Here is a 287,874-nt window from a genome sequence, read left to right as displayed (position 1 = left end):
TCATGCTGACAGTATCACAGTGCGTACTCACCTGAAATGTTAAGTGTATGTTTTGTTGATCTCCCTAGTCTGGACACCCCAGAGAAGTCAGGCTCTACTGGTCTGAATTGCCAGAGCCTTCATGAGGTCAACGAGCTTCCCCACTTACACCACCAGAAGATTTGGCTCACCACAGCTTCCTCTGCTTGAGAGTCTCTTGATAAACAAGGCTGTAAAGAAATATTGCATGTATTCTTGGGTTGCAGATATAAATGATGGAGGTTTCTGAAGAGAACTTGATCAAAAAAAAGTGTCAAAGGAAAAGAACTACATGCTCAGTGTTGCATTTAAAGAAGTTAAACAGTATCTTGGATAGCCTTGTATGATGTTAGACAGTACAATTTCATTCTGTTTAAAAGTTTGCTATCCAGCTTTATCAGGCTACATGAAATTTCAGTATGGTATTTTAAAATCTATCTAAACCAGCAAAAGCACAGATATGTACAGCACCATGAATATAAATAAAAGCCATTTAAAGTATATCTAAGTGAGCCATCCAGGAACAGTCTGATCATGGGGGAGAAAAACAGATAGTCTGAATTTGTCTATATCCGTGTCCCTCTGTGCAAATATCTGTCTGTGCATACTCATAAATATTTCATCTGTATCTAGTTTGTATTTGGATTCAGCTCCTAACCTAGATAGGCAGGGTTCACAAATTGCCTGCTCAGTGATCTTGCTTTGTTTTGTAAGTATGTAAGGATGCGACTCTCAAAACCAATACAGGAGCAAAAAAAAATCAAAGAAAAACAAAAACAAAAACAAAAACAAAAACTGAATGACAATAATTTCAGTTGTGAATAGTCAAACACCCAAGCTTCTTGCTGCAAGGTACATTACGAAAGGTAGTCAATTCACTGCTCAATTTTATATTAGAAGGACTGAAATGAGGGCCTGGTTTCTAAATAACTATTTCTATTGACCTTTGCAGAAGACCATTCAGGGCACTCGGTTATAAAGCTGCCAAGCACCTCCCATAGCATATTTGTTCTGTGCTTGGGAAGACTTTTCCTAAATCAGGAGTAGTGTTCATAAGGTATTTTTACCCCCAGATAGGTGTGCTACTTTAAATACCTACAAATTAAGAACACCACAGATGTTTTTATATTTTCTTCTCTAAAACAAGTTTTCATCAGTGTGAAATAAGAGAGAAAGAACTCTGATCACATATCCTTAGCTCATCTTTTCTGTAAGTTTTCTTTTTTAAGATATTACCTGGTGCAACATGCATGTTCAAGGACCAGGATCCAGGAAATGTAATGCTTTTGCATATCAAAATATTTCTATGGTGAAAACTGCTGTTTTTCTGTGTCTTGTCGATTGACTGTCTTAGGCTAAGAAGAGAGAGAGATTTGAAATTCTTTCTAGAAAGTAGCTTCTCAGATAGGTATTAGACTCTGAAGGTAAGAATTTGGCGATGGCTGTCTCCTCCAACTTAATTACAGCACACTGATGCAATGTGAAAGCAAAACCTTGCGCCCCTGCAGAGCTGGCCCGCCTCTGACCAAGGCAGAGCCTGTGAGCTGCCATGCTGCTGCCCGGGCTGGTTGCCTCCACAAGAGAAAAAGGGACCAAGTGGGGATGAGAACATGGTTTTCCAGCCCAACAGTGACTTATGCCATTGCTTCAGAAGAAATTGGAGCTTCAAGGCTCAACACAGGATGATAATGTTGCAATGATAACAGGCAATTGCTTCTCCTTCTCCCTCTATCCTTATCTGTGAAGTTAGAATGAGACTGTCTGAACATCAGCGTAACACAAACAATAATCATGCTTACGTGCTTTCCTATTTCCCCAATAATATGATCCACTTGAGAAGTTGGAGCCACTCAGGCTGTGGATTTTGCTTAGTTTCTTAGGAAAGGGAATGTGATGCACAAAGGCTACCTGGAAGAAGGAATATAGATTCCTTCTTGTTGACTTAAAGGGAAATCCTGGTAATTTTGATCCTCATTAAAAAGCTTTTCCTGAAGACTTCAGCAGATGTTTTATTTATGTATCACCTGGAAGCATAACGGTAAGGAAAAATATCAATATCTGAAAAAACACTTAATTTTGTCCTCTTAGAGCTTCACTCAGAAAAGCATTTCAAAAAAAATTAAGCAGCTGTCTATTTTATAGACCAATTTTTTTAATGAACTCTTTTTTTTTTCCTCTTACACTTCAGAAGTCGAAAAACAGACTGTGTGAAATGTACCTCCTGTTACACAGCATTACCAAACCTTGAGTAGATGGAAAGGCAGCATGCATGGGTAGCCTCAGCACAGAGAAAGCCAGGCAAATGCACCTACAACACAAATTTCACATTTGGGTCCCGAATCGGCAAAGTCCCTAAAACATGAGCATAATATTAAGGATACGAATGGTCCCACTGAAGCCAGTGGAATTATGTTCTCTCCAGTTATGCGCCTTATTCCGAGGCACATGTGCACAAACAAAGCTATATAAACCCCCATCGATCTTCCAAATAGCTCCAGCTGACAGACGCTGAATGTGGCCAAGCACGCCCAATGCCGTTCTGGCTTCTGCCGGCATTATTGCCCCCGTCACCCCCGCACGAGGCCAGGGGAGCACTGGCAGCTGCTCTGAGGGGCCAAAGGAGACAATAATGAACAGGATGCAAGCGGGCAGAGGGGCCATGCGGAGCTGTAAGGAGCAAGGGAGGGAGACGTGTTGGCTGCAATAAATCCCCTCACTGGAGCCGTAAAACTTGGATTTTCCCTTTAATAGGGCTCTCAGTTCCTCTGTAATGTGATCTGGAAAAAAAAAATATAGCATTAGAGATGAAGGAAAAACAGCTTCTTGAAGATCTAAGCTGATTAAAACTAATTTGACTAGACTGTTTCTTCATCAAGACAAAGCTCTCTTAAACCCATGAGAGAATGTTGACTCCAGTATTCTGCTACTTTTCAACATCTATGCTCTCTGCCTGAGCTCACACGTGTACACCAGGAGAGGAGGACTGGAACAAAGATCTATCATGTTAATCTGTGAGGAGATCCTTGCTGTGGGGTTGTAATTCACCGCAGCGTGGAGCATTTATGCAGGTACCTCTAGCATCCCTGTCCCCTTAGGGACGAGTTAGATAGGGCTGCCAGGGCCTCTGCACTCTGACTAAATTTACTCTTAAGATAGTATATATATCTCTTGAACGTATGGAGTAAAGAAACTCTAGCTTTGCCATGTTAGCCTTGTTTTCAAGGAAATTAGGTCTATGTTGTTATGCTCTGTCTTTATGTGTGCATCCACGTCCTCTCCCCACCCTGCAGCATCATCTTAAATTTGTAAACCTTTGGCCAATTTCAACCAAATTTGACAGAGGGGTTATAGGCCCAAAGGTACAAGTTCTTACAAGTTCTGTGAAAACAGGCAGCTGCCCAGAGAGGAGAAACCCAGTTAGTATCCACCTGAAATAAAGGCAGGCATGTGTGTTCACCCCTTCCTCGCCACGGGAGAATCCACGTAGCAGAGGGAGGTTCAGGGTGCCCAGCTGCAGCCGAGGCTCACCTGGAGCAAGCCCCTTAGCAGATGGTGGAGAGTCCAGCCAGGAGACACCAACCCGTCCGTGGGAAGCCAGGATGCCTTGTGACACCCATCACGGAGCGTCGTGCTTCCAAAAAGGAGAGCAAAGCACCAGTCAGGAGGTAATGATACCTGTTAATTGTTTATTTTTATGCTCAGACAGTAGAGTTTTAGCACTCGTTACAGCTGTAATTTTTCTAATGTAGGTCCTGGGATCCAGTGCTGGTTGCAAAGAGCCTGACGGTGTTATTCCGCCTGCCCACCACACATCCGGGGGGAAGATAAAAGCAAGCACATTCTGCAAATCAGGCTGGTTCAGTTCCAGTGCTGAATGTGGACCTGCCTGAGCGCAAGTGGAGCTGTCAGCTTGTACAGGCTTCACTGTCAAGGGCTGTGTCATCTGTCAGTGTCGGTTCCAGCTCAGTGTACCACATAGAGGCGATGCACTGGTGCCTCCCAATTGATAACACGCTGCCAGAAGCATGTTACTTTCTCATCTGTCTTCTTGTAGCTGTCAAAACTGGAATCCATTAATTAGTTTGTTCTTGTGAATTTTAGTTGTTCTGAAGACATGTAAATTTCCAAGACAAAAAAAAAACAACAACAACAACAACAGAAAAAAAACACCATGAAAGTGCCAGTAGGGGTTCACAAATCCTAAGTGGCAGTTATTATGAGCAGTAAGTGCTGGCTACAAGAGCTCAGTCTAAGTGAGTATAATGATGTGGCTAGTTTCACCACATTGCTTTTAATGAGACTGAGCTGCTTACAGGAGGCGAGATGCAGTGACAGCTAAGGAAATGGGAGAAAACACAGCACCAACTAGAGGAGTCAGCTGGGTCAAGAGGGCTGTGCTTCTTGTTGTTTGTCTGTGGTTTTTTGTTGTTTGTTTGTTTGTTTGTTTCTATTTTACACATTACTTACCAAGAGTGGAAGAAAAGTTCAGCTGAGCTTTATTTCCCTGTATTTTGCATCACATGAAAGAAATATTATGATTTTAAAAGGAGTTTTTGCCAGCTTTGTGGGTTTAAGGTGAGATTCCTCTCACTCTAGCGCTTGAATGGACTGTGCTATCTTTAAGCAGAACAGTGGTTCCATTGAAATTTCAAATATTAAATAGGTATATTTATTTATATCATATCACATCCACTCCCTCACTTTCTGAGGGTGCCAGCTAGAAGACTTAGGGTAAAAATTTCAGAAGCATCCCAAGTGATCCTTCAAAAGTGAGTAAGAGATTCAAGAGGCTGCACTGAATTGAGAATCAGTGGGACCTTGGTACAAATAAGCTAGTGTAGAAATCCCTGAAATGGCAGATCCTGAGCACTGTCTTGAAAACAATATCAGGAATCAGGTATCAGATGTGATTTTTAACTCCTCTACAGCCCTGCAGCCAGAATGAGGAACAGGCAGCCTGATGTGGATCATGGAATCATAGATTCGTAGAATAATAGAATCATGGAATGGTTCGGGTTGGAAGGGACGTTACAAAACATCCAGTTCCCCCCCCTGCCATGGGCAGGGACACCTCTCACCAGACCAGGTTGCCCAAAGCCCCATCCAGCCTTGCCTTGAACACCTCCAGGGATGGGGCATCCACGGCTTCTGTGGGCAACTTCTCTGTGCCAGTGCCTCACCACCCTCTGAGTGAAGAATTTATTCCGAGTATCTAACCTAAATCTCCCCTCTTTTAGTTTAAAATTGTTACCCCTTGACCTATCACCACACCCCCTGACAAAGAGTCCCTCCCAGCTTTCCTGTAGCCCCCTTTAGGTACTGGAAGGCTGGTATAAGGTCTCCCCAGAGCCTTCTCTTCTCTAGGCTGAACAATCCCAACTCCCTCAGCCTATGCCCACCGCACAGGTGCTCCAGTCCTCTGATCACACTTGTGGTTTTCCTCTGGACTCAATCCAACAGGTCCATGTCCTTATATCAGGAGCCCCAGAGCTGAACGCAGTGTTCTAGGAGGGGGCAGCCGCATCAGGACTGGTTCAGCTGTCAGGATCCTCAGCACCATCACCAGCCTGTGCTCTTGTGCACTCTCTAAGCTCAGCCTTGGCCCAAGTTCCGCAATCACTTTCAAAAATGGGAATTAAGCTCATGCATCACTCATTATTTCTGAAGTTCCCATACTAAGGAATCCAATACACAATTTTAACTAACTTTAACATGGCTGCCTCACTTCCTACAAAACCTTATACAACGGTATATATTCCCCTGTAGGAAGCCGTGTACTAAAAGCTTCGGTACAGTAATATTCCATCTACTGGAAGGGCAATTTCCTAATGCCCTGGCTAGACATGATTTGTTTCCACATTTTCTTTAAAGAAATGTTAGAATATTTCCCTAGAATTCATTCTCGTAATAGCTGCTTCTGTCTGGAAAATCAAGATATCTCCTCCTTTTTGTCCCGAGTTATGCCAACCAAGGACATATAAATATATTAATCCAATGTAAAAGGTGGAACTATATATTAACAGATAAGACAAACCTGCTTCCAGGAAATCAGATCCTTTCTTTGCTTTTGCACTGGTTACAGAAAAGGAAATGAAGCCAAAATTTGCAATTCAACAAGGTGACTTCAGTGTCAATAATGTACCTTTCATCAACGCTTTATGGCCATTGTGCTTGGATATCTTCATTTGCATGCATTTACCTCATGTGGCAATGCACAGTTTTGTAGGTATGCTTACTTTTTTCCTTTTTTTTTTTCCTTTTTTTTTTTTAATGTCCATTGAAAATTTGGCCCAGAATCAGCTGTTTAATCGTTTAAGTTCATTCACTCACACGGGTAATCCATGGAAGAACAAGCATTTTAAATGTTCCTCAGAGAAATAAATAGCTGCTTTATGTGTGTTTTGGGTATTTTAGGCACTCACATAAAGGAAAATAAATACATTTTATGATCACCGGTTATATGCTTGTAATAACCCATTCCTGAAGTCCTGAAATCTCAAAGCCCAGCATCAGTATTTCCATGCTATGTGCTTTACACAGTTTGAGCCCTCTCAGCTCAAACCATCTGCTTTCTGGTGTTTCAAAGCCACCCAAATCCTGCCAGAACAACAGTTTACACACACAGTCAGACCCGGGGCTCAAAGAAGGGTGCTAAAGTACAAATATTCACACAAAAGAGCACATGGAGGGAAAGATCAGCCAGCTGTAGCCTCTCCTTGGTCCAGACCTTGGGTTGTGCAGTCAGGCTGTCACTGCTGGTCTTCTCATCACCAGTAGCCCAGGAAGACAAGGGAAGTGCCCACCTGCCTGTTCCCAGCATCTCAGCCCTTTCAGGCTATTTGTAGGCTTGGCATGAGACCCTTAGAGGCAGCAAACACCAGGCAGCAGCCTCCTGGATGCTTCATCTAAATTTTTCTGCACTGCAGCGAAGATGTGAAGCCTCCACATTGTATATGCTTGTAAAAATATGCAACACGATATTCCTGATATCCTTGATACCCCATGATATCCTTGTCTTTAAATTGGAAAGACATGGATTTGATGGATGGACCACTCATTGAGTAAGGAATTGGCTCTCAAAGAGTTGTGGTCAATGGCTCAAAGTCCAAATGGAGATGAAAGTCCAATGGAGTAACGAGTGGTGTTCCTCAGGGGTTGGTATTGGGACTGGTGCTGTTCAACATCTTTGTAGGTGACATGGACAGTGGGATCAAGTGCATTCTTAGCAAGTTTGCTGATGACACCAAGCTGCGCGGTGCAGTTGACACACTGGAGGGAAGGGATGCCATCCGGAGGGACCTGGACAGGCTTGAGAAGTAGGCTTGTGTGAACCTCGTGAGGTTCAACAAGGCCAAGTGCAAGGTCCTGCACCTGGGCCGGGGCAATCCCAAGCACAAATGCAGGCTGGTGGAAAATGGATTGCGAGCAGCCCTGAGGAGAAGAACCTGGGGGTGTTGTTTAGTGAGAAGCTCAACATGAGCTGACAATGTGCGCTTGCAGCCAAGAAAGCCAACTGTATCCTGGGTTACACCAAAAGCAGCGTGGCCAGCAGGATGAGGAAGGTGATTTCCCCCTCTGCTCTGCTCTCGTGAGATCCCACCTGGAGCACTGCATTCAGCTCTGGGGCCCCCAGCACAAAAAAGACATGGATGTATTAGAGCAAGTCCAGAGGAGGGACATGAGGATGATCAGAAGACTGGAGCACCTCTCCTATGAAGACAGGCTGCACAAGGATGATCAGAGGACTGGAGCACCTCTCCTATGAAGACAGACTGAGGGAGCTGTGGTTGTTCAACCTGGAGAACCTGGGGAGACCTCATTGTGGCCTTTCAGTGCCTAAAGGGGGCCTACAGGAAAGATGGGGAGGGACTCTGTGTCAGGGGTTGTAGTGACAGGACAAGAGGTAACAGTTTTAAACTAAAAGAGGGAAGATTTAGATTAGAGGTTAGGAAGAAATTCTTCCCTCAGAGGGTGGTGACACACTGGCACAGTGTCCTGGTTCCAGTTAGGACAGAGTTAATTTTCCCTCATAGTAGCTGGTAGGGTGCTATGTTTTGGATTAGGATGAGAAGAGCGCTGATAACATGCTGATGTTTTAAGTGTTGCAGAGCAGTGTTTACACCAGGCCAAGGACTTTTCGGCTTCTCGCTCTGTCCTGCCAGCGAGCAGGCTGGGGGTGCAGCAGGAGCTGGGAGGGGACAGACCCAGGACAGCTGACCCAAACTGGCCAAAGGGGTATTCCATACCATCTGACGTCATGCTAAACAATATATAGGGGTGGCTGGCTGGGGTGGGGGGGCCGGCTGCTCGGGGATAGGCTGGGCATCGGTCAGTGGGTGGTGAGCAATTGCATTGTGCATCACTTGTTTTCTTACACATTATTATTATTAATACTATTATCATTATCACTATTATTATTATTATTGTTATTATTATATTCCTGTCTTAATAAACTGTCTTTATCTCAACTCACCGGCTTCACTTTCCCGTTTCTCTCCCCCATCCCAGAGAGGGAGGGGGGAGGGTGAGCGAACGGCTGTGTGGTGTTTAGCTGCCAGCCAGGTTAAACCACAACACACAGGTTGCCCAGAGAAGCTGTGGATGCCCCATCCCTGGAGGTGTTCCAAGGCCAGGCTGGATGGGGCCTTGGGCAACCTGGGCTGGTGGGAGGTGTCCCTGCCCATGGCGGGGGGGTTGGAATTAGATGGTCTTTAAGGTCCTTTACAACCCAACCCACTCTATGATTCTATGATCATCTACTGTGTATACTTGACTTATTTTGGCAATCTTATCTCTCAATTAGTATCAAACAGAGCCATTTGAATACATTTGTTGGTGATGATGCACTTGAAATCAGAAGTGATTCATGGACAGGCTTTTCCTGATGTTAGTAGCACAACAGGACTTTCTGGAGAGGGAAGAGGCACAGGTGCTCATGAGGAGTGGTTGGCTGACCCCTGGTGAGCAGCAGCATCTAGCTGGGCACTCTAATGGGAGCCCCTGGTGCCAGCAGGGACCGAGCCAAGAGGTCGTCTTCACATCCCTCAAGCACAAGGTGGGCATGAGAGCAAGCTGTCCTACCATGCCCCTGCAAGGAGAATCACATTTGGAGTGACTTTGGCTCTCATCTAGACATCAATCTAAATAAGGTCTCTTGAATTTTGTGGGCTGGACAGTCATTATTTACAACATAAGCATCCTTTCATCCCATTAGTGGCCACTCACATCTCCACCTCTGTGAGGAGGGAGGAGGACCAAGTAGCACACCCCCAGCACGGAGAGCAAACCGGGTTTGGTTTTCTGTCCCAAGGTGCCTGGTTTTAGCTCAGGATACTTAGGCAATGCAACCTGACTGACCATGCTGACCTAGTGCTAGGCTACAGGCTGCCACAGCCAAAACAGGGACATGAAAGCTGTGTCCCCATGGACATCCTAGAGCTCCCAATAGGTCTTGTGAACATCCTGGAGTCTTCTTTGTTCAGAGCGAGTGTCAAACTTTACCTCCTTGTGCAATGGCAGATTGTAGAGAAAAACATGCTGGAAAAGTCCTCCTCAGTTGGATTTGTCCCCAGGCCGGTCCACACTGTGGAAATGGTAGCACATACAGCAAGATTAGAGATGATCCCTTCATGGTCAAGTAGTGGTGCATAGGCCAATAACATAACAATGTGTTTTATTGTAGAAGGAGGAAACTAAATAGCTCTAAAACAGCCCACCTTGCTCCCCCCAAGTATACAGGTGAATATGCTCCCAGTTCTAAGTTTATAATAAAGTCCTTCAGAAGATTTGCCTATGAATACATAAAGAAAGCTTCTGCTTTCTTCAGTGGATGGAATTCATACTTTTATTCACACTTTTTTCTTACTGACCTTCTGCCATAGGAGCAATTTGCTTAGTCCACTCCAGGTGATTTTGCATGATTTGCAAATCTAATTTTTATCTCCATGTCTCACATTTGAAAATCTTTTGCCACCATATTAATTTAACATTTTTATCTTTTACCCACCAAGACAGCTCATTGTGACCTTTAAATTCACTTACAAAGGATAACCCATTGGTTAATCTGGACCAATTGGCCTCGGCTACACACTTGGTGACAAACCATTATTTCTACCCCAGTTCTTTAATTGGCCAGAATGCTTTTTTATCAGATATATTAGCTGTCAGAAGTGCCTGCTAGCCTTTGCATACTTCCTGGATACTGTCCAGGTCATTAAAGCAACTTCTTCTGTTCAAGTCTGGAATATTTATCCTGCGCCAAAATCCTAACTTTCTCCCTGCTTTTAATTAATTAAAGCCTGAAGAATGCTGGGTGGGTCACTCTACAGGTGAGTCTTTTCAAATGGAAAAACTGATATGAAATCTTTCATGCTTCTTTTTCCTTTTACTCATTCAGCAGTTTTGCTTCACAAATCACAATTTTATACTCTTTAACTAGACTATTTGCTGTTTCATGGGCATGGAGGAAGAACAGTAGCTGAAGGGGCTGTAACTCCAGCATACGATGGAGAGAGCAGCCAGACCTCTCTCTCCATAGTCATTTCCCCCCTCTCTCCAGGAATGCAGCCTCACCAGGACTGCACCCTCTGAGGATCAGGACCAGCTTTAGAGAAAAATAACCTCCCACAACTGTGGCTAGAGCTCCCATGAACTTCTGCAGATCTGTCGGCAGAGAACGTCCAGGCAGTTAAATCCCACCTCACTTGCTGTGGCGTAACAACTGGTACACATCTTCAGGGTGCTTACACACCACCTGTACTACTGCATGCATGACCCACATCCCTTTCTGTATTTAATATCTGACAGAAATGCTGGTAACATCAACAGTCCTTAATCCCTTGCACTTGCAGAGTAGTAACATCAAGATTTTGACTGCCTTGGTGCATAAATATTCTATTTACCAGCCAAGGCCTGGCTAAATATGTTTTTACAATGAAAAATGTATTTATTATTTTACATCACTGTGTTTATTGCCATTCATACCCTGTATTCTCCATCAGTGACGCAGAACATAATCAAAAGGGATTTCTTGAAAGGGTACGTGGTAAGAGTGTTAATTTATTTATATCTATGTAGTAAAGTATTGTTCATTAAAGGCATGTTCGTGTAATATCGCTTGATATCTCCTTTATGCCACTCTTCAGCATAAAATTCCAAAGTCATCCTACAGTAAAAATAGATTGACAGCCTCTGAAATGTATCTTCAACTTACTACAGCTTTGTCGGTATTATGTGAATTTGAAAACAGGCTTATCTCAATGAAAATATACAACGTTGCAAATATTTTTTGCAGCTTTATGTTTTCCAGCTTTAATATTGAGTCTATGAAGTGTAAGACTAATGTGTAAAGGTATGCTGAATTATGTTATTTGAATGGCAAACAATGCAAAATTAAATTAACACTTCTGTACTTGCTAATTTTTGGGGGGCACCCCGTGCCCCCCACCTTCTGCTTATGAAGCAGAACCAACGTATTTTTAAAGTAACTCTTTGTTGGATTCCTGTTCCCTGCATGTTCCTTTTCATATATGATCTATTTGCTATCTAGGAGATTTGAAGGATCTTTGAATAGTTTAAGAACATTTCTGGGAAAGCAATGGTCCTGCTTTATTGAGATCAGGGATCAAACTTCATTATTGTCTGGATTTTACCCACACAAAAAAAAATAATCTGTTTTTCATACATCCAAACACTACCCTGTATCTCTTCACAATCTGAGCTAATTGAAATGCAAACCAAAAACTCTTAGGAGAAGTCATAGGAGCGGCATGACCTGAATGAGGCAGCAGGGCTCTGCTGAACGTGCTCCCTGTCGAAGCCTCTAGTATCACCTCTCAGCAAGCCCTTAAATCTTCAGTATACGGTATGTTTAAAAGCTGTGTAAATACGGCTTTCACACCTCCATTTATCTTTGTCGTCATGCTGCCAAACGGCGCTGGGAGCCGCGGCAGGGCTGAGCAGGCAGCACGCACATGAGCACATCTGCCAGCAGTCTGATTGAAACGTTCACAAGGTGAGCATCAGCCTCCCCGATGCAAAGCCACTCCTTCAGCTCAAAAATTCAGTTTCAACCCAATTGCTGCTCAAACCAGCAGCTCATAGGCTGCTCAAACTTTTAAGCCTGCTGTATTTTCACAGACTGAGATCTCATGTTTTGCAGGAGGTCAGAAGTCGCATAGATCCCATTTGGGTCGGGGCCCTTTACTTGCATTTGTTCCCAAAGAACAATTTTGCAGCAGTTCCAAAGAAACCATAGCCTAGCCATGTGTTGTTTTTTTTTTTCTTTCCCATATGTTATGGCAATTATAAGTCTCTCAAAATTGCCTTTCATTTTGGCAGCTCCTTGTCTAAAGCTGGTGCAGACATTTTTTCCTGAAGATGTGGATTATGATGTCTGTTATATTTTCTTCTTTTGTTGGTGGATAGACAAACTGCTTGTTACACAGTCATGGAATAAGAATGTTGCAAAGGTGGGGAAATCAGACCTTAAAAAATAGGTTGTGCAACAGCTGAGTTGGTATGAAAAACCTCAATTTGAACTCCTTGTAATTATCTGCATTAGGCATTACTTACATAGCTGTTATTTTTTGCCACAAGAATGAGGCCTACAACCAGCAAGAAGATTTTGCAATAAGCCAAGTGTCCAACAACCTGTGGACAACAACCTCCAGTCTCTGGAGGCCTCTTCTGCCATAGGGGTAGGAGGTAATGATGAGTCAGTGGATCTCCAGAAGAAAGGAGATGGTTTCCAGGCTGTGGTAGTCTTTTCAGTCCTCTCTGGTGCCACTAATGTTTCAAAAAGTAAGACTGTATTTGGAGCATTGAGATATTCCCATGGGGAGCACCTTGCAAGCCATGAGAAAATCAGAAAATCTGCTTTTGGACCAGAATTTGGACAACATACAGAAAACACAAAAATGTAGAAAATAAAGCATACCAAACAAGGAAAATAAATCTGCACATAGTTGATGAAATAGTTGTTCTTCTCACAATTTGGTAGGTACACCAAGTGGGCAAGGGAAAATCAAGTTTGTCTGGGTATTATCTAAGATTTAAATTTGTAACTTAATGTTCCCTCATATATTCTCTTTGGAAGTAAAATATGTACAACATGAACACACTAGCTCAATGGCACCTAAGATCCAAATAGGGAATGAATAAAAAAGATAATGAAGAAGTCACGAAAAGAAATTCCCAATGTACCGTCAACATACTTAATCATTCAGTTTAAGAAAACTAACTCTTATATCAGAGGTCACGTATTAATTGCAGCTTTAACAGACTGATACATAAGAATATCCAGAATAGCTGAAAAAAAATAAAAATAAAAATAAAAATCTCATAGGGAAGTCATGCATCCTGCCAAGTATGAAGGCACTACTCCAAAGCATCTCTATGAGAGAGCTCCTCAAACAGATGAATTTTTTAACATAGGAAAACATCCATTCTATTAACCTCCTCTCAGAATTAGCTGAGCCGTTTTTAACTGGATTCCTTCAACTCACCCATCCTGAAATAAGCTGCCAAATGAAAAATTTCAGCTCGCATCCTCTGTCAGCTGAACCCCCAGAGGATCAGCCTTCCCCAGGAGCAGCCGGCAGTGCTCCTGCAGCCAGGGGTGCTCCGCTCGGGGGCTGGCCTCGGCAGCAGCAGCCCACACACCCCAGGTCAGTGCCAGGGGGAACACTCAAAATGACAATTTTAGCCCCAAATATGGAATTCAGGTTTTGGCTCAGAACTCATTATTCATTATTTCCACTGCAAAAGCTGATCAGAAATTGAATTGAGAAGACTCTCATAGGCAATTATAAACTATCTTCTAAATTATCTGCTTGCAAAGGAGGGGAATAAATCTCCTTCAGTGAAAGAGAGATAAAACCAGGGTTAATTTTTTGCCAGCTGGGTCCACAATCGTTTACTCTTCCTCTTGTCAGCTGAGCTGCCGTGCTATTTGTAATTCCCCTACCTCAGGACATGGATGTGAGGTATGGGCGCTCCAGCACCGTGGTGGATACAGAACTGGCTCTGGTGAAACCAGCACCAGGGGCAGGAGTGACAGCGGTGTCCATCAGTCCACAGTCTCCTCTTGGTTTGTTTGGCTGCTTTTTGAACCCGTTCAGCCTACAAATTCTTTTGGACATCGGACTGCAGCCGATCATCTGCCACTTGGATCTGGGAACAGTCAGTGGGATTTTACTGAGACCTGACATAAGTATCACATAAATCAGGTGCAAAACATTGGCTTTGCCAAGAAAACAGCTTTAAAAGCTAGCATGAGGTTTGGGGGGATGCAACTTGGGGACAATCTTTGTCCATTCCTCTGTTTGTCATTTCTGATATTTATTAATATTCATTCCAACCCAGCCCAGGGGGAAATTACTATGCGTTTGCTCTAAATCGGTCAAAACTCCTGAACCAGCCATATGGTGCGAATCCCTGTTTGTCTGGTAGCACGGAGTACATCTTTCGCAGCCCTGATGCACACACAAAACTGTCTGCTTTCACTGATTCATAGCAGTGTTGTAAATATAACTGAACTTGTGAACGAAACAAGGTGTTAATTGATGGTGTACATATTCGCCCTCATAAACGTCTGCTCCTAAACTACATTCCCCGGTTTCTAAGGAAACCCTTATTCCTCAAAACTGCAGGGATCCTTACTCACAATGCAGTTTAAATTCTTAATCATCTAAAGCACTTTTCGCTGCGAGGGGAAAGGTGTAGATACAGCCCATCTGCATGTTCAACAGTTGCCTTGAACTCAGAGGACGGAAAGATTTCTGTCAGCGCTGACTGTAGGAAACCATCAATTCACACATTACGTGCAATGTGATACTGCAGTTTCAACTCCAGCTCCCGACTTCCTTAATTAAGGCTGTGCTAGACGTGCCAGGAGAATGGGTCTGTGTGTCTGATCACGTGCAGGGAGTCAGAAACATTTCCTGTGGCTGCCTCAGTCGACATGCCGGTTTGTTTTATAATGCTACCCATGAAGGAGAGGCCATCGCCAACAACCCTTGTGCCTTGTCTTCAGCTTTGCTCCCCCGCCACATCCCATGAGCCAGGCTACAGCAGAGCTACAAACCATGGCCAAGGAGCCAAGGCTGGTGCATCAATGGAAGGTAGGTCTTCATAGGATCGCTGAATGCTTGGGGTTGGAAGGTACCTCATCGAAAAGGCCCAACCTGGACAAATTTTGTAGGATACCTCGGCTGATGAGCATGCGAGCCGTGTGCCTGCTGCCTTGTGCTCCTGCAGCATGGTTACCTGCCCCTCCCTGCTCTCTTCGCATCCTTCCAGCTGCTTGCACATGTGCTGATCCCTTCCCGTAGCAGGGGTTTTCTTTCATTACTGAAAAGGCAGACTTGTAGGGCCAAATTCTGGCCTTGTCAATGCCCTTAAGTCCCCACAATGTGAGCAGAGCCCGCCGGCCCTCACAGCACTCTGCGGCTCCATGGCCTGATCCCCTGGGCCCCGTGTTTCCGAGCCTCAGACTCCAGCTGGCATTGCTTCATCATTCACATCCATTGCTACTCCTGCCCAGTGCACTTTTAGATTAAAAAGGCAATAGGTGGCACGCTATTTTTTCTGGGATTATGTTTTTTCCCCCTGAGGGAAAAGAGAATTGCCCAGACTGTATCATAAAATCTGAGTCACTGCCGAGAGGGCTGCAATGCCGTGTGGATAAAGCTGCCCGATTGCAGGTGGCCAACTTGTTGTTGCTGCTATCGAATAACTCTCCATCAGCCCTGTCTTTCAGCCTCCCCACTCAACAACTGCCTTGGTAGAAATTACTGAACACATTTTCGCTGCCATAAAAATTGGCCAGAGCTATATTTCCAGATTCCAAGAAAGCTTTTGACAGCCAACCATGATACTTTATGTAATAAGTTGTCAGCATACTGTGTATCACCTAACGCTGTCACTTGGCTTAGGTCAAAGCTGTCAAATTGCCAACAAAATATTGTTACTAGGAGCACTAAATCTTCTTTTCAGACTAGTTCTGTTGGGGTCCATCAGATGTAGTCCTTGGTCTGTTATTGTTTATGCTGTGTATAAATGACCTACCACGTGAATATGCATGAAAAACAGAACTTACATATATGTTCACAACATTGCCAAAAGATGCTGCAGTCGGATTTAAGAAAGATCTGTAAACTGGTAGCAGAGGACTGCTCATGGTCTGCTCATGCTTTTAAAAGCACGCATAAAAAATGTTTCAGATCAAAGTCCCAACTTTGAGCCCCTCCGTTATACTGTCAGGTTACATTTACATTGTACATTAAATTCACATCTGCATTATAGGTTTGAGCCTGATGTTCAGGCTGTAGAAGCCCCAGGTGCACCATCAGACACTGGTGTGGCCCCAGGGTGGGGGCCACGAGATGAGAGGTGAGAGAGACGCCTGAGTGCAGGATGTGGGAGCTGCCCCTACCCGGGGTCAAGAAACCAACAGAGCCTGTCTCTGGGGACTTCTCCTCCTTCCCTTCCTTCTTTCTCGGCTGTGGTGTACCTCTTGCTGAGATCACCCTAGATCTGGGAATGGAGGGGAGGAGAAGGGAGACCCCATCAAGAGGAAGAGATCTCAGTGGAGGGGGTGAGACCACAAACCCTGAGCTGTGGTGCCATGCTCACAGTGCAAATCTGTCTTCGGCATACAGAAACAACATTGTCCCCGTTGTATAAAAAGACTTAAAGGAAAAAAGCAATGCATCGTATTCTCTTTTTGCAAATATCCCTAACCAGCCTTTTGAAAACAGAGCCTTCCTGCAGCACTCCACACAAACAAGTAGGCTCAGAAGCACTGAGGTGTTTTAAGGATGCACACACGTCCATCATAGCCAGTACACCCCACAAGGAGTGCAAAACAGCACGACACTGCCGTGTCATCAGCCTGACAGTTGGTGCAGGGAGGTTACTACTGGCACCCGTGTGATTTCTGCTTGACCCCTGAAACTCTGACTGTGTGCTTCTCATCTCATGTACACTGGCACTGAAGCTTTACATTGATCAAACTTATTTACTCCTAATTCAAGTAATTCTCCTCTAAACTGGAGCGAGCTGAGTCAGGCTGTTGGATAAAGTCCAGCAGTGAGAAATTCTTACATACGATAATGACATGTCCTACAGGAACAGGAGACAGCAAGCCAGACAGTAATTCAGGCTGGGAGTTTCCAAAGTGACCAATGAGTTGAAGTTCCTTAGGTTCTGGATGCCTGACGTAAGGCTCCAAAAATGCTCTCAGTTTTCATAAAGCTGAGCATTAGCACTGTCTGAAAATAGTATTCAAGACACCAAAGATCAGACTGATCTGAAAAAAAAAAAAAAAAGAAAAAGAAAAAAAAGAAAAAGAAAAAGAAAAAGAAAAAGAAAAAAAAAAGAAAAAGAAAAAGAAAAAGAAAAAGAAAAAGAAAAAGAAAAAGAAAAAGAAAAAAAAAAGAAAAAGAAAAAGAAAAAGAAAAAGAAAAAGAAAAAGAAAAAGAAAAAGAAAAAGAAAAAGAAAAAGAAAAAGAAAAAGAAAAAGAAAAACAAGAAAAAGAAAAAGAAAAAGAAAAAGAAAAAGAAAAAGAAAAAGAAAAAGAAAAAGAAAAAGAAAAAGAAAAAGAAAAAGAAAAAGAAAAAGAAAAAGAAAAAGAAAAAGAAAAAGAAAAAGAAAAAGAAAAAGAAAAAGAAAAAGAAAAAGAAAAAGAAAAAGAAAAAGAAAAAGAAAAAGAAAAAGAAAAAGAAAACGAAAAAGAAAACGAAAAAGAAAAAGAAAAAGAAAAAGAAAAAGAAAAAGAAAAAGAAAAAGAAAAAGAAAAAAAAAAACTCATGTCCCTTTTTGCCCTTTAAAATAAAGCAACTATTAGGACCATTTACAGGGCTGTATGTTTAGGCTTTTATTGCTTTGTTTGATGACTTGATTGAGCTAGCAGCAAAGGCTCTACCAACTCTGCACTATTGATTATGTGGTCAATAACTGGATACAATTATTATGCCAAAATACACTTTTGTATTAACACTGATGTAAATGTGTTTCAAAATATGAAAAAGCAATGGATGCACTATGACTCAGAGCAGAGAATCAAAGTCACAGCATGGGACGGCAATAAAGAAAAGAACACAGTAATGAGGAGAAAAGCCTAAGAGAGAAAAAGAGGCAGCACTTGACAGACTCCTTGCAAGTTGGAAAACAAGCAGTTCTGAGAGCCGCATCATTAGCGAAGCCTAGTTTACTATGAAACTGTGCCCTATATTCCCATTCCCCTCCTCCTCCTCTGCCTGCTTGCGACAACCCCAGATCCTCGCCATGTTCCCTACAGCCTCAGCACCCTCCCATGGCATCACCTGGCCCCTTCGTCCCCTCACTGCCCACCCTGGTGCTGTCACCTCCCCGCCATGTCCCCAGCGTGGCCAGTGAGCAGCCCCAGCTGGGCCAGCTGATGACCAAACACCACAAGCAATGGCAGCTGCTGGGCAATCTTCATTGGATTAAAAAATAAATATTAGGAATGGGATGGGTGAAAGCTCAGGTGGTCCAGGGTTAAGTCTTTTTTTTTCTGGGGAAACTAGAGATTTGAATAAGAACTCCTGTCCTGTACCTCCTTTTCCAAAAAAAAAAAAAAAAAAAAAAGAGCTGCAACAAACAGCTCTGACGAAAGGTCTGAGCTACAGCATCTTTCAAATGCTTGTTTTCCCTTTAAAGAAATTTTCAGGTTAGCCCATTCTGGCACAAATAGGTTGTTTTTGCCTGTGCATAAATCAACTTCAACAACTAAAACCCAGCCTCAGTTTCCTTCAGGCACTGATAATGCAGTGGAAGAAGTAATGCTGCCCTCTGTGAAAACTTCAGTGCTGTGCATCGCTCTGCCCAAGCCCTGGGTAGCAGCAGGACTCCTTACTTCAGCTGTGACTTACGGAGCCCTGCAGGGTCTGGGGACAGCGGTGGCAGACACCTCGCAATAACCCACCAGCACAGTTCGGAGCAACCCGGGATTTGGGCTGAACTGCTTCATGCCGGAATGAAAAGCCTAGTTTAGGGACCAGAATTAAATTTCAGCTGCCTTCCTTACCCTTTTGCTCAACCTTTGAACCTTTGATTTTGCAACATTAATAATCTAAGAGAATTCCCATGGAATTTTTTTTATTCCTTTAAAACGGCAGAAATATACCCTTTCTGCCACGTGACCACCAGGACATCTCAGGGTGTTCAGGAGGTACAATCCTCAGTCAAAATTTCTGCTTAGTTTTGTGTAAAATTTCCTGAGTTATGCGGTTCAGACTTTGACACAGGCGGTGACATGCTTCTTTCTGGCAGCGTAGTGGAAAGCTTTCCACACAATTCCAGTGACCACTGAGAAAGGCATACTACGATTTACATGCTTCTACACCAGACATTCCCGCAGGACCACTAGGCTGTGATCACATCCCGTTACTATTAAACACAGTGAGCATGCAAAAAAGGACATTTTTTTTAAAAGCCTTATCCTTTTTTTTTCAAATCACAGCTCATTTCCACCAGCTCACAGGTAGCACATTTTGCTCTCCTGCACATTCCCTTTCTCAAAAATGTCCAGTTACTAGGATTTACAAGTTTAGTCTCATTTTAAAAAGTGGAGTTTTTCTTTTCTTATTCTTAAAAAATGCCTAAGCCAACTCATTTTCCAAATAAATAGATAAAATAATTGCTTATCAGCTTGTGAAAACACTGAAAAAAAGGAGGAGGTAAAGGGTAATGAAATTAGAAGCAGCTGAAAAGGTGGACATGGCCATTCAGCTTTAACTATTGACATCACACGGAGTTTTACTTATGAACATCTCCAAGACATACATGTATCGCACATTTGGGGTAATGGCAGCCATACGGTGGAAGGTGGAAATGTGATGAAAGTTCTGGAACAATGACATGACTGAACCATGGATGTGTAGCTGACCACCTCACTGACTTCCTGACCATCCATCCACCTCTGCTGGAGCTCTTGAGGTGTTCCAAATCCCTAAACAGATTAAGGAGCACACGCTATTTTCTTCCAAACCAACCTACTAGAGCATTTCTTTTCTCCTTCTCTCTTTTGTACTTCCTGCTCAAGGATCAGGACAGATGCTTTATATCACTGGGAACTCTGGAAACCTCTCCATCGCAAAGATGCAGAGGTTTCCAGAGTTGCAGGGGAGGCTAGAAGCCTAGAAGGAATGTAAGAGAATGGACTGTCAGTGCAGCAGAATTTCATGTGCTGAAAATCTGTTGTAGGCCATTTTAAGCGGCTTTTATGGTTTCTTCTGAATTGTGCAGCCATACTATTTCCTTCTTGGCTAAAATATGGTTTAAGCTTATGGATCCAAGTTGCAGTTTAACAGTTCCTTCAACATCAGAAATATTTATCTGACTTCTATCTCCCAATGTCATAAAAGTTCAAATATAGCTGCAGCAATATTTTAAGGCAGAAAACTGAGTTAAAATTTTGAGGCCAACAGGTCAAATATTCTATCATTAAGAGATAGAGAGAGAGAAAGTTGAGCATCTATTCCTCAAAAGATATTCAGAAGACCACCAGATCTCATGAAGGAGCTTGCTCTTCAGAAGATGTGTGTTCTAAAAATGCAAAAGAAGAATATTAATCAAAGTAAAGTCAATTCATTTCCTTCCTCCCCTCCCCACATTTAAAGAAAATAAAATATGGAAATAGGAATTGAAGAGTGTGTCTGTGAGACACTGGAAGATGCTACCCAAGGGTGTTCGCTGTAGAGAGGAGGATAGCTGTATTAAAATGAATAATTTTGTGGGGAAAGGATAGAGAGTTGTTGCTGTAAGAAAAAAATCTTTTTGATTGACGTGAGAAATTGCTGCCACATGAAACAGTTCATCTTCTTTGAAGGGCCCTTTTGTCAGCGAGGTCAGGTCAAAGAGGTTTGAAAGGTCCTCATCAAAGGAAGTTGCCTTCCTAGGCCCGGTGCATTCCCTCGCTGGAGTAGTCCTCGCTTCAGGAACCGCGCGGAGGTGTGGGGAGCAGGGGGACGGCGGCTGCATAGCTAAGCAACCGCGGCCGGCTGAGCCGTGAATCAACACTGGCACCTGCTGTGGGCAGGAAAAAGGAAAAAAAAAAAAGAAAAGAAAAGAAAAGAAAAAGAAAAAAAGAAAATCCTTTCCACCCTTTTCCTGTCCCAGTGCTGTTCCTTGTGCCTCGGGCACCTTGGCTCACCTGGGAGTGGGAAGTCTGGGTTTCCCCTTGGCAAAGGAGCACTGTCCCCAGGAAAGCATGGCACCTCCTTGCGATGGGAAGGAGCCCAAAACACATTGTGACCCCCTCACCCTGCTGTCACAGGCAGACTTCATAGGTGTCCCCACCACCCCACGTGGTGATGGAGATACTGGGACGGCCACACCAAGCACCTGGGCATGGCTTTGTGCCCTGCTAGCAGGCGTGCTTCCAGCTGGCCGTGCACAGCTTTGTGCTGGGCTCGGATAAGCCCAGCGAGCGCCGGGGCCAGGGCAGGAGCTCACAGTTTGGAGCACAACTGGCCTTCGTGGCAGTCGCAGCCTCCTCCCTTCTCCCATCACGGGGATACCCTACATGCCGCAGGAGCATCCTGCTCCCTGCCTGCTCCATTTCCAGAGCTGCCCGCTCTGGTGGGACCTGGCATTTCCCCTGAGAAACAGGGGACTGGAATTAACATCTTATTGAGATGAAAGAAGCAGCTCACACCTCTCTCTCGGCTATGTGCGAAGCCCCGCACCGGTAAAGGTCAGTTCATCTTTTGCAGGGTAATTTTCTAGGAAGGCTAGAAAATTTGGGGGCTTCTGTTTGTTCTGCGAAAGAGAGCTGACCTTCTGATATAATCGTGTGACTCGAGGCTCCGCTTCCTCAGGCATAAATTTCTGACACTTAGTGTCTTAAAGCCTCCCTCGGCTGATTGCAGACGGGTTTAACCATCCCTCACTCAGCCACTTCTCGAGCTATGTGAAAAATCACCGCTGCTGATTAGGGCAGGGATTTCCTTCCTGATTGCATTGCCCTGTTTACTGTCATTGAATTTTTGAATCAGGAGGACGTTTTGTTTGTTTCTCAGATTTTAATTATTGTATGACTTTCCCCTTCTTTATTAAACTGCTTTTCCAGAGGTAATTGCGGAATTTATATATTCATGGAAACCCAGCACACATGTACGATAATAGCACAATTTGGTATTTATGAAGCGCCACTTTTCTATAAAGGTAGGATTTCAGTTAATTATCACCAGGCTGTTTATTAACACTTGGAAATGGAAAGATAATGAATGGGCACATCGCTTATTCATTAAAATTCTGCTGATGAGTTGCCCCATTCATAAATTAGCCTTGCATTTAGCTTCGGCAGAGTACTGTGAATGCTGGCGGGGTGTGAAGGTCAGCTACACTTTAACCCATGGCTTTCTGCAAACAGCAAGCGCGTCACCTCACGCTGCTGCGATCACACTAACTCTTGTCAGCTGAACAGAGCAAGGGATGCAGCTGCAGAGTGCTGATATTCCGCAGGTAACTCTTCCCCTCTGAAGCAGTGCATCTGTCTCTATCAGAAGGTGAGGATCGATGCACCAGGGCTGCGACGCTGCTCCTGTGGCTGTCCCCGTGTGCCTGCTGAAATCAATGCCCTTCCCTCCCGCGGCCAAAGCACAAGACCCTCTCAGGAAAGGTGCTGCCTTGCTGCTGTACCTCCTCCTGTGAGAGGAGAGGGGCAGAAGGGTCCTGGGCTGGGTGGGACGGGATGGTCAGAGGGCACCTTTTCACAGGCATTTGCTATTTGGTGCAGTCTTGAGAAGATGCTAAATGGGAATGAGATCTAACAGAGACTTTTTCCCGAATTGCTACAGTCATTAAAATTATCAAGAACTTTCTCACACAATAATGCTAGCCACAAGATCCACTCAAAAATGCCTATTTCCTCCTGCCCATCACCAGCTTCCTGCAGCAGCTCAGGCTGGGCGAGGGGCAGCACGGAAGGAAAGATGGGGTGGTCTGAACATGAAGCCAAGGGCAAGACAGATTTTCTGAAAAATGGATCTACAGTGACCTTGGAGGGGACCAATATCCCCCAAGTGTCTGTGCTGCATGAATAAAAGTCGTTCAGAGATCGCTCTAGACTACTGATCTCAGTTTGCTAAGACTACACATTGGCATGTTTTTTCCAGTGGCATGTCTGAAAACAGGAATGCAAGAATCAAATTTAATTTTTTTTAGCTGTCTTTAAAATTGCATAAAGTTTTGCTTCAAGTGTCACTGTTGGAGCTGTACTATTATGCTAACAATCCAGGCTACCTGCTGAATGCAACGGGCTAAAGGCTCCATTTGGGGATTTTGCCTACTGTGAGCAGTTTTTAGCTTCTTTTAAAATAAAATACTGTTCTCAAGTGCCCACCTTGCAAAGTCCCTTTCATATATTTTAAATAAAATATGTTTAGAGAAATTATCTCTGCGTCCATGTATGTTGCTTATAAAGTTAAAGAAAAGTATTTCTGCATTTTTTTCCCTTTAATTTAAAACTAAAATGCAAACCCCACCACACTTTTACCCAGTTTAAAATGTGCTACATTCTTCTAAGTATCTTCATGAGATAACTAACTATGTTTTAAGATATGTGGCAGATAAAATGGCTGGCAAGGACAAATTAAGGTTAGCATTCAACTCTTTCTTTTGAAGTACAACTTCTTTTCTTGCAAAAGTACAGCATCAATTCCTGCAAAGCACTTCTTTTGTTATTGATTTGAGAGATATAATATATAAAGCTGCTGCTTGTACCACTCTACAATAATTAAAAGTACTTCATCATGCAGCTATGAGATTTATTTTAAATGCACAAAATATGTTCCTTATTGTGATTCACAGGAATTTACTGGTCTAATTTCTTTAGAGACCAGCAGGAATATATATTGACTCTGGTTTATTTATAAACCCGCTATTTAAATTACCAAGTTATTTACACCGTTATTGTCTCCATCATTTAGTCACTATTTGCAAAGATTTCACATTGCTCTTAATTTGGCACTCCTGAGTGCTAATAGTACTTATGGAGGAGGGTTATTTAGAACAGATCCACGCATGCCATGCTCATATGAGCGCTCCCTGCGCTGGCACAGATAGCCTTGTTCTCCCAGACACCTTCCCTTGCAAGGGGAGATCTTGCAGGACTGGGCCCTGCTGTTAATTACCATCACCATACAGGCAAGTAATAAGGCATTATGGTGAGGATTTGGATTAAAGAATCTCTAGGGTGTATATTTATAACGTTGCATGGTTGTGAGTCGGTCTGTTGAGGAGAGGGAGAAGAGGGAGCACCAGCAGAGGGACGTGGTGGCCCAGAAGACCTCTGAGAGCCCGACTCTTCCAGGGTTGTGTGGGAGAGGGAACGGGCACTCAGCTGGCCCTGTTTTGCCCTAGTCCACCAGCAATGAGTGGAAAATCACAAGACTCTGAAACTGCTGCAAGAGTAGCAGAGGAAAACAGTTATTAAAGGAATATTTCATTCCCGAGGCTAAGGACATTACCTATTCCTTATTTTCCTTTCTAACAGCACTTTTTTTTCCGAGCCTCGAGCACGCAGTACACTACTGACTGTCACAGCGCTGCCTCTGCCTTTCCTCTTTTCTTTTCTGCCTCGAAACCCGTGTGTGGAGAGCTGAGAACAACAGCAGCTCCTTGCCACGTGGCCTCCCCACCGCAGCCAGGCCTCCCTCGGAGGGCCTCCCAGAGTGCCTCCAGCCAAGCACGGCATGATGGAGAGACGTGGGGACAGGGGATGGGGACGTGCCCCCAGCAGCCGGCCAGCCCAGCGCAGCAGCAGACCCGGCTGACACGGCGCTGAGAGCCTGACAAAAGGGGCTGCAGCTCGAGTGTTTGCATGGGCCTCCGCTTTCAGCTGGGTGCTGGGCGATTGATTGTGCGCTGGGGTCATGCTTCAGCTCAGGCTGACCTCTGCACCGAGCGAGTCGGAGATGCATACAGCTACACAGCTCGCTCTTCTTCTCCAACAAGAGAAAATGAATAGATTCAAAGCACCCAAGGGAAAAAAAATAATCAGAGGGGTTTGCTGACCCTGAGATTTGCTTTCTTCTAGATGCTTCCAGGTGAGGCCGGCTGTCTGGCTGCAGGACAAGCACGGAGGATGCTCTGCCAGCCACATGCCAGCAGCCCATGGGCTGAGGGCACAAGCAAGGTTATCCACATGTCGCTTCAAAAACAGGGCTCGTGTGATGGCCAACCAAGAGTGCATGGCCAGTATGGGGCCTGCCACCACGTCTTCTGCCGCAATGGAGGTGAAAAATGCAATAACAAAACCCAAGATTGCGGTCCTCACTCCAAGGAGATGATTGCTTCCTTCCGGAGAAGCGGATCACCAAAATGGATGCTGCCTTACATTTCTGTGTGGCCCACCCAACATAAGGAATAAATCCCTTCTGTTAAACAGTGCGGGCAGATTCGGATGACATTTTGGAATAAGTGGAATGGTTTTTCAGTGGGCTTTGGATCATAGCACTGGAGTTTTATATCTATAATAGTTGTAAGGGAACTGAAAAAGTTTCGGAGGTATGGGTATATTCTCAAGCCAAAATATGCTGATCCAGAAATTTTACATCACTCTACTTTCTCTCAAGACATCAAAAATGCCATGAATTATGTATCCAACCTTGAAATGTTGTTAAAAATATAATAGAAATTCACATATTGTGCATATTTAAGCTTTTTCAATGCTCATACTTCACTAGTTTTGAGCCAGATTTCTTCTCCTCCATGACATTTGTCCCCACTGAGAACCAAGTCCAAAATGTGCTTAAAGGCAATTGAAAGTTGTTTGGAAATCTCTGATTTACATCACTGACTTACTGTGTAAGCTGCCAAAAAATCTGAACAGTTTAAAAACACCGGGCACCTCATTTACAGTTTTTCTCAGGAGTCATTCCTTTTATTTCTTGGGAGCCTTAATGTTCTTACAGGTTTTATTTAATTTTCACATAATGTATTTCAAGATCATTTTCATGGAGTGCCCTTAATAGATACTGTTTTAATTCCCAGCATACAGATCTACATAGTTATTTATTGTTAATGTTTCCTCTTGGACTGAAACCAAGAAACTGAAGAACTTGGCTCCAGAACATGGCAGACACATAGAGGGAATGCTCTGACAAGTGAATTTGGGATTTAATTGGCTTGTACCACTAGATACTGGGTTTTAAATGTATTGACAGCAAAGGACTGAAAGAGAAGGCTTCAGCGGTACAAGCATTAATATGCTGATAAAACTGAGTGAAATGGGTAAGAACCTTTTCTTCTTCCCATTGTTATCAAGCATCTGGCCACCCGAAAAACAACAGAGAATCAGTTCTTCAGAAAATCTTCATATGATGTAAAGGAACTACATCAAGTATTTTCAAGTCAAGACAGGTGTTCCATTTTAAATCTTCTCTGCATGCTCACCACCACCTTTGCAGAGGAAAAACAGCTAGTACAGTAAGCATTAGGACTGCATCTGGCAGCGAAACAGAATCTGCAATCCATAACAACTTATCTTTGCTTTAACCCACATGGCCAGTAGATACAGGCATTCATTCACAGGTGGGACAGAGGACAATCTCTCTCCGTTTCCTGAACCCCAGCATTCTTGGAAATATTAAAACAAAACAAAACAAACTAACAAGCTCTGACATTTAAAAAAAAAATCTGTGTTTGAAATACCTGCAGTAGTCAAAGATCCCTGCATTCTTCCACCTTCCTTTTAAAGGAAGAAGGAGAAATGAACATATATATATATATATTCTGATTTTTAAAACTATAAAAAAAAGAGACCTTGTGCCATGTGTCATACTGCAAAAGAGTTCATTGACACAGGTGTTGAAATCCTAACCTTTCCTGCTCCAAACCATATTACTCAAATGGGAGGATGGAGGAAGCAGGAGAAGGGCTGGAGACTGGGGGAACAGGCTGCCTTATGTAATCAATTTATGCACAGTAGATGAAATTAAAATATACACTTTTCTGACATTAAGTGCTAATTCTTCAGGTCTTAATTGAGGCAGGGGTGGATTTGCTTGATTAAAGACAGTAAAGCCCAAATCAGTGGAGACTTCTGCTTAAAAGGAGCATACATGTTATGGTCTGGAAGGGAACCTGAGGACTGGGAAATTAAATGGACTGCTTATTTCTTGGAGGAGATAAGCTTATTCCTACTTGGATGTATTTAATTATAATCAAACACATTTTCTCGGAAACTCTAAGTTTCAGTAACCTTTCACAGTGAACCAATATCTACCTGCCTGTTCAAAGGCATTGAATTTGTGTTATTGTGCAGCAGAAGGAAACGCCACAAAGCTCTCCCACATTCAGCAGATGAGTTAGTTGCTCTCCCCATTCTAAATAAAATTGATGTGCAACATTTCTGAGAAGAATGTTTCATGTCACTGGGATTAGTATGGGTATACACAGCAGATTTTCTTTATCAGAGATGAGGCAGCTCAGAAAGCAGCTTTTATTTCTGCTACAGGGAATGCTTACCAGCCTGCTATAAAAGAACACATGAATTCACTTACATATGTTGCTAGCAGCATCCTGACTACCTCACAGAGCTGTTCATTATTGTTTTATTGTTTTCTTAGCCCTTCTTCTGGATGGCCATACCAATGATGAAGCCTGTAGCTATTGTGAAACATCGCAGCTGCACAAGGAGTTCAGCTGTGACTACACACAAGGTTAGAGCTTGCTAGAGCTGGAGACCTCTGGTTTGGTGGTGAGCCAGGTGAGTGAGGAGGGCACCAGCATGTGGTGCTTTTTTGTCATGCTGGCATTGCCCAGTACAGCAGACGGATCAGTCCTTGAGCAGAGACGCTTTCAATAAATCCTGGTGCTGGCCTGGGAGTCAGTGAGGTGCACAGAACTCCTGTTATGCTGAAACTTTAGGATTATATGAGAGGGGATCATAGTACATTTTTTCATCTGTCTGAAATTTCATATCCATCACCCTACATGTCAATGCAATTAATGAAAATCTGTTTCTGAAAAGACTTACCATTGGCTTTCATGAATATGTAATATTTGCAGAAATCTGGGTCCATAAAATCACTTTCTGGGTCACTACTTACCTGCCCAATGCATCACACTTAAGATCCTGATGCTGCCTGGGGACAAACTTCTTTGTGCACAGTAAATGCGCAAGCACACGGGGAGGTGCAAGGCTCCCAGCCCCTCTCACACCAACAACCCCACATCCCCAGTGGTCAGGGGAAGTGTGCTCCATTGGTGCCTCGCTGAGGCAGTGGGAACTGCTGAGGCAGTGAGCAGCAGCGCTGGTCCAGGCTTCAGGCTTTGTAACGAAGACACCTTCCCATGAAACAGAAGTGAATTTATTTCAAGCAGAGTCCTAAATAGCCTTTAGATAATAAAGTCATGTTATGCCAGGGACAGATTTGAACTGTTAACCTACCTAGAAGAAGGCTTTATATCATGTATTTTTTCCCTTAGCAAGTAAGTCACCTACAGCCCAAATGCTGGTCCTTGGATTTAAAAACATTTCACTGCATATTCATAATCTGCTTTTTGTATATTTATGCTTCTAATATTTGTAAATTCTTATTATGCATCCCTCTCCCACTCTTAATCATCACCTACCAAAGATAACTAGTTATCTTTCGCCTTGTAAATGAATTCACTCCATGCCCCTAATTATTTTTGTAGGTCTCGTTTCTCCTGTAAGACAGAATCTTATGATTAAGGAAGTGCCTTAAATGAATTCATTTTTTTTCCTGAATTATATCTGTATCAAAATCCTTCTGAGAGGGTCCAAGACTTTCTTTTTGTTTAATAAGGTGCTGCTCTTTCAAATTCTTGAAAAGGATTTTTTTCTTTTCAAATTCTGTAGAATTTTTTTCTCAATTTCATAGGTAATTAGCCTTTTGCCATTGCTGATAGTTCTGTTTAGTTACTTCTTGTTTTGTTTTGTTTTGTTTTGTTTTTCTGCTCTCAAAATATTTGTATTTTCCATTACCAAAAATTCTTTTTCCAAGTTAAATATGTTATAATATTTCCCCGATTAGGGAAATACTTACTTGTGCAGTTTGCAGATTTTTGTTGGGATTCTTTAGGCATCTGTGTCAGATGGAGAAAACCCTCCATCTGGAAGGTGGAATTTGTTCACCTCCTCTTTTGCATCTTGATGAGTTAAAATTTGCACAGGTGACAAAAAGCCCCTTGTACCTGGCTCACCTTCAGGCCCCTCTGATGGCTGGTTTGGGGAAGGGTTGGATGACATAAACAATCCCCAGGTCTCTGGTAACAGAGCACACTCCCTGGAAACATGACGTTTGACTCACTGTATGTACGACAAATACAACTCACAAGAAATATGACATTCTTCTGTCAGAACAGACTTTGTAACTTAGGACTTTTCAGAAAGCTGGTTGTTGCTTTCTACCCTTTCTGGTAGTCTTTAGGTGAATACATATACTAGAATATAAGAAACAACTGGCTGTAGAGACCTATTAATAACCAGAACTCAAAAGTACTTAATCTATCTCCAACAAGGCATTTCTGGTCTTGCTGCATATCACTAAAGAGTACTCTGATTATTTAAAGCACTTAGGTAAAAAAAAAAAAATCCTTTGTTTTTTTACAGAAGTGAGAAAGCAGTGTGCTGCAGTTAGTTCTGCTAACCTACAAAGCCAATGCACAAAGGCATGGGATGTAATACCTGCGGGGAACTGACACAACTTTTTGGACATGTTTAACGTCCTCTGAAGGTTTTCACTGTGACAATCCTTGGGCTAGGACAGTTGCAGACCTTCATGTGCATGTGTTCTCCTGCGCAGCCCATGCACTTGGGTGCTGAACAAGCAATCTGCGACACTTTTGAAGGAAAGCTGGGCTGCCCCTCATCATACAACCAGGCTGGGTTTTTGCTGTCCCACATGGGCAAAATATTGCCTTTCCAAAACCAGGGGTCTCACTTCACTACTCATAGCTGTACATCCCAGTCTTCTTTGAAGAAGCAACACGACATGTTTTGCAATTACTTTATAGATCCACTAGCTACAGTCCCATTTCCATGCATTGCACCCCATTTGTCACTTAAATGGAAGGCCCTAAGGAGACCACAGGCCTGAGGAACAACTGGCATTCAAAAGCAAATGTGCGATCAGATAAAGACCAAAGGAAAAGGGATGCAGGAAATACAAAAATAGACTGCAGTAGGGAAAAGATAGAAAGGTAAAAGCTCAGGACAAGTGAGAAACATAGGCAAGGTACTTGATTTCACGTTTGAAATTATAGTGAGTTTTAAAGCTATTCGTTTGTGGTTTATATGGATAATTACTGGCAACTGCATGAGAAATATTTACAGGAATTTGGATGCTCTACTGTTACAGTAATATGAAAAAGCATTGATCCAAACCTGTTATCCTGCTTCAATACTTTTGATCCAAACCTTCTACATCAAATCAGCCAGGAAATTTGAATTGTGATAGGGTCAATTATATCCGTCAGCTCTTGCTTTGGCTTCTGCAGGGGACTTCATTCAAGAATCGTTGCCTACATGAAAGGCAAGACCAGTCCTGTGGTACCTTTTTGATTATTTATTTGTTGAAAATCATCCTTATTCCACTGGGTCTATTGCACCCCTACATTCAAGTCTGTAATACTTTTTTCTTGTAAGCATGTAAGGAAAGATTATGACTCAGTCAAAATATTTACCTTTCCAAACCTTTTTATGGTTGATTTCCTCCTCAGTAGAGCAGTTTCTGGAAAAGGCAAACAGAACCCCATCAACATTTTTAAATAAGTAAAAGCCAAAACATATTAAGCTTTTGGATAAATCATGGTAACACTGTCTATTCTTCGGTGCCAAGGTAACAGCAGAAAATACTGACATCTGAAATGCAAATGTCATGTTCCCTAATGCTTACTAAGGAGCATGTTCTTTTATACGCTTAAAATGCTATTCAAGGAATTTAAGCCACCTGAATATATGCCATGTAGGTTCTTCCAAGAGCAAATTGTTACCCTTGTGTACGTATGTCTGAAGCTAGTCAACAAGTTAACTAAAAGCCAGACTTTTTATTTAAAGTTGTTCATTGCTATTGTCCAGAAAGGAAAGTAACTGGTAAACCACTAAAGCCCATGCAATCACCTCCAAATCAAAGAAGAAAATAGTTAGAAGAAAATAAACCTTTATGCAATGAGCTAAAAGAGAGGCATGTATTAAAAGGTGTTCATCAAGAAATAAAAAACAAACAAACCAAAAAAATGACTCCTTTGTATTTGGATGGTTCCCACTTGGCTGCATGCACGTTTTGCAGCACAGGCTAGTAAGCAGGTCTTATGGAGCCTGCAATCAGAGGTGATGGCAAAATAGTGTAGGCAAGGCAAGGAGGAATTACCAAGGAGTCCATAGCAAGGGATGTTATAGACAAAAGAGGATTTAATTAGCCAGAGTTTTAACTGGATGGAGAAGAGAAGAAGAAATGGGTAATGAAGGAGGTATTAAGCCATATTAGTGACAAAACCTTGATCCTCAGGGTGAGAAAATATAAGAAGGGAGAGATTAGGTGGAGTGTTCAACAGAAAGAAATGAGGAAGAAAACAAGGCAATGATGATTACTGAATTTACTCAAAATACTTGCAAACATGCAATTTCAACCAATCCTGCATTTGCTATGGTTAGATGAGCTGACATACAAATTTCATCCCTGATAGCTATCTGTGACACACCAGAACTAAAGCAAGCATTTTCCGGAGAGCCTGATATTCCCCACACTCAATTTATGTGGATTAGATGAAATTTCCTGTTTCTTTTCAGCAATTTTGGCAGACCGCTGTACATTACCAAGGGTTGCCATTATCTTCCTCTGAACACTGCCAAAATGGTTTGTAATTTCATCCCAGTATTACCAAAGAAACCTGTAATCTCTAGCTACATTATTTTAAATAATACAGCTCAGCAATCACATCAACAATCAGAATCCTCACAAATGAGGAAGATTTTACCTGGAAGAAAACAAGAATATTTATTTGTGATCACTTGCTTTTGGCATAAAATAGCCCATACACCTTAAGAGTGTAAACAACGAGTGTAATCACAACTCTCTTCTTGTCTACAGAGGAAATGCATCAGATAAATATATATATATATGTTTAAATGGTAATTCTTTTTGGTAGTACTGGTGTGACTGGAAGTGCATTCAGCATAGGCATTATGCTGCAAACTATCATTACACACTCTGCACTGGACTAATGTCAAAATTCCTCCTGATAGATGTGCAGTTAGGTAGATATTTACTAGATTTAATCTAGTTTACTAGCAAAGGTTGGGAATGCAACCAATTTTATCAGCATTTCAAAATAACATTATTGACTGACACTAGTTTTAGCAGAAAACCACACAACCCAGTTATTTTTACGTTTCCGTAAATGTATACTTTTAAACAAAGATTTGTGGTTTTCATTGCAAAATAGTATAGTTATTTGCATTGGGGGGGGGGGGGGGGAGGGGAGTGGGGAGTTGGGGTGTTCTAAATAGGCAAAGAATAAAATGACAAACAATGTAGGAATTAGATAATGGTCTGTCAGTATTAGATACTCAAGTTGAGGAATTCTATAGTGGCCTTATCAGATGAGAACATTTTAACATCAACGGAAAAACAATACTGTGAAACAATAAATAAGGCTGAACTCTTATTTCATAACATGACATAACGAGCTCTGTGAACTAATGAATCCTAAATCAATTTGGGGCCAGTCATATTTTCACTGACACAGAGAATTCCTGCCTTTGGATGTGTGTGTGTGTGTGTGCCTACCTCATTATAAAGCGTGCTCATTATTTCTGCTGGCCACTGTAATGATGGAACCACTTCAGCATTTCAATACAGTCACCAAGAACACTCATTCAGGAAGCTGGAGGGAGGTTTTTTATAGACTCTCGTATTCCTCTTACTAGAATCTTACCCATACAAATACGTATTTCACTTGCCTTTCACCTACCTAACGCTAGAGTGATGGTTCAGTTTCCACAGGTGACTGCAGGGATGAGGAATATTTTTTCCTTTCCTTAGTGTTCAGTTCAGTTTCTGGCAGGCTTTTTCCACTTCACTGAGAATTGTGCTGGGCTGGTCATAGCTGGAGATGAAACATTGCTCCATATTGCACCCATGGTCCTAATGCTTTGTTGCACCATGACAGACTGGCAGGGACTCTAGAAGAGTGAGCCCACTTGCCCATGGCATATAAGAACAATCCACATCTTAGAGCTGATGAAGAACTTGCACATAGCTTCCTCACTGCTGCAGGGACTCCAGGTACTGGCTGTGCCTTTCGCTGTGGCTGCTCTCTTCTTGTGGCACTGTGCAGCTTTCTTGACTCTGGTGTTAAATTGTCTGAAAGGGCTTAGTGACTGGCAGCTCTTGGGGAATGTGAATTGGGTGCTTGATTCACCCTTGTTCTCAGACGTAAATCCATTGTGTGGCTGCTTCGTGGTGGGCACGAGCTTGTTAACCTGTATGGCCTTCTCCAGTCCATGTCTGCAGACATGGGAACACAAGAGAGTTGTTTGCAAACTCAAGACAGTATTGTTGAAAGAATCCCAAGTCTGGGAGTTTGGAAAATCTCAGGCGTTTTCTTCATAAGGTGCTTTGGGATCTGCAGGGATGGAAAACCTTACACAACAATGAGGTATTGTTTAGCAAACTTTCCTCACCAGTCTTCTCTGGGTATGAGAAAAGGTAATGCAGGTCAGTTAATGAGTTGCAAGGAATGCAGTGGTACTTATAACGAGATATACACACTCAGGCTGGATTCCTGTGATTGCTCCCCTCTACCCAAGGCATTTTATAAAATATGGTAATTAACGCAGTGCCTTTAGACAGTCTAAATTTATAGCGATTTATATGTTCGGGGGTGCTGGTAAAAGGCCAATGCTGGCATTTCTTTAACTAATAATTATTGTGTTTTATTGTTGTGGTTCTCTAACACATTAACGAGCAAGGACCTGGCTTTATTAGAATTCAATTGCCCCCCCCGTTCCATGCATATTTATTATGTGAGAGAATAGGATTCTCTTCCTCTAGCCTTCACTAATTTAAAAGAAGATATCCTCAATGAAATGTATTCAAATATTTTGACATTTTGCTTCACCTCACTTACAGAGCAGAAATTGTTTCTGACAGTTATTATACAGTGCGGGAATCCTGCTGTTTCACTCTGCTGAAGCGCAGGTTGAAAAGACACAGCGATTGCATTTTGTTCAAAGAGCGATTCTCTGGCCCAGAAATAGCAACTCTGTCAGCTGTGATTCACTGGAAGTTTAGATAATATCCGTTCTGTACCTCTCCACCAAGAACATGGATTTTTTTCTTCTTCTTCTTAAAACAGAAGAAAATGAATCAAAGTGTGGGAAATTTAGTGCCTCCAACTACGGGATATGAAGTGGAGGAGAGTTTTGATCTCAAAATATAAGTGGAGACTGAGAGAAATGGGAGTGAGGGAAGTTAACTGCAAATTTTTTCCTTCTTTCAGACACTTTCAGTCCTATCTTTTACTGTATTCTAAACAGACCAATTTGTAAGACAAAGTTACAGAGGTAAAAAAAAAATATAAATACCTCAACATTTCCAAAGATTTAAAATGACTGAAAAATTTGTAGGCAACACCTGCCGGACCTTTCTTTAATGTCATGCTTTCAGGCACGCTACCTGTATGGCGACATCTGTTTTGATATAATAATACCTATATATGGAGCACAACCACAGATTTCTCAGCAACTGCCCCCAAAGTTTCTTCCAACATGAAAACTTCAGAGATTTTTTTCCTGCTTTTTGATTCTTTTTCAGTGCTGTCTCAATTATATATAGGTTCAAAATTAAACCTTGTCTTTAAACCTATATAACCAACTCTAAGTGAAGTTATGGAAGGCTGTGGAAGCATATTTAACTCTTTAGCCCAAATGCCCTTGCTTTTAGATCAAATTTTAAGTTTTGCAATGGTTGTTTATTCAATGGCAAATGGAGGAGCACATGGAAAATCTAATGCAAGAGGAGGAGGGAAGAATACAAGGAAAAAGCTGCAAAAGGATGGTGTGCTACTTCATTCGCTGTTCATATTATGCAGATCCTATATCAGAGTCAAGGTTTCTCTTTTCAGAATAAGAAAGAAGAAGCAGAATGTGCAGTGAAAAGAAATCACAACAGCAGTATTTAATACAGTTCCTTAAGACTTCAGAAACCGAATTTCTGTCAAAACCAAAGAATATCACAGAAGGGGGTAGCAGGCAATCATAAAGGGTCTATTCTCGTAAAAGGGGACTGTTCAGCTGTAATCTCTATTAACTCTCCTGTCATATCATGGGAGAATCTACCTATTAAATTGATGAGAAAATAATGAATACAGTATCTGGGAAAAACACGTTGTTCAAAGTGATTCCCAACTTTTCCATGAAAAATAAATAAATAAACCTGACACAGACAGATGTTATTAACTGCAGTGAAATAATGAGAATGGCTTGTGTGGAAGGACAGAGGGAAGTGTGGCTGTAACACACCAAACCCAGCCCTGGGTCCATTTCTTCTAGCTGATTCTCATTCAAGCTGTACCTCACTTCCATGTGAGCTATTCGAATTCAAGCGCAGAAGGATGGCAGCATGCGGCCCTTCTCATTCTGGAGATGCAAGTCTGGATTGTCAAAGGCAATAACCAGCACAGCGCACCAGCTCTGATTGGATCCTGGTCTATTAAGGCAAGTGAGTGAAAGCTTTAAATCAGGTTTTGTTTTGTGCCACTTCACTGGGAAGTGGAGTAAATAGGACGTGTGTGAAGAGCTCCCCAGAAGGCTCTGAGAAGAGCGCCCCAGTACAACTGTTTTCTGTTTGCCACTCAGGCAAGAGGCACTCTGTTACAAGATTTCATGGTGATGGGGTGACTATAGCAGGAGCCCTGCCAAAGCAATTGTCTGCTAATGAATGATGCCGTGGTTTCAAGTGCCGGCGTGGCTGGATGTCAGAAGCATCTGTCCTCCAGCTGCCGGGGCTGCATCCAGCCTCTCTCCTGGCACAGAAGGCATGGTGCCCCCATCAGCTACCTCCACAGCCCATGTTAGAGCCCATCAGCTACCTCTCCAGCCCAAAAAAGGGGGCTTGCCCATAGTCCTGCTGAACCCCAGCTCCTGGCCCCCTCCAGCCATCACAGAGCAATCTCCTTGAGCGCTTCCTCCCTCAGAAACATTCCTCTCACGCGCAGCAAATAACAGTGTGCCAGAGCTTGAAATAAACTGGTTGATCTTAATTGAACACACTGCTCCTGGGACCTTTGCTTCCAAGTCATTTTCCTAGAGAACCGTACCTTGTGCGTGGCAAAGTCTCTGAGGAAATGGCTGCTGGCAGAACAGGATGTCTTCTGGAAATATGGTTTGCCTAATTTCAGACTCCAAGAAAACTTGTCTTGCCTTTGATCACCCTATTTATGTGAAATGTCAGGTGGTATTTGTGTAACTATATGTTCCAGCTTGTGCACTGGATGATACAATTTAAATGGGTGACTAAATCCTCACACCTGTTCTGCTTTTAAATAAAATAGATTCATGGGAAGTTCCTGTTTATTAATGGGATGAATTGTGGACCCTAACCAAGGGAAGAGAGATTTTAGAAGTAAACATTAAATGCACTCATGTTCTTCTCTCAGACTGCATTTTCAGCAACGAAAGAGCAGAAATCACTACGCCTGCTTCCCACATGTGCTAACATCATCATGACTTTTCAAGTTCTCATGTGACATGCAACCAGATGTGCCAGGACTGTCATTATAAAAAAGGCTGATTATCCTCCCTGACATCATTTTCCCACCTATATTCATCCCAATATGTTTATTTTCCACCAAACACAAACTAATATAGTTTTGTTTTTTTTTTTTAATATAAATGACAGGCTGTTTTGTCGAAGGCTGTCCATGAACTCTGTTGAGACTTGGGACTTGGCATTGCAGGAGGCACAGGTGCAGTAGGTGCTTGGAAAAGACGCTTTGAACATTGATATCCAGAGTAAAATCCTGAGCCACAAAGTCAGTGAAGAAGTATTTCACTCCTTGATTTGCTCAGACAAGATTTCAAGACTCTAGATTGCCATTTGATATTAAGGTTAACTAAAAGGTATTTCAAAGAGTATAATTATTGAAGAGTATAATTATCAGATCAGTTTTGAGGACTAATACATATACGAGTCTATTAGCTGGCAGTCCTGCTTCTTGAATTTAGGGTTTGCTTGATCTTTACCAACAAAAGTTTGTTGCAATATGAAGAGAACCGCATGTGGTTGGAAATTCAGGTCACAGCCCTATACGAGTGCTGGGGCTTGGCTTGCAGTCCTCCCCACGCTCTCTGCAGGCGTCTGCAACACACAGAAATGCTGTCCTGTTCCCACCTCACATCCTCTTCACTTTATTAGGGGGTGTTCTGTGGGAAATTCTTATAGAAAGTAGATGTTTTAGCTAAATTTCAAACACTACCTTAATTTTTGTTACCAAGTAGCAAATGAAGAAAACAATGATGAGAAGAAACTACTATTTAAGCTTTTTTTTTTTTCAATCCAGTATTTTTGATACAAAAATTGAACACAGGTAAAAATTGAAATATACAGAAAATCTCTCCATAAGACTCTGGTTGGGTTTGTTGAATGATCACTGACAGTAAATACACTCTGTACATTTAAAATGTAGGGCACAGATATTCTTGTAAATACTGTGCTTAATTTTAAAAACATAAATGTGTTAAAAAATGGTATTTAAGCAGCATTCAAAGGACACTTTTTATGGCAATTTGGACAACACTCATTTGACAGAAATCTACTAAATATGAAAAAAAAAAAAAAAAAGAAGAAATGAATGGACCTTGAAAGAGGGGAGAAAAATTGTGACACTGTTTCATTTCCCAAAGCCACCTTAGCTGCTTTGGAAACCCAAAAACCTCTCAGACCTCCCCGCATGATCCTATTACCCCAGGGACAGGTCTGATGCAGAAGAAATAAGGAGGACTCTGAGACCTGGCCTGCCACTGCTGGGTTGATGCTGCGTGGAAGGTGAGGATGCACTTGGGGTGCTTCCAGCTCTCCCTCAGGCACTGCCTCTTGCTCCCTGGGTTTCGGCTGGTCCCTTTGGGCTCCCCGTATTGCCCGTGGAGAGCATGAAGCTCCAGGGAGCACGCACATTACCAGTGTGCCCATCTCAGGAGAGATCAATCCCACCATGAAAGGCTTGGCATAACATAAGGGTCATTGGCTGTGAGAGCTTCAAGAAAAGCACAGTACCTATGAACAGTGTCAATCATCAAGCAAACAAGTAATTAACCAACCCTGTGTGCTCCCTGGACTCAGCCCCATTATTGGTTATGGCACCATCTTGTTTTTCGCAGTTCCTTCTCCTTTGTGCACTCCAGACACTTTCTTCCTGTCGTCCCACTGAGCTTGGGACTGACACAAGCAGTAAGCTCAATGGCTTGCAGGTAGGGTTGAATGAGGGGTGGCCACACATCTAGATCTCTTTAGGTCAAGAAAATAGGCAGCTAAGATTTGTTTGATACCAGCACAATGGTGGTATTATAACAAAGACTGACTATTCAGAACAAAAGATCAGTTCTTATAAATTCAAGCTTTTAGGCTCCAGAACAAAAGTGGATGGAAGCAGAAGAATAAAAAACAGGGGCATGTTAAGAAATAGACTTTTCCAAGCCCAAATAAGCAGAACCAGCAGACAGCTTCTCCAGCTGATGCTCTCTGTGGTCCCTAGCATTAACTGCAGCAGAGGCAGTGTGCGTTGTGGCACTAGCACGTAATGGCCACCAGGACCTCTCTGCTCACCTGAGACATTGCTGCCAAGAGGAAATGTGTGCAGTGACTGAGCTGAGGTCCCTGTGTCTGGTCACTTGACTCAGCATGGCAATATCATATATAAAAGCTTAGGAGAGTGGAAACAGAGTAACATAGGTGGCAATCATAAGTCATAATATTTGTACATTCTCTTCTGCTGATTTTAAAAAGATCTTCATTTCTAACACCCATTCAGGCTGCAGGAAGGTTTCTAGACAGTTTCTCCCAACCATCTGTTTCCACAGCTGACCTTCAATGGCAGGAGCACCAGTGGGTTATGCAATTCCTCCTTAAACCTCAAGTTTTGCTGTAGATATTACAGATCTGATTTCTCCATAAATTACATTACTGACGGTCTCACAGTTCCAGGCTTGTGATTGTTCGGGTACAACCTTTTCCATTCATATTAATTGGCACTGGGTTTATTTAAACCTGTTATGATAGGTCTCAGAGATGACTTCTATTTTGTAAACCATTGGGTAGTAAAAGCAACTCAATGTATCAGAGAATTCCACTACCTAATTACAAAATCTGCATATTTTCTCCTATAAGCAGAGCAAAATTCAATCCAGTTCAGTTCTACTCTCTCTTACTTTTTGTAAGTTAGAACTATGGCTTTTTCTCATTTTAATTGCTCAGAGGGGAATTAAATCCCTCCCAATATCTTCACCAGCTGTTTCCCTAAGAGATCTATCTGGGTATTTATATGGTCCCAATCATCACAGCCTTTCTGCTAATCCCAAAGACTATATTCATAGATTTCTGCTCGCAAAATCCCTACGGGACAGGGTAACACCGTTATCTCCACTGTACAAACAACGCACAGACACACAGAGAGATGAAGGGTTCCCAGCTGGCAAAGAAGGGCCAGAACCCCCTGGGATTTAGGCACTGAAAGCGTGGCACCCCGGTGGCCTTCCCAACCACAAAACTCTGCAATGTGGGTGCTCAGCTCATGTGAAAAGCAGACTGGAGAAACCCTGTAGCAAAACTGCAGGGACCTCACTGGAGGCACCTGGGGGCTAAGGAAACTGTCCTTGGCCCACTGGGACAGGCCTCCTCAATTGCTGAGCAAAGACGAGCAGCATTGCAAAGGGTGGGTCATTTTTCCTTGCCTGGAAGAACAGGTGGGATGGATCTTTCTGTGAGACACACAGCAAGCAGAGATGCCTCATGGAGACCAGAAGTCATTGGGTAGATGGACTGCATCAGGGAGGTGAACTTCATCTGGGGTTAATACACCCCTTCACAGATTGGGCCCTGTGATTATCTGGGGTCACACATGAACTCTGGAAATCTGGCAAGGCACCAAACTCAGATCTCCTAATCGATGCCCAGTTTCCTAATGGTTGAACAGTCTGTGTTTCCAATTTCAGGCTCCGGATTAATATAATGTCGGAGCATCAGTTGCAGCTCTTCTTAATGGAATAGCACTTAGGGCAAAATTGATGTCTCTTTAAGAGCAAGTCAGTCCAGAAAGAACATGTTTCTGCCAGATCTTGGGCATGTTCTTGGAAAGCAGTGCATGCACTGGGCATCATAACCGGAGAACAGCCAAAGTCATTGTCACAAATGCTGGCTCAATTAATATTTCTTCTCAGAAGTACTCCAAACCAGAGTTTTGCCTGTGTAAGGGGACAAGGACTTGGACCAAAAATAACAAAAAAAGAAAACCAACTTCCCTTTATATCTCACTTTCAAAAGACATTTTCCCCAGAGTAATAAAACAGGCCTCACCATTTTGCCAAATACACTGTTCTCCCTTTAGATGATGGGGAAGTACCAGCACACGAGGTGAGCTTTCCACCTGAGGTGTGGAGGGGAATTTGTAGAGGTTGGGGAGGGACTCCAGACATCTACAGAATGGTAACTACCTGAATAAAAGCACGCTGATAGAAAGATAAGTCAGCAGTAAGATTGTAAATGAAAATCTAATGCACACAAAGCAGCTCTTGGATTTCTTCAGTGAAGGGTTCAAATATTTTTTGGTTGTGCCTACATTAGCCAGCAGTGCAGGCCAGGGTGAAAACCTGCAGGCAGTAGAGAGCAATTCTAGTCTGGAGAATCTGATGTTGATCCCATAGATATTTCTTTAGCTTAGACTGTTCCAAGTGTGGCCCCATGGGATGAATGCCCACGTGGCATGTGGCCATGAGTGCCATGTGGTTGGGACACACTCCTGGAGCACATCTTCCAGTTTAGCTTAATTTAAAAGTTCATGGGAGCAGAGGCTTCTCCACAATGCAGCAAAAGCATAGCATGGAGGGAAGGTTTGTTTCAAAGGCATACACCTGATCCAAACTGCAATGCTAAAGCACATACACTATTAATGACCATTTAATGCCTGGCTGTACTCTGTTGTTGCTATTTGTTCTCAACTTGCCTAAAGGCAGAAGCTGTTTGCAGACTAGAGGAGTCTCGTGGTTCATAACTCTGCAATAGTTGCCTTGTCTTAAGAGTTTGGGACAATGCTCTCCTACCGATTAGTGAGCTCAGAAGTCCTTCAGTGCTACATTCCTCAGGTATTTAAAACATCGTCTTTTCAGTCTTGTAGAGCATTAATTCTGTATGGCACATGTCCCTGCACCTGTTTTACCTTTGATCTTGAGGAACCATTCAAAGCAGAGATTGGTATTTAAATGCAATGCCCTTATTAGTTCACTCTTGATCATCTTCCAAATGGAACATGTCACAGTCTTTCAGACCAAATGTTGGGATGCCAGTGGTGTGGATATGGACTGATGCATACTATGATCTGAAGATGTGAGAAAATACCATGACCTTGATTTGAACACAGGCACCTTAGGTGACAGACCAATGCTAAAGGGCAGCCAGATCTCACATTGTCATTTCAAAGTGTGCATTCCGTGTAACTTTTTAGAAAACAAGATGAAATATAATTCTTTAGCTTCAAAGGGTTCTTTCTGAAAGTTGTAATATTTCAACAAAAGATGACAACGTGCCACCACAGAATAACTTGTGAATGCAAATACTGCTCACCTCATTGTTCCTGGTTTTCTTCAGAAGCCATACATCTTACTTTTCTAAAAAATGTAGGCTGGCGAACTAATAGAATTTAAAAGAACTTCCTTTCAATGTGAAGAGTTGTAAGAGTGTTAGTTCTCCAAGTCTTTAAGGAAATCCAATTATAAATCTCTTTATATTCATGCACCTTACCAAAAGAGGAACTTTTTTCTCCGTTGGTGTCATTTTCTCAGCGGGGAACTCCACTGTGACATTGTCTCAGTGCCTTTTTCATCAGAAGACAACCGCCATCAAATCCCAGGAGACCAGGGTGGGGCCCAGCCGCGCTGCCCCTGCCAGCATCACTTTATAAGAGGGGTTTAATGTTCAGAAGCATTCTCCAAGGCCAGTGGCTTGACATTTTTAAACGTGTATTATACTGATAAATATTAAGTCTAAAGGTAATTGTTCATATACTGGACTGTGAACCTCTGAGTAAAAATCTTTAACTTCCCCTCTATTTACAGCAGTATATAATCACAGTCAATTATTATTATTCTGTCCTAAACAGTCTAAAACAGGGCATCTTTGGCAGGCTTTTAATCAAATAATATAGTCACACCGATAATTCGTGATATAATACTTACAGTTTTACAAGGAATCTTGGGATATCTTAAGTTGCAAAAGATCACAACGCTAATAGAAGGAGTATTATTCCTGCTGTATGTTAATTAGTTTTATAAGAAGGACTCTTAAGATTGACAAGTAATCAGAACACTTTCTATTTAATAATGTCCTATCTGCTTTGCCAATTGCATTTGCTGCAATATTTCTGATAAGAGCAATCCCCTACTGAGAGGTGCAAGTGATGTGATCTTAAATACCACTTTTCTTTATTAATAAGGGTTTAGTCATTTAAGTCTCCAGAAAAGATGGTAGAAGCACACGAAGTCCTAGATACCCTTCATGCCACTGAAACGGCGTCCTGGGGCTCCAGCAATGCCAGCTGGCTCCCACTGGGGCAGCACCAGTACAAAGGCTCCCCCTAACATTAGGGGAAACTGAGCCAGGGGGAACACACAGACAGATGTCATAGATGGCAGGGGACCTGAATCATTGATTTGGCATGAGAAGGATGAACCTATACTAGCATTTTTAATTCAGATTCAGAGCGCAGTTTCCTCCCCTCTGCCCTCACCCACAGAGCTCTGGCCCACAACACCACTGCACATGGCTAGTGAGGGTCTGCTTAGCAGGAGGTGCTCTGGATGAATACAGTTCGTCTTAGAGTCAAGGAAAAGAGTCATCGAAAGGTTTGGGTTGGAAGGGACCTTACAGATCATCCAGTTCCACCCCCCTGCCATGGGCAGGGACACCTCCCACCACACCAGGTTGCCCAAAGCCCCATCCAGCCTGGCCTTGAACATCTCTAGGATGGGGCATCCACAGCTTCTCTGGGCAACCTGTGCCAGTGCCTCACCACCCTCTAAGTAAATAATTTCTTCCTTATATCCAATCTAAACCTACCCTTTTTTAGTTTAAAACCATTCCCTCTTTCCTATCACTGCAGTCCCTGACACAGAGTCCCTCCCCAGCTTTCCTGTAGGCCCCCCTTAGGCACTGGAAGGCCTCAATGAGTTCTCCCTGGAGCCTTCACTTCTCCAGGCTGAACAATCCCAACTCCCTCAGCCTGTCTGCATAGGAGAGGTGCTCCAGACCCTTGATCATCTTCGTGGCCCTCCTGCTCTAACAGGTCCATGTCCATGTCTTTCTTGTGCTGGGATTCTCCAGTGTATTAGACTTTCATCCACAGTATCAGACCAAAAAAAAAAAATAAATAAGCTCCAAATGTGTGTAGGGTGAGTGAAAGGTTTTGGAATCAACTGTGTCACTTCTCGTATTTTGCTCCCATATATCTGCGTTGGCTGCTGATACAAACACAGCCAAAGAGGATGAACTGGGATGAAGTCTGTGACCACTGATACAGTCATCAGCTCCACAAGCATCATGTTCTCTATAAACCTCAGAAATGTGCAAAATGTTTCCTCTATGGCTGTTTCATAAAAAGCATCTTGACAACCTAGGGCAGTTCCATCAGATGACTTTTGTGCTTTTCATAGGTTCACTGAGTCAATATTCTGCTTCCACGCATTTAGAAAATAAATGTCCATCATGCCACCACTGTACACTTTAGCCACAGATAGTGTGCTGTTACTATTAGAGATTTCCTTTTAAAAAAATAAAGACAATTTCTAAGGGTTCTCTAAAGTCTACAGTCAATAATACTAAAGTTTAAGGCTTTTTATGTCAATATACCAGTGAGACACTGCATGTGGCTGAGGAAGAAGAGGGGAGAACACTGCACTCAAGTGATGGGAAGAAAGTGGAAGTGTCTAAAGTTCTCTTCTGGAGGAGCTGGAGGCATAGGTGGCTTCCATCCCCTCCAGCTGCCAGCAGCATCAGGGTGGCCGGGAGCAGTGGGAAGCCTTGTGGGCAGCCTCCGGAGCTGGGCTCCCCAGGTCCAACTAGCAAACGCACGCTCCATAATGATGTTTTGCATGTTACATTTCCAGAGCGCCAGGCAAACAATAGCTAATTATAATCCATACGAAAGGATTATACTTTTGGCAGCTTGTGGTAAAGCCTGTTAGGTAATTGCTTGGGGGGGTTAGAAATCTAATACTTTGTTGCTAAATCATCTTATAAAAATCTTTGTGCTTGGACAGTGGAGGTTTGTAGGAAGGACCGAGCCCCGTTTGCCACTTTGCTGCGGATACAGTCTCAGCACAATTGCCTGCAGAGTCAGTTAGCTGTCACTGGCCCGTGGCTGGAAAGAGCCCTCATGGCCTCCATAGCTGGTGGGAAATAGGAACCCTCCTCTGTGCAGCTCTGCAGACATGCACAGCTCTTCTCTACAAACACCCTAGGAAGTGCGTAGGGCTGGGAACTGACCAAGAGCACTGATGGCAGCTTCGGATCTAGCCCATAGTTTGTAGGCCTGCATAGTAAAGCACTATTCTTGAAAACAAAGTAAATGCTGCAAAGTTGAGGAAAAGAGGCACAGAGGCCTCCGCTAAAGACCAGGTACTGCTTTTTAAATCTCTTAATTATATACACAGTAATTAGGATGGGAAGAGTGAGTACAGAGGAACCATCTTCGAACTCACACAACAAACTACTCTCAAGGAGTGAGCGGAGGGAAGCACTCAGCAGTGATACCATGACATTTCTGATAGCCCCCATGAAAAGCACAGCAGCCCTAATGCGTGATGGCAGTGACTGCCTTCTCCAAGGGCAATTCCTTTGGGCCCTGCATTAAGAAGCATCTGCAGCTGCCTGCAGCTCCACAGCCCTGCCACACATGGATGCAGGGGGACCATGGCTGCGGCATGGGTCCTGAGCAGGAGGGTGGGTAGGATAGGAAAGGGGGGAACAAGGAGCTGCAGGAGCAGCAAACCTGATACCATAGGAAACAGCAGTCCCTGCGTGGCACTGGGTCAACGGGTACTGCAAAAACAGGCAAATCGGGCTAGAGAAATCAATATAAATGCCCACTTTGCTGCAGGAGCCAACTGAAGTGTAGCCAATAAGTTTAATGGATGTTTTCACTTCTGAAGATGAAATGCTTTATTGAAAGCAGTTTTGTGGCAGATACATTTTTGCAATCAATATCTAGCACTGGCAGAAACTGCTTGTACAGAAAATACTGAAAAGCTTTCCGTGCCACCTACTTTACGAAATAAGACATATCCCCTGCTTTCAAAGTATTTTGTCTGCCCAGTCCTAACCGTTCTGGGCTTCTGTTTCAGCGGGACCCGCTGGCCTGGCACCACGGGCGTGCAAAAGGAGCCCCTGGGGAAGGCGAGCGATGCTCGCAGCGCCGGGCAGAGGCTGCTGTGCTCGGGGGGAAGGGCAGGTGGCTCCCAGACAGAGCAGGGACCCCACCTGCCGAGGAAAGGCAGCAAGAGCCTCGCCAGGCTAGCGGGCACCAGCCGAGCACGGACACCTCCGTGCTTTCACGGACCTCGCAGATTTCTCTTCCAAGTGCCATCACAGCCGAGGCAAATCTTTGCTTGTACAGAACGCAGGAGCTCATCTTCTGCCCCAGACCGAAGGACCCTTGGGCTCTCTGTATCATCCCTCAGCACTGACCCGGACTAAAGCCTAGCAAAAGATTAACAAAAGAACTGGCATGATGCCCTGCCCCGACAATTTTCTATTCCACTCACCTCATTTTCCACGTGTCCTACACCTGCCTATTCCAGCTATTACCATGTCCATGTGGAGGAAGGGGTTGTACGGGAAACTGTTTCAGGAGAACAGCTAAGCAAGCTCCTGCAATATAACCTCTCTGCATTGGTCATCCTAGTGGCCAGCACTGTCTCTGAGGAGTCATCATCACTGTATTGCACTAAATTCAGAACATGTTAAAAAAAAAAAGGATTGGCATGGAGAAAATCTTGTTCAGCCAGCCAGCCAGCCTTCCTGCCCATACCCTTGCACATTTTGAATAATGTCCAAATGTTAGAGATTGATTTCGATTTTTAAAATTACTGTGTGTGGCTTTGGCTTACCATGAAGATGTCTTGTGGAGGAGAGGTCCCATGAATGTGACCTGAGCTTAGAATGACTTCACTGGTTTGGTTCCCCTTATCTTGCATCTGCACAATGAGTACAAAACCTTAAAAGCTGAATACTTCATCTTGCAAATGAACAGTGCACATGCTTCTGCTTTGTTTAAAGTTTGGTACAGTTTTAAATGGTATGCTTTTCCCTGCGAATGCTGTGGCCAAATCTGGCTCGCTGGTGCAAGTCTGGAGTAACCCCACAACCTAGGAGCAGAGTCCTGCCTGCAGCATTTTCAGTGAGTAGCAGTTTTGCTGTGCTATTTTATGTGGTGTATTTGCAGAGTAATCTTAACAGGTCAATGCTAGGGTTAACTAGTTAAAGGGAAATACATCAACACCTCGTCATGCACTTGCTTTCTCGGGAATATGGTTATCTATCAATTAAATGGCAGAGGAAACACCAAACCCAAAAGGTCTTGGTGCTTCTATTTAAAACTACTCAGGTTCTACATCTCTTTCCAAGTGTGTCTCACTCATGCAGTAGCACTAATAATGAGAAAATTGTGACTGCTACCAAGTACCACTCAAATCTCATTTAACAGGAAAAAAAAATCCAGCGGAATAGCAGGTTGGCTATGGTTTGTGAGCACCCACAGGATGCAGGGAGAAGTCCAAGTATATTTTCGCATAACCCATTGATTGGCTGCCCTTGCTCACTCATTGCTTCCCGGCAAAGGGTAGTCAATCAGCTCTTAAATGCTGGAAACACTCAGAACAGCCTGTGCATTTTTGTCCTTTCCTTTGCAAGCCAGGAGCAAAGGGGTGAGTGCCCAGACTGCCCTCCGAGCGCTGTGCCAGCCTGGGGGCGATGCCTCTGCCAGCTCCAATGCTGCTCCTGAAATATCCCCAGGTCCTGCTGCCCCCAGCCAGAGACACCATTCACCTGTTCCTTTTCACCCCCTGTGTCACCACTGAACCTACCTCGTCCCACCCATGGCTCGCTGCTAGCCATCACCCAGGTCAGGCTATGGGAATGTCCCTGGTCCCAAAATGAGGTCAGTGTCATTAGCCTCTGCTCACCGTGCTAGCTAAGGTAGACACCTAACCAAGGCTGGAAGCCCTTGGAGCTACAAACATGCATATGACTGCAACTGTGCAGAGATTGGTCCCAGTTACAAGTCACATTGCATTCTCCTGTCAGCACTGCTAGCACGAGGTGGCCAGCCCAGCTGCCCACGGGATGGTTTCTCTCCACACTCTTATTGGCAAAGCCCTCACTGACTCCATGTGAGAGCTGCTCAGACTCAAGGTCTCCGGTGCATATGTTTTATGCTCTCTTACAAGGAGGCAGGGCTGTTTTTTATGGTCCCATGCCATTTTCCATATGTTTAAAGACAATTTCCATTTGGCAGCCAAGGTAACCTTAATTGTGGTTGTTGGCATTCACTGCATGAGTTCATCAGCTATGAGGACGTCAGGTTAACAGAAGCACTGCAGTGGATTAAAGTTTTCCCTGATACATTAACTTGTAAAATTGCATAACAAAACACGGTGTTTAGCAATGTCAGGACATGATTCTGCCTCATCTACCATTTGTGAGCACACTCTTTTGTTTGTTTGTTTGTTTGTTTGTTTGTTTGTTTATATTTTCATTAAAAAGTGGTTTAATTGCCCAACCGCCAAGTATTCCTATTATTTTCCTATAAAATTTTATTTGCGTTTTATTATTTTAGAAGATGGAGGCTTCTCTATAGCTGATCCCTTAAACAGCAATACCTGGATCTTTTTCCATGAATTGATGCCCTTTTCCCTTTGATGCTCAGCTTTTCTCTAAGAAAAGCACACCTCTGAAGTACACGTGCCACTGGAACGTCCACTGCTAGTAAGCTCAGCAGTCAGGCGTGAGCATTGGCTATGGGAGGCTCCATGCATAGTTCTGGTCTTCAGCAAGCCATCTTTAAGTGCCCAGTCCTATGCATGAGGTATCTCACTGCAGCAGTATAGTGGCAGGAGCTGAGCCCCTTTCCCTTTTCCAACATTAACATCTGAGCCCCGTAACTTGGTGTCTACATCCAAGGGTAAGAGCACATCGGGAAGTAAGAGCATGGTGTGAACCACAGTGCTACACTGCTACTGGTATCACCCCCCTGCTGCTTGCTCAGAGCACATTATGGGTGCCCTTTTGGGCCAGGCCAGCTTATGACTGCTTTATCTAAACATTAAACAGTCATTATTGCAGGGAGATTGTTTCTCATAGAAAAGGACAACTGTAGCAGTCTGATTATCCTGGCAGAACTGGGAAATTCTCCCATGTAGATAAAAACCCAACAAGAAAATGAAAATATAAACTACCCCTAAGCAGAAAATAAAGGTGACCATCTATTTTCATTGCCAAAGTTATGATAAATGTTATGAGACACTGGCTTTTGGAAGTTAATATCAGGCAACTGTAAGAGTCATCTTTCCTCTTTGTTTTTCAAAAAGTTATTGTCCTAAAATGGCATTTCTTGCTTTTGGCTTTCTTCCGAATTTCTTCCTCTCATGTGGTCTTGTTCATGTTATTAGTTACTTCTCTTTGCCTATTCATTTTGCATTAGTACTATCAGCAGCAGTTCTGCACAGTGAATGATAAAGATCTCAGTGCAATGCACAGTGCTTTCACCCATCTGTAACATCAACAGTAAAAAAAAAAAAAAAAAAGCAGTTTGGACAAGGATGGAGAAGGATGCTGGTTATGGAAAAATACACTGCACCTCTGGAAACTCCTTTATATTTATAGAGCACTTATAGAAAAGCTGTGGTTGAGTCAGTGAGTGAGGAAAAGAAAAAAAATGATGTAAAGGATTTAAGAAGAAATTGTCTGGATGCTTTTTCTTGTTACAATTAAAACAAAACAAAAAAAAAAAAGTATGAGGATAAATCACCACTTTAGAAACAGAAAACAGTAAAAATACATGTGACAAAATGTCCTGCTTCAAATTTTCAGGATAACTTTTCCCTATGACCAGGACAGCAGTTCCAAGTGTGTTATCAATCCTATTTCAACAAAAATAGAGGACACCCCCCCCCCCCCCCCCAAAAAAAAAAAACCGCCCCTTAAAAGCCCTCATATGGAAATAGTACATCAAAAGAGCTTTCCGGAATGCTTTTTGCCAAGAGCCATCACATTAATTCTTAAATCACATCTCGTCATTGAGACTCTTCCCTCAGAAAAAAAAAGAAATCTGTGACCAAAAAGCTCCACAAAAGACAAACCTCTAGTGAATGGCTGCACTTTTAATAACTGAGAAGAACAAGGAACAGAGACTGAATTAAATCACGAGCAAAATTTTGAAGTCTACAGCATGAACCCAAGAATGGATTTAAAAGACACCAGTCATGAGGCCTGCACAGAAAACCACAAAAGATTTTAAAACATGAAGTTGAAACAAGTCTAAATTTATCAGACAGGCTCAATATCTACTATAAACTGGTAATAAAGTGGGAAGATTATGCACACTATTCTTCCTAGCACAAAAACATGAATTCATATAAGAAAGGAGAGGAGGTGCAAAAAATAATTTGAAAAAAAAAATGACCTGAAAATAATAATTTTGACCTGCAAAATGTAATTTCAGTTCAAACAGAATTACATGGCATTCCTACTGCTGTGACCAGTCTGGGACTTTCTATAGGGTACTGACACAAGAAGGCCCTCTCATTCTTCTTGGCCTGGATCCTAGTTTTTAATGTGCAAGATGTAGGACTTTTAGCAGAAACTGGAAAAGCTAAGGTCGATATTGCTTTTTCTTTTTAACACTTGCATTTCTTTAGAGGGGACTCAGAGATTCATAGAATCATAGAATCGCAGAATGGGTTGGGTTGGAAGGGACCTTAATGATATCTAATTCCAACCCCCTGCCATGGGCAGGGACACCTCCCACCAGACCAGGTTGCCCAAAGCCCCATCCAGCCTGGCCTTGAGCACCTCCAGGGATGGGGCATCCACAGCTTCTCTGGGCAACCTGTGCCAGTGCCTCACCACCCTCTGAATAAAAAATTTCTTCTGAATATCTAGTCTAAATTTACCCTTTTTTAGTTTAATCTACCTTCTTTTAGTTTAAGATTTAGGATGCAGGAGGTCTTCTCCATTTCCCTTGAGTGGTCCTGCTGCCAGACAGCCCAGCTCTTAGCACAGAGCACTGGGCACTCCACAGCATTTGGTGGCACCAGCACCTGCAAGTCCTCTGGGCAAGGGAGGGCCAGACACGCCCGGGAGCTGGGTTCACACAGCTCCACCAAGGCTTTTTACACTTTATTGCAAGTACTGTCGGGAAAAGTCAGATTGAAGCCCAGATTACAAAGTGAATTTACAGATAACTGGTGCAAAATTCCACTTCATTCAATGAGCTGTGCTGAGCTAAATGCCTACAGAAAGCACATTCCAGCCTCACCCAACAAAACACCCTAATCCTAGCCAGAAACAGGCTTCAAATATTTGCTTTTGGCAAGTGTTTGGAGCAGTGGCCTTGCTGCATGAGAAGTCCCGTCAGCAGGCAGAAGCAGCACCACGTGAATATTGTGCCTAACTGCAAGCAAACAAGCACCAATGAAGCCAGAGAATAAAAGAAAAGAAAATATAGTGAAAATTAAAATATGGTGAAACACATCATCTAGCCTTGATCGATGGAACTGGAAGATGTCTCAGCAACAGACTAGAGAGGCTCAGACAGATATAGCAAGTGGTGCTTGTCTACTGATATTTTAAATGTTAGGGATTACAGGGCAGAAATTAAAACAGATGTAGGTCATTTGTAGCCTGAAAAACAACAACAACAAAGCATGCTTCATATGAAATGATGTGTTGAATGGTGCAGGTGGAGTCAGAGTTACCACCATGAGGAAGGGCATTGCAGGCCCCCTGGGGGGCTCCCTCTGGGAAATAGCAGAAGGGTCCTCAGGTGACAGAAATCAGGGGAGGGGGGGCACCAAGAACATCCTCGCTGCCTCCATCACCTCCTTCTGCAGAACTGACCCTTCACACCGGACAACATCCTGCTGGAAACATACTTAGGGTCAAATCCTGCTCCCAGACTCCCAAGGCAACAACACAATACTTCAAGCCTGTTGGAAAATGTTTTCTGTTTGTTTCTCTACAATATCTTCCAGCATCCAGGTGGAGCATGTTGGGGCCACAAGTTTGAGGGAGAACCTGTGTTTGAGGGAGAACCAAGCAGAAAGTACGAAAATGGTCAGGCATCCCAGAAGAAAAAGGCTGAAGCCTGGAAAAGTCCTTCTTTACACTTGTTTTTAATGAGGGAGAGCCACAACCCACCATTCCCTGTCTTTCAGCTAGCTTCCAGGAACTGGAGGTGGGAAAGCAGAGGTGAGGGGAGAAATAAGGGTGCACAGGCTGTGGGGTGGGAGCAGTCTGGTCCCTGCTGGGGTTGTGAGGAAATGTTTCTCCACGAGCAGAGGGTGCCGTGCCTTGGGCACTCCCCACACTTAGCTGAGGAATGTTTTCGTTTCATGTGCGTTGCCCTAGCTCAGTCATTTTATCTTGTGAGGCTTCACAAGTATTTATTTTATTTCTTTTTTAAGTGGCTTGAAATCTGGCAACAAAGGTAAAAGGAAAACAGAACAAATTGTCGCTGCCACCCACGCGTGAGAGGCGCTGGGACTGCTTCCCCTCGGCAGGGCCCAGCTTCATTCATGGTGAGCGAACTGCACAGGCAACGGGTTAAAAACAAGCCATCGGATCTTCAGGTGTTTACCGAGCTCTCTCAAATCTCAAGGATCTTCCTGATGGCTGAGGCATGCAAGGAAAAAAATCCTTGCTTGACAGGCAGCTTCAAGAGGGAGGCAGGCTCAGGGACACCTCCCCTGCCACCGCACCCTCCCCAGTATGCGAGGAAGGAGCTAGCTGGTATTTCCCTGATCTCTGCCTTGTCTGCAGCGGGAAGCGCCATCCTCTTGCCAAGCAAGGTGCAAAATGAAGACCCAAGATCCTGGCCCGTGATATACAGGGGGGCACAGAGAAAACAAACAGAGAATACCTAGGCAGGGACTCATTTTCTTCCTCACACTGTTAAAGTGACACAATTTGCATCCAGTTGTCCTAGCTGCTGCTGATGGAGATGCCTCAACTCCTCCAAGGATGTTATCCCATAGCATCAGTCTGTCCTCTCCAAAACAAGCTGCATCCATGAGCAATGCTCTGCAGATGCAGCAGGAAAGCCACGCTGGGCCAGGCAGGGCGGTGGCTCTCTCACACTGTGACGGTGGCAAAACCTGGTGCTGAATTATTGGCATCGAACACCAAAGCCATAGCTGTACCCATCAAAGCCAGGCAGAAATTGTCACTGCAGCGTCGCCACCTCTTGGCTTCATCTGTATCACCGAGGCCTGAATCCTGGAAACAGTGTTTACCCCAAGACCCAGGTGGGCCTGCCTTTGGTATGGGCCCTGGAGGTGATGTTAGGAGGTGATGTTTCCACATGCTCTGTTTCCTGGTAACTTCTAACCCCCTTGGCCAGAGAAGCAAGATTTCACGAGGCTAAAGTATTCCTACAGGTTTTGTAAAAATTAATGGTGGGGCAAGGACAAGTGATGCAAATGTCTGGTGTGCACAGCATGGGCTCCATGGTCAGACTTCGCCTGGTCTTGGATGCCCACGGGTGCGCATGTACCCACTGTCAGTCCCAGCCCCAGCGCTATCAATAGCCAGGCATTGAGGTCTCTTAAGCCAACTTAATTATTTTGGGCACACCATTTGTAACTTCTGAACACTTGACATCAAGCCAGACAGTTGCAGGACTGTCAGTGTATGTGCCACCTTTTGGCTACCTCCTTCAGATGTTTTTCAACCCACTAGCCATGCTGCAGAAGTGGTTTGTTGGTCTAGCCAGGTGCTTTGCTGCAAGGGCTTCCCAATGAGATGCTGTCCTTGAAAGTTAAGGGGAGCAGATGACAACTTGCAGGACTGTCACTTCTGGGCTCAAAAATGTTTTCTGGCCCCTTTGGTCAAAAACTTTGCTGCAGCTATGCATGGTGCTAATCTCAAAGACTTTAAATAAGAGGAACCCAGACCTGTCCCAATGTATTGGGCTTACATGACAAGGTTTTGTTAGCAGGGGGGCTGCAGGGGTGGCCTCTGTGAGCAGAGCCCAGCAGCTGCCCCAGGTCAGATCAGAGCCAGCTCCAGCCGGCTCCAAAGGGACCTGCTGCTGGCCACAGCCGAGCCAAGGAGAGATGCTGGTTGGGCCTCTGGCAGAGCAGATTGAAGAAAGAGGAAAAGAAACTGCAGCACAACAGCAGCTGGGAGAGAGGAGTGAGCACCAGCCCCACAGCCCCCAAGGTCAGTGCAGCAGGAGGGCAGGAGGTGCTCCAGGCACGCAGCAGCAGTTCCCCTGCGGCCTGTGGAGAGGCCCCTGGTGGAGCAGGCTGTCCCCCTGCAGCCCATGGGTCCCACACGGAGCAGATCTCCACGCTGCAGCCCGTGGAGGAGCCCCCGGTGGAGCAGGTGGATGTGGCCTGGAGGAGGCTGCGGCCCATGGAGAGCCCCCACAGGAGCAGGCCCCGGGCCGGAGCTGCAGCCCGTGGAGAGGAGCCCACGCAGGAGCAGGGGTCTGGGGGGAGCTGCCGCCCGTGGGGGACGTGTTCTGGAGCAGTTTGCTCCTGACGGATGGATGAACCCTGTGGTACGGAGCCATGTGGGAGCAGTTCTTGGAGAGCTGCTGCCTGTGGGCAGCCCCTGCAGGCTCAGTTCGGGCAGGACGGCATCCCGTGGGAGGGACCCCATGTGGAGCAGGGGCAGGGAGTGACCGTGAAGGAGCAGCGGAGATGAAGCGTTAGGGACTGACCGCAGGACCCATTCCCCATTCCCCTGCAGTGCTTGAGGGGAGGAGGTGGAAGAGTGTGGATGGGGGGGAAGGTGTTTTTAGTTTGCTTATGGTTTCTTACTCTTGTAGTCTGCTAGTGATGGGCAATAAATTTCATTAATCTCCCTGTGCTGAGTCTGTTTTACCCATGGCAATAATTGTCGAGTGATCTCTCTGTCCTTATCTCAACCCTTGAGCCCTTTCCATCATATTTTCTCCCCCTTTCCCTTTGAGAAGGGGGAGTGAGAGGGCAGTTGTGGTGGAGTTCAGCTGTGTATCAGGGTGAAACCCTTTCAAAATAAGTAAACTAAGAATATACGATTAGTTTGTCACATGGCAAACCTCTCCCTTCCAGCTGCACAGTGAGACAAACCTGCACAAAGGATGGCTGGCCAGAAAGATGCTCTCCTGGTGTTGTCTCTTTCCTTTTGCCCATGAGTAGAAGCAAGCATACTCTAGGCTATTGGGAGACAAGATCCCTTGTGGTGAAACCTGGGGAGGCCCACAGCCATGTGTAGCTCCATCACTGGATGCCAAGACAGCCTCCACCACTTTCTGAGCCTCAGTAAAAGCAGAACACAAAGCTAGAGCTCTCGCCTCTCCCTATTGACCTATTGACATCACTTGTTTGCTTTCCCTTCCCCCAAGCTCTTAAATGTGAGGCAAGTGGCAACGATAAAAAGCAGAAATGCTCATATAACATTTTCCCATTTGTTTCTACCTGAGAACAGTTTACAGTAAAAATAGTGACAGTTAAGGGGAAAAAAATAAATAAATATAAACAAATATGCACACATACGTATATATTCAGCAAAATAGCAATACAGCAGGTGTACTGGGATTAAAAAAAGAATACACAGCTCTGTCTTTCTAACCTGAGTGCATCCCCACACCCTGGGTGCTCACAAAGGGCATGTACTCCCAGCCTCTGCCTGGGTGCATGACTGCTGCCTCGGCACGCTGCAGAGTGTGCACCCAAGGGGATGTGCCACCATGGGACCCCGGCTCACGCCAGGACCTCCGCCTTGCTCCTTCCATAGCTGCCAAGCCAGGGAAGCGTTGCCTCAGATCAAAATGGAATACATTTCATAGCACATGTACATCTATCCGCCATTCCCACCAGGCACAATTTTCATAGCACTGCCATAAGCTATTGAGGGTCGTTTTACCTTCCTGTAATCACTTCTGACGCTTTTTTTCAACAACATAAAGATCATGAAGATAGCTGGGAGTGGGTGGTATTCCTGTTTTTAAGCTGAACAGAGGAAAAAGATGGTTATTTATTCTAGATTTCTTGTCTCAGGTGGCACTGGTTGTTTTACTGTATTGTTTTCTCTGACAAGTTATTTTGAATAAACAGAGCTGTTCTTTCTGCTGTTTAGGGTGGCACTTGCTACATCCTCGACTTACAGCCTCCTTAGGCTCCTTTGATGTCCCTGGTGGTTGTTTCTCAGCTCCCTCTTCTTTTCGAGATACCTCTGGGTCCTTGTTTCATTATGTTGAGTCACGCATAAGACAGACTGATGTGCTGGTGGTGTGATGATGAGACTGGTACCGAGTCTGCTCTGTCTGTAGTAGTTTATTATTGCTGCCAGTGAAAAAGAAATCTAAACCTGGCAGCTCAGCCTGCTGTGAATCAATATTTTACAGGTAGTGTACTTTGAAGAGATGACACGAAGACAGACTTGAAGGAGGGAGGTGGGGGGGAGGGGAAGAAAGAGAGAAAGAGGAGAATTTACCTTGACATCCGCTGACACACTTTTCCACCAAAAGTGAGGGAAAACAAGCACCGCTGGTGCTGAGGCTCTGTCACACAACAGGACTCTTTGCAGCAACCTTTGCAGCAGCTGCTTGTCCTTGCTGGCCTTCCCTGCTATCGCTCTGCCACAAAGGGGATAAAGCTCAGCAGTGATAAAGTGATAGCACGCAAAGTGAACCGCACTTTTTTGTCAATACCGAGTCGGAGAGCAGAGTAGTGCCACCTCAGGGGGACACCTCAGAGCCCCTGCATCAAGGACCAGGAGGGAGGGGACCATCCCTGATGTGCCAGCCCATGTCTTTTTCTCCTACTTTCTTCAGGCTCTTGGCAAAATTTGATTTTATTTTCTCCTCTTTGGGCTCATCTGATGAAGCAATTTTTAGTTCTTTGTCACTGTACAATAGACAAGCTTTCTAAGGTGCCATATGGTAATAAAGCCTTTCATTACACTATGCTGGCCACCCATTTACTTTCTGGTGAAAATCAAGATATCGGTTACAATCTGCTGAGGCCCGAATGGCCCGACTCCAGATTATCTGTGAAATGATCTCTCCCTGCCCGCCTCGTCTTTACATCTGCTTTTAAATAGGACACTTCACCTGCTTAGCTCAAAGGCAGAGCTGGCAGCAGCCCACCACAGCATGCCCTACAGCTCTGCAGCTCCCTGCCCCTCAGAAGAAGTTTGGATCGTTTCTAAAAATATAAGACAAGGGCTTCTCTTTCCATCCCTTCGCTATTATAACACGCACAGCATATATCCTGGTGGCAGGCATCTGGTGCACAACCAGCCGCGTGCCCCAGTCTGCAGGGTTTGCTGTCGGAGGGCTGCAAAACCCCATGAGGACCCCAGGACCTGTGTGCTGGTGAGGTGCAATTATCGAAAGGACATGTGCCTGGTGAGGTGCAATATCTTAGTGATGGATGCATCTTGTAAATGCATATGGGGATGTCAGCCTTGCATTGAAATTAATACAGTGGCTAACATTACAAAACGGCTTGTATTTTGTAGGATTTAGATCGACCTCTGAATGGAAGGGGAAGTGAAGAGGCTTCACCTCGATATTCATCAGCACAGGGCCAATAAATTCCAAAATTTTGACTAGTACACCAACACTTACTATGTTTTATGTTGAAATCTGAATAAAGTAAAGCTTTCAAGAAGAAACTAGGATCATATTTCTCCACCTGTGCAGAGTGATGCCCAAAATGAGAAACATAGCTAAAAGATTTAGTGCAGCAAGAAATCCCTAGTGACAGAAACATAACTTTGTAAAGATTAAGAAGTTTGCCCAGAGTTTTACCAAAAAAAAAAAAAAGACAAAAGGTCAAACCTTAAGTTCACACTTTCCTCCAGGAGTTTAGAAATCCTGCATTCTTACTTTGAGGTAACATCAATTGAAATGAAAAAAATAACAGTTAATTAGTTACCAACTAACCTGATCTTTAAAGTTAGTTGTTATCCTCAGAAAGTCAGTAGGACTAAGTCAGACTGTGTGGAGGAGGTCAGGAGTGGTGGAGACAACAAGACATCTTTCTGGACATGAAGACTGACCTGTAGTTTGCAAGAGATTTCAATAGTGGGTGGCTGTGTGTCCACCTTGCTCACAAGCCAGCTGAAAAGTCTGTGCATTTCAGGGAACCCATCAGACACAGCCATCAGATCTCTAGTTCTAATACCCTCATCATAAAAATGTGTATAGCATAATGCCTAATGGTTCAAAGACACAGTGTGATGATAATTATTAGCAATAGCACATGAACTCTACAAAGTAATTTTGGTCAGGTATAAAAGGATTATTTGATTTGATCATAGAGAGTTACAAACCAAATTACTTCTGATACAAGAGATGTTATTAGTGATCCCCGTGGCCTCCCTGACTCATTTAAAAATTATTTTGCAAATTTGAATAATGGAAAGTGAAACAATATAGATTTCTACCTCCCTTTCCCAAACTGTATAGATGAAAAGACCCTTAATCCACATGTGTGTACCCAGAATAATGACTGATCCAGGCTTACTTTTAAGTCTGCGCTTGCTGATGAGGTTGATAATGAGCTGACATGAATTAAAGTAAATAAAACTCAGGAGACCTATAACCTGGAACCTCTGTGTCTTGGAATTGAGGTCTTGATAATTGCTTAACTTACAGCACCGTATCATTTTAAATGTTGAATTACAAACAATTTGGGAGGATGCTACGCCGTATCCATGACATAATGGATGTGAAGTCCTACATGCACAAACGAACGCATCCCCGCTGCAGGGTGGTCCAACTCGATTCCTTAAATACCAACACGCTGCTTTTTGGAGCTCACACCTCTGGGCCCTCTCTGGCAGCAGCCCCTTCATCCCGCTGCCCAGCCTTGCAAAGAATTGTGCCCTATGCACGGGCAGCACCCGCTCCCTGCTGCCAGCCCGTAAAGCTGCGGGCAGCCCCAGCCCCGCTCGCCCATTGCACAGCCGGGGAGGGGACGCCGAGCAGGGCTTTGGCCCCAGACACCTGATGCTGGAAAACAAACTGAGTTCACCAGCGTGCCAGTGACCCTCAGGAGGAGCAGAGGCAGCTTCCTTTCAGTTCTTCGGGGTCATCATTAATAACAGATGGAATAAATCTAGGGCCGAGGCGGTGCTGCTCACCAGCAGATCCCAGGCAGGCTTAATACCACATGGATGAACACAGTGTATCGTGAACTGCTGCCCTTGTCCATGGGGTGGGCTTAACCAGCACATTTTCCTTTGTGCTTGAGCTTTTCGTTGCTGGGGCTCTGAAATCAAGTTGCCCACCTTGCTTGACACACAAACCATCACCCACCCCGGTTTTTAATCTTTTAATAGAGTGAAAACACCTTGTGCATCTGCAACCTCTGCCTTTTCCTCTGCCCTTTCCTGGGTGTCCCCTTTTACAGGCTTCTGGGTCTCACCTCAGCAAACCTTGTGACCTTCTGACTTCATGTAAGTGACAGCAGCTCTTTTCTGCGCGACAAAACCTTGGGTTTCAGAGCTGAAGCACACCGCTCACAGGTGCTCTTAGCTAACCGTTGATCAGTTGTTTTTCCATTATCATTATTTGTTTACCTAGTGTGAAAACCTAGTATCTCAGTACAATTAGCTGGCGTACATTGGATACTTAATATGTGCTGCTCATAAATCATTGAGGAGAAAGTCTTTCTCTTCAGCCCAGCCTGCTGAAATGACGGCTGCTTTTAGAGGTTACCTTTGGATGTTTGGTACGGTTTTATAATTAAATCTCAATTGTGGGAGTCAAATGTTATATACTGAACTATGAAGAATGGATGAGAATTAATTTACATCTAGTAGGAGGGATCTGTTCTTTAGCCAAAGTTTCTGCTTTTTCTTAATATTTCTCTATTTTTTTCCTGTGTTTCCAGTACTGTAGTCAAATTCCAGTTTCCTGGTATTTTGTGTGCAATATTTTGGGCTGGAAGAGTTGGCCCCCCTGTTTCCTTCCACTCTTTCTAAATATTTCTAGCCAGGAGTTGCAGTCATAACCTCCCTGAAACACCTTGAGTTAAGAATAACAGCCTGGATAAGGCCCTAAGCCTATAATCATAGCCTAATTTTAGTGCTATATACATAGCATTCCCTCACTAAAACCGATGATACCTTTGGTGTAAAGAGAAAAATAGACACACCGTGAGGGATACACCAGGAAGCTCCACCTCACCTCACGTGTCCATGTGAAGCAAGAGGAGGAGATGTTCCTTTTAGCCTCACTCCCCTGGGCTAGTTTGTTGGAGAGGATTTTTTTGCTCTTGCTCTGTACAACCTTTGTGGGTTTTAAGAAAAGGTTTAGTTACATGCAATTTCATCTGTAAAATCAAAGGGTATTTGCTGGGAACAGAAAAGTTACATCTTTATGAGTAAAATTGTTATGTTATGTGATTTAGCTTTCACACTGAGAGAAACAACTATTTAAAAACAAGAGCCAGAATAATTGCATTTCACAAGGGTAATGTTATATTACACTGATGTCTGCAGTTTGCATCACCGCTATACTTAACTCTACCCTTCTCTGTAGCTGTAAACATATCAACATCTCTCTTCAACTGCAAAATGCTAAATAGGAAGAGTGCTTTGGATTTTGAAAGGAACCAACTTTTAATGAGCTAGGACAGTTTTTAACTGGCTGGGGCTCTGCCTGTCTCCAAGATGAGGTACAGAAACCATTCTCATTCACTTGCCTGCATTCACAAAATGTGAACAGACGGTTTCTTTTCGATAGACTGGTGACTGCTCACAAGGTTGGCACCTTTTGTGCAGCATAATAGGAAACGCATCTGCAATGCCCTTCTCAAATACAGCGAAGGCAGCTGTTAGAATTACACTTTTCCTGCTTTAAAGCCATTGACTGGTTGCAAGGCTTACAAATATTGTTATAGAGTAATCTTACCCAATTCCTGCTTCCAAACAAACAAACTCAACAAAAAGCCATGTCCAGGCACTCTGCCAATGCATCTGAACAAGAGCCCCGGCTGCAGTGAAGCGCAGTGATATGACACTAGCACAGCCATTACAGTCCAAGTACCAGCTATTTTTCAACCCCTCTGAAATCAGATTTCTGTTAAACAAAAAGTGACAATCTGATACACACGGAGTTGGAACATGATCCTTCCCTTTCCCCACATGAGCGGCTAGCCCCGAATTTTGCTTCAGGAGCAGGACTGGGTGTGAGGATGGGTGTTGCTCTGCATATTACTTCCCATATATCCATTTATAACATTTATAGTAGCCAGGACAGTAGTCAGGCAATGAATTAACATAACAGCTTGTAAAACTGTTATGAAATCTGATTTTATATACAAAAATCTATCTGAGATCAAAGATGCAGCATCAAGTCCTATGAGGCTGCCAGCTGGAAACCCAGTTGATAAAGGGCAGGAAAAAAAAAACAGACAGCAATACTGCATTTAAAGAGAAACTCAGCATCCAAGTGAGCCAAGCAGGTATAAACTCCCTTGCTGCGAACCGCAGATCTAATCTAATCTGTCTACCCATTTATAGCATACCGCACTTGCAGCATTTAAGCACCTTACAAAGATAATCACAGCCATAAAATAGGCACATGCATGTGGTCTGTTAATCCACACCGTCCCCATCTCCTTTCATTCCAGCGCCAGAATACCTGCGATAATATATGTACGCCATCAGGACACAAGGCTATATGCAGGCATTTTGGAGCAGAGGATGCCTTCCTGCTATGATGAAAGTGAGAAATATCTACATTAATTTTATATTTATGTGTGCTTCTGCTCTGCTGTTTTCTATCTGGTTTCAAAGCATTCGCTGCTATCAGAGTTCACCACACGTTGTAGGAAAGCATGTGGTGGCTTTGGAGAGCTCGGTGGCCGATATTCACCCCAGAACCCCAGCACTGAGGCTTAGAGGGTTGGTCCTGACCAAACTGGGCACTACAACCCCTATCTTGAGGCAGGGCTGCGTCCCTCCAGTTGGGCAGCCTCAGAAAAATGATTAGGCTGGGAGAGACATGGTGCTGGGAAAAGCAATCCCAGCTCCCAAAAATGGACCCATCAGTAATAAATTGGGCCGGCTCACATCTCAAGTGAAACATCCAATGGCAAGTGAGGCACAAGCAACACAAGTTGGGTTTTTACGCTGACTGCTATATGTGGCTGCTACATACAAAATAAATATTTTTTTATTTGGGTCGCTGTATTTGATTCTGGGCGCTCCTTTGCAGGGATATGGTGGACTCAACGAAGCAGCCCATGTGCAACCAGCATTGTGTCAGGGCTCCCCGGCGGAGGATGCAGGCTGTCATGGGCAGGTCGAACAAAGAGCTCACGAGAGGCTGGTGGAGGGTCAGGGCACAGCTCACTCTCTAATGCTGGCTCCTTTCTTATCATCGCCTCGTTTCCTGTATTTCATCGCCTTAGCTTTGTAGAGGGGCAATCCATTATTTTCCCCACCATCTCTTCAGTAAGGATTGCAGCTATTTATCTGCACTAGAAAGATGTAGAGCTGTGTATGTCTGTCATTCAAAGGCAAAGAAAATGCCCTCTGTATCTCCAGCGTACAGTATTCTTAGCTGGAAGTCATATCTCCCCAGAGGAAGACCCACCCATATAAAAGAATACTGTAGGCGAGCGAGCGGACAGTACTCAGATGGGTATCCCACATCACCTGCCGAGAGATGAGACGCAGTCTGTCAGGATTCAAATTATTTTCCTGTTCAAATCGATGGTAAAAGCTGCGGTGAGTCAGAAAGAATCACCACTGTACATACCACTAGGCAAAAAAGACTTCCCGCCATGAACAGGAAAAGAAGAAAAAAGGTAAGAGGGTAAACGAGCACATACTAAACTGCCAACACCGAGGCGTTGAGGGTAGGAGGCACATTTTCTAACAGGGGAATAAATTCCCCGTGGGTCCCGAGGAGAAGCCCCATCCTCCCGTCGCAGGAGCGGTGCTGAGCCCGGCCGGCAGGGCAGTGAGGGGTGCTCAGGGTGCCCAGCTCGCCTGAGGCAGCGGGCCCTGAGGAAGCCAACGCTGCCTGTCCAAAAACCAGGTGGCGGGGTGGAGGAAAGCGCTCACCCTGCTCAGCCCACCTGGCGAGTCACTCTGACACTACCTGCACGGGCAGTGAAGTTTTTGGGTGCAGCCAGGCCCGCTGCGAGCTGCAGGCAGCAGCCGGGGCCCTGACCACACCGACCTGCCTGCAGCAGCCAAAAATTAGGTCCCCCGCAAAAAAATGAGAAGCCAGAAGGTTAGGAAAGGCCTGGCCAAAATGAGCCCCTCAGCATCACCGAGGGGCCCAGACCCCCACATGCTCTGCTCCTCTCTCAGTGCCCAGGCCCCTGGGGTTCGCTTTGCCATCGGCCTGCAGTACGGCCATGGCACATCCTCTTCTCCCCGGGATGCCTGGTATGTCACAGGGGTGGTGGTGGAACCGGCAGCACCCAGTCTGCAGTAAAACGGCTTTAAAAGAACGTTTAAATCACTTGTACCAAAGCAAGTACACGAGATACAGGTAAGATACACGGCTATGGTACCCCAGATATCAGTTTTCCATAGCACTGTTTGTTCCTCATTAGTAAACATTTTCTTTAAATTATCTTGGATACTCATTAAATATTATCAGCTACTTAGAACCAAAGGATAATTATGAGTTTAATGAAGCGTGTACCAGCTTGCTGAAGTCTAACGTTTGTTTCTCTGCTGGGACTCCATTTTACTTTGCACTTATCCTTCAGCAAAGCTACTCTACAAAGTCACTTTGGCAATAAGAAGTATTTAATTAGATTAATGAATTTTTATCACCTCTCCTAGGGATTAGGCTTGTTAAATCCTGGCGACCAAAGAACAACAGATTTTTTATTACTAAATGTTTAGGGATGCATTGGTTGTGTTGCCGTGGCAGTCCTCATAAGTCAGGCTGCTTTGGGCAGTTCTACCTTGTATATCCCTTGGTAGGAGAGGGATATTTGGCAGGGACAACCTGTGCCTTCAGTTAAATCACAGAAATCAAAATGCAAATGAGGGCATGCGTACTCCAGACAGGGTTTACAGCAGCTGACTTTATTTCAAAGTTTCCTAACCAGCTCTGTGGGAGGATTTAATGAAACCGCTAGTCACCAGGTCCTTTGTTGTTGGGGTTTTTGTTGTTGTTGTTATTGGGTTTTGTGGTTTTTTGTTTTTTTTAGAGGAGGTCTAACAGTCTGCATTAGGCTTGGCTCACTAGCTGAAGAGCACAGCTACTGTCTGAACTAAGGAAATTGTTATCGTATTTGCTCTTTGGGTGGCTGTTTGTCACAGTCACAGCCCAGGGCACTTGCTTCAGATGCTGCAGGAGGAGCACAGCCCCTACATCCTAAGGCTTTTCCGGCTAAAGAAGTCACGGTGTCAGGTTTTCACATCACAGGATGACACAACACACATTTCCTGGGGAATACATGACAGCAACGAGCAGGTGAGCTCCTGAGATGCAACAAGGCAAAATGCTTTGGGGCCCACTCACAAAGGATATTGACGCACCTCACATCCCAACCACACGTACAGCAGTTGCACTTCCAAAGCACAGCTGCACTTGTACGAAGATGAAGCGGAGCAACCTCGCCACGTAATAACCCGGCTGCTGGACTGGGACAGCTGGGTCCTCCTCAAGACAGACGGATATTTGACACAGTTGGTTGTGAGTCTCTGAAGCAGGTGTTGCTGTTCACAGATAGATTCTGGGGGTGATTTGTGTGGTTCATGTCACCCCAACCTTGTGCCCATGGCACACAAGCGATGGTTACTGCTGTTGTTCATGGGAGGCATCCATGGAGGTGACTTGCAAAATCTGAAAAAATGTAAATAGTGGCAAGCAGCCTGAGAAACAGAAACTGTAGGGCCAACGTATTTTCTGCTCCTGAATCACCAGGGTGCTTTGGAAAATCTCTACCTTAACGACCTGCCAGACTTAAAGGATACATCGCGTACAAGTACTGGGACCAGAACCACAGAGGTCCTGCCCTAGCTGTAGCAGGGATGCGCCTATAGCTATTTTCACTCTGGACGTGCCACTTAATACTGTGTTTCTTCACCCAGCACAGCCCAAAACCTACCTGCAAAAGGTGAAGTAGCATCAGGTTTTCCCTCCTAAGCCAAACCCTGCAGATGCTGAAGATAGACCCACTGGCAGCTTCAGAGACCCTGCAAGAAGGAGGGATACCAGCAGCAGCCGAAGAGCTGCAATAACATCAATTTTAAATGATGGCTGTAAAGCAATAGGGAAAGGAACACGCAGCATTGATGCAAACAGATGACTTTGTCAAGAGCCATGCCCGTGTGCCACATGGCGCAGCTTTGCACAGGCCCGGTGCAGGGGAGGCTGTGCAGAGTTTTGCACATGTGATATTGCAGGCCTGCAGCCGAGCACACCAGAACTGTGCAGGGTCACCGGCACGCTGCACATACAAGGTAGGCTCTGGCAATTTCCTGGGTGTCTGGATGCGACCGCGCAGCTGTCAGCCCCTCCATCCGCAGCGCGGCTGCATCCCACCTTGCCCACTAATGTATGCATATTTTTGCGCCCATCTGTCTTCAATAATCTGTCCCCCAGGAGGAAGAAGGAATAATTAAGCTGTTTGCTAAGGGAAGAGGATGTTTCTGACCAGTGAAAGTAGCTCAGCCACTTAGCTCACCCCACAGAAAACACACACCCGTTGACCACTGATGTGCACACAGCATTTTGAACTTATTAACGAAGGTAACTCTGTGCTGGTGGTGTTAGAAGAGGAATAGAGGACTAGGCAGCCACACTAGAGTTTATCTGTATTCTGCAGAGTGTGTCTGAGTAATAAAGTCACCTTCCTCAGAAACCTTTGCCCAAGAGTGAACTTGATTCTCCACAGCATGTTTAAGAGTCCTGTAGCACCTGCATGAATAATGCCTTGTAGGACATGCTCACTGAACTTCCCGGGATGCTGGATCCAAAGGTGAAAGAAAAGAGGATGAGAAGTGGAGTGAATGGAGGAAAGATAAAGAGAAAAGCACAATAGGAGGGAAAAAGTGAAGCTGTAAATGAAACATGGATTATAAAGCAAGTGAAAAATAAGGCAAAAGTAGCATAGTGAAAGTATGTGCATTAGCTCGTATATTTAACACTGAAAATCCCAAGAAAATACAATAGGATTCCTTCTCTGAAAAGTCTGTCTTGAAGTCTATTGAACGAAGCACATTAAAATCCAACATGGATGGTGTCACAGCAAGCAGAGGGGAGGAGAAACACGAAGGAGGAGGTGGGTGATTAGGACCCCGTCTACCTCTCAGCTGTGGCAGGATGTGTTTTCGCAACACATCAGCTGCTTAAATCACCTGATCTTCTTATTGTCTGCTAGAGCACATTAAATATTGTCTAACAGAGCACATTTACAGTCTCAGATTGCACCAGGGGAGGTTTAGGTTGCATATTAGGAGGAATTTCTTCACGGAAAGGGTGGTCAAGCATGGGAACAGGCTGACCAGGAAAGTGAAGGAGTCCCCATCCCTGGAGGTACATAAGGGACATGGATGTGGCACTAAGGGACATGGTTTAATGGTGGGACTCAATTGGTCAGGTTAGTGGTTGAACTTGGTGATTTTGAGGGGTTTTTCCTACATAACATAGGTGTATATAATATATATGAGGTTGTTTGAAACACAATTTATCTACCTTCCTTTAAAAATTCATCGCAGCTAATAAATACTTATGCTTACTTATGAAGCACGAGATAGGACCAGAACCCTCATTTTATTCTGTGTCTGTAGAGTGATAAGCATTAAGGGGTCTGCAGGTCTTTGCTGCAGACCCATACTGCAGCTTATATATAGCAGCTTAAATAACAGTAATTAGTGCATGGTCACTTAACATGCCTGCCAGTGAGGGTGTTTCAGGGTAATCAGGTGACATTTATTTACCTTTAATTCCAAGCCAGTTTGACACAGAGTATTCAAACTCTCCAGAAAGTTCTCTGCTCCTGTCAAAGTGAATGTCGCACTTCTCAGGCCAAAGGCAGTTTCCTAACCATCGTTACAGGGGACCTAATAATGGTATCTAATTGCAACTTTAACGACGCTGCCATGATTACACAAGAATATTTTGTCCTTCCTAGCAGGCTGCGGTTTGCATTATAATTACTTCAGAAAAAATAAACGTAGTTTACCAAGCGATCCTCAGGAATACTGCATGGCACTGCTGCGGAGCACATATGCCAGCTCAAACCATGTGTTTGAGGGCACTCAGCGATTTTGTCCTGCTCCACGAGGCAGGCTCCGTGCTGCATGGGGTACTTCACTTCGGGGTGTGGCAGGAGTTAGAAGATGCCACACTGTGCAAACCTTACCGCCTTCTGAAAAGTCTTTGAGAAATATGTGCAGCTTAACTCAATATCGCCAGCCTCCGTTTCAGCAGTGAAATAGTCCCAAGTTAACCACCCTCCTTGTTAGTCTGCAAGTGCAAAGATAGAGGCATGATGGATACGTCTTCACAGAACCACAGGATCACAAAGGGTTTAGGTGGGAAGAGACCTTAAAGACCACCCAGTTCCAATGGCCAGGAGCTAATTGTTCAATCAAGCAGGCCTCCTGGTGTTTTTGCCCGACTTCCTTGCCGTTGGGATGCATCGCTCCTGAGCTTGGAGGAGGTGATCCTTGAATTTTGGGTCAGCTTTTTGGGCCCCTCTTTCCTCCAGGGCTTTGTCCCATGGTACCCTACCAAGCAGATCCCTGAAGAGGCCAAAGTCTGCTCTCCCCATGTCCAGGGCAGCGAGCTTTCTGAGCTCCCTCCTCGCTGCCCTCTGAAACCAAAACTGCGCCAGTTCCCAGTCACTGCAGCCAAGGCTGCCCTTGATTTTCACACCCCCACCAGCCCCTCCTTGTTGGTGAGAACAAGGTCCAGCACAGCACCTCTCCTCGTTGGCTCCTCTATCACATGCAGAAGTAAATTGCCATCAGTGCATTCCAGAAAGCTCCTGGACTGCCTGTGCCCTGCTGTGCTGTCCCTCCAGCAGATATTGGGGTGGCTGAATGAGAACCAGGGCTTGCGAACGTGAGGCTGCTTCTGCGTATAGAGGGCCTCATCTACTTGGTCTTCCTGATCAGATGGCCTGTAGCAGACTCCCTCTGTAATGTCCCCTGCCCTTGCCCTCCCTTGATCCAGACTCATAAGCTCTCTGTCAGCTCCTCACCCATCCCCAGGCAGAGCTCCATGCATTTCAGCTGCTCACTGACATAGAGGGTGATGTTCCCCCTTGGTCTCCCCTGCCTGTCCTTCCTAAAGAGCCTGTATCCTTCCACTGCAACACTTACCTTCCTTTGTGCTGCTCTTCTGGTGCTCTCCCGCTGACCCATGACACTTCTCCAGGCTCTGGGGTCTATCACTGATGCTGGTGTCAAACCAGGAGGAGCCAGATTTTTTAGTTTAAAACTATTCCCCCTTGTCCTTTCACTCCACTCCCTAACACAGAGTCCCTCCCAGCTTTTCTGTAGCCCACCTGAGGTAATGGAAGGCTACTATAAGGTCTCCCCAGAGCCTTCTCTTCTCCAGGCTGAACAACCCCAACTCGCTCAGCTTGTCTTCATGGGAGTGGTACTCCAGTCCAATACCACCCCAGTGCTCTAGTCTTAATACAATTTTTGTTGTTGTGTGTAGGTTTTAATTTAATTTTGCCCTATATAGCATTCACTTTATCTGTTGTGATTAAACTAATCCTGCAAGGGACTCAGTAAAGGTGTCTGAAGGTGCCCCAGGGGGTGCCCTGGGGTGTGGATCCACACGGACAACCCCTGCTACCCAGCCACCGTCAGACCCGCCAGGGAATGTGATAAGAGGGAGAGCAGCACCTCTGCCGCTTGGCGTTGGGAGGGATTTAAAAACTAAGAGAAAATGAAGGTAAAGCTATAATCTAATTTTGAAAAAAATGAGGATTAAAGGTTCCATTACTCATGCTGTTTCCACTGTACATATAGAGGTAACAATATGTGATTTTGCTGGATAAAAATACAGGCGCCATGCAAAGCTGGCATGGTGCATGTAAATCCCCACTGTGTTTGTAATGAGTGAAGGTTAGGCTCATGCAGATATGTGACTGTAAGCCGTTTTCGTATTTGAGCAGGCATAATAGGAAGAGATTGTCCCTGGACTCACTGGCAAGTCCGGATATTCTCCGCCGCGTTACAACAACAACAACAACAAACTCGCTGGGAGGGCGGCGTGGCTCCGCGACGTGTCTCCCCGCTTATCGCCTCCTAATGCACAAATTGGGTGCCAGCGGGTGGGCTCCCCGCCTGGGGTGCTCCAGGCTTTCTCTCCCGTGAGGCTGCTTTAATTTCAGATATTTGGTAAGCGTCTGTTTTTACAGGGCTAGGGAGCGTGGAGAAAAAGATGGTAGATGATAATTTCTCAGTAGTCAGAGAGGACACCCCAGGGCAAGGCTGTCTGCCCTGGTGGGCTTGTGGGTTAAGCCAGAGGATGGCACGGCCAGTGACACTGGTATGTAGGGGGAGGACTTCCCTGCTGAGCCAGCAGGTCACTTCACACATGGACAAGGAGTTCACCAAGCGTCCGTGCAGGCTGGTGCAAAAGGAGTAGGTGGAGGTAGCAGCAGTGAGCTAGCTTGGTGAAGGATGCATGGGAGAAGCAGGAGGAAAAGCTGCTGGAGGTTACTGCTGCACAGGGGCAAATTCTTTGTCACCACTGAGGAGGAAAGGGTGTTTTGGGCACCGTAAGCACAGCCACAGAGAGCTGCAAGGGAAGTGTGGAATGGAGCACAGGCACGGAGAGGCAGAGAAGAAGCAAGCTGGTGAGAAAAGGGAGCGCAGCAGGTGGCCTTGCAGCGGAAACAGAAAGCAAGAGCCATGGGTGGCGGGATGTGGGAAACGAGCCCCGGTGCCGGGAGCCTCCGTGTGCGCTGGGGAGAGGCCTGCAGGAGCTCCCGGGGGGCGAGGAGCCACGCGGCGCCACGGTCTCGTCTGTCGCGTGTTCCTTTCTGTGTCACCCGGGGACTCGCATGCGGAGGTTACGGGAGTTAATTGCATTTTTACATTTCGCTCCCCCTCCCCGCCTCGCCCCCCCCCACCACCCACACCCACAGATGTCTCTCGGTGTTCGTGTAGCGCTGACTTTTCATTACGGTTAGCAGCAGTCTCTTGTCTCAAACCATCACATCTGCTGCACTAAGATTTTCCCGTTTTGTGCATTCCTTAATCCCCTGGGCAGATAAAGAAGTTGTAATTTCCCAGAAGAAAAGGCTGTTTTTTGGGGAGACGTTGTCAGTGTGCCTCTATATTGCACCACCAAGAACCTCCTGAGATTTCTGCGGCTGAGCAGACCTGGCTAAATAAACTCTGGACTTGAAGTCTGGCTTTTCTGCTGTTGGGATTTTCTCACCTCTGCATCCCAGTGCATTCAGGGACTAACCAGGGACACAGTCACTGGTAATGGACAGAAAATGGCTGGTGGGCAGGGACCCAAGAAGTTGAATCAGAAGGACCAGGGATGAACCCGTGTAGGTCCCAGGTGCGGGGATGAAGTGGACCCACAGTAGTGTTTTATTGCCCTGTAACAAACCATTCACCGTGCAAAGAAAAATCATATCGATAATGTATCCCTAACCTGAGGACAAAGCCTATCCAAAACTAGTAGCCATTTATTTCTGTAAATGTACCTATTATTTATTGAATACATTAGCATGTTGAATGCTGTATGGAGAGACACCATACTCGTTCCCCAGAGGTTATCAGCTAAATTATAAATACATTACAGTACCAGAAGGGCTAACAAAACCAGCTCATGCCCTGGTCCCCTGCTGCAGCACTTCGCCCTGCGCTGCTGCCGCTGCCACGCCGGCTTTCCCGCGGCACAGGGACAGCACCGGGGGACATCAGCGTACCCGGGCCACCCCAGGGAGCCTGCAGGGGAGGTGGGATTTCACTCAGGCACCGATGCAGCGTCCCTCACTGTCTCACCCTCTGCAGTGCGAGGGGTCAGGATGTGCTCATCACCCACCCCCAGGGAGACGCATGGCACACCGGGGACTTAAACGGTGGCACCCCCTGTACGGTACCACCCTCCCTGTTCTGTGCGGTTCTCTCATCTGTGTCAGAAACTGAGACCCACTAAAACTATTTGCCAATGTCACGGATGTCAAAAAATGCCAATTCTAGCAGTTTTTTCCCTGTAATAAAAAATTCCAAGGAATGAGGAATATCTTTGTAAACAAGGATCTTTGGATCCCCTTTGTTTAATCTCTCTTGAGTCATTAACACTCCATCTTTTTTGAAAGCTACTATATCTGAAAAACTCTTCTGTTGGTGTTTTTTCTTTTATCTTTCTTTATTGATTAATAAAAGCTGAGACATCCACATTAGTATAGCACAAATGTTTGGGCTCTGAAAATCTACATTTTTTAACACTTGATGGACAATGTGAAGTGTTCGACACCAATTTAAAATTATTAGTAATAATAAATCAAAACTTTGCATTTTAATAAATTAATTTGAGATGTCCAAGCTGACAGCTACCTTCCATTTACCAAACAAGTAAATGCTGCCTTTAAAACCATTGTATTCTTTCTCAGCATCTTTGTAAGCTATTTTCAGCTAGTTCTTGCAAACATTTAAGATTTTAAGTGTTTTTCTCCACTTTCCTGCTGCTAAATGAACTAGCACAGATTATTTTATGCCATTTAAATGGTGCTTAGAGCAGACAGGCAAAGCATAAGTCATCTATAGTGCTTTTGCCCAACTCTGATCATCATATTTTCCCTTTAGTGGACAGAGATTTTGCTTCCACTCTTCTGAGGGAAAGACTGTGGAGCCATCTCAGGGCTTGGTAGCCATCAGAGATGTCACACAAGGGCGCGTTCATGAATGGCTCTGGCAGAGTTAAATGCAATAAATCAGTGTTAAAGGGTAGGCAGCCATGAGAAACCTTTCCATCATTTTTTCCATACCATGGGATTTGAGTTTTCTCTGTTTGACCAATTATTTAATGAGATTCTTTTCTTTTTGTGTAGCCACCTGACGTGATAAGAGATCTTTACCTCTGGGTCACACATTCAAAGGTAGCCCGGGTGTCTTTTCAACAACCGTCGTAAAATCATCCAGCAATTTTAGCACCCTCTTCATCTTCACAGAATATTTAATCTAATGGTTGAAATTCCCACCAGACAGAGCAATGAAAGTCTGGGAAGGTAGTGAAGGAGTCCTGTGACCGAGAACAGAAAGCCATGCATTTCAGTGACCATGGGGGGAAAGATTTCTGCAGCTGCAAGGCACAGCCTGCCCGTGTCATGCTTTCTGCCTGTCCTGCCTCAGGACGGGCTGAGAGAGCTGCCTTTAACCCTGCTCCAGGCATACCGGACCAGGCTGCAGGCTGCGCTGCTGTGGGAAAATGGAGAATTCTTCTGCCAGCACAGCGCCTGTTGTGGGGAGATACAAAAGATAGCCATCTCCGAGCCTGTCAGTCTGGCAAGCAGCATTAACGATAAATTCAGAAAACATCACATTTTAAACAAATGGTTTTGGTGCCTTCCTCCAGTTCCCAAGCGAAACGACCTAATGTTTTCTAAACACCAATTTTTTAATAAGGAATAATCCGTGGTGCCAGGACAAAGCTGCTTCAGACTCATGCATTTTTGCTGCATATACTGTGAAGCCTGTGAAGATTTATGCAGTGATCAACTGCTTCAGCATCCTGAATCATTCCAGAGACAGATTGTCTGTAAATAGGAGACCTTGAGGGAGCAGAAAATGTAAGTAGGAAAGCACAGTCCCTCTAACAAGTAAAAACCCTTAAAACAGGGGATATCTTCAGTACTCAAAAACATTTAAAAGAAAAGCTGACAGCTTTCCTTAAAAAGACACTGATGATGCAAGGCAAGTGAGAGGAAAAGAAGCTGCCGTACAAAGCCAGCTGTGACAAACCTCTGCGGCATGGAGGGGCTCAGACCACCGAGAGGAGCCTTCACCCTCCTGCTCTTCCTCACAGTGTGTGGGGCAGCAGGTGGGCAGTACGGTCCCTGCAAGGGCAGGGCAACGACTTTGCACTGACATTTTGCCACACACGTTTGCCTCCTCCTTCAAACACAACCTCCTTCGGGGAGCTCAGACCTCCTCAGAGGTGCAGGAGCAAGCAGTGGCTGTGGGAGAAGCCCCGCTGCATCCCAACACCTGAGACTTCAGGTGGCAGGCAGGGACATAGCCAAAACGACAACCTGCCTGGCGACTCACCCAACAGATGCTTTGGGGACAGCTCTCCGTTTTTAAGAACAGCGGCAGTGCCCTGTCACACTCGGTCAGGTCACAGGGGAGGACAAGGTCTGGAGGTGGCACCGTGGTTCATGAGCAGCAGAGCAATGCCCTGCTCTCCCCCAGCCTTGCATGGGGCACAAGCACGAGGTGCTGCAGACTTGGTGTTTCAATACCTATTCCTAGGTAGGTTGAGCTTACTTGAAGGAATTGGCTCCAGGCAGGTGGAGAAGAGTCTAAAATATTACTTCATCACCCAGAAAGTTTTTAAAGCAAGAAGCCGTGTCCTTGTAACTATGCCTAACGTGGGCATCAAAAGTATGTAGCGGGGCCTCAGCACAGTCAAGAAGGAGACATTTAACCTCATGTGGAATTTATGCCAGATGTCTTCTCCCTTTGGCCACCTGGACCTACAAGTGTCTCTAAGCCACGCATCCAAGAGGCAGGAAAGTATATTGTACCAGAAATGCAGCTAGCAGAAACTTGCAGGGAAGTATTAGCTAAAGTAGGCTACCTCCTCCTTTAACTTCTGCCTTTCCCAGGCCGTGTAGGTATGTCTACTACCTATTGTGTGCGGTAAACATAAGCAGTGAATCTAGTTTGCACCAGTTCCCTGGCACCAAAAGCTGACCCACTGTCTTTACATTCAAAGACAGAATTTATAAAGCCTGCATTGCAGTTCAGCCTTGAGTTTGGGCTGACATTTGTCTCCTTCCCCAAATGAGTTGCCTGGTTACATTTCAAGCAGACTTCTGAAAGTATACAAATGTACTTCTTCTAAAACTGATAATCATCTTCAAGGGGGGAAGGATTATATCCTGTTTTTGCTGATGTGAAGGGCCCCAGGCACCCTGATTTAAAAAATGATCTGACAAGAAGCGAAGACTCAAATGCTCCTTGACACATATACATCTGACACCTCAGATAATCAGCATAGTTTCGTGGAATTAGCTGAAACTCCATCCTCACCCCCCACCTCACACTTGTCAGCTCACAGCAGAAAACATGCTGAATAACAGTGCATCGCACCACGGCTCTGCTTTTATTATATTTTCAGTCCAGGAGGAAAAAAAATCTTTTTTCTTACTGTTTCCTTTCTGTCAACAGAGCTATTCTTCCCTTGATGCCATATCAAATGTTTAAAAACTTTCCACTGTTAAGTTTTAAAAGCAGTACATGAACCGAGGAAAAGAAAAAAATGGAAAAAGGGAAGAGAAAATGGAGGTTCCTGAGCTCAGCTTTCCTATAAAGAAGCCCAACCAGGACCTCTCTACTCGAGCTAGAAGCCCCAGCCTGCCTTCCCTTCCCAGTGGTTTTAGCTGCATCTGCATAGCGTGGGTGGGAGTAAATGGCAAGGGAGAAATTTTGCCCATCTTTCTCAAACGATCTGTATCTAGCTGTGTAAGACTTTGCTCTTGAAAAGAATCTATAGGATGTGTAAGTAAGTCATGTGAAAGCACATAGATTTGGAAAAGGAACTTTTCATGGCATAGCAGAATGCTCCCCTCCTTACCTGAAGTATTTTTGCAACACCTACATTTACAAGAGTCCTTCTTTTTTCTCTTCCTCTTTTATCTATCCCATTCCTTTGATGCAAGTGATCAATTCCTGTCTCTTTTCTCCCAAGACTTTCAGAGAGCCTGTGCCCTACTCTCATGACTTCAGCCTGTATCCCCCACGTTTGGTGGTTGTCTTCCTCCATCCTCCCGCTACTTCTCCCACTGGCCAAATTTCCCAACATCTTTTTCCATAGCTGTCTCCTTGTTCCTTGACAGCATTATCCTTAGGTATCCTCTCAAGTGACATCCATAGACAAATGACCTATAATCATTTGTCTATGATTGACCTATCTTACTGCCCAGATCTGCTTGGTTTCTGAGCAATGTGCCAGCTATGATTTTGTTATTTGTACTTTTAAATCTCTAAATAGCTTGACTGGAAATTGATGCAGGGGCTGTTTTGGGGGGGCAGACCAGGAGGTGAAAGGGGATCTCTATGGTCTGACCCAGAGGGCTTTGTTTTCATTCTTTCATCTCCTTTTCAAATGCTGCACTGCAAAACCTGAATTTCTTCACCTTTCCTGGCCCTGCTGTTGTTTTTGTTTGTTTGTTTGTTTGTTTGTTTTTTCTGATGACCAGTATTGCTTCCTGTAGCCTTACATCAATCTGTACCTCTGTGCCTCCTGCCCCTTGTTCTACACACTGCGGTTTGGGGCAGGAACTCTGTTCTTCTTTGGTGCTTTTGTAGCCCTGGAGCAGCCATGTTCCAGCCATGCCTGGGCCTCCCAGCCACTCAGACCAGGGCAATCAAGTACTGCAGATGAAGGGTTTGGATTTCAAGATGTATTTTCTAAGACAGTTTTTCATCAAGCAACATTCTGACAGTAACCTCTGAAGGGTGAAATCTTTTCCCAGGTGGTGATTACCTCTCATTTCACTGAAAGTAGCTTTTCTATTGGCCTTCCAAGTTCTCACCTGGAACTGAATCAAACCCCATTTCTTTCTCCAACTTTGCTTTAGCTCACAGAAATTTCAATTTGGGAATAAGTTAGCATCTCCTTAATAAGACTGGAAGACTTTCAGCCCATGTTACACTTTGCTTATCTGAGGTCTCCGAGCAACCATGGTTTCCATCAGCTTCAAATGTGGATTTTCAGCAACTTTGGAGAAAAGTAGGTCACCAAATTCAATAAATTTCATTTGAAAAACTGACATAAAACTGTTCTCTTTAAAAATTCCCAGTAGTTCTTGCTTCTAGCAGGCTAGATATACTTGAAAGAGTGGTCTCTTCCCCCACGTCTTAGAGTTGCAGGTGCCAACAAACACCAAAAAGTTCAAATAACTGGGACAAGGAGGACAATGGGGGCTTGATGCATTTGCAGGTTTGGCAAGGAAAGTGAAAAAAATACAGCACTAAAAGGACACAAAATGCATGGTGAGTAGATAAGATACCTCACCAGCTTTAAGCAGCCATAGATAAAGGGTTTGCAATCTAGCCTCATTATATTCATGTTGGGAGTATCTGGTAAAAGCACTGGTGTCCAGTTATACACATTACCTCAGAAGTGTTGCTATTAATGCTGTTAAGGCCTGGGTTTATTATGCTGAGCAAAAGTAGCAGCTGTGATAGCTAAGACTGCAAACACTGCCCATTTCAACCCTTTGTTTTATCACTTCTCACCATTATTTTTCAGACATTGTTTTCTGTTCTTGGTTCCATGCCCATACTGGACACAAAAACAAAGTGTTTCAGTCAGCCCATTACAGTAATCATCAAGCATAAGAGGGTTAATTTCAATAATGGGATATAAAATATATCTGTAAATGATGCAGCTGTCTTCAATATTTTTAATCTATGTGCTTAAATATATTAATCTACGTGTAATTTTGTGTTTGCACATAATTGTCCATCTATTTTACGGACTGTCTTGGGCTTTTTTCTGTTGCAAAGTATCTCTACTTCATGGCATTTGAAATCACCCAGCGTTTTACAGTAAAGAGAAGGCATGGACACAGAAACTTTTATAAATAACAAATCCAGAAAATAATTGCAGCCGCAGCCCCCTCCAGGGCTTATTAACAGGTTCCCTGTTTGCTCGTGTAGGTAAAAGGCTCCACCCATGGATAAAGCCAGTTTCTTTGTGCAGGGCGATCCTGCACCAACCGGGGGCAGAGCTGCCTGAGCAGCATGCAATGCACCACACAGAAACATCCTCAGTCGTGTAGGATTTATACTGTGATCGATGGCTTTGGCATCCTGAATGACTCTGGAGACAGTTTGTTAAGAAGGGGCCTTAGGGAGCAGAAAACAAGAGCGGGGAGTAGACTCACGGTTAAAAGAAGAATTGGCACAAGGCTGCATATAGGTGAAAATTCAGATTCCCTTTTGAATTTCCTAAAAGCTGGAGGCATCTGAATCCAGGGTTTTGCTCTGGGCCCAGAACTGATGCATAAGTAAATCAGGCTCCTCTGTGAAATCTCTCTAAATCTGCAAGGCACCATCAATCAAAAGGTGCAATCAGCTTTCCCCTGCTCCAGTCCCTGCAGAGCTATTCCTGGCATGCTGCTGGAGGAAAGCGAGGGCAGAGAGATGCGCTTTGTCACTCCAAACGTGGTCACAGTGCTCCCGCACGAGGAGAGCAGCCAAGATCCCCTGCCTGCAAGCCGAGTTTCACAATGTGTCATCACCGCCTCTGCCAGGGTGTCTGGGACTGTCGGGTCAGCGTCTGGTCTGCGCTCACCCACAGATATTTCTACCTCATTTGACTGTCAAAGTTTCCTTGTTGTTTCTGGAAGAGCATTACCAGACATGCCCTAAAGTTTCATGAGGGAGCTACAGACCGGATCCTGCTTCCCCTTTCGCCTCGGTTCAGCTCCTGGGTGCATTAGAGGCCACGTGCATGCAGGGCAGGACGATGCGGATGGGAGCCCTGTCCCCCAGGCACCGCGGGGATGGGACGCGCAGCGCTCCCTCTCACACATGTCTCAGCCAAGCAGGACTTGGGCTTTTTGCACTAAATCCATCCCCTCAGTCCTCCCAGGCATGTCGCAGAATTTTATGTCAAGGTTTCCCACACTAACGCTAACCCTCAACCCACACATCAGTGCCTGTCTCCCTGCTGGCATGGCTCGGAATATATACAGCCGAACGAAGCCTTTCAGCAAAGAGTACTGCAGTGAAAGCAGATTGACCTCAGAAATTTGCTTCCTTTTTTCCTTTTTTCTTTTTTTTTTTTTTATGCAAAACCTTGCATAAGGGTTACTGCATATTTTGCAATGCCAAGACGCGTATCGTTCACATCCACACATATAGAGGTTACACGAGTGTCACCAGGAGAACGTATCCCTTCAAGAATTGTCCTAATTAGTGACTTTAGCGTTCTTTTAATTACACTCCTTAACACACATCTCAGAATTACAGAGGTGGATGTAATTTAATTAGCCAAAAAAAAAAATACACATTTATATTCCCTTAAAATATAGGTTACAGCTAAGACGTGACGGGGTGACACAGGTTGCACCTGGGAAGCAGGTCTGTGTGCCTCCACCTGGGGGCACGCTCAGATCCCACCCGGGCACAGGAGCATGAAGGAGGCTGGAGGCTGACAGCTGCTCGTTAGGGTCTGCTGGGGTCCCAGCCCAGCTCCCGGCCGACAGGTGGCCACATGGCAAACGAAACTGCTCACAATTAGCACTAATTGACACTCCTGTGGCCCGTCTCCAAAGAGGGGTCAGGGAGCGGGTAGGCCTGAAGGATGAGCCTATGCTGGCAGCCAGGGGCTGGGGAAGGTGCCCTGCCACCAGCAGCACCACCGCCACGCCTGAGCACAAAACTCATCACCAACATTTTGACGGTCCTGGCTCTGCCCGGTGCGCCTCAGCCTGGCCTCTTTCATACCCACCTCTGGGAATTTGCCCCCACCCTCCCCACACCAGCTTTCCGGGGAGCAGATGCAAGAGTCTGAGTTTGCTACCATCACCCACCTTTAGCTTTTTTTTTTTTTTTCATTTAGAAACATTTCCACATTAAAAATGTGCAGTAAACTGACCAGCTGCCACCCCTTGATGCTTAATCCTCTCTAATCTGGTCTGGGAGTGCTGAAATGTACAACTTTCGTTTATTATGCAGCTTCCAAAAATAATTGAATGTAGCAAGTAAAAAGGGCAGCAAGTGTGGAGGAAAGGAAATGAAGCCCCCGGCTATTTATTTATTATTTGCTAAGGGCTTGCACAGCACGCTCAGTGCACTGAGGAGACGTTCACCCCCTCAGAGGGCACATACGCTACTCCAGCCATGGGCTGAGAAATGCCCAGATCTGACACGGACCCTCTCCACCCAGCAAAGAGATAGCCCATGCCCCATAGCCCTTGCAATCTAACAGCAAACAGCACGGTCCACAGGGACAGAATTAATTGGGAGTTTGGCTTTTATACCAGTTGGCTTGATTGACTTCATCTGTGGCCTCACAAAAGCAGTAAGTCTTTCAGAGGGGCTCCCTATAAATTTATGGCTCATGAGGCAGGAAAAAAATCTCATGTAAATTATACCCTTTGAAAATGATCATGAGGTATCTAGATGGCCCAGGGGACTGGGAAGGAAGCCTGAAGTTTCATCTCTGGCTCATTTAGCATAGGTAAGTAGCAATAACTCATTGTTATTCTCTTAAAGTCATGTAAAAGCTGAGGAAAAACAAGTTGGTTTATCGGTCTGCTTATGCCATGGCCAACACCACAACGCCCAAATACCTTACTGTCTCCAGCCAGACAACTGCAAGCAATTTTCCACATTAAAAACAGTGGGTCTTAGGTCTTACTGGGTAGCCACAGAGACAGAGCAGCCCTTTCATTTCTTCACAGTTGGTCTCTCCTCCTTCTGTTGAGAATCCACAGTCAAATTTAGATATTTTCTTGAAATTACGATCAGGAAGCCCTGCTGTATGAGGAGTGATTGAAGGCGGGCTCCACATTATTCCACGTTGAGCCTTGATTCATCTGGAGCCACAGAAATGGTCCTGCCTTCAACAACCTCCATGTCTCCATGTTTGGATTTTAATCCAAACATCTAGTGTTACCTTTTCTCATGGTGCCAACAGCCTTTTCCCCAGCATACAGCACTTCTTTGTGGCAGAAATAATGCAGAATAAGCCTTGCCCTTCAGAGAAAGGACTTCTGTCAGGATGTGACTGTCTAATTTGTATAGAGGAGAGTTCCTGGCTAAGGCACCTACGGAAAGTGAAGCATTCAATAAAATTTAGCTCAAAAAATTATTTTCCAGTCAGCTATACCCCCTTATGTCTCAGCCCTGAGAAACATTGAGTCTCTGCTTTTACTTGGCCTGTAATGGGCAAAAGCTTACAAAAAGCAATATAGAAAGCCCTGCTGGTCAGGGTCCTCTCTCAGTCATCTGCAAACCATCTAACAAAGTCATCAGTTCCTAACAAAGCGCAATACTAAAAGCATATTGTTTCACACATGCTACTTATCATTTTCCACTTTGAAACAAGCAGCTACAAGCTCTTCTGGAGAGGCATTTTATTTCTAGCAAAGACAATCAACTTGGAAAAAGTGACTGATTGCTATAGTGCTAGTTTGCATTTCATGTCACCTTGCTTTCAAGATCTCATTAATTACATTATATTAATTAATTAGTCCTGATAGCACACCTGTTGTTAAGAATTATCCGTACTTTATAGTTAGACACCAGAAGAGAGCTATTAAAAAGCCCACTTAGGGTCTCTACTGAAGCTGGTGACTCTAGTCCAGTTTTACGCTGCTCTTACATTAGATCCGGCCAAGTACATGCCCTCCCTTTTCCCTTTCCAGTTGTACCTGGGACTGCCCAGCTTTCAGAAACAAGGATTGGAAGGATGGAATCCTCATGGAGCATAAATGAGCTGGACTCCGATGAGGCTGCATGTCTGCCACAAACTTACCGCAAGAAGAGGGCAGTTTTGCTCCCAGGCACAGAGTGGCACCACAGCCACCCTTCGAGCTGATGAAGGCACACATGGCCATGTCCAGGTCCTTGTCTGGCGAGATGAGCTACAGATATCCTTGTAACTCCCTCCAGGGAGAGGCAAGCTTTCTCCAGTCGTGGTACATTGGATAGCCAGCCATGTCCAGGTGACTCCAAAAGCTCCTTTGGCTATGGCCCACCTTAACCTCATACTCTGTCCCCAAGCAGGGGGCAGGCCACACAAACCCTTTGTGTAGCTTCCTCACAGACAAATTGACCGAGGAAATCCAAGACCCCTTCTTATCAGGCAGGGCACTGGAGGGCGTCCTCACCTCTCATGAACCTCAAACATCCTAGTTTTGCCCCTTTGTTTATTTCCCCCTGCATCTCTCTTCCTTGTGAGGAGGGTTTGGGCCGTTTGGGGTCTTTCTGTTGCCTGGGGGGCTCCCTTGACAGGACAGAAGGCCAGGAGGTGTGGGCTGGGCATGAATTTCCCATGTGGCTCTCTCCCCGTCCTCTCCAGCAGCATTTTAGAGTCGCTCCAGTAATGGAAGCTGGAGTACTTCTGAGAGAGTTAATTTGTGAAAAGAAACTGCATTGATTCGAGGTTGGTGTGGTAATAATTCTGCCATTCAGCTTCAGCTCTGCACAATCATGGTTCATTTTTAGTCTCCCAACAATAAATAAAGATAAAATGAGCATTGGCTTAAACAACGTTTAGCAGGCGCGAGTTCCCAAAGAGCGGCATGAAAGCAGGATCCATTGCTGCATTTCCTTGTGAGAATCAATATGAAATGCCGAATGAGTTAAGAAAAGCACAGCATAAAAATAAAGATTATTGCTAGAACAGGGGGCTCTTTACACCGTATTGCTGTATATCTGCGATCCTTTTGTGTCTCTCTTTATCCTACCCTGGAATGAAATTAGCTTTCAGTCTTCTCTTTTTTTTCCTAAAAAAAGAGAGAGAGAGAGAGAGAAAGAAAAAAAAAATTTGATCTTATTTAAATCAGCCCCTTAGCAGGTTGGCTGAATTCTTGAAAGCCTAACGCAGCCTGCAGATGTCTGCCTGTGCAGCCACATGGCAGAACCAGGCTTCGGGGTCCCCAGAGCCTCGCGCGGGACTGGGAACTTCTTGGTGCCGGTTCCAGAAATCCATATCCCTTTCCAGTTCATTACAAACGCCTATTGTTTGCCATATTTATCTGCCATCACTGCTGTTTGTTAGCAAATGGAAAAAGAAATGCCAGGACTAAATTTCAGCCTGCCCTTAGAATAGTGGAGAGGGGCTACAGGAATTGAATGACAGATGGTCTTTGAATGATATACAGAACCTCTGCCCCTGGGCCTGCTTTGGAGGAGCTGTTTTGGATTGTTGCTCAGAAGAGTGGGAGGTTGTTGTGTGATATGTGATTATTCCATAATAATTTTAATTATTTTGCCTGTTTTCAAACAATAGTCTCAGCCTTTTTTAATTTTTACACTCACTGAGTTGTGACACGAGTATTCTTCCCTCTGTGTTAGCAGGGATTAAAATCAAACCCTGTATCCCTTCCCATTTTTCAAATAATCCATGTTTAAATAAATTACCTCAGTCTGGAAAAGTGAGTTACAGGGCATTCTCCTGACATGCACAGCGCAGAGAAAGACGGAGGGCTGGGGAGCGGGGGCTGGGGGTGGGGAAGGCTTTATTGTGTTTTGCAGGATGAGATTGTCACCGTAACAAGTTTCGCAAAGAGGCTGCTCTTTAACTCTTCTTCCTCGGCGCGGAGAGCACAGCTCTGGGAGCCTCATTTACATGCATATGGGTATCTGATTGGATCTGTTCAAAGGTACAGTAGGAGTCAGTCAGATTGCATATGATGTGCATATAAATGAAGTTCCCAAAGTGGGGTGTGATGCTTCATGAGAGACAGGGAAAATATGCTGTCTCTGCTTCATCCAAAGTCCAATGGAAACTTGGGGATCTTTTTTCATTGGCTTGAGATAAGCAAGAGTGCAAGCAAAAAAAAAAATATATATGTACATATATATATGTGTGTGTGCATGTGTATATTTCCCCCCTCCCCTTCTTCTGAATTTACATTTCGGACCAAAGGCAGTGCCTTGATGAAACCCCAGAAGCCGAGCTAGCCCTGCACCACAGGAGCACGCTGGCTGGATGGAAGGGTGGCCGTGCACATCCCTTTGCATGCAGCAAAGCCACGGGGCTGAACCCCTTTGCAGTGCGTGCCCACCCTGTGAGGCATCCTGCATCCCTCCAGGGACCCCTCCGGACCAGGAGGTGCTGGGATGCTGCGGCTGCTGAGGACATAAGGATGGGTACTTTCTCCAACCAATTTGGTAGAAATGTGGAAAAACAGAACCACCTTGGCTGTTCAAAGGACGAAGGCAAAGCTCACGCAGTGCAAGCTATAGGCAGAGGGGTCCTGCCCCTCATCCAGGGGGATGTGCTCTGCGGTTTTATTGTAATCCAACCCCAGGCTGTTTCTCTGCAGAGAGGTGCCTCCCACGGGTAATGCCTGGTTGAAATTCCACATGCTCCCTTCCCATCCGTGCGAGATCCCAGGCAGCGTGCCCTGCCTCCCGGTACGGGCAGGGGACGCAGCCGCTCCCTGAAGGACGCTCCCGTGCTGCAGACACCACACCGAGTAAGCCCTGATCTGCTGCCGGGAATAAAAATGCTCTCTCTGTATTCCTGCCTCCGTGGCATTACAGGGAGACCAGAAGAAATGGTTTAGACAGCGATGAGGGTGGCAAACATCAAGGGTCCCTTGAAGCTAGATGCTGTGGTTTCAAAACCTTACAGCCACAGTGTGCATCTCTAAGAGAAATGTTTCCAAAGCAATCTCAAAAAATGAACTTAAAAGCTGTGTCTTTTTCTTTTTTTAACCTGCCAAGGCATGTATTCTGGTCCGGGTGTTTCTCATAAAACATTAGATGGTATCAAACACTTCAAGCCATCATTAAAAGGAGTTTACTGTACAGCTTTAGGGATACTACCAGACATAAAAGGAGCCTGGCAGAACACTGAGCGCAGGTGAATGCAGCAGAAAGAGATTCCCAGTTCTGCGGCTTAAAAAATATTTGTTTCTGTAACTTTGGGCTACCTCCTATTTGCGGCTCAGAATCCAAACAGCTTTGCTTTGCCTTTGCTTTAAAGAACCTATGGCAAATGGAGCACGTGTCAGGTCTTACTAGCAGGGCAGAAATGGGGAGTTTGTGGGGAACTAGGACCAAGGGTCCCTGTCACCAGAGAGGGATGGCAGGCAGGAGCCCATTTCAATTTTTATCAACAATCCAGATGATAAAATGAAATCTTGTAAAACTCATTGATGACACGAAGATTGGTGGAGTGGTAAACAAGGAGAGCAGCTTATTGTTACAGAGTGACATGAATTGCCTGGATGAATGGCTGCAAGCCAGCAAAATGCATTTTGAGGTAGCTGAATGCTGCACTCTCCCTGTATTCAGGCAATACACTGGGGAATGGAGACCATACTCTTCCCGGGACAACGGCGCCTCAGAAAAGGATTTAGAGCCACTGAAGAGGAGTGCCTCACAGCAGCAGTACTGCAAAGGAGCGCAGTGTGGTCTTTGGATGTGCGAGGGGGAATATAGCCCTTATGTGTGTAAGAGTCCTCCATGGTGCCTCACTGGCTTGCCAAAATCCCCTGTCGGTTTGCCACTGAATAATATGATATCAGAGGAAGCAATACACAGGGCAGAGGGCCTCACTCCTGAATTTGCTTTAAGATGGGTTTCTATCTCTTTTTTATTATTATTATTTACTTGCTTATTTATCGGTGTTCCAGTAGTCTCTTGCTCTCTGTTTTATGTGAAACAAGCAAATAGTAAAAGACCTGTACCTACAGAATGGGCAAGGCAAGCACAGCAGCGCACCCTCCTCTGCTCAGTGCTGGCGTCCAGGTCAGGGCTCACGGTATGAAAAGCTGGCCTGCTTCAACCAGGGGACGGGGCTAAGTGATCTCCAGGGGTCCCTTTCAGCCTGAATTATTCCATGATTCCATTGTGATACAGTGTGAACAGTGAAGATCAAATCGCAGATTTTTGCCTCCAGACCTTGCAGGACATTGCTGTCCATCACCCTTGCAAGACGTTGAAGCTCCCAGCTGGACAGCAACTCTTGGCACTGAAGGACTGCAATTGATACATGTGGTACATGGAGTAGCACGTAAAGAAAACCTGTGACTTTGCCCAAGTGGTATTATGTTATATGCCCCTTTAGCCTTTCAGAAGAAAAAAATAACCCTGGGAATTAATTGTCATCCTTCATTCATTATTTAAACCTTCAGAGAAAGCTTTGCAAATAGTTGTGTACAGTATTCCTTATAAACAAACAAAAAAATGTTAAGCCATAAGACACATATATGATATGTATCGCATCACTTCCTTGAAATGTCAAAAAATGAGAGAATATAAAGTGAGCATAAGTGGTTGCTTACAGTCAAATATAATGTCAAAGTTTCAGATAGTTAAATGCACATCTAGCTGCTAGCATTAATAATAGCAACAATAATCACATTTACTTAGCAGATTTTTACCAGTCCATCATATCTAAAGCCTATATTTCAGTGCTGTGTAATGCTAATCCAAATTGTTTAAATGCCTGCTACCCTTCAAAGTATAATCCATCAGCAACTATGAGAAAAATAAGAATCACTATACAGTGGTGCTATTAATTATCCCTTATGGATAAAATGCTTCAATTTCACTAAGTTATCACCCTGTAGCACCACTGCTCAGTAACCTTCCAGTATCTTTCATCCCCCAAATAAGATGAATCACATAATTTTTTGCAGATTTCTGCTAACATAGTTCCAGGCATCGTATACATAACATTGTTCCTGAGAGCCGGTGATTGAGAAAGAGCAAAATGTGTGTCCTGAGGGTTTCCACTGAAGGACTCAAATGGAATAGAAAGTCAGAGGTCCAGAGAGGTCTCACGGTAAGGATTGCTTGCCATGCCTTTGAGCAGAGCCCTAACCTCCAAAAGAAGCAGAATATTGGATTTGGGCTTTTTTCTTTTTAAGAAGACCAATCCACTTGAATTTTGTCAGACTCTGGTTTTGAAACAATTTATTCTGGGTACCGTACCTGCAGATTTAACTTCTTACTTGCAATAGTTGTATTAAACTTCAATGACATTTCACTGAGAGGCCAGGGAAAACCAGTGTTACTCAGGCCATACTCCAGACTTGATCCCGCATGCTGTGCTCCCTCAAGTCAGCAGGGAGGTGGCTTGTGCCAGAACTCCTGGAAAAGGTCCTCAGTGGAATTAATCAGCATTATATTTGCTAATATTTAATGCAAGCAATTGGCATGTTTCCTTGTAAAGCAACTCAGAAACCAGCTGCAAAGAAATGGTGCTCCTGGCAGCACTTTACTCTTTCTCATTCAGGACTGGTGATGTGGGAACATAGAGAGTACTAGCAAATGAGAAGGGTATTTCCTAGAGCTGTCCCAGGCAGACTTCTTCTCTCCTTCTATCAGATCCCATCATCCCAGCTCTTGATTTCCTTGACAAGCCCAGCCAGAAAGAACTGGTAGTGCAAGAAAATATATTCTCACTGAATGCTGAACACCTGGATTTTGCGGGGAAGCACTCCCCACCACAGACAAGGGAGCAGGATTTAACTGCAGGATCTAGGGTCCAACTTCTGCTTCCAGCAGAACCTTTTTCTTCAGTTTTTGCTGTTCCAGATATAACTGCTAAGAAGAGCTATATTTCACAAGTATTTGCAAACACATGCATACACATATACACACGGAGATGGAAAAAATGTACAACCAGCTGGATTTAATAGACTGTGTGTTCTTCATTTATGAAAATGTGCCCAGTCTGTAATTTAAGAATAAGCTTATTAATCAGTATGAACATTGAAATAAAACAGTCAGTTGGTACAAAAGGGTACTCAGCAATTCCAGGAAGGTACAAAATAAATGAAAACAGCCATTTAATGCTTGCAAAGTACAGTATATATCCAGTTAATCAATGCAAGAATACAAAGGATATGTTTAAAATGCAGGTTTTGTTATTAAAAGGTACAAAAGGCTAACTCTGAATACATATGACTCACCTGCACTAGAAGCAGAAATGGTCAGAAATTTTATTGCTTAGGAAGAGGTTGTTTTGACTGCAAATAACTGCAGGTGAAACCATAGCTTGTTCAGTCAAATTTCATTTTAAAAAAATCAGCATTTTTATGTAAGAATGTAATTTGGAATATAAAAATTGTGGTTTGTGTTTATTGGAATTTCATTTAAATACAAATATTTACTTACTGTATTGCATATTTACATGGTCAGAACATGAATGCATATTTTAATTATTCTCTTAATGGCAAATTGACATTTTAAAATGTCACATAGGAGAAAAAATTAAAAAGGCTACTTTAATACAATAAACATATGATGTGTGACTGAGAACAGGTACTTTCAATTTTCTTCTGTTAGCCTAGAAATACTTAACTAAGCTATTTCTGGGTTTAATAGAACAGTTTAAAACTCTTTTATAATAATGCAAGCAGAGGATAGTTTGATCCAGCAAGAGAAGTTTCAAGCCCAGCTAAGCAGCAAAAACTAACTATTTTTATTAAAATGTTACAACTTCATTCAATTCACATTTTGGTGTGCTATCCATTAACTAAAGCAAAAAGTATAAAAAAAAATCAGGAATCTAAATTTCAAAATGAAAGTGCAAAAAAATTGCAACAGATCCTTGATACTATTCCTGTTCCATGGAGAAATTCAAAATGCTTGAAATTGGTATAAAACAGGTAGTGCAGTGTTTTTAAATTTAAATTTAAATAAAATTTAAATTGTTTTTTACTCTTAGCATATTCATTTATCACATTGTGAATGGAAGAAGATGGATCAAAAGTCTGACAGTCCACCACCTGATTCCTCGCCATGGATCCTGCCCCAATGCTCAGCTGCTCCTGCTGTCAGAAACTTCTCTTCCCATTGTCCAACCTACACCTCCATCTGATCTCAAAAGGACACACATATTGCATAAACACCTTCCATTTATGCTTAGTGCACACTAAAACTGACCTATAAAATCATACGATGGTTTAGGTTGGAAGGGACCTTAAAAATCACCTCGTTTCAACCCCCCTGCCATGGGCAGGGACATGTTCCGTTAGCCCAGGTTGCCCAAAGCCCCACCCTGCCTGGCCTTGAACACCTCCAGGGATGGGGCATCCACAGCTTCTCTGGGCAACCTGTGCCAGTGCCTCACAGAAACGAATTTCTTCCTTATAGCTAATCTAAATCTAGCCTGGTTTAGGATATATACATATACATGAATGTATATGTACATGTATATAAATATATATATACACACACACATAGCTTTACCATTTTTTTACTTCTGATTAAACAAAGCCAGCCCTGGAATTTTTCCTCCAAAGTTATTATTTGCTGGTGACTGCTCCTGCTGCCCTTCCCCAGCCCCTCTGAATGACCCTCATCTCTCTTGAAATATGGTACCTAAAACTGGTCTCCAGTGCCAAGCACCATGCTATTTGAATATGTGCATACTAACATCTAATACTTAGTTTTAATTATTCTTATGTAATGCTGTGGATGTACATCCATCATTGTAACCTCCAACTCTTTTCCTGCTGAACTGCTCCCTAGACAGTTGTTCCCTTTCTTGCGTTTCTGCAGTCAATTATGTTACCGAAGTGCAGGAGCTTGCGTTTATCAAAGTCTACCCCATTTTTGCAGATAAATTCCTCAAATCTTCCTTATCATTGGAATTCTAGCCCTGCCCACCAATGTGCATGAAGTGTTTCCAGTTTGGTATTTCATTAAACCTGCCTGAGATTGTCCAACCCCAGCCACAGCAGAGGTGCGCTCAGTGCAGCCTTGCAGCCCGACGATGAACGACTGCCTGCTGCTCTCTGGCCAGTTCTCCAGCCAGCCACACAGACATCTGACATAAGGCCATGTTCTCCTCATTTGCTCATGAGACTGTCCTACGAGACAGTGTAAAAATCTAGCAGGAATCAAGATCTACCTACATCCTATTCTTCCTTCATCCGTTGTATCTGTTACCCACAAGTCATTACCTTGGCTAGACATATTTTATTCTTGATGAGGCCATTACTGGCTGCTGGGCTTTTTTTATTATTATTTTTTTTATTAGTATTTTTAACTACAAATTGCTGGTGCATTACCGTCTATGTCCAATAATTAAGTTCATGGTTCTGTAATTCCTGGGATGCCCCCTTCTTTTCAAGAGAAGACAGACCCCCCCAAGCTGTCTTCATGCACTCTTCCAGATCTGTGCACACCTTTTCCAAAGCTCTTCTAGTCCCCCCACTGCTTCAGTCAGCTCCTCAAGCTATCCAAATTCAGCCCTGTCATGTCCAGCTGATGTGAAATAACCCATTTTTCATATAAATTGCAATGTTTTCTTTTTCATTCCAGCCTTATTCTTTCGGTGTTAGTTACTAGCATTAATTGCTTCAGCCATCTCACTTAATTATTCATGAAACACAAGGAAATCCTGGAAACTTTGCTCTTCTTCATTTCATCCTTGTTAGCTTTTACTCACCACTGAAAACTGGACTAACCCTTTTTCTGGTCTTCTTCTTCCCACTAGTATCTTTTCAGAATCTTGTGTCCTCTATAATTAACTTTACTTGCTGCACTTCCACTTAACTCAGTAAGCACCTTGTAAAAATCATTTTTATTTTAATAGGCGCGCACAAAAGAAAAATGCAATTGCTTTCTGTAACATAATCAAATAGAGGTTTTTCAAAGTTACCATGTCATTTAAATATCCTGGATCAGCAGTGACATGGTGAATGCCAATGAAATACCACTTTCATATTATACCAGCATCATTCTGCCAGTAAATTTCCCCATGTAGACAAGTCCTTAGCAGTATTCCCTAGTGTTCTCCCATTGTGAGTGACATTTCATAGAGCTGAGAAGAATAACATTGAAATGACCCTAAACCGTGATGGAGCGTGGCAAAATTGTGAAAATGCAGAGGCTTTGAATACGAATGATTTTAGATTTTAAATACATCTTTCTTTTATTAATCTAGCGGAATTAGGTAGCTATTAAATACAGCAGACCAAACAAAGAGAAGCCAGGAACTGTCACACAAAAAAATTATTCCAGGCAAAGTGAGACCGCCACGCTAACAAATCCTACTGCAAAACACCTACAAGGTTACAGCTATTAGTGAATGTAGACCCTAGTCTTACTGATTCCTGTGGTGATAAATGCTAACTATGCATTTTTATTTTTTTTTCTGGGAATTGGCCTTTAATGATTATCATAATCATATCTGTTTCTAAATGCTTGGTTGTTTCTCCACTCTTGCCAGCCTGTCACCCTCCTAGCTGACTTCTGTACTTCTGCAAAAAATAATTGTGCCATGGATGTCAAATTGTGCTTGGTGGCTTGGCCAGAGAAGCTGGAAAGGGCTCTGAGAACATCTCCAATCATCAGGCTTTTCCTCCTCCTCCAAAAGCAGTTGCAAAAAGTCTGAGGAGGCAGCAAGTAGAGGTGAGGGTGTCCTTGCATTAAATAGTCCTATAGGAGTTCCTCTTCATCTGCAATGAGGTAGACTGTGTTAGTTCCCACACGTCAGTCTCCACAGCAAATATCCAGGATTACAAGACTTCTCTCTTCATTTCTCTCACAGCTTTCAGACACCAAATGGCAAAACCATTACACTCTAAATTCTCAGCCAAAGATGTATGTATACAGAGGGAGAGGAAGATCTCAGTCATAAATAAATCATGCATTAAAGGATGTCACATCTTGGGGATCTGCTCACTAGCAAAACCTTTCAGTGCTAGAAATGTCCCTGCAAAAACTAGAAATTTATGAGAGCAATAAACTGGGGGTCCCTCCCCAGCTTTCCTGTAGGCCCCAGTAATGGTTGAAGTGAGAAGGGTTTTCTGGAGGTCACCCAGTTCAACCCCCTGCTCGAGCAGGGCCACCCAGAGCAGGCTGCCCAGGACCATGTCCAGGTGGCTTTTGAAGATCCCCGGGGGGGAGACTCCACAACCTCTCTGGGCAGCCTGTGCCAATGCTCAGTCACCCACACAGTGAAAAAGTGCTTCCCGCAGTTTTGATGGGGCCTCTTGCGTTGCAGTGTGTGCCCGCTGCCTCTCGTCCTGGCACCACTGAAAGAGCCTGGCTCTTACCTTTGCAACCTCCCTTCAGGTACACATCGATAAGATTCCCACTCCTCGTCTCCAGACTGGACAGCCCCAGCTCTAATTCCTGTGTATAGAAAGCTTCTCATCAGCTTCAAATCCCAGTGTTAAAATAAAATAGGCTGAACTAGGTGCTCACCTGGGACGGGACCTCACCAGGATGCCTCAGAGGTACATCAGCAGTCCGCTACAGAGAAGGCTCAGGAACTGTGGGCTCTGCAGTGGCTGCTTTGGGTTTAAACGGGAGGCCTGTATGTGCAACACATCCCATCCCACACAGTTTGGGAGTGGTAAAATCCTGTTCGTTTGAAGGGTTTGTCCCTGTTAAATCATGTTCCTGGGTTGCTCTTTGATAATGCTTAGTTTGTTCTCACATCTCTTTCGCATGATTTTAAAATGGGGGGGGGGGGGGGGGAGGACAGATTTCTCAGAAAAATACATATATATATTAGCAAAAGAGAGTTTCATGCAACTATAATTCCATTTAGATCACTGTCAGTGACAGGCGGAATTTACTTAAAGATATTTTCTGTGCTTTACAGTTACTCATTCATGCAAATAAAGATAGCCCTTGAAGCCAAGTCACCTTGCCCTCTCAATCATCCACCTTGCCCTCCAGAGCTCTGGGGGGAATGCTAAATTAAAATCTGTCTGCTCTGGCAGAGGTGGTTTTTTTGATATAAAGCCAGAATAATTATTCAGACATATGTTTACAGCTGCAAGGTTATATTTTGCTGAAGATTTTTTAAAGTGAAAATGTAACTTGGTTGCTAAAGGGTTTTTTGTTTAATCACTAAAAAGGTATGCAAGATGGGGAAATTTGTGAATTTGCCCTCTTTCATCTCATTCCTTCCAACATTTGTTTGTTTAGCTCACTTTTTTAAAAAAAAAGAAAATAAAATTTTGGAGGTTTGAAACCTTTTCTAAGACATATTTAAGGAGTTTCGTGATTTATTTTTTTTTCACAGAAACGAAGTTACAGTTTTCCCCATTTTTTGGTCTCATGGGGGTAAAAGGCTACAGGAAGGCTATTTTAAGTCATATTAAGAACAGTTCAATGTAGGCCTTCAAACAAGATTTAAAGTAGTTTTGCAGCACTGAAAAATGAGCTTAAAGGATGACGAAATGCAAATTGAGAAATGCCTAGCTGGGATTTACAAACTCCCCTGTAAAGAAAAGGGATCCAGACTTGTATTTTTTTTAACTGTAGCAATCCTTGAAGCAACAAGAAAAACAGAAGAGACAGAAAGAGGAAATTCTCAAAAGGAAGACTGTCTCTTTGATGTTTTAATGGCACTCACATTGCATAGCCCTTGCAGAAACAGGTAACATAACATGAAATAAAACTTCTTCAAATGTGGCAGGATTCCACTTCAGGTATTAAACTCCTGAGTAGTGATGCGTCTAAAGAAACTGTCATAGGACTAACGTAATGGGAGACCTGAAATACCTCCAGATATTCCTCCCTGCTTTTTATTTAACCCAGCTTGAGCTTTCAAAATGATGTCTGTTATGAAGCAGGTATGGCCAGTTTGGCAGACTGTGCGTTTCCACCTCAACAGCTGGAACACATATGCAGTGAATAAGGTACGTATTGCATCCTGATTTTGTCTCTCTCTTTCATTAGTGTGTTGCCTAGCTGCTCTCAGAAAAAAAAAATCAATTATAGTTAGATCAGTGGTTTTCAGCCATTCCCCTGACTTGAGCTACAAAGTCCCTGGAAGCACTGCCTTGTGTAGCTGCAAAAGCAGGAAGATGAGGGTCAGGGATGCCAAGGCTCTGAGCAAGTGGGAGTTAGAAACACCAGGAAAAAAGCCCAGGTTGTAGTAAATGTCAGAAAAATTGTCTCACAGTAAAACACTCCAGAAGCTTATTTCCATTATTTATATCAAAAACTGACTGAAGAAATAGTTGACTATTGTCATCAAGCACCTTCATGAGGATCATTAACACCTAAAAGAATCAAAAGATGTAGTTTTGTGGATCCTTCAAAGCTCAAATTTCAGAACTGTGTACATTGCTAAAGATGTAGGAGCCACCTGGGCACAGTAATATGGGATGGGCCTGGCTTGTGTATTCAGAGATGTCATGCAAGATGGCCACTGAGGTTCCACTGGCCCGGTGGTTCCAGTCAGAGACACCAAGAAAGTACTTTCAAATTATGACTCTCACAAGCAGAGAGAAATGTGGTCCAGAATCAGTTCTGATAAAGTCTTTGAAATTAAACAGAACTTTATGGGGCATAGAATGGGCTGAAGAAGGAAAAAAAATATTGCAGTTAATTCAGAGAAGAATTGCTTGGGGGTTTTTTGTTGTTGTTGTTGTTGTTGTTTTTTTAATCTGTCTGTCTCATACGATGTTATACATAATGTTTCTGAAATCTTTGGTATAATCTAATAATCAAGAGAGCTTGGGAACAAATTTATGTACACAAAAAAACTTTTTCTCACTTATAATCTCTGATCCTGGATAATGACATTACATTTTTAAGACACTGAGATCAACATTGTAACTGAGCCCATTCCAAGACCTATCAGCTTTCATTAACACAGCCATTCATCCCTGCTTTAATCTTTCTTCTTAAACTAATCAAACTATGAATCAAAGAAAATGACTATGTCCATATGGCTTAAGTTTTACCAAAGTCTGATATTTAGTTCAGGGTCGGATTCACAAAAACATCCACCATCAATCTAGATTTGTAAATTAATTTCCAAGTAAAACACCTTACTTGAAAAGACTATACTTTATACTGGATTTTAACACTGAGTGTAGGAAAAAAGCATATTGACATTCAGTTCAGTGGCTTAATGAATCAAACCAGAATTATTCAGGCCTTATTAGCCCCAGTTATGTGTCGTTTCATCTTGGGCAATCATTTTTCCCAACCATTTAATTCAAGAGTAATCTTTTGTCATGGTTATTTTTTAACACTTAAGAATCAGGTGAACTGCCATCGTGGCCACTTTCCTCATACAAGTTATTCCTCTTTAATGAATTGTCAAGATGCCTTCTAGTCTTTCTGAAAGCTGCTCATAAAAGGCTTTTTTTTTAATGTGTAGGTTTCTGCTCTTTATCAGTCTTGAAGAAGGGTTTTTCCTCCTGTTTAATTGAAGAGCTGATGTGCTAGGTGGAGAAATTCCAACCTGTGGATAGACTAATGGTCTGGGACATAGCAGTTGCTTCTTATTGGCCTTCTGCCTTCAAGGTTTCCAAACATGGGGTTGGGTTGACCAACATTTGAAAGTAACTGGATAATTGAATGCCAGCAAATGCCCATCTGCTCTCTAAAATACCAAGTGTTCTGCTTCAATTGCATTATATTACGAACAGAACAGACAAGTAGTTAAGTCATCTGTAGCAATACAGAGAGATAGAGGCCATCACAACCTTTCCTGCATTTCACATTACATATGTAGTCCTGTAAACAACCAACACTGTTGTTGACAAAGATCTCCTTTCTAAAGAAAAAAAAAAAAAAACATTTACAGAACATTCAAACCCTCAAAGTTTGGTTCCATTGCATACCTCAAAGTAACATTTACAGAAAGTCCACTGAACTTGTAAGTACTACTCCTTGTGAGTACTTGTTACTGAAATATAAGATTAAATGCAGGGGAAAAAAGGAGTATGATTACACCAAGTTGTAAAGAGAATACTGGGAATTCACCTTTGAAGTGGAGTTTGCTGTCAAAAGGAATTGCCAAAAGCCAGATACAATCTTTCTTCACTGACAGTAACTCCTTACTCCCAGAGTAGCCTTTCTGATGGAGAAGTAAGGAGGTACAGAAAACCTTTGATTGTACAGCAGTGTAAGAAGGTCATGAGCCAACATGGTTAAAATATATAAGCAAGGCAGTAAGTCCATTACAATCATACACATGTATGAATTTATATACATGCCTACCTAAGTACGTGTACAGTATATATATGTGGCACATACACTCTTATCAAATCCCATTGAATGGACGGAATGATAAATATTAAACACAAATTTTTGCAAATAGCCATCAAAATATCCTGCACCAGCAGTGAGATCAAGAAAAAATAGAGGCAGAACAAACTGTGATCTGCTACAAAATGTGTCTCTTCCTCAGTCTGAAATCCTCTTAAATGTGCCAGATAATTCTGTGCATAGCTACATCTGTCTCTACATCCAGTGAACCAACCCTCATGATGTCCACAAGCCACTAGGTACAACATGAATCGCTCCGCTGGATGATGACAGCCATCCAGCTCCATCCCACAACCTTTGTTCGGTGCAAGGCGAGGTCCCTCTACTGCATTGGGATTCAACTCCTTCCTGAAGGCCTCACACCCAGGGTGCCTGTTACAGTCCCTCCATTTGTACTCACAGCCTCCTGCCACTGATGCCTGGAGAACACGAGAGAAGCTGGATGGTGCCATGTAGACTGCTGTGGCATGGCCAAAAGAAGACATAGGCTGCTACAGGTGGCATTCATTTCACAGCTGTGGGTTGAAATGAAAGATTTCAGAGACATCTGATGTGTGAAGGTACTTTCGTGTTTCCCAGGACATGTGTATGCTAAGCTTTCACAGGTATCCTCAGAGACAGACTGGTGACTTTTTGCTGCCTCCCTTAGGACAGCCAAAGGCTTTATGTTCCCTGAGAGCAGGTAGGAACTCCACTTCTCTCCACTGCAGCTTGCACCACAAAGCTTGATAGACTTGTAAAACTATACGTGACTCAAGTTAACATCATCCCTAGGGAATATGAGACTTTTTTGTGGCATGTGTTATCTAGCTTTTGAAGTTCCTGAAAGAGCCCAAAAGTTAAAGGAAAGAGATGAAATTTGAACAAAGTGCAGTGGAATACTTTTGGGGTGGAAGGAAGTGAAAGATGATGAAACTAGTGTTATGCTGATTACACTAAAGCATTTAAACATCAACACTCAAAGATTCAGGGTAGCGGGATATGATCAAAATTTTCAGATGGCAAGCTAGGTAATTGTGGTGGTTTCAGATGGACTCCACCACAACCACTTTCACACTCACCCTCCTCAAAGGGTAAGGGGGAGAAAATAGGATGGAAAGGGCTCGGGGGTTGAGATAAGGACAGGGAGATCACTCAGCAGTCGTCATGGGCAAAACAGACTCAGCATAAGGGAGATTAATGTAATTTATTGTCTATCACTAGCAGGCTAGAACAGTAAGAAACCAAAAGCAATCACCTTCCTCCCATCCATACTCTTCCACCTTCTCCCCCCAGGCGGCACAGGGGAACAGGGAATGGGGGCTGTGGTCAGTCCCTGACACTTTGTCTCTGCCGCTCCTTCACGGTCCCTCTCTGCCCCTGCTCCACGCGGGGTCCCTCCCACGGGATGCCGTCCTGCCCGAACTGAGCCTGCGGGGGCTGCCCACAGGCAGCAGCTCTTCAAGAACTGCTCCCACACGGCTCCGTACCACGGGGTCCATCCCCCAGGAGCAAACTGCTCCAGCACGGGTCCCCCACGGGCGGCAGCTCCCCCCAGACCCCCTGCTCCTGCGTGGGCTCCTCTCCACGGGCTGCAGCTCCGGCCCGGGGCCTGCTCCTGCGGGGGCTCTCCATGGGCCGCAGCCTCCTCCAGGCCACATCCACCTGCTCCACCGGGGGCTCCTCCACGGGCTGCAGCGTGGAGATCTGCTCCGTGTGGGACCCATGGGCTGCAGGGGGACAGCCTGCTCCACCAGGGGCCTCTCCACAGGCCGCAGGGGAACTGCTGCTGCCTGCCTGGAGCACCTCCTGCCCTCCTGCTGCACTGACCTGGGGGGCTGCAGGGCTGATTCTCACTCCTCTCTTCCAGCTGCTGTTGTGCTGCTGTTTCTTTTCCCCTTCCTTCAATCTGCTCTCCCAGAGGCCCACCCAGCATCTCTCCCTGGCTTGGCTCTGGCCAGCAGCAGGTCCCTTGGGAGCCGGCTGGAGCTGGCTCTGCTCTGACCTGGGGCAGCTGCTGGGCTCTGCTCACAGGGACCATCTTTGCAGCTTCCCTGCTACCAAACTCTTGCCACATAAACCTATTACAGTAATATGCTTTAAATGTAGATTTTGTTTAATTAACCCATTTCTTTGGAAGCCAAAAACATGCAGTTGATAGACATATACTGAAATTAGGTGAATTATTTAGACAAAATTCTGAATCTGTGTGACAAGTACTTATAGGCTCCTGTTGTTGTAAAAGAGACCTTCTTCTTAATCACTCATGTCTTGAATCAGTTCATAACCATGCCTGAGGTGAGCACTATGGTCCTCAGAAAAAAATAAGCAGGACCCAAACCTGAAGTTTAAAGGTACATGTACAGTGCTGCAAATGAAGTTAGCAGAAAACAAGTATTAAACACAGACTTCTCTCTCATCAAGTGACATGGTGGTGGCTCATCTAAATAAGAGCTGCAGCAGCCCTGGAAAGGAAATATGTTTCCTTTAGCCAACCTGAGAGAGAATTTATCATCTGCATAGTTAAAGTCTAGATAAAGAAAACCACAAATATGTGGATGAATGAGATAAGATCTATTTTGAAGAGGAAATTGTCATAACTAGATAATGAGATACAGATGGGTATTATAGTTGTCTACAATAACTTGGAGCAAATGGATTGTTTGTTGAAGAGCCTTCGTGGCAGAAACTGAATATGTGCTCTCCATAGCAAAGGGTTGCCCAGCCCACATTTCCCAAAGCCTATCCATGAGGATGAACCTCGCTCAGCTTGCATTAATCAATGTGCCAGTATCCACCAGGCACGGGGAGCATGTTTTGTCTGGGTGGGACAGAAAGGGCTTTGCAATTGCATGATGGCTCACCACATTTCCCTGAGACAGAACAGAATTTCATGATGATACCAAGGAGATAGACACCATTCAGGCAAGGTACAAAAACTCCTTGGAGACAAATTCACCCTGGATTCCTGTACTCTGCTTAGAGTTGGGTAGGTCATCCAGCAAAACTCATTAAATGAGTTTTTTCGTGCGCTATGTTTGTCTGCAATCAGATGGAAGGATGGCAAAAAGAAAGAAAGAAAGAAACAAATGAATTAATTAATGAGAGGACCCTAGCCAAGCTTTCTGATAACTAACATTATTAGTACAAAACCCTGCAATTTAAAACTTTCAACTGAAAATCTACACTAAGCTTCCTGATGACTCCTTTTTTTTCTCCTCATGAAATGTCTCAGTCTTGTCTTTGAGACTGTGCAGTAACATAAGTGCCTGGAATACCCTGGTACGCACAGACTCCCTGGTAACTTCTCCTCTCGTGACTCCTTTCCTTAACCAATCTTGGACAAGAAAAGTTTCTTCAACTTTTTCGGTATTTCTGTTACAACACCTTGCCAAGCCAGCCTGATCACGCAGTGAAAGAAAGTGACAGTGTTCACTGCCTCATCTACTTTCCTCTCTCTGCATGGTGTAACCAGTCTGGATAACACTGGAAGCCACCAGTCTGGTGTGCACTGGTCTGATATGAACCTTTACTGATCATGTTTATCCAGCACCTACTCGGTTTGATCTGCATACTGAGCCACATGAAAGCTGTGAGGCAGAAAGTGCATTTCAAAAATGTGATTTTCCTTTCAGATAAATGCTTTTTACTCAGAGCAAGCTGAATTCTAACTTCTCTCCCAGATTTTGCATTTAAAAATTACTCTTGAAAGTTGAGCAGCTAAGCATCCAAATACATGGTGAAAGTTCCAGCCTCAGTCTGTAAGGCAGGAACTCTGCTCTACCCGTGCCCTGTGTCTTCTTTTTCAGCTTTTTGCTAAAATGTCTTGATTTTTTTTTATTTTTTATTGTAGCCAGGACAATTTAAGATGTCTCCAAATACCCAGATGACTGCTGATTAATTAATATAATTGTAGATCCATGCCTAAAAATACCAGAAATTGGAAAGTTATTTGTTTTCCCTGTACTCATGGTTGCTTAGCTGGACTTCTGTAATTGACATTAGTTAACTCAGAAGTGATACCAATGACTGGGAGAAGCCCACCGAGCTTGCACTTCCCAAAGCTGCTGCTATGGCTTACTTGCCTGAACTGACTGCTGCCTTTGAGCCAATTTCCTGGATGTAGCATAGCACTACATGGGGGCTTCCTTCAGTATTGTAACTGGGGTCTACAGCAAGATGAGGCTTGTTTTTCCCATGCTTTCTATGAAAACTGAGACCAAGAGAAAGAGCCAGGGATGAGAAATGAGCGGAGTGGTGGGGAGAGGTGCACAAGAAAAGACATGCCACAGTAACTGTTCATTGTATTTGTACATGCTTTGTATATAAACAGAAGTGCCTTGTGAAAGCAGAGCCCATGTTCCAGGCATTTCAAACTGACCATCCAAAAGAAGTCTAACTGCAGCTCCTCCTTGCCTCTGCTCTTCATCTGTAAGGCAGCAACAACATGTCACCATCACCACCATCCCTCTAGAGTCATAAAAATAAAATGAGGTTTCTGAAGCACCATGAAAACACAGTGAAGGACAATACAGCAAAAACTCAAGGAAATTAACAACTTCTGGCTACAGAGCAGAGTTTGAATAGTGTGCCGAGACCACACACAGAACAAGACAAAAACATAGTACTGAATGGTTGCCTTTTAAGTAAGTATTGCCCCTTCCATGTACAGAACAAGGCCACAGCCCTGTGGGAAAAATATTATGCAACACTGTGACTAAAGCTTGTTATGCAGGGGGGGTAAATTAAGGGCTGCATAGGAAACTTTGACACTGTTGATTTATGTCTTCTGGGTACTTGTTGACATAATAATTTACTTTTAAAGAAACTTTTAATGTAATAGATATAAGAGGAGGAAATTATTCAGAGCCATGCTTCAGCGCTGGACAGAGATGAAATACTTGTGTTGTGCTTTCAGGTGGACTCTCAGATGAGTGGCTCAGGGCCCCTTGCGTGGGTTTCTCTGATTTCAGACCCTTTCCCTGAACTTTCCATCTTAATTTCTAGAAGCCAAAATAGGCGATCAGTTTGCTAAATTCAGGTTTCCTCCATTTTCTTTTGGCATACATCCCCACAACCAACGGTAAGTAAATGTCTCTTTCTGACAGCGTATGCACACAATTCAATACAGCCGTTTGGCGGGGGGGATTGATTCACCCAGTTCATTCCTGAAGAGCTTGTCTCAGAATTTCTGCCCAGCTTCAGGTTTATGATTATATCATCTCCAATCCTGAAACATCCCAACACACCTCGCAGAAGAGAAAGCCTGCATGTTTAAGACCTGTGTCTGTATCTCTGTATCTATGCGTGCCTCTATATATATACATAGAAAAATACATATGTCTCTCTCTATATATACATATATATAAGTATACATAAGGATATATTCATGCAATATATCTATGCTTATGTTTATATTTGTATTTAGGTGTATAAATAAAGACATACATGTGTGTATATGGATATACCAAGTGTTGTATCAAGAATTCAGAGAACAAAACACCAACTCCCGTGGGCAGCACAGACCCAGACCCAGCATCCAGGGGACGTGGCTGGCACGGGGAAGCTGCTCATGCACTGCTGTGGCCATGGTGTCACAGCAGGATGGGCACAGAAGGGGGACGTGACCATGCATGGGGTGGGGACTGTCCCGCTGACAAGGTCCCCAGTGGTGCCAGGCTGACGGGGCGACACCACAGGCACCCCGGTCTGCAACATCACCTTCCCAGGGAAGGAGGGGCTGGGGGGGGCTCAGTTTCCAGATTAAATTTTATACATCCCTCCACTGTTTCTCAGGTTGCTTTTAGAATCAGAAAATCCAAGAAATATATTCACAGATGTTCCCTTGTTTATTTGTTGACTCTGTGTAATTTGTTTGCCCTAATTTGTTTTTGTCTATCATGGGACTTCCCTTTTTAATTTCCCTTTCTCTGTTTACCACTCTTTGTGGAGCAGCGGTCTGTTAAGCTGTGAGAGGCACATGCCAAATTAAAAAAAAAAAAAAAAAAAAAAAAAAAAAAGGCACTGCAGATTGTTTTAAGCATTGGCTGCCCCTTTGGGCCTGAAGGCCTTGCTTGAAGCCTGCACCTGCTCCTCCTCTGGAGACACAGGGCTCCTGATCTTTATCCCCTGCCTTTAAGCTGCCTGATTCCTATTATCCAAAGTCAAACAGCGTTCTCTACATTCACGCCTCCAGCACTTGGCATGAAATTAATAAGCCTGGCTGATATATTTCCCTGGAAGCCTGCCACTCTTTAACAGTGGTGTTAGATTAAAAATTTTGGCATGGTTAATGAACAGGGAAAAGCTGAAGCCAAAAGTTTCATGCAGCAATGCAAAGATTTGGGGGTTATGAAAAGAATACCAACTTTGTTCGCATTTTCTGAATGCCATCCTAATTACAGGGTTAGATAACAGACACAACAAAATAGTCATCGCTAGAAGAAAGGACGTGTTCTCATCCTTCCCTCGCGCTTGATTTTATCTTTAGCCTTTTCAATCGCATCTCATTCTGCTGTATTGTGCAATCTGAGACACAGCAGCGCTCAGTTGTGTGCAGAACTGTGGTCTTGGCCACCACTAGCAACAAAAGGGGGGGCCACATCCAGCCTCCGCCCTGTCCCCGCCATCCCCAGGGCTGGGGAGCAGTGCAGCCCTCCTTTGGCCTCCTCTGGAGATGGGGACCGGCCTCTCCTCCAGACACCACATCCCACTGCAGATGTTGGGCTGCACCATAGTGCTGCAGGTCCCAAGTCATAATGCCATGCGGGCACTTCAGGTCTTCATCCATCCCCAGTTTTAACAGGTTTTACTTAAAGGATATGGCCAGCAGGATTAGATATTTTCCTAGAAATAATAACCCTAAAAAGAAATTCCATATTCTTAAGTGTGTATGTAAGCATGAATGCTACATAAATGCATAGAACCACAGAACGGTTTGGGTTGGAAGGGACCTCAAACACCACCCAGTTCCAACCCCCTGCCATGGGCAGGGACACCTCCCACCAGCCCAGGTTGCCCAAAGCCCCATCCAGCCTGGCCTTGAACACCTCCAGGGATGGGGCATCCACAGCTTCTCTGGGCAGCCTGTGCCAGGGCCTCACCACCCTCTGAGGGAAGAATTTCTTCTGCATATCTAATCTAAATCTCCCCTCTTTTAGTTAAAAGCTATTCCCGCTTGTCCTATCCCTACACTCCCTGACAAAGAGTCCCTCCCCAGCTTTCCTGTAGGCCCCCTTTAGGTACTGGAAGGCTGCTATGAGGTAACCCCAGAGCCTGCTCTTCTCCAGGCTGAACAGTCCCAACTCCCTCAGCCTGCCTTCATAGGAGAGGTGCTCCAGTGCTCTGATCATCCCTGTGGCCCTCCTCTGGACTCACCCCAACATGTACATGTGTGCATATATACACAAATACTTGGGCATAAGTACGTATATGTGTACCATATAAGAAACGCTATCAGTCTTTCAGGTGCAAGCCTTTCACCCAAATTCATGTGACACATAGCATGCAATCACCATTTTTCTGTTCTCCCACTTTGAAGATGTTTTCTTTGGAAAGGAATGATCTTAAAGTTTCTCTATAACAGCCACAGTCTGCCTCCTGATCTCTACATCATGATGATGCTGTTATTAGCAAGGCTATAAAAATAATCTCAAACACACATTCTGCCAAACTGAAAGAGGTGGAAAAGAAGCTGGTGATAAAGGTCTTAACAGGCCACCTACAGCTCTAATTTAGTGTTAGGAAGAACATGAGACCTCTTTCCCTGTCTGCCCTAGGTCCCAGCTGTAAAGTCACAGTGCCTTGCTAGTGGCAGAAATCCTCCCACCTTCCATTCCCTATAGACCATACCTTACCAAGCAACTGAACCGTACACAAATGGACACCCTCTACTGCAAAGAGGGCAGCTCTGGGGATACGTGTAACAATGTCAGTGGAAAAGAATCACCTCTCTGGCTCAGTGCTCAGGGGAAACATAGTGGGAAGGGACCTGGTATTTCCTTTTTGTTGTCCTACCTCTACTTATTCCTGATCTGCTTTTCCTCCACTGACCTTTTTCCCTCTGTTTACAAACACAGATTTGTCACCCTCCCTTGAACAAAGCTATTCAGCATCTCCTGGCTTCTCTGCTACTCCTACCTTCCTTCTCTCTCTACCTCCTACCTCCAGGGAAGGATTTGCTTTCTCTCTCTTTCAAGGTACCTTTTGGAGCTGTGTTTTCCTGGTCTTTCCACATAGATTCCCTCCATCAGAATTTCCTTTTCCACAGTCTGTAATGACTTCCAACCAAGTCGAAAGGACATCTCTTCCACATAAAATGCTTTGATCACTCTGTCACCACTAAGGTAACCAAACTCCTTCTCCCTTGGAGGAATGGTCTGTCCTCGGTACCGTTTTTATCAAGCATGTCCCTCCCGTGAATTATCAACGTGAGGCACACTGGTAGGTTTGGCTGCTAGCTATTCACCCACCATGCTGTCTGGTCCTGTTCAGAAAGTGCCAGTATCACACAGCAGCTAGTGCATTAATGGCTAGCTTACCCTACCACAACAGCTGTGACCTCAGCTGATATTGTACAGAAGTGTGAAACGATAAGGAAATCGCTAATCTGAGTGATAGGGCATGGCTCTGTGTGCAGCTCCTGCCTTTCAGAGCCGCTCTTTACACATGCATACCCTTGGACAGCTTCCCAGGCTGTCTCACTCCAAGGGTCTTCCGTAACGTTTCCCCTCCCCACCTAGGGTCAACTCGTGTTCTCCTGTGCTGGCACCAACAGCTGGAGGCCAATGACACATGAAGTGCATGCTGAACATAATAGGAGTTTACAATGCTAATAACTTAAGCAGGCAGCCCATGACCGAGGCCTAAGTGTGACATGGCAAAAAGAAAAAAAAAAAAAAGCGATACGGAAGTTTAGACAGCACAACTTGTCAGACTTAGTATCATACATCCAGATGAAAGAGGGCATCTGCAAAGCATGACCTTTCCTCTGCTGTCCTGCTCGACCTTCTGCGGAGCTCTTCCAGGCGTCAGAGGGACAGGCACATGGGGAGTTGGTTAGAAAAGGGGAGCTTTCCGTCAAGAATTTCAAAATTTTGCTGAGTATCTAGAAACATTTTTTTCAATTGTCTACCAAAAGAAAAAGTAGCTTAGATGTTTTATTTTATGAGGAACAACTTCAAGGAAAATCACATTTTTTTCCATTGAAATACCAATTTCCCATTTGAAGAAATCAGATTTCTGGGAAAGTTTTTGACCAGTCCCAGCCACCAGACATTGATTTGTCATTCTGCACTCCTGCTTTCTGAGTCTTTGTGCACCGTTGAGCCCAACTCCTCCAGCCTAGACACGGTGAGTGTCTCTGTGCAGCCACAGCAGGTTGTGCAGAAATGGCATGAACTTCCATTGGATTGTAAGGAGGGGTAGCCCCAGCTATAAGCTCCAAATACTGGCAAATTTATGGTGCTCTGAATGTCCAATGTATCTCTATTTTTTAATAATGAGTTACATATGAGTTTAACATCAATTTAACAGAATCAAAATTAATTGATTATGATTTCAGTATGTATTAATCAGTACTGTCTGCTATTGCTAGAAATAATAATTAAATTATTACTGTGAGAGGACTGGTTTAAATAGAAGTATGTCACCATTTAGCAGAATGCCGCTCCCGCCGTATTGTTCTCTCTCTTCTGTACAAGAAAAGCAAAATCAAAAAAGATGTAGAGCACGATCATACTACTTCAACTGCTACTGGTAGAAACAACAATAATACAGAAATTATTTGTTTATGTGACATTTTGAAAAGAATGTGGCAAAAATGCTAAGTATCTCTCTACATAATCTCACTACATAAGCTGTTTCTAGCGTCTGAATCCGCCATACTACGTGCTACTGCAAACTCTTCAGATTACACGAAGTTTGAGAAGTGCGGATAAACACAAATGTTATAATTGCCAAAATAAAAGAGTGTTAAGGCAGGGAGAATCCAGCTTAAAGCCTAGCTTAAGAGACTGGATCAGTTCTCTTTCTGAATCAGCTTCAGCTGAGCACAGTTAGAAATCTCCCTATAAATCTTCATCTGTAGTGTTTATTTCCTCTGTTCCCTGTAGGCAGCCTGATGCCTTCATGCCTCCTCTTTATATTAATTCCCTCGCCCCTTATATTTTAGCTGACTAGAAACTTTTTTTTTCTTAATCTTTATTGTTGTTTATGTTGATATATGGAAATTAATGATCACAAGGGAAAAAGACATCTGTATTTAGACGGGGTTGCAGGAATAGTAGACATAATGAAGAGGGGCTGGGACCTACTTTGCAGTATTTTCCCAGTAGATGCACTGAAGAGGCACATGGACTACTTATAGCTGCAGTTTAATAATCTGCAAAGCACCGTGACGTTAGTCCCCATTTCAGATCTGTTCTGCCACCCAGCACTCCCATGTACGTTTGTCTATTCTCAGTGTTGACCCTATCTTCACACTTCTTTCCCAAAGCCCGTGAAAGTGAATCCCAGGCCATTGCCGGCACATGGTGAGGCATAAGCAAAGCAACTGGTGCATGCCAACATGTGAGGTTGAATTCTGGTGTAACGTGGTGGCTGCAGTGAGGAATGGGGCTGTGGGGTTATCTGGCGAGTCGGGGAAGGAGTATAGGAGAAATGGGTACTGTCTGTGGGAAATGCACGTGTTTTGGAGACCCACGCAACAAAAAAGTGACAATATGGTAGAAACTGGACCTGAAAGGTCATTCATTCCACAGCCTTTCTCAAATGACATCAGATAGTCAGAGGTCAACTGTAAAGCAGCAAAGATAATAAAACTATGACACTGCAGGGTCTTGAGAAGGTCAGCTATTCCCTGGCCATCTTCCCCATCTTCCTCTTGTCCCCAGTGTGTCTCCTGAGATTATGATAGGATGGTACTAACCTCAAGATTTTCTCACATCGTTTTTCCTGTCACCTACAGGAGCGGAGAGGTGCCAGGTATTTCCTGCAAGACCTATTCAGATGGTGTCCCCTGACATCAACTTCACTGCAGCACCTTCCAGGTGGAGGCACCGATGCTGCACCACCACCAGTCCTCATCCCAAGTCACATATGGGCACTGGGGAGAGCTGGCACCCATGGGAGGATGTGAGGAGCATGTCTCTTGCAGGGTCCTGCTCCCCTGCCCTGCCACACAGCATATTTAGGGACATGCTTCTTGCATGATACCATGAACATAACCACATCGATCATATGATTCAACATGCCAGATTTCCACCCCAACATGTGACCAGAGTAGCTGCATGCACTTACCTTGTTCTAAGTTGCATCTCAGCAGTTCATATTTCCTGTCTTTTTGTGAAATTTCTTCTCATCTTTCTTTTTTCTTTTTCTTTTTTTTTCTTTTCTTTTTTCTTTTCTTTTTTCTTTTCTTTTCTTTTCTTTTTTTTTCTTTTCTTTTTTTCTTTTCTTTTCTTTTCTTTTCTTTTCTTTTCTTTTCTTTTCTTTTCTTTTCTTTTCTTTTCTTTTCTTTTCTTTTCTTTTCTTTTCTTTTCTTTTCTTTTCTTTTCTTTTCTTTTCTTTTCTTTTCTTTTCTTTTCTTTTCTTTTCTTTTCTTTTCTTTTCTTTTCTTTTCTTTTCTCTTCTCTTCTCTTCTCTTCTCTTCTCTTCTCTTCTCTTCTCTTCTCTTCTCTTCTCTTCTCTTCTCTTCTCTTCTCTTCTCTTCTCTTTCTTTTCTTTTCTTTTCTTTTCTTTTCTTTTCTTTTCTTTTCTTTTCTTTTCTTTTCTTTTCTTTTCTTTTCTTTTCTTTTCTTTTCTTTTCTTTTCTTTTCTTTTCTTTTCTTTTCTTTTCTTTTCTTTTCTTTTCTTTTCTTTTCTTTTCTTTTCTTTTCTTTTCTTTTCTTTTCTTTTCTTTTCTTTTCTTTTCTTTTCTTTTCTTTTCTTTTCTTTTCTTTTCTTTTCTTTTCTTTTCTTTTCTTTTTCTTTTCTTTTTCTTTTCTTTTTCTTTTCTTTTTCTTTTCTTTTTCTTCTCTTCTCTTCTCTTCTCTTCTCTTCTCTTCTCTTCTCTTCTCTTCTCTTCTCTTCTCTTCTCTTCTCTTCTCTTCTCTTCTCTTCTCTTCTCTTCTCTTCTCTTCTCTCTTCTCTTCTCTTCTCTTCTCTTCTCTTCTCTTCTCTTCTCTTCTCTTCTCTTCTCTTTTCTTTTTTTTCTTTTTTCTTTTTTTAAGGCAAAGGATGGTTGTCAGATAATAATTCCTTGTTATTTGCGAGGCTCAGTCATAGTCAAAGCTGGAACAAACACATCACTGGAGTTTTTCCCTGGGGTTGCCTGTGAACCAAGTGCACTGCTCTGTGGCAAGCTCTCCCTTTTGCCCTGCAACCAGCTAAAAGATCTTAAACCAACCCAGGTGCCAGCTGCATTCTGCCAGATGGTCAGGGATTTTCTCTGTTGGTTATAAACTGACCCAGCAAAGATGGCACGCTCCCACCAACTCCGCATGACCCACTCAGAGCTACATGCTTACACTCTGATGGCTTTGGATGGCTGTTCTCCCGTAAATGTGTTACTCTTGTTTTTTTTAGAGATCTGGGAGGGGAGGATCAATCTTCATTAATCTGTGGGACATGGACCTTGCAGTTACAAAATGATTTGTCTCCACAGTGCTTAGGAGTGCACTGCTACCTCCAGCCCTGGAAAACCCCAGTTACAGACACCAGAGGCACCTGGTGCAAAACTCCATGCCGCCAGCTCGAATCTCACCTCATATTTGCTGTGAGGCTGAAGGCCAGATATGCTGAAGATGTCATGCATTATCCTGAGGGCTTTGCTGACACCCTGCCAGAATCAGACTGGCAAGGGCTGCCGAGGCAGATGCTTGCCCACATCTCCCAGCAGAAGCACAGCCGAGTGGTGACTATCCAGAAGAGGGAAAGAGTTACGAATAAAATCCTCAAAGTAAGAGCATGGTGTGCTTGTGAAATCTGATTCTTTCCTAATTATTTCACTTAGCACTCTTAGTGTTGCCAATTATACAAGAGGGTGTAATTATTCATGCTATAGGAATTGTGACATGAGAGCAGGTCAGTGGACTTTTTATTATTAGATAAAGTTCAGCTCTGCAAAAATATTCTCATGGGCCAGTCTGTGGCAGCGGAATGAACTCTCATAGGAGTGACGAGTCATTGCTAATTCTCCTCTGCTCCATGTTTCGCCATCCTCATCATCTTAACACTACCAGCAAGGTGTCTTAAAAAATCTAAAGACCCTACAACAGATGCCTCCACAGTTCTCTGCCTTGGAAGAGAAGAATACAAAGTTAAATAAATACATGTATGTGTGTGGAAAACATGCACTGCCTGAAGTAGCATAGGAAAAGCTTAGTATAGGCACTCTGAAGTTAGTGTTATTGTGACAGAATAGAGCAGAATAGGACAGAGTAGAGGAGAACAGCACAGAACAGAGGTTATTTCTTTGTCCAGATCCATTAGCCTACATTCTGGCAATTGGGAGTAGTTACAAATCTGTGATGCAGTCAGATACCTCTTTGAATCCTCTTCATTTACAGGCATGTATAGAAAGTCCTGTTCCCTGAGCAGAGCAAGAATCAAGCAAAAGTTTCCTCAGTCCCACTTTTAGACCTCTTCCAGACCACACTTTGCCCAAAAAGTGAGTCTTCTTCCCTTTTAGGGCAACATCCTATTTCCTGCCCTTTTCTTTCTGTCCCTTAGATTTTCTTGCATATGTAGTTGGTCAAATACATCTCCCTCTCCTAAATAAGAGAGCTTCTGACCATGTTTATAAGCAACATACTTTTTATGACACTATTGTATCTATTGTGGTCCTTAGTGAAATATAATTGCTACATTCACTGGTTTTGAACAAATTTCACCAAATCACCATGATAAAATTGCAATAGCCAAATAAACTAAGTTTGAACATGTTCTAATCAAAGTTTGATAACGTTCAGTAGCAGATGCCTTGAAGAAAGGTCAAGAAGTCTTCATACAGACAGCTGAGAAGAAACCTGTCCTTGGAGGAAGAGCCTGCTGAACCCCTGTCTCTCAAATGGCTTCTATATTCTCTGAAGCAAAAAGGTTTATAACCCTTTTGCATTTTTCACCCTAATGTGTCTGTACACTTCCACACTTCTTAGCTATTTATAATTGCCCTAATAGTAAATGTCTAACCCACTCTTAATCCTGCTAACTACCTGGAGCTCTATGATAACTAGCCACCATGAGTTTCACAAGTTGCTTTTTGTGTGTGTGTGTGTGTGTGTTTTCGTGTATTAAAAAAGCATTTCTTTGGAGTTTATGTAGTTACAGAGCCTTTTAATTTAGATATGCATTTCATCTGCCATTGACAGAAAGAACGTGTGATCCATTTACTTCCTCCATCTTCAGTATTTTCTGTTCTACCAATATGTTCCCACTTCTTATCTTTCCAAACCGAGCAGCCTCAGTTATTTCAACCATAACTCAGGTGGAAGGACCTTTTATTTTCACAACCACCTTTGCTACCTGGATGCCAGCTTGTGTTTTCACACTTCTTTTTGAGACAAAGGAAGCAGGACTTAGACCAGAATCCTGGATGATGTCAAATTTTATCATTTATGTCTTCATGATGTGTCAGATATGACTTTAACATGCTCAGTATTCAGCCCCGTTCAGACCTGTAGCCCCATATTGATCAGCCACTTTCACCGAGCTGTTAGACTATCCCAGTTCTTTCCTTAGTGCTGAACTGAGATCCCAACAATATTTATGAATAGCTTAAATTATTCCCTCCAATGAACTGTATTAAAAGGAATAATTTAAGCTACCTTGTATTCACTAACAACAAAAACCTTCACTTCTCATGTCACAATCTATTAATTCATTTATTTTTCAAATCCTCTTTTCAAAACCTGGCTGTCAACCCCCAGTTTTTGGCATAGTCTGATCTTCCAGGTTATCAAACTTTTTCTCATTGGTCTCGGTTTTCTGTGAGCCCCCTGTACTTCCCATACAAACTCTGCTCTATGCTTGAGCTTCCAAGTCAACCTTCCTCTATTGTTTCTTGGCATAAAATAGAGCAGCTGATATCTCTTCCTCTACATCCTGAAAATTTACATGCAAACAAGGAAAAGTTTACACCCTGGGTCAGTGATGCTTGATTATTCACATACTTCATGGTACTAGGACCTTGAACCTTGCTTTGAGAAGCTATTTTTGCCATCCTTTTCCCAGTATGACATATACTTAAAACTAGTAGTCCATTATGCCAGTCGTTTTGTTTCTGTAAACACAAAGACCAAAATACATTTTAAGTATACTTTCTTTTGCTTTAAGGTTAAAGTAATGCAATAGAGAATAAATTCTAGCATTCCCACCAGAGGAGAAAGGTAAAGAGAGAGAGAAGCATGACCTGCTGACATAAATTAGACAATATGGCAAGCCCCCTGCGGCAAGTGGAATTTCTCTTTTTGGTTTTATAACTGTGGACAACATAGTCATTGCATTAAAATATTCCTAATAGCATGTCTTAAGTCTGGCTATTCCAGAGTGTAAATCGAATTTAACTATAGTCATACAAGAGAAAAGTGTGCAATTATGTTTGGCCCCAAAAATCTTAACAATAAAATAATATCCCTGACCCATCTCCATGACAGAAAAAGTGCTGCCTAGACAATGTCAGAAGACAGGATGTAATTATGTAACAAGGAAAGACCAAGATTTTGAAAGAAAGAATTAAATGTGGGAACTTAGCACACTGACAAAATGATCTATCTGCCCTAACTTCCAAAGCTGAAAAGACAGCAAAGCCTGACCTCATTGATTTATGTATTTTTAATTATCAATGGAAGGAAACAGAAGTCTCCAGCAGTGATTCATTGCCACCTGTTGTAGGTATCTGTCTGAGGATGATATGAAACGATCTCTGGAGATACCTGTTCTATACATAGGACTCCAAATGGAGCCCTCACAACCTCATTCCAGTGAAGAAATCCAAGAGCCATAAGGGAACCAGCCTTGACAAAAACATCTAACTTTCAGGCGGCTGAATTAGGTTGGATGTACTTAACCCAGTTGTCCTTCTGCTTAGTGCTGTCTCCCCTACCCAGAAGACCCCTACAGCAACCCTAGCATACAGTCACCCCAAGTGGTCACAGTGCAATGGACCCAATCAGATGCTAAGCACAGCAGGAGCCCGCAGCATCTGGCATTGCAGTGGCCCAAACCTTAGCAGTAGCTTCTCTGGAGATGAGCTGCCTTCTGCAGCTAATAACAGGAAGACTCAGGCTAACAGCTCATGCACCTGTATTCCCTGCAAAGAATCAAAGTTGCATGTAGACAGAAAAAAAAATAAAAATAAAAAAATAGCAGGCATGAAAGGCACACTGACATGACTGGATGCAGATGGACATAATCTTGTTACAGTTATGGCCTCAAGTTGCACCAGGGGAGGTTCAGGTTGGAAATCAGGAGACATTGCTTCTCAGAAAGAGCAGTCAGACACTGGAACGGGTTGCCTGGGGAAGTGGTGGAGTCACCATTCCTGGGGGTGTTCAAGGAAAGGTTGGACATGGTACTTAGGGACATGGTTCAGTGGGTGACATTGGTGGTTGGGGGATGGTTGGACCAGATGATCTTGGAGGTCTTAATGGTTCTATGATTCAGTATGAAAAACCGAACTGCATTAGGGCATAGCTGTGCTTGAGCTAAAAGCTCACCACTGTCTTCTCAGACCTTAGTTTCCTTGCAGAGAGAGCTGATGAGGACAGCAGTTGTGAACACCAGTGTGACAGAAATAAGTGTGAAATGCAATACTGCTTGCTCAGCTCTTTGACTACTTTATTGCCACTAAAACACTGCAAGTGCTACATATATTATTCAACTTTTAAGAGTATAACGGGAACTGGCAATCATTACTGGCTTAGCCCAGATCTGTGTCAAATTTGTTCTAGCTGAAAATAAAGAGTATAGCTATTACATTTTGAGTACGAAAATTTGATCATTAGCTCATATAATTGTCTATTAATATATGAGGGTTGGTTTCTCTCTCTGTGAATGGACAAGGAAAATAAGCTCATAATGCTCATAGTCAGTCCCACCAGCTTTAGTGTTGGCCATACGTGACTGAAAATTTCAGCTCAAATCCTGCTGTACTAGAGAATCTATGTAGACCTAGAGCAGGCAACGAGCTGGGTGGGATGTGAAATTTTATGATAAACAAAGAAAGTAAAAAAATAATAATAATTTTTAAAATATAAGATAAAAATAAATAAGGAAGTCTACTTCCACCTTAAAAAATCAATGATACAACCCTGTCAGTTCATTGCCACTGGGATTTTCCTGCCATCAGGCTTCATCAGCCAGACTAAGGCCATGCAGAAACAGCTGCCCTCCTACTGCACTACAAGAGGTATCTCATCCAGAAGGTCCTACAGAACACCTGCTCCATGTGTCACCACACTGCCCACCCCAGAAAACACTTTCTAAAATGTTATCATGACCATTAGTAGAGGCCAAAAGCCATTGCCCCAGCTGCATAGAGAGAGAGGAAGAAACATCTGTCAGGCCTCAAAGACCATTTATATAATTGTTAGATTAATAATGAGGCAGTAATATAAGTGTTCAGGAGTTTAGGAATGACAAAATTAATGTGACTCTAAAGCTGTCTTGTGCATTTGTCTTATAATACTGTCCTTAATTACATTACCACTATTTTTTTCTCTTTCTCTCAGTACTCAAGATAATTGCCGGTTAATTGCTGTTTTCTCCTTATAATTCACTACTGTAGTACCCAACTTTTTCTGAACCACTTACATCAACGCAGCTACACACCCTCCAATGAATGCCCCACACTCATATACTAGATCCAATACACCCCAGAGTGTGAGGCTAACTGTAGATACACGAGGTACCCCATGAGCTGCTTTGACGGCTGGGTTAACACACTTGTGTACAAACAGCCCATGTAATACTTTTTCTGAGCACACCCCATGAACCCGATGCTTCTGGGTGTCTACGTGCATGCACCAAGTTTTCAGTGGAGTATTGCCCTCTGGAGGGACCTTTTGCCTCTCTGAGTGTACAGGAGCTATAGCAACCATGTTCCTAACTTAAGCACTAGTCAGGCAAGACAAACAAGCACCTGTGGCCCATATTTTTTTGGATAGCCAGCATTTTTGTAGTAGCCACTATGTTTCAGGTCAGTCTTCATGTAGGCCATTCAGGCCAAAGACAGGATGTGCAATCCCTGCAGGCAATTCTCCCTCCTAGCACCCAGTCCAGCCACATCTCCTGCACACCGTCCAAGCTGTGTGCAAGGGCAGCCATCTGGGCCCCGAGAGTCCCATGGTCTGAGGAAGGGCTAATTGTAACCAAATAATTTTACATGCTTCCTGGATATTTTAGTTCCCCTGCACTGAGGAAGAAAGAAAAAAAGTGGGAAAAAAATGTTCACTGAATTCAATTAGAGTGAAAACAATGGCAAACAGGCTTATGAAGATCATAAGGCAAAAATTTTAAGCACTTTTAAACAACTCGTACAGAGGTTACTGTCTCCTCTCCTAGAATTGTATGTTACACACCCATCTTCCTGAGGAGAAAGGCAAAAAGAGAAGGATTCAGGAGAGTGGAGAGCATTTTATGAAGGATGTAGTCTGATAAGCAAAGAAAAAAGAAGATTAAAGATACATTAAAAAAATCAATTAAAAACAAGAAGGTTAAAACCAATCTTCACTTGAAATGGGCTTGGTTAGGAATATTAGTTCAAGAAAAACGTATCTCTTCTACTGTTTCTCTGCAACTTTCACCTCTAAGCTTATCATCAGGCTCTTGAAATGAATCCACGACTATTCAGGAAGTCATAACAGCCAGCAGGACCTATTTCTGCACAAAGATAGTCCTCACAGTCCTCTTTAGATGCAAAATCAATGAGACTGCAAAGCACAGAGCTTTCATCAGCCTTCTAAATTTGCTCCATTAAAATGGCGCTTATGTAGAGGAAGCAGCTTCTGTAACATTTGGAAAAATCTCTGAAGGCCAACTGGAAACAAGCTAGCACCACCTACATTGGATGTAGCAGGTAAAATTAATGTATAAATTTGGCCAAACAAATCAGAATTCCACTGGCATGCAGCAGAGTTGAACCTGATATACTGTTTTGACACTGTAATTAGCTGCTACCTGATTTATCCTCTACCCTTTATAAGATTTGACACTTCACTGATCAGACATAGTTGTGGTTTTTTTCTTATCAAAAGGGGTCAAAATCTTCTGTTTTGTGAGCCAGAACCTGGCTAGCCAGACCACTTTGCATTAGTATTCGGATGGTGGCCCAGCAGCAGAGTAGCATGGAGGGTAGCAGTTGTTTTGGTCTGAGCCCACTTTGTGTGTTTTAGCCCTAAGCATTGCCTCCAGCCAGTTGCACTTCCTTAAGAGGATTATTTGCTAGTGATATTTTCTTGAAAATACATCAACACAATGTGAGGCTGTTGCCTTTGCTTAGGAAAATAAGAGAAGCTAATGACCAGGCATATGTCCAGGAGGGATTACTGGTGTCATTAATATTCCTTGTTTATTTAGTGGCCTAAAAATAACAGCAACAAAAACAGACATCTCAAAACTTGTTTAGTGCAGATATAACTGATCTTGGTAACCCCATGTCCCTCTCTACCCTTCCACCACTCACTTCCAGTTCTTAGCCTGAGAGAAACATTTGGCTTTCAGCCCTACAGCCAACAGAGTAAGCTCTCACACCATAATATTCCTTAGGCTTGACCCAGATCAACATGCGTTTCAGCTTTTCCAGTGAACTAGGCAGTAATTGTGGTCATTTTGCTAAAGAGTAGATCACTATGGGGGGAATCACTGTCACAAAATACTTCCCATGAGGGGTGGGCATATTGGGGAGAACTTTGTGCCCTGGTGCTGAAGGCACTCATGGGGATGTGTTGCTGTGAGGGCAAGTGTGTTTTAGTGAGAGCAGAGAGCTGAATTGAAGCCCCTCCACTGTTCAGAGCAATGCCCTAAGTCCCCATCATAGCACTGTGGTGTCCATCCTCCCTTAATGAGCAGGCTGCTTGGCCTCTTCCACTCTCCAGGCAAGGTCATGTGTCATAAGACCAGTACACAAATTTTGAGGTATGATCATAGAAACATAGAGTCATTAAGGTTGGAAAAGACTCTCAAGATCATCTGGTCCAACCATCCCCCTACCACCAGTATCACGTACTAAACTATGTCCCTAAGCACCACGTCCAGCCTCACCTTAAACACCCCCAGGGATGGTGACTCCACCAGCTCCTTGGGCAACCAGTTCCAATGCCTGACTGCTCTTTCTGAGAAGAAACGTCTCCTGATTTCCAACCTAAACCTCCCCTGGTGCAACTTGAGGCCATTCCCTCTAGTTCTATCACTGGTTATCTGCGAGAAGAGGCCGAACCCCAGCTCCCCACAGCTTCCTTTCAGGTAGCTGTAGAGAGCAGTGAGGTCTCCCCTGAGCCTCCTCTTTCCCAGACTAAACAACCCCAGTGCCCTCAGCCGCCCCCCATAGGACTTGTGCTCCAGGCCCTTCACCAGCTTTGTAGCCCTTCTCTGGACACATCCCAGGGCCTCGATGTCCTTCTTGTAGTGAAGGGCCAAAGGCTGAACACAGTACTTGAGGTACGGCCTCACCAGAGCAGGGTACAGGGGGACGATCACCTCCCTAGTCCTGCTGGCTGCACTATTCCTGATCCAAGCCAGGATGCCATCGGCCTTCTTGGCCTCCTGGGCACACTGCCACCTCATGATCAAGAGAGCATCGACCCACACCCCCAGATCCTTTTCCTCTGCACAGCTTTTGAGCCACTCTACTCCAAGCCTGATGAGTTCCTCAGGACAGAGAGAGATGCCCGTATCCTGAGACAAGAACTCTCTCGAACTCTTCATACTAAAGCTGATATGTTTGATATGAAACACGTTTCCTACATACACTTCTGGGCCCTGGGCAGAGCAGAGCAGGCACAGCACATCCTGGTTGTGGGAACATTCACCCATGAAGCTGAATGCTGCAATACCTGTCCCTGTTTTGGGGACTGTGCAGAAGAGCATCAAAACTGCCCTGCTGGACCCAGTGGTACCTCTAGGCCCTCTTTGACTCTTAGAGAAATTGAGAAGGAAACTCTGTTTAAGAAAACCAGATGAGTCTGAATTCAAACCTAGTGTAGACACTCATATGTCCCTCTCTATCTCAGAACATGGGAAAATAACAGTTTCAGTGTACTTTTCCTCTAAAGAAGAAATAATGAAAACATATTGTTCCTACTTTATAAATAAGGAACTTGGAGGCCAAACGGGCTGCCAAGATCTCAGAACAAGGAGCTGAGTTTCTAGAATTGGTTGTTGATGTCCTGGGGAAAAGATATTGAAAGAATTAAAAAAAATAAAAATGAAAATGTCTACTTTTTGATAGTTAGGTAAGTCACAAGGAATTGCCTGACAATATGCAATATTCTGCACTTGAAACAATTGAAATGGTTAGTGACCCTATGCTGCTTTTGTTGTTCAGAGAAGGTTACATAAACATGTATCTCTGTGGGTATGATGTCTGAATTCCCTGCTGTTATGCTACAAAATTCATTTAGGATCTACTTTGCTGGGAGATGTTTCTGTCAACAAACATATTGCCCCAAATATTGAGGAAAACAAACCGAAAAGGGAACAAGAATGTAACGAAATGTAGGTTCTCCCTGCCTTCCCAAAAATCAGTTATTGGTGGGCTGTGCGTGTGTTTGTGCACACACACCATTGTCAGGTGTGAGCCTAGGGGATCGGTTTGATGAAGGTGAATTGTGAAAGCAAAGCAAGTATGGAGAAAGCCTGCTTCTATAAGTGTACATGCAATTTTGCATATACTGTAATCCAATCCTGCAGCTAAAAGAAATGTTGTACAACCCAAGATCAGTGACAGAGCTGGGAGTCCCTTGCAAAATAATCCGGACTTGTAAACCAGTGTAAAACTGCTGAGAAATAAATCACATATGTACGTACACTGTGAGTCCAATCCTTTCACAGTGGGCATGTGGAGTCTGACCCAGCAAGCATCAGGCTGGCCAAATAGAGATTTTCATCAGGCACTCACTGGTTTCTTGTCTGCCCTTCATGGTTAAGGGTCAGGCTCCTTTTGCTTTTCCAGTGCCATCTGAGCGTCCTCTCCTGTCAGCATGGGCACGCTGAACATTGCATGAGGAACTGGTGTCCGGCCAACCTGGCAGCTGAAATTATGGGTCAATAACCTACTGGCATGCATCTGGCCAGTATGTCTGTATAGCACTGATCTCTGTTACACAGAGTCAAAACTACTTAAGTACAAGCTGCAGAGCTCCTACTTTGTCAGCTCCTACAGGATGTTCTTTCTACAGAAATGCAAACACAGACCCTGTCCCCAGCATCAAAACGTTACTAATTCAGCTCCTTCACAACCATTCGCACGTAGGCTAGTTTAGTCCCCACTTTGTGATAGGGAAACTGAGGCATGGCAAGCGTGGGTGACTAGCACAAGGTCATACAAGTCAGTAGGAGTTCTGGGAATAAAGCCCAGAAGTTTCTGGCATATTGAGACACAGGCATATATTTCATACCGCCTTGGCACACTGCGGATGCTCTCCTCTCCTCCCTGTACTCAGCGTGCCACAGAAACAGCCTTTGTTCTCATTAACTTGCTCCAAATATTTCAAACATTGCTTCTGCTGTGAACTGTAAAACCCGTATTTGGTCTCTAAGGAGTGTTTGTCTGTCCGGGATGTGGCTGTTTCTGCTCACTACCAGACTGAGCTTCATCTGATCTTGAGTATTTGCTAACTTCTATATGTCTGGTAGGGACACAGGGTCACTCTGGAGAGCCTCTCCTGACATTTTTAGTTGTTGTCTCCTGTCCACTGCAGAGACCCTCTGTACACAAAGAGTGACCATGAGGAGACCTATTTTCATTTGTTTGTACCAGTAACTTTTAATCCTGATAATAATTGCAGCTTTTGCTCATTGCTAGTTTAAGTGACAAAAAGGTATGGTAGCCCATTAGCAAATCTTCAAGCCACAGGAGGGTCTACAGCCATGGTTTATATTAAGCTGTTTGTTGACTGAAACCTGTGCCGAATGTGAGTCAGGTCTTTAAATAAAGAAGGAAGAATTCAGAGTGCACCTAGGACAACTTGTGAACCCCGCAGATAACCAATCAACTGTTTGTGGGCTCTCTATTAGATTTTTCTTGGGAAGAAGTCCTGACCTTGAAAGTTGTGTAAACATGGAAGTTGTACAAACAGGTTTTCCCCCTGGCTCCCCTCTTGCCCTGTTTGCTGTACAAGGATGGTATCACATACTCTCCACACACTGATGATAAGCTGAACTAACAAGAATATGAAGAAAATGTGCCAAACCCGCAGAGGGAAATGAAAATCAAATCCCCTTTCTCGCATCAGCGTCAAATTTTTATTTCTTGACAAGATAGGAGCTCACTGGAAGGGAAACGAAACGATTAAAGAACAGATAAAAACTAGAAGGAAAAAGTATATTCAGGTCATCTACTGCCCTCCTGTGGCTGTGTGTGAAGCACCTGCCAAACACTTGGTTTCAAATAAAGGGCCTCACTGAATTTACCAATTAGTAGGTTTTCTTTCCCCAGCACTTCATGCTCGGCTGTTGGCTGAAAGATCATTTCTAACTTAAATAATGTTTATTAATTAAAATAAACAGACTGCATACCAACTGTATAATTTAAAAACCATGGGAGAATTCATTGTATTAATACTTCTCTACAATTTTATTGTGTTCTTATGAAAAAAATAATAACCAATATAAACCTTTGATATAATAGCATTATTCTCTGAGTTTAACCTTGTATTTTTCCTTAATATAGCATGACAGTCTGAAAAATTACTGGATTAGGCACAGCTAGGATTGCAATGTCTTATTCATTTTCCCATGCCATTGCCAAAGGGGTAGGATTGGAACTGCTGGTTTGATTCAACAGTATTTTGGTCATGTGGTGTATTTGCTGTCAGCGCATATAAGACTGAGGTGACGTTGAACAATCTTAAATCAAAAAGTCAATACATTTTTAAGAATTTCTGTTGTTCACTTGAGCTCTTTCCCACTTTTGCCAATCAGCAATCTACAAATTGCTAAATTACTACCACACAGCCAACACAACACAGGTGCATCTTGCTTTCAAAAAAATAGTGGAAAGATGTGCTGCCACCAAAAAGGCAAGTGCCAAAGTTCAGATAAAGGAGTGGGTCAGTGCAGAGGTGAAAACTAAGGGCTGGCTTCTCTGTCATGGATGTCCCTGAAGCCCAAGGCTGCAGGCACCTGCCCCGTGCACTGGTGGGGGAACCTGGTGGAGGGACATCCCGCGCTGCCCAAACCCAGCACAGCCACCCTGCCAGACCTGGCAGGGCAGGCACACAGCCTGGTCAGCTCAAGGGAGATGCTGCTGCAAAGAGTTGTTGTGAGGAAACCCCTGAGCAGGGGGAATTAAGAAGGAATTCTGAAGGACATACATCTCTTTCTATATGAATGTGGCTCCACATTGAGCAGCCAACATGGAGAAAGATGAAGGGTCCTGTTTTCTTCTCCACCAGAACAGAGAAGAGCTGACTGAACTGGTAATGAACTGGCGAAGCCTGGAGGCATGTATTTCAACACAACGTAGCATCTCCAGGAAGCAAGTTTGCTTGGACAGATGTACCACAAAAGGATGTGGGCAGGAACTGGAAACAAGAGAAACTAATAAGCAGATTTGTCACCGCGTAGGGATCTGGGAATGGTATTGCTGGCAAGCTTGGACAAAACTACTACCAGATATCCATCAAGTCAAGTACAGAAGAGGTGGCTGTGGAGGAATGAATCAAGAAACAGTGGCAGTTCTGCTGTTCCCTGTTGCCAAAAGCAAGCAATCATCAATGAGGAGTCTGCAAATGGAGAAGAAAGGGGCACAGATAACAGAATCGTGTATGACTTCCTGACATATAAATACAGCAGCATTGGATGGGACATAACATTTGACACTGTCCCTCACAAAATCCTTATCTCCAAACTGGATGGATGGACGGACCACTTGTTGGGTAAGGAATTGGCTTGATGGTAGCACTTGAAAGGTTTTGGTCAACAGCAGATCTCCAGGTGGAGATCAGTAACAAGTGGTGTTCAACAGGGGTCAGTATTGGGACCAGCACTGTTTAACGTCTTTGTCATTGACATGGACAGTGGGATTGAGTGCATCCTCAGCAAGTCTGACAATGACACCAAGCTGTGTGGTGTGGTCAACATGCTAGAGGGAAGGGATGCCATCCAGAGGGATCTGGACAGTCCTGAGAGGTGGGGCTTTGAGAACCTCGTGAGGTTCAACAAGGCCAAGTGCAAGGCCCTGGACCTGGGCTGGGACAACCCCAAGCTAGGTGGAGAATGGATTGAGAGTAGCCCTGAGGAGAAGGACCCAGGGGTGTTGGTTGATGAGAAGCTCAACATGAGCTGGCAATGTGTGCCTGCAGTTCAGAAAGCCAAACATATCTTGGGCTGCATCAAAAGCTGCATGGCCAGCACGGCGAGGGAGGTCCCCCTCTGCTCTGCTCTTGTGAGAACCCACCTGGAGTCCTGCATTCAGCTCTGGGACCCCCAGCACAAGAAGGATATGAACATATTAGAGGAATTCCAGAGGAGGGCCATGAGGATGATCAGAAGACTGGAGCACCTCTCCTATGCAGACAGGCTGAGGGAGTTGGGACTGTTCAGCCTGGAGAAAAGAAGGCTCTGGGGAGACCTTATAGCTGCCTTCCAGTGCCTAAAGGGGGCCTACAGGAAAGCTGGGGAGGGACTCTGTGTCAGGTAGTGTAAGGATAGGACAAGGGGGAATGGCTTTAAACTAAAAGAAGGGAGGTTTAGACTAGATATAAAGAAGAAACTCTTCACTCAGAGGGTGGTGAGGCCCTGGCACAGGCTGCCCAGAGAAGCTGTGGATGCCCCATCCCTGGAGGTGTTCAAGGCCAGGCTGGATGGGGCTTTGGGCAACCTGGGCTGGTGGGAGGTGTCCCTGCCCATGGCAGCAGGGTTGTGTTTAGATGGTTTGTAAGGTCCCTTCCAACACAAACCACTCTATGATTCTATGATCTCATATCTGTCATCTAGTCACAACATGTAATTAAAATCAATATGAGTACCACATAGCCAACCCCTTAAAGAAAGATATCAGGGTCCTTTTTGCATCTTCTTCTGGATCTCTTCAGGGCCTCTTTCAGTCTTGCCAGGAAGAGAAAGCAGGAATACTTTTGGCTGAAAAGTTCATTGATGGAACTCTCTTAGCGAGATGGCAGCCAGTAGGACCAGGAGGATGTACATCAGAGCGAGGAGGAGTCTCTGCTGGAGACTCTTCAGATCAACCAGGGGGAGGATGAACTGCAAAAGCAGAAGGAAGGCAAATAAAATACAAAACCTACATCAGTCCTTCACAAAGAAATTTTGCAAAATGGATAATTGGTTTCTGCTTCCTGCTGCTAATGGATGAAGTACAGTATAGGGAGCACTAGGCATTTTAGAAAGGTGGTATAACTGCATTAGAAGATATAACTGCATGGCTGAAAGCTGGTGGCATGATTCACTTGGTTTGCACATTAAATTGGTTGACTGTACCCCGTTTAAGATGAAGAGGTTGAAGGAGGGGAAGGAACAGCACTTTAAATTAAAGCCATCATTGTCTCATTTAAAGCTTTGGATAAACAAAAAAATAATTATTATATTGTGGATACATATGGAGCAAAATGCTGACCGAGCTAGGCCAGGTGGGGGGCATCCAAGGGGTCTGACATCTCTGGTGTCCGTCAATCACTCATATCTCTTTGGTTTCATTCATGTGTCAAACAGAGAAAATATTTACTTACCTAACAAGGACTCGTTTGCTTATGTTTGCAGTGGCCTGATGACATGATCTACCCTCGATGCCAACACGGCTTAGATTACAGTTAAAAATGGCACTTCTGTTCAACAGAGATTACACTCAGAGTGAGAATGAAAAACCAGCTAAACCAGGGCTTTGCTGGGTCTTTCCTTATTCGGGGCATTGTTATACCAGATCAAAATCAAGGTGATTGACGCCTAAGTTGTCTTTTTAACCCCAATGCAGAACTGTGGGGATGTGCAATTAATAACTGGCTTTGGCACCTTCCAGCAGGGAATCAGATAAGAGTGTGAGGCTGGTATTCAAGCGAGAGCTGCCCCAATGAAACAACTCGTTTCCCTAAAGATATATATATATATATATTTACTTATTTAGTATTTTTCCGTCTTTAATTTGAACGGAAAAAGCAAAACAAGATTTGCAAGCAGAAATGCTGCAAGATGACTCACTCTGCTTCAACATCTTTTTGCTTGTGAAGTGGCATGGTGCGTGCTGAAAGGCTGCCCCAAAGGGCACCATCAAGCAGGCTGCAGGGAAAGACTCTAGCCTACATTTACATGTCATTTATATGACTTATGTCTGCTCTGAGTCATTCCAGACATGTTTTGGTACCCACGAAATTTAATCATAGATGTTTGTAATCACAGCCATACAAATTATGGCTTTATAAACAAGTTTACCTGAATGCTAAGTAATTTATTTACCATTACCTTCCTCACTACAATTTTCTCTCCCTCAACACACCTCCTCAGTCACCAAAAGACAGTAGAATACAAGATTGTCTGCAGAGCTGAGAAACTGTTTGTTTCAGAAGGTGAATGACCCATGTGGCAAGTTTTCACTTATGGCTGTGCAGGTAAAACTTGTCACAGAATTTGTGTGCTAAAGAGAAACCTCAAACAGCAGCAGCAAATCCTAAAGTTTCCCACCTTACTAGCACAGAAAATGTTCAGCTTCAAGATCATCTGTTAGAAACCATTCTGATGCCTTCAAAGACATCAGCAAACCTAGGAGCCTGTTTTTAGACTGGTAAAAGTTTATCACCAAATCTACCTAGCCTTTGTATCATCCTCTTTAAGAGACTGACCCAATCATCAGTGTGATAGAGCAATTTGCTTATTATAAACTTTGTGAATGGGAAGCTGCCTGCTATAGCCACTAGATCTATTTTGTTGGGTGTCATAATGTTAAATGTGAAAGAGATAGACATCTTTGGACCTCAACTATCCCCACACCCCAAAATAAAATAGAAAAAATTATCAATCTGGGGCGCTGAGACTTCATTAGTGCCAGAGGCTCCTGCAGTTGCAGGTAACTCAGCTGGAGGTTATTCCCAAAAGATGATAGTGAGGGAGGAGGCCTCATTTCCAGCTGAAAGTCATCTCTGCTCTGCCTCTGTAGAGGCAGGTGGGAAAACTGCTAATAAATCTCATCCACTGCTCCTGGCAAGGAAAGTGTTTCCTAGTGCCTATAAGGTAACAGGCCAAATCCCTAAAGGAATGGGATTTGCTTGTAACAGCTGACTAAGCGCAGAGCTGCACACACTGAGCATGTTGAGGATGATGTGGATGTCCCTGTTCTGTCTGTGGAGGAAGAGAAGAGACATGTACAATACTGCTAGCCATTTCTTGTGGGGCATACCTCGAGAGAGACCTCGTCTCCTGGAAAGACTCCAAGTCCTGTATCTCTGCAGGTGAGTTCTGGTAAGCAGTGTTAAATCACCCTCACTACACAGAAAGGAGAGTTCATTGCTAGGTAGAATTTTAAAACTTCATGCAAAAAAACATTAGGTCTGTATTTGTAAAATGTTTGCTTGTTTTCTGTATCCTCCTCCTGTTGTTAGCATCTGTTTTACCCTATTTCTTTAAATGTTTGCTCTTTTTTTCCCTACCAGCTATGGCTATTTACCAGCATACATTACATATAAGGTCCTTTCTGACATTTACCTAATGCTGCCTGCTCAGGTGATGCATGTTTCTAAAGCTCTCTGAAATCTATGTATGGATTTAAAAATACACGATAATAGGCAAAGCAAATCATTACTAAGAACTTGATTTTTATCAATCTTGTTAGCCAGCTCCAAAAAATGTGGAGAGATTAGCTAGCAGTCATATTAAGTATTCTTGTTTCTCATATCTTTAGGCTTATTGTAAACATACTAATATTTTCATGGCTTTCAATAAAAGACTGAAGGCTCTTTTAATGACTTATCTAAGGGATTTTGTATTGTGAACCATTTCATTAAGCAGACTTCAAAAAGAAAGCTATCCATTCTGATTCCCTGAGTAGGTTGCAGAATTATACGCAGCTATATAAATGATAGATCAGATTTAGTAACTTTTTTCCCCGATGGTTAAGATTTGCTTTTGGCCTCATAACAGGAAGAAAATATATTAATTAACAATAGTTATAGCAGCTGGGAAGTCCTCATAACATCCTCAAACTCTTACAATTCTTTGGTAACCTACAGGTTTTTCATAGTTGATTATGGGCTACAATGAAATTCTGGCACTTCCCAACTCATATTTGTTATTACATATACATTAAAGTAAACATAATCTTCTGAATTATTTTAATGGGAATAACAGGGAAATTGCTAACAGGGAACGACAGTGACTTTGAGAAGACAGCTTGGAGAACATTTACTATTCAGATGGTACTAAGCCTGAGAAAACAGAACAGATGCACCTATAGAATAGATGCGCCTTACCTTTTAAATGTGCAACAGTATTTTAAAGCTGAAATAGCGCAACAGCTTTCTAGAACTGTTAGAGGAAAAAGCAGTGGCTGTTCACAACTTCTACAATAATTCAGTAGAAAGGAGGTACAAACTCCACCCTCTGATTTTAGGATGCAGATATTTGGGAGCCGAATCCTTTCATGATGTTGCTTTCCTCATCAGAAATACTTCCTATTTTCAAATTCCAAATCATAGTGTGGCAATGAATCCCTGATGCTCTTCAGTTACAGGATGAAAAACGCGTTTGGAAGCAAAGAAGGGCTGGTCTTGGGGGAGGTTTTCCTCATCTCAGCCACTGATCCCCCAGCACCTTGCAAGCACTTCTGATCCTCCTGGGAGCAATTATCTTTCCCTGCTTCACTGTTTATTCCTGGGATCATGTATTAACACATTAAGAGGGGTGCTGAGAAGCCACAATGACAAGAGCTGTGTTAGCATGCAGTGAAGATTACCCACTAAATAATTATAGATTTCTTTGTCACAGTGAGTCGCTTTATGTGAAGTTATGGCAATTTCTGTATGCATAGATGTATTCAGCATACTAGTCTAGATCTTGTCCTTTGACAAATCAAAGCTTCTTATTAGGTAATAACTGCTTCAGGTGGCTCACAAGCAAATGCTGCCTTCAAAATGATGGCAAAGCATGGCCCAGCCTTCAAGTCTTCATGCCTGGACAGAGTAAATTAAGCTTCTTTCCCTATTGTCTCTAAGGAGAGGTCTGTGAAGGACCAAAAAAAGGGCCTCCATCTGGTGACAGCCCACAATTCCTCTTTCCAAATCTTACTACTTCTGCGTCACGTTTCTCCTTTAAATCACTTCCCTTCTATTTTGACAAACAAAGCAGTATTTCAGACCCTCGTCTTCCAGCCTATAGTAATCAGCACTTCTCTAAGACCCTCTAACCCACATAAAGTGGATCTGCTGAGAATGTCTTTGCTGCCTATTGCTTGTTTATATCTTTCCTTTCTCTGAGCTCATCTTCTGGCTCTTTCTGTATCATATTCCAGTTTCTTGTACTTAGTTTCAAGGTTCTTAACAATGCTATCTTTCTAGTCTTGCCTATTACTGCATCTTGACAGGAATGTTGTGAAAATAAACTTGTTAATATATTTGAAGCACCCAGAAACCATGGTAATGACTGCCACAGAAAAAGCTCATGAGGAAATTAGTCATTCTGTTTCCATTGTAGGGCTTGAATACTGTGCAGTTAAATAAGGCTTGGGGGTCACACTTCAAATGAAACAACCAACAGCTCATCATTAATTCACTACTCTCTACCCCATGCACCAGATGAGGCAGAGGTCTTAAGAAAAAAAAAATAGTAAGAGACTAAGAACTGAAATCTGCAACTCAATACTTATGCAAAAAGAGGTGACATTAAAACTATCTGGGCAATTTAACCTAACTGTCAAGTGCTCAACATTACAGCCTAAAGTTTCGTTGAGTTTCTCGTGTCTGCAATGGTGCATCATTACCCAGAAAAAGTATCAAAATAGATGTGATGGCTGGGGTTCCAGGTTATGACAGACACTTTAGGGTGGGATTCAGGCTGAGATTTAGAGGTGTTAATTTCAACGTCTGATCGTAGGATACATTCATGGGCTGAATGTTTGGCTGCTTTTACCATCCATGGAGATTTTGGCCATACAGTTTGGAGCAGGAGGGGTTCAGCTCACCTGAGAGCAGACTTCTGCTCAGCCGAGGAGCCCCTCAGCTGCATTAACCACTTGGAGTAGTCAGAGTGGCTTAGCAATGGCTTAATGTAACATTGAATTTGACCACATCTATTTAGAGCCAAATTTTGAAACAACAGCCTCTTGACTGTCTTTCTCCTCTCATGGTTTTTCCATCACTTTTTTTCCTTGAATTGTAATCCTCATGCTATAGAGTCTAATCCTCTCCCTGAGCTTGTGAAGTACATTGTGTTCAAGGACTCATGCAGGTCAGATTATCTGGGTCCTACCATGATATAGACACTGAATTTTACCAGTGACACAACCATTGCTCTCTGCTGTTCTCTTTTAAAGTGGTTATCTAGGGTGGGTTTTAGTTGCCTAAACAAAGTTGTTTAGCCATTATATTTGATGTCCTAAAATAGACTGTCTGATGTATTGGGTTTACATGGCAAAGTTTTGGTAGCAAGGGGCTGCAAGGGTGGCCTCTGCGAAAAGAGTCCAGAAACTGCCCCATGTTAGATAAGGCCCAGCTCCAGCTGGCTCCAAAGGGACCCACTGCTGGCCAGAGCCGAGCCAATAAGCGATGTTGTTTGCAGCTCTGTGAGAACATATCTAAGAAAGGGGGGGGGGGGGGGGTTAAACATGGCACAAGTAGTGTGGGGCTGCAGAGGTGGCCTCTGTGAGCAGAGCCCAGCAGCTGCCCCAGGTCAGATCAGAGCCAGCTCCAGCCGGCTCCAAAGGGACCCACTGATGGCCAGAGCTGAGCCAGGGAGCCATGCTGGGTGGGCCTCTGGGAGAGCAGATTGAAGAAAAGGAAGGAAGAACTGCTGCACAACAGCAGCTGGGAGAGAGGAGTGAGCACCAGCCCTGCAGACACCAAGGTGAGTGCAGCAGGAGGGCAGGAGGTGCTCCAGGCAGGCAGCAGCAGTTCCCCTGCGGCCTGTGGAGAGGCCCCTGGTGGAGCAGGCTGTCCCCCTGCAGCCCATGGGTCCCACACGGAGCAGATCTCCACGCTGCAGCCCGTGGAGGAGCCCCCGGTGGAGCAGGTGGATGTGGCCTGGAGGAGGCTGCGGCCCATGGAGAGCCCCCGCAGGAGCAGGCCCCGGGCCGGAGCTGCAGCCCGTGGAGAGGAGCCCACGCAGGAGCAGGGGGTCTGGGGGGAGCTGCCGCCCGTGGGGACCCGTGCTGGAGCAGTTTGCTCCTGGGGGATGGACCCCGTGGTACAGAGCCGTGTGGGAGCAGTTCTTGAAGAGCTGCTGCCTGTGGGCAGCCCCCGCAGGCTCAGTTCGGGCAGGACAGCATCCCGTGGGAGGGACCCCACGTGGAGCAGGGGCAGAGGGTGACTGTGAAGGCGCAGCAGAGATGAAACATTAGGGACTGACCACAGCCCCCATTCCCTGTTCCCCTGTGCTGCTTGGAGGGAGGAGGTGGAAGAAGGTGGATGGGGGGGGGGGGTAAGTTGGCCTTTAGTTTCTCACTGTTCTAACCTGTTAGTAACAGGTAATAAATTACATTAATCTCCCTGTGCTGAGTCTGTTTTGCCCATGATGATAATTGTTGAGTGATGTCCCTGTCCTTATCTCAGCCCTTGAGCCCTTTCCATCCTATTTTCTCCCCCTTACCCTTTGAGGAGGGGGAGTGAGAGAGCGGTTGTGGTGAAGCTCAGCTGCCCATCAGAGTAAAACCACCCCATCTGGGCTCCAGGTGCTGCTCCTAGTCTCAAGTGTCCCTTGGGTCACAACGTCACTGGAAAACAAGGAATGTTCCCACCTGCTGCCTGGCTGGTGGCTAAACTGTTTGGGGAGCTTCACCATGGAATTCCCCTTACAGGTGCTATCCTGGGGCACTCCTGGACCACCAGCTTCCATTGCCTCACATGAATAACACAGGTGCCCTCATGTGTCCAGAAGTGCTCTCTGAAAAGGATCAGGCTTGCCACCAGTTACTATGATTTAAGGAGTTTCTGCCAGCACAACTGCAGTAAGCAGCTGCACATGTACTCAAAGCCCAGACCTACCATAAGGTAAAAGGCATTAGCTTAAATCTCTTTTACTGAGGTTTAAGCTAACATCCTTAGCTGGAGATCACAACAGGCCAGTGACTGTGAAATGGCTGATATATGGGAACTCACAAAGCTGCTTTACCACAGTCTTTTTTTTTTAGTTAACTATTCAAAAGAGCAACCCTCTGTGAATTATCATCCAGACCATTTCTCCAACACCATAATTTAAAGTTTTGGAGGTTCAGGCATAAATAGTTTGAAAGCATTTCAACAACACAATTCACTGGAACTGAGAGAGATGTCTCCTTGGAAGGGCTCTGTTTTGGCTACCAGCTCTTCTGAGCTTGAAATGTTGAATGATTAAAGTCCTATATTTCAACCTACGCATGTGTTTTTCACCTCAGTGTTTATTAAATACATTGAAATTTCTAGTATTCATGGAGAAGTCTATGAACATCCACTTCACAGGCCATAAAACTGCAACACAATGAGAGGAGCTAAAGTATATATTCAGAACGGAAGGGCTGGGCCTGATTTGTGTTTTTTTTTTTTTATTATTATTTATTGTTCAGTTGGGTGAAATGCACTTGCCTGTCCTCTTCCCTGGTCTCAAAACACAAAGTTGTGTAACTAGCCAATACATCCTGCCCTTTCCTTTCTCCCATTCCTCAGGCAGTGCTGCCCCAACCCTCACTGGGATTAATCTCTGGCAGCAGGATGTGACAGCAGAGCCTGCAAAAGCCAGCCTGGGGGCCGGGCTTGATGCTGGCAGGGTTCCCATAGCTTCTTAACCCACAACACCAGCAGCAGGACCCAGTCCAGCATCCCTCCCCAGAGCAGAAGGGCCACTGCACCCTGCTGCAGGCACCCCATCCATCCCCAAGGGAAAGGAGAAATATCAGCTCTACGCTAGTTTGCCCACCCATCAGGGCTTTTTGTCTTTCGTTTGTTTGTTATTTAAATGTATATGCCTGCAACATCAGTGTCATCAGTTATGAAGCAGGCTGTGATGTTGATATGATGGTGTGAGTGCACCTGCACACTATTTCCTTGTATGTCTTCTATCAAGACCGTGTCTCCTGTTATATCATCCCTACACTGTGTTCAGGGCCATGTGATAGGTCCAGCTAAGGACTTATAAATGCTATCTTTTTCCAAAATATTCTCATACAATGAAACTAGCTCTTGCTTTGGGCAAAGACCTTACAGTACGTGCACTTCTCCCATGGAGTCCCACTCTGAGGATTATTTATTTTCACACCAGTAGCATTAGTCCCAGAGTGAACAGAGAGGAGCAGGGACCCCTCCTCCCGCCCATGGTTAAGCGCAGTCCTTCCTCGTGCACTTGCCCTGGAAATCTTTCCTGCAGTGTCGAAGGGAGAGACAGACAGTGACAGTGTGACCCAATTCACATCACAGCGGTGGCTAAGGTATTTGCCTGAAGAGACGGAGGTTTAACTCACTGGCCATTACACTTCCAGGGACTCCCGCTCTCACACTTAAGAGAAGACAGTCCACAGGCCTGCAGAAAGGAGGGACATTCAGAAGAAAGACATGAACCAGAAAGGTATTTTAGATCCATTACTTATAATTTACACACCAATGACATACGGCATAAAGACAAAATATACAGATTTTCATATATATATATACAGGGTTCAACACAGTGCACAATTTAAAGTTATGTTACAATTAAGTGTACAATTTTAAATATGGCTTTATAAACTAGTAGTAATAACAGTGCTAAAATAACGTATCTCTCATGTAAGTACATAGACAAATAACATAATGCAGCTACAGCATTAAAGTCCTCATTTAGCAATGTGATACTTCATTTTGTTAGGAAAAACTTGTACACCACGTATAGCTGGGTATCTCCCTCCCCCCATACCCATCCACCCGTGCTATAATCCTGCTGGATTGCACACCCTGTAAGTTAAAACTTTGGGACCTGTATTCTTCAAGTATTCTGGAAAATAAAAACCTGTACAGTCAAGGAAAGATCAGTCACAAGAACTAACTAAAAAGGGAGGGAAGAACACACGCAAACCTCGTGCCCAGTGAAGCTTAGTAAGATTTTTCTTTTTTTTTTTTAGAGTTAAAAAAATACAAAGGTCACATCTTGTCTGTCTGATTCTAGGGAACAGTCCCATTAATGAGAAGTGCGAAATTCTGGGTCTCTTGGAAGCTTGGTCGGAAATTTCTGGCCCTGCTGAAGCAAATGGCACTTCTGCCAGTGACTTCAAGGGGGCAGGATTTGGTTCTGCAGAAGTTGAATGCCTTTAGGAAGCACACACTCTATTGCTGCTTTAGTTCGTTGAGCTGAATGTGGAAATCGTTAGAGGAAATCCTACAGTCCTTTGTATGCGTGAGTCAGACTCAATGCCCATAATGATCTCTGGCCTTAAAAATTTGCAAGTTGGACAAACAGGATGTGGTACTTACAGTTTAGCACTGCAGTGACTCACTGACCATTTTATCGATTAAGATTCCCATGCTGTACACAGAGACATCTCATTTCTTTTCCAAACACCTCAGGGAACTGTGAAAATCTCTGCCGAGAAGTTCTTCACCTTGGCACGTACAGCAAAGGCGTGCGAGAGAAGCCCTCTCTGATGGACGTCTAAGAGAGTGTCACTGAGACAGAGCTGATCTGTGTTATAGCACTTCTCTCCGCTAAGGCAAAGCCGTGAAGAGTAGGGTCACTAGTATGAAACTCAACACCCGCCCCCCATCCTCCCGCAGGAGCCCCAGGCGGTACGGGGGGATGGAGAACATCTCCCCGCAACTGGGCACGCCAGCCCATGCACCTCGCTGGTCAGCTGGAAGCTGCTTTCACTGCAGTGTTCTGTGCAGGAATCGGACCCGAAGGGACCCCTGTCCCTTGCCACAAGGACACAGATGACACTGCAGTGCAGGTACGGGACGGCAACACACCGGCAGCCTCACCTGAGCAGCAGCTTCAAAGGAGTCCCCCCCGCTGCCTGCTTCACAGTAACGAGTAGCTGAAACACAGCACAGCGCACACACGGACTGGGAGCAGTAATAAGCTGCTGAAAACCACTGCCGTCATCCAAGGGTACCTCCAGTCCTCCTGGTCCACACAAGATCACTGTGCTACCTGGGTGTTCCTCCAGGTATCAGCCACCAATGTGCATGGGCATGACCCACCCCTACGCTACGCGTCTCCATCCCCCTGTGCCAGCTACTGGGCTGTCCGCCCTGATTCTGCACTCACAGAGCGTTATTTCCTTCATTTTGATTATAAGCCTAACTCATAATCTTGTAGTATTTGGTGATGGAGGGGTTAGGCTAAGCAGCTACTCGTCAGAAAACAGATTCAAATTCTTCTTCAAACATCTAAGGACAAGACCCACTCGAATTCATCCCCTGCCACAGAAATTTCACTTGTGAGCTGCCCTGCATAAATCTGCACATAACACACTTTTCCAGCAGGCAATATTTTGTACGGCTCGGTATCTGACAGATACAACCCTTTCAATGAAAACAGTATGAAGCTGTCATGATTACTTGAGCAGACATCACTGACAAAAGGAAATTTGTGCCTGAACTATTGCTGCAGAAATATTTCAGGCAATATTTTTTCAAAGAGAATATAGATCTGGAGGGACACTGCCAAGGTTCTAAAGATCAAAACGTGTGACTTGCAGTGTTATAATTGGATGGGAACAGTCCTCCAGATCTGAAACATCAGGTTCGGTTTGGTTTTTGAATCAAGCACCACAATCAAGCATGCGATTTCTGTAGGACCTATACATCCCAGCATCTGTTTCCCCAGTCGGTAACAGTGAGCTCTGCTGACAGAGCCAGCGACGCCGGTACTGACAGACAAATCCATCCTGACACGACAAAGCGTTACACAATCAAACACTGCAATTCACAGCAGAAAAAAACAACAGGCTGCTTTAAATTTAACCATTATGGAAACGCAGGGCGTTCTTTAACCTCCCGTTTGCCAAATGAGGAGAAGACCACTTACCATTGCCTTGGAGCAGCAGTACGGGAAGAAGTGCAATACGTGGCCTTTGGCGGTGTTTAAAATAAAACAAGGGGGCAGAACCACGCTGCCCCACAGCAGCAGCAAAGAGCTGCTCCCCAGCTCTTCTTCCAGGTCTGGAGCCGGCGGCTGCGATGCTCTCCAACTCCCTGCCCTGCAGGGAGTCCCCGTGTGGCCAGCACCACCTCGGGCACGATGCCGTGGCCTCCTGCACCCCCAGCTTGAAAAGGCCGTCGAGCCTCATGGGGCTGTCCCAGGTTTCGCCACTACGGTGACACATGATTTCTTGCGTGCCCTGCAGCGTGGCCAGGACCTCCAGAATGCTTGCAGTTTTGATCGGGGGACAGTGAGGGGGAAAAAAAAAAGAAGAAAAAAAGAAATAAAGAAAGAACCCAAGGGAACAGCATGGAGCTGGGACAGGGGAGGGTCAGGCTGGGTGTTAGGAAAAGGTTCTGCACCCAGAGGGTGGTCGGGCACTGGCACAGGCTCCCCAGGGCTGTGATCACAGCACTGAGCCTGCCAGAGCTCAAGAAGTGTTTGCACAATGCTCTCAGACACATGGTCTGGTTTTTGGGTGGTCCTGTGTGGAGCCAGGAGTTGGATTCAATGATCCTTGTGGGTCCCTTCCAACGCGGGATATTCTGTGATTCCATGATTCTCTCTGACAATTTGTAGTTCTGCACAGCCCCTCAGCACGGAGATAAAAAATAGAAATGATCAAGGGGAAAAAACAACACAGGCCTAAGGAAATGTTGCTCTTTTAGCAGAATTTTGGAAGCTTAAGAAATCTGTTCTGTTTATGTTGAAGACAACTCTTGTACGCCTTCCCCATTCAAACCAAAATGAACTGACACTTTTTCATAGATGTTAAAGCAAGCTCTTTTTTTAAACATCCCCCCCCGAAACATTTTGCCATGACCAGCTTCCAAAAGAAAAAGGCTTAGATTAGATCCTTTAAACAGGTCTAAAAGCCAGTATTTGCTTCTGGGCAGGATAAACATACCCAAGGACTTCTATCAGACCTTGTCAAAACACTATACATACAAGTCCCTAAAGAGATGCTGTTTCCTAATTTCACCCCTTCTTTGAAATATGGCCAAACACTGAAACATAGTATCTGGAGTAGCTGTCATGAGGAAAAAGCTACTTACTGAGTAACCTCTCCTTTAAAATAACCTGAGTAGTTCCTAAGAAATGGAAGGCATGTGACATGCTACAGAATACATTCACCTAACTGATTAAAACACTGAAAAAAATCTCAGCTGACAACAAGAAGTTCCTCCCCCTTCCACAGCCCCCTCAGATCTTTCTTCGTTTCACTCTTCTACAACACAGTGCCTCACTGCACTTGCCACAGTGAAGTCAACCCCTGTGGAGGATTAATCCCCAGAGTATTTCTCACCACACTGCTTCTTTTGACACTGAGACATGTACATATAGATATAATATATCTATGTTACAGATAGAGAGATGCCCAGCTCTGCAGCAGCACCGGACCCATAGCAGGAGCAATTCTGGCAACAAAGCTCTGGGCCAGCCCCCAGGAAGACCTCCAGACACGGGAGGAGACCGCAATGTGACACCAGCTTCGCACCACGGTGGCAATGCCGATTCCTGTGCCTGCGGCCATGCACAGCCACGTGATACCCAAATCCAGCTGTCTACACACAGACAGGTAAAATTACACCACTGGCTTCTGGCTGATCTTGTGTTTTGGGAAGTCACAAGCATCACTGCCACTGGCAGATCTGTCAGCCCAGGGAAATGATAACAGTGAGACCATCCGCTGAACTCAGGCTGGTGTTTTAATAATGGCGACTCATCACTGGGACTCATCGCTGTCCGCAGGGGCTCCATACCTGGAAACACCCTCTCCTCAGGCTGAAAAGACGGAGAAGGCATAGCCTTCAAACATACAGCTTCAAAGCTCACTTCACGGCACAATAAATGAGAACATCTCTATCGGAATTTCCAACATGAGTGTTTTTTTAAAGAGGAGCTTCTTGACATAGATGCCTGTTATCCAGAACGTCAGTACCTAACTGTTTGCAGGTAGCATCTGCCCTGACTTACCTATGAAGTTTCACATACATATCAGACCGCCACCCCTTGTGCTTTCAAGCCCAAGACTTATCTTCTTGTGACCTGTTCCTGTGCTTAGTTTCCTGAGAAGGGTCCCAAGTAATCGGATGACACCATCCTCCTCCTCAGTTTGGGTTCGTTTAGCAAATGCTGCTTGCCCACGACAACAGAGACTGGAGCATGGCTCCAGGGAAACGTGTGAGGAATTTAGGAAGCAGATGCAAGTTCACGCACGCCTCAGACCAAACTGCAGCAGCTCCCAGGCACGGAATAGACATGGGAAGTGACTGCAGACCTGTCCCTCTGCTTGCAGAGCCACAGCTAGCTGGGTGTTCCCCACAGCAAGCATTTTCCTCTGATGGAAATACTCCACAGCCCATGAAAGGAACATGTCCTTTGAAAGCTGGAGCTAGTTCAAGCTCCAGACTACTAAGACTACCAACAGTTAGCATCCTAAAGCATGTGTATCCTGTCTATTCCCAGAATAGACGTATGATAAATTTTTTTGCTGAAGGGTCCTGATTCATGGAACTGTAACTCATTGAGAAAATCCTGATTAAACTACTTTCAACAGGCTACCGCCAACGGTTGCAAGCAAATAATTGATTTTACACACAGTTTACAAAGACCAGAACTATCCGTAATTTCCATATGCTTTCTCTCCACTTAAAATCAACCAGTCAAGGCCAAGCAACACAGGTGTAGATGTTAAACTTCACACAGGTGGGCAGAGCCAATGCATTCATTCTCGCCTCAGACACCGTAACAACACATGCACCCAGCGTGCAGGTAGCTATCAAATAAAATTCTTCCAAAACTGCACCGAATCAACACAGCATCAATCATTTTCTTCCACAGGAGAAAAGTGTGCCAGTAACACCTCTTCCACTTTTGTCCTCAACCCATTCCCGTAAAGATATCAACACAAACGAGCTCTTACAAGTGCTCTGCCGCCTGGATGTTTCTCCCACCCAGCTGTGGGATTTGTTTTTCAATGAGAGCAAAAACGTAGATTGAAAAGTCCCGTTGCCCTCTGGACCTCCAGTTTGCCCATGCGCATTTTAAATATCTGTTTACCTTGGTTCCATCTGGACAGTTACACAAAATGAAATAAGGTTGAGACAGTCCAGGTAACATGTGACAACCAAGTCAAGCACAATGGTCTCTTGGAGGTGGTACAAACCTCCTCCCAGCCTGGAGCAGAAAATAAATCAGACTGATCCCAAGAAACAGCTTGTCTGCAAAACGGGAGATGCTTGTACACATCATTTGCATTGTTCGTGATCTCTGTAGTCATCCATGTCCACATCCGAATCAAAGAGCGAGTGTCCAGTGTAATCTGTGTCAGGGGTATGAGAAATACTGTTCCCTTCCTCATCAAATGTTTCTGTCCTTGAATAAAAACTGAAGTCCTGCAAAGGGGAGTGAGTCTTGCTTGCTTCGCTGCTTTCTTCGGATTCATACAGAGTGTTATCATCATCATGGTGCCACTCTGGCCAGAATTTCCTCCTTATTCTTTCACAATACATAGCAAGGTTAATCAGTTCACCTGCAACACAGCACAATAGACTCCGGTAAATACATCCAGTCAACAACACTTCAACTCAACGGCTGATTCAGGAACATGTTAGCATAGTTTGGAAATAAATTGTGCAGGTTCTTTCCAAAGAAGTACCAGAAAACTTTTTTCAAAATGGCAAGATCCAGTCAATCCTCTCAGTGGCTATTCACGTAACTTAAAACACACAGTATTAACCTACACGTAATAAGAAAGGTTACACTGAAATGAATATAAATGCACGTAGCAAAATAACTAGCCCAAATTCAACATCTACAGAAATAAATCAAGACAAGACACTAGTAGCGTAAGATTCTCATATCAAAATTCTTGCTTATTTAGCAGAAACATGGTTTCTAAAGGCAGGATTTGATGCTACATATGCAATCCATTCATTTATTAAAATCTAGCAAATTTGGATGTTTGGGGCTTGCACCACCAGATGGCAGCGTTGTCTGCAAGGTAAATTCATGGGTTTGGTTTTTCTATGACTCGCCTCTAACGTTCCTAGCCCACAGGAGTATGTAATGCTTTATGTTTATATATATACATATGCGTATGCTTAGAGAGAAGAATTTATGAGAAAACTTCAACGAACAAAGAAATAACAGCACATTAGAGGCATTATGTATGTGTATACGGAACCAGCACTCGTAATATATCATAGCATGAGTAGCTGGATGGGTACAGAGAATCATCCATACTGCTTGGGCATTTACATCATTTACCGTTCATTTCTGTTAGATACAAAATAGTTCAAACATCATTTTTTTCTTGAAACCCATGGACCCTTCAGAATTCTATCTGTGTCTCTTCAGACATCAAGGGGAAGAACTATATGGACTATATTTACGTCCCTCATAAAAAATCTCATGTATATTTTTTCCTCAACTCAAAGTGCTAGTAATGGGCAAGTCTGTGCCTCCAAACTGTTGCCTCAGTAGCCACCTCTTGCTCAGAGTAGGTCTACAGATCAGATTCATTCCTTTTACAGCTACTTCGCATCCTTTTCCTCCTTAGTTCTTTCAAATTTTCACGCTGTGTGGCTTTATTCTGCAAAGGGATGCCAAGATGCTTCCACCAGACTTTCACATGCCTATACCACTGCACAAGGGAAAAAAGAAGTTGGGGCGGGGGGGGAGGTATGTTGGTTTCCTATTCATGCAAAAACACAGCGACTCCAAAGCCAGACTGGAATCTTTTCCTTGCCCAGCATCCTTAATAACAACAAAGGCTCTAATTGCACTGGGACAACAGTACTCGCAGTTCTACTGTCAATGAAAACTACTTGGTTCAGCAAAATTTGGCCCATGGCTTCTAACACTTTACCCAGCATTCACTCCATAGAGACATTTGGCCTTTGCTATGTTAAACAGGGAAAAGATCAAGTACAGGAATAGAAACGGTTACCATCCAGAACATTAGAGTGAACACAAACAAGAATTTTAAGAAAAAACAACATTACAGGATATAAATACTACATCAAAGGCAAGAACAGCCTATGATGCAGTTAAGTGCTCCTGCAATCTTCAAATATCCTTACAAAGCGCTCCAAGTTTAAACACAGCAAATGCCACCAAGAGTCTTTCTTTTTTTTCCTTTGTCAGAGATCACTTAAAACCTCTTACCTTTGATTAGCCTCTCTGGTCTGGTCCCTGGCAGTGTCCACATTGCCTGTGCCAGATGCCCAAAAACGGTGGCATCAACAGTGGAAAGGTTTGGTCCCATAATGTACTTCTTGTCACCTGTAAATACAACAGCAAACGTTTCACTGGGGAAACGTCACTGAAAATCTGGATTTTTCCCCAGTTAAATTTTTAACACCATTTTTATGGAAAATCATTTAGTTGAAAAGATACAAGGGTTCAAAGGCAGAGATTCAATATTGATTAGGGTTCAAAAGCTGATCCTAGGGCCCAGCAGGTCAAATCCATTCGTGCAGCTTCCCAGTGTACCCACCACTCCCGTACCCTGGCCAGTTACAGAGCCGCCACCAGCCACGTGAGCACCTCCATTCACCACAGTAGGCAGTGGATACACACCACACTAGTTCTGCTGCATTTAATACCTTCTCTACAACAGGGAGGTGCTTGAAAACACAATTTTGTCCTTCAGTAGAGACCCAAAATCGTTCAGCCATGGTTCAAAAATCACAAATGCACTTGCAGAAAGCAGATCAACCTGTGTCTCTCATGTGCACAGATCCAGTTGCAAATTATCCATCTGACTCTACAAGAGAGTGGTACCCAACGCTTCCCTCTCCCAGCCTTCGTTCAGGCTGAAACTGATGCATCGCTAAGACAGACAGTGACTGCTCAGAGCAGATCTGCGCCTCCAGGAGAGGCAGGAGACATACGAGGACACAGCAGGTAGAGGAGAAAGCAGCCGTATGCAGGAGCAAACGGCTTGGAGCGATTTTGCCAAGGACCTCTCGCCAGGTAACGCCGCTCCGAGGACTGCCATGAGGCTCTTCCCACTCACTGCCCCCAGCTCCATCCCAACGCAACATGACACACTTGTGAAAGGCACCGGGATGAGTCCTGGAGCACCCTCACTTCAGAGACAGGTGCCCCACAGACCACAGACAGCAAAGCAGGCTCTCCCCGCGCCACCCGGACACATCCCACTGCCACAGCTTCACAGACTGAGCGCGGGCTATGTCACGCTCGGCCACAACGCAGACAGCTCAGTGAGGTGCCTATACCAGCAGCGCACGAGATAATCAACATCTCAGACTGGCAATCCCACAGACTGGCTCCCTGCACGGGGAGCAGAGAGCAGTGGATGCCACGTCCACCTCCTGCAGCCTGACTCCAGCCTCTGCCTCTCCCCAGAGCTCTCCAACTCGAGGGCGCCTTCGTGCCAATTTATCTCGCCAGAAGCCTGCCCCAGCGGGCTCAAAAAGGAGACCACCAGCTCTCCTCACGCACAGCTTCCCCACCTCCAGGCGCTGCCTTCTAACAGACAGGGACCCAGGCACAGCTCTCCTGGCGCACAGGCAGGGGAAACGGCAGCCACGTGGGACTGCCCTGGTCTGCAGGAAGGACGGGCCTGCTCCGTGCACCTCTCTGGGCACCTGGCCATCATGATGGTCCCGGGCAGCTACCACAGCACACGCAGACAGTAGCTAGCTAAGACAGGGACGAAAATCCTCTTTCAAAGAGGCCATTCGCAAAAGGAACATCCAGTACCGGCTTGCTGCCGCAGCGCAGGCATTAGTCCCGCAGCAAAGACGGCAAGCAGGGCACACAGGTGAGACATGAGGCATTTCAGGGGTCAGGTTAGATGGCTGCCTTGGCCCTGCCTTGGCCCAACGTGCTATAAAGCGTGAAATGCTGTCCGTAATTGAATTCTCCAAATCCAGTTATCCCGTCTCCCCGGGACATTCTTCCCTTGTACAACAGAAGCTGCCTGTAATTCAGCAAGTTATTAAACGTTAGGGTTATTGAATGAGCTTAGAAAAACTGTCCAGCAGTGAAATACAGCAAATTCTAAAGTACAGCACAGCATCATCTGTTATCCCTCCGTACTGTAACGTAGCAAAGCAGTGCTCAGGAATAAGGAATAATGGTAACTTCCTCCCCTCCAGCATGTCGGATGTGATAGTAAAACGGAGTTAACTCTCCCCAGCTCTGTCACAGCTGCATCAACCTATATCTGACAACTCCGTACTGGGTAAATGTTATGGCCTTCCCCTATTTATGTGCTGCCCAGCATTCATCAATCTCAAGCACAGCTCAAGAACCGGTCCCCAAGCCACAGTTACGGGCTGTGTAAAATCCCATTTCAGCTGCCAGCACTAGGAATTTAAGGCTGCTCGGCCGGGTCTGAGGCTCGATCCATAACGACGTTATGCTGGGAAGTAACTCTGCCACTTAGACCTCGCAGCAACAACACCAGGCAGCGAGAGCTGAACCATCCCATCCCCTCCAGGCTGCCACTTTTAACCTGACACGCCTGCTGACTGCCAGCTGCAGGTCGGTACTTGCAGCCACTTCGCTTCACAGGCATCCTTTTTAAGCTCTTACCACTACCCTTTAATTAACAGCCAAAATCTCAACCGCTTCCTCTCCTGGGAAAACCCAGGGGCACACACACCTGGTGGGGAACCTCACCCAGGTTTTTGTGCAGTCACTGAGCTGACCAAGGGCCCTGTCCTGCCCCGCAGCGATTCAGGAGAGCCTCCAGCCAGGCTGGAAGTCCCTCTCCCACCTCCTGTCCCCACCCCATGGGGACAGGCCCCTGAAGGCCACAGATATTTAGACAATCAAAAGGGCAAATATGATGACTGTACACTGACTAATCTGACAGCCATTTCAGAAGCAAAGGTGGAAAACAAAAAGTACAATATTCAGCTGATAATGTCGTAAAGTAACCATAACACAGCAGGTGCCCATCGAGGCTTTAAAAAATACAGGCAGGCACGCTGTTCTCATCAATAACCTGGAACTGAGTGTTAAAGCCCTGCTGGTAGCACACGCACCACACAATAAAAAAGCAGCGCGGAGGCAGAAAACGAACGGCAGTCGCAGGGCTGGCAGACTGGGCCACGAGCAGCACACACCGGGCAGGCACACGCAGAGGTGTAGGAGCAGCGGGGAGAAGGTCTGCCCAGCGAGTGGGAGGCTGAGAGAATGCAGAGGGGGAAAAAAAGGCACATTTTTTTCCAAGAGTTGAAGAAAACACCTTAGAGAGAAGCTTGAGGATTTCCAGCCATTCTTCCCATCAAAACCAAGAGTGAGATTAATGGTTTGATTACTGCATTTATCTTCACAAGGAGAGGCCAAGGGCCACCCAGGGAGGGGAGGAAGAAACTAGCACAGGAACATCTGCCTGAAGGCTGAGATCAGGCAAGCTGTGAACTGAAACTGGACAGCTTTTGATGGTGATTAACACCTGCCACCAGTTACTGATGAACACAGTGGGATCTCCACCTCCTGAAATCTTCTGATTAAAGCTGGATGGAAAGACCTTTGGAAAGACCTGCTTCACACAGAAGCGAGACTGGTGCCTCAGGACAGCAACCCGTTCGTAAATACCCAACTGGATGATTCAGCGACCCGTTTGAACTCTAAACTGCAAACTTGAGCATCAGTATAGGCTCCAGAGTCGAAAGGATACAAATAAAATCTGGGAACAGACCCAAAAGCAATTACGGAGAGGCAAACATGGTAACAGCTATACCTGGAAAAGGTCTCGGCCGAAGGAGTCCCCCCCGGCAGGGCCACCTGCTGCTCAGCCCCTCTCCAGAGGACCGTAACGGGGATCACAGTGCAATTAGCCCTCAGCAGACTGCAACCCAGAAGCTCAGTGCAGACAGCTCCAGTTCAGGCTTCAGCCTGAGCTACACAACAGCAATGAGGCTCATGTGGTTCTAGCTGACTGAGGTCGACCTTAAGACCACCTGTACAGCACCCACCCGTGACAACCAGCACACCTAAGCCCATCCATTTTGACAAGCCATCTCCGAGGAACAGCTTTGAATATAGCTGCTCACACCAACCAAATGCAGCGAAGTCCTGCTCACCAAAGTAACACCTGCAAAGGACTTTCAAACAGCAGCCTCACAATAATCTATTAATGGTAATGAGTCCCACTAGGAAAAAGAGATTCCCCAAAATACAAATAAGAGGTTACATTTGCCAAAATGAACACTGTGTTTTCCTGAATTCACACAGCAAAATGCTCATCCAAAACCACAGGCCACATTCTGCTCCTTTACATACAGACGGTGCACAGAGAAGAAACCCGCCTACCCCTCTAGAGAGGCAATTTGGTGACAGACAGCGAGGAAAGAAGCCCCGTCCCCACGGGAGTGAAGGTGGCACCGAGGGATGGCAGCAGCGTGGCCTCCACCTACTGACAGAAGTGAGCTCATCCGCGCGTGCGACCAGGCTGCCACAGACGGGCGATCTCACCCCGCGGGCTGTGCACAAGCAGAAGGCGAATTATTTGTTGTACGTTACCCAGGAGGCTCGCTAGAGTCCGCATGTCTTTCTCCATCAGCGTGTACATCTCCTCCTCCGAGAAGCGGCCGATGCCGTGGCCGTACATCTCCCGCTTCACGATCCCTTTGGTCAGATGGCAGAGAATCCACTTCAGCAAGTCACTGAGGGGGCCGTACACCGAAATCATCTTTTGCGTCTCATGAAGGTTTTCCACCCACTGGCAATAAGCTAGAGTCCTAGAAGGATGCACAAAGCACGCTGTAAGAGTGCAACGCCCAGAGAGCCCGTCGTCACCCTGCAACAGCTCCCACAGAGGTCAGGCTACCTTAACACTAAATGCTCCCAGCCCTGATGGAGAGCTAGTGCCCAGCGAAAGCAGACCTTGGTGCACCTCCGAGTGGAAGCGGTGAAACCTGACTTCGCGATACTCAAGCGGACCGCCCCGGGTTTCTTCACTCGTGGCTTCCTTTAAGAGAACGTGACGTTCACGTTGAAATACAAAATAAGCGCTACATAATTTTGCTAACCTCACAGAACAAAACGCCGTGCCAAAAGGGTTTATTAGCCAAAGATGACCGACTGCACAGACCTAGGGAAAACAAAGAAAAACAGAGAAACCAACCTCTCCCACCAACCTCTCCTCCCTGCTTTCTATACTGCTGGAACTTAGTCAAGCAGTAACTTTGCACCAACATAAATACTGTAGCAGTGATTTCTCAGAAAGATCTCTGCTCTCTTCAGAGATTAACAATGACACAACCTTTACAAAAAAAAAACAAAAACTTGAAAGGTGGTAGTTATCAGGTTATTTTTTTCCGGCATTTCTTCTTCTCCTAATGAAGATGTTGATCTTGTATGAGATACACTTCAAAAGGCTTCTGCTGTGTCTCAGGCTGTACTGCAGCTTTATTAAATGGCAAATGCATTATTTCAAAAAGTCTTTCCATCAAAATTTGTCTTACCAGCTATATGTTTTGCTTCCCACAATAATTTTTGTTCTTTATTAATACCGTAGGCAAAGAAACTCATTTGTTGCTGTTGCTACTTTAGCTTTTCTAATATGCAGCACCATCTGACAGAAGATATTCTGAAGAAACAAAAGACCATACGACTTGTGACAAAAGTTCAAAGGATACTGAAAGATGGGCCAAAGACATCTCAAAGTAGACATGACAAATGCTTGAAGCCAACGGGGCCTCAGAAACATTGGGAATTTATAGCCATATTCCATTATATTTTTACAAATTTCCAAACTGAAAAATTTTAAAGTAGGCTTATGCTTTTGAGATTGTATGAAAAAAGGCTCATGGGATATGATAAACTGATGAAGCTAGATAGAAAAGCTGGAATATCAGAAGTTGCAAGTTCACATATGTGAAATATTAAATAGTGTTTAATAATTAAATGTTTCCATTTCCACTATGACTGGAGCTCATTTTTTTTTTAGTTCAGAATATGACTTCAGTTTTATCACTCTACATATTTCTACTTATGTGTAATTTTCTTAGTGCCTATATGGATCACCTAATTCAAAGTAAGAGAAAAAAACGAGAGAGGCATCTCCTGGAAAACTCCAACTTCTTTTTTTAAACTTGCATGCCTTATCAAACTCCAGCATACCATGACCAGAAGGTGAATTCAGCACTACCATCAGGGAACAACTACTTTTACACAATGAAAAAATGCTCCAATCTTTACATTTCCACAAATTCCTTATTTGAATTACTATTAACATGAGGTAAAAGGAGCATATTTGGCATAACAGCTGAAAAAAAATCCACTTAACGCTCAGACTAACAATGCTCTCAGAAAGGATGAAAGGCATTTTAACTCTACTAAAAGCTGTCCCCTGCAGGACAACGTCTTCTGCTCAAACTGATTTAATTAAAGACAGTAACAGTGAGGCCCATGCAGGTGTTGGTGCAAATGCATGAACAGTAAGGACCAAAAATGCACCTGCTTTGTTTCTGACAGCTTTTATCCTCACCGGGTTTCTCCATGACCTGTTGTGCTGTATCAGCACGACGACAGCATCCCACTGATGGCTCACATACCTCAGTGCAGCTCTTTGAATGGAGACGTTGCACAGTCCTTAGTGCTCAAAATGGATGAATCAACCAAAGTTTTGGGGCAAGTTTCAACAAAGCTGGGTTTGAAACAAAACTGGATTTAGAAAGGGGCACCAGAATGAAATGGGGAACATGAAACCAGCAAGCACTGGAGCAAATGGGTACTGGAATACCAGAAGCATCAGCTTTGGTTGAAAGATGTGCTGCAAAACTGCTTTGCCCCAGGAACAGACATAAAAGGTGAAACAACTTAGGAAACATGGGAAGAAAACTGGGCTCAAAGCCTAAGGGCACTTCATAAAGCAGAACATTTCAGCAGCTGTGTTTCACAGGCCTGGGAAAGGACACAGGCCCTTGGACAGACACGGCTTTGAAGGGGAAGAAAGAACCTGGTCTTGATGAAAACATCAGGAAATAATTACAAGCATTATCTACATCCATCAGCTATTAATTATACTTTTTACTTGAATAAGCTGAGAAAAACCTGTTCTCCAATAGCACAGCTGTGCATCTGACTACGAAGACCCTCATCCCCCAGCATGGATCTCATCAGCTTCACCCGGCCACTCCGCAGCACAGTTTTAGTGGCTTTACGACAATGGCACTCACCATACAGAGGGACAGCAAGAAAAACATGACAAAACAAAGCAAAAATGCAGAAAGGTGACTCTGCTGTAGTATTTTTGAAAAAATCACGCCAGTCCAACAGCCCCTCCAGCCCTTCCAGGACTATTATTCACTCTGACTCCATCAGAGAGCTGGCATCGCACCAAGTCATCAACCATGCCCAGGACAGCTTTAATTTCATGAGACAGGACAAATAAGGTTTCCCACAAAGCTAATTAGCCTGTCCTACAAAACAAGAGTACATTTCCCTAATGTTCACTTGCTTGCTCTGGGGAAGAAAGTCTTTGGGTTTGGAAGAGGCAGATACCAAATGAAGAGTTAACAACCCGGATGGCGATGCAGGAAAAGCAGAACGGCACCAGATTTTGGTAATCCCATCTCAGCTAAATCATCAAGCACGATCTTGGATGTGTGCCTGTCGCTCTGAGTGAGTAAAGTTGTTGTGTCCCAGATCTCAAATTTATGTGGGCAATGAAGGCAGCTCAACAGACAACTGCTGAGTTTACGCCTAGAATTTTATGGTTCAGAGCACGCAAAAGCACAGAAAAAAGTAGGCTCAGATTTAGAGGGACAGCTATAGGTACTTTTAAAGCTAGCTTTACGGGCACTTTGTTAAAATGATTATATTCAAAGGTTGATAAAATCAGTGCTTCCCACCAAAACATGCTCCTCCGCATCCAGTTCCACCCATCATTCCTCTGCTTAGACTACATTAGTACAGCATTATAAAAATCACAAAAAGTTAGGAAATGCCAGAAATCAGGTAGTCTAATTCAGCATAATTATACATTTTAAACTACAGTTAGTATTTATGTGATGGCATTTTGAATATTGGCCTGAACTGAGCACTTCGGGAAACATTAGCATTTCTGTTAGTGCCAGCACATCTGTAAAAATGTAAAAAATGTAAAAATCCTGGAGTATAAATAAAAGAATAATGCATTAAAAAGTGCTACAGAGGTGAAGCAGATCTGAAGTATAAATGTAACAGCAGCTCTGGCCTCAATACATAAATCAGGAGAAGAGATGGAGAAAGTGACTCATCAGCAGCAGCTTGCCTGATTATCCCCAAACTAACTGAACAGAAAAAAAAGCATCAAGGCAAGGGGGAGATGCTGAAAAGGATTCGACCTGGGGGTTATTTTTCCCATCTGAATCCTGCACAGAGTGGAAATTTCTTGATATACAGAAGGATTATAACAAATTCATTCCACAATGAGCTGTGGACACCTTACCTGCTGTGTGACTTCTCAGAGGAAACGGCTTTTAAGCCACCAGTGGTATTCAAGCCTTGTCAATAGCAGGTGAGATGTCACTTGTATAACTGCCTCGATGTTAAACATGTATTACGTTCAATACATGGCAAGTCTGAGTACCTATCAAAGTCAGACTCACTTGTGTTTATCATAGCAAGCTCTTCCTATGCTTCACTCATCACATACGTGGTATTTACCTGGTCTTCATAAAAGACGAAGCAAGAAATGGATAGATTTAGGCATGTATATATATATTTATAAATCACTAAGGTTGTGTTTCACAACACAGCTAAACCAATTTAATGGGTTTAGCTGGTTTCTAAGGGCCCACAGGTCACTGCTGGTTGCAGAGGTGACCCAGGGCAAGCCTTCGGAAGATGACAGAGGTCTGCACACAGATCAAGGACCTCGGGTCAAAGCCCGGTCCCTGAGGCGCAGAACTGGTCTGCTCCCATCTCTTCCTGCTGACTCAGCCTCACCCCCGCTCAGGTTAGGAGTTTTCTTCCCTTTGCTGATTTAAACATAGCAAAAGGCTGACAATTATAGCTTTCTCCAGGGACAGAAGCTCCAGCACCAGCCTCATGGATCTCAGAGACATGCTGTAATCCCAGTAATAAAATGGGTATACTCAATCACTCACTGGCTCTCTGCCTGACCCCTGCCAGGGGCAGAGTCCAGGTGGCTGGAGGCTGATGTTCTCAACAGCCCTACACTGCTCTCAGCTCCAGCCAAAGCAGCAATTTCCACCTTTAAGAGGCACTAAGCAACCAGAGCTGCTGCTGAAGATAGGCAATTAGCTCAGCAAAAGCTAAACATTTCAGGAGGAGATGCTGAGCACCCACCAGGATTAGCTCCATCCAGAGACAGCACACCACAAGATGTTCTCTGCTTCTTCATTCGATAGATGCACTACAGTATTACTTATTTATGATGAAACTACTTTGCATGCTGCTGGAAACAGAACTGTATTAATCACAGTTTATATTACTGCTTTGGAGGCTTGAGTTTATAAACCTTACTCTGCAGAAAGGCCATCACTTTCGCAAGTCCCTCACTATGGGACTTGGAGACATCACAAATGAACCCTGAGCTCCTGGTGGGTAGTGGGAAGCACCCAAGTTCACGCACCGGTGTGAAGAAACCTCACAACCATGAATCCTGTCAGATGCAAACACAGCTCTACACAGCTATGGCCTGATTTTATCACGGTGTAACTACGGGGTGGTCAGGGCTGTTATCCAGGAGTTACAGCAGCGTGATGCCTCACAGCTCTGGCTCAGGGTTTGCCTAGCACAGAGAACCAGCAGAGTGGAGTAAAAATCCCCTGGTACAGCCACACAGCAAGGACACACAAGACTCACAACTGGACCTTTCACTGTGCTGCAGAAAAAAAAACGTGCCCTAGGGAAACTCACCTGTGGGACTGAATACAAAAGGCAACAGGGACATGCAACCAGGCATGCACGTCTTTATTTCAATTTCTTCTAGCTTAATCCACCTACTTCAATGCCATCTCCTTGCTCCTTGTCCCCCATACTCCTCTATTTTGTGCCCCGCAGTGCTGAGTCTGCTCAGTGGGAGTGTGGATGGACAGACATCAGCTTCACAAAGGAAGAGCGATTTGTAACTGGGACACGCAAAAGCCATACAAGTTTGTCATCCGTAATGTTGCATTTAAAGCAGTTAAGTCCACAGACCATGAAACAAACAATATACTTAGGCAAGGAGATGGAGCATTAAGGGATTAAAAGGCCCCATCTTCCCTCCAGCTGCTACAATAACCGGGGGGAAAAAAAAGAACAAAAATCAGGTTTGCAGACAACAAGTGTCTAAGAGCTGTGGTCAGATTTTTGAGGACATGTCACTGCAGATGGGTATAACCAGTGAAAGTCACACTTCTGAGAAGGCAGGGATTTCATTTTGAAACCGCATCATTTCACTCTGCCTACTGAATGCTACATTCCTTCCCAGGAACACTACAAATGGTTTGAAGAACTAACTATACGTACACATGTTCACCTGTTGCTGCTCTTCTTCAACAAGAAGATGAAAGAAAAAAAAACATGGTAATTGCATTCAAGTTAAATCACACATTTTTGGAGAAAATAAAATGCTGTATGAATGCAAGACTCAGTACAACAGGCACTTAAGTGCACGCTAGAATGCAAACGGTTGGGGAAAAAGCCTTATGCCTACGAGGTATCCAATGCAGCATCCAGGACACCACATCCACCTGCTACTTCTATGGATCCAGTCTGGAAAGGACACTTAAAAAAGCAGTGAAATGAAAAGTTGGGGTGCAGGAGGAGGAATAAAAATAAAACAATAAAAATTAAAAAATCACAGATACTATTTTCAAAAGTGTCAGTAAAATGCATAGAATATCAGCGAAGTTATATTTAGGTTTTTCATTCATATCTATACTTCAGCTTCTGAGGATACCACAACTGATGTTGTATCCTTATCAACAGGCACTGTTGCTAACAATAATTATTAACAGGAATATTCTGTTACAGGAAAGACAATAATCCCTACCGTAATCACACATACAGACAATAAAAAAACAGTAACAACAAGAAAACAACATTTTAGTTTCACCCCAAATGCTGGGTATTATTTTTTGTTTCCCCTCTCAAACCTCACACGTTTGCAGCCATCTTGGCTCTGCTCCTTATTAACCAGGCTGTTCCCACATGGAGGTCATACGGAAGAGGACAAACAGCCCACTGCCGCTTCCTTCTGCAACGCCAGTGCCTTACCTTGCCTACACATCCCTACAGCTCTCAGGGGAGCTCCTCCTGACTCATACTAGCATAAGCAGAAAGAAGCAGCAGCCTTCCACAGTGAGAACAGCTGTGAAATTAATAATTGGGTAACTGCAATAACCGCGAGACAAAATAAGCATTCCCTTCCAGACAAGAGTGCGGGTCTGACAGCAGACAACCAGCTTTTCCGTGCAAGCTTACCAATAGAAGTGCTCCTCCACCATTTTTGTCACTGCTCTGGAAACAGCTCGTTCACGTGGACCGAGGTTTTTATTTAAATTCACTCCGAGTTGCTCCTCCAAAAAGTCAATAATGAACTCAGTGCCAGATACTTTTTTGTGATTGTATTCAATCCATGGCATTTTTCCTTGAGGGGAAAGTTTTCCATCAAAATAGTTCTAAGAAAAAAAGCAAGCAAACAGACAAAAAAGGCCCTTCAGATTCTGTTTCAATGAGAATAAGGCTTTTTTAATACCTTCCTGTGTTTTTAAAAGTAACATTTTTTAATTAATACTCAAGATTAACTGTACCTATACAAACAGAGCAGCAGCTTTACACGATACCAAAATAGTTATTTCCAGGTCCTGCAATGTCTTACAAGCTTTCATATTAGATGCCATGTGATTTAATATTACTTGAGAACCAGGGATATTTAAGGGGTTGGAAATGCTCAAATCTCCCAGAAGATTGGGCCCATTGTTCTAAAGTATTTAATCACAGGAATCACACCTTAATTTGGCTCATACACAGCACAGCACTTTTTGTATTAAAATTATGTTATAAATACTAATTCACTGCCTGTCTCAGTAGCTGCACTGTCTCTGAGGATAAAACACAATCATGAGCCCACAACGAAACGTGTATCATTGTATCATTCCCTCACTGGGCAGGAGGGAAATCTGCCTTTACATGTGCTTCTGCAATTTCCTAACTTAGAAATCTCTCATATTTACAGACAGGGACATTACAATTGGATCTACAAGAGGCCAGCACCACTACTGAGCACAGCACGAGCACACTGCTGAATACCGGTACGTGTCCTCAGAGCAGCACTTGTAGGGATGTTTTAATGTATTTTCTCCATTTTCCAGCTGGAGCAGGTGAAACAGAGAGATGAGAGAATTTATGCCTCATCTAACAAACACAGGAGGAATGCCTGGCTTCCAAAATGTGATCAGATATTTGATCTCATTTCTCTCTTACTTCTGAAAGTAGGGATACATAGCAGAACTTTTTTTCTTCTCTTGGGCTTCACTTCCTCATGTCCTGTTATTTAGCAAAAGAAAAATCCTAGCTCAGAAACTGAATCAGAAAGGCTCACAACGAGCAGGCTCTGTGCCCCACACCTGGCAGTCAGCCTAAGCATTCTGGGGTCTAGCTGCTAGGTTCAGGGTTAGCTGCTCTCAGCTGATCTGTCTGGGTCTCAAACATTTACCCCACACAAATCCACTAAAGATGGCTTAAGGTCACCGTGCAGCAAGGAGCACACACCAGAAGGTGACCCCAGCTCGGCCTGAGCACGCTGAGCACACATCGCCCCGGCTGCCACTCAAAACAGGGATGTGCACACCACGACCAGTGAGTGCCCATTCCCGGAAGCTCGTCCCTTTTGGATCAGGGCAGAAGAAATGTATAACGCTGCTGGGAAAACAAAGCCTTCTGGTCGCAGCCTTTTCCGGGACTTCTGCCCAAGCAAATATTACGGAAGGAATACCGGGTTATATAACGTCTCCTACGCTGCATCCATGCCAGCATGAGCAAAGCAGCAGGATCCACCCTGCCCGCACGTGCAGGTGACTGCCCAGGTCAATGGGAGAAACACTGAAACCGCCCAGCGCCTGAAACCGAACCGAGAGTCCACAGCCCCTTCAGGATGAGATTTCCCTTCCTGTGCACAGATACTGAAGTTCTGCAGGAGACGGTGGACTTGAAGCTGTGCCTGTTACTTATCGCAGTTACTGTACTCCATATCGTTTGCAATCCAGAAAAAGCAAGTTTTTGTTATTCAGCCACACAACTCTTCAAGCACGCACGCACGCACATACAAATACACTGTAAAAAGCTAGTACCGCACTGATATTATACTCTCAAAAACACAAATGATGGCCTAAGTCGTTTTAGGAAAGTTGGTATAGGTAAACCTAAAAAAATTCCTGCAGGATTTTCATGTTTTGTTACACACAGCTTATCAAACAAAAGGGGAAACATCTTTCAATGACCTGAGGACACCTTTATCTCTGGACAAATCTCACATTATACTGTTCTTGTATCCACTGTTCTCAAGTGGATATTTTTAGGCTTCAAACCTCAGTATCCTTATGGCTGCTGCTAATTGCCATCAAATATTTATCAATTTTCCACTTGAAAACTGGTCCAGCTGCAAAGCAGGAAAGCTATGGTATTATTATTAAAAAAAAATACCCTCATACCTCATGGTACTGAACTGCAGGCTATAAAGCAACTATAACAAGAGCTCCTGAGAACATCATTTACAGAGGAAATTACAAACCAAGCAGCACAGGGCACTTCTGGGGTAATTTTCTAGTGCTCTCCAGAAGAAATTAGGCTCTACGTTTTCAGTTATTGTTGCTTATATTTTACTCTCCCTCATGTCTCTTCTCATAGGGAGTACCATCTTCACAGACCTGGCATGAAAACATCATGCTTCTGATGTGCTAATGCTCATCAGAATATGTAAATGTTCAAATCTTAATATTCACGAGGAAATACAGGAACACCCAAAAGACTTCCACAAGCACCCAGAACGGGTTGCTTTAAAAGGAGCTTTGTGAAGAAAAGCATCAAATGTTTTGAAAATACAGCTAGGTAATAGCACAGACCAGCCCGAGCAGAACAGGCTGAATTATTTTTGATTGAGAATTTGCACATAGAAAGGCAGCTACAAGAAAAACTAAGCACGTTATAAGAACACATCTGTTTGGAGAAATCCAGATTAGGAAAAGGTGGGAACACTTTACTTCATTCCTCTTGTCTTCCGACACACCATTAAAACATTTTGTGCAACACATAGCACGTCACTCAATATTTTAATATACTCCAGTAAAGTCAAAACACAAGGAATCAAAAAAGGAATAGCAGTCTGAAACCTCTGCTATTTGTTCTGATCAGAAACAACTTTCTTTTGTTGTTTTTTTTTTCTGTCACCCAGCTTCATGTTCCTCCCTTCTAAGCAGCCCCTCCCCAGGAAGGTGATGGCCCTTTTGCTGCACCTCCCAGGCTTTCTCCATCCCCAGACACTCAGCCCAGGTAACCTGTGGTAGCTACCACCACTAGCTCCTGCAGAGCCAAGAGCTGCACCACTCCAGCTCACCCTGTGCCCGGAGAGCTGCAGCGTTCATCTGTAACTCAGCGCGACTGCTGCCCCTGTCAGCTGCGTGGGGTATGCCCTCCCTTGGCCAGGGCTGAGGGAGGCCACAAAACTCAGACAGCGCCAGAGCCGCCCCCAGCAAAGAACTGGAAACACCACAGGTTTGGTGGCCACGGACAGGACGACCAGGAAGGGCCAGCTGCACTTCCATCGGATGAGAGGCCTGTTGGTGACCTGCCACCAGGCCACCCAGCTTGGGCAGCAACTGAGCCGCCTGACAGGAGGCCCATCGATCGTCTCTGTCACCTACAGCAGCCTACGGGTAACACAGAAACAAAACAAAGTTCCTCCTGCTCCTTTATGGCTTAACCCTACGGACGCACCTACACCTTCCCCTACTTGTATGAGCCCCAAGCAGCACCACACTCCTAACACAAAGACAGAACCTACCTCCTTCAGACAAAAGAGCTGTGTCCTCAGCTCATAAGCTTAACTCCGCTGACCTTATGGCTAAAATCCTAGGTAGGGCTGGTAACCCCACAAACGCTGAAACTCTGTATAAACCAACACACTGACCAACAGTACAGGAAATAAAAAGGGAAGGAGAGCCCTCTGGAAATCCCTCTCTCTCCACAGTGCCAGGTGGCTGACTTCTACCCAGCACTAGCTTTCCAAATGACTCCATCCTGAATCACGCAAATGTGCAGCATTATCTTCTGGAAGTAATCATAGCCTGCGACAGCCATCTTTTACGCTGCAGCTTTCCTTATCTGCTCCCCACCAGAGCAATTTTAATCATTTCAAACCTCTGAACTGCATAAACCGCTATTAGAGAGAAAACAGACGTCGCCAGGAATAGTCTTCTCTTCAGATGTGCAATTTCTACTCAAATTACTCTGGTTTGAGAAGCAATGTGCATTAAGGCCTCCTGGTCCAACGACACATTCAAACTTCAGTATCTTTCAGGTTCCACAACCCAAAATGAGGAAAATACATCCCATGGGACAGAAATCCCCCCAGTCTACTTCCAAATGCTCTGAAGTATCTTATTCAAGTTTCATTAAATCTTAAGGTAATGAACATCAAATTTTATGCTTCTAAAGACTTAAGCAAAATGTACTAATTGGGTTTTCTTTCACTTCCAATGTAAAGGAGCTTAATTGCATAGGAATGTGGATGAATATTAACCTCAAATATGAAATAAAGTTGTTAAATGGTTTGTTTTCCTCTGCAAAAGACTGATCAAAATATTCTTCAGAGCGCCTGGATATGCAGCAAAAAAAAAGTGACTTGAACCCATCTGGGGTGAGCACGAGGTGAGCCACGGCTCAGGCCCTTGCAGACACAGTAAAATCCCAGACTTACATTGCTTGGGGAAAAGAAAAAAGAGAAAAAGAGAGAGAGATTTCTTCCACCGAATATCCTTAGATACCACCTAAGATGCAACAGTAATGATGACATCTGAAATGCCCTCAGTGCTTTATACAAATAGCAAAAAGACCTGTCCTTTGTTTCAAAGAGCTTGTCTTCTGCACAAGCTGCCTGGTGACACCGCCACGCAGCATGCACCCAATTTGTGGCATCACAACTGAACCCTGACATTAACAGGCAAGACAGCAAGATTGTGCTCTCCTGCCTTTCCTTCACTGGAGTACCTTGGGCTTAGTCCCCCAAGGGAAGCCGGCATGGGAGGCACCCAGCTGCAACCTGGCAGCTGTATTCACAACATGGAGAGCAACCCCGTCTTCCCTCACGAGAGGGGAAGCACCGGTGATGCGAGGTGAAGCAGAAGGGAGGCACATCTTCCTAGGAGAGCACTGGGAAGAAACCCTGTGCACCACCAGGAAAACAAGAAGCTACAGCTATTTAATCTTGTTCTCATTAGCAAGATGCAATTCAAAGACCATATAATACCACGCTTTAGTTTTAGTGTATTATTTAGCATTACATAAACCGTGAGCTATTTTCCCACTTCAGCATTTCCAACCAAGTTAACTTCCAACATTCATTTAGCTTTACCAATTAAATCTAGAGCTGTTCTAGACAAACTTCATTCAAGCTGTACCTTTAAAGGTTATATTGCAAATTTAACCGCAGATAAAAAAGTTTTGATCTACCCAGCCAGTTGTATGGGTACATCTCACTGGATGAGTAAGATTTGGAGGGGAGGATGCCTACTTGCTATTTCATGCAATTATAGGGAAAGGAAAACTGTACAAATGTACCTGGTAGGGTAAATCAGCCATCCTTAAGTAAGTTTCCATTTTCAGACAGAAAGGGGATAGACTTGGAACACCATTGTTAGGCCTTGAAAACTGATGCAGTATAATAGCATCTTTTGAATCAACCTCTTGCTCTTTCCTGTCAAAAACAAAACAGGATTTAAAAACCAGAAACAGGTGCATCATACATCAGCACATTAAATACACAAAGGAGAAATCCTGGCTGAAGCAAAACACGCATCCTCCCTTAATGGACTACCGCAATATTTTTTTTATTATTATTATTCGCTGGATCTTGAGGCCCTAAAAAGCACTTACAGTGCTGCGGCAGAGAGGAAGCTTGGCTAACCCCACGCTGGAGACGAGTGAAAGCCTGGCACGGAGGCGGGTGAGCCAAGCCCCACGCACAGCACGGGCAAACACGGGCCCAGGCCCCCGCGTCCCCGCGCAACCCGTGGCGGCGGGCACGCACCTGCCCTTCGGAGGTGGTGGTAAACAAAAAGGTGGATGGCACCGAGGCAGAGAGACGAAACGGCCGGGCCTCAACACCTCGTCCCTCTGATAAGGGCTGTGAGCGCGGCCATCCACTGCCACCGCTCTCGGCACCGTTTTCACGCCGGGCGTTGTCCCGCACCGTGCTCACGGCAGCCCCGAGCCCCTCTGCCGCACACCCCCGCTCCAATCCTCCCATTTGTCCCCTGGGTAAAACGGGGAATCCTTCTCCCCCCCGGTCCCCTCGGGGCGCCCCGCATCCCACCCGGGTTAGAGGGCTGCACCCCCACGCCCGGCCGCGGCCCCCGAGCCCTCCCCGCGCAGGCAGCCGTAAGATGGCTCCGAGGCCGCCCCGCTCTCCCCTCCGCCGCCTCACCGTATGGCCAGCAGCTCGTGGAGCAGGTAGGCGGCGGCGGCCAGCAGGGCGCCCCCGGTCAGGTACAGCGTCTTCTTCCACCACGAGTCGGAGCCCAGCGCCGCCATGGTGCCGCCCGCCCCCGCGCCCGCCAGCGGGAAGGCGACGATCTCGCCCCCATAGAGGGCGGGCGGCGGCTCCTCGGGCCCCGCGCACCAGCCCAGCGACAGGCTGCGGTTGCGGCTCAGGTCCGCCACGCAGGAGCGGGGCGCCGCCAGCCCGACCCCCCACAGCATGCTGCGGGCGGCACCCGCATCCCACGGCGCCCACCGGCCCTGCCCGGCCGAGCCGGGAGGCTCCGCCGGCTGCCGGCCCCCTGCCGCCGCTGCGCAGGGCGGGGGGGGGCGGCGGCTGATGATGCTGCTGCTACTGCTGCTACTGCTGGTACTGCTGCTACTGCTGCTACTGCTGGTACTGCTGCTACTGCTGGTACTGCTGGTACTGCTGCTACTGCTGCTACTGCTGGTACTGCTGCTACTGCTGCTACTGCTGGTACTGCTGGTACTGCTGCTACTGCTGGTACTGCTGCTACTGCTCCTCCTGCTGCCGCTGGTGGTGGCGGTGCGCGGAGCGGCCTGCTGAGGGCACCCGCGCCCGCCTGCCGCTGGGCTGGGAGAGCCTCGCCCAAACTGTGGGGCCGGGAGCTGCCCGAGGGGGGCAGGTGGATGTCGCCGCCGTGTCCCCAAGGGCTGCCGCCTCACCCCCGTGTGTCACGCCCGTGTGTGAGAGAGGAGGCACCTGCCATCAAAGCCCAGCGCCCGACCGACACATGAAATAGCGATACCCTTTCCCAAACGCTTGGGATTGCGTGCTGTTTTTCTGTTATTCCGGTGCCCGATGAGGTGAAGGAACAGAACACCTCTAAATCATACGATCACAGAATGGCGTGGGTTGGAAGGGACCTCAAACACCACCCAGTTCCAACCCCCTGCCATGGGCAGGGACACCTCCCACCAGACCAGGTTGCCCAAAGCCCCATCCAGCCTGGCCTTGAGCACCTCCAGGGATGGGGCATCCACAGCTTCTCTGGGCAGCCTGTGCCAGGGCCTCACCACCCTCTGAGTGAAGAATTTCCTCCTAACCTCTAATCTAAATCTCCTCTCTAAATGTAGAAAGGTGCAGAAAAAGAGCAACAAAATGAATTTAAAACAAATAGCTCAGCCTGTGAGGCAGCACAGTTTTACTAGCACGCATGTGGGAGTGCGGCAAGTTGAGGGCTGCCCCTCACCTCCGGGCTCGCAGCCGCTGCTCTGGGGCCCCGGTGTCGCAGGACACCGCAGGCAGGACTTGGCTTCATCTTCTGCAGAAGATCCATGGCCCTGTGCATCACACCAGCCATCAGATGCTGACAGGTGCCCTTCTTCAGGTTACTATCACTGACCGAGTACTTAGCCCTTCGTGAAATGCCATGCTGCATACACAGCTGCTCCAAAAACCTTCCATAAGTTGGATATTTTATCCCATTCCTAGAGGCTACAAAAGTGACCTCATCCCACATACCACAGACTCATCCCACAAATGGAAGAACCTGCACGGCCCAGCAGGGCATGGAGTGGGTCTGTGACCAGGGCTTTGTAGACACTTTGCCTCAGGATATGAGGCAGGTCAGAAAAGCAGACAACGAAGGGAAGAGCCCTGAGCTGACAGCATGGCTGTGCAGTAAGCCATGGGGTTCAGGTCTGTGTGATGCCTTCTCCAGGTGATGGCAGTGGACAGTTTTCCATTTTGCTCTGTTGGGCAACATCAGTGAGGGTGAGGATCTGCTGTCACTCACCAGGAGGGATGCTGTGCTCAGGACACTTCCCTGCAGTAGCTCCTTGCAGATTTTCCTTTTATTTCCCACTTTTGGGTTATTGTTTACTGGTGTTCAGCAGCCAGAGGTCACAGAGCCCCACGTCTGACACAGAGTGCCTGCCCATGCTGACACCCCCCTCTCAACAATTAACAGGAGCAGAGAGATCCCAAGGGACTCAGCAAACCTCACTCCACACACCAGGTGCTCCCTCCAAACCCTGCTGCACTCCTTGGCCCTAATTCTTAGTGAGCTGGTGTCAGAGCACCTTCTTCACAGCTCTGGGGCCTACCTGCACTACAGACGATGCACTAATTGCAAAGTACGAGTGGGAAGTGAGAGCGGGAGCAGTTTCATGCCACAGTCGATCATTGGCAGCATGAGTTTTGTTAGGGCAGAGAAGAGGCAAAGAAGGAAAGCTCTTTTCTCTACTACAGCACCTGCAAATCTCAGGCGGAGGATTTGTTTCAAGTGGCAGATAGCCCAATAAATCTGGACTCTTGCAGGTTGGTAGCCAGTCTCAGCTTTTGCTGCTGCAAGGGAACTGCTTGCTGTGGTGCAGGTAAGAGCGATCCAATTACAGATGGGATCTGAGCTTCTGGGAGGGCAGGGAAAGGCCTTGGGCATCCACATGGCAGCTGCTGCACTTTCAGAGGCAATTGAGCTCTCCTAAAATCTGTGTTTTGGATCAGTGTCAGCACAAGTGGCAACGAGCTGTGAGGGAGAGGGCAGTGGGAAGGAGGCATTAAATCCTTCACCCCTCGGTGCTGCCCTGGACAAGGTAAGGGGTCCCGGTGCTTTGAAAGAAGCATCACTGCAGTTCATGCTCAGAAGGTCAGTGCTTTGTGTGGATACTCCAGCTCCTGCCTTTGCTGACATTTCAGTGGTGTACATGTAACCACCATGTCAATTCTATGATTCTGCGATTGTCTCAGGTTTTGGAGTGAGAAAAATCAGAACAATTAGTGGTGCACCCACGTGTCTGTATGGCTGCAAACCCACACCAACAGCAGTGCAGTGTTGAGCAGTGATACATCACGCAGGGCAAAACAAGATCTAATATGTAAAAGTGTCCATTTATCAGTAGTCTGTTCTAAAGGAAGAGAGACTAATAGAATAAAGCAAGCAGATTTTTCCAGTTAACGTAAATCTAAGCCTACTTTGTTACATAGCAAGACAAAGTTTTCCTCCACCAGTATCCTGAAGTCTGCTGTTTCACTTGGGGGCAGGGAGGCACTAGTTAAGGCATGAGCATTACCACATGCTGTGCATTGGTGAAAAATTATTCTTCATTACAGTACTGGTTTTTTCCTGTGGTGCCTCTGGGTTCCCTGTACCTCTTAAAACCCATCCATGGTGAATATGGTGGGCTGCCCGTGGAGCTGCGGCAGGCATCCAGCCCATACAGGCTTTGCACAGAGCCACATCCCCAGCAGCTGCCCTGTGTGTCTGGTGCCTGAGACCTCACCACCCTTCTCAAAATCAGGTATTGTGGAATGCCTTGCCCTCAGGTTTTCTGTCCTCTAATGCTGCTGGTCGGTTTTGGAGAGCAGAGCTTCTCTCGCCACATCTCCCCCAGAGCTGTAAGAAACAGGGCCACCCGTTTGCTGCTCATCTCCCACATCAGTAATGCCCACGGCTCCTACCCTCTCTTTCTTCCCAGTGGCCAGAGCTTGGGCAAAGTGGAGCTTTTAACAGCTCCATTAACTTGTACAGATTGTTTTTCTGCTTATTCCCGAGGCTACGTGGTGTTGAGCAATCATCCTGCTCTTGGGGCACGTGGAGGAAATTCTCCTGCAAATGCTGCCCAGGGATGCTCTGCCCATAGCGAAACCACTGTGGGGTGCCAACGTGGGGTTACCTGGTGTCCCCAGCCAAAGTGGTGTCACTGCTGCGCAGGTATGGCCTCCCATTTTTTGTGCTGGCAGAGCATCCTCTGGGAAGGCTCAAGTGATGTGGAGATGCTTTTGTTCTGCTTGACACTGCCCGTTTACCAAGCCCTTGCCTGCAGAAGACATCTGATCGGGTTTTGTGGTGAGGGCTGAGTTTAAGAGAGGGTGAAAAGGGGCTTGTCATAGCCGGCAGGCTCTCTGAGTTCCTTTTGAAACAGCCGCTGGTTGCTGCCAGGATTTGTTTTGTTGTAATATTAATGATCACTGGGCAGCTTGAGTTTCATATACACATCTCTTTAATTATTCAGGTAAAAATAGCCAAGGTATAGCTGCAAAATGTTCATGGTGCATCTCAGTTTGGATGTAAAAAAGGGGTTAATGATAACTTTAATTAAATGCAAGCCTACAGATAAAGAGAAGATGCAAAACATCCAGAATCTAAACTACTTCTTCTCTGCTATACCTATATGTTAAATCTCAGAGTTTCCCTCGCACCTCCTGATAAACGAAGCCACTTTTGGAGGTGACTCACACCACGGGACTGCCCCAGATGATGAAAATAACTCAGTGTTCCTTGCTTTAGGAAAAAAAAAAAAAAAAGTTTGTACATGAAACCTCCTGCTTTCTGCAGATGGAAATGCTCAGGCTGGCAGCTCACTGCCGTAAGCGCTAGCTGCTGCACACCCTGCAGAACAGAGCGACGTACCCCTAGCGAATGCACACCCTGCCTGTCCAGGGCAAGGTGACAGGAGCCGTGAGCAGCACATCTGACCAGCGCGTTTGAAACGACCAGGTCGTTTCAGCGCAGCACATTTGTCTGCAAATCAGCTCCCAGCTGCTGGCAAGCAGAGAATTAGCAGGGATGGCAAAGGGAGGAGGAGAGCCCACTTCAGAGGCTCCGTCCCTGAGGCCAAGGCTGTTCTTTCGTGTCCCAGGAGCTCTAGAAATAAAGACAGATGGAAGAGACAGCGGCAGAGCCACTGACTTACTGTCTGCATCCCCTGGGAGTGAACTGATGGGCACCAGAGCAGACAGCAGGGCTGTGGTTTATTATGAATTTGGTTCTGGAAGTGGTTGCTCGTCGAACAGCACTGCAGGCAGAAGCTTTCCCCTTACCAACAGGTAAGATACAATAAGAGAGGTGCTGCACAGCCTGCACAGGAGTGCTGTCCTGCCTAGGCGGGCCGTTTGAAATGTCTTCCTGCACCCACCGTGAGGTCCTTCAGCCCACGTAGCTCCCTCCCTCCGTTGTCCTCTCCTGGGAGACCACCACCTCACCTGACTGCAGCTCCAGCCACGTTGGCACCTATGTTTACCTGGCATCTCATCCTTCCTCCGCAGAAGGAAAAAACAGGCTGTCTCCGGAGCACTTTGGCAGCAGCCGTGGCGGTGTGAGCTGGACCTCATCCTCCACGTGCATTTCCCCCTGGCGGACACCTTCTGCAGGAAGCTTTGGCAGGACGTCTCCTCGCGGGGGTGTACAGAGAAATGCTGTTCTGGGGGAGGGAGCTGGTCAACACGGGGCACCTTCCTCTGGTGTTCTGAGGAAATACGCCATGGCTTCACTTAGAAAGAACAATACCAGGGTTTGTTGGTTTTTAACATCCCTGGGGGACCCCCTTTGGATTTGGAGGGGGGGGACAAGGGTAGAAAGGCACCGAGTCGTGACTGTCCAACAGCGGGAAGGCAAAGCTGGGCGGTAAGCCCCAGGCTCCAGAGCCAGGGCTGCCCTTTCCACAGGGCGTTCGGGGTCAGTCTCCTGACAGACGTGCCTCTGTGGAAGTTTCTTGTATGTTCTATAGTGCTGATAATCAATAAAAAGAATGGACTGAAATCCAGCATGCTGTTATTCATTACTCACTCTTTCACAGTTATGTATGTGGTGTGAACACATTTTTTTCAAGTCTTATTTTTATTTTATTGTTTACTTTCATGTTTATGTCTTCAGATTGTATGTGCTTATTCTAATTCAGGACAATAAACACATCAAATCTTCTTCTGTATCTTCTGGTATTATAAGTTCTTATAATGCAATTACTTTATTTCAAGGCAATATTAGTGTTTTAATCTCTCAATTGTTTCAGGTTTTTTTTTCAGTTTGCCCAACCCATGAGGACACAAGAGAGGTTTCAAATTTATTAATGGAACACTAATGGTCTTCACAATCCTTTTAAGCAGAAAAAAAATGTATTTTTTAGAAAAAGTGAGTATTGATTACATCACTGGAGTGACTCCATGTGGGAATAAAAGCACGATAAAATGCAGATCAAAGTGTATATCCTGAATTCCTAATGTGCTGATGTCATCAGCAGAGGTGGCTGTGCAATTAATGTATGGACAAGCCAAGACGGGTCAGGTGATTTTACATCCTGGATGATGCCCCAGCCCTTCAGGCTAGATTAAAACATGACATCATATTGCTTCAAGCAAATGGGGCCTGAGTATGTCAATACAAAGGTGTACTGTTAGCTAGAATATTAAATGATTAGTTTTATCCTACAGCCTGGGGGAAACAGGGGAAATACAGGTTGAAAACATCATCTGAAAATAATGTTATTTGTATTCAAATTTATGTAAGTCTTCAGTCCAAGCAGAATTAATTGTTTTTGAAAGGGTTGTAAAGCAATGTCCTACCTTCCATTGGAGGGGAGCTAGGAAAAGATATGTGGTTACGATGGCAAGACATGCGTTACATAATGGAACGATTTTTTGGTCACTTATCCCATCGCGAAGCAGGAGACAATGCAATAAAATTCACAGTAGGTTGGAAAAACAGAAAGTTATTCTGAGACAGCGCAGAAGGCAGCAAACCGCAAAGCCTGCTTTAGCGATGCTGAAGGATAATTGCGTACTAAACGTTGCTGCTCCCTTGCTGCGCTGTTTGGCACAGCGAGCCCTGCGCCGAAGGCCGTGAGCCTGAGTGCTGCTCCGCTGCCAGCTCCAGCGAGGTGCCCACAGCCACGCACAGCTCCGTGCCTCAGCTCGCCTGCCTGTGAGACGGGCACACCATGCCTGCTTACTCTGAGCTGTGCACTTGTGGGCTACACTGACGGGAAACAGCGAGACATGGGAAGATGGGGGCGGCAGGCTCTGCCTCTCGGTAGTCTTCCCATGAATGAGGGAGCTGGCAGCTCCTCACGAGCAACGGGTGACCAATACTCAGTTTGAAGCTAGAGGAGCCCGCTTTTCCTTTCCAGGAACTCAGAAAGGACATAGGTATTTGGTACAAGGCACCTGGGGTTAATTCACAAACACGTGGCAGGCTGTGAATACAGGACCTGTTGCGCTGTAATCTGACAAAGAGGCACTCTCCCAACCATCCATAGTTCCTCTTGCAAGGCACAGCTGAAGCTGGCTGCCCCACGTAGTTTCACACTGCAGTTGCTTCCCAGAACCACATTCCTCTTCCAGCAGTCGCTGTTCTTCCCTCTATGGTTTCGGCTCTTCAGTGCTGTCCTGCAGTCCAGGTGCTCCTGGGTTCCTCTCAAATCACCGCAGCTACGTTAGCAACACTCACAGGGTGGCTCGTGTTCTGTCTGTCTTTCTCCTCCAGCCTGCTTCATCAGACCAGTTAATTATAGAAGCTGGGCCTATTGGCTTTTGAACCTCTAGACTGTATGCAATTATTCATTTCAAGTATTTCTTGGAAGTATGTGGAAAAAGCTCTTTTTTCTCTCTCTTTTAATTAAAGCTGAGATTTCAACATAATGAAAGAACTTCAGAAGCCGTTTTCAGAAAAACATTCTACAAGATAGTCTCTATTCTTATTTCCACTCACAGCCACTACGCTTTTCTGTTCCAACTAGTTTCTACCTCTTCTTTTCCATTCCCTAGGGAACAGACACAGGGTGCTTGTGAAAACACATGTAAAGAAATTTTAAAGTGCTGTTAAAATGGTCAGGAAAAGTCACTTGGCCACAAGGGAACAATGGGCAATTAGACAGCATAATAAAGCATCGTGCAAACTTCAGGTTCTGTTTTTATTTAAAAAGGAAATTAAAGGCAAATCTCTTTAAGGATCTCATATGACTCAGATTAGGCTGGAGGGCAATTAATGTTGCAATTATTATCTGAAAGCGCACTTCCACAAGGGAAACCGAGCTTGCTAAAAGCTTACTGCCACTCGAGGGGCCGTTGTGCCGCAGCCCTGGCCACGTGCTCCCATTACCCCAGCTGGTGCTCGACAGCGGGAACATTCAGCTCAATAAACAGCAGAACCACCACTGCCCCCCCCCAAAAAGACGAAAAACAACAAAAAAAGTCAGTGCACAGACAACTCGGACAAGCATCAGACTCAGCAATGAGGTGCTACTGTGTGGACTGAGGAGGGAGAGCAGCTGACACCAGCCAGAACAGAGCTTGCTCTGTCGCACCTTTTAACCAGCTCAGCTCCTTGCTCTGATTTGCTGTGTTGTAGAAATAAATAGCTGGGAACAGGAGAGTCAAGGGTTAACAACCAGAAATAAAACAGAAGCTGAAAAAGAGAAAGCCCCAAATTTGACGTTTTTCCCAATCTCAAGGCAAGAATCGCTCTTGCCTTACCCCTAGTCCCAGGTGTCTACCTGGTGCTATATGCCTTTTATTAGTATTATTTTTTATGCCCTACTACTGCTATTCTTGTAAGCTTCAGAGCTATGGCTCCTTACTCATGAACAACTTGCAAAATGAAAGCCAAAGATTTGCAAATTTATTTGATTTAATTCCTGTCCACTTCAATAGCACCTACTAAATTTCCACAGCAACCAGGCTAAGAGAAGCATTAAATGTTTCCAATCACAAATTTTAAGGAAAAAAGTTTAACCAGCATGAATAGGTAGTACATGTTCAGTGCGTAGTATTGAACTTGATTATTTTGTGTCAGGATGCACAATTACGAATAAAGCAAGGATTTTATTTTTTTAGTCAAGGATCTTTTTTTGAAAAGAAAAAAGAAAAAGCAATGAATAAGATATCCTTGCAGTATTTTATATCATACTAGAGTTATCTCTAGTGCAATCATTTACTTCCTAGCTTAGAAATAGGTTGCTTTAACCAAAGGGATAAAATACAGCCAGAATATCATTAGGATTTTCTACCAGGAGAGAAAAATTGAGGACTGAGGATTATGCTGGGTTTACGTGGCAAGGATTTGGTAGTGGAGGGCTACAGAGGTGGCCTCTGTGAGCAGAGCCCAGCAGCTGCCCCATGTCAGATCAGAGCCAGCTCCAGACGGCTCCCAAGGGACCTGCTGCTGGCCAGAGCCGAGCCAGGGAGTGACACTGGTTGGGCCTCTGGGAGAGCAGATTGAAGGAAGGGGAAAGAACTGCAGCACAACAGCAGCTGGGAGACAGGAGTGAGCACCAGCCCTGCAGCCCCCAAGGTCAGTGCAGCAGGAGGGCAGGAGGTGCTCCAGGCAGGCAGCAGCAGTTCCCCTGCGGCCTGTGGAGAGGCCCCTGGTGGAGCAGGCTGTCCCCCTGCAGCCCATGGGTCCCACACGGAGCAGATCTCCACGCTGCAGCCCGTGGAGGAGCCCCCGGTGGAGCAGGTGGAGGTGGCCTGGAGGAGGCTGCGGCCCATGGAGAGCCCCCGCAGGAGCAGGCCCCGGGCCGGAGCTGCAGCCCGTGGAGAGGAGCCCACGCAGGAGCAGGGGGTCTGGGGGGAGCTGCCGCCCGTGGGGGACCCGTGCTGGAGCAGTTTGCTCCTGGGGGATGGACCCCGTGGTACGGAGCCGTGTGGGAGCAGTTCTTGAAGAGCTGCTGCCTGTGGGCAGCCCCCGCAGGCTCAGTTCGGGAAGGACGGCATCCCGTGGGAGGGACCCCACGGGGAGCAGGGGCAGAGAGGGACCGTGAGGGAGCAGCAGAGATGAGTGTTAAGGACTGACCACAGCCCCTGTGCTGCTCAGGGGAGGAGGTGGAAGAGGGTGGATGGAGGGTGGGAAGGTGTTTTTAGTTTGCTTCTGTTTTCTTACTGTTCTAGCCTGCTAGTGATAGGCAATAAATTACATCAATCTCCCTTATGCCGAGTCTGTTTTGTCTGTGATGGTAATTGTTGAGGGATGTTCCTGTCCTTATCCCAACCCACAAGACTTTTTTCATCATGTTTTCTCCCCCTGATCTTTTGAGGTGGGGTGAGAGAGGGGCATGTCGAACCTGAGGTGCCCCTCAGGGTGAAACCACCACAAGGACGGGACACATGGGGACATTTGGAGAGATGCCATGGTTACAGAGACCCGTTCAAGCAGCCCACACTACCCACTAAGCTCTCCTATGTTGGCAGGGCTCCTACACACATGTAGCAGCAGCAGCGTCCGTGCTAAGGTTTTCATCAACAGGAGGATCCATGGACAATCAGGCCCATGTGCCTGTTGCTTAAATGCCAGCCACTGTTAATTAGGTACATGAGCTCTTCTGTGAGCCTGGGCAGAGAACCCAAGCAGTATCAAGGGCTTTTTGTGCTAGACACAATAGAAATACCAGTCAAAACAAACAAAACCAGTTCCTTCCCCAGGCAGTTCACAGCTTAACGATAAATACAAGTAAGCAACAAGCAAGGATGAGAAAGACAGGATAACAGCTGCTTACATAAATATTTGGATTTAAGACTTTTAAAGCACGCTAGAATCAGCTGCTCTATCCCAGTTTTAACTACTTTAATCATATTTTACCTGATTGGTTTCAAAGCAAGCAGGCAAGTGGGGTATTATTTCTCTTGGGGAATGTTTCCAGTGGGCTCCTGCAGAAAACTGTCCAGGTCTCAGTGCTTTTCGGGTATTATTTCAATTCACTGTTGATGAGATTTGAAAGTCAAATAGTTGTCATATAGACTGAAGTTGGTTACTTGGCACGGGGAACTCAAACCACACAGTTTAAAATGCCTAAACACACAGTTAGGAACAAAGCCCGCTAGTTATCTGCTGTGGCTTCACGTTTTTCCCAGTGTCACTTGTCTCCCAAACACTATGCCCTACTTCGCACACGTGACCAAGGGAGCAAAGACTCCTATGCAAAAGAATAAGGTCAGGCAGAAGCAGAATGAGTTACTCCTGCAGACAGCTCACATACTGCATCCATCTCCACTGTCACGCTACAAAAAGGCAGAGCAAAAACTGGAATGGATTCAGGTGCTTACTACAAAATTTTATACAAATTCAGAAACTTACACTGTGGCAGTATTAGCTGTAGAGATAATGTTCTCTTGAATAAATAGACTGAGATTAAGGGATGACTTGACTCAAAACTACACCAACTGCATTTACAAAAAAAAAAAAAGCTGACAGCAGAGGTCCTTAACCTAAAAAAAAAAAAAATGAAGGTGTTAGGACATCACTGGCTAGAATCTGAGGTTAAACCATTTCAACTGACGAACTTTTGGAACAATTTCCTTATCGACATAGTGCCTTCTCCATCACTGAACTTAGGAATTTTTCTTACCAAAAGCCAAACTATCGCTCAGGTATTACAAAACAAAATTTACTGTCATAGAAAAGTTCATGCTAGAGAATCCTTCTCAGTATTTGTATCTATGAATGCTATTACTTACATTATCAATTAACTACATTATGTACATCATCAGATCCATCATGAAACATTGATTTCAAGGTATCATGCAGCAAAACAGCAATAATGCAGATGTGTTATTTAGCCCACCAAGCCTCTACCACAGTAGGAATGCCTGAGTAACAGAAAAAAAGCTTAGTTTTCATCCCTGCAAACTGAAAGTTAGAAAAGCACGGCCAGCCCACCTCTCTACCTGCATACAAGCTGAGAGAAAGAGAGAGAAGGAAAGAGATACAACCATAAACACACATATTTTATTTAGAAAGTCCTATTTCAGAGCAGATTAACACTTTCCCTTACCCTGGCACCAGGACTTAATATCTGACTAGGTATGGCATTGCAACTCTAGGATAGAGTGCTAATGTGTCATTTTTCAAGCATAAAGCTCTGGTTGCTCCTTTTATTCAGGTAGAAGAAGAAAGTTGAAACAACAGGCACAGACGAAGCACCTTTATGGTGGTAAGACTTCTGACAACGAGGCATTCTGGGCTAGGAGATTCTTCTTCCACTGCAGTCAGCTCACATCAACTGCAGAAATAGCATGACCCGACAGAAAAGGTTTGCTGCTCTCTTTATCTTTTCCCTCTCAGGGAGAAAGCATAATATGGAAACGAGTGGCATTTATGTTTTTTGAAGTGTTTTGTATATTTTAACTGACTCAGTTGTGTAACAGATATACATAAAGCATTTCAGTTCTCATACACTGTGTTTTCAAACTCACTCTACACTTAAGCTATCATTCTCTGGAGATCTGGGTTTTCCTCAGATCACACACAAACACCATCACACGTAATAGCTCGGAGGGAGGCTCTTGACAGATTAATTTGAAACTACTTTCTCATAAAAATACTTATTCTTCAAAAGCTTTGCTCATTTCAATCTTAAACGATTCCTGAGATAATGGGCGCTTGTTTTTTTCCTGAGACTGCCTGAAAATATTTGGCCAAAATAGCGTCAGCATTATTAATGCAAACAGCAAGCTCGTTGTTACAAAAGGCTTTATTATGTCCATCTGTGTAAAACCTTTTCTGTTCCTGGGGCAGTCCATCAGCACGCATCTCAGACGGTCACACGCTGGTGCCAGCTGTGGCTGAGCGCTGCTCGCTTTCCATCTCTGACAGAGACTCTGTTGGGCTTGACCGTCCCTCAGCACCAGATTTCACAGCGTGCATCGCATAGTTAATACTTGTGCTTTCCATCCAGCTCCATGACCCCGTGAGGGGGTTGTACAACATCCCGTTCACAGCCTGAACTGAGAAGCCATCTAGAAAAGTAAGAAGGCATACAGCAACTGGGGTTTTCAAATATTCTAGGTCACTACCACATAAAGCACTTTAGAAAGGCAAGTCTGAAATTCTTCCACTGAGCTGTGGACAGTGCTTCACAAGCTTGTTTTTAAAGTTGCGCCAGGGGAGGTTTAGGTTGGATATTAGGAAGAACTTCTTTACCGAAAGGGTTGTTAGGCATTGGAATGGGCTGCCCAGGGAAGTGGTTGAGTCACCATCCCTGGGGGTCTTTAAAAGACATTTAGATGTAGAGCTTAGCGATATGGTTTAGTGGAGGACTTGTTAGTGTTAGGTCAGAGGTTGGACTGGGTGATCTTGGAGGTCTCTTCCAACCTAGATGGTTCTGTGATTCTGAAATACCACCAGAAGCAGTGATAGCAGCATCACCACTGGCAGCACTGGTGATAGCTGGTCCTTGCTGTTGGTGGCAGCAGCAGGAGCCCTGTGCCAGGCCACATCCCACTGCCACGCTACATGGTGAGCTACTGCAAAGTGGCCTGCTAGGAACCCCAGCCTCACCACCACGTTTTGGTGAACAGTAATGTTTTCTGTAGGCAGACACATTCTTCAGATCGACACCATACATTTCAAAACCAAAATGTGTGCAAGTCTTTGGAAGGGTTTTGCAGATTCCCTTTAGAATGGGAAATACAGGAAAGGCAGAAGAACAAAATCAAGGACTCAACACAAGCAGAGGGATTTAGCACTCCCTGCTGAGCAGCTCTCAGTTCACTGCATGACTGTGCTGCGTCCCAGGGGGATGCACGAGACAAGGCAGCAAACAAACACCCTATCAAAACAAATCACTCCACTGCACCTGCTTCTCCTTCTGAAGAGAGAATGGAAAGAACCACCAGCATGTGAACAGGTATTAGTCATGATCCTTACTGAGAGAATAACTCAACTCATACTCCAGGTTCTTTACAGAGAACTAGAGCAAAGTGAAATATTGGGTGAGAGGTTTTTAAAACACCTGCAGAGAAGGAGGGCAATGAGCAAACTCTTCCCAGCTCAGTGCTTTGTCTATTTTAAAAGCAATCAAACCACAGAAATTCAATTATTTGTTCAAATCAGCACGGTACAGTTTGTCAACAACTGACTAATGAATTTGTGGTAGGTTTCATCTTCACATTCTTAAAGAAATCTTTTAGTAACATAGTAAAATCAAGAACATGGAGCAGCAACCAAAAATAAAAACACCTCCTCCCAACAGGGAGATGACAAACAAAGCAGTGGCAGCAGAGCAGCTCTGGAGTGCCAACACCGTCATTTTCTGAAGCCAGACCTGGAGGATATGAAGCACTTCAGGGCACACGTCCTGCCATCAGGACAGGATGGAAAACCTTGCTTGGCCTTTTCCCTTAGGCTATCAAACAGCGGGGCAGCTGTAATGGTGACTTTGAGTATTCTCTGCATTTGTAAGACTCCATTTCATTTATTCACTTTATGCAAAAGCCAGCAAGCAGCAGTGCCTTTAAACCAGAAGTGATACTTAACATAAGACTGCAACTCACGCAGGAAAAGCTGTGTGTTGCTGGTAGCGATCACCCCACCTATCTCATCCCCTTGCCATTTCTCCAGTGAGCACCTGAGTCTCTCTCTGCATTCCCATCACCTGGCCTGGTACTTACGCGATTCCAGCAGGCGCTGCAGCTCTTCAGGGGGAACAAACTTCTCCCACTCGTGCGTTCCTTCTGGTATGATGCCTACTATTTTCTCTGCGACCACAATTCCCAGGATATAGGACAACTGTGTTTTATTGATTGTAGTAATGAATAAAGAACCTTCAGGCTAATTAAAATATTAAAATGTTCAGTTAGGAGAATATTTAATTGAAGACAAATTGCAAGTTTACTTGCATTAAAACACAACACTTGTCTATCTCCAAGTCTATATGCTGCAAGAGTAAGAACTAATTTCATCCCACGACAGGTATTTACAAGCATACAAATACAATAAAAAAGAATATAAGAGTGTCAATTGGTAGTCCTCAAAAAGTTAACATAACCGAAGTCTTGGATGGTCTGTAAACCTTTTCCTTGCCAAAAAAAAAAATAAAAAATAAAAAAATAACAGTCACTTATAATATTGCCCATGAAATTAATAAAAGAAAGGTGTAAGGCCTCCACAATGTCTATTATAATTTTGGTTTATTTTTTAATTAAAACTGAAGTAAAACATGCAAAAACATGCAACACTGCTTAACTTATGAGAGACTGATGGACTGATGAGACTGAGACTGATTATAACAAATATAGTGTTTGTTATTATGATTACAGGGACAAAAAACAAAACCAGAAATGAATTCTAAGTACTTAAGAGACTTTTTGGTAGAAATAAAGGATAACTTCTATGTTGCCAAAAGGCTGAAAACTAGTTAAGGGTTTTGTTCAAATAATCTATACTCTTTCTGATGACCAGAAAGATGCATCGAGAGATTAGAGAAATGCTGCTTGTGTACTGGACCTACCATCGTTCTTTGCAAATTAAATTATATCAGAAGGAATAAAACAACACCTGACTATTCTTAAGCATAACTGTGACCCTTTATAAGCAATCCAGGAGCTTCTCCTGAATCAGAAATGTTATTACAGTTGTTTTAAATGCAGTCCGAGCCATAGTCACTGATCACCAGCAGCACTGCCATGTTTCCTCTTACCTAGATGAAATCAGATGCATGCGGATTTATTAAGGTCTTGATGCAAAGCAACATTTCAACACTAGGCAATGTCATTAACACTTTTTAAGGCAGAGCTGGGGAAACAAATTTCTTCCCACTTCAGGTTCCCAAAGTCGGGAAGATGTACTGGCATTATCAAGGAGAACGGGAGGCACCTACAGAGCATGATTCAGACCTCAGGCACTTCAGGGTGAATGAATGCAGATGTCGGTGCTTTCACATAGCTTCAAGTTAAAGCCTTGATAATAAAAGAGAATAAATATTCCCAATAATGAAAGCAAGAACTCTCTTACCTTTAACACCTGGGAGCAACACTTGATAAACATTTCAAGGTCAGCCACATGCTCCACTACTTCTGAAGCTACAATTACATCAAACGTTTCCATAGACTCTTCCACAATCTCCTCCAGTGAACTGGCCTTGTACTGTATTCTCTTGGCCAGAACTGGATCAAATGACTTGTGCTGCTCTGCTGTTCTAATGTTGTCCTCCAGAGGATCAATTCCGGTAACTGAAGCTCCCAGTCTACCTAGAGGCTAATAATACAGAGTAGAATTTATTCTCTGCACGAAAACAATTTACTTAAAGGTGTCAGCAACTCTGCAATGTACACAAACGACACAGAGAACATCTGTCTGGGAACAAGACAAACAACAATGAACGATGAATGCTGATCCAGCAGTTTTGTTTTAAACGTTTATTACAGGGGAGAAAACACATTTAGTGCTTGGGGGGGGGGAATAATTTTCTCAAACACAGAATTATATACTGAAATATATACATTCAAATTGTTTTTCAGAATGAACTGTTCTGAATTCATTTTGTTGCACCAAATCTTCACTATTACCCGCAGATACAGCAAAGACAAGGAGGAAAAATCAACATAGTATTCATAGGGGAGAAAACAATGCCAAATTTAATTACTGTCATTACTTTCTTTAACATCCACCTGTAATGATAAATCCTCATATCTTTTTAATGGTTACTTAATGCGTGATTATCTCTGGTACTTTCTCACTGCTGAGAACTAAACACTGATGTTTGCTAGGATAGCATCACACTTGGCTGTCACTCAAGTTTCTCCAGTGTCTTCTTACTCATAGGTTAACACCTCAGTCATCACCTCTTCTGAAACTGAAACAGGCTGCAGAACATGACCACATGTATGTTATTCCAACCTGAAATTCACTGGTCATTCAGCCTGAGAAGGCCACGCAGCAGATCAGTTTTGCCTGTCAAAAGCTGTCAAAAGACAGACTGTCAAAAGACCACAGCATTTTGCTCAGAATGTATTAGGTAAAAATAAAAAATAAAAAAGAGAGAGATTCAGATCCCTTTGCAACATTTCATTTCAGATGCTGATGAAGTTCCCAGAATAACTCAGCCAAATCTGTCATGCTAAATTTACGAACTACCTAAAGTCTACTGACAGGATACAGCCACTGCAAATAGTTACTTCTCAATCCTGAGCAGTCTGCAGAAACTCGGGAGTCTGTGCTGTTTGTCGAATACTTCAGAACATTTGGCAACTAAACTATCATGAAAGAGAAAGCCCCTCCTCTGAGGATTAGACATTAAACAGCATAATAGTTAAACAATTAAAAAACTTCATATGCTTTCTAACAAGAGAAACAGAGCGCCCTGCTTCTTACCTCACTTAGCAGTCCACCACCACAGCCAACATCCAAAATCTTTATTCCAGAAAGCGGGCTTCCCAGATGATAATTGCTACTCATGTTCAACAGAGTATCTCTGAAAGAAAAGGGATGTGATTAAGGCCAAACATACAAGGTGGTTTAATCGATGTAATATGGAGTTACCTTAAGTATTGGTAATTGTTATTCTCAGTGTTTTTTTGAGGTCGCACAGATAGAGTACCTATAAAACATCTATCTTCAAAAGCATACCTAATAAATGGCACTCTAATGTCATTCATAGAATGAAGGGCTGAATAGTCTCCTTCTTCATCCCACCACTTATGTGCGAGGAGCTGGAATTTTTTCATCTCCTTTGGATCCACTGATGAGTGTGAGGTGCTGAGAAGTCTCTTCGTGGCGAGCCTAAACAATGAAAGCTGAGTATCATGAAATTAATACCTGAATATGATGGGAAAACCAAACCTGGCATAATCAGACAATGAAAAAAAAATAAAATTCATGGTCCTTTAGAGACTCATTATACTTGATTAAAAGCAAACAGATCTTCTTCACTGTATGTATAATGTATCTTCCAAAACAGATGGCCGCATACCTGTAATTTTTAAATTAGTACCTTGTAAAACAAAAATAGGCTTTAACAAACTTTGTATTTGTGACGTGTAAAAATTACTTCAAGCGACACAGTCACAAAGTAAAACTAAATTATTATTGAAGAGGATAGTCCTTGTCATGTAAAATTGTTTTAGTCACACTACTTACATGCTCCTTTTTATTTCAGTCACAGAGACGGGCAGAGCGCTACTGGATTCCAGCGGTACTTTGCGACTATGCTTCTGCAGAGTAGCCCTTGGGCCTGTCCGAAAAGACAGCTCACCACGGCCACCTGCATAAACGGAAGAACGGCAGCTGGATGGGAAACGTCAGCCCTGAGAGCTCGCAGGCAAAGAAATCTGGTTTATCAGCGCTGCTCCAGAAGAACTCACACATGTGGCACTCATCGCTATGCAGTTCAAATACCTACTGATTGTGTTAGAAAAAGGAAGCCGGTGGTTCGCTAGAAATCGTGACGACCGCTTTACGGGTTTTATTGAGCTATTAACTGCGCAAACCCTCAGGCTCTGGCTCACTGTACTACGGGAGGCGTGCCCGGGCACTAAACAGGGCAGCACACGCTGCTCCACCACCACCCCAGCTCTCCAACGCCGCACGGTGACATTTTGCAGGCGAACTTTTCGGGCAGCTGAAACGTTCCACAACCGGCGAGGATTTCACATTTACTCTGCCCACGTCGCGCACAGAGCAGGGCCCCGGTTCTGCCTTTTGTAACAGGGCACACCGCGTTGCACCCCCCGCACTGTACGAACTGGCGAGGAAACCCGTGTAAACGCCCCAGGGCCCGCTCTCGGAGCCCTTCCCCAGGCCTGCCCTGCCAGCACACGCCTGCTTCGCCCTCACACACCCCGCACAGCCGCCCCCAGCCCCGGCCGCACACCCCGAGCGCCCCCCGGGGGTCCCGGGTCCCGCCGCGGCCCCTCCGCCGCTCACCGCCCGCGGCCGCCTCCCGCCGGCCCCTCAGGGCGCGGGCGATGGCTCGGAGCGGGCCGCTGCCGCCCCGTACGGCCCCGGGGCTGCCCCATATGGCCCCTCCGCTCCCCCACACGGCCCCGGTGCCGCCCCACATCGCCGCCGCCGCCCGAGCACCGCGCCGGGGCCCGCCCCGCTCCTCGCTCCCCGCGTCCGGCGGCAACGGAGGCGGCGCGGCGGCGTTCCGCGGCCCGCCCGGTCCCTCACCCGCTTCCCCTGTTAAAAGCCGCCTGCCCCTGCGTGGGGCCGCTCCTGGAGGTCATTGATAAATTATTTGAAACGTTGTTAATGAACGTTTCAAAGCCGTTGGGTTTTTATTTCAGCGTAAGGTGGAGGAAAATCACGTTGATGGGACACGTCTGGGGATGCGTGAGGGAAATGGCAGCGAGGAGAAGCTCCAGGGCTGGCGGGAGCTCCGTGTCTGTCATAAAGTCACGGAAAATGACAGACGAAGCAATTTCAGCTGCTTCTTCCCGTGTCCTCCCCCAGAATCGCCTTATGGAATTAAATCAAAGGGGCACGGCCGCAAGCACCCGCCCGAGGCTGTCTCCAGAGGCACGGCTGTGTTGGCTGCAGCGCGCAGTGGGGCCTCTCCCCTTGGCCTCGCGCCACGCGTGGCCGTGGCTGCACCTGGAAAATGGAGGCAGCGACTTGACTCAAACGTATGCCCCCTTTCCACTGTGCGCAGAGGTGATCTGAGCTCATCTTGGGATGAGAAGGAACTCCTCTAGCAGAGGGTGGCTGACACCGTGATCAGCTAGCCATCGGCTTCTGGAGAAGCCGAGGTCAGTGTGGTCGCAGCCCTGTGACAGCCGGCTGCTCCAGCAAGTGCAGGAGCTGCTACAGGGGCAATGAGAGGACAGTCCCTTCCTCGAGCACCACCAAAATCCTGATTTAGCTGCAGTTTGGGGTTGAAGGGTTTGAACCTGTAAACCCTCGTAAGCAACTCCAGCAGTTCCGTGCTGACAAGTCAAGGCAGCTCTTCCCTTTGGCTGGCGGCAGTAGGGAGCTAGTTTAACGCTCCTAGGTGGTAAAGAACCAAGCCAGATTTAACCAAGGACACTTTCCTGACACTTTATTGAGCTACGGGTTGGAGCAGTAAGCCCGCCAGGGCAGGCATCCCCAGGCGCTCCCAGCCACGACGCGATGCACTCAGCCCCGTGCCTGCTGCGGGTCTGTTCCACCAGCCCTCGTTCCTTGCTGCAATGCGCGCTGATGGAAATCTCCACCTTTACTGATCTGCTGTCGTACTTCATCTAGTAGTCAATTGTTTTGTCTTGTTTTGAAGAAGAAAAAAGCTAAATAAGGACTACTGAAAAGTCCCAAAGAAGTTTGTCGCTGCTGTGACTGAATACATGGCAAATGTGCTTCGTGTGCATCTGCACAGCTTCTCTACTCGCCTGCATTCACCAAGCACAGCTCTCAATGCAGCGGATTTTAGTGTCATTAGTAACACGTCAGAGCTGCTGAAGAGCTGGAGCTCAGAGTAAGAAATCCTTTATGCTAAAAAGCTTCCTTAAAGCACAAAACTAAGTCTCCCTCCAGCTTGTGCTTATGTATATTCCTTAAGCAAATGAATTGATAATTTTTCATTTATTTAGCAGAGCAAAGGCACGATCTGCAACAAGAGAGCCAATATGTTGCCATTGCTTTTTATATTTTCTATTTAAAGAAAAAAATAGTAACAAGTAATTAAAAACACGCACACTGGAATCTATTTTACTTAGCAGGATAAGCTGGTTTTAAACTAGAGGTAGCCATTCCATTATTAAATGCAAATTTTAAGATAATAGCATTTGAAAGCCACAGCCCAGGCTTCCTTCTCCCTTAAGATAGGCAGGCCCTCAAAGACACAAACCAAGAATTATGCTATAATTCAAAAAGTTTGTAGCTGCTCAACCTTTAGACTGTTTTACTTTGCTATTTTTGGCCAATCCACAGCAGCAGCCCGTTCATGTTCTTAGATTACAAAACAGGTACCTTTGGGTATATATTGACAATGTTTTTTCTTGTATTTTTCTTCAAAGCAATATTTGCATGGAAACCAGTTTTTTCACTCGATCTGATACCATCCCTTATTTATAAAATAAAAAAAAGTCAAGGGAACTCCCTTAGAGTTGCTGCATGACATTTGGAGTTGTATGTCTTGCTCTCTTACATTGCACGAGTATCAAAATAACTTTTAAATGTTTATTTTAAAATGTAGAAGAATAGAGTAAAAAACCAATTCAGACTTTTCCAAAATGACACATTCCCATTTTTGTAGCACATATTTACACATTTTAATTTAAAATCACTTCAAAGGTACGGAATTACGATTGGATGTTATTTTAATCTTTACACTTGGAAAAAAAACACTCATAAGGGAGTCACTAAAACATGAAAAAGCCTAACGTATGTGAAGCTGACATAGTACCAATGTATTTTTAATTACTGCTGTGCTGAGAAGCTGTTTAGTAAAATTTCTGAAACAGTTCAGTACAGAGATCGTATGCTCTTTTTATTGGCATACAGTCACTACCCATATAAGTGCATTTGTGTCAGAAAAAATAATGTTCATATTTACAGGAAGTGACAGAAGTCCAGTTGTTGGCAGAGTATATAAAGCTCTTCATACAATCTTTTTTTATTGGTAGACAGATAATATAAAAACTGAACTGAAAATCAAATTCAATGCACATTGGAAACTGTATTCCTCAATAGCCTTTCTTAAAATTAGTTTTATTTCCCTCCTCTCTCTCAAAAACAAAGTCCTTTTGAGATATTCGAGCTGCTATGCCACCTATACTATTCAAGAAATCCTCACTTTTACCGAAAGCCAATAGTGTACTGAGATTGGATCAATATCATTATTTATATCTGTATAAATGCCACTAAAAGTAGTGTGTTGAAAATTTGCGCCTTATTTTGCTATTAGGTACGACTGCTTATTCTACTCCATTATAAAAGTACTTAATTTGGGATGTATGCTATTTGTAACTGAATTAACTAGTTATCTGTAACAGTGTTTTAATAAACATGCATGTATTCAACAGCCATTAACTTGCTTAATAAATGTATAGTTAAAATGTAATTTTTCCAGTGAAGCAGTTTACTTCTGTGTCTAATTACGAAAGAAAATACATTGGCAAAAACGCTGCATAGCTGAATTCTACTTTTAGTTAAATGGATTAATCTGTTCAAGACGACATGCCTTGCAAGTTGCCTTTACTGGTGTATTTTTTTCTTAGAAGATACAGCCATCAAAGAGATCTTACTTTGATGTTAAGCCTTTTATCTTTTTCACAACTGGTATCATACCAGACCTTTTAGGCACAGGTCTCCGATCTTCCCCAGAATTAATGTTCATTCTTCTGTAACAGTCAATGGCCTAGGGTTGCAGTTTTTTTTGTTTTGTTTTTGTTACTAATAACAGTAGTTCATTTCCTGAAGAAGGAGGTAATCAGTGATTTCATTCACTTTATAGTGATATAAAAAACATTAAAAAATTAAATAAGTTGCTGTCTAGCCAATGTATTAGCTTTATAGGAACCACAACTCTCATAACACTAGCAAAAATAACCAGATTTAATGTTTACTAAACATTTAAAGCATATGCCAAAATGTAAAGTCTATCTATTGTCAGTTTTCTAATGTGTATTGAGTGCCATTTATGAATATATTCCATAAAACATCTAAAATACTGAGTCTTGTTCCTGTAATATCCCTAAATGTCCACAAAGTTTTCTCTGAAAACTGGGTGAGGAATATAGTTCCAGAGCTCAACACTGTCACATAAGATCGATCAGTTAGTTGCACATATTCCTACTGGGATTCAATCTGTTTATGTATAGCTTGTATTACAGTGACCCATATTTTACACACAAAGCATATGTCACTTGATAGTAAAAAAAAAAAAAAATTTTTAAATCTATTACACATCTAAAGGAAAAAGATGACTGTTCTCTGTTCTTCCACACCCCCCACCCAACAGATTAATCTCATCAACTCCATGGATAACACACTTGGACAAATTAAAATCTTTTTTCAAGTACTTTAAAAATTTGTTATACCAAAAAAAGCTGCCTTTTTTTTTTTTTAAGTACTTCCTACATTTTAACACAAAATACAGGTGCAAGAATTTTAAACAAAAATGAACTAAAGAGCTTTATTGACATCACAGTACATTCAATAGTAATTTTAAGAACATTACAGCTGAAAGAGAATGGCATATTTTATATTCTTATTAAGCACTACCGTTCTTGAAAAAATGTAATACAAAGAAATCCTATTAGGTATTTAATTCTGAGCAGCATTTGGAAAAAAATACACCTATTTACAGATAAAAAAAGGATTCTGGTTTCACCTACATAGCCACAATGTGCCTCTATAATGAGACAAGCCTTTTATAACTCATGGAATTTTTAAATGTCATAGCACTGGTGCCATAAATTCCTCAGCGTTTACGACGAGGAGGAGTTGTTGACCTGAAAAATAAAGGAAAAGGGAGAAAAAGTTAATTGGAAAAAAATACAAAACCCCCAAACCCACACACACGTCAGGCTTAATAATTAATAGTTTTAAAAGATTTTCCAAAGTTACTTTTGCCTAAGAAAATTTAATAAATACCATACTTTATTAAAAAAGTTCATATGTCGTACACATGAAGACGAATAGAAAAAAAAGTCAGACAAAATACTTAAAAAGTATACTACCTTGATCGTGACTTAGACTTGTGTTTGCGGCTTGCCTTCTTACCAGACCTTTGAGATTTCTCCATGGAGCATGATCGAATATGCTTCGATTTCTTAGCCTTCTTTTCTTTACTGCTTCCTGGTGATTCAGAACTACTCCTTGCACTAGATTCAGAGCCTGACCGTTTTTTGCTATCTTTGGTAGAACTTTTTTTGCTGTCTTGTCTGGAATCCTGTCTGAATATTTTCACAGTTATTGAATCACTGCGAGAGAAAGTTCTTTCACTGTCTCTTTTTCTCTTTAATCTATTGTCGTCATGATTGCCAGCCTTGCTTTCTTTTTCCTCCTTTTTTGGTTTATCTTTTCTTTTTTCCTGATCTCGCTCCCTTTCTCTGTTCTTTTTTCTGTCTTTATCTACAGTTCCACCCTGCTCTTTCTTCCTCTCTTGATCTTTACCATCACTTTTATGTTTATGCCTATTTCCTGGAGGACTTCTACGCTGGTCTTCAGCTTTGCGTCTATCCCTGCTTCGGCTGCGACTAGCACGGCTAGCTCGTCTGTCTCTCGAACGGCTACTACTCCTACGTCTATCCCAACTTCTCTCTTGAGAAGGGCTCTGAATTCTTCGTCTCTCCCCTCTTTCAGCGCTTCGATTTCTACTAGATCTTCTCCTTTCTCTTATTTTTTCCCTGCTTCTACTCCTCTCTCTCCTATTTCTGTGAGAATAACTCCTGCTTCTACTGCGCCTAACTTTATGCGAAGGTGTTCTACTGCGACTGTGCCTCTTCTTCCTTTTAGGAGAGGAAGAACGTGAAGAACTGCGACTACTACCTGAGCTAGTGCTATATGATGAACTAGATACAGTGCTGCTACTGCTACTGCTTCTGCTATTGCTGCTAGTGCTACCACTACTAGAGCTTCTTGATCTACTCCTCCCTGCCCTATCTTTTTCTTTACCCTCTTTTTTGGATTCTATATCAGGGGCTATTGCATTTGGAGATCGTTTCTTTTCATGAACCATATCAGCTTCAATTTCTTTTGCCTCCTGTGATGCTGAAATACTGTTTTGTTCTTTGTTGATAAATTCATTCATCTCTTTTGAAACTTTGTCAATTTGTAGCCTTTCTTCTGAAAAAGAAATACACAAAAGAAAAGTGTAAGTTATTTACAGTAACATGAAAATTTCCATACTGTTCCTTTTGCCAAAAAGATTTCCAAGCACCCTCCATCATACTTTTAATACAAGGTCTGCCATTGTACTAACTACCTACCAAACAACTTGCTCTTTTATTTCTTTATTTATAAATGTAATTATGGAAAGGTTATTCCCCTGGTCTAGCAAAAGCGCACAAACCTGACACTTTTGGAAGTGCTTGACGTCACTTCATGTTTCAGCAGCTGAAGACAAAGGTCTCAAATGAATACTGTGAGCCAACAAAACTCCCAAATTCATTTACACACACATTTTTTTTTCTCCTGCAACCATTCTACACACCAGAATCTCCCTTTCTCCTTCTTGTAATACACCTCCAGCTATACCTGTGCTTCCTTCCTTCCAGCCCTGTTTATGTGTGGTTAAGTGACCACTGTCAAGTCTAAAAGTGTATTGCCCCAAAATGCATGTGTTGCCCCTGAACCTCAAAACAATGCTCGCTGTAGCTGCCTGTACCATTTGTAGACCAGATAATCCAAAAAAATCTTAGAGAAAGTACCCTCTCCTGCAGTGACGCATGCTTGCTTTTTGAAACAAAAAAGCCAGTTTATGGTTTTATCAAGGAAAGTTAGATTATTCCTAAATGCTAACTAGTGCAAGCAATTTACATTTTTCCTTGTTCATTTTTCCTTAGATTTTTGTAGCCCAGGAATTCCAAGGAAGGGAGGAACAGCATAAAAAGGAGACTTGTAAACAATTTTCCTAAAACTCAGCTAAGGAGTAAAAACCACAGCATTTCATACAGATAGATGGTGAAGCTCTTACAACAGAAAGAGTTAACATCAGTTGAGATTGTATGTAAGCTTGGTAGTCAGCAAAGACTACAAACATGCTAAGGAGATAACTCCGGAAATAAAAATACATTTCCTGAAAGTAACAGTAAATGTGCAGACCAGGATTTTCATATAGCAAAATAAAGAAATTCAGACTCTCGGAGCATTTTCTAGGGGGTTCCAACTTTAAAGAAGTTTTACTTATTTCTGTTCCACATGGATCCTTTGCATCGCTGGCCAAGTTTACTTCCCCCTCCCATTTTTAATTGAACCCAGAAAAAAAGAACTGACATATAACATTTTTAGCCAAAATATGGCCTTCTGATGTGGGCTATCAGTTCATGAATTAACTTAGGGAATAAAACTGCATCTGGAAACCCAGAGTACTTCAAATAGCAACTTCTGCCCAAATGTAATGCAGAAAACAGTTCCATCTGGTCCCTGAGATATTAGGCAACACAGGCAGAAGCCAGCGTATGTTAGAAGATGCTATATTGTATACTAGAGATCTGTCTTTTCTAAACGCCTCTACAACAGGCAGGTAACCCTGCCTTTACTATTCTGGACTTACAGAATCAGCTTCTTTCTCTATTTACTTGCACGGGAACAGGTTTGCCCAGAGAAGCTGTGGATGCCCCATCCCTGGAGGTGCTCAAGGCCAGGCTGGATGGGGCTTTGGGCAACCTGGTCTGGTGGGAGGTATCCCTGCCCATGGCGGGGGGGGGTTGGAACTGGGTGGGCTTTAGGGTCCCTTCCAACCCAAACCACTCCATGATTCTAGATTTCTATTTCTCCAAGCAGCCCAGCAGAGCTGTCCCTGAACTGGTATTTGACCTCTTGCACTAGGAAGACAGAGATCATAAGCCACAACTATGTCACATGCCATACTGCTATTCTTTTACGCATAAATCTTAAAACACGCAGAGTGAGACAGGAGTGTTAAGGAAAGAAAATGTTTAGCTAGTACAGCCTTTTATTAAGCGTTTCATGTCCATTTCTGGGCCTAAAAGGATAAAATAAAAAGGACAAAATCATCCATGTAAAAATAAGAAAAAAATGTTCTAATAGCATTTTTTCCTCCTCCAACTTAACTTATATCCTGAAAAATGACGTGAACTTCTTACCATTGTATTCATCCATCCATCTAGACTGCTCTTCAGCAGTGCAAGGCAACTGTGATACCCTTTTGAGCTACAATATTGGTACAAAGGGATAAACCTTACCTTGTAGGGAGAAGCAGAAGTAAATCACATTTATTTATTAAAATCAACCCTGCCACCTTCTCAGAGGCTAAATGTGAACTTACTGGTTTCACTAATCTGTTCCCAGTATTAGGTCCAGAAACCCTGTTATAAAGGTGCAGTATATGGACAGAAACCTCATCTACAGCTGAGAACAATGAGTTCAAAGAAACTGTAGTTTCCAACTGTACAGTCTGAAAGGCGTACTGCATAAGATTATGTAACACAAGGGCAAGCTTTTCAGATGAAGTGAAATGTGCTGTATATGCAACTTTAAGGAATCAAGTTTATATAAAACGCAGTCTGGTGCAGAGGGACGAAATTTATCCCTCACACAAAACTGAGATACTAATAGTTTTGTAAATACTTATATATGTATATATACATATAAATAAAATACACACACGTGCTTTTTTATAAAGAGATACTATTATTTATGTAGCATAATATCCATAGGTAACATATATGTCTATATGCTGTCTGATCTTTTAAACACTCAAGTCAAATAGTTTATGGAAAACGCTACATCTTTTTTTTCCTTGTTAGAAAAGAAGCAAGCCCAATTTGGATCAAATAGCTCAAAAATCATTGTTTTTCATTAATATAATCTAATTAAAGAACATTATTTCTAAATTAGACTTCATATTTTTTGGCTTAAAATGCAACTTCTCTCCCACAAATTTGTATATGCTAAGTATTAACTACATACACAGCAGCATAGTAAGAAGACATTATGTTAGTTACCTTCTAGCTGTTTTTCTAGTAATAGTTGCTGTTCTCTCTCTTTTCTCCAAAACGCTTCCTGTTTTTGCCTGATTCTGTGTCGTAGTTCCTCATCATCAGTATCAGATGATTCAGAGCCTCTGTCACTCCTCTCATCTTCACTGTCTCCTGATCCATAACCACCCAGTCCACCTGCGTGCATAAAGTCCAGTCTATCACGAGGAAAGATTAAGCTTTGTTCTTAATATTTCTGTGGGCAAAGAGGAGAGTAACATTGCCCTTCCTTCACTTCCTCTTCTGAGCAGAAGTCACTTTATTCTGGTAAGTGCCAATGTTGTTTGACTGGTGTGAACAAGGCCCCCATATCTGCATTGATGCTTACTGTCCGGTTCTACTCCTTCTGGAACAGCTCGTCTATTTTCATCAAGCAACCACTGTGATCACGATACTTTTTTCCATTGTATGGAAGGGCAAAAAAGCTCCCTGTGGAGATCATAACAATGCCTTCCTTTGTATCAGCAACCGGACAGAAAAAAACAGTGAAATGCCTGGGATCTCTCCCGGAAGACATCTCTGAAATGACTTCAGCTTCCTCCGTAGTCCAAGGCTACAGAAATTCTGAATGCCAAATCAATTTTTCTACACTGATTTAGGAAATATTGCACTTTGACAGGTATAGAGATGGAACAGAAGCGGACTTTCTTCTCCCCCAGAGATATTAACAACTACTGGACTGATAAGAAATATAAAGACAATTTAAACATCTGGCACGGAGATATTTAACTTTCTTTCAGCTTGAGGTTCTTACAATCTTTACTGAGTTAGTTTTAAAACACTTGAATACTTGTGATTATAACGTTCAATCAAATTCATCAGAATTCCAAGTAACAAGCACATAAATGATCACTGACACCGCTGTAGTATGTTTTAGATGATAAAACACACGTTGGGAAAGATCTTTTGCTCTTGCGTCTCAAGCTGGAATTTCAATTTCTTTTTCCTGTGTTGATTCTGGTAATACATGATATGGGAGCCTCTGTGCTTATGTAGTTTTTCAATAAAATAAAAATTGTGAAGATGACAACACTTTTATTTATAAGCATTTGTATTACTGTTCTATCAGCTTTCCCTTGTTGTTTGGATGGATCAAAGTAGGAGAAAAATATAAAACAGTATTCCTCTCTCTGAAGACTGCAGTGTGCTCCTGAAACAATCATACTTTGAAAAGTAAATTTATCTAATGGTTCTTTTTTTAAAATGTATTTTCCAAAATCAGGGCAAGATTCTCATACACTAACTCACACTGACTAGGCCTTTACTCCAAAAACCATCCCACTTATATCAGTAGGATCACCTGTGGAACAAACAGAGGTGCTGATAAAGTTACTGCAAAGTGACCCATACTCCCAGGCAATTAAAATCTAGTTTCAAAATGCAATTTCTAGAAAAGCAAGGCAAGAGTGAAACTCCCCCTTTAAGCCCTCTCAAAAATAAGGAACATACTTACCGAGTCCAGTGAGGGAAGCCAGTGCACTGGACTGTGCCAGCTGTTTTGCAGGAGCTTTGTATCACATCAACAACAGGAACAACATGTTAACACAAATAGCCACGATTTCATAGTCATGAGTCTATGGTATTGTTAAATCTACTACTATTGCTGTTCTTTGGAGGGAGAGAAGAAACATTAAAAACGCATCATCCATTTAAAACCAATTCTAGATTTTCTGACCACGAAGATTTAGAATTTAACTGCAAATCAACAGTGAAGAGAAAAAAACAGATACTCATAAATCATTTTCCAAGTTACAGCATCTGCACATAGTTTTCAAATTTCAGTAGTTATATATTTAGATTAACTCAGTTATGTTAAAAAAAACATTATGCAAGTACAAAAACATGTTAATAGTGAAAGCAAATAAATTACTAATTGAGGACTCAAAGTTCATCTGTTTTCACTTCTGAACAGCTAAGAACTTGAGATATAAATGATAGCATTAAGAAACAGCTACGACTGAAGAGCCATTGACACACAGGTACCATTTTAACTAAATAAATGAATTGTATGAAAGAAATGGAACAACTGAAGTAACTCACAATACACTGCACAGGACAATAGTACATGGTTACTGGATTTGAACTGTATCAAGTTGGATGCATTATACTGAAATTCTTCTTGGGGGATAGCTATGGAGGTTAAATGTTCTAGAGACATGCAAATACAGAATATTCACAGAAGAAGCTTAAAGAAGAACCGGCATACCTTTAGTTGCTTTACGGTGTACATCTTTGGCCACGTAATATATTTCTTCATTTGTGACATCTAAAAGAATCTCCGTCAGCAGCATTTTTGTCATCACCATCTGAAAAAAATGTATATAAAATTAAAGGCCATACATATATATATATATATAATATATATACTTTATAAAATATATATAAAATTAAAGGCCAAAACCTTTTGAATGAATTCTGCATTTAAATTAAATCCATAGAAATTCAATTCTTTTAATGGCTATGAAACTACTCTCCTGCATATTTTTTAATGCTTTCTTTCAGCAGACATGACTTAAAAACCTAAGTTTGAAATTGTTTAAGTTTGACCTGCAGTCAAAAGTTGCACAACAGCCTGTATTTTGACTGTGAACTGTAACCACATATACACGTAACCACATATACACGTTTGGGCAGGGCACCAACTGCTAACGTCCAAGATGATGCAAAAAATGAATATGTAAATCAGAACTGTGCTTAGATCGAACCTATTTATTCTTTCAAAAATAAAGAACACATTTCTGTCTGGCATAGTGTCACACTCACTCCCATGCTGCATCAGAGGTTACTGACATAAGATGTTATTAGTCTTTATTTACTATAAAAACATGAATTGTTACTAGCTGATTCTCAAAGCTGTTCAATCCGGCCACATGCTTCACAAAAAAAAACAAAAAACACAAAGCCACACACAAAATTTAAATATACTCATAAAACTTTCCCCCCCCAGAAACCAGGGCCTTCATTAACACGGTTTCAGTTAAACAACTAGCGTACAACTGTGATTTCAAGGTATGACAGTTTAGCAGACACAGTAAAACCGTCACTTGTACAAGACTTAAGTTTCTAGCACGTTCTTGCAAGAAAACATTTCTTAAATCCCCTTTTTCAGAAACTGAGGTTGAAGCATAGCTTTCAGGTGGATGTATTTAATCTATAAAAGTTTTTAGGAATTTGCCAAATTAAGCAGAAACACAGAATTAATAGCTGTCAATGTAAAGACTATATTCACTATATTCTTCAACTACCAGGCTAAATAGGAGTTTTTATAACCTATATGTTTATTCTATGTGAGAAAGAGACATGCAGATTTAACCCTGCTTCACTGCATGATGTGTCAAATACCTCTATTAACAGTATCAGGAAGAGAAAAAGCGATTTAGGTTGCTATGCCCACAATATCAGCAAATAAACAACACTTGGTGAGAACTACATTATTAATACCATTTGATACTCCTTTTCTTCTTCTGTCATTTCTGGTTCACTTTGCTCCTCTTGAGGAGCTGGGGATGGACTCCTGCTGATTTTCCCAGTGCTTACAGCTTCTGTGTTTTCAGCATCTTCATCTTCCTCATCGCTGTCCTACAAGAACAGCATCGCACATTTCAGGAAAAAAAAAAATGTAAAGCTTGTTAGCTTCTACTTATGATAATCAACTTGATTTACTTTGCACTGAAAACTCTATTACAGTTATCGTAAAACCGTATTTCTTTTCTCTCCTCATAATGAACCCACAGGTCCCTCCCTCCCCACACAAGTAAACAGATGCTTGCCAGTTCACTGCCAGACAGGTACTCAGAACTGCAAACAAATGAGGTAACTGCTGAAGAGAATGCAACACGAGGCCTCTTAAATGGGCTCAGTTTAGCAAATACAGATATCCGAATTTGTTCAACTACTTATTTCAAAAGACCATGTATGTTTCCAATAAAACAGAAAAAAGCACATTTTTTTAATTGTTTCTTCAAATCAAGTAATATATTTCTACATCTTAGATAGACATTGACAACTTCAGAACACCAAGGAAATTTTAAAAAAGCAGCAGCTTAACCTTACTTTAAGCAACAGAAACAAAGAGATAGCCCGGTATGCGAAGTCTCTCTTTTGAAGGGACTAAAAAGTTAACAATTTCAGGAAATACACACCTAACAAACTTCTACTTACAAATTTGCTTTTCTGAGGTAACCGTGGGCCATCCCCTTCTTCAGCGTCCTCACTTTCCTTTTTTTCTTTTTTAGACATCTGTGAACGTTGCTGCTCCATCCTCTCTTTTTCCAATTTTTTCTGTTTCTCTCGTTCCATCTTTTCTAGGCCTTCACGAATCCAGGCAGGCAGAGTTCTACGCTTCACGGCATCTGCGTAAACAAAGTTTATAGTTCTATAAAATGAAAAAACCTTCCCCTATACCAGGGAGGAAAAAAAAACAAAAAACAAGCCACATACAAGCAAACCCTCCACCCCAATCCAAACAACTCACACAAGTGATTGTGGTGAAAGAAACAAACATTTAGAATAAGTTTTTCTTTCCATTTTTTTTCCTTTATAAGAAAAAAGTCTTCACGTTTTGCAATTTTTTTAAACATAGTTCTTATGGTTTTTTTTTTTCATTAAGGAGTGGTTAACATGTACCAATCTGTGGAGGCTCCTGCTTCACAGGCATCGCAATAGGTGAACGCTGTCGGTCTCTGAACGAGGGTCTTTCCCTTCGATTTTGTGGAGGTGCAGGAGGTGCTGGTGGACCTGGCGGCCCTGGTGGTCCTGGCTGCCAATAAGGTGGATGAAATCCACCTTGAGGTGGACCAAAAGCAGCCCCATGCTGAAAGAGTAATGCAGTTTATTTTCCTTCACATTGAACACTGTACACAGCATGTGCGCAAGTCGGTCTACAGAAATCCATGCAAGTGGGAATCCACCATTTCTAGGCTACAAGGTCTCTCAATTTCTTTTCCTGTGGTCCCTATGAAACAGGTTTTCCTTAAATATTTAATGAGTAAACTTAGGTTTAAGCAGGGATACTAGTGAAACTGAATGGGCTTCAAACAATCTTTCACATTGTGCTAACCATTAAGCCCTATAATCACCATCTATCTCCAGCAGCTCCTTCCCAACTTATCATCAGAGCATGCAGTTAAATGAAAAAAAAAAAAAAATTTAAAATTCTGGCTATGTTATCAGCGTTTCCGTGTACCTACAACCTGAGGACAAAAATGAAAAGTTTGAGTTTTTATTGCAAAAGAATTTTGCACTGCATATCTTCCAGTAATCATTCATAGGCGCTATTAATATGGCTGAATAAAATATTAAATGCACAAATATGCAAGTTTAGTACAGACCCTGGATTCTGAGCAACCTATATACAATCCAAAAGTCACAAGTCATGAGGCATACATAAGTGGGATTCTTTGTTTTAAAAGTATTTGGCATCCACAGAAGCCTAATGAAATTATTTAAGAGGGCGGTATTTAGAAAGAAAGGTATAGCATCAATGTTTGTTGTTGTTGTTTTTTTTTTTAATTATATTCTGTTGACTATTTATCTAAGTTACTGCATTACTCTCTGCAAAACAAGGTTTTTGTAGTATTTAGAGAATTTTGAGAAACTCATTTTAAGATTTGGTCTCCCAATAGTAAACATAGGAAACCATTACAAACCTAGTGTATTTGAAAATGAATGGTTCACTTCCTATCAACATAGCTGAACACGAAAACTGAGTAAGAGAGAAAAGTGGGCCAGAAGGCACAAACACGTTTCTGCCAGTCTTCCCTCAGGTTTGTTTATGAGCAGGACATCGACATTTCAAAACATATAGTTTTCCATTTACATCAAGAGTTTTGAGAGAAAAATCCAACAGCTCTGTGTTTAAAGATTTGTGCGATGCCTCCTTCTACGGTTAGTGCTCAAACCACCTACAGTTTTATTGTGCTATACAACTTGTATGCCAGAAAGAAGAAAAAATTGGATGTGGATTTTTTTAGAAATACCATTGTTTATTCAGAGAATCACAGTAGATAGATATGGAAAAGATCAATGGATCATCCAGTCTATCTCCCTGCAAATATAGGACTGTTCCCTATTGTACATTATCTAGTGTATTTAAGTAGATATTTCTGACCTTTATTCCCTGTTTTTTTAAAAAAAAACACAGAACTTCATAATGTTAGCTTATATACTGGAAAACAGTGATTCGTTTTAATATTGCAGACAACCGCCATTTCTCATTACTAGTCTAGAAAAAAGCATCTTTGGCTTCAATAGAACAGAAAACTCTAAAGTCTTCTTCTGTAAAGTATTTGGTAAAAATGTATCTTAGCAGATAACAGATTCTGTAGTTGTTTGTAGAACTGAAGAATGAAAGTCGCCGCTAGGTGATATTAGAGGAACACATCCACGGAAGGGACTCTGCACGTCTACAATATTAAAGCAACAAATATGTTTCACCTGATAGTCAAACTGGTTCACTGGCCCCATTGCAAAGTTATCGGGAGGTGCCCCAAAGTTGTGATTGTTCTGGTTAAATATATGCCTGTTGTCAGAAGCAAACTCCCCACTGTCCTGACTGTTGCTGTCTTCAGACGGAGGAACAATTTCCATTTGACCTGGGGTTGGAGCCATCCACTGCTGATCTGGAGGTGGGTGAGGGGGTTGGTGAGGCATTCCCCATTCTGTTTAGGATGTAGAATACAATTCAATAACAAGTTAATAATGTCTATATGAATCACCCATCACTCCGTGTTCTTCTGTTTATCAGAAGGTTCCTCAAAGCAACACAGATGATAAAGATATGGCAAATCATCAGCCTACAGGCTGTACTGTACTATCTCAATAACAACTAAGTGAAGGAAATACATATAAGCTGTAGCCAAACTAGAACATACATTTGGGGGGGGAGGGCAGGGGGAAGGATCTGTCAGTTTGTTTTAGTCAATTCCCAGTATTATTGCATCCATCACAGCACTTAGAAATTGTGTCAGCTGCTAAAAGAACTGCTCCTACTTCTCTACTTCTGTTATTTCAGCTTTCAAAATAATGACCTATTTTATTCCTTTGCATAACACATTTAGAAAAACCCTAGTATGAAAGTAAGTAGTTCTGCGAGCAGCAGAACCACTGAATCCTGCTTTCTGCAGTCATGTGTTTTCATAAAGGATGATTCCCTGGAGTCTCCAGTATCCAGGCAGAGGTCCCAGCATAAGCTACAGCTATAAACCAACAAACTGAAGTTACAATTGGCTAAAGTTACAATTGGGAGGTTTTGAGGAATTAATAGCTTGTGTGGTCGTAAGCCCTGTCTTCTCAGGACGTCAGTCTAAAAATTATATCCACTATATAAATACTTACAGACACTGATTGTTACTACCTTTTTAACTTTCACCGATAAAAGAATTAATGCCTAGCCTATCAGGTTAAGTTGTAGCTTCCAATCCTTTAATAATTCTTTTCATTTCTCTAGTTTTTAGTATCCTTTTCACGGTAATTTCTCCCTGCGGACAGCGGCAGGAACCGAGGGAACGGCATAGAGTTGCAACAGGGGAGGGTCAGGCTGGGTGTTAGGAAAAGGCTTTTCAACAAGACAGTGGCCGGGCACTGGAGCGGGCTCCCCAGGGCAGTGGTCACAGTACTCAAGAAGTGTTTGGACAATGCTCTCAGACACACGGTCTGATTTTTGTGCGGTCCTCCGTGGAGCCAGGAGTTGGACTCAATGTTCCTTGTGGGTACCTTCCAACTTGGGATATTCTATGGTTCTATAATTGGATGCATTACTATAGAAAAACTGTTACCCCTATTTAGTTGCTATTTGGCTACTCTTTTATTTGCACGTTCAAAGATGGCATCGCTCCTTTCACTCTCACTGTCATCCTGGAAGATCATATTTAGCTGATTATTCAAATCTTTTTCCAAAGTCAATGCTTCTGAAGTATTCTAAGAGACAGAATCCTTTGTCCTTTAAGTACAGCTTACAACAGTTATTGCTCATCTTAACTTTTGACACTACTTAAATGCCCAGTTTATATTAAATCAACTGATGTGAAAGCTTGCAAGTTGCATACAACATGTTGTTTTCACTTCTGGAACATGACACCCTTCAGAATGAACTGTCTGCTAGTTGCGCAGATGGCTTTCAGACTGCCATTTTGCCCCTTTATCAGTAGCATGCAAAGAACTTTTAGATCCAGAATTGACATAGAAACTTGGAAGGACACTGGAGAAAGATAAACAGTAAATACGTGAAGAAGGACATTGGCAAGCCATGTATACTATGATTTAGTTTGTCTTCTGAGACTGTTAGACACTAAGAATGACAATGACTAAATTAGGGGAAGCCAGGCCCTGCCGGCATCAGCACAGTCTTTATCAGTGTCCCAAAACACTGGGAAAACAACATATTCTCTGGATGATATACCAAATGGTAACAGGATATGGTGGCACAGTGTTTCCCATTAACAAAATGTGTTACATCTTTCTCACTCTGGATCTAATCCTTAATGGATGTTTTCCTGTTCTGCATTTTCTGTGGGAGAACTGGGTTCCCAACATTTACAATGTAATAAATGATGCCTTATTATCAATGAAATGTCTTCCTTACTTTTACCTCTCTACGAATAAAACTGGGGGGAAATAAATATGTAACTGCTATTCACACTACCTTTCTACAACATTCAGGGACAGAACAAATATTTTGCATATTTATTTACATAGAGATTACCAAGCCATGTTTCAAAACCTTTGTTACCCATTTTGTGGAACACTGACTGGAAAGTACCAGCTGTGATGCTCAGCTAATTAGCTGCTGCTACTGGTAGTATGGTATGTTGACACCTGAGAGACAGGGCACATTCACACCCAAAAATGCCTGACAAAAATAAAATTTCATTACACAAAAAAAAAGAATGAATGGGAAGGATAGCAAACCTGGCTGCCACATTCTGTTGAAGTTGGGATCCCCCTGAAAATTATTATGGTTGTTTGGACCAGACTCTATTCCTGAAATATCCTGTCCATTTGGCATCATTCCTTGCTGTTCCACTACACTCTGTTGCCCTGAGGCTTCTCGCTGAGCAATCCATGCTTGAGCTAATGCAGCCCAGTCAATCTGGCCTAAAATAAACAGTGGAAATTTAAAAGGTTAGTATTCAAGTTTCTCAAATGTAACACTGTTTCTCAATTACATGTCATTGCTCAAGAGAAACAGGTAATGCTTGCCTTCAGCAAGTACCACGAGCACCATTAAAACTTCTTCACAGGGTACAGTAAAACAAACAAAACAAATGTCAAAGCATACATACTTGCTGAAGTTCAGTTTCCCTGCACGTGTTCAAAATGCCACAAGGCAAATTATTTTAGGTTCACATTAACACTGAGTAGATGACAGTAACACACTTTTTTCCCCATAAGTAGGCTAATTTTGATGTCAAAAAGAACTACATATAAGCCTTAAATTCTAAATTCATAAAGATTGAACTGTTCTAAGTCTCTAACATAGTTAGTAAACCACATTTTGCAATGTATACATTTTAAGCAATACAGTTTTTGGAATGTTATTTTACGTTAGTTCTCTTCCCCTTCTTTCTTTGCTATAGTTCCTACCAGTAGGTAAATAAATTGTACTCTCATCTGAGAACAGCATTATGTCTTCTGCTCATTATCACGTCAGGAAAGCTCTCTAGCAAAGTTACAGAAATTTAAGTGACAGAAAACAATGTTAAACGAGTCAGCCCGATCACTCTGCCCGAGTATTAAATACATTCCTCTATCCTCTTTATTCATTTCTGCATTTCTCTGAATACCTTTAATTACTGTCAGCTCACACTCAATTTAAAGTAATGCTCTACTGCTTAAAATGGTTTTTGATGGGAATAAAATGCAAACAACAGATCATGATCATCACTGTCATAACCTAAACCAAGTATCATACCTGTTTTCTAGTGAGTTTTTTCTGTGTACATATCTACATTAATATTTTTGCCACAGAGGCACTGAACAAAAAGGCAGATTTTCTGAAATAAAACTTCCTTATGATTTAGCTTAGAAAAAGAACTGAAAGGGATACAGATTCTGTAAAAGTACATGTGGTCTAAATGTAGATCTGAATGACTGGTAGAAGGTTGATATAATTTGTCCAGAATTACTCAGTTTGCTGGCCTGTATTAAGTATTAAAGACGTCAAAACATTTGAAATGAATGTATGGACTCTTTCTTGTAGCTGTTGAGAAAAGCATCGTAAATGTATTATCTTGAAAGCAGATACAAAAAAGCAACTCTCAGTCATGCTCTGTAACAAAGACTCAGAAATTCAAATTACAACAGAAAAAGAATTTAATCCCCAAAGCTTTCTATATACTTACTTGGATCTTGTTGGTGTTGAAATGACTGCATCCACTGCTGTTGGTTCAAAGGCCATTGCTGCCAAGGTTGATCCCACATCTTTTAAGTCTTTATATAGTCTATATTTCAACTAAAAATAATAGTTGTATATTTAAATAGATGCCCATGAAATATCACACAACTGAAACTTAAATAATTGCAGATATATTTAAGCCTTGCAAAGCAAGCTGAAGCAATGCTGGCTTAATATTTTAAGCTGGAAGAAATGGTTCATCCTTTAGAGCAATACACTTTCTCCGCATTTTTGCAGAGAAATTAACTACTACATGAAGTTCAAGGAAAGACATGACAAGTTTGTAAGACAAAAACATTCGCCAGTAAATGTAATTCAAAGAAAGTGAAAGCAGATAAGACATTACTTAAATGACATCTTTGCCTGTGTTGCAGAGAAAAGCTGTGTACTTTTCTATACTAGTTTCATGTGAGGCCATTAAGTGAGACAAAGGAACGTCACCAAATGGTACACGGATCATTACCAGATCATTACCAACTACACGGAGAACCAAACAGGTACAAGTCAGCATCCACACACACTTGATGTATTGTGCAGACTCATTATTTCTAAATAAAATATGCCTTAAAAATCTGATGAAAACAATATCACTGCCTAAGTGCACATATACCACACGTTCCCGAGGTCATTAGAGGCATTTTTAGTGCAGTGCTGTACGTCCCCCCTGGGCTGGCAGTGCCAGCAGTGGGACCTGCCAGAGCAGGAGCCGTGGCACCTGCTTTAAGCGGCGCTCCAGGACCAGCCCTGCAGGAAGGGGGTGAGGTAGAGCAGCTCCTAGCAGGTAGGAATGTCCATAATAGCAAACGGATTTCTTTCAGTAACATGTACCTCCTGTGCACAGATAACCCGTCACATATGGGGGGCCGGAGCGTGGCCACCTACTCTGCTCCACACAGCCTTCCTGAACACCAAGCCTGGGCACAGTTTGGGAATACTTCAGTTCAGGAACTGTTCCCAAATGCCAGCATAGGTCAGACTGCGCCAAGTACTACACCTCTGCCTTGTACAGTCTGCAAACAACTCCTCAACAGGCTTTCCGCCCAACCAATATAATCCTCACACCGTTGAACACACAGACCTTGATTTCATGCTATAAAGGCATCACCCACGTAGGCTGTCTCAAACACTCTGAACTTATAATACAGATATATATTCCCTGAGGTCACCGAAGCAGCACCTACGACCCAGAGGAGGCTCGCAGCCAAGTGCAATGCAGAAGGAACAAACACAGCCTGCCTCCCTCAGAAGCAACCAGCTGAAAGCAGCCAGAGCTGCCCGGATGGGCAGCCAGGGACACAGCCCCGACCACTCTTATTTAGCACCCTGCACGTATCCCCAGCCTGCAGCACACACAAAAAGTGCGACTATAGTGGATCCTGCTTGCAAAGGGATCTCGTGCCTAGTGGCTACACGTTCACATAAATAACTGCATGACTGCACACGAAGAAAGCAGCGTGCTGCAAAAACACACACAAAAACTGCACACAAAGTTGTGAGATGATGGGTCATGCAGAGATGAATGCAGGTGACTATTTTACAGACCTCTTTTTTTTTTAATATTTAATCTGAAAAAACATCGGTCACCTTTGTTTTGAGACCACTTACATTCAAGCAGGTACAAAAATTGTGTGTGTATAGTTCAGGAAAAAAAAAAATCAGTTGCAAATACCTTCTGGGGGGAAGGAGGGGCTTTAAACAAGACCAGATCAAGTTCAGGAACGGAGAACAGTATCAGGCAAATCCTGCTTCATTATTTTCCCTGTCTTTTCTTGCCAAATTAAGTACATACATGTTTTTTCCTTTTCAATGACATATTTATGATATTAATACTTCTAGTAGGTCAATAGCATGTATTTTTTTTTGCCCTACACGTTTACATTTTGATCTGTATGTACCTAGGAAGTCAGCTTTCTTGCACCAGTTGAGTGGAAAAAAAAAGCCACTAAGAAGGGAACCACCCTGCCACTTAATGCAACATTTAAGCTAATATTTCATACACAAAGTACGAAAAAGCAAACTCACGTGCCTGAAGTAAGGTTACTCACCATAAAGCAAGCAAAAAGTAAATAACTTTCTTCCTCCCCTCAATCCATTTTCCCCTCCAGAATCCAGATTGTTTCCATTGTCAAAATAAACTTGCTTACATAAAAACAAAGCTGTAACAATTGAGGTTCAAGATAACCACCAGCCTTCAAAGAGCCCAACAGCTTCACGGCATGTATTCAGTTTGTTTCCAGCTGTTAAATCCCACTAGCAGTAATAAAAATGTATTTTGGTAACTCTGACATCACTTGTTTAACTAAATATGTAATTCCCTGAACAAAGTTTGCCAAAATTCACTAAAATAACCTTAGAAAAAAAGTAGAAGATTAAATAGCTCTGGCAATAATGCAATAATAATAATAAAAAAAAATTAAAAACACTTTTTAATACAGTTAAAGAAATATTAACTTCTCTTATGAAGTGTAGAAATATGATTATTAAGAGCACCTCCAGAAATTCTACGGAATTGGAGACCCCCCACAATGTTTACTTGATAGAGGTAAGATTTATTTCTGTTGGACTGGCTCTATCTCTGTCCCAAAACCTTGGCACAGACTTTTTTGACGCGTTCCAACTAAGAGAATTAGTCTGCAATACACTTTAGTACCTGCGAAAACACCCAGCAGCTCCCTGCTTCTCCCGGACTCTGCACTGAACAGGCTGTTCAGTATTCCCTCATTTTTCCCTTTATGCTCAGGCCTTGATCCTCACCACGGACAAACTGAGGCACCAGTTCGGAATGAAAGAAAAGGATGCAAGGTAACAAATTCCTCCCATCTCCTCCACATCACATGCCCCCAAGACAGCGACTTACTGTTGTGCAAGTTGCTCAAAGGAAGTAATTCGCTGTGCCAGCTGGCTTCAGTGCCAGCAGGTTTTGTGTCAGCACCCACCGCCACTTCCCCGCCACTCTGCAAAGCAGCATGGCCCAGAGCCTTCGGGTTTCCCCAACGAGATTATTTCACCCTATTGCTGCTATTCTGGGGACAGAAGTCAAGCAGGGGAGTGCAAAGCCAGACGTGAAGAGCTCATGACCGACATGGAGCCACCTCCTGTTTTGATACACACCAATATAACCAGACAGCAACAACTCTGTGTAACTCTGAATTAATCCAGTGTTGAAGTTCTGCAAACGATGCCAACCAGAGAAGAATGATAAAAATAATAACTATTTAAAACTGCTAATGTTAGTTTATGAGCTGCATTTGAAAGCTCTTGATGCTGCATTGCATTTGTACTTTCACTGCTACCCTTAAGAAACGTTAATTTTCATACATTGGCAACTCTAAGACATGCTGGCTTTCAAGTAAGCAGATTCATTACCAAATTTAGCATAAAACTTTCTCTACTAATCAAAAACACATACTACACAAATGTTCTAGCAATTGCATCACTTTCTTTATGCATCTGTGTATGCGCACACAGAAGTACTCCTACAAATATCGCAGGAAAACTGGCCAAAAAACATTTATCATTTTCTACCCATTTCAGCTCATCTCCCCTGTGCTATTTTTTGGACAGAAACTGGAATTGGATAAGAAAAACAAAATTATCATCTGAAAGCGTTTATATTTAATAAAACTGATCTTTAAATATACTTGCTAAAGGAAAATATAAAACGTGTTCAAACTCTTTCAGTATTCAAAACTAGGTGATGTGTTTTAATACGTACTACTCACAGCCAGTGAAGAAAAGTGGTTTGTTCTGAGGCCTCCATCTACACAGTGCCCAGAAACAACAGGACACATCACTGCATTTTGTTCCTGGAAAAGAAACAGACTCCCCTGCTTGGTTTCCTGCACTTTTACTGAGTTTTTACTAACTGGTACGGAGTTAACACGAAAAAGGTACTTGAAAGGATGACAAGCTTTCTCACTTAGTACAGGAATTTAAAGGTAGCTTATTGCCTTCATGGATTGTTTTCCTAAGTATTGATTTAATGACTTCAGCTTCTGTTAAGTTTCAGAGGCAAATAAACGGATTTCAGCCCTTTAAGTTACCATAACCTAAAAGATAACTAAATAAATCTTACATACTCACACATCTGTAACATTACGTGCATGTAACTATTTGATGTTACTGTTTTACATAAAAAGCGGTAATACTCTGTACGCTGCTTGTGTACCTTCTGCTGAGAAGAGTATAGGACTTTTCCAGAGAAGCTGAGTATTGTCCCACACATCACTCTTACATTTTCCTTTGCTAGTGATGCTATTTTAAATACTTCAAAAGAAAACACAGTATCCATGCAGACTGAGATGTCTTCACTTAATGAAAACAAAGAGATGTGAGAGCTAACAAAATGACACGTTTAAACATGAGTGCCACAAACCACAAAGGGCACAAACTACACATAGATGAGCTCGCAAAACATAGCTAAGAAAATGCAACCTGTTCTCAGTAATTTTTACATTTATGGCAAGATATTAATCTCTAATATTGAGGGAAAATAAACACAATGTCTCCCCTCCATCAAGTCAATCGCTTAAAGGCTTGAAACAGCTGAACCCACTCGTACAGATGTATGTGACAAGAAGCAAGTATTTTCATGAGACAATTCATGTAACAATAATGAAGGGATGGAGAAAAGAGAATAAACGTCCTCTCCGACCTAACTGCAGTTTGCACTGCCCAAACTAACTTGGGATCCTGCCACACAGATAACAAATGAATGCTAATTTCTTCCAGACTTCCCCAGTCAGCATCACCTGAAAGAAAGAGACTTCACTTAACGGCAGAGGACAGATCTAAGCCTATTTTCCCCTAGTGACACCAGGGCAAACACACCACAGAGCATCCAAACTGCACTGAAACAAGCCTTATATTCTGCCAGAAAGGGGGAAGACGATTGGTAGACTTTACCAGCTAGAATTTATCAGAGTCAGACATTAGCAAGACTCTTCCTTACTAACCGAGGGGGTGCATCAAATTAGAAGCCATTAGGACACCCTGGTTCCAGTGCCACCAGTGCGTACAAGTTTTGAAAGGGAAACAGGTTCAAAGAATGGACTGATTTTACAGATCCCTCCTTGCAAAAGGAAATACTGACCTCCCTCATGATGATGAATTAAGGCTCCTTTACTTAGCTGTTCTACCCTCCAATTTCATTGAATATAGCCCTTCTGCTTTCTGCCTCTCCAGAAAGCATGAATAAACAAAAGGACATTTATTGATGCTCCAAGAACCGTTCCCTGATGTCAGATCACAGAACAGGAACCTGAATCTATTAAAAATCTGTTTACCAATGAAGAAACAGAAGCCAATTCAGCATTATTTTTGCTTTATACAGGAACAATCACATGACAGAAAAGAACCCTGTCAGTTCGCATTTAATTTCAGTCACAAGTACTTAACAGATTATAGGAAATTAATGTAACGTCTCAAAATTTTGATAAAGCTTTTAAAAGCAGACTTGCTCCAAAATATGTTCTGTTGCATGCTTTAAAAATTATCCTTTTTCTAAGACTGGAACTTTATTCAAAGGCTGAGCCTTCTGAATGAAGTTTTATTACACCAAATTACTAGCACTAAAATGTGCCACCTTTAAGAGGACTCCTGGTCAAAGCTCCTCTTCTAGGAAGAAAAGCTGGTGTGGGGGCATATCTAGGACTTACCTCGATGCCCAGCAGGCAGTAAACTCTGAGGGCCAACAGCACCCAGACAAATTTGAGGCTGGTGTCAAATTCTCTATTACACTTCAGGATATTACCCAACAAAAGCTAGGGTAAGACAGAGAAAGAACACCTATTTTAAAAGTTACCTTCCCACTCCTTTCCTCGACTGTGATGTGAATCTCAGCAACAGACTATACCTACACGTTAACCTGTTCTTTTAGGAAAAATGTCATCTTCTTCGGCTTGCCTTTGTCCACAAATAAGGTATTTTCCAATATATTTGTATGATGTGTCCAGACACACCACACACACCAAGAAGTATACAAGTAGAAGCTACTTACCAGCGGCCAGAGTCTTGAGTGGCAATTCTTATGCTCACTTTAAACTCTGGGAGACTTCTCCCCAGCACTCCCCCCAGATCACCCCACTGTTATCTTCAGGCAGATACAGACTTGCTCACCAACGGCGATGCCGCCCTGCCGCGTGCAGCACGGGTTTCCCAATGGCACAGTGCTTAGTGAAGGCCCCAGAGGTGTTCCAGGTAGCTGCCCGTGGATGTCAAGGATGCGGCCGTTTTTTAAACAAGGCCACCAACACAACTTGAACCCTCAGGCTCGCTCAGATTCCTTGGACATCTCTCTGCCTTGGCAGCTTCACAGAAGCTGTCATCCAGTTCAAGAGTGCTTGTGCACAGTTAACCGTGCTTGGACCACTCAGCAGCAGAGAGCTGTCTTGGGGAGTGAGGCTCAGTCCCACGAATATAAGATAGAGCAATGCCAGGGTGACAAGTGGGCTATCTCCATTACATGCCTTATGACACTGCATTCAGCAGAACTGAAAAGAGTCAAGAAATTTTCCCTGGAGTGATATGGAAGACCTGCCCATAAACAAAATTTAATAGAGATAATGGAGATAGTGGAGATGAGAAGCACATAGGCTTACAAAGTCAGCTGCACTCCAGAAGAGCATCAGGAAGAAAACCACATCTATGTGATGAGTACATCTAGCAGGCTTTCTTGCTCCTCCCAAGAACCTCCCGTCATTGGGAAAATATGCTCCTCTCCAATATGAGCATTACGCAGCATCCAGACTACACAGAACACCTTATACAGCAGCAGCTTCTGCAGGAAAAGAGATCTGGAGATCCTTAATGGCACATCCCAGCATATTCCTGGAAGTGAAGTGTCTTGGCAGAGAAAGACAGGTATTCGTAGGAAGACAACATTCAACAGTGTATCTGTTAAAAGCAAGATCAAAGGGAATGCACAAAACTACCTCAACTCCAAGAAATCAGGAGACAGCCTAGGATTCACGCTGTCCTAGGAGAAAAGCGGCAGAAGTACCTTCGTGAGCTGAAGAGATCAAGGTCAGGTATTCCTACAGCGGACGCTAACATCATCTCACCATATAACCAGCACGCAATCTGACAGTCTGGTTTACTCAACCCTGTAGACAGGCAGACTGAAGGCAGGTGGTTTTGGAACCTACTGAACCATAGCCAATAATCAAGTGCTTTCTGATGCAAAAGAGGGGCTGCTGCACCACCTTTCTGATAAATGTTACTCACCACCCCTGAACGACAGGGATGGGAGATGGCCTGACAAGTTTTACTTGCAGTTTGAGCTCTAATATGTAGCCGCAGAAGTTCTTCTGGTGACTAAAGATCTGGTCTTACAGGCCTTCCAAACAGGTGCTGCATTTTAGCATAGAAGCATGCAGTGCCTTAATAAGCAAAGAAGCTGAAACTGCAGGCTGCAACGCATACTCTGAGAACCCCCACACAACTACTGCCTTTAGGCACAGGGTTAAAAGATGACATGCTCTTTTTGATATTCCACTCATCGGTCAGGTATCTAGGTAAAAAAAATATATTCCATCTCCCATATAGCCTTAAGCTCTGGAGAGGAACCTAAAGGAAAACAGAGAGGTCTCAGAGGTCCTTGAAGTCAACAGCCCGATATCTGATCTTTTGTGCAAGCGCCCTGTTCCAATATAAAGTCTTTTCCTTTCATTCAAGGTAGTTGATATCGACTGTACGAAAAATAATTCCTCCCTTTTTCACGCTGCGCTATTGCTTCATTAGGGTCATGATAACACTTATCGTCACCCAGAGAAAAACATACTCATTTTCTTCAAATAAAATGGAAGCAGGTATTTGCTACTACGTTACAGAACCGCTGGTTAGAAAATGAAACATTTATGGGGCAGGTTAAGATTGCAGTAATTAAGGAAAAAAGTTAAAAATAAGTATCTTCATTGTTACTCTGTTTCCCCCAGCCCACTTTTAGTTGGCCAAAGGCATCACCCTAAGCTGTTGCAAGTATTTAATGCCTAGATACTATACATCTTTTCTCTTCCTGAGAACCAGAAACTACACCAACGTCCCTGCTGGGATTTGTTAGCAAGATGTCTAGTCAAAAAAAAAAAGTGTCAAATTCTTCTAGCCCATTTGCAGTTGCTTATCACTGAAATGCTGGAAGTCAATTACATTTCCCCACTCCAGTTCTAATGTAGGAACTTCTTTCTCAGACTGAAGGCCAGAGGCTTTCCAAATACATAGCCAGGATCCGAGATACAGAAACATAAAAGGAATTGAAGAAACCAGCTCGTTTGGTATCCACAAAGTTTTCCAGAACCTCTTTCATGGGTCAGCAGGTCCGACTAATACTTACAGTGCTACTAAGATGAAATCGGCTGAACAAAGGCCAAACTGAAAAAAAAAAATACTACAAGAACTCCTACAGTGAGTCATTCAAGCAGCGTAGCCTCCAAGTTACGTTATTTTAAACTTAAATCCACATATCCGCTGAGCTGAAGCCAATCCCTTTAATCAAACAAAAGGACCAGAAACTGGCAACCCAGGTATCATTTACTTGTTTTTTGCATTTTGGAGACATAAGGACTAACACATGCTTGATTATCACAAGCTCTAAAAACACTGTTAAAACATAGCTACAGAAGCACCAAAGCAACTTAAGCAGTGAGTCATAACTCTGTCGGGTTTGGAAAAAAGTCTGATCTGATTATTTTTTGCACATATCATTCCACTAGAAGACATGATGTTAGACTTTCAGTTAGCTACGTAACAGCGCTTTTTCCCTGCTGTCCATCTGCAACTTCCTCCTTTACTAACATGCTCTGTATAGAAACAAACAGCACCAATAACTAATTAACAAAATCAGAAAAAGCAATACCTAAATAAACAGAGAGCTATTCCTTACTGTTCGTGAGCAGATTTTACCTGTCACGACGAATGCAGCTATCACTTAAGGGAAGAGATGAACTAGTGACCTAGCTAGGACCAGAGCCACAGGCACAAACAGAAACGGAGGAGGTTCCCTCTGAACACATGCAGAACTTCTTCATTGTGAGGGTGACAGAGCATGGAACAGGTTGCCCAGGGAGGTTGCGGAGTCTCTTTCTCTGCAGGTATTCAAAACCCGCCTGGATGCATGCAACCTGCTCTGGGTGTCCCTGCAGGGGGCTGGACCAGATGGCCCCTTCCAACCTCAGCCACTCAGTGGCTGAAATAAGAATACCTAATAACATCTACCCACAGATATGTTGCGTAGGATTATTTGTTGCCAAAAGCAGATTTCTGATCCTCAGCTACCTCAGACATGAAAAGCAGAGACTGGACACTGCTGTCTCCATAACACCTTTGCACAACACTGTGCCTAACTGATAATCAAACGCAGCGAAGATTCCCCTTCTGCTGCTACAGGTGATACAGCAAGTTGTCCACTGAATTTGTGGAACCGTGCTACATCTGTGGCCTCCTAAGCTCTGCAGCCCAGATGCGCAGAAAACACTCTTGCAGGGCAGGACTTCACACAAGACAGCAAGTCTCCTGCCGGCGCGAAAGCGGAGTTGACACAAGGTTTGTGACCCGCACCTCGCTACGAAGGCCTTGCTACAGGCAGCACAGTCAGAGGAGGCGCACACAACAACCGCTCGGCAATTCCTCGTCCAGAAACTCGCTGGACGCCAGCCGGGGCAGCACACCCCTAACCGCACGGCCCAGCAGGTCCCATCCAGGTGCCAGGTGCCGGGTGCAGGGCCCCTCACGCCCCCCTCACGCCCCCCGCAGCCCGCCCCCCCCGGTTCCCTCACACACACACACCCGGCCCCGGGCACGGCCGGGCTCTGCTCGGGCCTCAGGCGCGGGGCTCCCGCTGGGCCCGGGCAGCAGCAGGAGGAGGCGGAGGAGGCCCGGCCGGACCCGTGCGGCCCCCGGAGCGCGGCCGCCCCGCTACTTACGCTGTCCCCCGCCTCCCGCCGCCGCCGGTACCGTGGCCCCGCGGCCGCCCTCCGCCCGCCGCCGCTCTGCTCGGCGAACAAGACAATATGGCGCCCGCCGCCGCTCACCCGGAAGCAGAGCGCGTCACAGCGCTGACCCGCGCCGGCGCCGCCCGCCTCCATCTTTACTGAGGGCCGCGCGTCCCGCCGCTGCATACACACACGCACAGACACAGACACACCCCCCCCGGGTGCCGCCATCTTTACTGAGGGCAGCCCGCCCCCGTTTCGTGTCCTGGGGGGCTGCCCCCATGGGAGGGGGGCCCTTGGGTGGCCCCTGGTAGCGCTTGGGGCTGGGCCCCCGTGTCCACAGAACCATTAGGGTTGGAAAAGACCTCCCAGATCATCTGGTCCAACCATCCCCCTACCCCCAAAGTCACCCACTAAACCACGCTGGGTCTCCCCACACGGAATTTGGGGTTGCTTCACGTTCAGTGGACAGAGATTTTCAGTAGCTAATGCCATCCTTACCTCGTTTCCTTCTCTTGGCTTCGTCTGAAATGAATGTACAAAACAGCCATTATGTCTTTGATCCTTGGGTAAACCAACCCTAAGACCAACGTGGATTAACAGAATAAATTAGCTTCTCTAACTATAGAAAAATGAAAGTTGCAGGGAACTTGGGCTTTACTTCATGTAACGATTTCATTGAAAGACTTGTCGCTGCCATCTATGCTGCGTTACTGTTAACTGCAGTGTTTTAGAGGTCTCCCTTTCTGTGCTGCAAGAAATGGCTGCATCACGAACGCTTTCCACAAACAGCGGTGTTACGGAAGCATTAAGCACCAGGGACGAGCAACCAGACGCACAACTGGAACCTGGAGTGGCATTTTGTGGGTGGGCAAGCTTTAAGCTACTGCTCAAACTGTGGGTGTGTGGGGACCTGCACTGCTGGTCCAGGTCTTACTGACCACAGTCACAAAACTCTCTTCTTGTTAGCAGAACTCTGTCCCTGACCTGTGCCACAGGTGGCAAAGCAAAGGGGAAACGTGCAGTTTACGTATTCGAGGATATGGATTTGTATCTGGGTACTTCATCCACGTGCTGTGAAGTTGCCACACAATATTACACGAAAAAAACATTCTTTCTTTAGCTAGGGAAAAAAAAGGGAAGTTTGTGAGCTCAATTGTACAACATGCATCCTGTATTTTGTATAGTTTTCCAAATGGCTAGTTGGCTTATATATATGTTTGACAAATAATATATATCACAGATGTAAAAGACAAAATGGATAGAAGACAAATGGCAACTTTATTCTGAGAAATTTGTGAAAGCACCAAATATAGAGATTGATGAGACTTCTATTTTATTAAACAGACTCTGCATTTAAGGCCCTGTTTACTTAGTAATATTTGGAATTAGAAATATACAAAGTGTACAAAATTTCAGTACTGTGGTAAAATTTTAAAAATATTGTTATTTAAATACCTGCAGAATAAAGAGACTATGAGTTCAAAGAAGTGAAATGAGTAAATGAGTGAAAGCAAGGTGAAACCTTAACATACTTATTGCTTTTGAGTATTTCAGACTGAACAGGGTGTTTTGTTTGTTTATTTGTTTGTTTGATTACTTAGATTGTCTTTTGTATCAAATGCAAGCAGATGTGAACATAGCAGGGCTTATCCACATGCAGGAATGATAGCAGGATCAAAATGTAACTTTGTAAAATGGCTAAATAGGGAATTGTTGCTATTGATGTGGTGTCACTATAGAGTTCACTGTAACAAGCCCCAGTTTACACAGCACAAAAGCAAAAATTTAACCTAGCAAAGCAATGAGATTAAGTGTTAAGAAGCCATAAACCAACTCAAAAGGAATGCTGTTTTGTTCTCTTAAAGCAGTACTGCATCTTTAAATTTTGTACTAAAAAAAACACACTGTAAGCTACAATAGATATAAGAAACATTCTTGATGCTGTAAAAAAATACTGTCTTTGTATGAGTATCGATGAAGACAGAACTAACTATAACTTTAAATAGACAGAATGTATACCAGGTAGTTTTAAAGTAGTTACCAAGAATTACAATTGTTTTATGGCAAAAACTTAATTCACCTAGACATTTTATGTAATATTGTGCAAAGGAAGTGTTTTGACTTGCATTAACAGACTTCTATCTGCACATATATATTTTATAATCTCAGATTACAGAAAAAAATATTTTTGAATTATCTTGAATAATCACTTTCCCATTGTTTCTGCAGTTTATTTACCAGAGGGAGAGGTACAAACAGCTAAAACAACCGGCAAGTGACACCCAAAGACACAGTAGATACAGAAGCAAAAATAATCCACTGTAAAGTAATTAGACTAAGAAGTTTTTGTACACTTACATGTGTACAGGTCTCAGAAAAAAAAAAAAGTTTCCAGCTAATGAAAACTGAGAAATATCAAAGTTTTGCTTAATCAGGGCTGGTAAATCTGTTTTGTGAAGTATGCTGCCATTTACTTTTTAATTAAAATGAGATTTGCTAATTTTTGCTAACCTGAAGGCTGTGTTTAAATGTTTTCTTTGTCTGCATTTTATCGCATCTTAAACCATCTCCTAAGAAATTACTAATTACCAAATCTTAGTTTGTTACTAGTAAATTCAAATGAGAATTTTAAAACAGGTTACTTTGAGAATGTAGGTGCATTAATTGCATGTCCCTTTATGATTCAGTTCTTGTTAGTATAAAAAAGAAATCAAAAGAGAAGCAAATGGTGAAGTTAAGACATCTTGGCCTTTTAATGAATTTATAAGCCACTCTCACCTGCTACCACTTGAAATCCACAAGCAAGAGCACTTCGTTGACGCACACAGAAAGGTGCAGATGGGAATAGGGGAGGAAGGCTTGGCGGACTACAAGGATTTCAATTTCTAAACAAAGAATTATGGTGCACATATCTTGGGCACAGAAGTTTAGGGTTTTTTTTGTTTTTCCTTCACCACTAAGTACATATAGCATACTCTTAGGAGAACATGCTTATACAAACATGATGTCTGTAGGTGTATTGGCATAGATAGCTTAGTATAATTCTTTTCCCCGACACTTTTCACCATCTTTAGCCAAATATAGTATAAATGGTATATAGATGCAAAGATAACAAAGCTTTCTGAGGAGAAAGACTGTATAATCGGGACTAACTTCTTAGCTGGGAGAGACATATTTATTGATGCCTCGGATCTGGGGAAACTATTGTAGAGACTTTGGTTGCTCCCAATGCAAATCAAATACTTCTCATAAATTAGAAGGGAGGGATGGGCAATTATTTGCCCATCTTACTCATTGGTTTAAAGGCACCATTGTATGACCAGTCAGCAGAGTTGCTCGGGGGTCAGTTTTACAGATAGCTGTACTGCCACCTGTAGACAGAGCCTGTAGAGTAGTTCGGAAAAGCAAGATCATGTTGAAGAGTACCTCTTCCAGCAGGTTTTGCTAGTTCGAGGAACCAAGGCGATGGGAGTGGGAAACCATGTTTTATGGTTAAGAAATGTTAAAAGAAAAGGCGTTGGCACAGAAGTTTATGGAGACCCCAAACATAAAGAACAAGTGAAGCTGATGAAAACTGGTGTGGAGAGAAGGGTGGGACTAAGAGAAAGAAGTCTCCAAGCTTTTCCAAATGAGGAAACGGGCTACTGCTGCAGTTCCTGAAACAAAGGTACGGGATAGCTCTATGAAGAGCAGATGCTGTAGACCTGAAAAGATTTCTGGTCTGGTGACAGATTTCAAGGAAGTAGCCCTTCAGTTAAATTCTGAAAACCCATTACTTTTCAATAGCGTGCACACATCTCGGGGTTGCAGCCAAGTTCTTTGGCCTTGAAAATAGGCTCTAGAATTATGTTTAACAATTACAGGATGTCAACCTCCATTTTCCAGGAATGCTCTGAGCTTATGCAATTCCTGAGAAAGAACTGTAACATGTCTTCAGTATGCATATTATTTGCAGCTACTTGATTTGAAGCCAAATTCTGGCACAAAAAAAAAATAAAAATAAAAATAAAAATAAAAATAAAGTATCTGTGATCATGAAGGACACCCTAAGTATGACTTGTATTAAAATTTGTGGATAGCATTCTGTTTAGCCTTGAACTCTTCATTCTAAAACCAAATGACTTATTTTTACAGAATGTTTTCTTCTATAATATTCTTGTATCTCTTCCTGACCCTGAACTAACTGGAGCTGCTGCCAAAACTGCTTTTTATGTCAAGTGAGAAAGGCTCATCCAGGAGCAAGAATGATAAACTTGGATAAAGGTGTTGGCTTCTTTTCATGCCTTTTTCCCCTCCATGTTTCCTCCATGTTGTTAATGAGGAAATTATCCTGCCAGGATCTCTCATGGCATCCTAATCACTACGCGCAGTTTGGAAAACTTCAGCAGTCCAAACAGCACGTGAACCATGGTTAAAGGGAAGCGAAGACCACCTCAAAGAGAGTTCCTTGAAAATTGCATTAAATAAACGAAATACAGAAAGAAAATCTTATTCTGCTTCTCTCTGAGTTCTGCACTCTAGGGAGTTATTTCTAGGCTAAAAAGTAAGAGATTAATATAGGTACTTACGTAAGTTCAGTAGTTATACATTTTCAGAAGTCAGCAAAACCACGAAAAGGAACTTCAGGGCCTCATCTAGTCAATCTGTCTGCCTTAGGCTGGGTCAAATATACTCCATCAGTGGTCCCTAAGTAAGACTGAGTCACAGAAGTTAAATTTACTCTCTAATTGCCGTGATTCTTGCTCAGAACTGTTTTTGAGTTTTGGTCAACTATATGCAAAGAGGGGGAAGGCGGATGGAGGAAGGGTACAAGAAGACACAGAGGTAGAAGAATTAACATTTTAACTAACTCCAGTCTAAACATGGTGTTTTTTTTCTATTTTAGTGTAGACTCAAGACTAGGATATGTTTAGTTAGAATACAGATAGCTAAAGCTGTCCGCTTAGTTTTTGTGAGTTTTGCCACTTTTGGGTAAACTGATACAATTTCAATTAGTAAAGGAAAAAACTGACTGCATTGGCCAAGACATATAGCCTATTTTTGACCTAGCCAGAGGAGTTTTTCCATTCAAAAATAAAATTGTGTGACCAGAAGCTCACTCTACCTGTTCTGACAGTCAGTTGTATGTCCGAACAGCCCTTAGTGCCTGCACAAGTATGCGCAAGTACTGTGACTATCAAATACACCTCAGGAGTTGGATTTAGCAAAGGCAACAATGCAGGCTCTGTTATTTTCTTGGGCAAAAAGGTGAACGCGGGTGGGATGTAGCTCTGAAATAGAACTAGAGAATAGAGAATATGTGCAAGTAGAAATGATAACCTATGGTAGAGGTGGTAAAAAGAATAGCAAGCTTTTTCACAACGCAACTTTTCTATAAATGAAAATAGTAAGCAGAAATCAACACAGTTTTTTTTCCTCTACCAGAGCAAGCTAGACCAGATGTAATTGTTACACAAGCAGTTTGTATTTAAGTAACTGACTATTGAATAAATATATAATCACACAGCTTCAAAATCATCATCAGATTTCGACCTTAAAATGTATCTATTACTATCAGGGATGGAAATGGGCAATTTCCAAGAGAAGTAAACATTACAAATGGGGCAGTCAAAATGTGAACAGGAGTCAGACTACGGGAGCACGTTCTGCCAGTAGCAGACATGCTGTCCTCCACTGAGGGCAAAGGGAAGTCCAGACATGCATCAGAAGGCAAAAGTCATTATTTACTGTCCAACTCACACACACAGTGCAAAAATAATTTATAGTTTATTACTCCTGTGAGAAAAGTATTCAGGAACAGATAAATTCATGTTTGGAACCAAAAGTAACAGAATTACCCAGTTACACTTAAATTCCATATATATTCATACACGAGCTTGTTATATGCTGTACATGTGTCATAATTATGAATTTGAAAATTTACTAAATACAGAAGTATTTGCAATTCTCTTTCCTATCCTAGTAGGCAAAATGACAGTATATATTGATGGATTTATGGTGTGCATATATATATATATATGTATTTATCTCTGAGGATATATACATGTACACCACAGTATATATTTACATCAAAACAGGAGCACATGGCTATACCAGTGCCCGCTGGAGACAGCTGAACGGGTATTGAGTATCTGAGGGTTCTCTGTCACATTTTCCCAGTCAGTTCCCAACAATACACTGGGAAAGCGTGCTGCAGCATTACCCAAAGACATTTGTGGTTACTCTGTTCTGGAAACACTGCTTTCCAATTACTACATCTGCGAGCTACATGCTTTGACATGTACTTGTTTGCAGAAAGCCTAACAGCAGACATCCAACCCAGCGATGGGAAGGATCTGGACTAAATCACAAAGAAGTTGAAATACTTTATATTGTTACTGTACAGCAGCAAATCCAGGCACTTAATACTATCAGCATTTTTATTCTCACCTGTTCTAGAACTACGGGTGAAAGCTTATCTTCATTAAAATCAAGAACCAAACTTTCCACTGACCTCACTAGGATAGGACATTATCTTACATTCTAACTGTACTGCATTTTAATGAATCCAGGAATTTAAAATGTATGGCAAAGTGCATATTTCAAAAGATTCAGATATTCAGATATTTATAATAGCTTGACTGAACTTCAGAGTCAACATATGATAAATTCTCTACAAGATAAAGGCACAATATTTACAGGTACTCTTACCACTGCAGCTTTAAATAAGATAAACTAAATAACCACAACCATTTTTTTTTCTAATTTAAACTGTTGAGAATTATAGTAACAACCTTTCATAAAAAAGCAGATATGCTTGTGCATTTAGTACTCTTGATTCCGGAACCATCTGAACATGGGCATCACTAACATACACCCACTGTCCTGATGATGCGCCCACAGCTTCTTTTAAACCTGAAATGCAACAGCAAAAGCAGTCATGTTTCTTGTCTTTCACATCCTCATTGAACAAATAAAAGGACGATTCAAAACACAAAAAAATTACTTCTAACCTACAAGAATAACTCATGACTTAGATGCAGTCCAGTATTTATAGTTTGAAATGTACAAGTCCAAGAACACCATAAGAGAAATTGGTGGAAGACAGTGCTTATAAATGTACACTGCCGTCACCTTTTTGATATTTATTCACAAAGCCTAAGACACTGAAGTACAGCTTACTGAATTCTAACAGGAAGACACACAACCAGTTCTGACAGAAAAAAAATCACATTTCGAAAGCTGGCCATTGTGACATTACGAACACTGAAAGGATCTAATCAGTTCTAGTAATTACTGCATGGGAAGCCTAGGACTGAGGGAGACTCATTTCGAAAACAATATAAAATATTTGTCCTTCTGGGAGATGAGCTTCAAATGCAAAATGCTACCACAGGATAGACAAGTATCTGCTTGGCTCTTGCTCCTCCAGGAAGGTGAATAGCAAATACATTTACTTTGCTCTGACAACTCAACATTGCCTCCAACAAATCACTCATCAACAGGTTCTATTCTAGAACCTTATTTCATTCTACTTGACCAAAACGTATTAAAAAGAACTGTAATGCAAAATACCAAGAGAACCCCTACAAAAAAACACCTATCCTCCATGGAAAGTTTTCTTGCTGTTCACATTAAATCAGAGTATTCCAGATTTTTAAGCATTAAAAAAAATCAAATCCTAACAAATATAAGATAGGTAAGATATCAAAAATATAGAAAATCTAATTTAAATTGTTCTGGATTCAGCTTTTGTGCTAGAACATTTTCAAACACCAAATCTGCAAATAATGACATATTAGAGGGCAGTGCCATTCATCTGAATGTATTATTTTGACTAGAAAAAAGAGGAGCACTTTCCATCAATTCTCTGCTTAATAACTGAACTAAAATTCCATTTTTTACTCAGCCATGTGTGGTTTTAATATAGAAGCAGGTCATACACTGTGTGTAACCAAAAAAGAAGAACTGACATGAGGGGCCCTAAAAATAATATCATATTCTGAGCTAAAACAATTCTATATCCCTGTGACAAAAAGAAGCTGTAGCCAGTGATTGCTTAGGCTTTACTCACACACAGTGGAGGTTGTCTTGTACGTACCTAGAACATTCTTAGTGGTAGAAATATGCTCTAGTAATTTCTTGGAGGGTGTCCTGACTTTCACATATGCAGCATAATGACCACCTCTCATTGACCCACTGTGCTCCACTATTCCATAAAGACTATATAGCACTCGTGCACCATCTGTAACGTTCTGTATTCCCAGAAACACAGAAAATAAAGATTAATTATTTCACCAAGAATTTTACAGATATCTTAATTAGTTTTCAACAGTATGAGTATTACTTTGAAAGAAGCAGAGAGATATCTACAGCATTTCCAGTGGTGAAACACATCTTAGACTTAAGAGTCTAATAATTGAATACAGTTACCATGGAAGCAGCATGGTAGCAGTCCTTAATGCAGTTAGATACACTAAAACCACCAGGGCAGCATAGCTTAACTACTACTAGGTAACACCAGTGCTATTCATTGATACGAATGGAATTTCAGTCAGCTAAGATTCTGATTTCAGCGCACTACTAGAAAACATTCAGTCTAAAATTTCTCTGGGAAAGGAAGGAATAATCATCATCATCATCATCAATCCAATTTAATTTGCGTTCAGGACAATAACTGTGAAAGTACAACAAAAATACAGACTTGAAATGCGTACCTTACAAGAAGCAGAACAAAACGGTGCTAAATCCAAAATCAGTGGGAAATCCACATGCCTATTCACTTTCCTTAGACTCAAACCAGCCTTAAAAAATAAGAAAGAAAAGAAAGACTGTAAGATAAATACTTTTATGAGGAAGCTTTTTAAAGCTGATGCGTATTACTATACTATTAAAATAAACCAAAACCAAGAACAAGATTGTAACTTACTGAAATTCTTTGTTATGCTTTGAATACAGTGCATGCTACCATAAGCATGGCAGACACCTAAGAGGCTTCTCTGGATACATCTGAATGGCTAAATGCATTCTGAAGGTATCAGAGATTCAAAAAACCACAAGCAAGTTTCCCAACAGAAATAAACAGTGGTTCTACCACTCCTTCGTATAAAAAGGGAACATTAAGTATGCACAATGACACTTAAATAGTTGCTCAGCCACCACTGTGGCAGAGGAATATACAAGAGGTTTGGGGCCTTTTACCTGGTGGAATCTTTTCAGATGCAGAATAAGAATAGCAGGAACTGAAGAAATCAGCAGCTGTTTCCGAGCGTTTGTGTAGACACCTTCCACTTTCCTTTCTGTATTTATGAATATTAAAACATTAATTTGTAAAGTGAGGGCAGGCACACAATTTACATATTTTTCAAATTTCTGACTGAATAGATCTGTGTTGCAATGACTTTGCACATGTATATATTTTCCAAAGGAAGTTTTGTGGAGTAGCTAAAAAATATTTTCTCATTCTTCTTGCTTTCAAGAAACATCACATACCAAATCTGACCATTATTTTAACCCATTCAATGCAAACCTGACCAAAAGCTGGAAGTATCTGCTAGGTCAGAGTGCGCACTGAAATACGGTGTCTGCTACCATAATGCCCAACTTCCCTGGTAAAAGCATTTCACCTGAAATAAACAGACAGATGATCACTGGAACAGGAAATGCAAAGTACAGGTCTCTTCAACTAAGCCAGTGTCCTAGCCACTAAGCTAGAGATTAATCTTCCATTCTTCATGGCAAGCACATGCTTTGTGCTCATCTCTGAGAAAGTCTGAAGGGAGGGTATTCATTTCAGGACACCCCACAACCTGCTCGCTTGAGCATGCACGATATGGAACCTGCCTGTGGTGCACGGTGAACTGAATGGGGGTCTCTTCCCAAAAGTAGCTCCATGGTTAGCCATAGAGTAAACAGAGAACATGCCACCAGCATATTTTTTCCCCTAAAAAAACAATTAATTGGCTTGTTTTACACATGCCCAAGGCAAACTATTTCAACTGAGGTAGAATGTAGTGTTTCAGGTACAAGTAGGTGACTTCTTAAGACTTTTGTTTTAGGAGGAAAAAATTAATGATTGTAAACTGAATTTAATTTCCATTTTTTCACTGTGCCCATTGAACCAAAATATTAATTACACAGTCCTGTTAGTCCAATGTCTGATAAATGATCATTACTTTTTCTTTGATTTAGATTTTTTCTGAATTTAATCATGCATAATAATCCCTTCTTCTTCATTAGAAGTGTCCTTTTTTTGCCCCTCACCTACTTAATTACATGACTTCCCTTAGTACTTACGTTGCTAGAGCTGAATATTACGGCATTTATTTCAAAGCTTCCAGGATTGTAAAGCACACATAAACAGCAGAAAAGATTAGTATCAAATGAGGAGCCTATTCAGTTTATGGTAATCTTTAAATGACTTATCTTGGACAGAAATAAACAAAAGATGCAAAATAAATTCTAAATTACACCTACTATTATGTTTTAATATTTGCAGGATGAAGTTTTAAGTTGTTACAAGCAATTTCTGCCTGGGGAGACGTTTTCTGTTCAGCCACAAGGGGGAAGCCCATGCTGGAGCAATGAAACATCAGTGGTTGCACAGGTTCTGAGAGGAAATCTTGTACATATCCGTATTTGGATACTAGCGAATTACCTGTGGAGTTGGTTTTCTTCTGATACTTCTGTTTCCTTTCTGTACAGCTCTCACATAAAAGCTTGTTGTTCCCCATTAGCAGCTCTACAGAGGTAAATTGGTAAAGGCAGGACTGAACAGAACATTCCTTCGAGCTAGTTATATAGGTCTGGGAAAGCGTCTGAAAAGCATTTTGAGGGTTCTGGGATAGTGAAGACTTGTCTACAGAGAACATGGGATTATTCAATAAACCTGAATCACCACGGCTTGATTTTTCATCTTCATTTATAGTATCACAGAAGCTGAGTTTGGATATGGCACTGGAAATCACCTCATCGTTACTGTCACTTGGTTTGGTGTGCGGCATTTTAACATTGATGTGGTTGACATGCAAAGCGGAGATGTTGCTGGATGAGCTAAAAGCTGATTGCTTAGATGCACTTTCACTTTCAGAGGCTTCACTGTCTGCATCAAAGCTGCTTTCTGAGCGGCTGGCTTCCTTCTCGCTGCCCTCAGTCTGACTCCCGTTCACAGCAGATTCAGCAGTTGGGTCTTTGGGGTATAGCATGCCAGAGCTACCTTCCAGCTCATGCGTTTTGGTTTTTTCCTCCATGATAATAGGACTTCTTTCTTCTTCATTAGAGGAAGCTTTTCTGGCAAGCCTTCTCTCCTGGTTCAACTGATTCTGTAAATGATGGCATTATTATTTTAGTAACACAGGGGAGAAACAGAAAACAGAGCTGTGATCTAACATAACTATTGAAACACAACAAATTCAAAGCAATTTAAACCTAATACTTTATCTTCTCCATCTTTCACATGCTTAAGCCACTTGATCTCCTTAAGATCTGGTTAAACTAATACAGGATTGGAAACCTACACACCCGTCAGCTAAGAGCATTATACTTACTGTGGGATCAATACTTCCTCCAACTAATTGCATTCACTTTGTGACAGCTGTGGATGGCACATTTGAAATGGTATCATTTAATCTAACTTAAGCGTCTCAAAGGTTCTCAAGTTTAAGCTAACCTTCCATGAGAGGCCTTAGCTGACAAGAACCTTCTTCTCCCTTTGTAGGCACTAATCTTAGAACTAAATAAACCATCCCTAGCAGTATGGTTTGTTAATTTGTATATTTTACTGTGTCTGAAGTGTTTATTTTTACCATGACAGATAGCAAGAACAAAAAATGTTGCTGCCAGAGAAAACTACTACTATATATCAAAAAAAAATACTTAAAGCTGCCATAACTTTAGATTATTTACAAGTATCCATGATTCTTTTCTTTCTTTGGCTTCTTTCCAAAAGAAATGAGCAGTTTTCCTTCCTCATTGCTGTTTCCTTAATCCGAGTTTGATCAAAATTCCAATGATGCCAGTGGGAGTTTCCATTAACCTCAACAATTAAAGTTTTATGTCTTTTCTCCTATGACAGTTGATCTCTGCACTTCCTTCTTTCCATCTTTTCATTTGTTTCCAAAACATTTATTTTATATACTTCTGTTTCATTCTCTTCTGTCTCATTTCTGTCTCACTCTCATCTCCTATGTTTATTGTTATTTTTTCTTCACATTTATTGTGTTAGGACCTGATTCAGAAGAGTGTTTGCAGTCCCCAACAGAGCACACACCCTTCAAGTAGGACTCACTCTGATACTAGGCACACAAATTTAAATCTTACTGGCACTAAGAAAATACCTGTAAAGGGGAAAAAAAAAAAAAAAAAAAGGGTGGGGAGCAGACAAACACAACACAACTGACACATATCATTGCCTACACAGAACAAACTACAGAAAGTAACTTTCATGGGTTACTTCCATAACAGCGAAACTAAGTGGACAGAAATACCTTCTGCAGACTTGGTCATGTGCCTAAGTAGCAGCAAGCGTATAATTATAGACATGACTTTATGTTTAGGACTTCCTACTATCTTTAGAATCATGGAATGGGTTCGAAGAGACCTTTAAACACCATCTAGTTCCAAACTCCTGCCATGGGCAGGGACACCTCCCACCAGCCCAGGTTGCCCAAAGCCCCATCCAGCCTGGCCTTGAGCACCTCCAGGGATGGGGCATCCACAGCTTCTCTGGGCAGCCTGTGCCAGTGCCCCACCACCCTCTGAGTGAAGAATTTCCTCCTTAGTCTTTATCTACCCTCTTTCAGTTGAAAACCTTTGCAAGGTAGATTCTCATTTAGTAGAGAGGACTTCTGGACTGTCTTTGTTACACATAGAGGTAAATCTTGGAAGTGTCAGATCCCACTCCAGGTCACAAGGACCAACACATTCGGCACTACAGTTACGTGCCTATCTTGCAGACATGTAAGACCTTCGTCCAGACTATTCCTTAAATATACACCAAGGCTCAGTTCTTGAAGAACCTTCAGCTCTTACTCAGTTTTAAGCTTTAAGGAAGAACTTAAGTCCAAATGAAGTCAATGTAAAAGGCAAATAATATTCCTCAATGTTTTCCTAAACTGGGCTTAAAGTTACAATAAACATTCTCCTTCATAACTGAAGTCCTCAAGCTAAAAGCAAGAGGACAATTTAGCAAAAAAAGAATAAAATTAAAAATTATTAAAAACCCCAAACACATATCAACTATGACAATTTCTTGTTTCAGTTGTGTTTTCTTTCTTTATAAATGGAGAAGAGGGAGAGGAACTCGTGCGAAGTTCCTGCTACTATCTGGGGGTATTACACAAACAGCAGTCAAAGAATTCTTAAAATTGTGAAGGTCCCCATTTTAGGAGGAAAGCATAACAACCTCTGTTCAGATACTCTGTTACCTGTAAAACCACTTACTGGACTACCCCACTTTCTGTAGCAAACTTATAAATTGATTAACAGAAGTCACAGAATACCAACATGTGCTAACTGAATTCAACAACTGCTTGTTTTGGATTTGAAGTTCTACTGCAGAACCAACAGACATCTTACACTAAAATAATTCAAAAGAAGAATAAAGTAAAAAAAAAAGTCCAAAAAGATGGAGAGGAAGCACAGAATCACAAAGCCTCACCAGTTAGACAGACTTACCTTGCAGATCACTTTACCTGTTCTTACTGAAAGCAGAGCTGTTGCCTCCTTTATATTATTTGTCTAGACTAGTTTATTGAATCCACACCATATTTTCTTTCTTAATTTTGAAAACCATTCAGTAACCACATTTGTATGCATCAGTATTAATACTATTATTCACCCTATTTTGGAATTTCCCATGTCTCTTCTAAGATAGATTCTATTTGTCCACAAAATCCTATATGGATTATAAGGCTTATTAAAAAAACAGAACGTCAATAATCACTGAGAGCTTTTCTAACTTTCATTAATAATAATGTATGTGCACAATACTTGTTACAGATTTCTTTGAATCTGTGAACTACACAGATAACTCTGTTAGGCTGGCGTATTTCGCTCAGGAAGGACTGTGTTAGGAGGCTGCACTGGAGACTGGCTGGGCTGACCTCCCCAGCCCTGGGGTTACTGAAGGCCAAGTGCTTCACGGAAATCACGCTCCCAGCCTCCACGAGTCTCTACTGACGATACTATTTTTGTTGTGCCCACTGTCAGCCAATCCCTCCGATGGCTCTAACGCAGACCTGCCTGCTCTCTTGGCCAGCATTATGATTCATGTGAGTGCAGCCAGAAAAAAAAACTAATGGTATAATAAAAGAAAAGCCGGAAAGAAAACCTAAACTAACATGAATTGAAATTAACTTGCATATTTTTTTCCTTACAAATGAAACCCCATAACTGAAAACTGAGTGGTTCCCAATGGCCATCATTTGTCACGCTTCTAATAATGATCTAAATATTTTAAAGCTAATCTGCTAGTAATACATATATATTTAAAAAGAACATTTATAGGTGTCAATATTCACACCCTGTAACCCTTGAAACTTCAGAATAAACTCAAGATGACTGGCTAGTGAGGGTATTTAGGTTCTTACCTTATCTTTTGTTAGAGTGTGTTTCTTGACAACTTTAGGCTGATTATTCAGTGTACTGATGGAAGAACAGTTACACTGACCCAGATCTGCTTCTTGTACACTTTTACCTTTACTTGTTCTTCCCAAAGGCACGGGTTTTGCAACCTAAGAAATTAGACAGGAAATTAAGAAAGGATATATGCCAATTTTTTATTCTCTTGCAACACATGGGAAAGACGAATATAGTCTTTAGAAAATAGTAACCTACATTATTATGAACAAAACTGGTATTTGAAGACAAGTACGTCTCATACAGGATTAAATATTACACTAAATTCTCTCCCTTAAATGTATGTGAATACAGGCAGCGTAGGGGAAGAACCACTCCCAATCCATCCCTTTAATCCTAAATGAAAACCTCAAGTCCCACAAAAACAGAGCATATGTCTTAAAAGTAATGCAGTTCCTCTGCAGCTAATGGAGACATACTGCAAACTATTTATGCCAAAACACCAGAATAAACAAATTTAAAGTCTATTTTCACACTGACTTATCCCTTAGGTACAATTCAGTTCCCTACATGCAAACCAATAGGCTAGAATCTAACTTTTTGGACCTTTAAAAATAATTTTATAAACCATCTATGTGCCAAAAGCACTGTTAAATGAAACTAATCTCAGACCTACATATGCTGTAAATAACTAAGTCATTTGTTCTAAGTTTGGACTAATTGAAAAATATATGCACATATTACATTAGAATTATAGAACCATATATCTCTATCTGTATACATGTATATAAATACAAATAAAAAAGCCATATAACAAACAGACAGTATGAGAGTACATGTATTTATACACAAGCGTGCATTTTTCGGCTTGAAATCGAAACTGTGTATATACACATACAGAGACATCTTCATAAATGTATGTAAAAGCAATCCACTGGAAACAATAACTATTATACATTCTGTATCTTACCCTCTCCTCTATTATAGGAAGTGAAAGATCAATGAAAGGTTCTTTTACTGTTGAAATCTTGAAGAAAAAGAGAAAAAGCATATTAAATGCAAAGAACGATATATAGGTTTAGCGCATACCTCCTCTTTTTTTTAATCAAATTATTATCAAACTATGCAACATGCTAATTAGTTTCAAGATGCATCAAACTACAATGAAGAACTTCCCACAAGCTTTTTTTTTTTTTTTTCAATTTTAAATTAGCTCTGGTTTTCTTTCTAATAATTTCAGCACCCAGACATAAAGGGCAAGGTCATTTATCTAGGCACAAACTAGAAGCACTGTGGTGCTCAGTTTCTGTGAGCTACAGACAGATTTTCAAGTCACGTGGGCCGTCTAGATGGATCACAACTTTTTGGACAGCAGAAGCAGCAAATCCAGTGGAATTTTATAAAAAAACTAACTTTTAAGCATTTCCTGATGCTGGACATATCTGTGCAGGCATTTGATCTTGTACACTGTTCAGCAGCAAGAACTGGTTAATGACAGTTAGATGACAGGTTCTAGCCTGACGCTCCCAGAAAAGATTACATCAGGCTTATTGGTTACAGCTAAAAGTTTTACTAGAAACATTTATAACATAACATACACTAGTAATTGTTAAAATAAAGCCAATTACTGGGGAAAAGAGGCTTTTTTTTTTTTTTTAGCAAAATAACTTATTGTCTGTTCTGCAGTTTTATTTTCCCTTCTATAAACCATATAAAATCTAAGCTGAAACTGGAAATATCTGGTAAATCATACCTAAAGACATTCTCTCACAGCACTTCACATCTGCCTTTATGGCTACAACGTCCCGTCCAAGCCTGTTTCTTAAGCTCTCTCCCTTGCCGTTCTCAAACTCCTTCCAAAACTGACTTATCTTACCTCTGGAAAGACTGTGAAAAACAAAGCCTTTAAAAATAACATCAAGATGTGCACGCAAATTACTGAACACAGTCATGCCCTCAATTACTGTCATTGTTGCCCTTGCCCTTCTCTTGTATTTATGACCCTATCTTCCACCTGTAACATTAGATACGGACTGTAGGGTCCTCTTAGCAAAAAGCTTATGTTTACCTGTTGTGTGAGGGACTCAGCATGGTTTAGGTTCCAGTAAAACAATAAATTAGATTAAAACTACTTTAACTACGTTGACTCGCTGACCGATGAGCGATATTCAGATTGGGGTTCCTCTAGAGAGTGACTTTGCACGAACAAGCACTAGTCAGAAACATCCTCGCCAATGCAGACAAAGGCAAGCGACTGCTAAACTTGTCCTCATACAGCTACAGCTAGCGAGTACCGAGTCCTGTGCAGGCAGAATATAAGAATCCAGCAAAAATAAATAATATGCACAAAATATATACTATGTCTATTTTGTATATAGCTGAAGTTCTTCATTGATTCTAGTAGCACATTGAAGTGTAATCTGCACATCACACACAGGAAAGTTTACCTGGCACTGCAGAACTGTGCTTAAGTACTCAGACTGATTGATTTACTTAATCTCTACGATATGAAATATAATGTTTTAAACCAAACACAAATGTAGCATTCAATTAAAAAAGTCATGCAAATAAGATTTTTCTCTTCCAAAGTTAAAGAAAATGATAAGGATCATGGAAAGCATTTATGATGAAATGTCAGTAATATTAATTATGAAAGGAATATGCTCTTCATTAGAGATATTACGTTAATTCTCAAAAATACTTCAAGAAAAAATAATAATTTTAGCATTTCCCCACTCATATTAATTCAAAGTAAGTAATTCCCAATTTTCAGGTATAACCCAAAAGAGTAGGCAGGAGGATTTATATTTTAAGATAGGTAGGCGTTTCAGAAATATCACATAAAAATTGAAGTATAACCCAGATGATTAAAGAATTTGGAACCTCCAGCCCTAAATCAGATGAAAAATGAAGCCCAGTCTTTGAATCTGTTTTGAATTCAAAGGAGCCCCCTCTTCTTAGGTTTATGGAGGATAATGCTTTAAAGGAAGAAGTTAAGTCATTTTAAATGAGAAACTTTCAATAGTCTTGCTTTTACAAACAAACAAACAAGTATAAAATTGACAATACAATTTTATACTTTCAAGGCAATGTAATCAAACCAGTATGTGATCTATTCCACATGAAACCAAATTCCAAAATACCTACATTTTCACATTCCTCACACATGACAGTGCTAGTCAATTCACCAACAAAGATCCTATCTATGAAGTTCATCTTCACACCCTCTCTTCCATATGCTGAAAAAACATTGTCTTTTTTAAATGTGAAAAATAACAGATCCACGCCACACTATAAGTACAACAAAATTCTAAGATTTATTGTGAAAGCAATTTTTATACTTATTCAAAACTTGTTGAACACAACATAGTAACTAATATATCATATACTGTATTCCAACATTTTAAAACATCTCGGTTATTTAGTTATACAATCCCCTTATACTTCCCTTCCCCACCTACAATAACAAAATAATCATACAGTATCTCTCAAGAAGCCTTTAAATAAAATCTGTTTTCTTTTTAATACATAATATATAGTCTTCAAAACTAAATAATAAAAAAAATATAAAACTAACTAAATAAACAGAAAACAAAAAGAAAAGACAAAAAACCTGTTCTATGTCTTAACTGGTGCAGATTTAGGAAAGTTAATCATTAGACTTAAAGAAAAAAACAAACCAGCTTTTTGCATATACACAAAAGAAAAAAATAATTTTAAACCTATTGTTTTGGGAAAAAAAACAACCCATGCATTCTTTTGAACAGCTTCCAATTTTGGCTTTGTAATCACATTTAGACTGCTCACAGTATCAGTCAGCTGATAGAAATCATTTTTGCTTATGGAAAGTGGCCTCTGTGAGTACTACAATAATTGTGGCTATGTAACAAACCCGAATATTCAGCAGACTCTTTTAGAAAACAAAACTAAATTCTATGTATCATTACAAAAGGCATTATTAATACAGCCTTTATTCTGGATATAAATACGTAAGTTAGTACATAATAAACTATACTTTAGATATGCACTAGGTGGCACTAGAATAATACATAATAAAAATATTTTAACACTAAAGTGCTTTGGGATTGCTATTTAACAATAGCCAATTTTGAAGAAAATGGTATTTAAAAACTTGTGCATTTTTAAAACTGATTCAATAACGTGTTGCATACCTTTTACTTTTCTTCTAGTTTCTTCATCTGCTGTTTTAGTTGTTGGATTATTAAATGCTTTTAAGATACCAGTTTGTATACGCTATAATAATTAAAAAAATAATTATTAGGAAGTATTTTAAGTACAACATTCTAAAAAGCTATTAAAATACAGTTAGATTTTCTCCATTCTTATTTCCATAAAAGAAGCATAATTTTAACATTTTAAATCTATCGTCGTTATTTGTTAACACTGTCAAAGCTACACAACATTAACTTAAGTAAGTAACCATCCCAAAATTTCCTCCCCATGAAGAGGGAGCAGTTGTAGAGCAGTAGAGTTGTAGAGTTGTAGAGGTTATCAACAAATGATGAGATTTTCAGCCAACAAATGCTTTTCATTTCTTCCACAGTTAGGAAAAAGAACAACAACATACTAACAGAAAAATGGTCTATTACTGACTGACTGGGATACAAAATACTTGAAGGCAGCTAAGTATCTCTCAATAGCCAGACTTCAATAGCTACATTAATCCAGTCTTTTTGTTACTTCTGCTTATTTTCTAGCATTGTATATTTCAAATGTTAGAAAACCTTAGAAGAGATACGAAACTTTTCATGAATCCATATAAACTTAACCAGCATTTGCCCCCAAAATCCTAACAGTTGCATTTTTGAAAGAAGAATCAGAAGAATGAATTCATACACGTGTGCTGTAATTGCGCCTCAAAATGGGGGTTGCTCAGTTGCAACTGGGATAACGAGGTATTTTATTAAATTATTTGGATGAGTATGCTGGTAACACAATTGCATCTGCTGGTACAAAATGTACCTCAGCCCATCCTGTGATAGACTTTGAGAGGGAAGCAGAGGATTGTACGAGACCCATCACCAGAGAACGCTGCAGGATGCCTGACCTGGGTTTTCCTTTCTCCTGGCAAATGTACCTGCTCTCTAGTCCAGAAACTCGATGGTGTGCAAACGACACAACGAAACGTGATACTGAAGTCAGAGTTAGAGCAAGGTACCCTTCTAGGAATGAAGGGCGATACCAAACATTCTGCAAGTAACCCTTAACCTGGGTACCAGTAGAAAAAAATGGTAACTTTTGTTTGCAGACAGCGAAGTGCACTTTCAAGCCATCGATTACTGAAGTGTTGATGATGACAGGCAGCTCCGGAGGTTTGGTTTCTAGTTCAGGCACTCATCAGGCTAAGTCACACTCCTACCTTATGAGTATGTGACCTGGCTTGTGAATTAACTCCCACTGCCCTGAGCTCGCCTTTGTTCATCTTAAAGCCAACAATATACTAAAAGGGCTAATCAATAGGTAATTCATGAAGTTGAACACCATAAATGGGTTTAGGGCCATAAGCAAGCCTTTTGTTGGGATTAGCGCGTTGAACCATTTATTTAGGTCAAAGAAAGACATAGTCTTTGAATGGGCAGGGTGCTGCCGACAATGGCAGCAGACATTAATCAATTAGCAGCAGGGTTCAGCTACGTCGGGCCCTGGTGTGAAACAATCTCCGGCCCACATTGCTGGATCCAGCAGACAGTATGTCGGTTTTATTGTCGTATCGACAGCCTTTTATCTTAAAAACCCACTTGTGTACATACCCTCTTTCTAACGCTTTTAATGGGGACGGGAAAAAGTTGAACACTGCTTTCGGAAAGCTGTTTGCTAAGACATTAAAACAGGGATAGAGGGCAAATGTGGAACGCGACTTGTGCGAGTTATGCAACTTGTTACAACTCCTGTCAGGCTTTATGTGATAAGCATTTCTCACCACAACTTGTGGTTCGGAGAGATGAACGCAGCGGGGGTACTGGCCTGGTGTAGAGCTGGCCAGGAGACCTCTGGCAGGTGGAGGACAAAGCGGGCACTTCGAGCACGGCTGTCACCTACGCGTGCCTGCTTCGGGGCGCCAAGTTTCAAAGCGGCACGAAGGAGAGATGTTAGGGGCTGTAATCCTTTCTAAAGGATTCTGGTGGCAGACACCCTGCCGGGGGCTCTCCTCAGCAGAAGCCCGGAGGGCGGCGGGGCCGGGCAGCAGGCGTGCGGCTTGCAGCTGCGGCGTTCCCATGGCAGACAAAGCTGCTCCTGCTCCGCTCCTGCTCCGCTCCTGCCTGGCACGGCTGGCAGCGCTGAATGGACCACGGGCCTGACACTCTCCGTTTGTCACACCATCTACGGATCCGAAAAATGGAATTAAAAGGAAAAAAAAAAAAAAAAAGGCAGAGCTTTTACTAGTCGTGACCCTCGCTGAGCAGCCTGAGGTGATGAAGTCAGTGTTTGCGGTAATGCACCATTATGGGCAAACAGGGGTGAAATTGCACCAAAGGGTGGAACCAACCTTCACTTGCCCAGTGGTGGGGGTGGCAGGAATAGCCTGCTGCCTAAAATACGATTTAAATTCTCATCATGTTCCATCACTCTTTTATGGCAGCTTCGGTAGCTGTCCTGCTCTCTAATAAAACGATGCAGAAGACAAATAAAAATGCAGGTTATCATAATGACGGCACGTTCACTGATGAAACGGGAGATTGACTGGAGGGGAATGAGCAGTCAGTCACTGGAGAAGCTTAGTTGTAATGACTCTGCTTTTGGTGAATCCTCAGTTGTGAAGCAAATATAGTTTCCACCTTTTATTGCATGAAAATGAACAAACAACAAAATAAAGTTTCCCTCTCCTGTAAAAAAACATGACAATTGCTTTTACTGAAAAGAAAAAGCAGCAGCAGTCACCTGCTTCTGTGCTGTGCCCAGTTTGACAGGCAGTCTTGTAAGCAACGCAATGCCAAGGTTTCGCTGTTTCTCTCTGTAGTTCAGCTTTGTTTATGATTAAGTATGCTGCTGACGAGACCAACCTCTGTTAATACTCTGCTAGGATGGGGATTCAGTCAGTGCTACTCTGATGCCACGAACTGGGCTCTGATACTGCTTATAACTTGTTTCCAAAAGAGTTCAGTTTAGGATCATTACATTCACCGTATTATTAAATGAGACGGAAGAGGAAGAACACTGGTCAGTACGATGTTTAAGGGCCTCCTTTTGACTAAACTCAGCAAAGACCATGTACCAAAATATCATCTGAAAAGAAGGCTCCAAGACTAAGTCAGGCAGATTAAATCTGATATAGTCAAAATAGTTCAAGCAAGCAAAAAACCACTTTCTTGTATTCAGCAATGCAGGAGGCAGAAACAATAAAGGGAAAGAAACATGAAAAAAAACAGAGGAACATTTTTTGTATAACTGGTTATACACTTCGCATTCTTAGCTACAAATTATAAATAATAATTTTAAATAATGCAGCACCTTATTTATAAAACAAATAGTTCTTCACGCGTTCTAGAGATATAAGAAACTTTGCCAGATTTTATTTTTGTCCAGCTTTTTTTACTGAAATAGGTTCCAATGTAAATTGTGGGCAGGCAGGTAAGAGCTGCTAATTTCTATCCCCAAACGTTATCCTAAAATGCATTTTGTCAACCAGATCGGAGGATCTCTTCCTACCTTCCTGAATCCTCAGAAGGGGCTTTTTTGTCCCTTTGTTGTTGTTGCTTGTTTGTTTGTTTTTTTAAATAAATGTAAACAATACAGACTCCTAAAGTTATCAGGATCTACTTACCATACTCTTTTTACTGCTCGCTGAAACTTTTATTTCAGTCAACCATTTTAAGACACCAAAATGAACATTATTACATCATCTTTCTAAAACGTCATTATTTTTGTCAAGATAACAAAATAGCCACTCCTACTCTATTAAGGACATCTTTAACACTCTGGAAACATGAAGAACACTGGAAACACAAAGAATACTGAGGCAATGGCTATTAGTTTACAGTACAGCCAAGTTCTTTAAATTAAACACATGCACACAGGTATTACCTTTGTCTCTTCAATCCTCATTGCATCCAGCAAATAGTGTAGAAGCTCCTGGCTGTCCTGTTGCTGGAAACCCTTAAATCGAGGAGCCCTGTGGAAGAAGCAGTAAGGAATTTAAATTTACATTGGGAGATAATGTCTACATAGACTCTTATTGCATGCCGGGGTACAAATAGGTGCAATCCCTTTGAGGCTTTAGGAAACTCCTGGTATGGTTGCAATTACACCAAGGGTGCACTTTAACCTGGGTTAAAGCATTTTGACCCTCTTGGTAATGGCTCCACTAAAATACAGCATTGCCAGCACAGTTTCAACCATGCTAGTGGCACTTCGCTGACACAATACCAGTACTTCTATATCACCAAACAGTCCCACAGAGGAGAGGAAAAGAAGGTTTTCAAAGCGCTCTCCAGATATTCCACCCTTCTCTCTACCGAAATCTCAGATGTATACGAAACAGTCTGTATATTGTAAAACAGAAGCAGCACAATAATCTGAATTGGAAAAAGATCATTGTGAAATGGAAGGGAAGTCACAAGGCTGTGCATCAATACAAACAAAAACTGCAGGCCAGAATCCAAATGAGAATGTCTTAACCTCTTAAACAAAGTGTATATGACTATCTCTTCAGAACAGCTCCATTGTCCATTATTCTATTAATCCGTAGCTTACTGTAGCGAGTGAACACTTAATGACTAGGATGGTAAACATTAAAACAACTACCGTTACAGAACATTCGAATTTTGAATGGTACTAAGAAAACTTAGGAGAAAATTGTAATACTATGATATCCTGATATCTGAAATTTCTATTGTATTCTCTTAGACTTCTATTTATACTAAATTTATTCAATTAATATTATAGATATTAGAGATAAATAAAGAAAAGACTTCCATTCTATGAGTACTTCTGATGAGAAAAGACAGGGTTTGGGGTGGGTTTTCTTGGTAGGCAGAGTTAGTCGCTCATATCATCAGGTAAGAGTTATACTTACCCTTACTTCACAGAAGTTTTAAAAGGACCTTTCAAAATCAATAATCGTATCCACATATCACACTACATCACACCACACACACATTCAAACTTCCGTTCTGTAGTCTAACAAACTGCAGAACTTCATGTCTGAAACTGATGTTAAACCACACAGTATTACTAAGAGCAAACAAAACACTGCTTCATACCTAGAACAGAAAGAGCCTGAAACAGATGGCACAATCTCTTCTAAGGTTTTGACTGACACAATAAATTTGAATACAGATTCCAAAAACTATCAGGTCTGCAAAAGCAGGTCATAAATCAGTTCACACATCTGATTTTTTTTTCCCAAAAGTTGCTTAAGGGAACCTTATACCCAACTGGTTTTGAGAGCGAGAAAAAAAAAAAATGAGATGACAGGTTCAAATTTCACAAGTCTTCTACACTAATTCAAAGGAACCTTCCTTTCCCATCCATCATAACAACCAAGTGTATAAAGTATTTTGCTCCCACTGCACACTGAATAAAAAACATCACAGACTGTAGCTTTTTATTGCAATTCCTGAGCGCAGCAAATAAGTTATCTGTATATACCATTGAAGTTCATAAAAAATCCACACTGTTACTGTGATTTAATATTGCTATATTTCCTTATCACCAGTAATTTACTTTATTAATCTGAAGAGCAATCATTAAAAAGAACATCATGATAGAAAGCTCTTTTTCCTCAAGCTAGACAAGTTTAGAGTACGCGGGATAACGGGGTCCATTCCACCAGAACTTCATAACCCTTGGTAAAATCCTTTAAAGCCTCACTTCCAAGCTGGACCTGTAAGCATGGATGGCACATATGCCAGCCCCAAGCCCACCAGGATGGGTTCCTGCAGGGCATCTCCCTGTGGCCATCCCCAAAACGGCAGCGAGCAGCATCTCAGGCTGAGCATGTGCAGGGGCCCGCAGGAGAAAGCTGCGAGGCTACAACTCTCCAGCTGTCCTGTGATTTTGTTTGTGGGGTGAGTGACAAGCACTTCTTGTGTAACTGTGCTACCACCCTCCTTTTTACAAGGAGGTTGAACAAAGCGAGGATTTTTTGGTTTTATTTTTGAGATGCCCACAAGCTAAAAAAGCATTTGAGTTGCAACCGAAAAAGAAACTGCTTTTCTGTAAATAATAACACCACCACCTTTTGAATGTGTGATACTGAATGACTGTCTGAAACACCAAGATAATAAGCCCACCTTCTAGAAAAATATATACTTACTAGTTACGTTAAACAGAGATAGAAATCAAAGACTGCAACAGCTTCTTAAAAAAAAAAAAAGTCAGCATGCTTCCACACTCTTCATCTCTAGAAACTAGGAGTCCTGAAGGAAAGGATCTACATGCCCTAGAAAACACACATCTGGTGTTGCCCTTGTCCTCTCACTCTCCGTCATTGTTTGAGCAGCTTGTCCTCCTTTATGGTGCCTGGCACCAGCACTGAAAGAGGCCAGCCAGCTTGCAAGCCAGCCCAAGGATGCAGAAGGCACACCGGCACTTGCTGGTTATTTACTGTTACACTTCACGATGCTGGACAAATGGAAACTGAAGACTCCGCAGGAAAGGCAGTTCCTGTAAAAAAGACCACCAGCAGCATCCACATGGCCCTCGTAAGCCAAAAGAGGAAAAGCATCTGTTTCAGACCGTACTACCACTTACACCAGCAATGTTTTAGTCAACTGCACTGGGTTGATGTTGCATCTGTTTGTGAAACAGGCGTTCAGTAGTTACTGTTACTCAAAAGCTGCTGATTGCTGCTTTAAATACCCTGTAACTATCATATTCTGCAGGTATGGATTACATAAAAATTATAAAATATGCCTATGAGTATGTGGACAGATACTTACGGTGTTGTCCTTACTAAGATAACAGCCTGAAGGCTTCTCTCAGCAATTTGAACGTTTTGCTTCTTGTAACCCCAAATGAGGACTGTGTAAATATTCACTATTAACATACTCTTATTTACATTAGATATAACTTACCGGCCAAACTACGCCTGTGTGTTTACAGACAAGTTATTCTTCTGACCTTTAATTAACATCTTGGACCAACTCGTCTAAAATGGGATTCGAAAGGGCTTTTTTGTTTATTTCCAGCAATGCCACCAAATGGCAGCCGTGTCTCCTGCTGCACAGTGAGAAGCAAACATGCAGGCTTAGCCATGCGCTACAAACCTTCCAAAATCTAGCACAGGAGACGACTGGCTGCGCAGAGCTCAAACGGGAATTTTATCAAACTGGCAGATCGGCCAGAAAAACCAACCACTCGCTCGGTTATTCAATTTTATTAAGTGCATCTTGAGCCAGTTTTCATTTTCAGCCACAGATTGCCTGCTCTGACTAACCAGTGCACTGAGCTGTAAATATGTATCAGTATTTTCTCAACACGCAATAATCCTTCTTGCCCGGCCGTGCTCTTGAGCTGCTGTAGGATTCCTGCAGATGAGGTTTCTTTCCTACTCAGACACTATAGCTACCCGGGTCTGCTTTGGAAATTGGCACTCGTGGGTAGCAGAAATGAAAGGCCACCATAAGAAAAGGCATCAGACACGCAACGTGCCTACCGCAGCGAATCTTAAAGCTGGGCAAGATGTCAAGCACAGCAGCCCCAGGCCACGTGCCATGTATGTGGGTGACACAAGGTCTGTTTTGAACCGCTCTGTGGAAGCACTTTGGGACGTAACTGGAGAAGGAGCGAAGGTGGCCAGGTATCTAAGGTCAGTGCCTAAAATTAAGTGGAATAAATCTGCACTTGCACATGCAAAACAGCATGTTCCCAGTTACAAACACACTTACTCCACATTTCCACACTGTATCTTCTTTTTAACGGTATCCATAGTTAAAAATGACTTAATGACACTGCTTTATTATGAAGTTTACTATAAAAACTGGAAACAGAGAAGTGGGTGATATTTTTCTAGTACTATTTTTATAGCCAAATATTTTTTGCACGTGCAGGTCAACCAAAAAAATAATAATTTCAAATTTTACAAAAATATCAATAAATTCAAACTTGAAATACTCCCCCAAAGAAATGAAAAATTTTGGCTTAATACTATTAAAATGCAGTTCTTTGCTTCTATTAAAATCAAATGTTTTATTTCCAATTAATTTGATTAGAAAAACAAAATCATTTCTGAAAAGCACTGAACCTTTATAGTGGATCCAACACTCAATTTACTTAAAAAAAAATTAAACGACATACGTATTTGCATGGCCATGTTTAAGGAATGTGTGCACACACATTTTCATTTTTCAATTTGCTACAACAGTTTTTTCATCATTTCTTTCATTAAATGGCCAGGAATGTGAAAGAAAAAAAAAATTTTTTAACCCAGATGCAAAGATCAGTTAAATTCTAACAAACCTAGTTACCCACAGTATAATCGTTAATTTTATTTATGAGAAATCTCTTGTTTTCCCAATACAGTGAGAGTTCACAGGCATATTCAGCATACCTCCTCCAATATATGCACATTAATAGCTCCAGTATATACTGATAGAACAAAATTCCTGCATTTACCCAAACTGGATCCTTGTACTAATAGGATTTTTATTTATTTATTTATTTATTTTTGTCACAAAAGCAGGGCCACAGGACTACAAGAGACTATGTAGTAAAAAGGAAGACAAATTAATATTTACTTGACAAGCAGTCAAGAACTCCATCACAGTTACAGGAGGTTTTTGTTTGTTTGTTTGTTTTTGCCCACTGCAGGCACACCACACAGAGCGAGATTTTCCACACAAATCAGAAAAAATCCGCACACACCTTTTATTACTGTTCATGGTTTGCAGTATAACCTCCCACAGATAAACACCATACAATACTCATTTTAGATGACAATTACTTTCCTGAAAGATATTTCAAGGGAAAAAAGTTCATCTGTATATTCCACTCAATTTGATTAGCTTAAATGAAAGGGAAAAAAATGAACCCAGCTATAGAAGTTTTCAGTGGTGCAGCACTGGTTTCTCATAATCTTTCATTTTACTAGCACATAGTCCATCTACAAGGGCAAGATTATCTACACTTCTTTGTGCTTGTCCTAAATCCTCATCCAGCCTCACATAAATCTGCATGCTTGGATTTTGAAGGGTACAGGATGATGGGAATGTAACAGTTACCACTTTAAAACTGAAGTGGCAGGGAAAGTGACTTGTAAAGATGCTATGAAAGGTATGAATCATTTATTTTGACTGACAAATGATGACATTGCTAACACGTTAACATAGAGCTAATTGGTCATTCATGTCTGTAGCACGCTACATAATTCTAAGTAGCTGATGTTCTGTAGAAAAAAAATCAGATTAGTAAATTTATTTTCAGGGAAAAGATACAAAAGAAAAATAAAACAACAAGAGGAGTAAGGGAGGGAATTCCATCTCACATAATGCAGTTAGTGGAGAATTCCTACATTTATAAACCAGTACTGGCGGGCAGAGGAAGAATTAATCCATGCTGATGCATAGAAATCTGACAACTAAAAGATGTGCGCTCTTGTCTCCTTGAAAACATGCTTCAAGCAAGATCCTTGGCAAAAGTGGGGGGCTTTAAGATGGTTGGTTGAGTTGACCGCTCACAGATGTGCTGACATATGGAAGCCAGTGCCAACGCGATACAACCTGTTGTACAGTGTCAGCAGTATAATGACAGAACAGGTTGAACTCCCGCTAATGGCCATAAGTGGTGAAGGACAACTGTGACATCGACATACATGCCTCTTATCTATTTCCTCGCTACTCATCTGGAGACAAATTACAACTGCTTGACTATCGGTTACAGAACTACTTCTCATGATGATCTATCTCATATAATGCTTTTAATAATAAACACTACACAATAACATACATTGCTAACAGAAAAAAAAAGTCCTCTAAATATTAAAACTTTTAATTCCTATCTTATATTTAAGGGAAATTAAGTTATGCTCTAAGAGCAAAATTTGGATACAATCACATTCATTTGATCATTTTGCACAGAGCTAACATACTAGACTGTCTTTAATAAAAATCCTCTTGAATGTCATCCTTCTGATAATTACTATCTTTGAGCAGAAGATATCCTAATACCTTGGTAAACTATAAACAGTAAGTGCTTGGAAACAGAAAACAGAACATACTATGGGATTTTTTTCCAGTAATGCAAAATGCAGAGGAACCCCTTTAATACTGCAGTAAATTCCAGAGAAGCAAAGTAAAATGTTTACTTAATGTCAGTCTGAGAGAAGAGATTTTGCTTCTCTGAAGATGATGTTAATCTCTCCTCAAGACTGATCAGTTACCAATAAATAGGTGAAGGGTCATTTTATAAAAGTTGCAGCAATTCACAGGACTTACCTTTCTCAGTGACACTGTACAGTATCTATTTACTGCCAAGAACAGCTAACTGAAAAGTTGTTTTGCTTGCTTTTCCTAATCTTTACCTCAGGCCTGACACACAGACTTAAACATTCTGCTACTGTGAGGTGCTGGGCAGGAATAAACACGGGCTTGCCACATGCAGCTCTAATAAATAACAAGAGGCATGCCTGTCCTATCTTGATGGCATGAACAGCCAGGACTTAGTTTTCCTTTTGATATGCTGGATGATTTCCTTAATCTTTTTCTGCCTCATCTTCCCCAAAAGGAAATGAGACATCATTACTTTATTGCAAGGCACCAGAACTCTGATACATGAGCAAAAAGCACTTGTTCGAAGTAGTTTTCAATGGACGTCACAGGTGACATGCCGGAACAGATCCACTTCCCACTTGGCCTTCAGAGGGAAAATAAGGCTCTTTTTACTGAGTAATGGAAATATCTTCTCCTCTTCTGTGGGTATTTCTTCCTGACTAGCAGCTGGTAGCTAAGTAAAGATCTTTCTGCATGAGGTCCAGTATCCCTTTAAAGAAGTTTTCTCTTTATATGGACATCTAATTCTTCTTTCTACCCTTAAGTCTTGATAATATGTTCAACAGTGCTGTGTGATAGCAAATTCCACAGGTTAGTTATATAGAATGTTAAATAAATATTTTTTTTTCCCCGGCTCTAAATCTGTTGCCTTTCAGTTTCACAGACAGCTCCTTGAACTCTTATGAGGGCAGTTAAATAAGCATAGCTAATTTATCTTCTATCATTTATTGTGTTCTCTTGCTGTAACGGCTCCCTTTTCATTTCCTCTCCTGTCTGAACTCCTAATATTCAAGTCCCTCTTCACATGAAGTGTTTCTATCTTTGTCACCTCTCCTTCAAGCTCTGAAGGAGCCTTACCTTGTAATGCTCTGTTCTGGTTACTGTGGACATTCCAGCTGCGGATACAACTCCGGTGGACTTAACAAAATTACTATTTTACTTCTTTATTATACCTACAAACAGTGCTTACCTACTTCACCGACACCACAAATTGCAAATACTTCTGCTGTCCAAAATGATGTACAGCTCTTCCTCTTGATTGGAAGAAGTGAACACAAAGCTCAGGAACAAGAGCAGATGATTCCTGCCAATGCACAAGACTTGTTTATGAAATTAAGCTATGCTGCATTCGTAAACCTCATCCATTCAGTTTTTTGTTGACTTGTCTGGAAATTGTGGAAACTGACAAACTGAACTGAAATGGACAGATGCAATCTCTCAAATTCTGCTCAAGAGACGGTTCAGTCTCCTCTGTCAGAGAGCACCAGAACCTAATGCAGCACTGTCAGCACCATGCATGTAGGCACGAAGGGGGACCAAAGTAATTCTTGGCAACTGGTCAAAAAACCATCAACCCGGTGTTCGGCTGCCATTACCTTGAAATGGCAAAAGTCAAACTGGAAAAATAAGGAAGTTGAAAATCTTTTTTTTTAGAAGAGATTTTCCTCTACAGCAGTATTATTTTAAAAGAAAAGTATCAAAAGGCTCCTAATTAACAAGAAAAATCCTGTTTCCTTCACTTCTTAAATCTTGTACAACATTGCCTGTCTCCCCCGAGCATTTCTGCTCAGAAGTGATTATGGAATGCTCCAAGCATTTTTCAGATTTCTCTCCAAAACTAATCAATAGTCCCAACTACCTACAATCTCAATTTTGTCAGTCCCACATAAACCTCCATCCTGAGTTGTACTTTCTCTGCATAAGAAGCAATTGATACCCCTTGGGAAAAATAAATAAATAAATAAATAAAGACCTGTATGTATTTTGTGACCATCAATAAAATCTTGTTAAGGAAGTATTTTTTCCTGCTTGCTAATGCAGCTATACAGTACCACTATAAATAACTATTTGGTGGAGATTTTAAACAGCTTTTCTAACATTCTGTAACTACTTTTTGGATTAATCACTTATATTTGCAGGACTTGCTTGCTACACAAATATAAGCTTTCATCCATCAATAAAAATACTCAATCATAACAAATAAGGGAAAGAAAATTTATGTCCTCTTCATACATAAATGTTGCATTAGTCACTAAGTCTCCTGATAAGTCAGAAGTCTGCAGTCCTAATATTCAGAATAGTGGAAAACAAACAGAAGGGCCCTGTAGCTATGCTCACAATCTGTCCTAGCAAAACATCTGACAGCTGCAACACTAACAAAATTAACAGTGGATGAATTAGTACCAGACGCTAAACAGTTGCTACAGAAAGACTCATCCATTTCTTTTCTTCTTCTCCTCTTCTTCAACCTGGCTACCCCACCACTTGATAAAATTAACACTCAGTATCATTTTTTCTCTTTTGTTATTTTATATAAAAAATGCACCACAAATACCCTTTCATACACAGGATGATGAACTTCACTCGGTGATCTCCCTAGACTCTTAAAGATGCAGCTTGCCGTTGAAAGGACTGTGCCCCAGTTCTCTTACTGCTTTTGAGCAGAAAGTATGCTTCCACTTCCTGAGTGTTTTCACTTACAGGTTGTGGGAATCCACTCTGTCATTGCTGTCAGCTGAAGAAGGAAGCACCTGCTCCTTTTCTTTACAAGCGCCCTGTCCACATCTAGCCACATTCCTAAGTGCCTTCGTCTGCTCCTTTCTTGCCTTTCCTTCCTTCCCTGCCTTCTTATGTTTTCTTTCACTGAGCACTTTTCAAACAATTTCAGTAAGGATGTCCAGTTCAAATACTGGTATTCACACTTATACTGGAAGATCTGAAGCAAGTAAAGTCTGGAATTTACAAGGGAAGGAAAAAAAAAAGCAACTCCAGACATCACATTCAAAGTTATTCCAGTATTGAACTGCAAATGAGGGCAAGTGTCAGGTGTTAAAATTATACAGCTACCTTTACTATATTTTGTGTCAGCTGATCCAACATGAAAATATGTAACCATTCAGCTACCAGATTAATAAATAAGTAAATAAATAAAACCCCATCATACCAATTTATTTAATAGAGATATATAGATACAGATATATAAAAAGCTTAAAATGCAACTTTCTTCCCCAAGCTTCCAGGTGCAGCAGTGCTTGCCCTGATGGATTTAGATAGCTAGATAAAGTTTAAATTTATATATAAATAGCAAAGTTATGCCATCAGGAAAAATAAACCATTTTTAAAGGATCAGCCTCCTGCTATAAATAAGAAAAACGTTATTAAGAAATCACTGTGTTACTTTTTGACTAGAAAGCATACTGTAACAGACAAAACAATAGACGGATGTGAGTATATAAAGAAATACAGCATACCACTTGCTGAGAGCTTCAACATTTCAATTATTCATGTGTGTAAGATGCCCAGTAGGATTTGAAAGTAACGATACCAAGCATTAAGTCATTAAGTAAAAAGTCTAAATACTTGTGACTAATCTGCGTGCATCCCTGTTTTGCACACTACAAGCAAATACTGAAAATAATGTCACGGTAAAGGCAAATACTGGGCTGGAAGGACTGGGTCATTGACTCTGACTCTGGTATCACAGACAAGCACATCCTGTACTATCTTATCTGCTTCATAAATTATTTATTGAAGAAAGGTACAGTCACATACTGTGTAGTGGGACTCAGACAGTGAGATCTTGAGATCTGTCATGGGGAAGAAACTGAAAAACAAAAACCAAGCTGCAACTGGACTCAGCAAACTTCTGTGCACAATACATAAAACTAAAACAATTGAGTTAGATGTCTTTCCCTGTGCCCTTTTCCCCTGGAGTTAGCTGACTTGTCTTCCCTTTTCACTTTCATCCTCTCACCTCTTTAGGAAAGACGTTGTTTGAATTTTTACCTCCCTGGAAGCTTTTACACTTCTAATATTCTAAAGTCAATACCCTCCCATCCTTCTGTTTTAAGTATGTAGAGAGTGTAGAGAGCCAGCCCATTCTATCTGAAAATGGAAAGTTGCTGGAAATAGAACTGACAAAATAAAGATCTCATGTCAATTCAATGGAACAGAACATCCTTCATTAGCAGTTGAAATGAGACACATGATCTTTTTGTCTAGATCTGCAGATGTACAGATCGTGGCATTTTTTAGAAAGAAGGTATACTCAGGTAGAGAAGGTATACTCACCACTTTTGTTACTGTACTCTTCAAATTATTTCACCTAGTACTGCCCAGAAATCAGTAATTCAGAACACATTTGTACAGCAGTTTCAATAAAAGCTTTAAGTATTTTTGCACTCTGTACAGGCACTTCAGTGTCAGTCAGCCACAGCATCAAAATAATGTCGGCAAACCTCCAAACATAAAAAACAGGCATCTCTGCTCCAATATAAATCCCAGCAGGCAAGTTAACCTGAGTGGAATAACTGATCAGTAATGGGCTTTGGTAAATCACAATAGACTTTAAAGTGTTTCGAAATACAATTAACCTCCCCACTTAAGTTTTGCCACTAGAACCAAGCAGCATGTTCAAGACCCAGAATGATTTTTTTGTCCTCTTAACCTAATTTTACTAACATTTTCAGTAGATCTGTAAGCATAGTACAGAACAAAAATATGTGTAAATATATCTTACAGGATTTACTGCCTAGCTCATGTCTTTCAACTATCACATCTACCACATCCTCCTCCCACTTCTACCACTGCAGACTGCTGAATTTGCTGAAATTCTCCTTCTGTCTTGCCCATGCCATCATCAACAGAAGACCCAAAAGACCAAAACCCTCTGTCATAACTGTGCAGCCACTTACCGTCCCTGATTGCTTAACTTCATGCTAACAGGTTGTGGCTGACATTTCATCACTGATACATAAGACAAGCCAGAAAAATATCCCTGGCAGTTTCGTGTGTTCTGCAAGGCTAACAAAAGTAAGAAGCATAGATGAAAGTAAGAGATGGCAGAAGCTGACAGATACGTATCTAAACAGTAAAAGTCTGCTACCCACTTAAAAAACATTGAACTTTTAGCAGGTAGCTAAAGTATACGCCTATCTTAAAGATAAAAATACAACAAAAACTAGGTATCTGAGATTTAGTATTGTTGCATCACCTGATCCAAAATCACTCTAAGGACTTTTTATACACATTTCCTTTTACAGCTCAAAAGAGCCAAAAGGAAGTCAAGTACAATAGAAATATATATATATATTACATTTCTGAAGTTAAATTTTGAGGATAAAGAAAAAGTAGTAACTGTTTCCGTATCAGAATTATATGGTCTTCACTTTAGTCTAAAAGTTTCTGTTTCTTTATAGCATGCTTGCACAGCAAGGTTTTTACCCTGGAACTCTGCAGTAGTAAGTTGGAACTTTCCTAACTCTCTTGCTGCTAAACACTTACAATTCCTTTTAATAATACTGTAGCAAATAGATTAACATGCATTATTAACTTCCATTTTTTTAAAAAATGTGAGACTCAGCTGTAACATCCTCCATTTACTCCGTTTCTACAGCTTCTTTTACTTGTAAAGGCAATATTTAAATATTTGTATCAACTTTTAAATAGGTCTTCCACAGGTATTTTAAAAAGCAAGATTGTTTGCATTATAATTGAAGACATCTACAAAGCACCACTGTAAACGTTTTCCACACCAAGAAACGGACTTCTTTAGGGCTTGTAAGCTCTTTGCAATCTGGAGCCATACGCCTTCTCAGTACTGCTTTAAGTCCTTACTTATTATACTCTCTTTTTTACTCTGAATTGATGCCAAGGACAGACATCGTAGCAGAACTTTCCCATTTAGAAGCTTACTTTTTTTTCCCAAAACATCTTGCAGTATTAGCAGAGCTTTAAGCTAATATACAGCTGCCAACAAGACCTGAAAGGTTATGGTATTTTTTCTTTTGGTTTTATGTCATCTTCTGCCCTCTTAAACCCAAGTGAAAGCCCACTGCATGATAGCAGTTCTGGGCTAGGACATACATTTCATGAAAAACAGGTACAACCCTGGAGTACAACAAGAAACCCTGCAATTTTACAACACAAAGACATTTTCTGGGCTGCTCAGTAAAAATCTAACAGCACACTAGAAAGCACAACAGACATGGCATATTTAGAAATGTATCACTGAAAAAAAAAAAGATGCTGACAATACATACTTTTGACAAAGCTGGCTGAACAGTACTTTGGGAGAAAGAGGACCTCTTCCAGCCTCCCTCATGCTGTGAAGGAACAAGAACATCGCTGAAGTCAAGGGTCCAGGGCTGGAGAGGTTTACCACCAAAGGATCCTTCAAAGCAAAGGTACATTGTGCATCAGATTTCAGAATGAGTGATAAACAGGCCTTGTTTCAGGTTAACATACTTAAGAAAAAGAACAATGTGACTTTTAGCCTCAGAATGTTTTATTTAAAAAAAAAAAAGCTTGGTGTCATCTACATGATTGAAATGGTGAAAGAGCAAGCTTATTAATTAAACAGTAATAGCCACAATACCTAGCAATTTTCAATGAACAAACGGGTGGTTAACCAATAATTTTGGAAACAGGCATGTCAATGAATACTAGAACAAAGTGTAATACAGGAACGCTTAAGGTAAGAAATATGGATGAGTTTTTAAACAGGGAGTTCTTTTATTTTGCCAGGCTACGGGACATCAAAGCTAGCCATAAGGGAACCTTCTGCCGCTTCTTCTCTGAAACCAATTAGTAACACACGTGATGAAAGCTTACTTATTCTGTTTTTCAGAATGTGAATGCCAAGTGGAAGTTTGCATCATACACCTCTTGGATTATCTGTCTTACTCCTATGTGCCTTGAGCTGAGAGCTGCATCCTGAAATCCTCACACATCCAACAGCCACAGGAGCACCCAATGCTCCTGCGGGAGCCACAAGCCGGGAAGGCACGGACAGTGGTTCACAAGCAGAGGCCGCCAGCAGACCACTGCAGGCCAGACATTTTGGTGGGAGCAGGAGGAACTGGAGCCGTGCTAGTCTCACGAGCCCCTCCTGGTTTGCGGCTCATACCACCCAGCAGGCCCCAGGGCTGCAGGGACCTGGCCAGCGGCCATCTGACATAGACTTCGATCAGGAGATGCTCCTCAGCTGCTTCAGTACTACTTGTGCTTCAAGATCACCAGCTCTCCCTTACGCGTAGCCAGGTTCATATCTCATCACAGGGCTTACTTCCTAGCTCATCTGATTCTCACAAAAACAGATTACAGCTTCCAGACAAACAACTAGAGAGACTGCCTCTTCCAAACAACAGAACTGAACAAAACGTAACCTCTGTGGATACACATAAATATAAAGTATTCACATTACATACACTCTCAAAACTTGAAAAATACCCTTTACCAAGCACGAAGCTAGGAGTTTCTCCATTACTATCAGTTACGCTACTGTAGTCCTCTAATCCTCTGTTGACATACAGAGACCAGAAAATGCATTCCTCGCTCCGAAGATCTTACACCGTAAGCATTGTCATTAAATAGAAAATAAATCTTTCAACCTTACGGCTGTGCAAGGTTCACATTGAGCATAAACCAACTGCCTTCCTAAGCCTCCAGGCACAAACAAGCTCCAGACCTCAGTTGTGGCTCAGGAATAACTTAGTGAAACACGCTGCTGTTCAGAACTGCCATTAGAGGTAATACAGATAACAGTGCAGTGAATTTCACACTGTTCTTGCCTGGAGAAGCTATCAACATCACTACCAACAACATGCAGAATTCTTTATAACTTCAGAGGTATCTTGAACAGACTCCCACCTCTCAATCCTTACCATCACCAGAAAGGTCCCAGCAAAGAGCAGAAAAAGAAGAAAAAGCAAACAAACCAACAAAAAAAAAACAGCATTTGAAAACTGCCTTATTAGCTAGCAGAGGGAAAAGGGTATTATCTTTACCCCACTTGGTAACAACTTATTGTGAAAACCCAAAGCTATAAGAAATGATTGGGAACAGCAGCATATTATTTTGATAATAACAACTAGTTTCTTTCCCATATGCCTCAAATGAACTTGAGGACAAGCAATTTAGTCTTCAATAGAATTTTGTTTCTCTCAGTTTAATCCTCTGGCTGTGAAGCATGCAGTAAATTTTACAAGCCTCATCAATGAAGAGCTGGAACAGACTGGAATAAAATATTTCATAAACACTTTACAGAGCTAAAAATACTATTCTCTGTATTATGTATGCACACTGAAGAAACGAAATGGGAAACAAAAATAAGCCACTCTTTCTTAAGGTCAGGTATTATTTGCTACTTCAATGTTATAAAATGTGAAAGGAAGTGATTATTTCCCCCCCCCTTCAGGGCTGAATAATTAGCTTTGTAATAGGAGTGAGTTCATGGATATCATGAACTGGCTAAATTATAAAGAGATAAAAACAAATGAGAGAATAAGAGTATTTTTAACAGAGATGTGATATGCCATTCTCTTGTTTCTTCCCCCGTTTGCCCAAATTTGTATTTGTCACTGCACACTTACCAGTTGGGAGTCTGAGGTATGACAGATTTTTAACTTTGTTCCTTTTTCCTTCATCTCATACATCAGTTCATTTAGTATATGAGTCTGTGCCAAGTTCTTAAAGAAAAAGGAAAAAAAAAAAAGAAACGCTGATCTTTCAACTATACAGTTTTCTTTAGTTCTCAATTCAGGGACAGATGAAAACAGACATATTAAATAATATGAGACCACTAGAAAAAGCAGGTATCATCCTTGTAAAAGCTATCACTAATCTTAGACTGTTTTGAAAATTGTATGTACTTCTGCTTTTGTAATTCCGAAATAGCTTCCTGGTAATAACTTTTCTATTTTTGTTGTATAACAAAGTTCATTTATTTATTTTGGATGGTGAGGACACTAATATGAGAAAGCATTTGTTTCTTCTGAACTCTGCAGCCTCCCTCATAATCCTCCAGGAAGCATGGGGACTCTGTAACACTTTAAAGCATCGCCTCTCTGAATTTAAGAGAGAAACCAACTCAACACATCTCAGCTTTTTTTCCCCCTTTATTTTTAGTTACTTTTGCCACAGATCGCTTCAGTTTCTACAATGCTCTAAGTATGCATAGAGAACAATCTGTAGTAATGCTACTCCTTACAAATGTACTATTTGGTGGCTAAGTTTTATCATCACCACCATTAACGCTACGTAGAGCCTGACAGTTCAGAACACCTTTGTAGCAGTTTTGACTCATTTGCTCACTCCTGTCTGCAGATATACAGGTGTCTCTGCTCAACCAGCAGGCATTAGGATGTTCCAATATAAAACCCAGTAGGGTTGCTATTTTTAGGATGTTGGATTATTTATAGGCTCATATCAATAAAAGTGCACTGGTATAATTCACTCTCTTAGTCTGGTCAGAAAAAAATAAATAAATAATAAAAGTACTTTTATAGCTGCATCATCTGTAGGGGCTTAAAATCATCACAACTCACTGTGCAGACAACATTGGTGCTTGATAATTTAAATTATGCATAAAGTACCACTTTTCACACCCACCAGTATGGTAAATACCATGCATTACTCATGACTGCCTAATGCTGAACTACAAATAAAACCATATGCTAGAGTACAACCCACACACATATGCAGTGTGTAACATACTTGACATTTTCATTTGTCTCAGTACTTTGAAAAATGCTACTGATCCAGGAACGCTTTTCTGTTATAAAAGGAAATAGTGCTTGGATAGCCAGAAGTGAAAAGCATTTTAAAAGGACCTCCAGACAGCAGAATGAAAACTGGTAACATTCAGTACCTTTTATGAAGGCCACAGTTTATGCAGATTAAGTATTTCTGAAATTTATAGAGTGAAAACTGTATGAGCTTTCCGTCTTACCTGCATGACAGCATTAAAAAAGCATGTATTTCCTAAATTATTTATTCCTTTAACTGGAACTGATGCACCATTACCAGAATTTTTGCCTTTCAGTATTTCACTTGTTTCACTGTTTTCTTCACGGAGCCGTATGATTTTTGATGAACCTGTAATTAAACTATAGATTAATGTTACTAGATAATTGTATAGTTTAACCAATTCAGTCCTTCCATGGATTACATTTATAATTTTTGACATGTACTTAAGGATACCTTGGTGGTACTCTAAGCTGCTCTGCATAGTCTTTAAAAAAACAAGAGACAGTAGCAGTTAAATCCCTGGAAAAAATCCTCCCCCCCCAGATACACATAACCAGTAAATACCTCCCACAACAATTAGATTGTCCCATAAGACTTTAACTTCTTCAATTACCTAAGCAATAAATAAAGTAAAACAGATTCTGTTAGTTTATTAACAATAGGAAGTTTTTATATATATAGTGTCATTACACACACTAGAGACACCACACAAAGGCTGCTCCTTGGTGCATTTAAGGACAGGTAACCAGAATTTACCAAATGAATGCTGCAAGTCTTTATAAATTATTGTACTTTGTTTAAACTGCCTTGTACAGCTTGCTCAAGGTAACTGAATTGGAGTTGTTAAAAGTTTTCACAAATGCTACATTTACTCCTCCACCTACCTCCCTTTGTCACAGCCTGAGGGGTTGCTAACACAATCCAAATGCATACAACGATGTTGCTTTAATTTTAAACCACAAAAATTTGGTAAAACTGCAATGGAATATGCTACCAGTATAACATCCATGGGTTTTCCCATTTCCCTTATTATTTAAATAGATGGGGGCAGCGAAGTTAGACAGTCATTAACTTGTAGCCTAGAGGTAATGAAAAGACTTGAGATAAAAATATTTAGCCTGGAATTCTACTAGCAACTTTCATATTGTCATGGTTGCAGGACTAAATATGAACATTACTGACATCTGCAGTGTCTTAAATATTGATTAACAATGCATGTCAATGTAAACGAGTTATGGACTTAATAGATGCCAAGAACTGTGATGCTGCAACCTATGTCTTGACATATGAATTCATATATTTGTTCTAATGAGCTTCACATTGAAGTCTCATTAAAGTGTTCTTGAGAAATAACTAACCAGCCTATTTACGTTAATGAAAGGCTCATGCCAAAAGGTTCTTTTATGTACATTCCTGCATAGTTTCTTCCTTAGAAGATGAAAAAATATAATTAAATAAAAAAGAAGTCATTAAAATATCTATTTTATCTGCAACAAGCCTCTGACGCAGTTTGTCTGCACCCTATAGTGCCATCAAGGCATAATTATTTTTCCAAATTGCATCTGAGTTTGTCAAAATGCAGTGAGAGGTGCTTTGCTGTTTAAAAACATTTTTAAATGTTCTTGGTAATACTGCTTACGCAGCTTTAAAATATTCTCCCTTCCACTAGTGTGGAGAATGAAGACAGTACAAGGGCAAAGAAAGAATAAATTGTCTTTGAAAAAGCAAAGAGTTTTTGAATGCAATAAACGACAAATAGCTTGGGAGCTGCTCACACCCTAAAACAATCACTGTTTTACAAGCTATGTGTACTAACCCTTTTTACTTGACATGCTTACAAGGGGTATACTACAGCATCTGAAACTTCCATCCACAACGAACTACAAAAGAATCTTATCAGCAGAAAAAGAGGTCCAAGTATCTGCAACTTGAAGACACTGCTCACTCCCAGAAATTTAATAATATAATTGTAGACTTCTTCCCATCATAAAAGTGTGCCATACAGAGAAGTGCTGGGGAGAAGAGAGAGTTAAAAAAAAAAAAAAGCCAAAATTGTGTAAATAATTTGTGTATTAGTATACCACAGTTGTTGCATTTATCCATCGGCATTCAAAAACATCTGGGACAGCATCTTAAAGTAAACAATGTTCACAAGGCCATCTGGACAAAACTGCAGGCAAAAATTAAAGCATAAGCATATGGAAAAGCAGATTTTTCTCTTCCCTTTAGCAGTACAGGATGACAAATGTCAAACCTAGATCTGTCCACGCTTCACTGTGCTACGCTTTGCAGCACCACCTGGCTCTCCTTGCACAGCCACCAAATAAGGACAGCATTGCCACAGCGGACCGTATCTGCAGGGCAAACTCGATAAAAGCATTTCACTTCATGGTTAAATGGCAGCTTCACACAAGTAGCAAGGCTCCATTTGCTGAGCCTTACATATAAATTATTGAAGGCGGAAAAACAAAGCAAAAGCATCCAGTTTTGCGATAAGAGCCGAGCGAATACGCAGTTGTAGAACGCAGAGCATGAGAACCAGACATACGACTGTCGCAAATTAGTAATTAGCACAGGGAGAAGAAGTAGCAGTAAATTAAGAAATTAAGAAAATTCTGTGTTGTTACAGAAGTCTAGGAACCTCCTTTCATTACAAAGGTTTTAATTACTGTCTCTTGATTTTTCAAGAGATTTTACAAGCTCATTTCAAATGATATTTCCCTATTTTTTTTGCGTTTGTGAAAAAATCCTCACAGAAGTGCCATTACAACCACTATCAGCTCTCTAGCTTACCCTATGCAAACACTTTTAAGGACAAATACAGAGCCAGAGGAAGGAGAGCAGTGTTTAATTTAACTCTGCTCAGCATCCCCAGATTGGGGATAGATGACAGACAGGCCTAAAGCTGAATGTTTAGTTGACATGTGAAGAGTTGGTCAGTCTTAATAGAAGATGCTGGTGATGACTGCGATAGCTAATACTTTACAGCTTGGGGCTGAAGGGTCCTTCTGCAAGATTAACCCAAGGCTACCAGCCTGTTATTAATCAAAGAGTAATATGTAATTTTTTAAAGTGAATTTGCACTGAACTGCTTCAGACTTTTCCCAACTCAATCCTGCAGTTCTGTAATATTTTCACAGCAGTGCTTTTGGATATGAAAAGTGACTTTTAAGTCAGTATAAATACGAGAAGAATTTTAGCAAAAGGACTATCAAAATGTTTATAATCTACTGCTATCCACGAGGGCCTACAACTCCTGGCCGAACAGCATTTTGAGAAAAGTACTTCCAGCCACCCGGCCACACGTAGCAGTAGGTGTTATAAAGGAACATTGTTAGTTAACTCTTGTTAGTGTTCCCAGGAGCAAGGTGGGTGAAAAGCAAGGAAATGATCAAATTCATAGCTTAATTTCTGTCTGTAATTCACTATTACATCTTCCAGAGTTAACATGGTTCCCCTCAGCTTCTCTGCCTTTCTCAGACAGGGTGGGCATCAGCCCCAGGCAGGCCTGTCCCTCCATAACTTGGACAGTGTATTTGACAATTTGGGGGTGGGGAGGGTCTCACATTCAGAGTACACTTTTCTGGCAAGTTCCTTCTGCAGTTTTTCTGTAGAGGTGTCCTTTCTCATCCAGTCATGTGGGAAAAACCCTCACCCAAGCTGTGCCTCAATCACTGCAGCCTCCTTTTCTCTTGCAAAGGCTATCTTGCTCCACAGGCTCCCTGCCAAGACTGTCTTCCCAGCTCTCCACAGGGGAGTTGAGTAAGGATGCCCCTCTGACCACCTTTCAGCACCTGCCTCCGGTCCCACAACAACATCCCTCTTCAGTGCTCACTTCTTGCACCCCCAGACAACTGCATTTGTGCTCGTGCTCGGCCATGCCACCCGTCGCTGCCCTTTCCTCCCCAGTGCTAGCAACGCCCTGTCCACAACACCCACAGCAGTCAGAGGCTGCTCTTCTGCTACAGCACTGCTCGCGATGCAGAACAAGGTTGCATCAATGTTTTCTTGAGCTTTTCTACCTCCTCCTGCTTGGCTGTAGCCTTGTAGGCTCTGAGGTCAGCTCATGATGGTTGCACAGCACCAGCCGTATAGGTATGTGACTAAGATGTCCCAGCCCTACCTTTATACAGAGAATGATTCAGTTTGTGAATCACAAGAAGTCACCAGACCAGGTGTAAAAGCAAACAGTGTTGGCACACCCACTTGCAAAAAACGTTCAAAAAACTTACTACTGGTTCTCTATCTATTTGTTTTGCCAGTACTGCAAACATTTGCAGCGTACCTGGTCTTCTATACCTACCTTGCTGAAACTGAAATGTGACTGGGGGTGCAGATGGTATGTAAGCAAAAATGTAACTGACATCCAATTTTTCTTTCAGCTGGGGGAGTAAGCATTTTTGCTCATCTTTTCAATGCGACTGTTTTTTTTTGTAATTAAAAATGAGGTTCCAGGAATATGCACTTTTATTCCAAGGTCAAGCATTTTCTATTGAATAGAGCTCTGGTACTTCAGCTGAAGGTCTTCATAGCAAAAGCAAGGTTAATAGATTTCTTTTCTTTTACTAAGTTCTCATCACGCTATATTACGAAATGGTACTAAATTGTCAGGCACTCCTTTTTTATTTAAAAAATTTCATTTTTTTCCCAACACTGTAAAAGAATGACTAGCTAACCCTCAGAAAAACAGCACTGTTCTCATCTTAAATGGTCACCAGTTTTACATTTTAAAGGATTGATTTATCTTATGGTGCTACAATCCTACCAAATTAAAGATTACAAACTACAACTTTATTTCTATGATTCTGTCAGAACGTTACAAACTAAAAACCACATCTGCATAGTGTGAAAAAGCAACCTATTCAACCCTTGGTGTTGATGCTCTACGCTCAAATGACTTGTGCTACACCTCACAAGTACGCAGACAGGAAAGGGAAGAACCTGCGGGTAAAAACAACAGAACGTCTATTTTTTTTACTTTTTATTTTTAACAATAAGTAAACATGAAAGAAAATGACTGAAAAGAAAAATATCTTTTTGCTGAAGCGTAACTCAGATTTGGATAGTCAACATATTCTGCATTATTTTGCTTAAGTTTAAATTATTCAAACTGTTTTTCCAGACAAGTTAACACCCTTTACTTGTACTGTAAAATCATATATTTTTTAATCTTTGCTTTATATTAGTTATACCCATTAAACCATAAATCAAGTTTCTAAATTTCACCTATTGGCAAAAGCTGGGCAGCTGAACTTACTAGCAAAATCTCATTCCTCTGCTTGAACTTCCCAACAATAAAATTAACTACAGAATTTGAGAACAGATATTCTCCCTTCTCATTCTATTGCCACATACACAAATTAACTGCTCTATAAACAAATTCACTATGCAATCTTATGTCTTCAAACAATGTCTAATTTGGCTTTTATAAAGGAAAATATGCATTTTTAAGACCACAAAACAATTTATTTTCTCCAGCAAATGAGCAGACACCCAGCTAGCAATGTCTCAGCATGGTTCCTGTGTACTACATGTGCATTATGTCCATGTGAAGCTCACAAGTGTGCCACACTGACAATACTGCACCTGCCTTTCTGTGAAAATCATCATGGCCTGCTAACCTTTTCCACAAAACAAATTTCTGGGTGGTACACCCTAGAAAGCAATCTTGCTTTATTCTTCCATCTTGTGCCCAACATGACCTCTTAACCAAACAGACTCCTCTACAGAGAAGGGGGAGAAGAGAAAAAAAAAAAGGAAAAAAATAGCAGGCATGGCTGGGTACAACAAACCATAGGATCAGATGCGAAAAATCACACAGCTGCAAGCATTCTTTTGGGAACCCAGCACTGGGATTTATCTCAATCGCTTAATGTAATTACAAAAGTCAGTCATGTAGTAGTAATGTAATTTGCACATTTTTACAGCTGAAGTGAAGTTGAATCTTTATGAGAGAATGAGTGAAAAGCAGGGATCCTGCTGCCACACTATTCCACCACATTAGTACCAAATGACAAGCATTTTGCTTTTGTTTATTTTCCAAGACGCATTAATTAGGAAATCTATATAACCCTCCCTTACATGTTTAAACTGATTATTTTATCTTTAAATGACTCCTACACTTTCAAGAATCAAAAAAAAAATAATCCTAACAGCTCTCATCTGTTACTTATATCCATTCTCATGCTGCATTTCTGCAGAAATTTCTACATAATGCTATTTGAATTGTAATGAAGCACCATGCCGACCAGTTGTTAGATTAGAAAGAAACCCAGATATAAGATAAATCTTTTTTACAGTGCCACATTTGGGTATGAAAATTAAGTAAATATGTTTGTTTTTTTTTTTTTTTAATTGAAGGAAGAAGCAGAAAAGCAATGGAATAAAAGCACTGTATTAATTTTAAAGAAATGAAAGTAAGTTGTGGGAAACAAGCAGCATAAAACTGACAACTAATAATTCAAATTTCCCAGTTTAAAATCAGTCATTTATTATTGACTTATATGCAAAATATTTTTTTAAAAATCTAGGCCAACAAAGAATTTAAAGGATGATAATTATACTGAAAATGTCGTGGTAACATGAAATGAAATGCTATGCTTAAAAGAAAATAAAAGATAATTTGTCAATGGTAGAGTTAATATTCACTGTTATACTTTGTGTCCTTTGTTTCTGGACAACAGCACAAATTATGCTTTGATTTCAGATCTTACTTTTAAAAAATATTTAAAAGGCATTCTAGCTTAATAAATAAATAAATAACAGAACTTCAGTACTGTTTGGAAATTTCTGCTCACACCTATTATTTATTTATCAACACATTGATGTTTACCAGCCTCTTCCAGTAGGTAGCTGGGACCGAAGCAACCGACTGTGACGGGCAAGCTACTTTTTCCTCTTTCACTTGCCACTCAGGAAAGCCCAGCAAAACATCTTTGGGTGGCTAATCCCAGAGCTCCCAAGAACAGCGGTGACGGTGACCGAGGGCCGCTGGCTTCGCAGCGCGGATCAGACACGCACAGGCTGACAGCGGGTGGGCCGCAGCCCGCCTGGAAGGGCGCAGGCCCTTTCGGAGCCATCTTGCTGAGGGGGTGGCCACTCGGCCGCGCTGGTGCACGACGCTGCTGCTCTCACCAGCAGTGGATCGCTCCAGGGAGCTGATCCAGACCAGAAAAGAGCCAGCACAAGTCCTGCCCTTCACAGTTCCCAAAGCAATTCCATGGAGAATGACCAGGAAAGAAGGAGCAGGAGCAAGCTGTAGGGCCTTTGCTTCTGAGGCAGCACTGCCTCAGAAACCTCACAGACAGTGTGAGGTGCTGGGAACCTGGACTTGTTAGTCTGTCACCGATGTACAACTGTATCGCATCACTCACTACCTTGTGTTCACAGTAAAAGCTCGGGGTCACTGGGTGCGCTTAGTTACTGCTACACTGTGGATCACTGCCACAGAACCTCACTTTTCAGGGCACCGCAGCAAGCAGGGTGAACTCCATACGCTCCTGTCACAAAATGCGTAACTACAAAATTAACTGGATTATAGCTAGCTCTTAATTTCAATCCCCGATTTTAAAAACCGGAGAGAAAATCAGTTTAAATCAATTGGGAAAAATAAAAAGTTTATTCCCTAAATAAAACCAATACATTCCAATTTCCAGTTATAGAAAGGAGCTTCCAGTTATACGCGGCAGATATTTAAATGAAATATATGTGTTTCCAGAGTATCAAAATGAAACACAAATACATATATAGAAGAAATATATCCTGCCCTGTTCTACTATAAACACTTGATTTTAAAGATAAGCTTACTTTTTTTCTGAATTAGTTTTGAATTTTAGTTGCTTAATTTAAGACATTTCACAAAAAACTTCTAAGCATACCCAGAAAACTTCAAAGTTTTTCAAGTTTCACAAAGTATGAATTCAAAGCATGAAGCACAACGAATCATATACCTTCTGAAAATCTTATCCGGAAGTTCAAAAACGGAATTAACTGAAACAAACACTTCAGCTTTTTAATCTGCAAGCAAGCTGCAACACCAATTTATGACCTCATGTAAATTGAAACTGAAACTGTGAATGCGTGAAATCACATACTGCATTTTCATTGTTCCAGGCAAAAAGATGCAAAAAGTAGCAATTCATCAATTTATTACAAACAAATAACTTAACATACAACTTGTGATTAGATCAAAATATGAATTTCTGAGTGACCCTTACATTTTTTTCCCCTCAAAAAATACATACCACCTCTTAGAACTAGCAGGATTTGTGCACATGCAGCTAAAGGAATACATAGTCCAATCCACTAAGGCATTCTTTTCCAATCTTACTTAAAAACAGGTGACTACTGACCTCTGCTAAAATCTGCAACCAATTGTTTTACAATTTCAGTTACGTGATTTTGTTCGTTTGCTTGTTTTTTGGGTTTCCTTTGTGAAGAAAACCTGGAATCTGATGTATTCCATAAATTACAAGCCAGAAATGCTGCAGTATGTGTTACGGTTAAGAACGAATAACATCAGCATTATCAAGAGTAGACAGCTGAGGGCCACACGTACAAAGTTCTACCTATTATCACATATACTGATAAGATATAGGAGGTTCCTATGGTAAAAAAATATATATATATAAAATTTAAGAGAATTTTTTATTAACAGAAATGAACTTTATATCACAACCCAATGACATCACTGAACAGAAAGCAGTAAATCCAACACCAGAGGACTAGAATATCCCCTTACACAAATTTAATTAACTGTGGAAAACAAATCCAAATTGAAAATTTTAAGATGTGACACATCCACACTAGAAAAATTCAATTCATTAATTCTTCTGTAATGTTTCTGTGCATTAATTTATAGCACATTTTATTTGATGTATTATATCTTCTCTACAATAAACATCTTTCTCTTCATTAAAGACAAAATCTGGGAAAACCATCCTACAGCGCTCAAAATATTTTAAAAACTTAATTGTACTGGATAAAAAAATTGAAATCATTTATAAAAAACACGATAATCACTACTTGCTCAAGTAACTGTGCAGTTGCAAACTGTATTACACTTACACACTCATACATAACTTTACAATTATATGATTAATATGACTCAAAATCTGAAATGCTCATTTTTAAAGACAGTACATTACAGATGTCCCAGATAAAATTATTTGTGTAAACTTACTTGGTTCAGCCCTGGAACCATGTTTTTGAAGAAAGTCAACTATCTGAGCCAAAGCCTTTTTGTTGCAATGTGTTGACAGCTCTTCATCACATTCGTAACACCTAAACAAAAGAGGAAATGAACTGGAAATCAAGATATCTGGATTCACCTCCCGATTTTAATGGACTCCTCTTAAAAAAAAACTTACACAAATTACTTAAGCTCTAGGTTTCAATTTTTAGTACTAAAAAGATGAATTAAAAATGAATCCCATCATCCCATACGTGCTCTTCATACCTAATGAAGAGCATGAATGCCTAATGATCAGCCCTAATGGACTTCAAAATTAACAGAGTTAATTAAAATCAGTTTGTAGCCCTGAAAATAACCATATAGAAACAAGCAGGAAAGACAAACTCCTATAACCAGCCAACTCTCTATAGTACACAATGGACTCACAAACAGTTATGTTGGTATGCTTTAACCTTCCATGGCAATAGTGTCGTGGCCACTGTAAAAACCATAGTTCAGCAGCAATTCAAGGCATTTTGTCTACTTAAAAACAACTGATATCAAAGAAAAATGTGGCTGATGTGACTGAATGTTGCCTAGCAGGAAGAAACCTGTGTTTGGACAATGGAGGAGATATAGAGAGAAAATAGCTCTCTCAGGGTGGGCAGGAAGGGAGCATACCAAAACCACTGTTTACTTTATTTGATTTGCAACCTCTCTGAGAATCATAAGGACAAACTAATTTTCGCTCCAGAAAGCCTGCCTCTCTCCTCTTTAGAGATCTATATAAGGCATTCATTTTGTTTGTCAAAATGATTCTTTATAATTAGAAGACATTGCTTTAAGGTACAAGAAATCCTTATATATAAGCATAAATGAACACCTGCATACCATATGATCCACGTGCTGAGACTAATAACAATGCAATGAGGTTCTGTACGCACTGTTTGGAAGTGTTTAAGAGAATGCTGGCCTTCTGAGTTCTTACTACATCCCTAAAAATGAAAATATTAACACAATAAGGAAAAAAATGAAGTAGGAAAAGACTATATTATTAGTAAATAAATTACAAAAACTTTACTTCTTAAAACTAAAAGTTATAGTGCCCAAATATTCACTTGCAATGACTGAGAAGGTTAAACATTCTTTATAATTCAGTATTACAAAGATATGAATTGACTTTTTTGCAAAAATAAGCACATTTTATTTTTTCTAATAAAGGAAAACCCATTGCAACACAAAAAAAAACATCTTATCTTTTCTATCTGGGAAAATCAGTTAGAAGTATAGCTTGTTATTAAGCTTGTTTGGATTTAACAGAACTAATTCCTACCTTTTGAATAAGAATTGTCAATAGAAAGCCAATTATGCCATTCACAAAGATAAGAATTTTCTTTAAAAATAAAAAGTGAAGGAAATGACTATGTAGCTTATTTGGACATGGAATATCAAGGACAGGACAGCATAGGTAAGCCTCACTGCTTAAGAATGCTACATGCATTCCAGACAGCAAATGCAAAAGGCATATAGATCATTTTTTTCACTAAAAATATACTTCAAATACACCATTTATGTACATCAAATTCAAGAGAAAGCATCTGCAGTTTTTCAAGTATCTACAGAGCAGGACTTTGAAGTAAAGACTGATTTTTGAATAAGGCATGAGTTTTGGAGGCTACTGACCACATAAACATGAAAAAGCACATATATTTACCTTGTTTTAAAAGCTGTCCTTAACTGCAAATTTTCAGAGATAATCTGAGTTCTGCTCAAATCTACTTAACTATCTTCTGAAGCCTGTTAATAGCATGTTTCTTTGCAAAATTTAATCTGATTAGACAATCATGGTAAAAGCTGGCATCTGTCCTTACTGTAGTAAGACCTACAGAAAGTCTAAGAAAAAACGTGAAATGCTTTTTTTCTGGCAACTATTAGCAGAATTAAGCATGACACTGCCTGTAAACTGAATTTTTCTGCATCAGCCTTTACTTCACTCACAAGCCAGAAACCTGCACAAGCCCTTGGGGTCAGGACCTGCCATTTTAAACTCTGAGACCACAATTTGACATTATAACTGATCCGGACTAATGGCTAGCTGCCACAGAAAGCAGCGTTCTCACTCCTGCACAGTCCTTTCTCCCTGGTTTCAATCAAATCTAGCAATTGAGTGTCCATAGTATGAGTTGATTCAGGACTATACATATTCATTTATTCATGCATTTTTATCGGCAGTATCTTCACCCAGATAAGCCAGCTGAACTGATGCATTTTGCAACTGTACAGTTCCTGGAGCTAATTCTCCATATGTAGCAAGAGATGGAAGAGAGATGAACAGAGAAAAGGTGGAACCATCACCTACTACCTACAATGCCAAACTGCACCACAATGCATAAAAATAACCCAAAATACTGCCAAAAACCAAACAAGAAGAACACAAGGCCACATCCCATTCTATTAAAGTTGAAGCACAGATTCTCACAGCTAAGCACTTATGTCACACCACTTCACTGAAAGTAATGAGATGCCACACGGGCAGGATCTGTACCAGTAATCCTTCAGAAAATCAGGGCCTATCCACCTATAAATTTAAAACACACACTTACCTGAGAGCCACATTTGAGACACAGCCATATGTCTGAAGGGGCCACGGGCTCACCATCACTCATACGCCTCTCCTTCAGACATTCTGAACATACTGACCAAATGCTCTGAGCTACCGCCCTCTTCACATGATGCACATCCACTGCTTGGCTCACATGCTGGCAGGTTAAGCCTACAGGAAGTAATACTTTGGTCAATTAAAGATAATAGTTATGAAAGGGAGCACATGCACATCAAAGAGGAAGAATCTTCAACAATTCAGCATTAGGAAAAAACAAAAATAGGAAAGATCAAGAAAGATCAGACCTCTATTTCAGTCTTCCTACAATGAAAAACCCTTTCGAGTCACTAACCATCACCTCTTAAAAACAGATAAGCTACTTTGTATTAGGACCATTAACAGGGCTGCTATTGTACAAAATTAATTACTGTTTTGTTTTTGTCAACAGTGAAATGCTGCATAAATCTATTTTTGCACATAACGCAGGCAGTTGACATCCCCTCCTATCTTTAAAAAAATAAGACTTCCAAATACGTATAGGATCTTATTACAACTGCTGACTCTGAATACTAGAATTCACCACTGAAAAACTTAGGTTTAAAGGGACATCTTAAGGCCACCTTGTCCAAAGCCTAATTCAAAGCAAGGCCAAATATGATTTTAGATCAGATTGCTGACAGCTTTGTTCAATTGAGCACTGAATTGCCTTGAGGACAGATTTCACTTCCTCACTAGAAAATCAGTTTTCTGTCTGACCATCCTTGCAGTGAAAATAAACTAAATTTCCTTATGTCTAGCCAAATTTTCCTTGCCCTAACTTTTGTCTTTAGTACTTTCCATTGTGGACCTCCGCGAAGAGTCTGGTTCTGCCTTCTCTGTAACCACCTATCAGATGGTTGAAGGAAGAAACTTTGTCCTCTCCTTTGGCTAAACAAACCCATTCCTTTCAGCCCCTCTCCACGTGTCATGGTCTCCATCTCCTTAACCACCTGGAGGGCATGACTAGCTGCTGGACTCACTCCAGCATGTCTTTCCTGTAATAGGGAGCCCACACCTGAACACAGTTCTCCAGATGAACTCTCACAAGTGCTGAAAAGATGGGAAGAATCACTTAGCTCGATCTGCGTTCCTGTTAATACCATCTGGTATACAACTGGCACAAGCCACACTGCCTACTTATAATCAGCTTGTGCGCTAGGACCTCCAGGGCCTTTTCTGCAAACCTGCTCTCAAGCCATTCCAGGTTCCCACCCTGTAATTGCATGTAGTTATTTTGGCCCAGGAACAGGACTCTCCACTTGCTTTTGTTGAACTCCATGAAGTTTCTGCCAGCCCATTTCTCCTGCCAGCAGGTCCAGGTCATACTCAATGACAGACCTACCCTCCAGAATTATCAGCCACTCTCCCCAGTTTGTCACCATGAAGATGACAAGAGTGCAGCCTCATGATGACACCATCACCCAGCTCTCTAAGCACCTTCAGATGCATCCCACCTGACCCCATGGACCCGTTTGCTTAACAGCCCTCAATTGTCTTCTATTCTGGATAATGCAAAGACAGAGGCAAAAAAAAAAAAAAAAAAAGGCAGTCCAAGTTGTTCAGCCTTTTCCTGAGTCCTTTATCACTACACCCCCTCTGCCCCCTCAAGCTGCATGCTCATACTTCCCTTAGTCTTCATTTTGCTGTCACAGTACCCAAACAAGCCCTTCTTACCCTTCACATCCCTACCAGATTCAGTTCCGAGGCTGGCTTACCCAATCCCATCCCTACATAACCGGAGCCCCTCTGAGGACAGCCCATACCTGCTTCTACCCTCTATGCCTTTCCTTTTTGCCTCAGCTCAGTCAGCAGCTCCCTGCTCAGCCAAGCAGCTCCCTGCCATGCACACCTCAACTTCTGCACACTGGAAAGGACCATCCCTGTGCTCTGAAGAGCTTGCCACTGAAGACCAATCAGCCCTCCAGCCCTTCAAGGCAGTCAAGTAGTGTAACAACCTATCACGCCAGAAAGACTTGACTGAGGATGTTTTGTTACAAAGTCAAACAAGAAAAGTATTACCTGGTACCACTGAGTTCTGGTTTTCATAGTCAACATGGATTTTATTAGCCCTCAGCCTTAGGGCAAAACAACACTTAAATGTATTTACCTGCAATATCATCTGAAGAGTCTTCATCCTGTGGCCTGTTAGGCCTTTTGCTTCTCTTTGTTTTCTCAGGGTTGGCTCTTGATGGATCTTTCACCCGCATCTGTTATATACTAGGAAGGAGAAACAGAGTTTGCTTTATTGTCTAATCGCTTTGCCAGGTTTATTGAGTTTAAACTCTAAAAGCGAAGATCAAGTCACATATTCAAATCTCCTGAACACAGTTTTAGACTGACTAATGTCACCTATTTTGTAATATAAAATATGAAGGTGTTAAGAATAGCTCTTAAGAATGCTGTAAGATCAGTTTTATTACATGACATTATAAACTGTATCTGCACCTACAGGGGACATTCTTCCAGGCAGCAGTGGTAAGTATTTGGGAGACTGCAATTTACTTTATTTTTGTCATTTTAAACTACTACAAAGTTCCAGCCTTAGGTTCTTGTAAGTTACTGGTAACTTCATGGTAAGAAAAACTTCATTAAAATAAAAGCTTCTCTAACATATCTCCCTTGGTAAAGGTTTCTGTTACCATTCACCCATGCACATTCCCTAAAATCTTTTGAGTAATTTCAGACAGTTTAATAAAATGTGAAAGTCTTCTGATTCTTATGAAACTGTCCTCAACTACAAGTAAGAACAAACCGCAGTGTGAGCTGACTCCTCTACTACACATCAGAGAATCCATACAAATGAATGCTCTCATAGGAAATTAATAAAGGAGTCCTAAGAGAAACAGAACTCAATTACAAATATTTTCCACCAAACTTACAAAAAATAAAATAAAATCCTTCAGAGATTTCAGCATACTGTCATTTAATCAAAAAACAAATCTGAATTCACTGGATCGGTACAGCTGTGCATCACACAGCTTCTGCGGTTTAGTTTACAGGATGTCTTTCAACAATATGCTTCAGAGAAAAAACAAAGAAAATTATGTTTTATTTTCCAAAAGCATATGAATACATGACAATCAAACACTCATACACTGCAGACCTATGAGCCATTCTATTTAGAAAACAATGTTGCAGTACCACATACAAGTTAATAATGTCACCTGCCCCACTGATACCATCTTTAACCGTGCTACCACATTGCTGCGTAAGAAACCTCTGAAATACTCTACACTTGGGAACAGCAAAAGATATATCCTTACTATAGATCAAGTAAATAAGTTTGTCAAAGCTTATAGTTTGTCCATCCAAGTTTTTAAATCTTGATCTTGGTATTCCTCCCCCTTTCATATTGGTAAAGCCCATCGGTGGAACAATCTAGATTCCAACATTCCATAGAGTAAGAAAGAAACCTTTGCTCTCTGCTTCCTTGCACTTCATTGTTTTGTGAAGTGCTACATTTACATCACGGTCAATGTATACTATATACCGCCATGCTCTTCAATTACAGATTTCCAAAGTTTCTGTACTTAAGGGTACGAAGCTTCATATGCTCAGACATTCAAGTAAATAATGCTGCTAAATTCAGGGTTGTTGACTTTGCAGGTTTGCACTTCACGCTCAAGCAGTCAGGAAGATGTGAATACTCCAGCTCTTGACTACGTATATTCAACAACATTTCAAATCCTTGATGTACATCAAGAGCCATGCAACACAGCAACCCCAAAACAGTACAAGGTGCTTCAGATCCAAACGATGTCAAGTGTATATTTATTTCTACCTTGGGATCTCATGATATATATGCACATAAGCTTCCACATGAAACCTTGCATCACCACTTGTTGCACTGCAACTTAACCAAGCACAATTCATCAGGACATTCACCAGACAGGAAGGCTGATACAGCTGCTGTTAGAAAACTGAGGATTTTGTATCATATTATGTAAACAGTTAATAGCAAAGGCAGCAAAATGTCCTCCCTAAAGGAGCATAGCCATGTTTAGGTTATTCAGCATTGATGTAAATGATCTACCAGTTCATTTCAGCATGAAAATTCTTTATCTATTTGGACAGATTATGTAAGCTGTCCAAACCGCAGCTTTCACCCAAACGAAAGTCATTTCAAGATCTCAGATAACTTTACAAAAGAACGCTTTTGCCCCCAGCCAGCTGAAATACAAGCAAGTCTTTTCCACCTCTGAAAGCCCGTGGCCAGCAGGCACTATCCGAACAGGGTGGGAGCAGCCCGCTGCTGGAACCCGCTCTCTACAAGCCTTGAGGACACGTGGAGAAGACTGAGTGTCAATTAGTACCAAGAATGATCTGAAATGTGGCGTTTCTAACTGAATATAATCAACGTGGCATTAGAAACAAATGCTGGCAGGAAACCCAAGCACTGACACTGCAGGCTTGGGAATCCGCCGACCAACCCAGGGACTTTGCAGTCATCTTTGAGTACGGGCAGGCACAGCAAAAGATAACACGGACCATTAGATTAATCAATTTTCATAAACACACACACGGAGGCATCCATCAGACAATGTTTACTGACCTGAGAGCTCTCAAAAAAGCCACAGAATATCAAGGACCTAGCCAGCCAGGGTTTGTGCCTGATTTTGAAAAGCGTAGAAGTGGGATGAATAAGAACATGGTAGCTACTCAGCAAGCATCTGAGACACAAGTAGCATAGTATAGACACGGCACTATTTGACCTCTTCCAGCACATTCAGGGACAGAAAACATTACACGTAAAAATTTTAATTTAATGATTAAAATCGTGGCCAACAATTCAGACTCAAAACTCTTATGCCAGCCATGTGATTATTACCTTTCGTCAAGAAAAATGAGGAAGAAATGTAAGGTGCTTCAGAAATTCCTTCCTAGACCTGTTCCAGTTTACGTGAAATAAAATATTAACAGTTTATTGAAATGAAAGCCCTGAACAAAAATAGAGCCAAAAAGAAGCATAGAATACAGCTAAGAAAAAATTAAGAGAGAAACTCTCTAGATTTCTCTTGGCCATAGGAGCAATGCATTCAGGACACACAGGCAGACAGGAAACAGACAATTTACATGAAATGAACTTGATACACTGAGGATTAAACACCTTGGCAATATCCCCATGATTTGTCTCTTTCCAGGCCAGTTTCCTTTTCTTTTTTCCTGAATACGTTCAAAGACTAATTTGTGGCTACAGTGATCAACTGAGGAGCGTACTAAAGGAGAAAGACTTCCTCCGAACACACAAGCAGGAAGAAGCCTCTGTAAACCCTTGCTTGGAAGTTTCTTTTTGTGATGGAATAACAAATACAGTACGTTTACCGTTTCCTATGCACAAAATCAAGTCACGGGCCAAATGTATTTGTCTAATCAACCTGCCAAAAATAAATAAATAAATGAAGATTGTTGTGGTAGAAAAAGCTGAGTTCAGCCAGCATGTTACCTTCACCTTGATCTCTACTCAGCACACAGTAAAATTCTTAAAAATTACTCAGTTTCATGGAAAAAAAATAAAGAATATAAATAGAAAGAGCTGAACCTCTTCCACTTAAACTATCATTTAATACAAAACTAAGAACTAGTATTTGCCAAACTTGTTCATACTCTTTGAGCTCAGCATACAAGAGTTTGAACTGTAATCATCACCACTTGCTATTCTTGGTTTACTTACTTTTTAAAAGACTCCTAATGGCAGCCTGCCTACAAAAAAACTGATTAAGATCAAAAGCTCCTCAGTGTAACTGCTAATTTCCAGCTTTCTAGAAAGATCAAAACACTTCAAAAGCAGCAGAACAATCTGCCTACCTAATTTTAAAAGCTTCAAATTTGTCGAAGCGCCAAAAATCAACCTAAGATACCAGTGCTAAATTTGTTGACTTAAACCTAAGGCATGCCTGGTCTATTTTTAATGTAAGGTATGCGTGAAATAGACTGTATTTAACACAAAAATGCACCCTCTTAGTAAAGTATACATTTAGAAACTACCAAGAGTTGGGTATAGTTCTTAAAGTTAATAATTATTTCTTAAGTTTTATGTCTTACTGAAACTCAGTAGAGCTAGGACCAACAGAAGATACAAGGCCAGAATGAACCTGAATTCACTTTTCTTTGGGCAAAAAAATAAGCAGGTCTTTCCTCTTCACAGGATCCTCCTGCAGCAGAGGTGGAGAAGCAGACAGCCTGCACTGCCTGAACCCCTCAAAACCCATTCCCACCTTGCACACCCGACGCAGAGGTTAGGTCCCTCCTCCTACAACCCCACAGCTCACTTGCTAAATTGCAAAACGTGCAACCTCGGTGCGCTTCCCCACGCTGCAGCTTTGCTGCGGTATTTATAAGAAGCGCGAAGCAGACCACCAGCTTGGCAGAGGAATAGCCTGCCACCCTGACGGCTGCCGTATCGCTGCTTCCATTCCATCTGGCGAGACCCACTTCTTCTCTCATCTCATAATTAGGGTGCCAGCTCTTTCAGGCAAGAGCCGTATTTTTGTTCTGATCTGTGTAATACTTATCACAACATTTTTCCTGATTCATGATTAACTGGGAGGATTATATTTGCATTACTAGAATGCAAACGGTAAGATAAAAATGGCATAATAACCATTAGCTTATCTAAGCATGCTTACCCTATGAAATATAGCTAGACGGGTCTCCAGATGGTCTCCAGGTACTACTTTGGATATGGGAAATACTCTCCCAGTAGGACTGGTCATTAACTGTGAAACCAGTAGTGTTAATTATTTCATCAGTGGGCATCTGAATTGAAAAGAGTTGGGGCAAATACATTTACCTTAATTCCTCTTTTCAGCTGGGGTATGCTAAATTCCAGCTAACTTACCATTTGTACTCAAACTTTCCAATTAAAATTATACAATTTTATGTTGCTAATGAAAAAAAAATAAAATTGCATTGGACTGGAAGAGCAATAGAGAACACAGAATCTAGCATTCCAAAAACTAGCACAGGGCTTTCATGTATCTTAACAGAACTGTACAGCTGCCAAGAGCAGACTACCACCAAAACACAGGGCTGTTGAACAGAAAAGATGTGCAGATTAAGTCAAAAGGTCAAGATGCTCTGTAGCATATTTGTGATGTGGCTTTATGAGCTTCCTTCTAACTGTGAAAGTAGAAAAAGACGAGACTTGCGCAGGTCAGAAATGCCAGATCCTCTGTAACTACTGCAGAACTGCCACATGTTTTGATGCAAGTTGCAAGTTGATATATTTTGGATGTCTGTTCAGAGCATTACCTGTGGCATTTTGGCTTGCTCGCTACTAGATCAAATGTCATACAACCCCAGCAAGAACCGCATCCATCATGGTCAGCAACTGGGCAGTGTCATCAATCAGCGGGCCGGGGCGCTCCGCGCTCTGACGGCCACCAAAACCTTTGCGGCAAACAAGCCCTCGCTGCCTGCTAGAGCAGTAAAAGGACCAGAACTCCTGACTGGTAGTGGCAGCCACACTTCTTCCCCTGGAAAATGTCATCTGAAATTCTGAAAGTGTCATCTCCAAGATTTCCCAGCCCAAAGGCACATCACACATCCTACACCATCACTAGAGCTCAAACGCCAGCCCTGACATCGTATTGCAGCCCTAAAAGGGTGAGACACTCACGTACTTTTCGCACGAGAAGTGAGACGGAGCCGTCTGGATACAACTTTCCAAGTGAGATTAAACATCCCATAGCATTATGTACTTTTATTAATCATTCTTTATTCATCTGTCCATGCTACGCACGGTCTGTTAATGTTCATGTCTGCATCCTACACAATCCTCTTTGTATTTGCTACTGCAACCCACTCGCCACACAAAAACTACTTCTAATGATGAACAGAAACCAGATGTGTCCAGAAACAGGAACAGAAAGAGCCCTTAGCCGGCTTTACGACTAAAGTAAACACAAGGATTGAGTGGATAAAGGAGTAGTTCTTTGATGACATATTTTTGCTGGCACTTTATAGCAAAGGTTTTGTTAGTGTCTTACGGAAAAATTCAGGGATTCCTCTCAATATCCAACTCATAAAGCAAATCCAACTTTAGCTTATGCTCTCTATCCTACTTTAAACATATTGTCAAAAACATGAACACGCCAAGAGGGAAAAACATATGGGCTGACGTGTTCATGGTGTAACATGGATTTTCCCACACATTCACAGATATCCCTGAAAAAGTGAAATAAATACCATAAAGAGAGCCATAGCTTGTAAGTAATGATGTTGGCCTGCAAATGAAAACTTTGTATGTGAAAAGGCAGTCGGCTGACAGACTAAGCAGTCACATGGTATGAACGATGATGCAAAGAGTGCCGTCACCACAGAAAAATTGAGGGAATAACAACCAAAACAGCTGGAGAATAGGCTGAACTCTCAGCGTCCTGGCAGGATAGCCATAGGACAAAAACTGGGAAAAGAGTCTTTCAAGGTGTCATAAGGGAAAACAAAAGGCAGTACCAGCAAAGGATGAACTGGAAAGACATTGTAAAGTCCAATTTATTTATTTTTTAAGTCAAGTAATAGCAAGTAACGAAAATGAACTATGGTTGTGGCATACTGCATGAGATAGACTGAAGCCCACCCAAGATAATACTTAAGCTGAGAGACTCAGCGCCAGAGACTCATGCAGTCCCCCGCCTAAAGGGCTGAGTCGGAGCAGATCCCAGGAAGACGAAGACTATGCAAAGCCTTCCATCTACTTTGGAAGCTGCAGGAGTTAACTAATTAATGGTGGTAAAACAGATAAAAACAAAGGACTACAAAAAATTAGCCTGGGCTTTTTGAAAGTCAAAGTCTTGCCGCCGAGAGCAAAAAAATTCATTCTATCATCTTCCTAGGTACAAATTGCCCCAGTTTGTTTTGATGACATGTCTAAAGTAGAACAACTTGTCCTTGATCTACGATTGATGTTCACAACAGAACCTGGGAGACGCCAGCTGTATTTCTGTGAAGTTGGCGGAAACAAAACTACAGAATACCAGTTCTTCAATATTTCATGAAGAAATCTGACAAAATATTTACAACTGTAGTAAGCTGCAGAGTAGGATATACCTTGTAAAATTGCTATCAACCTGGAACATGTGTGAGCCGCTACTATACCTCCATCTAAAACGCGTGAAAATGAGACGGGAAGGAACCCTTTAAAACATGAGTCTTCCTGTATAAAAGGACTGTTTAATGGAATTCTGAGACACCTGTAGCCAAAGACATCATGCAGCAAGACACTTGAAGTTACTGCCATCCGCTTCTGCTTTCCTGACATCTTTATTCTCATACTTCTGTGTTTAACACGCAGCCACACACATATCCTGTTTAACTGTGCGAGTAGCAGCGGATCTACAGCAAGAGCAGGATGAACTCCTAAAAGCATACAGACAGCCGGAGACTGAAGCCCTACAAAAATCCACGCATCACAAACCGAAGCACGAGCTCAGGCACAGCGTGCAGAGCTGCTGCTGTGGGTCCACAGCACCGTATTTCTGACGAACGAGGGGCATCGCCACCAGCTCCACGCTAGCTGTCGCTGCCTGGGAAGCCAACCCGGATTACCAGGGAGCCGTCCCTGCGCTCCGACCGCCGGCACACGCTGCTGAAGGCTCGGAGGGAGCAGGCGGCACCGGGCTGGCATCTGCCGCGCTGTCGGGACCCGGCATGCCAGCCCGGTGACACGGGACGGCACAGCCACCTCAACGCGTGCCTGCTAACGCAAGGCGAAGGCAGCGTATGGCCGAGCCCGGCCAGCTGCGGGGCCACCGGTCCCGTCCCAGCCCTCACCGGGACGCTCGGGGGAGCCTCACCCTACACGCACGGCACCGGCTGCTCGGCCCCCGGGGCTCGCCGCCGGTCCCCGACCTCCCCCCCGTCCCCCGTCCGTCCCCGGGCGGCTCCGCAGGCCGCGCTGCTGCCGCCGCCATGTCGCGGCGCCTCGGCCCTCCCGGCCCGGCCGTGCGCTGCCGGGCTCCAAGCCCCGAGCTCCGCAGCGGAGCCGGCCCCGGCCCCGGCCCCGGCCCCGGCCCCGGCCCCAGACCGACCGCGGCGTCCCCCCCGCGCTCGGCCCGCACTCACGGAGCGGCGGCGGGGCGCGCAGGCAGGGAGCGGCGGCAGGAAGCGGCGGAGGAAGCTGGGCCGCAGCCAGGGCCCCGCCGCTCCGCTCCCCGCCGCTCCGCTCCGCCCGGCGCGGCCCGCCCCCGGCCTCGCCCGGGACCAGGGGGCCGGGCCGGGGCGGTGGGAGGGGAGGGAGGGAGGGAAGGGAGAACCGGGGGGAAGCGGGCCCGGGGCAGGCAGCGCTATGGGGAGGCTTGTGCGGGGGTGTGGGGCAAGAAGGAGCTGCCTCCGGCGGCCGGGGATGGGGGTGTTACGGGGCACCGAGGGTCGTCCCCGGACGGTGCGCCTCAGGCGAGCTCCAGGGGGAGGTGAGAGTGAGAGCACATCCCAGGCTGAGCTACGGGTGTGCAGCGCACGGGGTCTTCAGGCTAAACCCCAGAACGTGTCCGGGCATCACGGGGGGCACCTTTATTTGGACAGGAGGCAAGTCTGAAGTAACGACCTGGAGTTTCGTTTTATCAGAATACCGTTATCACAGAATCGCAGAGTGGCTGAGGCTGGAAGGGGCCTCTTGAGATCGTCTAGTCCAACCCCCCTGCCCAAGCAGGGCTGTGAGAAAAATCTCAATTTTCTTCAGACGGGATCTTCTGTGAAGCTATTTTATTCGCGATTGCAATGGCGGGCATCCTGCCAATTGGGAGCGCATTTTAGTAAACAAATCATAACCTTTTATTCCCTATACCCGACACCTGATCACCTCCCCTGTTTCCTCATTGGCTGAGTACTACAGGTTCACAAGCTACTCGATGCTCTTCTATACCATATATGTACAATTTTTTTTCTTCAACCCTTTAATTTCTTCTTTTTCCTTTTTTTTTTTCTTATGTTTTGAGAACTTGTGATCTTTGTTTTACTGTTCTCACACTGCTCATCCTCTTTTTCTCAAGCTTCTGCCTTATTTTGGAACAGTGAGGCCTTCTACTGTCCACTTATCTACTTGGCATTTCTCCTTGTTATGACTACACATCTACCTTTGAATACAGAAAATTAGTTCTCTACTGCAAAAACACAACTTAGTTTCTCACAGGGCCACCTAGAGCATGGCATGGAGTAGAAAAAAAGGGGGGGAAGGGGAGCATTACTGTGGGACTCCCCAGAAAACAAGGATGGAGAACCTGTAGTGGATCTACCAACAAACAGACTAGGAATGGTTAGGGAACCACACGGAAGCCATGGGCCCAAGCAAAGACAAGTTAGCAAGAACAGTATTGTTGAAAGAGGTTGACAGACCAAGCAGGGTTTGATTTCGGTAGGAGGAATTCTTTAGGCACTGTGATGACAGCGGTGACCACTGAGCACAAGGATCAGAAGGCAGACTGCAGGGCATGTAACAGATGAGCACCAGGCCTTAATTGTGAACACCACGTTCATCGAATGTGTAAAGGGGGAAGAATATGGAGCAATAACTGGGAAACAAATTGGATCGAGGAGGTTCTTCCTCGTCTTCATGGGACAGGTTAAAGACTTCTTGCACTGCAAGAGCAATAAAAAAATTAAAAGGTTAAAGAAAGAAGGAAGGGAAGCTGAACACAGAGCAACAGTGTGTGATGTAAAGGGGAATATATTTACTGAGTGCAAGAGAATATCTGGAGCAGGTAGAAGAATATCAGGACAGTGGCAGAGAGGGAAGGCAAGCAGAGGAGGTGGAAAAGATGAGGAAGTTTCCACAAAGAAATGGATCGAATCCTGTGCAGAGTGAGGACAGAAGTCTTTATGCACAGACTTCCAACATGTTGGGAAAACTGGGATATGTAAAGCATGGTGAAGGATGCTGTGGGAAAGAGAACTGCCAATGTATGGGAAGGCTGACAGTTTGGTTGGAAAAAAAAAATAGATGATAGTCAGAAGAAAGTATAGTAATAGAAAAATCAGAAAGGAAGTGACACTTGGTGAAAGCCTAGGTCTGTGAACCTTACCTTTGATCAATGGTGACTTCAAGTCATATGAGAAGATGATGATACAGAACATGCAAGGGTAAATGTGACTAAACAGTCAGCTGGCAAATGAAGCCACCAAGTATGAGTGTGGGAGTCTGTACAGACATTGAGATAGTCCCAAAAGGTGAAATGAAGAAAGCTGCTGAGAAGAGGCTGAGAAGAGGTTAAATGGCAATACCCCATAGGTGAGAGGAGAATAGAATGTGCTGCTTCAGAAGAAAAGATGGGCAAGAGTTATTAGCAACAGTGATTTATGTGATACTGTAGCAAGGATTGTTCACTGGAATATTCCTGCTCATCATTCTCTCTTCTATCCGTTCATTAAGTCATTGCCTACTGACTTAACCAAATCTTGCAAAAGATGCCCTGTGAATTGTTCCTATTTTTGCAAGCAAGCTAGTGTGTTCTCTATGTGTATGTGTGTGTGAACAGGGTCAAATTAAAGCCATAAATTAATTTATAAAAATAGGACCCTATATGAATATGCATTTCATGTGAAAAGCATTGTGACACACCACAGCTCACGTTTAAGTTCCTCACAGCAACACATGCTGTAAATGGAGAGAAGCTTTGGTCATTATTTTACAACAGGTAAAATATGTAGTAAAAGATAACTCAGAAGAGGGGGTATTCTATCTACCCCTATCTTGTTACAAACGGAAAACACATAAAACTTCGACTCATATATAGATATACTGCTTCAAAGAGACAGTTTGCAAATGTCTGTCGTGGAGGCCATATGGAGAGGCTGGCAGAAGGGCAGCTAGTGAACCAGCTATACGTGCCAGCTTCGATTTGTCACACTTTCCGGCACGGAGAAATATTTTTGTTCTCCTTTTGAGAAAGAAAACTCTCATTAGTGAACATCCAACGACGGAGTCCTCAAAATGTAGTTATGACAGGAGAGGATCAGCATGGTCGCTTTTAGACTGGCATCACCAGTACGTAGCAAGCACACTGTACGTACAGGCTGAAAGCACGTCGAAACGCCCTTTTTTCGGGGCGGCGTATCCCACACGGAGCCCTTGGAGCTGGGGACGAGCTCCCACAGCCGGTGCTGACAGGGCTCGGCCGGGCACGGCGCGGTTCCCCTGGGCAGGGCGCCCCGAGGCGGGGCAGGGCGGGGCCGCCGCCATTTTGCGTGCGGGGGGCGGGCGGATGGCGGCCGGCGGCTGGTGGGGGCACCGGGCGGTGCGGGCCCTCCGGGCGGCCGGCGGCAGCCGCTGGGGGCGGCGGGCGGCGCCCGGTGAGGCGGGGGGACCCCGGGGGGATCCCGGGGGAGCTTTGTTACCGGCGGTGGCCTGCCTTGGGAGAGGGAGGGAGCGCGGGGCTCACGGGCTGCGCCTCTCTTGCAGAGCCCAGGGCGGTCGGCGGCACCTCCCGCAGCCTCTGCTCCCAGGGGGAGCGCGGCGTTTCCTACGAGGAGCTCAAAGAGTTGAAAAAATCCAGCGTCGTCCACATAGATGTGCGGGAGAGGTGGGAGGTTGACAGATACGGGAAGATCCCGGCCTCCATCAACATACCGCGTAAGCTGTTCGTGATGCTCTGTAGACGCGTTTGCTCTTTTTGTCCGGTTGGTGGCCCGGTCTGTGGACAAGCGGTGATGACATGCAAGGAGAAGCTGTGCTAAACGGTGTCTAATACCCTGGGAGACTAAACTTTTTTTTTTTTTTCTTCCCAGAGGAATTTGAAACCTTAAAATGTAAGCTTATTTGTGGGTAGAGAATATGTGAGACTTTATTTATTATTTTTTTTATTTCGCAGTGAACGAATTAGTGGAAGCTCTGCAAATGAATCCAACGGATTTTAGGGAGCAATACAATCAAAAGATGCCTGCCAAGTCAGACCATGTGGTTTTCTCCTGCTTTGCAGGATCAAGAAGCAAACAAGCACTAAATTTTGCCACGTCCTTGGGTTTCAGCAGGTAAGCATATGGCTTCCTTGTGTAAGGGCGGAATCAATACGAGTTCCCCCAGTAAGTAAACTACAACTCTCTTTGAGCTTCTTACGGGTATGGATAAAAACTTTAATGTGGAATATGAACAAAGAGATTAATATTAGAGTTAGACAACTTATAAACAGTACCTCCTTATGTCTCCACTGAACCTTGAAAGATGCAGTCTGGTGTTACGGGAAAGTGAGATGTCCTGTAAAGCGACCACACAGCAACTCTGCTTATATGCTGCAGGTGATGCCATATGCTGCAAGACCACGCTGATGCTGAAGGGTTCTTCAACCTCTTATGTCTCCCTTGCCGAGATATTGCTTGTACAGCTTCATAAACACTAGTTCTGACGTGCAGGATGATGATTGGAAAGGTAGAAGAGGCTCATTTTTGTAGAAGTAGAATCTTAAATTATATTAAATAGTTTATGAAACTATACTGTGTGTAGAATTGCAGTTTCACCTGTAGAGTTCACCAAAGACAAAATATGCATTTGCTTTCAGTAAAGCAGTGCATTATTTGCCAGGTATAAAATAATGAAGGGACTAGCTAAAAAGACAACGAGATTGATAGCGTGAAAGCAAGAGCAGCATTGGGTTGGTAGAATTGTTATGCCCATGACAGAAGGTGCTTTGCTGAATTGAAGACTATGGGTAGAATTTGAAAAATAGGTTTTTTCTAAATTGCAAATCAAGAATTGGAATATCCTTGCTGATTGTAGTCAAAAGTAGGGGACTATGCCCTTGTTTTATAAATACATTGTTTTAAATATGTGCAAAATATCCTTTATCACCCGTTTTTCATATGGTGGGTTTTTGTTTTTTCAAGGCTGTTTTTTCACAGGTTTATGTCAGGCCTATGTAACATGTAAGTGTGCAAGGAATTAAAGACCTTCATAACATCTGAAGTATTGGGCATAATGTCATGCAAATCTCCCACTGCATTGAGGTGTTTCGTTTTTTTTTCTTGGAAAAAAAAAAGGCAGCAAACTGTTTCTAGCTGTTACTACTTGCTTGGTATTTGATCTCCAGCATTGTGTCATTTGGAAGAAACGGGTTACAGAATACATTACTTGGATGCAGACAGTGTTTGACGTTCCTTGTACTCATCTGGCTGGTTGCACAGTGTACTAGTGTATTTCATTTCAGAGAATTTCTGTATGCTTTTTTCTCTATTTTTTCTTTTTCCTGTCCTTTTACATACCTTTATGAGGAAGAGTCTTCAGTAACATTCTATCTTCTGCAAACTTTCAGAGTTCAGCACTATCCTGGTGGCTTTGAGGAATGGGCAAAACGTGAACTTCCAGAGAAAAAGTGAAGATGACTGCCTCCATCCCTGCCCTACCTTCAGAATGCTTTGTAGATTTTAGCATTTAAACTACCTCCATTCAACTTTCAGAATACAGTCCTCTTCTGTTTTCTTGTGTAAATGGGCATTTACCTTTAAATAGTAATGCACATAATGGCTTGATTAAAATTATATTTAAGGAGTATGACATGAACAGATATTAAATTTGTTTGATTTTTATTTTGTGCTATGATGATGCTAGGAGTATGTGAAAAGAATTTTGTATGATCTGGTTTATGACTGTTTAAACTAATGATGATAGTACACATAAAGTTATCCTTTCCAAATAACTGTGTTGGACAGTTTGTTTAGAATAACTGTAGTTTAACTATTCTAATGGAATTGGGGTAACTGTCCTAAGCACAGATTTATTACTCTTCATGTATATTTATAATGTTAAAATATTTGATGTTATCAAGGCTATAAATAGAGTAGCAAAGTTTTAGGTTTGTACTATGTGATTGCAAGGCCAAAACTCCAATACCGGTCACAAAATACAAAGAGAAACTGCCCTGCTGTTAGAATGCTTGCTGTTCAAGATGTGTGATTTCCTATTTTAAAAGGATATCCATTTATATACACCGGTCTGCTGCTGTGCACAAGATGCAGTAGCATTCAGTCAACTTGCTCAGTTCCCTTAGTAGCTCAGCATCAAGTGAGAACTTGCCTATATTTGAAGTTATTATTATGAAGATGTAGTCATCTTAGGCTGGAACACCTGAGGTGTCCAAGGAAGTTACTTAACTCCCTTCCTTCTGTGTACATTAATTTGTATGTCTTAAACATGAAAAAAAAACAAACCCACCCCCTCCACACCTATAAATTTGCATAGTCATAATTCTAAGGATTTTTTTTAACGCTGTTAGCAGTTCAAAAGAGCTGGCAAAGCTAAATTGCTCTGGCCTCTAGAAAACTTAGCTCCTAGCACAGAAATCCAGGACTAGGCAGGATGTCTTGAAAAAGGAATTAACATTTCTGATTCTGTTCTCATCTGTATTGCAACATTCATTTATCTTAAGAGTTGTTTTATTCTGACAGTGCAGTCTGCATGGACAGCAAGGGACATAAAAAAATATACCCCACCAAGCTTAGGTAACAGGCAAGAGAAAGTAACTAGTTGTTAGAATTTGATTTCCAATAAATTACGCAACTTGTTTCTAGAGAGCACCTGTACATGGTACAGCCAATCATTAACTGTGCTGCCCTGACTATCTTACAGGGAGGGTTGTTTTCTCGTCTTTTCTAATAATTAGAAACCCAGTAGCAAAGCTGTCATAATAGTGAGTAATGCATTTTTCTTCAAAGTATCATTGGTTTTCTGCAATATCTTATTTCCAATCCATTAAAAAAAAAAAAAAGCTTATGTAAAGAACCAGAATTAAGTCTTATTTCCAAAATACTGGTTTAGTTTAACTGATAAATAATGGAAGTAAGATGAAACTAAAATGTCAGGATGCGTGGGTGTTACTTTGTTGCAGTCAATTACCCTGCAATTCTTGCTATCTTACTCTAAAACATCTTTTTCAGATAGGATTGGGAGGAGTAACAGATGCCACCACATTTGTTGGCTTTGGCCAAATCCTACAATCTTTTAATTTTGCCTGTTCAACATGACCTAGACTATCAATTTCACAGTGCTGTGGGCACATAATCAAAGATGCAACTGAAGCCCACTGTTGGCGGAGTCTTGCCAGGCCTCACCAGGGCTAATGCTGCCTTTTGATTTAAATCATTAAGGTCAGGTTGTATGGAAAATTTGAGATACACTGAAAACATTAAGCAAAATGTGTAATTAATCGTGCCTAGCTGTATTGACCACACCACCAAACTTCAGCATACAGACGAACAAAGCAGGGAGATCTAATCAACTACACTTAATCGTGATTCAGTCATAGATGGCCAACGCTTCTTTCTGTTACTACAGCTGGGTTTGTTGGAAACATCTGAAAGTACACTGTCAACAAAACATTAACAATGGTTATATTGGGTCACACCATGTCGTCTCATTTTGTTTTCTGTTTTGCAGCAACCAGTAACATACATCTGAGGAAAAGGATAAAACAGGATAAGCAGGTAGTAATACCATGCCCAGGTTATTCTCATTTAAAGTGAGAGTGCTTGATAGTTCCTTCAGGCTTTGCGTGTGTTGGTAGATTTGGATCTTTTGAAGAGTGGTTCTGTCTTACAAACTCAAGCCCAAGCATAGATGCTTTTTGCCTAGAGAAGTTTGTGTGTTCTTTATCTAGTTACCCTATGAAGCTGTCACTGACTGGGTTTAAAAATTTAAGCCAGTCACGTTTCTGTGTGACGGGTATGTCTAAATGGGGGGAAATTAAATTTGTTCACGTTAGCATCACCTTTTAACAGATTTCCTTCAACATCACAGTAAACATACAAATACACTTAAGTTATAAATCTGTGAATGACCAGCCAATTACAGAAGGACATTATCTACAAAACCAGGATCTGTATGTTGTTTTTTGTTTGTTTTGTTTTAAGGGATCTGTTTTTTGAACCATGACACGTCACAGAGCAAGGGTTTTCAGGAACTCCCAATATTTTAAACCAGTGAAACGTGTTGCTTCAGGGAAAGAGAAGCTGGACGACAATGGTACTTCACTTTATTTTATTGTTCAATTTTTATACTTGGGCAAGTCGGCATTCTCATTCAAAACGAAGTTGTACAGAAATTATTTAGAAACAAAGTTACCTAAAAATTGTTACATTTGATGTAGGCCAATTCCTGACTTCAGTGGGATATCTGCCTGAGTAAGGAACACAGGATATGGCCTTCTGTTTGAAAGAATCTCATTTTCTCCAGCACACAGTTAACCAAGGAATCCCATTTCAGTTATTCTAAAGAGTTGCTCCTAAAAATCACAATTAAAATTAGCCAGTATGAAGTTCACCAAAAGCTTGATCCTCTTAAATAACCTCTATAATGAGCCACGTAAATTCACACTAACAGTGAAGGCAGACTAACAGTGTATATCTTTTGTACAAAAAAAAAATCCACAATAAAAAATAGCAATCATACCCAGATTTGTATTTGTTTGTAAAATACTCCAATTGTACTATACAGTACGTTTACTTGCAAAAAAAATAATCAAAGTATGTTGGTGGTTTTTGTTTTTTAATTCCTAACACTTGAAATGTTTAAGAAAACTGCAGAATCACTATACATATTGCACTTTTCTGGTACGCTGGGCTACTAGGCTTCAAGGCAAAAACATCCAGACATATCTACTGAATAAAACAAGCATTTTTCTAACCCCAAAAAGGAACTGAATTTCTTTTCTGCAGTTTTCATTAGAATTCTAACAACATTCTCTGCAGACTCTTCCAGGCTTTGTTTCTGAAGGACTGCTGTTTCACTGGTTACAGAATCCAGATTCATTTAAAAAAAATTAAAAAAAAAATCAACAAAACTCTAGGTAATGGATAGGTTTAACATACAGTGCACTATCTTCCTTCAGTCACCAACAAAATGAAGACAACACAGGTCATTAATATAGTTACACTTAGGTTTCAAGGTTACTGCCTCTTTAGAAAAAGTTCACTTTAAAGGCAAGCTACAATTTTCTCAAACAAAACCAGTAATGAACTATTTGAGTGGATAGTGTTAATCTTTTGCAGCTTGGTTTAAAATTTGATTCCTTACACTGAGAAATCTTAGTACGTTTACTCCAGCGTCAGAGAAAATGATACAGTTTTAAAGAAAAAGCTTTCAAAATGCTTGACACAAACAAGCTATTTACTCTTCAAGTTCTTTGTCAAAGATGTTACTAAAACCTTCCGTCCATTTCATGAACACAGGAAAGATCCCAGGATGTCTCGAGTCAAAGTGGTCCATAAAGAAATTCTTTGGAATGTCTTAAGATTGGCTGTAACTAGAGTTCTGGCTACCATTTGGACCCTGTTCTCCTTCACTGTTAGGAAGAAAAAAAGAAAAAAGTCTTCAAAAAAGAAATATCATACTGCATTTTTGCCTTTTTCAAATGAAAAAAAGCAGCATTCTGGAAGCAGTAAAAGCCTTCTGAAGGAAAATATATAAAGATATATGCAAATAGATTAAGATATTCTGTGCAGCCTCACTAAAAATGCAAAGATTATTCTAAGCATGCATAAATAATTTCAGCACATAGCTGCATCGGAACATATTGAAATTACTGTTCAAATACACTGAATTTACTTCTGAAATCAACATTTCATAGTTCGTATTACATAAGCTCATGCATAGGAATTTGCACGTGCAGATTCCTAATAGCAATATTTAATCACAGTAATTAACTCTGACAGCAAACAGGCGCTGTTCCAAAGAATCAGGCCCCTCCACGGGGCCTCACAATGGTGTTTCTTTCATTTGCTAAGCTGTATTGATCACACTGCAATTACATTAACGCTTTCCATAAAACAGCAAACATTCTGCTTCTCACTAGCTCTTGAACAATCAGACTGTGTACTTATAACAGAAAGGGCTGTGTTGTAAAAGCATACACTATACCTCAAATTAAACATTTAGGCATGCTTAAGACAGTAGTCCAGATTTTTCCGTATGAAAGGTACATTAAGTACAGTATATGGAAGTACAGTACCTGTTTGGAGGTGGTTTTGGTTTAGGCATTTTACTAAGAATAGAAGCCATCTCTTTCCTCTCATCGAAGTTCTTCCACTGCTCATACAGTTTCAGAATAACCCTGATTATTTCTAAAATCTGATTTGAAAGAAAATAGATTTTAAGGTCAGACACAATAGCGACGTTGTATTTATCACAGTCAGTTTAAGTGTGTAGTTAATTAACTATGCCCCAGACTTAAATTAAGAAACGGCAATTTCATATCAGAAACAGGCCCATCTCACGTATAACCCAGTCTGGTAATCACCCATTTCTGTAAATAGTTTTTGGTTTAATTGTGAATGGAAGCCTCAATGCTTTCACTCCCTCCCTCCCACTGTATTGACCACTTCTCCTGTCCCAAGAGCTGAAAGTTTTTTTTATTTATTTGTTTCTACTGCCACAGCTTATACTTCATGCCACCGGGAAAATACAGACACCTGGCAGCACGACTACAGCTAGATAAGCACAGATTACCAATTAAGTATCTAATGACCATCAGCATTCAATATGCATCAGAGACACAGTGTAAATAATAAATAAATAAATAAAAAACAAACACTAGTCTAAGTCCCTTACTTCCAAAAATAGAGCCAAGAAGTATCTAAATTCTTTAAAATAAGAATCACTGAATTTTCATATTCTGTTTCCAGACACACAAATATTCTCTACCAGTGTGGAAGCTTTCTATCTACTGCACCTCAGCTATATTAATTTCCTACTAAATTTCTAATGCAATATTCTACACAAAAGGTGGACAATATTTGGTTCATGACTTGTTTCACCATTCACTGAATTAATAAAGTAGGCTTTCTTTTTCCTAATTCATGGAGTTTGATTAAATGCTAGATCACTATCTATCCTTGAAACAAAAGTTACAGTTAGCTAAGAGGTCCCCGGTGTGTTAATGTTAAAAAAAAAAAAAAAGGTATCATTGGTATGAGAACAGGGACATTTAAACATTCAAACATGTTTAATATCAAGCTTATGGTAACCTTATCTGTCAAATATAGGTAGTTTCTCCTGTGCTGCCAATCTATTATCACTCTGCTTTTGCATGCATGACAGTGTAATTCAGAGATCTTGATTCAGCATAGCATCCACACTGCTTAAATTTGAAGACGCATTCTGGAATACAAATACAATTCCAGGATATCATCAGTGGCATAAAGTGTAATAACTGAGGGCACAGAAGGCAATAGTAAGTCTTATCTGAAATACTCTATTCCATTTTGGACACTCAGGTTCAAAAACGGTAAACTCAGACTGAAAAAGATGTGCAGAATGACACGGTGTGATAAGGGGAATGAGTATAAGTATAGCTTGCTTGCCTGAGCTAAACAAAGGTTACAGAAGGATGAATGCACTCAGGAAGTCAACCAAAGACAAAAGGAACTAGTTAAGTTGAAGAATATTATTGGTATCAGAACAACTGCACCTTAAAGTCTGATAAATTTATGAAGTGGATTATTTGACATGAAATTTGCAATAGTAGGAAAATCATTTGAATAATCTTGGCATGCCCTCGTTTAACATTGACTAAAGTCATAGTCCTTGTCATCCTGCAAGTGTCAAGAATGTTTTATACATATATTGACAGGGAGCAAATAAGAACAACATGTAGGCAAGATACTGAAAGGTGAATGGGAAAATTACCTGTATTAGAATTTTAAAATTAGAGTATCATTCAAGGTTGAATGATAAAAACCAGGATTTTTTTTTTCTGGCAAAAAAAATGCATGGGATATTGGTTTTATATTTCAGTCTGAAAAATGGCACCACCAGCAGCACTTTGTCATTATGCAGCGTTTCAGTCTTGACTTTCAGGGCAGGGTGATAACCGAATGACCTAACCTCTTTTCTCTCCTACCTAATTTCAACAGTGCGTAACGTGATCGCTGAATGAAGTTCAAGTCAGTATCACACACATGCAAGACTGGTTTATAACCACTGCGAACATATCTGGTCAGTCCGTAACAGGTGGCAGGAGGTAAAAAGAATACCTTTTCCATATCCACGGATAGCTCAGCAAACCATTGCCTAGCATCCTTCTGCTGGACAACACAGGCCACATGTAGGCAAGCTGCAAAGATCAGGTGACATGGATATTGAACAAAAATCCACTCTCAACACATTTAGAAACATCATATGTCAGGCAAAATACTATGGAGTTCAGCGTTCTTCATTTCCTCTGCAAACAACCTCATCCAGTTTTCAACAGAGAAAACTCTGGATTAATTATCCAATTTTTCTTCAAGACTTTCTAAATGGCAAGACTACGCTGTCACTACTGTATGAAACACAGACTGGAGAAGCTTATGAGGGCATTCTAAGGAACACTTGTTATGAGACAGCGTACAGAAGGCATCCATTTAAACAAGACAGGGATATTGCTTGTGTTACTTACCTAGAGCTATCATGAAAGGAGGGTACAGCAGACAAAGATCAGTTCTATATGTGTCATTCACTATCCTCCTGTGCAAAACAGAGCAAAAATTCACCTTTAGACTATGAGACTCATAAACTGTTGTCATTTTTAAAATGTTTTGTCAGTTTCCCAAACTGCAGGAACAGTAAGTCTGCAGGGCAAAATAGAGCAGCTGAGATCTCTCCCCTTGTAAAAATCTAATAAAGACTTTAATTGTTTTCCTTGTAGTCACAGCAGAAGTTTATTTGGAAGCACTATGTTATAGCATCACAAATATCATTCTGCAGAGGGTGTTCACCTATACCATAAAATAACTATCCCCATTTCACAAATAAGCGAGTTAAGACAAACATAAAGGCAATATTTTTTATCGACTATCTGTATTTGAGAAACAAAGTATTTAAGGAGTTCTGCTTAACCTAGTTAAGAAACAACTTACTACTTCTACCAAAAGCAGACGTTAACAGAAAGAAAAGTTGTCTACTCATAGTCATCATTCAATAGCATAAAAACCTGTGCTATTAGAGCTAGTCTAATAATAAAAACTAGACCATTTCAATTTAAAACCATTAGAGAGAGTTAAGAGACAACAAGGACAATAATTTAATCCAGTAACATATACCTGCATAGGTTAACTAGGGTACTCTTTGTAATATTAAGCCTGTTATTGCTTAACCACCTCTGAAGCATAACTGTTCAACACTTGCTTTCTTGCTGAAAGGAGGCACTATTATTAATCACTGTCTGCATTACCATGCAAGAGGTAGCAGCATGTCTTCTTGGCCCATATCTTGCACATACTGGAGCAAAGGTCTATATGGATGATACACTATCAAACAGCAGTCCTAGGAAAAATATCAACGGGATAAAAGCTAAGATTACAACGCAGAATATGTTGTCAGCTCACATTAAAGACATTTGATTCACAAATCAATTACTGATTTTTTGAAGTAGCATTATGACACCTAACCCTGCTATAATGAGGGCACTGCTCTCTCTAGAATACCGTTATATAGCATGGTTGCCAGTCTGTCAATGTCTTTTCCCCAAGAGACACAGAAAGCCACATCTGCAGCACAGTGAAACCTCATTTGCTTACAAACCCGTAATTCCCACTTGGAAATAAAAAACACTGCCAGAAAACAGTCTGTCACTAAATACCATACACAGAAAGCATGCCAAAATAATTGACACTGGTTTGGAAAGAGGAAAAAAAAAAAAAACCAGGGCCCTGAAATCCTTCTTTTCCAGGCCCAGGTTGATGTATACAACAAGGAATAACTCACTGAAAGAAGTCAACTGCATGGATATTACAGGGAAAAGCTGGACACTGAGAGACAGTTATTACAGATACTATATATTGCATAGCATATTGGGAAAATAAGTTAATTCCCAAAATGTAACTTTTTGTAAATGCAGTTACTTGTGGTGAAACTCCAATATATAAAACACAAGAGCTAGTGCCATGTATACCAGGGGTATCAAAAACTAAATCTAAGCAGGATATCTAAAAAGGGATTATAAAATCAGTAGACATTCAACACAGCAGGAATACAACTCTATGTTCTTGACTGGTCATTCATCTGAGCAAGTAAGGACACCAACATCCTACTCTCTGTTTTAGAATTTTGTAATGTACCGTTTCCTCTCTTTTAAAAAAAAGAGGTGAAAAAAAGTGCTTAGGGTTTACTCTTCCCAGTAGTGCTCCAGACACTAGGACACAGAGACACACGCTCCCCGTCCCCACTGCTCCCACAATCTGCATTATTTCTGTTGAGCAATGCAAACTTCAATGCAAACTGTTGAAAATGTCCTCGCTCAGCCCAGATGACAGCACAGTTATTATGGCATGCTGCTGAAAATGTACATGTTAGATCTACATGAACATCATTCTAAAATTGGTGTGAAAAAAAGAAAAAATGACAGCACGATACATATTCCATAGCACAAAATTCAAAACATTTTAAATAAGTAAAGAGTAAACTGAGATGGCAGTAAAAACAGAAGACCTCACCTACCATTAATTCTAAGAGATAGAATTCACATTCTAGTATCTGCAAGGAAGTAAAAATCACAATTAAACAGTAGCATGTTTCAGACGGCAGAATGAATTAATAGCATCCAGCTTAACATCATGAATGCACAGGAATTCTCAACACCTGTATTTTCAACACTCCTGACTGCATTTCATAGGAAACTACAAAACCAAGCAAAAATCAAACTACTATCGGGCATTACCTTACCACCATTATAAATGAACCCCAGTCATAATAGCAATGCATTTGAACCATTTAGATCAAGATTACTATCAAAGACTGCTTTACTGGCAGTACTCAGATGAGATCTGTTTTAAGAACCAAACAGAAAGTTGTTCCCAGTTTATAAGCACTTAAAAGAAATACAGAAATCCTTTCCTAGAATTAGAGCTTTTTCAGCACGCCACTAACATGCCAAATCACCTTTTCATGTACTTTCATATTTAATTTCATATGAAATATTCTGTACAATTGTAGCAATTTAAGAAAAACTCTCCTTTTCCATAGAGGCAGTGATATATTAGTTATATCAAGATAAAGACTCAACTATGCTACAGGAAAAGTACTCCAAAATATATTTTCATTTGACTTTATCTTAAGTGCTTGTGATAAAATTGCACTGCTATTTTACAAATATTTTGTATTCTGATATATAATTTGGCTTTCTAAGTTTGGTGAAAAGCAAAATCACAAAAAAGTAGCACTTGTCATAGTCAACATGAATAAATAGATGCATTTACTTTCAAAATACTACAGCATAAAGCAATACTGGTCTCAAGAAAGTCTACAGAATTCTTTAATACTGAGACTGAGAATGCCTTGAAAACCACTAGTAAATTTAAATTTTAAATAATAAATAAAAACTTTTTCAAAAGCCATTACATTTTACAGGCAGAAATAAAACTGCTTTCTGTAGGCTAACAGAATGTGCAAGCTTGGAAGCATCCCAGGTGCATGGACTATTTATCTTCCCTGGAGCAATGCACTTGTAAACAAAATGATTTAAAAAAAAGTTAAATCTCTTTTATTATCATACTGCATAAAAATTGGTATTTTAGTCACTCAGTCATTTCAGTTCTCTTTATAGCATTCCTTTCACCAATTTAAGGAAAGGAGGTTATACAAGACTTAGTACTTTCAAAATTACCTTTTCTAATAATTAATTTTGGTTAGATTATGAGCAACCCGACATATCAGCGTGAAAATATTTCCTTCCTAGAATTTGAAAGGATAGCATTTCCTCCTAACAATTACTTGCCTTTTAATTTTTCTTGATTAAGTTCTAGTTTGTAGAGCATACTTACATGGTTCATCCTATAAGGAAACTCCTTCGGAAAGGCATACGAAAACCTAGTTTTCACTACAGTAAAAAGAAACCATTATGTTAAAAGTGATGCAATTAATACTTCTAATTAGTAGAATGAGAAATAAGTAATCTACACAGCGCCCTTTGAATCCAACTGGCAGCAAAACTGCTTGCAGCACGAAAATGTTTGGTTTTAAAAGAGAAAAGTTAAATTATAAGATTTAAGATCCTGAAAGGGCAAGAGAAATACACCCCAAACCCACTTTTTTTCCCCAAGTACTCAGCCAGACACTTGTCTAATGCTCTGGGCACAATTAAATCTTCTGGTTAAATGCCTCTAGCTGTATGGGTACCTAACTTCCTGCAAGGTATCATTCACGTAGCTGCCTACCTACTGATGTCACTCCAATCTAGAGATCACTCTCCAATCTCTCTTCCAAGACTAAACCCAAATGGAATTTTCACGGATTTTTTAGATAGACTTGATCCTTCAACATGCAAGATTTTAAACCATATAATGAAGACTTAGGAAAGCAAGATGGGAAATCTGGGTGGGAAGGAGCCCAGCCAAGAGATCCTGTATGCACATACTTGTAAAAATGTTGGATATGCAAAAACAAGGCTCAAATTAAAAGCAAGAAGTCAATTCACCACAGTGCAAATATATGTCCGAGGGACTGGATTATGAGATTTTTCAAGGGTGTTTCTCTACTTTGGTTTTCCCACTTAGAAGTATCTACTTAGGCACATGATACAATTCAAGACGATCTTGTCTTCAAGAGAACATTCAAATATATCCTCAGTTTTCTAGTTTACGATGATTCCTGATATAGATACTTAATTATCCTTGTGCATTTTACAAGGAGAACAGGTATTCAGTGCACCATTAAGAATTATGTTAAGCAGCAAAAGAGTGATCTGAAATTAGATTGCCGAGCAAAATAAACTTAAATATACTTGAAGATGTGGATTTGAGATTTCTACAAGTGAAACATGTAAAAACTATTTTAAGTCCATGTTCTCCAAAGACAAACAGGTAACATCAAACATTTGCAGTACTATGCACTTCCAGGATGTTAATGGCAGACAGTCAATTATGAATTAATACTACTGCTGGAAAATCCATATAAAACTCACTTGGATAAAAAGGTTATCCAATTCACTTGGATAAAAAGTATTTCAACATTTAGACCTGTGGTGGACTTTGCTAAAATATTTGCTGTAGGACAGAAAGGTTAGGCTGATGATTGGAAATTTTAATTATTTCAAGACAGAGAAGAATGCATAAAACAGTCTTCTTGAGAAGCACGCAAACTAAAGAAATGCATAGTAAACACCAAACTGAGGGGAAAGTATGGATACAAAACATTTGTTTCCACAAAACACGCTGGAGACAACCATATGGAATTGTCCTTTTAGTCAGCCGTGGAAATGGAGAGAGAAGTTTTTGAAGAGTTTGCAAGAAACCAATCTGAGGAATCTTCCTTACAGAGGAAGCCTGTGGTACCAATTCCAACATTTCTACCTAACAAAAAGCAAACCGACCACTACTATGCTAGTCAGTTTGTACTGCTATTTTCCTTTTACTTGTCACATCTCATCTTTTTTCTCCTTTTGTACTGAGGCCTCCAAAAAAAATGCATGTGTGCTGATAAAGCATCTCTGGTATAGGGAGACCAGGTAGACTAAAAGACACATAAATGCTAGGAAAAAGCCCATCGTTTTTTGTCCCCACTTCCATGAAATGCAGATCGCTCAGTGGGGCACGCAGGGATTTTCTCCATCTGAAGGAAGAACCACGAGGGTAATTTTCTGTGGGATTCCAAGCCTTGGGATTTTCAGAAATAGCATGGCTCAAGAGTAGAAGTCAAAGCAAAATCAACTGCTGCATATTTGCCAAAATGCATCTGTACTGCCAAAATGCATTCGTGTACTGAAAAAGCCACACAGATTTGTGCTTTGAGACACTTCCGCTGTAAAAATAGCGCTTTCATTGCTAAATCCAGTACTGGTCTTGGTCAAGCTGGCACTGAAGATGTGTTTCAGTTCCTGGTGGTGGAATTGTCATACGGCCAGCCCCATGGACTGATACACTTAATGCATGCGGAAGCTACAGATGCAGCCAGTCACCTGTCCCCTCAGCAGCTAAGAGTGATTTTGAAAGCACTGACCTACATTTTGAAGAGCATAGTGACAAACAGCCTACTGAGAGTAGCTGGACCTTCTGGGTCAAATTATTGCATCTAGTTAAGAAAGCCATCACTTCAAGAACTTGATGGATGAGATGCAAGTTACAGGAACTGGGAAATATAAGGCAGGTGGGAAAGACAGAAAATTAAGTAACTACAGTACGATTTTATTGCATTTTAACTTTGTGAACAATATTTAGGTTTTTAAATGTACATTTAGAAATAAGTATCATGTATAAAGACTAATTTTATGATGGTTAAAAAGCATTTAAAGTGTTAGAAGGTGTGTAGCCTAGTAAAAATTCTGCAAACAGGTATTTCCATGGAAACATACCCGTTATAACAGACAAATAAAGACCTAAGTTTTCAATTCTATCTTTGAGCAGTTCAGAAACGAATTTACTACTTATTAACGGTCTCAGGTGGAGATTTTATTATTTTGTTTTTATTTATGCTTGTCACAAGCTCCAACCAGAATCAACCAAAACTAATAAAGGAGCCTTCTGATTCCATATTTAAAACCAGAAGTTATTTATGCTAAATAGCTTTAATTGGCTCCTAGCAGTCAACATGTAACCACCCATGACTTAATAAACACAGTACAATGAAAACCACTAATACTTACATACAGAAGTAGCAGCAGAGATCAACCTTGTATTTGAAACAACACCAAACTCCTGAAGAAAAAGAACGGTAAGTGAGGTGAACCACCAGAAATACCACTTATTCACATTGTTATCAAATTAAAATAATGGCCTTCTTTGTGCAGTATTACATTTTTCCCCACCCCTTTCTCATTCTTCCCTTTTTTCTTTTTCTTTTTAAAGGTTAACAGAGTAAATTACATGATCTTAGTTAAAGAGATTTTTTCCATTTATTACTTTGTTGTTTGAGTTATGAAGAATGAGGAAAAGTAAACATTTATAAAAGGTACTAAGCCACAATACCTGAAGATTAGTTTGGTAACGTCCTACATATAAAATAGACAAGGGAGCTTCAATAACATGTGCCTTTTTTCCCATCCCACTTCAAGAGAAAATCATGTTTATAAACCTGTCATTTTCTACCTTTTTTTATTATGTTTCCATGAAACCTTAGCTTCTCCACAGAGGGTCTCAGCAAGCCAAAAAAAATCCATTTAAAACTTTCTTTCAGAGATGTGCACAGCAGAATCATTACCTCTATGGCTGCCCTTTAAATTTGCAGAAGCCTTAGCATAAGGAAGGCTACGCTTATCTTCTAGTACTTGTTCTAAAATACAAGGTAAATCTCTATATATATGTTATGTCTGCACTGCACTTTCTTAAAGGCTTAATTAACAGGCTGATAAAAAAAAATACTTTCTCCAATATTCTCTGTCTTTCTCCTTTCCTTTCTCTCTTCCAAACACTGGAAGGTATCACAATATTTGTATAGACAGCAGTATCACATATGAACATCAGTTCAGTAGGACTACTTCTAGGTATTTGAGTTCCCCCCATGAAATTCACGAATGCTAACATATTGTAGGCTTGATCTTTTTTTTTTGTCCTACCACGCAGACACTTCTCAACCTCCCCAAAAATGTCCTCCATTACAGAAAAGTAGGAACAGTGTCTAGCTGATGCTAACTTTTGGCCACCTTTAAAGTGGACTTCCTAATGGTGGAGGATCGAGGCCTTCTTACCACTATCCTAACAAGTCAGTTCCTTCCCAAAGATAGCGTATGAGCTACAACATGCTTTTAATTAAAAAGACAATTAGGGAAAAAAATCTAATTCTTTTTTAAAGTTTGAGTAAACATAAATAAGGAAAAACACACCAGAAAGGAGACACTCAAGCAAAACTGAATGATTTAAGATATAGTCCGTGTAAATACGTAAGCAGACATTTAAAATACTCCTTCAAATCTTCAGAGGCCCTTCAGTGTTAGTAATTCAGACAAAATTGAGAAAGATCAAATACTAAATAATACGATTGAAGGGGCCTTCTGTCTCCTGTTCCTGAACTGCTATAGAAATCCATACAAAAAAAAAAAAAGGTTTCAACCCACACAGCATGAAGAATGACAAAAAAAATTTAAAAGTCCTAAATGTTTTTTCACTCTTATACATCACATAATTTTACATTAAAAAATTGTAATACTTCATACCTCTACTTTGGATGCCAAAAACACACACGTAGGAGCCATTAATACTGGATCTATACTTTTTAGGGAATATCTGAAACGTTATAACAAAATTATAATATGTTGTTTCACACACGTAGAACGATTAATCTATTAAGAGCACCACACTTCCTTTTGAAAAGCAGAGCTTAAGTTAACTTTTATTAGCATAAAAGCTTTACACCATCCAGAAAACAACAGTGGCACTGTTTTTAATACAGAATTTTAAAGGGCTACCAAAATGTGCCTAACAAATGTTTTATTCTTGTACTATCATAATAAACAGTCCTACCTGGCATAGAATCTCTTGAAGTAGACTGTAGCAGTGGCAATAACTTGTTGTCTTAATTTAAGATGTTCACCTAAAGCCTGGATAACTTAAAAAAATAAAATAAAATGAACAGAAGCTTGAATTGAGTTTTTACAACAATTTGACACCGAATAGCAAAGGATCTCAAAACACAACTAGTGCTGGGGACTCTAAGGAGCAGCAGCACAGCCTTCTCCTTCAGTTCAGATACACCACTCCAGGAGAAAACATTGCTGTAAACCTACAGACCTGGAGGTGAAGAAGTACTACTGGATCTTGAGGCTTGCGGACACCTTAAAAGAGGGGACGGTTACTTGACTTCATCACGTACAAAGTGAGCATGACCTTTAGGAAGATGACAACACAAATCTCAAAGGGTAAAGTTTGGGTATTCCATTTTATAGCAAAAGAAACCCAAATGCTTGAAATCTAACTCTATGGCTCTTCTGGGCCATGCAAAATGGATGTGTTTTTTCAAACAACTAAAGCTGCCAGCACAAACATGGTCATTAAATTTGGCAGAGGCAGCAGGTGTTAAAGAAACGACATATTTAGTCCAGGGAGAGGGGGTGGGAGACCTGAGGATGCAGTCAGCTGCTCCATCACAGTGGTCCTCTGCCAGTTGGCCAAGAAACAACCCTGGTGTCATCTGTGCAGGTAGCTCTTGTTTGGCCTCCCAGGCAAAGGAAAGGTGCCAAGCAAATTAGATGCATCAAGCTGGGATTAAGAGCAGGGGTTGGATATAGAGAATGACAGAGCGAAACATAAGGTTGTTACTTGTTATTTTCCCTATACTTCTTCACAGCCATTATTCTGAGCAAGGCTCGGTTGGCTGTGTTAAGATTCCCTCTTCTTATTTTCCTCCCTCGTCTGGAATGTCCAAAATGATCATTTAATATACACCTAACTATAAGTATACATACTTCATATATATATGCACACTTTTATATATGTTTGCATATACACACTTTTATATATATAAAAATAGAAGCGTATATATACACTTAAGCGTATATATAGCAATACCAAGGCAGCAACCATCAATGGGAAAAGCAAACAACTCTATTACCAGTAATTGCTAAATACTTAGCCTCCACTTAAGCATACAAGAATTTCTAAAGGTCCAGCTTCTTTCCCATCCCTTCCTCCTTGGAAATAGCCACGGTACACACTACACTCCCTTTTAATGAAAATTTTAAAACATGCAAACACAAAGCTGGCTGGAAAACAAATCAACATAGGAGAAAATCATCCTGACCAGCACTGACAACATCGGGTTTGGGGTTTTTTTTAAACACAGAAAGGTAACTAATTTGTCACCCACTATGATTACTCAAAGCCTTGTAAAGTCCCTCTCTATGTCATATCACTCTTTTCCTAAAGATAAAGAATGCCAAATTGAGACCAGCTTGCCAGTAACCGTAGGACTCAGAGGCAACACTGCCAGAAAAGAGGTCAAGTCCAGAACAGAGTGTCTGCACAAGCATTAAAATATCTATCAGTGTATCTTGGGGGGTTTGAAAGAATTTTTCTCTTTGATTTGATGATGGGGCTAAAAAGCTGTCCTAATACTAGGGCATCAGAAAAATCCAAATATCAAGCGAAACAGAGTTTTCCAAATATGTTTCTCGCTCCCATGGGATTTTCAGGAGCAGATAGGCCATCTGCTGTCAGAGAAAAATCAAGTGAGGTTTAGGGAAAAAAATGGACAAAAGCCTAGAGAGACTTAATGAAATGGAAGCTTTTATACGCTGGGAAAAATTCCAATACTCGCAATTCATTTTTGAAATATTTTTAAAGAAGCTATTGGGTTATTTATTCCCTTATGTTTACAAAATAACTAGTTTCAGGTTGCTGTTTTTGTTTTTTTTTTTTTTTAAAGTAAAAAAATGTTGTTCCAAATCCAAATGTCTTGAGTATCCTATGCCACAAACTTCACAGCTTCTGCACTAAACCAAAAAGAGAAATCGATTAATATGCTTTTCAGCCAAAAACTTGATTAAAAGCTCTGTAACCCAAAGACAGAAGTCAACATTAATTTCTCTTTTCTGAACTATTTTAGAAGATGAGAGTTTTCCCTCTTTACAGTTTTAATGGCCGCACAATCACTTGCCAATCTACAGCAATCATTTCCAAATGGGAAAGCAGCAAGAAACTGCCTCTCTCCGGGTAACTTTCCAGTTTCTTTGGAGAACAACCTGGGGCAGAATTCTTGAACACTACAAGTCACGCCATGGCCCACAGCCATACCTAGACAATGTAGGACATGGGAGAGGCTCTATATATCCAAAGCAGAGCCCCTGATTCAGAGGCAGGTGAAGAGATACAGCACATATTGAGGGCTCCAACACAGCAAACGCTGTATGAGCTCCCGACCACACCGAGCGGCTCCAGACTGTTTTCTCCACGCAGGTGCCTCTCATGGCCACAGAAAAGGTGTTGGTCCAGCACCACACTCCCCTACAGGGTCTGCTGTGTTCACACACGTGCAGAGGAGACAGCAGCAAAGCCATTCTCCAGCTACCATAGGTCTTGAACTCTTCCTTCAGGACGGGAAAGGAATGCCAAGGAAAAAGATCCTGAGAACCACAAACTGAATCCAACTTATCTACTTTGTAAACCTTTGTTTACTCCAGAAAAATGCTAAAATGAAACATAAAAAGGCCTGTTTCGTAATTAATACTAGTGAAAATTACACAGAAATACAGTTTTAGAAATATCAGCATCCTACTTTTTCTTTTTGCATTAGGAAGCTATGATGCTTTGTTTTAACCTCAAGGAGTTTCAGGAACTTATCAAATAGATATATCATTGCTAGCTTGACTTGCTGGTCCTGTATAAGCAGTAACACAGGCATGTCAACAGCAATCAGATTTGCAGCATACTCAATTTAAAACAGCTAAGAGAGACATTACGATGAGTATCTTTCACAGTTACAATTCCATACAGACAAAAGATCTTGCAGTGGCCTTGACAAAGTCACTTAACTTTTCTGTCTCAAGCATGTCTGACCAGATAGCTGAAAAAATAAACGTTACTTTAAAGGACTGCTATGTAAAATATTTAAATAGCTGCCTGCAAACAAATTACTACTTTGCAACATCCTTCTCTTAGGGAGACCTTTTCTTTTTAAATACTGAACAATTGCACAGGAAAGAGTTTAAGTGCCCGTGTAATCTGATATGCTCCAATGCAGCCATCCATTTAAATGCTTTGCAGGATAGTCTTAGATAACCTCACAGACAAGCCCCAGCTCTCTGGGAGAACAGGCTGTAGACAACATTGCGCAATCTGAGAGCCACCCACTGCTGGGAACTGGTCACAAGGCAAGACACAGGCTGTGGTGCAAGTTTCAAAGAACATAACTAAACGCAGATAACAAGCTTGCGGGCCGTGCTGTTTAAGAGGACAGCACACATCAGCTAAAATACTCACCACAACCCCAGAACCCACCAAAAACTCAAGGAGCACAGTTTGAGCATTAGTGCTTGTCGCTGAGCCTTTAATATGCTAGCTTAGCAGTTTCTGCTTGCTTCTCTTTCTTCTACGTTTTTGGTAAGAACCTCTTCAAAATAAGAAAATGTACCATGATTTGTTCTACCATGGGTTAAAACATTACATATGCAGCCAGTTTGTCTTCAAGTTCTTTTAAAATTAAGTTAGTACAACTAACTGAACAGCTTTGTCAACAGTCCGGCTCTTAGTTAAAGTGTGCTGGGGAAGTATATGTAAAATAATAAAGAAAATGACATCCTCTAAATGAAAAAAATGCATTTAGACATGGCAGATAACATATAAACACACGGCAGAAATAAAAATAAAAACAATTTTACCATTAGTAAAAAATATCTGTAGCTTCCAATATTCTTCTTCGGTCAGAAATTTCAAGTCTTTTTGGCGTTCCTTCAACAGATCTTGTTTATCCAAAATCCATTGTAAACTACAAGGAGGGAAAACACTTTCAGTAACTCTTTACGAACACTACATCGAGCTTCTCCTGCACTGACTGTGGCTCGGCACTAAAGGGGTAGCAGCCTTCAAGCAAGCCGTGGACCATCTCAAGCAAACATTCACTGGGATTTGCAGAGTTAGATGCCTGAAAACACGCTGGCAGGGGCCAGTAAGGGCAGATGAGCCTTTCCCTGTAGTAAATTAAGCTGACTGTGCAGAACTGTTGGTTACCCAAAGGTCTGGGGCTATACTTAGCAGCACCCCCCCCAGCAGCCCCCTGGGCACCCAACTAAACCTCAGGGTGCTCGCTACGAGACACGGTGACGCAGCCCAACCCCGGCTGCGCCCACAACGACAAAAACACCGCACAGGACAAAAACACCTCACCCTAGGGACAAAAACACCACACCCCACGGATGCCCCGGGCCCCCACACGCCCCATAAGCCACCCCCCCGGCCCCGGTCCGGGCAATGAATGGAGGCGGCACCCCCGACCCGCGGCACCCACTAGTGCGAGCTCTGCCAGAAGTTGCCGGCCATGAGGAGCCGTGGGGAGGCGCCCGGGCCCGCGCTGCCCCGGCCCCGCCGCCTCCACCGCCGCCGGCCCCAGGAAGGAGGCGGCCGCCGCCGCCACCGCCCCGTGCCCGCCGCCGCCGCCGCCGCCGGGCGGCAACACGCGGCGCTGCGAAGCGTTCCCCTGCTCGCAGGTTCCGCCCGGCGGGGCCGAGCGGGGCCGGGCAGGGCCGGGCCGCCCCCCGCCGAGCTCCGGGTGCGGAGCGGAGGGACGGGTCCCGAGCACGGCGGCGCCCCTCGGCCGGCAGCGCGCTGCCCCCGCCCCGCACGGTGCCCGGGAACGGGGGGCGGGTGCTGGGGGAGCGCTGAAGCCGCTGCGTGGGGGTGATAAATAAATAAATAAATAAATAAAGTGCCACCGCTGCTTCAGCCGCTGCTGTCCCCGCCTCAGCTGTGTGTCCCCGAGTCTCATCTGTCCCCATGGCTCAGGGCTCGGCCTGCTCTGAGACGGAGTTACCCTCATCTGGATAGAGGCTCTGGGGCAACTTCATTTTAAGGATCAGGCCCCACGTCCTTTGTCCCTTCCTTTTCACACTCTGTTTCTTTTCACCCGCTGACAGGGACAAGGACAAGGGGGCTGTGGGTGCTCTCAGGGCCTGGCAGGTGGGGCAGGTGCCCTGTGTGGCAATGTGGACAGAGTAAAATGGACCTCTTAGTCTCTTGAGATTTAATGTTGCACCCCAACCTGTTTGCCTTATACCTGCTTTCTGAATCTGCAAAATGAAGGCTGACCTAGTCACCCCTAATGGGAACCCTAACGTGGCAGAACCTA

General features: G+C 42.5%; 6 protein-coding genes across 17 annotated transcripts; 1 reads left to right on the top strand and 5 right to left on the bottom strand.

Moving 5' to 3' along the window:
• Positions 1–129,235: 129,235 nt before the first annotated feature.
• On the bottom strand, positions 129,236–155,000 carry FAXC (failed axon connections homolog, metaxin like GST domain containing). Of its 2 annotated transcripts, none has more exons than XM_048066663.2 (6): positions 154,409–155,000; positions 153,544–153,679; positions 148,192–148,388; positions 141,292–141,509; positions 136,954–137,070; positions 129,236–135,316 (listed from the first exon to the last, which is right to left on the bottom strand). In XM_048066663.2, exons 1-6 carry the CDS (start codon positions 154,681–154,683, stop codon positions 135,033–135,035), a joined length of 1,227 nt encoding a protein of 408 aa, XP_047922620.1. In that variant the 5' UTR covers positions 154,684–155,000; the 3' UTR covers positions 129,236–135,032. The 2 variants fall into 2 exon arrangements, with proteins under 2 accessions (XP_047922620.1, XP_066850593.1); XM_066994492.1 differs by lacking the exon at positions 154,409–155,000 and adding an exon at positions 154,013–154,190.
• Positions 155,001–165,898: 10,898 nt separating this feature from the next.
• Positions 165,899–173,069, bottom strand: COQ3 (coenzyme Q3, methyltransferase). The gene is made up of 7 exons (XM_048066679.2): positions 172,836–173,069; positions 172,050–172,173; positions 171,540–171,692; positions 171,285–171,384; positions 169,926–170,168; positions 168,584–168,743; positions 165,899–166,930 (listed from the first exon to the last, which is right to left on the bottom strand). Exons 1-7 carry the CDS (start codon positions 172,969–172,971, stop codon positions 166,734–166,736), a joined length of 1,113 nt encoding a protein of 370 aa, XP_047922636.1. The 5' UTR covers positions 172,972–173,069; the 3' UTR covers positions 165,899–166,733.
• A 3,938-nt stretch (positions 173,070–177,007) lies between these two features.
• PNISR (PNN interacting serine and arginine rich protein) lies at positions 177,008–201,964 on the bottom strand. Of its 3 annotated transcripts, none has more exons than XM_048066672.2 (12): positions 201,863–201,964; positions 191,893–192,002; positions 190,460–190,645; positions 187,988–188,211; positions 186,179–186,365; positions 185,714–185,904; positions 184,994–185,131; positions 183,759–183,858; positions 183,006–183,059; positions 181,520–181,690; positions 177,569–178,676; positions 177,008–177,340 (listed from the first exon to the last, which is right to left on the bottom strand). In XM_048066672.2, exons 2-12 carry the CDS (start codon positions 191,969–191,971, stop codon positions 177,310–177,312), a joined length of 2,469 nt encoding a protein of 822 aa, XP_047922629.1. In that variant the 5' UTR covers positions 191,972–192,002; positions 201,863–201,964; the 3' UTR covers positions 177,008–177,309. The 3 variants fall into 3 exon arrangements, with proteins under 3 accessions (XP_047922629.1, XP_066850589.1, XP_047922630.1); XM_066994488.1 differs by lacking the exon at positions 201,863–201,964 and adding an exon at positions 200,844–201,456; XM_048066673.2 differs by lacking the exons at positions 177,008–177,340; positions 177,569–178,676; positions 181,520–181,690; ... (2 more) ...; positions 184,994–185,131; positions 186,179–186,365 and having other exon boundaries at positions 185,798–185,904.
• A 5,657-nt stretch (positions 201,965–207,621) lies between these two features.
• On the bottom strand, positions 207,622–262,437 carry USP45 (ubiquitin specific peptidase 45). Of its 5 annotated transcripts, XM_066994489.1 has the most exons (18): positions 262,281–262,436; positions 254,326–254,435; positions 252,181–252,350; positions 250,469–250,572; positions 249,587–249,687; positions 240,608–240,753; positions 239,250–239,345; positions 236,919–237,049; positions 224,474–224,561; positions 220,603–220,684; positions 219,578–219,669; positions 217,401–217,457; positions 216,442–216,585; positions 212,511–213,174; positions 211,055–211,152; positions 210,571–210,657; positions 209,955–210,108; positions 207,622–208,768 (listed from the first exon to the last, which is right to left on the bottom strand). In XM_066994489.1, the coding sequence occupies exons 2-18, from the start codon at positions 254,423–254,425 to the stop codon at positions 208,635–208,637; spliced, it is 2,448 nt and encodes an 815-aa protein (XP_066850590.1). In that variant the 5' UTR covers positions 254,426–254,435; positions 262,281–262,436; the 3' UTR covers positions 207,622–208,634. The 5 variants fall into 5 exon arrangements, 3 of the variants coding, with proteins under 3 accessions (XP_066850590.1, XP_066850591.1, XP_066850592.1); XR_010830441.1 differs by lacking the exons at positions 207,622–208,768; positions 209,955–210,108; positions 210,571–210,657; positions 211,055–211,152; positions 212,511–213,174 and adding an exon at positions 218,184–218,317 and having other exon boundaries at positions 216,479–216,585; XR_010830442.1 differs by lacking the exons at positions 207,622–208,768; positions 209,955–210,108; positions 210,571–210,657; ... (1 more) ...; positions 212,511–213,174; positions 219,578–219,669 and adding an exon at positions 218,184–218,317 and having other exon boundaries at positions 216,479–216,585.
• A 2,939-nt stretch (positions 262,438–265,376) lies between these two features.
• Positions 265,377–270,588, top strand: TSTD3 (thiosulfate sulfurtransferase like domain containing 3). Of its 3 annotated transcripts, none has more exons than XR_010830443.1 (5): positions 265,377–265,502; positions 265,612–265,782; positions 266,021–266,180; positions 267,455–269,621; positions 270,048–270,588. XR_010830443.1 is itself a non-coding variant. In XM_066994493.1 (4 exons), the coding sequence occupies exons 1-4, from the start codon at positions 265,415–265,417 to the stop codon at positions 267,516–267,518; spliced, it is 483 nt and encodes a 160-aa protein (XP_066850594.1). In that variant the 5' UTR covers positions 265,377–265,414; the 3' UTR covers positions 267,519–270,588. The 3 variants fall into 3 exon arrangements, 1 of the variants encoding a protein (XP_066850594.1); XR_010830444.1 differs by adding an exon at positions 266,445–266,574 and having other exon boundaries at positions 267,455–270,588; XM_066994493.1 differs by having other exon boundaries at positions 267,455–270,588.
• Positions 270,158–287,195, bottom strand: CCNC (cyclin C). 3 transcript variants are annotated; one of them, XM_048066652.2, is made up of 12 exons: positions 287,038–287,195; positions 286,412–286,518; positions 282,561–282,645; positions 282,254–282,323; positions 280,748–280,799; positions 277,932–277,987; positions 276,610–276,645; positions 275,345–275,436; positions 274,571–274,638; positions 274,167–274,246; positions 272,144–272,262; positions 270,158–271,477 (listed from the first exon to the last, which is right to left on the bottom strand). In XM_048066652.2, the coding sequence occupies exons 1-12, from the start codon at positions 287,067–287,069 to the stop codon at positions 271,423–271,425; spliced, it is 852 nt and encodes a 283-aa protein (XP_047922609.1). In that variant the 5' UTR covers positions 287,070–287,195; the 3' UTR covers positions 270,158–271,422. The 3 variants fall into 3 exon arrangements, with proteins under 3 accessions (XP_047922609.1, XP_013031137.1, XP_013031138.1); XM_013175683.3 differs by lacking the exon at positions 287,038–287,195 and having other exon boundaries at positions 282,561–282,637; XM_013175684.3 differs by lacking the exons at positions 282,561–282,645; positions 287,038–287,195.
• Between the last annotated feature and the right edge of the window lie 679 nt (positions 287,196–287,874).

The sequence above is a fragment of the Anser cygnoides genome, chromosome 3 (assembly GCF_040182565.1).
Source record: "Anser cygnoides isolate HZ-2024a breed goose chromosome 3, Taihu_goose_T2T_genome, whole genome shotgun sequence".
Taxonomy (NCBI): Eukaryota; Metazoa; Chordata; class Aves; order Anseriformes; family Anatidae; genus Anser; species Anser cygnoides.
Note: the sequence above shows the minus strand (reverse complement) of the source record. Positions and strands in the feature narration are given on the sequence as shown.

What these genes read in the sequence shown, in the direction of transcription:
- FAXC (XM_048066663.2), bottom strand. Translation starts at nt 154,683, where the DNA reads ATGCTGTGGGGGGTCGGGCTGGCGGCGCCCCGCTCCTGCGTGGCGGAC. An exon ending in TGGCTGATTTACCCTACCAG is followed by an intron (nt 148,389 to 153,543) that starts GTACATTTGTAC and finishes TTTTTTTCTTAG; the next exon opens with AACTATTTTGATGGAAAACT. An exon ending in ACCAGAGAGGCTAATCAAAG is followed by an intron (nt 135,317 to 136,953) that starts GTAAGAGGTTTT and finishes GCTGTGTTGCAG; the next exon opens with GTGAACTGATTAACCTTGCT.
- COQ3 (XM_048066679.2), bottom strand. Translation starts at nt 172,971, where the DNA reads ATGTGGGGCGGCACCGGGGCCGTGTGGGGGAGCGGAGGGGCCATATGG. An exon ending in ATTAGAGTGCCATTTATTAG is followed by an intron (nt 171,385 to 171,539) that starts GTATGCTTTTGA and finishes CTTTTCTTTCAG; the next exon opens with AGATACTCTGTTGAACATGA. An exon ending in GCAGCGCCTGCTGGAATCGC is followed by an intron (nt 166,931 to 168,583) that starts GTAAGTACCAGG and finishes TTACTTTTCTAG; the next exon opens with ATGGCTTCTCAGTTCAGGCT.
- PNISR (XM_048066672.2), bottom strand. Translation starts at nt 191,971, where the DNA reads ATGTGGGATCAACCTTGGCAGCAATGGCCTTTGAACCAACAGCAGTGG. An exon ending in TACCTCAGAAAAGCAAATTT is followed by an intron (nt 185,132 to 185,713) that starts GTAAGTAGAAGT and finishes CTGTTCTTGTAG; the next exon opens with GACAGCGATGAGGAAGATGA. An exon ending in GGCTTCCCTCACTGGACTCG is followed by an intron (nt 181,691 to 183,005) that starts GTAAGTATGTTC and finishes TTATGCACGCAG; the next exon opens with GTGGACTGGGTGGTTATGGA.
- USP45 (XM_066994489.1), bottom strand. Translation starts at nt 254,425, where the DNA reads ATGCGGGTGAAAGATCCATCAAGAGCCAACCCTGAGAAAACAAAGAGA. An exon ending in TTCAGCCAGCTTTGTCAAAA is followed by an intron (nt 224,562 to 236,918) that starts GTATGTATTGTC and finishes CTTCTTCCACAG; the next exon opens with GGCTCCTCGATTTAAGGGTT. An exon ending in TGAGGATTGAAGAGACAAAG is followed by an intron (nt 220,685 to 224,473) that starts GTAATACCTGTG and finishes TAATTATTATAG; the next exon opens with CGTATACAAACTGGTATCTT.
- TSTD3 (XM_066994493.1), top strand. Translation starts at nt 265,415, where the DNA reads ATGGCGGCCGGCGGCTGGTGGGGGCACCGGGCGGTGCGGGCCCTCCGG. An exon ending in GGCCTCCATCAACATACCGC is followed by an intron (nt 265,783 to 266,020) that starts GTAAGCTGTTCG and finishes TTTATTTCGCAG; the next exon opens with TGAACGAATTAGTGGAAGCT. An exon ending in ACGTCCTTGGGTTTCAGCAG is followed by an intron (nt 266,181 to 267,454) that starts GTAAGCATATGG and finishes GCAAACTTTCAG; the next exon opens with AGTTCAGCACTATCCTGGTG.
- CCNC (XM_048066652.2), bottom strand. Translation starts at nt 287,069, where the DNA reads ATGGCCGGCAACTTCTGGCAGAGCTCGCACTA. An exon ending in TCTATCTCTTAGAATTAATG is followed by an intron (nt 275,437 to 276,609) that starts GTAGGTGAGGTC and finishes TATTTTTCCTAG; the next exon opens with GACTGCTGTTTGATAGTGTA. An exon ending in ATGCTGCTACCTCTTGCATG is followed by an intron (nt 274,639 to 275,344) that starts GTAATGCAGACA and finishes TGTTTTGCACAG; the next exon opens with GAGGATAGTGAATGACACAT.